This window comes from Pristis pectinata, chromosome 13 (assembly GCF_009764475.1).
Source record: "Pristis pectinata isolate sPriPec2 chromosome 13, sPriPec2.1.pri, whole genome shotgun sequence".
NCBI classification, from domain to species: domain Eukaryota; kingdom Metazoa; phylum Chordata; class Chondrichthyes; order Rhinopristiformes; family Pristidae; genus Pristis; species Pristis pectinata.
In genome coordinates, this window is record NC_067417.1 from 40,236,027 (window position 1) to 40,499,326 (window position 263,300).

The window sequence follows — 263,300 nt, forward strand, 5'->3', positions numbered from 1 at the left end:
GAGATAACAAAGACACCTAGAAAGAGATACCCCAAGAATGAAAAAGGATGGAACTAGATGCGAGAGTCAGAGACTAAAATTTCTAACATTTCAGATTAATTTTATTTTTCCGAGGGGCCATTTAAACTATTTGGGTGGAATAACATTATTCAAAAGACAGTGATGATGTTGTAGCCTTACTGAAATTGTGAATAGGTTTAAATCATACAGATTGCAGAGCTCCTCCTACCATAGTCAAGGCTCTCTTTCCTCATCTCCACTTGTAACCCATTGTTCCCAGTTAACTGTAGTCACATACTTGCAATCTATCTTGTACATATCCTTAGGAAGATCAAATTTCATGCTATTAATATGGAGGCCAAGTGTTTTTAGTGCTATTGTGGACCCCACTATGCTGGGTATTTTTTTTGCCCTGGCCTTGCCCTTGATGCCCTCCCACCAGTCACGTCTGGGGGTCAGGTACGAACCATTGGAATGAGACCCATAAGTTATATTGAACCATTAAGTTCACAAAACCCTCATCTAACCCTGGTTAGAACTGGGGCTCATATGGCTAGTTTAGGTGAACAGTTAATATGGCATGATAAACAAGGTAATGAAGTTTGATTTATATATTGTGATTGATGACATTAGAATGTCCCAACATACTTCACAGCCCATCTTATTTCCTTGTCATGGCCAATTTGGAACATCAGCTATAAATCCAGTTTAAGGCAAGCTCATGAGTCTGATGTTCTGGAAGAGAGGGAGTGAGTCTTTGTAATGTCATTAACCAAGCCCGCAGAGGGGCCAGAGTTTTGTCACGTGGTCAGTAGCTGGATCAAAGTTGCCAGTGTCAAATTCTGCAGAACTCCTGATATGCCAGCTGTGAATTGGACAACCAGAGCAGCCATATCCCATTTGAATCTAATTTAGTGCCTTTCATGATTCAAAGCTGGAAGGCTTTAATGCTGGGTGGAGGTTAGATGCTTATTCTGGATGATCAGTTTCACTGCATATCCTATCTACAAACTGCTGCACTGAGAGTCCTTACAAGGGTGTTCACAAAGACTTCCAGGAAACCAAACAATGGGTTGGGAAATTCACTAAATCCCCGTGCAAGGGAGTCTGGTCTCTGTTCTCATGTAGCAAGCTCAACAATCACATTATGGAACAAACAGGATTGCGATAGTGATCAGATAGTGCTATTCATCAAGGTATAAACAGTTTCCAGTGTACCCAGGACCTATCCCTTCCTCCAAGATAAATCTGTGGAACTTTTGTTTTTATATCCTAAACATGCAAGGCCAAATGGGACCTTGCTGTAATGTTTCTTCTGAATGATGGCTCCTTCAATAATGTAGCATTGTCTCAGCACAACTTGAGGAAACAATGGTCAGTAGATAAATATACTTCTTACATTTTCCTTCAAGTAAAATATCAAGAGACATAAATGGGGGATACAATCTATGGGATTGCCCCAAGAGGTAACATAGACTCAATGTGCTGAATACCCTCCTGTTTCATGAGAAACAGGAGATTGCAAGGACATGCAAGAAATGTTGGTTATGCCATTAAGAAAATCCTAATTTTATAAACAGCAGAAAGCAAAAGAAACAACAACAAAACCACCAAAAGGAGTGGGTGCCAACTCTGTGGTTAGGCAGCAGTTAGGTGGATAGGGAGGAGGCCAGCAGAGATTTAAGGTATGGGACTCAAAGAAACAGGATGTTTTTAAATCAACAGAATCAAAAGGGAGGTGATAGAAGTGTAGAGTTTTGAGGGTTCTGCGTAAGATACAAACACATGGAAAAATTAAAGATCAATACACAAGAAGTGCTGGAGGAACTCAGCAGGTCAGGCAGCATCTATGGAGGGAAATAAACAGTCGACGTTTTGGGCTGAGACCCTTCATCAGGACTGGAAAGGAAGAGGGCAGAAGCCAGAATAAGAAGGTGGGGGGAGGGGGAGGAGCACATGCAGGCAGGGGATAGACGAGTTCAGGTGATAGGTGGGTGGAGATGTAATAAACAGAGGTTTAAAAAAAAAACTGAAGATCTTGTATCTTACCACAATCTCTAGAGACCTCCTTTTGTATGGCAGACAATTAAATACTTTTGAAATTTGGTAGCTGTTAAAATGTTAAGCCAATACAGCAGTCAATTTGCCCAGAAGGCTCCTCACACGTTACAAGAGAGGAATGATCCGTAAATCTATTTTTACCGTGTCGGGGTAATTCTGACCTTGGGCAATAAGGTAAAGTGACAATGATGGATAAGTCACCCATTAGATCCCTCTCTCATTTCATTAAGATCAAGAGAACCGATAAAGGAGAATGATATACAGTATAACAGTTCAAATCATTATACAGTTCCATAAATATGCATCCACACAAGTGTAATTAATTAAAATAAAAACCAAGGGTTATGTACATTGGTGTCTAATCTGATACTGTCCATTTTTCATTACAAGTCAAAATTAAAATTCATACTACCACTCCCCCCATTTTGAAGAATGATAGCTAAAATATTGTTACAGTTATCATAAAATGATAAGCACAGAAAGGAACTTTATCATGCCAACATCAGCTCTTTAGTAAAGCTAAACTAAGGAGGAAATGGATAAATACACTTAGTGAAAATTATAGGACTTTAGGGGAAAGCAGGGAAGTCACTGGTACTATTATAGTAAATCTCTTCTGCACCCCCTCAAAGATTTTGCATTCCTTCCTGAAGTGTGGAACTCAGATCTGATGGTACAGTGATTAAGGCACTGGACAATAAATCAGAGACATGAATTAATGATTCAGAGAGAAGTTCAAACCCTGGGAGCCAAGGAATTTAAATCTGGTTAATCAAATAAAATGTAGAATAAAAAGCTTGTACTAGAAACAGAAGCCATAAAACTACAGGATTATCATTAACAGCATTAAAATGGCTAATTACAGTGTAATCAAGTTATCTGAACATTTAAAGCAAAGATGCAAATCTTTAAGAAATTTGTACAACCAAACGTTAAGGCGGATCCAGACAGGATTTAGTGATGTCTACGCCTGTAGAGAAGTAACCAGCAATGTTTTGCTGGGAATTCCTACAAGGACTGCAATGTGCATCCCTGTATAAATCTTGGCAATTTAATTGATTGCCCTGCAATCCACAATGGGGAATTTTAATATCAGGCGGAGTGAAGAGCAGGTCCATTCATTAGGCGCATGGAAGAACTGGTACAATGGATTACACTCTAGCCTCAGCACTGGACTACGGATGGAATCAGATCTGAGCAGGATACATTGATCAACAGCTTGCCCAGCACTTGTGTGATTCTTAATTTCTAGATTTCTAAACACTTGCAGTAAGTAGCTGGGGCACCAATAATGGTCAGCAAAAGACTGATGCAATTAGACACATGATGAGCACTAGGGAATTTAATAAGGCAGCAACAAAAAAAAAAGCGACCATTGATATTTTCCTCTTTTACACTTTGATGGTGTTCAAGTTTGCAAATCAGAAGCATTTTGAGTTAAATAATGGAGAAAGAGCCATAGTCAACATTGGTACTGGTGGTGAGCGGAGGGTCTTTAATACAACTGAGGACTCAACTTGCATCTTTGTTGATTCCCCAATTCTCACCCAGCCCACCAAACAGCTTCAGTGCCCATTCCGCCCTCTCCCCACCCCATTTATATAATCTGATAAGCCACAGTGATTTGATATTAAATGGAAGCATTGTTTCCACAGATGCAGAGAGAGGGCTGGACTCTGACCAAACCCCCTCAATGCATTGTCCAAGGGAACAATTCATCCTACCACAAGAACCATGAAGCACTTCAAAAGGTTTCATAGGACTTGTCAGACCTCAGAACATATAGGACCTTCCACATCATCAGGAATTAAAAACAAAAATAGCTGTTAACTACATTTCATTCAGTATCACAAGACAGGAGAGTACTCCATCCAGCAAGACATCAAAAGAAAGCTACCTCTGTTCGATGTACCAGCATCCATTTCCCATCTTCCTCTTGTTTAAAGAATTCTAAGTAAGGGTCAGATTTCCCAAAGAGATCCTAGAAAAATAAAATTTAATTGAAAAAAAATAAAGCATGGTTCAAATGCCAACCTATTACAATCTTAAAGAAAACTATTGGTTAGTTATTCTTGTGAACAGAAACCAAAGACAGCAATGCAATTGGGCAAATATTGTTACATTGGATTGGATAGAAAGATGTTGCTTTATAAAGCCACGTACAAATTATTTGCAGACTGTTGGCATCCACTACCATTAAAACATCAGGCAAATGCCCGGTGATCGAGCGGGCTGTCCAGTGCCACGTGTGTGGGAATTTATGCTCGAGATGTGATAGCAAATTCATTTAATACAAACACTGGGTAGCAGCAATATGCAGGTTACATTCAAGCTGCTGCTGAATGGGCAATAAACAAATTAACAAGGCCAAATACCTGCATGGGAAGCCCTACAAGAGGAATAATTGAATTGAAGCTGTAGAGTTATGCAGTGTGATAGCTCCCATTCAGTGGGAGCTCACTGAACATGAATGCGTCTTACTGAAGATTAACTGGGCATTGCTGCCTAGTGGCTGTGAAGTCCACTAGCAGCAGTGAGTTTGCCGCCCTGGGTCAACATTACTCTCACCATCCTCTTGGCTGCTCCCACACTGGTCATCAGAGAATGGGAAAAAATCCCCATCCAAAAGTGTTGTCTATTGGAGTGAGGGTGTGGCAGCATTTCCTAACATACCCTGCAGACGTCCCATCTACGATGTAGTTGAAAGAGACCGTGCAGACATGGAGAGAAGACAATGGACATGGCTAACCGTGGAAAGGAATCAATGGGCCCCTCTGGCAATGGAGAGACATGAAAAGGGCACTTCTAGTGATGAACAGATGCCGATGGGCACTGCTAGCAACAGTAATGGGCACTTCTAACGATGGACACAACGGACTATGGAGAGACATCCACGGGAGCGATTGAGTGAAGTCCATGGACATGGTTAACAATGAGGAGAAATTAAGGAGTTTTAAAAGGGACGTGGGAAATGAGCCCTTTGGGCAGGGAATAATGTCAGGGGGTAGTCAAGACGACAGCTGGACTACATTTCAGAGGATCACCTGACCAATCCCAATTATTGAGAACAAGTTCCTGCTTAAATTATTCACATAAAAGTGTTTCTTTTACCCATGAATACAGCTGGTGTGATTTCCAGTTGCCTTTAACGCTTCTTCAACAAAAGGTACCTCAGTGCTCTCACCAGTTGGTGAACTACACTGATTACTGTAATCTAAAAGCCTATAATTATACAGTTCAAACTGTTCAGACTAAAAGGGGTCCTCACAGAGGCACAATTGAAGGAAGAATGGAAGTTAGAACGAATGTTAAAAATGTTTCCAGTTACTTTATTTTACCTCAGTGCAATGTACAAAATTACTATGGTGCAACTATATTAAGAATCAATTGTAAATATATTGAATAGTAAAATGGGGTTTACGGTGCTCCAAGTAATCAGGAGATTACAGCAATGGGTGTGCATGCTAATGACATAATTGATATTATTTTTCAAGTGAGATATTCTTCACAGGGATGTTAGATTGTGCATAAATCACCCATCCACAGCCTGCATACATCATATTCCCTGCAATTCAGTGCATATTCACTGTATCCAAGGTACCACACTAAATCCTAGTTTTACCTCCAATGCATCCAAAGCACAAAATGGTGCAGGGATACAATTGAAGTCATTGGTCATAATTTACATGCAAATCTATACACTGTGCTCATTGGCCCTTCCTCCTCTTTGTAGGTGATTTGTTATTACAGAACTTCCAGGCCCTGGATGGATATGTCCCACCATCAGAATCATCCACAACTGATTACCCCAGCCATTACAAGTGGAATAATTAAGGGGATATATATTTGCTCTAGAGACTGAATAGCCAATAAGAAGTCAGCAGTGTTCCCAGCCAAACCTAAAGAGGCAGCACTGGTCTCGAAGCCCTCAACCAACCACTTCACCAAAGAAGGGACTTGGCCACGGCCACTTCTCAGCACAGGTTTTCTTTTGCAGCGTTACCCTAACATTACGTTCTCTTTTTGAGAACGCATGCAAACCTTTGGTTCAAAAAGCTGAGGGAAACTCACAAAGTTCAAAACCACATCAAAAAGTTCACTGTAGCATTTTACACGAGTTTGATTTAACAGGAACATTACTCAGAAACATTTTACCCTGATGATCAGAAACATATTGGAATGATTTGAATCATTTAGTCCTTCATAAGCCATTACCCTAAATACTATACCTTTTTGTCCAGTTTTTTCCCAGCCATGCTGAGGGTGATTACTCTGTTATCCGAGATTTCTTGGGCACTTATCTGCAATGACAGGAGAAGCAGCATTAACACATCTTAAAATTTCCTCAGCCAGATGCCAATCAACGCAGCTGCTGGATGGCAATGGTGAAGTTAGAATTCATACCAGCATAAACCACATAGCGGAGGAGCTGGATTAAAGTCCAGGTGCACAAGTGTTCACACCTCCATATTTTTGCTTGAACACTTACACTGGGACAAAACTTGCTTACATAATTTAATAAAACAAAACAATCTTTATTTCCCCCTTCCAGACTTGGTGGGCTAAAGGGCCTGTTCCTGTGCGGTCCTGTTCTATGGGCACCAATTTCCTGTCACGTGCTAAAATACAAGAGGAAATCACTTTTGACGACATTGAAAGCTTAAAATTTGTACTCCAAAAGGTAGCAGGGGAAGCTTTTTAGTCCATCTTCTTTGTCTTTTTATAAGATTGTGCCTTTTGTTTGAGTTTGGTAGCTTTGCCTCCATGACCCTGAGGAACACCCCCAGGTACACATCACTCCATGTGCCAAGGTGCTTCCACTGGCAGTGCTGAACTTGTCCATCAGGTTGGCTGAACTTATACCAAAGCATGCATACCCTGGGCATTAACTGTTAGCATCGAGCACATCTACTTATCAAAATGCAGAGTGTGGCTTCAACTAGTGTCCCCAGCTATATTCCTTCATTCACTCAAATCCTGCTAAAGTACTAGCTCATTGGATTACGAGCAGAGTTGGCGAGGCTATTCAAAACCACCAATGAACTTGATCTGTCTGCTGAACCAAGGCTCTGCCTTTTATTTTGCTTTAAACATGGATTATGTTAAACTTTACCGTACCATTATTGTTCCTTTTCCAGCAGGTTTCCCATTGGTTAGGACAAGTGGGCGTGTCATCTTCTTGCTTGAAACAATCTGTGCCATTAATCAAAACGGTTTACTTTTAACAGCAAGTTTGTGAGATCAAATTCATTCTGAAACTACACCAAATTTCACACCTACCACTCCGAGAGTACATGAAAATTCTCCAAGAAAGTCATGCTCATAAAGCTGTTTACTGGATTTGTCCTGGTCAAATAAGGCAAACTTCAGTTTCTGCACTTCTTCAAAATGATAGTCCACCACAAACTTCTTGGCAAATACTGGGTTTAGATTGTTCACAGCAGTTTCTGTTCTTCCAATCTGTCAGCGAAAAACATGTATAACAGGAGTGGTTCAGTAACACAAAGGAGAAATCACATAATGGACACTAATTTCTGTTACATGCTAAAAACACAAAAGAAATCACATTTGATGACATTGCAAGCTTAACATTTGCATTCCAAAAAAGTAGCTTTTCACTTTATCCTCCTCACCTTTTTACAAAAATATCACAAGATAATGCTTTGTATTCAAGTTCAGTAGTTTTGCATCTGTGGCCCTGAGGAACACCCCAGTACATGTCACTCTATGGGTAGAGATACTTCTAGTGGCAGTGCTGAACATCCTTCATCAAGTTAGGTGACCTTATACCAAAGCACTGATTAGTACTCAGAATTTACCTGTTGCCATCTTCTTACAATTCCTATTGGTGTGGCTCAGCTGGGAGCACCCGTGCTTCCGACTCAGAAGGCCCGAGGTGTCTCTTCCACGCTTTTACAGAACACTTTGCATTGTTGGAGTGTTCCCCTTTGGTTGAGGAGCTGCACCAAGCCTTACTCTGCCTTTTCAAGCAGATGCAAGACAACGAACACGACTGATTTCAAGGGTGCGGTGCACCAGCTGAAACTAATCCCAGTACAATCAGCTTCCAGCCCACCTGGTCTATGCCAACTATTTACACTAATCCTACCCAAATCTCATTTTTATCTCCCCACATTCCTATCACCTCCCCTGATTCCACATTCATCTACACACCAGGGAAAATTTGGAATTGGAGTATTATTGCCACTTGTTCTGAGGTAGTGAAAAACTTGTCTTGCATACCGTTTGTACAGATCAATTCATTACACAGTGTATTCAGGTAGTACAAGGGAAAACAATAACAGAACACAGAGTAAAGTGTTACAGCTACAGAGAAAGTGCAGTGCAGGTAGGCAATAAGGCGCAAGGTCACAACAGGGTAGATTATGAGGTCAAGGGTCCATCTTATCATATTAGGGAACTGTTCAATAGTCTTATAACAGCAGGATAGAAACTGGCCTGGTATGTACTTTCAGGGTTTTGTATCTTCTGCCTGATGGGAGAGGGGACAAGAGAGAATGACCTGGGTGGGTGGGGTCTTTGATTATGCTGGCTGCTTCACCAAGGCAGCAAGAGCTATAGACAGAGTCCATGGAGGGGAGGCTGGTTTTCGTGATGTGCTGAGCTGTATCCTCAACTCTCTGCAGTTTCTTGCGGTCCTGGGCAGACCAGTTACCATACCAAGCCGTGATGCATGCAGATAGGATGTTTTCTATGGTGCATTGATAAAAGTTGGTGAGTGTCAAGGGAGCCATGCCAAATTTCTTTAGCCTCCTGAGGAAGTAGAGGCGCTGGTGAGCTTTCTTGGCCGTGGCATCTACATGGTGATGTTCACTCCTAGGAACTTGAAGCTCTCAACCTTCTCAACCTCAGCATCACTGACGTGGACAGGTATGTACACTACCCACCTTTCCTGAAGTTAATGGCACAGTAGTGTAGCAGTTAACGTAACACTATTACAGCGCCAGTGAGCTGGGTTCAATTCTGGCCACTGCCTGTAAGGCGTTTGTATGTTCTCCCCGTGTCTGCAGGATTTTCCTCCGGGTGCTCTGGTTTCCTCCCACATTCCAAAGACAGGTGGGTTAGGAAGTTGTGGGCATGTTACGTTGGCACCGGAAGCGTGGCGGCACTTGCAGGCTGCCCCCAGAATACTATGCAAAAGATACATTTCACTGTGTTTCGATGTACATGTGACCAATAAAGATATCTCATCAATGACCAGCTCTTTTGTTTTGCTGACATTGAGGGAAAGGTTGTTGTCATGACACCATGCCACTAGGCTCCCTATCTCCTTCCTGTACTCTGGTTCATCGTTATTTGAGATACGGCCCACTACGATGGTATCATCTGCAAACTTGTAGATGGAGTTAGAGCAGAATCTGGCCACGCAGTCATGAGTATATAGGGAGTAGAGCAAAGGGCTGAGGACGCAGCCTTGTGGGGCACCAGTGTTGAGAATAATCGTGCAGGAGGTGTTGCTGCCTATCCTTACTGATTGCGGTCTGTTGGGTGGACAATTAATCGAGCAACCCACACATCTTTGGGATGTGGGAGGAATCCTGAGTACCCAAGGGAAACCCATTCAGAGATGGGGAGAATGTGCAAACTCCACACAGCCAGCATCAGATGTCAGGATTGAACCCAGGTTACTGGAGCTGTGAGGCACCAGCTCTACTTGCTGCACCAGAGTTGCCCAATCGATATCAAGTTTGCGCCTGTTAAAAGGGGAGATTTAATACTGAATCAACCACTGCTGGTAGTAATTGTGCCGTCTGGGCTGCACAGACAATGACTGCAAGCACACACCTTCTGTTTCACTGAGCCTTGTGCAAGTGGACGCCCAGGGAGAAGTCTTGTGCCAATCGGGCACCAGCAGCTACCAAGAGCCAGAGGTGAAGCAACCAATGTCAGGAGCTGCCCAATATCCTTACACTCTTCTGTCACTTGCAGGAAAATGCAGGACACCTCCACTGTCCACCCAGGCTGCATCATCCAGAAGAGAAGGTCATGGGCTTGGACACCAGCGAGGCAAACACCATCTATCCAATTTCATTGACACTGACAGTGCAGTCATGCTTACCCTCCTTTTCACATCCCATTCTCCCCTCGTCCCACAACCTCTGCCTCAAGATTCAGATGGACAAATCAGGTATTTTTCACTTCATCCTCTGCTCACCACGAACAAGTTCAGTAGTTAGAAGATGCATCCAGTAATAACATCCCCCAGCTCAGATCCTGGGATTTTGTGGACATTAGGCGGGATGTTTAGAGTTGGGAGCTGCCTGATGTGATTTACCAAATGCAAGTGGACTGTAGGTGAGTCATGGGAAGGGGACCACTCCTTGGTCCCTCTTTAGACTCATCCTCTCCATTTCCTGCAACGCCTTCCCCAAAAAACATCTGGAATGTGCAGAAAATGCTGATTAAACAGCATTTCCTCCAAGTTGAACCAGTCCCATTATTCAGATAGTGAAACCACATTGACCTACCTCTGACCATTTCCCATTGATTCCATGAACACCACACAGAAAGGGTCCGATTTAGATGTGACATCTCTGTCCAGGAGATTCTGGCCAGACACCGATAACTCCACTTTACAGACACAGTACTCAACTGAGCTGGCGAGCAGTGGTAGGAGCTGGGGTTACAGTGTACGCCATGTGGTCGTTTCCCTGCAGGTCTGTGGGTTTCAAAGAATCACAAATGACGTTAAGTTAGTTACAACACTCAGCAGAGACCACAAAGCACTGCAAGAAGTTAGCCCCTTGCATATGATATCATCGCTGCTTATGGTATAAACATTAAAAACAGACCTCTAAAACCACCTTAAATTTTGCTCGCCCTTCCAAAAAACGTTTTTCCAAAGCTTAGAAAAATACACTAGAGCAAGTATTAAGTGTGAACATATAGAGGCTCCTAAGGTGACCACAACCTTAACAACGTGATAAGAGCATCCTGTAACATTGACCAACAAATCGCCCTTTATCTTCCACACGTTCCTGCAAGGCTCAACATTCTTGGTTCCATCATCTCATCTGTTCAGAACTATATATCCTACTTTTCTTTTGGTTTCAGAAGTGATCTCCAAGAAGATAGTTTCCCATTTCCTTTTCTATTCCATTCAAAAATTCAGTTGTCCAGAAAGCCTGTCAAGCTCAGGATTCTAATATATATCTTTTAAATTTTGTGGAATGTCTTCCAGCACTTCCTGCTCTCCTGAACAAAGAGACAGTGATAAAAACCAAAGTGCTGAAACTCTCAGCAGCTCAGGCAACATCTGTGAAAGAGAAACAGAGTTAGTATTAACAGAGTCAGCTGAAGGATTATCAGTTTGAAATGTTTTTTTTCTTCGCCACAGATGCTGCCTGATCTGAGTATTTCCAGCATTTTCTGTTTCTATTCCAGATTTCCAGCTTATGATTTTCAAACAAATAGGTCTGCATTCTCCAACCTCCAGCAATCATCGTGGAACATGATTAGCATCAACCCAAACATTCTTCAGCAATCTCACTACATTGAAATCGTGACTCAAAGCCCTGCCTTTCATTTAACCAATTTTGGTCAGGACCTCAGAACTGTTGAGCTCTTCAGAGGTTAAATACAAACAGCCCTCAGAAAATTCTTGAAAACTTTGTTCTGCCCGGCCATTTAACCAACTGTAGTTTCCAGCTGCCCTCCGATATGGCAATCAGCCTCAGAAGGGGGCTGATCTTATGGGTATCTGGAACCTCAAAAGGCAGTCTACAGTCTTTAAAGGGGAGACTACGTTGTGATTGCAGGAATCGGTGGAAGTTTGCTGAACAGGTGCCAAGCCCTTGAGCAATGATATCACATGCAGGAGCTGGAGAGGAGGAGAGATCAGATTTATCTGAGGAGGCCCAGGAGAACCTCCAGATAAACCAAGTGTAGCACACGTTGAAAGCTCTAGCAGGGGTCGAGGCCGAGAGCCTGGATGAGTGTCACATGAAGTTCAATGATCTTGAAGTCAAGGTCAGTGAATGGTCAAATGCCAACTCCACCTATGCACCATTAGCCCAAAACACTGCTTGCCTGAGCCACACTTTCATCACTCACCATCAACAGGGATTCACCCAACATTCCTGGGTTCACCTCACACACATGACATTGATAGGAACACCACCACCACACTTCTCAACTTGCACACACTGGCCAACCACGGCACCCCAAAAAGATGTGCTTCGTCCTCCCTTGCAGGACAGAGTGGCAAATAATCAGACACAGCAGCAACTAGTGCCAGGAGACAGGCAAAGCTGGAATAATCTTACGGAGGAGATGGCACTCGCTGTCATTGGTCGTCGAGGCTGTGGTCAATGACAGGGCTAAAACAATAGGGAACAATATCTAATCCTCCTCACGTCCACTTCCTCTATCTCGCAATTTCTTCTGATTCGCAAGCTGTAGTATTCATGTACACTTCTTCCTTTGCCTTCCTCCTCAGCTCTCGCCTTGTGCCTTTCCCCTTTTAGATACCCTAAAGTTGCAGCCTGCCCAGGCTAAAAGAGAAAGAAGAGAGCCAGTATCGACCCTGCACAATGCAGATGGTTATGGTGCTTTTACAACAGGGATCATCACTGACCCTCCTGATGCAACAGTGGGACATTGCAGATAGCCCCAGCTCCGGCTGAAAGGAGCTCAAATAAAAGTTCATTGTCATGGTGGCCCCTTCAGTTTCCAGCACTACTGTCCCCATCCCATTCTCAACTTGTAGCTGCGGTTGGAACGTCTGGCAGAGTTCAGTGAGGTCTGCGCTTCACCTCATTGAAGTGCAGACATCTTACACAATACTCTCTGCAAACGTTCGGGGTAGGAGATTCACTCCGTGAACACACTCAACAGATAATGGCTCCTGCCAGAGTTCCCCTCCGTTTCCATCTCCGCCCTCTTCCAGCAGCTCGTGCTGTTCAGCATTCCCCTTACTCTTTCTCCATCATACGCTACTCCAACATTTGCACGCATGTTTGGGAGTAACTGGCTTGTGTGGAAGCCATGAAGTCAAGACATCATTCACCCCCTGCCACTGTACCCCTTGTGGACTTGAGCAATTTATGGGAAACAACAAACACATGTTCCACTGTCAGGTTAAGGGGAGGGTGTAAATTGAAGCTCTGAGCTTGCAAGTTGCAGCACAGGCATAAAAACAGCACTTCACAGACACCTGCTCAACATTACTTAAGGTATTAACCATACACAGACACACACAAACATGTTGGCATTACCAACATGGTTGTGTGTGTGTGTCTGTGTGTAGCAGCCATAAAACCCACACTTTGGAACTATACTTCACCACACTAACTCCTGTTAATGTTCCTTTCTTCTTACAACTTGTAAAACAGTGCTGGTGACTACTTGGTTAATACCCCATTTCATCTGATCTTGTGCATAAATCATCTGGCTGAATTATTTTAAATGCAGCAATGTCTATTGAGGAAGCAGCTGTTTTGAAATGTATTCAGGACAGTTTTCTCCATCAATATCAGGAGGGAGGGAAATGCTTATTAAATCATGTCCAGGGTTATTGAGCAGAGCAAGCAAGGAGCTAAAAATATAGTTAGATGCATGATCACAATTAAATTAGGTTCAGTACAGGGGAAGAAAATTACATAATGAATCACAGAGAACTTGATCTATTAAATGAAAGAAACATTATGGAACTATAAATCAGTAAAAGGCAGTATTGAGATAGGAAATGGGAAGAGGACGTGCATCCCAGGATAGAGGAAGTGGGATGATCCTAGATAAGCAGGAAGATCAGATCAAATTTGAAACTTTTTTAAAAAGTTTAATTTAGTGTTTCAGGTAAATTAAGAAAAAGTTGGTAGCAAGATAACAGTTAGGGAAGCTACAATCCCAGCGATTTGAAAGGCTTAGTTTTATTCCAGTTGATCTTTCAAAGAATCGTAAAATACAAGGGAATAGAAAGCAGAGACGGGACCTTAATGAAATTGAGAGTAAACTGAGATTAATGGATTGGGCAGAGAAACTGGTAACTGTAATAGGAAATGATGCAGCAGCCACAAGAAATTTTAGTGGAGGCTATCCAAGAGAAACAACACCAAAACATTATTCAATGAACACCTTTCTAAGCTCCATGCATTGTAACCAACTCCTTCCCTCACCGTGGCCACTTTGCCAGGCTGAAGCAGCCCGTTTGCAGTTCCATCGGTCAACTGTATACATCCTTTGCACCCAAGACCATTTAACCCTGCATCTTTCACTGGCCAAGGTAGAGAACTTTCAACCTTGATTTTGTCACCAATAAACTCAACTGTCTCATTGCTCCCATGGCTGGCCACCCATCCTCCTCCCTCTGTGAACTTCAGTTCTTCCAAAACACTGGCATACATAGACCATCCCCTGCCAAGCCCCCTCACTGGAAAAAAAAACCAAAAGTATGCATGCAAGCATGAGAAATTTACATTGGAGAAATGACGACTTCTTGATATAAACTAGCCCATCATATCTCCAATGTCAATTTCTCATCCTTGTGGCTCCATGGTGCCCAAACCTTGCGATTTCCTCCTACCTCCACCAATATTCCGTTCCTCTAATCTTAGAATCTTGTGTATCCCCTTCTTCCTTGTAACCTGAACTATGAACTGCTCGAGAAAAAAAAAGTCAATATTAACAGGAGTTGATGTTTCAGGTCAATAACCCTTCCTATGAAGAAGGGTCATTGACCCAAAACATTAACTCCATTTCTCTCTCCACAGCTGCTGCCCAAACCTGCTGAATATTTCCAGCATTTTCTGTTTTTTTAGATTTCTAGCACCAACAGCATTTGATTTTTAGTCGCTGGTCATCATCTCTTCCCACAACTGGGAAATCTAGATTAAAACATTGCTGTAAAGATAGTACTATTATAAAAACTTAATCTAAAAAATTACTTCTGGATCTGCTGTGTTACAGGTAACAGAACAAATGGAGTACTTCACAGAACAAAAGACAAGTCTCTTTGAGTAAGATCAAAAGGTAAGGAGGTATGACCGTCATGTAATGGACTCAAAGGTCCCACTGAAAAACCACCATGCACACGACTACATCCAATTACTGTCTCAATATGGTCAAACAGGTTTAGACAATCCTGTGCCAGTACACAAAAGGTATCTGCCACAAAGCAGCTGGGCTGAGGTAAATTATTAAAAATATTTAACTGCAGAGAAAGATATGTAAACACGATTGGGCGGACCAACCAGTTGTACCACAGCGTGTCCTGACTTTTACACAATCAAAACATAGAGAGCTTGTATTAAGTACGTCACTACCACATGCACTCAGCTGGATAAAGAAGGGACCTAGTAATTAAACAGAAAAACAACAATCACTTACATTTAATAGCTTTTGGCTGGGATAAATGATAAACAGACTGGTCCATGCATGCTTCCCTCAACATCTGTGCGATACACTTATGTATTTGTGGAGAGGTTCTTTCATTTATCTTAAATTTTGATTTTCCTGTTTTGCTCATCTTTTATCCCCTTCCAAATATTTGTGTCTCTTGGATCAGTTTCAGCTTGTGTCTACTGCTTTATTGAACTTTTGAAACCATTGCCTCTCTTCCTCTTCACATCACTCTGCCTCTCACTTTTGCCCACAGTGGAGGTATCCTTGGAGCTCCATTGAGCAGCTCAGAGTAAACTGAAGTGCAGAGAGAAGGGTGCACACAGGAAAGAATGCATGTAATGGGAGAAAGCCTAACAGAATACACTAATGCACTATACTTGCTTCACAATCAGATTGTGCATGCATGCACTGTAGCACATTAGTTTTGGAGGGAATTAATTTTGTTACCTTTCAGATTGCAGGAGGATGCATCCTACAGTGCTCAGAAGAACTGCAAAAAAAAAACTGCAGATGCTGGAAGTCTGAAATAAAAGCAAAAAATGCTGGATATACTCAGGTCAGCCAGCATCTGTGGAGAGAGAAAAACAGCTGATATTTCAGGTCACTGACCTTTCATTAGATGCTGCCCGACTTATTGTGTAGTTCCAACATTTTCCATTTTCATTACAAAAGAAATGCAGTTTGGAGCTCTCATTATCTGTCCTATCTGTGCACCTTAACCGCAAACTCAAAGCGGCTTTCTCCACTAAATAGCGTGCACACATTTCCTGTTCCTGGGGGTTGGGGGGGGGGGGGGGGTGGTGGGATTCAGACTTAAAGGTCACATTAAAAATAAACATTTAAATCCATTTTCTATTCATTTGCGTCCATCTCATATTCCTCACACAAACCAGGGGCTGAAATTTAGAATTTATCTACCAATGAGTCTATAGTTCCGCTGCTCCAATCCCACAAAATTCAAGAGAGAAAACCCAGCTGCTGGAATAGAGATATCACGTGACAGAATTCTCAAGAGTTGCACTCAATGTTTGGATACTCCTGTTCCATTTGCCTACAAACCTGCCATACCATTCCCACTTCTCAGCAGTCCTTGCAATATTACATCCAGGATTGCAAATATTGGGAGCAAAAACATTGGCAGACAGGAGAGAAAAATGAGACGAGCCTCTTTCACTGAAGAGTCTCTGTCTTAAAGTTCTTTTAAACTTATTGAAGGAGCCTCCAGACTGGTACTTGAGAAGTCTGCATCTCTCTCACACAATCTCTTCAATCCAGACTCAGGTCAACCCTCTATACCTACTTAAACATTCAGTTATTAGAAACCACTAAAATTATTGAATTGCAAACAAAAAATGTGTTTGACAAGAATTTTTATATTATGCTCTTATAGCTACACTGAAGGAAGATGCTAGGAGTAAGGTAATGCAGGGCTTGCATTCTTTTACCAGTAATGCAGTGCAGAGGCACAGCAACATAATGCCAATTCCTCACAGCTCCAGAAACTTGGGTTCAATCCTGACCTCCGGTGCCATGTCATGTTTGCACATGCTCCCTGTGACTGTATAGGTTTTCTCCTGCATTCCAAAAACGTGCTGGTTGCTAGGTTAATTGGTTTCTGGAAAAGAAACTTATCCCTAAGTGCAAGGATCAGTCTGGAATTGATGAGAGAGAGGCGAGAGAGCAAGGATTACAGAGAAATGAGTGGGGGAAATAGGATAGATGGTACTACACTAATAGATGGTACAGACTCAATGGGTTGAATGGCCTCCTACGCCATGAGAAATATGTAGATATTAAATGTAATCATCTTATGATAAAATGCAAATAAAAAGTGTACCATGACTCCAGCAAAGGTTGAGAAGATCGTTCTGCGACAACAAATCAGCGAAGCCCCATTCTGCTATGTAGTGTGAGATCTCAGGCGTGGGAGTCTCGGGGTCCTCAGTTTAGAAAGAGTTTACGTTTTTGTTTAAAAAACCAAAGAGTCAGGGTCTCTTCTTAAGAGAATGTTGACTAGAGAGTGCACATTGACCAAGGTTCTCCATACAGTGGGAACAGGCAAGGGTGTGCAGCTACCAGCAGGACACCAACTCAGCAGGTGGTGGAAGGGAACTGGAAACAGAGCTCTTTTGTTAAAAATTCAATTAATCTGCCCCAGGAGCACGCATGTGGTTTTCACATTAGTAAGATAAAGAACAGTTCAAACTTAATAGAGAAGAAACAGTTCAAACTTAATAGAGAAGGGAAATCAAATTTATCAATCTTTTATGGGAGGTTATATATACCCAAATTCCTGTTAAGTATGTACTAGTCAGAGTACAACAGTCACGTGGCATCAAAACAGGTCCTGGGACCCACCAAGCCCATACCAGCCATCGAGTACCTATCCATTACTAATCCCATTTTCCAATATCAGCACGTGACTTTCTTTGCCACGGTGTTTGAAGTGCTCATCTAATGTTGTGGGAGGACCCATCTCCTTCAGCAACACACTCCAGATTGCAACCACCCTCAAGTCCCCTCTATATCCCCTACCCTTTACCTTAAGCCTGTACACTCTGCTGATGAGAGGAAATGCTTCTCACTATCTACCCTATCTATGGCCTCATCAGTCACCTTGAAATCCACAAAACCAAAGAGAAAACAAGTCATAGTCATAGAATCATACAGGATGGAAACAGGTCTTTGGCGTCCTGTGCCTGTACCACCCATCAAGTACCCATCTGAACTAATCCCATTTTCTAGCACTTGGTCCAAAGCCTTCTACGAGGTTGCATTTCAAGTGCACAGACCAAATCCTGATGGTTTGGCATCTGCCTCACCAGATGAGGTTACTACGCTTCCCTGAAACCCACTGATCCCTGCACTCCCGAGTATCACCGGGGCCCTGGATCCCAAGCTCCCCGGAACTTCCTAGGTTCATTGGGGGATTCGTTATAATACAGTATAACATCTTAGACTAATTAAACATATTGGGGTATTAATACTGAATAACATCCAGAAAATCTGCCAAAAGTCCCAAGTGTGTTAGATTATCAGAGTTTTACCCTCGCTCCTAAATGTTGTGAGTATCTGCCTCCATCAACCCAGATTTCAACCACGCACAAGAGGCCACCATGAAGTCCTTTGGAAAACCCCAAGTATGTAAGTGGCTTAAAAAGTCACAGGTAGAAGAATGGTCAACTCAAGGCTACTTGAGTTTGTATGGGATATTCAGTACAAAGGTGAGAGTTTATAGACCTAATGGTCCTACAATATCGTCTTCAAAATGCAACAGAGCAGACTCATTGCAATTTGTTATCCTAACACGAAGCACTGAAGTACACTTGAATTCTGAAATTATATGTTATTTCAGGTTGGTGTAATTATGATAGGCTCAGACTTCTTGGCTTTCTCCCACCCACCTCTCCACATTTAAATATCTAAACCTGAAAAATGTGAGGTGATGTATTTTGGGAGCACTAATAAGGCAAGGATAATCATAATGAATGCTACAACCCCGAGTAGTACCGAGGCACCTTGGTGTACATGTCCAAAGATCCCTGAAAGCAGCAGCAAAGATAGACAAAGTAGTTAAAGCAGCACACTTGCCTTCATCATCCAGGGCATAGAATACAAGAGCTATGAGGTTGTGGTACAACTACAGAAGGTCCCCAGGTTACAGAAGACCTGACTTATGAAAATCAAGAGTTTATTCTGGGAGAGCAATTCTCCCAGATTCTGCTGTCATGTATTGTACTTGAATCATCACCAGGTAACAATGCATAGATCACCCACAGAAAAGGCCAATGCCTTCTCCAAACTCTCCTTCAAGAAAGATCAAACATTTCACACTCTGAGCCATTTGTTGGTGCACACTTTCTTTTATTAAGCTGCTGATAGCTTTCTTGCTGTTTAGCAGATCGGCTCCCGTCACTCTACCTGATCTTAATTCAGGCAAATATTTGTCACAGTTCACTTGCTGGTACAACTCCTATCACCTACACTGTGACCTTCCCCAATCTACTCTTTGCAAATTCAGTCCCCAAGTACTGTCGAGGCTAAAGATTTTGCATCACGATTTGGGGGAAATTGTTCATCTATAACTTACAGAAAAGTCAGTTTATGGACAGTTGTCAGGAATGGAACCGTTATGTAACCCAGAATCCCCTGTATACAAGACAAGTTAGGCCACAGCTGGAGTACAGTGTGCAGTTCTGGTCACCACACTGTAGGAAGGATGTGATCACACTGAAGAAGGTGCAAAGGAGATTCACCAGGACCTTACCTGGTTTGGAGCATTTTAGCGATAAGGAGAGATTGGATAGTCGAGTTTGTTTTCCTTGGAGTGGAGAAGATCGAGGGGGATCTTGGCTGAGATATACAGAATGATGAGGGGCATAAACAGCACAGATTGTGAGAAGCCTTTCTCCTTAGCAGGATTGTCTATAACTAGAGATCATAGACTTTAGGCAAGGGGCAAGAGATTTAGAACAGGATTTGAATTACTTCACCCTCACCAAGAGGGCAGTTGAAGTGACCGACCCAGTCCTGAAGAATCCATTATAAGTCAGGCATGGTAGTGTAGCGGTTAGTGTAACGCTTTACAGTGCCAGCGACCCAGGTTCAATGCCAGCCGCTGTCTGTAAGGAGTTTGTACGTTCTCCCAGTGTCTGCGTGGGTTTCCTCCCACATTCCAAAGACGTACGGGTTAGGAAGTTGTGGGCATGCTAGGTTGGTGCTGGCAGTGTGGTGACACTTGCGGGCTGCCCCCAGAACACTCTATGCAAAAAGATGCATTTCACTGTGTGTTTTGGTGTACATGTGACTAATATAGATATCTTATCTTAAGAATGGAGGGAAACAACCAGGAATGATAATGAATACAGAAATAAAGGGTAAACTTAAACCAAAAGGGCACACACTAACTACGTGGACAACAAAGGAAAGGATGGTACAAGGGCAGTGAAGTCAGAAAAGTCAGTGAGGAAAGTAAAGAACCATTAAAACTATGGAATACAAAAAGAAATAGTTCCCTGGGGACACAAGTAACAAGACAGGATAGAAATGTACGACATTGATGGGAAATGAGGAAAAGATAGGGTGAAGCTATTATTAACAAGCCTTACCATCCCTCTCAGCCAGCAATACCATCTATTGTTGCATTTAGACTCCCTCAGTCTCCACCCAAATCACAGAATCTTTATTTTCTTCAACCCCTCCGTTCTCTGCAACTTAAAACATGTTTGATATATAACTATCCCTTGTTCTGATGAAAGATCAATGACTTGAAATGTTAACTCTATTTCTCCCTCCACAGATGCCACCCGACCTGCTGAACACTTCCAGCATCCTGTTATTTTTAAAAAGATAGGAACGTGCACCTCCTGTAACAGCTCACATTTGGCGAGTTAGAGCAAGGTGTTCCCCATTTGGTATTCCCCATTTGGTATTCATGACCAAGGTGACCTCTTGGGTCGTCCAGCACCATCTGTTTGTGGAGCAGGTGATCACATCATCCATAGCATATACAGACCCTGTTGGGGACCAACTACCACCTTTGAGAGAGGTCAAAGTGATGAAGCATTTCCCGCTTTGGATGCGTCCTACAATTCACTCTCCATTGGGATACTGGGTGTATGTCACAAGCTATTGTTTCCACCCCTCCCCCCCACCAGGACTGCACTAGTGGGACAATCTAAACAAGGGGGCAGTTACCAGATTAGGGTGTGGTCATTTAAAGTTGAGGTGCATAGAAACTTCTTTATGCAGAGGGTGGTGAATCTCTGGAATTCTCTGCCCTGGGGAATGTGGAGGCTAGGTCATTGGGGGCATTTAAATAGAAAGCAAGTAGTTTTTTTTAAAAAAGATCAGGGAATGAGGGCTTTGGAAACTGACTGAGGAGAGGAGCGCAGATCAACCACGACCACATTAAATGGTGAAGCAGACTTGAGGGATTGAATGGCCTACTTTTGCTCCTATTTTCTTATGTTAAAACTGCACAGAAGATAATTTCAATTGCTGCCCAAGGAATATAATTGTACAAAACAACCTCATTAGGATATAGCTATCATACTGTGCAGATATCTAGTTAACACATTACAGCAAGAGTGTGATAGCATTTGACAGGGTGCAGAAAAGATTTACAAGGATGAAGGTATTCAGTTAAGAGGAATGATCACCTGAGCAATGGCTGTTTTCTTTGGAACAGAGGAGCCTAAGGCATGATGTGATTAGGGTGCATAAAATAGTCTGAAGCCCAAACTGGATGATTAAGAATTTCCCTTACTAGAGGATACAGATTTAAGGTAATAGAAAGAGCAGTTGATGCAGAAACTTTCCTTCCTTTTATAAAGTCCTCAAATGAGAACTTGTTGCACTATAACCCAGAAAGTTATGGATCAAGGACCAGAAAACTAGTTTTGACTAACAAGGACAGAATCCTATGATTTTATAATAGTTACACGGTGCAGAAACAAGCTCTTTGGCTCACCACGCCCATGCTAACTATTGAATACCCATTCCTACTGATCCCATTGTCCAGCACTTGGACCATAGCCATCCATGCCTTGGCAGTTCATATCCTCATCTCATTGCATTATGGTCCACATCTTTCACTACATCTCCAGTTCCAATCACTCCAATACTGGTAGCCATCCTTTGCCCCAATTCTGAATTCCCTCCTTGAACATTTCCATCAGTCTACCTCTCTCCACCTTTAGCTATGCTTTAAAATTTTCCCTCTTGGAATAAACATTTGGCCATCTGCCCCCATATCTCCTTTTATGCCTTGGGGTTAAATATTGCTTGATAAAACTCCTGTATAACATCGACTACATTAAGAGTACTAAGAGTGAAGAGAATGTGGAATTCACCACCACAGGCAGCAGTTGAGATAAGAAACACACAGCGAAATGCATCTTTTGTGTAGAGTGTTATGGGGGCAGCCCGCAATTGTCGCCACGCTTCAAGCGCCGACATAGCATGCCCACAACTTTCTAACCTGTACGTCTTTGGAATGTGGGAGGAACCAGAGCACCTGGAGGAAAACCCATGCATACACGGGGAGAACGTACAAACTCCTTACGGACAGCGGTGGGAATTGAACCCAGGTCACTGTAATAGCGTTACGCTAACCGCTACACTACTGTGACTAGCATACATGAACAAATGACGGAATTGAATATTGATAGGGTTGGGAGGAGTACTGTGTGGATTACAAACAAAGGATAGGCTGGCAGAGAAAGCAAGTTTCCCTATACTTAGCTGGCTGCTGCACTTTACTGCTAAAAGTGGTAGAGTAAAATGGTATCATTGAAAAACAATTGTTTGTTTATAAAAAGAGCAAATTCAGGATTGCTTTTCAGAGAGCAAAATGGTGGGTTATGGCTGACCTGCTAGTACTTAATTGCTACTTGACTTAAAAGCAACTAATTCAGACGCCCAAGTAAGTTGTATGGTGTTGAGAGACGAGGGTGAGTAAGCTCTATTCCAAGCAGAGAGTAAGGGATGTATGTTCCCAAGGTGCAGCATAAAGAGTACTTCAAGACAAGCACAAAAATAGTCAGGATCAACAGCACAGAATGCCAACATGAGGATGTGGGGACTGAAAAATTGACAGGGTTTAGTTTTTTTTTGAAACTGACAAGTCAAACGCTCGAGGATGAAAAAAAAGAGTTCCTTGCTACAATCCAACTGACTCTTCAGGTTAGATAAACACATATGGTTATTCAGTTAACAATGTTTTCCTTGGATTTGGGTTAATGTACAGTCAAGGAAAAGAGATACATATTAGAGTTCTATGCTGGTCTCTGATTTATGGAAGGCTCTGTTTATTTATATCCATATTTGTTCATCTGATATAGGAGGGCTGCATTTACAATCGTCTTCATTTAATTATCCAAAATTTACTCCGCTGTCAAGGAGTAACTACCAGAACTCACAATCCAATTACAACGAGCAAATCTGGATTTGATTTTATAAATGCTTCCTGGGTCTGCTGTGTTGGTCCCCCAAAGAGCTGCTAATTTCTATGATATTCCAGAACCCTTGGCTGTTTACCACATACACCTGCACCAGTTCAAAAGAGTTCCAAAATAAAACTGAAGTTGTCTGCTTTTCAGTCCCTTGACGGAGAGGATGATTCTAGGAAGTACTGAGGAACAGAGATACCTTACTGTACATGTCAATGATCCCTGAAGGCAGTAGCACAGAGATACAAGCTGGTTAAAAAAGGCATAAAGTATTCTTGCTTTTGTTAGCTGGGCATCGAATATAAAAAGAGTATGAAAGTTATAGTTTGACTTTATACAAAAAAAACATTAGTTTCGGCTGTTGTACTGAGGCACACTTCTGGTTGCTATTCTATAGGAAGGACATATTTGCATAGGGTAGAGGAGATTCACTAGGATGATGGCTGGGATGGAACACTTCAGCTAGGAGACTGGATGTCCTTGGGGTACATAAAAAAATTATGGGAGAGGGGCATAGTTAGGGTAGATAGTGAGAAACATTTCCCTTTAGCAGAGGTGTGTGACCAGAGAACATAGGTTTCAAAAGGTTAAGGGCAATATATTTAGAGGGGATTGAGTTTGTTTTCCCCCCGACTGAGACGCTAGTAGAAATCTGGAACCTACAGCCTGAAGTGGTGGTAAAGGCAGTACTCTCACAATATTTAACAAGTGCCAGGAAGAGCACTTGAATCACCACATCATAGAAAGCTACAGGCTGAGTGGTGGGAAATGGGATGAGTGTAGATGGGTGCTTGCTGGGCAGCATGGATATGGTGGGGCAAAGGGCTCGTCTCTGGGTTGCACGGTTATAATTTTCCACTTGGATTCTGAGGCGACTAATATGGAAAACACAGATTCTTCCACAGATGGGGCGAGCAGCAACCAATGTTGTTTTACATGGGTCGGTCATTCCTTCCACCATTTACACTGGGCTTCATGTCCTCCCAACACATGGACTCAAGCTTCTCAATTCCACCTCTCCACAGGTGAGATTTCCAGGAGCCAGAGCAGATATCGCTTCTTGTTTTGACTTTGAGAACATCCGTGAATCTTTTCCTCTACCTGCCTGGTAATCTCTTCCTCTGAGCGAGCCCAGAACAGAGAGTGTTCAGGAGTCTGGTGTCAGGCATGCCCAATGGGAGCTGACCAAGTATAACCAGGGTCTCAGTGTTGGGGCATTGACCAGGGGAAGTAGAGGACACAGAGGGTGGTTTGTGTAACCTTCTGGTAGTTTGGGCATTTTGCAGAGACAGTATTGGTGGTATCTTTCCAGTGCCTAGAGGTGCCTGCTGCAGGTGGCCCCCAGCTGCCACAGGTGGCCCTGGCTCCCACAGCCACTGTTACCTGGTGGTCCAGGAGTTTCATTCCAGTTTTAAGGTCTTTATATTGATGGAATGATAGAAATGGGTCCTTAATGCCCACCTCACCCATACCAACCATGGTGCCCAGCTACACTAATCCCATTTTCCCTCATTAGGCCTGTATCTCTCCATTCCTTTCCCATCCAAGTACCTGTCCGAATGCCTTTTTAAACACTAACAGAATCTGCCTCCACTACCTCGGACAGCTTGTTCCAAATCTTCACCATCCCCGTGCAATGAAAATGTACCCTTTGGATCTCCACTAAATTTCTCCCCTCTCACTTTAAACCTGTGCTCTAGTTCTAGACTCCCCTGCCCTGGGCAAAAGATTTTATTTGTCCTATTTATGCCCTTCAATATTTTCAAGCTTCTATAGGGTCACCACTCAGCCTCCTCAGCTACTGAGAATAAACCCAGCCTACCCAATCTCTCTTTACAACTATTGCCCTTTATTCCAGACAACATCCTGGTGAATCTCTTCTGCACTCTCTATTACATCCTTCCTGTAATGCAGTGACTAGAATTGTACATAATATTGTAAACATCGGTTAGACCACATTTCGCACAACTGCGGCACGATGCCCCAAGTCACATTCAAAGCCTGTTTTCCTCAGATGCTGTGTTGGTGCATTGAAGGCTGTGATGAATTCCATCAGTGCTGCCTACTTTTGCTGAGAGGTGGCTCCCAAGATATGGGTGATGCCTCAATTCCAGTGCCTGCAGCAATCCTCATTGGTGGAGAGCATTATTGCACAGTGGGGGCAGATTGCTGGAGGTCCTTTGTCTTGTAGGGACTGAGTGCAAGGTCCATCCTGTCATTCACCGCAGGTGAATGAGTTGATGACTATTTGGAACTGGGACTCTGAATGTGTGCATATGCAGGCATCGTTTGAGTACTGCAGCTCAACTAAGGGCGTGTGACCTTTGTTCTACAGGCTCCATGGATTCAGCAGCTTCCCCATTTGTCCTCTGGATTACTCCAGTGCAAAGCCTGTTGGAAGTGAGGTGCAGCATTGCTGTGAGAAAGATTAAGGAAAGCCTCACAGCAATGACACACGTGGCCTTTTCCACTTTTGTTGGTCAACAAGGCTGGTCAAGGGCACACGCATCAAGCAGAGTTGCGGATGGGGAGGCTTCAAAGTGTTCCTTCCTGCAGACGTTGACTGCCTCTCTGTCCTTGACAAGTCCCACTCTGTCCTTGGCTCTCAGTGGGATGGAGCCTGGTTGTTTGGACATAGGTAGTCTCGGTGATGTGGAAGAGCCCACACGTGGTCATAGCCATCCACAAATTGTTGGGCCTCTTGTACTCTTCCCATCTACCATTCATTTCTTCTGCACAATGTACAAAATGCAGAGGAGTAGGCCACTCAGCCCCTCAAGCTTGGTCTGCCATTTAATAAGATCATAGCTGATCCAAATGTAATCTCAACTTCACATCCCCATCCACCTGCAGTAACCTTTCACCCCCTAACTTATTGAGTATCGAACTACCACTGCCTTAAAAATATGCAAAGACTACTTCCACTGACCTGCTCCAAGGACTCAACCCTCAAGAGAAAAAAAAATTCACCTCATTTCTGTCTTAAATTGAAAAGCTTGTTCTGTATTCTTCCAATGAGGAAACATCGTCACAACATCCACTTTATCAAGATCTCTCAAGACCTAGTATGCTTCAGATGCCCGTAGAGACGTTCTTTTTCCTTTAAAAGAGGCCTGTGTAAGTGGTTAATAAGCTCCTAGATCTCCCAGTCATTCTCATCAACAGTTCTGGTTCTTCTTGGTGGAGAAGCCGAGAGTCTTTCTTTAGGTGCCAATTATCATGGGCTTCGTGGCAGCCCATATGCTCTGGTCATTCTGTGGCTCCTGTTGGTTGAGAGTCCACAGATTGTCTGTGAGGCACCTACACAGAAGGAATTACCACTGCAGTCCATTGACATCAATTGATTTTGTGCTTCAGTATTTCTGTGACATTCGTGTTTTGGTCCAGTTTGGAGGAGATAACAGGGGAAATTAGGCAGCAGTCAGTCTAGCAGTCATTGGATTCCGTCACGGTGGAGGTGAAGTGAAAATCCTTGTGATCCCTCTCTTGCATAATATAATCCAACAGGTTCAAAAAAAAATTGTATAGCTGCTCCTAAAGCAGCAGTAAAGAGGGATATATTAAAAATGCCCAAATAATGTATTAGTGAGTTGTAGATAAGTGATTTGATTACATTCGACAGCAAAAATTGTTGCACATTTGTATGTGAAAGATATTTAATTGGCTAGTTGAAAAATCATACCCCAGCTTCTACGAAATAGAACCATTTTATTTGGACACTTGGATAAAAATATGAATGGTGACACATTAACACCAAGACATTTTTAGAAAGGGTGCACATGGGGACTCAATACATTATATTAAAGCTGCACTTCAAAAACAACTCATTGAATAACAAGTAATTAAGGATGATCAAAGATGTTCAAAATCTGTCCTTTTTGTTTCAGAATTCCATTTTTTTTTAAAAATAGGCATATTTGTATACGGAAAAAGAAATCAGTATGGCTGTCCATATATTGGACTATTTTACCTACCTAACCATAATGGACACACATTTTCAAACAAACGTCCAAATTAAATAAATCAACCTACTGCCTTCCATCAGACTACAGAAGTTAGAGACAAATGGGTTTAAGAAGACGCTTCACTGCCACAATCAAAGTTGTGATAATCCCATCTCCACAAAATGCTCCGAGTGCACAAGTGCGATGGGGGCCATTGTTGCCATTTCTACTGCACCAAAGCTATCATTGAACATGTTTTCATGGCATTTGCAGTCTCAGTAAATACCCGAATTGTTTGGGTGTGGGTAGAGGAGGGCTCGCTGTAGTATGTTCAGGAACATTTAATAAAACTGCTGGCCACCCTTCCACCCACAAAGTTGGTTTGAAAAATTGAGTTGGGTAGCTGGTTCCCTTCAGTCTCAGAAATACAATGGATACACACTAGGCTCAATGATTTAAACCTCTTTATAGGTAACACTGTATCGTCTGCTTTATACTCAACCAATTTTGGCCTCAGTTAGAGACCAGTTAATTGGCCAAAGATGGTGCTTTGCGGAGTTACCAGAGTGGATTTACAACAGCCTAAAGACAAGATCTGATGTAGAGTCTCAACCCGAAAAGTTAAAGATTCCTTCCCCCACCCCCCTCGTCCCCCCACGGATGCTGCCCAACCTGCTCGGTTCCTCCAGCAGTTTCTTTTGCTCCAGATTCCAGTACCTTCAGCTTCTTGCATCTCTATAGATACAAGATGATACTATTACATTGCCAGTGGGAGGATGTGTATTCAGATTAGACGAGAAACAGAATCCTTTGAATGTTAGCAGTGTGGCTGTATCTATAGAGTGGGGCCACTACAGAGCAAACAGTGCAGATTTATTTGAGCTATAATGCTGAAGATACCAGGGTTCTAATCCATATACGTACATCTACCAAGTCAGACAGCAAGTGCACAAGTGGCAAAGAGGCTTCCTCAGGACACAATTAGCACCTTTTGCAGAAAGACAGAGACAACTCTCACTATGGAACTGCCAGGCTGCCCGTTTCACGCTATTACCCCTCCTGTCTATATTTTTAAAATCTACACAATTAAACATATTTAGAGAGCAACAACCCACCTACAATCTGGGAATTTTCTCACACTTTATTTAGCTCCTGGTGAAACGTTAGCTGACTGGTAGCTTTATGCTGAACGATTCTCTTGCATTAAAATTTGTGTTACTTTAAATTAAACCAATTACCACAATTTTTGTCTCATTGTTGTTCACGGTGCTCATTGCTCCACACGATCGAATGCAATAATGACCTCTGCCCCTTCCCAAAAAACCTCCAAATGCTGATTTATCCAACAGTATCCAGAAGGCATGGACCTGCCAAGGCCAAAGTTCTCAAATACATTACATGTCTACTGGAAACTTACCTGTGTGGCAATTATTCTTTTGCAACCTTGAACTGTGAATGATAACAGGCTCCTTAACCACACAGGAGAGCACAGATGAACCTGGAGATTGTACGGCTGCAGTGTGCATACAACAGGTTGTACCATGTCTAGATACCCAGACTTGGTGGACCAGTTAAAGTTTTTTCTTATCTCTCTTTACTGTTTTTTGTATTCAGAATATTAAAGTCCACAAAAGGACTAGTACATGGTTTCAGGGGATGCAGGTTACAAACACCCTTGATCAACATGCACTTAATTCTACTCTGCATTGTGCAAATTGTCTGCATTGCAAGCAAAGAAATAAAATGCAACAACCTCCATATAAAAATTTACATTTACATGAAACACAATAGCATACTTTGCAAAATTTACTTGTTCTGTAATTTTATCAGGACAAAACAGAGTCTGTTAATGTTGCCAGTTTTGTTGAACCCTACATAGTGGTTTCACGCTGAATGTTAATGTGAATATCTGGTGGCAAGGTGCCAGTTACCAGTTACGCTGCAGCTGGCACAACATGGGACTGTGACAAACCATTCTTTGCTGCTGTCTTACATATTCAGAATGCAAGATACCAGATTTGAATCACCACTCAGAATGTACCCTTAATAATAGCAAAACACCGAACTGCTACATTTGTTAAAATTTCCCTACAGAGGTCCAGCATGTGCAGCGAGAGAAAATGTTATGACAGATCGAACAAGCTAAGGGTGCCCAAATTCCTCATGACCTGGGAAGAATAAAGAACAAGTATCAGCAATCCTCAAATTCTGAAAGGCAATGGAATCACATTAGGTAACATCTGCAGACACAGATGTTAACACTTCAGATGTGGGACCATCATCAGATGAAACTTTAAAAGGAGTTACCATCTTCCCTTTGTAAAATATCACAAATTAAAATCGTATCTGCTGGAAGCAAGGTTTGGAGACACATTGCTTTAATGGAGACAAATCAGAAACCAGTTCCAACATCACTGTGGCCAATGAAGCACCTTAGACACCACAAAATGCTTTGCATCACAGGTGATCCTCGGGCTGAGCAACTTGGTGAAACCATCCTTTTTCCCCAGGCAAAGCAGATGGCACCTGGCATATCACCCATGCAGGTACTAACCAAGTCAAACTCTGTTCATTTTCCAATAGATACTAGACATACAGCCTGCTATACCTTGATGTTTCTGACACAAACACACATATACAAATCAGATTTGACATTAGTGTATGCACTCACACAGACACATACAATCCAAGCTGGTACTGGGTAAGGGCACTCTACTTACAGATACAGCATGAACAAAACCTTTGTCTATCATGATTCGACAAATAAAAAAAGCCCTAGACAATTTGAAAAGAAAATCAGGGTAATTCTTAACCTTCCTGGGCAAGATTTATCCCTCAAGAAACATCTGCAAAGCATTGGATGTTTCCCATTGACATTTGGTTCTCTTAGTGAGTGTAGCTTGGCTGCTGTGTTTCCTCTGTGACAACACTTTAAAAAGTTATTCATTTGCTGCAAAACACTTTGGGGATGAAGTTATGAAAAGTGCTGTGAAAATACAAGTTTTCTTTCACTATCTGGGTACAATTTCATTGTTTTCTTTAACAAAAATAACTGTGGTAAAAATAGAATAAATGAAATGTACCAAGCTGATTATTTTTTTTGGAAATAAAAGCACAAATTTTCCCAAGGATGCAGGAGAAGGGCAACAGAGTGTGATCACAGCAACTCCTGAGGTGCTTGATCAACAGCTTGGCATGAGGAACATTATATGCAGGAGCCCTCCATACTTTGGGGGGGGGGGGGGGGGGGGGGGGTGGTGGCGGCAGTGACTGGTGGAACTGCAGACACCAGATACAGTAGAGTTATACAGCACAGAAACAGGACCTTCAGCCCAATTGGTCCATGCCAACCAAGATTCCCATCCAAGCTTGTCCCACTTGCCCATATTTGGGAAGCATCCCTCTAAACCTTTTCAATCCACATACCTTTTAAATGTTGTTAATGTACCTGCCTCAACCACTTCCTCTGGCAGCTCATTCCATATACTGATCACCCTGAGTGAAAAGGTTGCCCCTCAGGTTTCTGTTAAACCTCTCCCCCACCTTAAACTTATGCCCTCTAGCTCTCGATTCCCCAACACTGGGAAAAAGACTGTGCGCATTCACCCTATCTATGCCCCTCATGATTTTATACAGTTCTATAAGATCACCCCTCATTCTCCTACACTCCAATGAAGTCCCAACCCGCTCAATCTCTCTCCATAACTCTGTTCTCAAGTTGTGGCAACATCCTCAAATCTCCACTGCACTCTTATGTGAAATAAAATCAGAAGACACTGGAAACACTGAACTGGTCAGGCAACATCTGTTGAAAGAGGTATAGAGCTAGCATTTTGGGTTGGAGAACCTGCATCAGAACTTAAAAAAAATAGCTTTCAACCTGAAACTTCATCTCCATTTCTCACTCTACAGGTGCTGCTTGGCCAGCTGAGCATTTCCAGCATTTTCCAATTTTTACTTCAGGCCTCCTTACTTAATGGGCCTGCTCCATGCTTGTGGCACTGAAAACTACCCATTAAAGAATGAGCATTATACTGGATAGGCTTTAGTTGAGAAGTTATCTACATTACAACCAAGGCTACAGTTCAGATTGTAAAGTGCTCTGGGATATCAATGTCATAGAAGGACTACATAAAACGCAAGCCTTTCTTTAAGCTGGAAAGAGAAGCTGTTACTGGAGCTTCGATAAGTGGCTTCAAAGCTCGTTTTCAAGGACAAAAACCATTTACTGTTCCATGCTTGGGGGCCACCTAACGTTTCCAAAATTGTACGATTAAGGATTACGCATGCATTCTGTAACTGCATGTTAAACACCAACCCCGTGCTAAAAATCACATGCCGGAAATGATGAATATTCTCTTGATAATTATGCACAGATAAATTTATCCATGTAGTGACATTTTGGTAAAAACAATGTAGCCTTTGTAGATAAATCTGTTCTTTTGGAGTTTTAGTGACAAATACACATTTTGTTTATATCCAAACCATGGTCCTGCTGTATTTTGACGATACCAGTGTGAAAATCATTCTACATTTAACCTTAAGGAAAGATCACACAGCAAGTAGATAAAGTACAGGGCACAAAGCAATAGAGCATCACAGATGCAACAAGTTATTGCTTCCCCTCTAATGCTTCGAGGTTAAACCAACCCATTTAAGAGGGATCAACGGAAAACTAGAGACCTTTGAACAATCTTAACGCTTACCTCTTCAGAAGATGATTGCTTAGGATAGGCCACTGGATGTTGTACATATGGATTTTAGTGAAGTTTTTGACAAGGTCTTTCAGGGTAGACCAACTCAGAAGATTAAGGCACATGGGATCCATGGAGACAAGGTAGACTGGATTCAAAATTGGCTTGGCCATGGAAGACAGTAATAGTGGAGGGATATTATTCTGATTGGAGGTCTGTGACCCAAGGTGCTCTGCAGGGATCAGTGCTGGGACCCAAAAATACTTTCGAAGATGTAGATAGGCCAATCAGCAAGTTTGCAGACAGCACAAGAATTTGCAGGGCTGTGGATCACGAGGAAAGTTGAAGGATTCAGCAGGATATAGACGAGATGGAAATGTGGGGAGAAAAAAATAGCAGATACAACTTAATCCAGACAAGTACGAGGTGGTGCACTTTGGGAAGTCAAATGCAATAAATGGTAGGAGCCTTGATGGGTAGAGGGATCTTGGGGTGCAAGTCCATAGCTCCCTGAAAGTGGCAACGCAAGTAGATGGGGTGGTAAAGGCGGCACACAGCATACTTGCCTTTATCAGTTGGGGTGTTGAGTATGAAAGTCAGAAAGTCATACTGCAGCTGTACAAAGTTTTGATCAGGCCACATTTACAGTATCATTTGCAGTTCTGATCACTGCATTACACAAAGGGTATGGAGGCTTTGGGGAGGATGCAGACAAGGCTCACCGGGACATTGCCTGGATTGCAGTGTATCAGCTACAAGGAGAGGTTGAACATACTGGGATTGTTTGGAGGCAGCCAAGGGACATGCTAATAGAAGCATATAAATTATGAGAAGCATAGATGGGATGGATAGTCAGTCTTTTCCCCCCAGTTTGGAAATGGCAAATACTGGAGGGCATAGCTTCAAGGTGCGAGGGGAAGAGTTTAAGAAGAGACTTACAAGGGAAGTTTTTTTAAAAAAAACACAAAAAATAGTAGGTTGCTGGAGCATGCTGCTAGGGGAGGTGGAAGCAAATATGATAGCAATATTTAAGAGGGATTTAAACAGGTGTGTGAATAGACAGGAAATTGAGGGATATAGACAATGGGCAGGCAGATGTGCAGTTTAAATTACCATCATGGTCAGCGCAGACATCATGGACCAAAGGACCTATTCCTGTACTATACTGCTCTATGTTCTACACAAAATCTCTAATGCAGAATTCAGCAAATGAGCAAAATACAAGTTCACCCTCACCTCATCACCATGTTGAATATTTCTAAAAGCTTTCAAACTGGAGCAATTCACAGGAGAACAAAACAGACCCCTTTTGGTTTTGCACTCAAGGCTATGATTGCTTCAATTTGTACAATTCCCACGTAACTTAACTCCTGTGAGTACCTTGGACTTGGGGCATATGAACTTTGAATTCATACATAATTTAAAGGAAGAAAACAATTTCTGGAATTGAAAGTATAACATTTATCTCCAGGAAATGTCAAAGTTCACATATGAAGTGGTGTCATTTCTGCCCAAGGTAACTTTTTGAAAATACAAATGTACCACAGATTCTCACTGGTGCGTAGAAAAATATATAATGGAAAAAGGCAAAAAAGCAATTACAGCACAGGTTGCGAGCTGTTATTTTAAAGAAACAAAAGCCCGAGTTGGCCATCCGGTCACTGCTCTGACTGACATTCAGAAAGATCACAGTTTCACTTTCCTGTATTAATTCTGATTGCCTCGATTCCTTTACTGTCCCTAATTTGTTGATCTTGGTGTTAAAACTATTGAGCAAGTGAGCCTCCTCATGTGGTCAATCCCAAAGAATCACTACCCTCTGGTGAAAAAAATTTCTCATCTTATTTCTGAATGGCCGACCCCTTATTCTGAGACTGATCTCTGATTTTAGACAGCCCAGCCGGGGAAAAGTCATCCTCACATCTGCCCTGTCAAGCCTCATCTGTCAATAAAAATCATCTGTTAAAGTCTGTTAAATCTCTCCTCATACAACAAGCCACCATTCTAGGAATCAACATGGTGAACCTTCAATGCAGAAGATAAGAAAAAGCAGCATTTGCAACCATTCAGAACTTCAAAACGTTCAATTCACAGCCAATGAAGTGCTTTTGAATGGTAATCACTTTCATTATATTGGAGGGCAAGGCAGAAAATTTTAAACACAGCAAGCTCTCTCGGCAATGAAATAAATAACCAAATCATCTGCTTTAGGATTCTGGCTGGGAAATAGACATTGGACATGATACAGAGCTCTGGTGAAAATAGTGCCAAGGTATTTTTTTTAGGAAAAATAAACAGGATGTGGGCATTGCCGACAGGCCAATATTTATTGCCTATGCCAAACTGCCCTTGAGAAGTCGATGAGCTGGTTTCTTGAACCTGATGAAGGTACTCCCTAAAAAAACGTTATTGGGAAACTCGTCAGAACATTACAGCAGTATGGAGCTAGAAGACTGCATGTCACCACACTGTGCCTTACAAAGATTGCTTAAGGATATTCTTCTACCTCATTGCCCTGTACACAGAGTTCCAGGACTTTAACCCAATGACGATGAAGGATCAGCAATACACTTCCAAGTCAGGATGGTGTGTAACCTGGAGGGGAACCTGAAGGTAGTGGTGTCCCTATGTACATGCTGTTCCATCTATTAGAGGTCACAAGTTTGAGAGATGTGGCTGAAGTAGCCTTGAAGAGTACCTGCAGTCCACTTATAACATGGTGCACACTGCAGCCATGGTGCACTGAATGAATGCATTGGATGGTGGACAGTATGCTTAACAAGCAGGTTGTATTGTCCTGGACACTGTTGAACTTGCAAGTTTTCTGGAGCTGCACTCAATCAAGGCAAGTATTCTATCATACCCCCAATCTGTGCCTTGTGGAAAAGCTGTGGGGAAATCAGGAAACAAGTCACTTGCCAAAGGATACAGAGTCACTGATCTGTTCACACTCATTGCATCTACATGGTTGGATCACAATCTCTGGTCAGTGGTGACCCTTGGGATGTTGATGGAGTCTTGGCAATGGCTTTGAATGTCAAGCATAGGTGGTTTGGCACTCTCCTATTGGAGACTGCAATTGCCTGGGGCTTGTACAACAAGAAAGTTCCTTACCACTTGCAAGGCCATACCCGGATGCTGTCTAGATCTTTCTGAATGTAAGCACGGACTGCTTCAGTCTGAGGAGCTGCGAATGGAAGTGATTGGCAGGATGATTGACCTCCAACCACCAAAACCTTTGCACGAAGTACAACTCCATCCATTGGAGTCATACTGCACTGAAACAGGCCCTTCAGCCCACCGGGTCCGTGCTGACCATCAGGCACCCAGTTACATTGATCTCTCCACATTTTGATCAACTCCCCCCAGATTCCACCACTCAGCTACACACTAGCAACAATGCACAGCTGCCAGTTAACCTCCAAAGCGCACATTGGGAGGAAACCAGGCCATAAACAGGGAGAACATGCAAACTCCATACAGGCAGCGGTCAGGACTAAACCTGAGTCACTGGAACTGCAAAGCAACAGCTCTATCAGCTGCACCACTGCGCAACCCTGGTTTTTCTCCCCCCCCCCCCCCCCCCGCAAAAAAAACCTTCTGATTTCAGCTTTACCAGGACGCTTTCACGCCACACTCGAGTCAAATGCCGCCTTGGCGCCAAGGAGAGAGACATTCCCTTAGCCCTTGACATGCATGGGAGAGAGATTGGATCGGTCCTGCCCCTCTGAAAGTGCGAAGGTCAGTAAGGTGGGACCAGGTTCGATCCCGGGCTGAAACTCTCGGTCGTGGAGCCAGAACACAGATCCCAGCTACAGGAAAGCGAACACTCGGTGGCCCAGCATAACGTGGAGATGAAACTTCCAAACTGGGTCGGTCGTTCCTGAACCGAAATCTGGGTTTTAGCGAGAGATTCGCCCCGAAGGGACACTCAGTCGCATATTTATCTCACAATATAAAGTCTGGTGCATCCCTAACTGACTGCAGTCACTGTACGTCAGTTTCAATGGAAAACACACTCACCTACCCTCGGCTTCACCTCCTTTAGCTCGGACTCAAGTCCAGGGCGTACCTAACCCGGGCCACCGTTTCAACAGCAACAAGCACAAGGCCAAGATATCTTCGTTTCCCCTTCTTCAATATAAAAGCACCTGAATGCCGGCGGTGAGCCCCGGTCCGAGGGGAGGTTTCGCGCCACACATTAGTGCCGGCGTTTACTCCAGCCCCACGTGTTCAACATACAACGCAAACACACCAAGGCTGGGGACTGCCAGCGGCTGTGGTCATCCACCCGGGGGGTTGGCTCCACGGCCGCTGCCCGACCTGCTGAGTGTTTCTGGCACTTTTCATTTTAAAATTCGTATTAGCAGCCCCTACAGCTTTAATTTTTTTCATTTTTTTAAAATTCCACGTGTTTCCAGAAAATGAGCAAGAATAAATGCCCCTGACTTCGCCCAGTGTAATACAGGGAATTAAATCTGACCCGAGGGACGGGCGTGACTAAATCATTATCTACAACTCCCTTAAGACTGCAGGTTGGATATTAGTCAACTTTATTTGCAATGACCGATGTAAGGTGACTCAAATTCTGAGTCACGTGAACAATTAGCATTTGGGGGATTAGACCCGTGCTCTTCAATTTTGGCAATTCAATTCAAACAGCCGTCACCTTTTTGGAATCTAGGCGTATTACACACAGTGGGATTGGATTTGGACATTTTACTCGCGGGAGAGAAAAAAACAAATCAAAACTCTGAAGTCTTGCAAGTTGTTATTGCATATGCAAAGACCAAGGCGGAGATTTGGGGCCCGATTAACTTCAATTGTAAACAGCTGTTCCCAAGAGAGATCTACATTAGACAGTGAGATGGTGAAAGTAATTATCAATTCCAACAGTTAACATTGGCTCCACACCCACCTTCCGCAGCTCTGATTAGTTCGTATTCCCTCGGATCTGTTAAATCCTATCGGCCAGGAAGTTGCTCGGTTCCCATTCAGCAACAGAAGTTGAATTAAAAGTTGAATTTGTCATTTAAGAGAGAAAACACCGTCCACAGGCAGTCGGGAAGCCGCTGAAATCCACAAGGAAAAACAGGCACCGAATTTGAAATTGACTGAGGCGACTCCAACTTGTCAGTCTCAGCTCCTCCAGCGAGCGGCGGACAGATCCGCTGCGATGTCACCACACCAGTCTGGCATCAGCGACCATTTCCTCCGCTCACATCGCCAGCAAACTTCCGACCATTATTTCCCCCCCAGCGACAATTACTGCAGACGCTCACTTGGGTCTCTAGCTCACTGTCTCACTCACACACACACACTCCGATTTCAAAGACTCCGCCTTGTTCGAGAGTGGAAGGCGTGCTGGACTCCTGGGGCACCCGAGAAGCAATCCTGCTCTCCTGTGGCAACTGCTGCTTATAGACAGAGAGAAAGTTGTGCTTTCCAAAGACTACCCAATCGGCAGTCACGGTCGTCAGAGCAAAGACTCTGCAGGGTGTCGCCGCTGCCGCTGGCGATTTAAAGTCTTCTCAGTAAACACACCCACTACAATATTGTAATACGGCGCTTTCGCCTTTTCTGTTAACCCTCAAGGTGACGCGGGAGTACCCGAAGCATCAGCCCCAGACCATCCAGCACAGCTCCCTTCTCAGGGGAGTGAACCACTGAACCGAAACCATACAAAAGTTAACGAAACGGAGTAGTAACATTATTTGGTGTTCCGCAACGCCCACCGATCTTGGGGTGCACGCCGGTTGCGGAAACCACGTTGCTTTGCTAATTTACACACAATTATCTTCACTTGGAACAAGGCTGCCGCGTACTGTGGGTCTGGATTAAAATGATGCTTCCTTAATCCCACGACTGTTCCCAAACGGAGCCAGAACATCAAGGGAAGTGTATAACACAGAGTTACAATTAAGGTTGGACGGTGGTTAAATGAATGCGTGGAGATGTATTTGAACAATTTCGTTTTAACCTTAATCCCACGCCTGTCAATCTCGGTGATTGACAGACTCGGCATTATAACACCTGCACCAAACATGCCCGGTCTTTACTAACACTGGCAGAGGCGGTAGGCAGGGGAATGGGTTTGAAATGTTCCCGACCGCCTCGACAAGGTTTGTTCCAGGGTTCTGGTCCTGTCAATATGGCTGTCAGAATCCGAGCATTCGCTCCCCGTTCCTGCACTTGCATCCACGTGGCCAATGTGGACAGAGCAACCGCTGGGGGAAATACAGCCAGTGTTGGATGCATGTTACCGGCTGACGGTGCCACTGCCGGCAAGTACAGCCAGTGTTGGATGCATGTTACCGGCTGACGGTGCCACTGCCGGCAAGTACAGCCAGTGTTGGATGCATGTTACCGGTTGACAGTGCCACTGCCGGCAAGTACAACCAGTGTTGGATGCATGTTACCGGCTGTCGATGCCACTGCCGGCAAGTACAGCCAGTGTTGCATGCATGTTACCGGCTGCCGATGCCACTGCCGGCAAGTACAGCCAGTGTTGGATGCATGTTACCGGTTGACAGTGCCACTTCCGGCAAGTACAGCCAGTGTTGCATGCATGTTACCGGCTGTCGATGCAACTGCCGGCAAGTACAGCCAGTGTTGGATGCATGTTACCGGCTGCCGATGCAACTGCCGGCAAGTACAGCCAGTGTTGGATGCATGTTACCGGCTGCCGATGCAACTGCCGGCAAGTACAGCCAGTGTTGGATGCATGTTACCGGCTGCCGATGCAACTGCCGGCAAGTACAGCCAGTGTTGGATGCATGTTACCGGCTGCCGATGCAACTGCCGGCAAGTACAGCCAGTGTTGGATGCATGTTACCGGCTGCCGATGCAACTGCCGGCAAGTACAGCCAGTGTTGGATGCATGTTACCGGCTGCCGATGCAACTGCCGGCAAGTACAGCCAGTGTTGGATGCATGTTACCGGCTGCCGATGCCACTGCCGGCAAGTACAGCCAGTGTTGGATGCATGTTACCGGCTGTCAGTGCCACTGCCGGCAAATACAGCCAGTGTTGGATACATGTTACCAGTTGACAGTGCCACTGCCGGCAACCTGTTCCCCCAGAGTTCGGGCAGGGGGGCGGAGCGGAACAGCCAAAATATCCATTTATTTCTCCGTGGCGTCCTTATCGCATCTTCTTAAAGGGAAGTGAAAATGCACCTGGCAAACACTTCCCATTTGTTTACAAACGCATAATCTTACCCAAAAAAGGCAAATAGGAATTAGCGGAAGAACATAGTAATGATAAAAGGATGTGGCATACAATTGACCGTGAATAACAAAAGAGGAAGTACCAAAGCAAGAGGCTCCCTGGGCTGCACAAGATAAAACCCATGGGAAACCACAGCGAGCAGACAACAACGGGGAAGAGTTAGTCTGCACGGAACGGCAGGACGTGACAGGAGTTAGGGCAGAAAGGAGAGAGAACGATATTATAGTTGGACGTACGGAAAGGACAAAGCTTGGCTTTCGGACGGATCGGACTGACATACCAGCAGGAGCTGGGAGAGAGCTGGCGGGAGAAGAGGAAGGAAAGGCTTCGGGGGTGTGGCGTTGTTGCTGTATTCAGAAAGGGTCAATGATCCAGTCCTGAAGCAGGGTCTCAAAACTAAACGTCGACCTTCCCTTTGCCTCCACAGATGCTGCCTGACCTGCTGAGTTCTTCCAGTGCTTTGGTTCTTTTTGCTACATGATCCGGAACTCCGGCTGCTGTAAGTGAACCTCCGCGCGGCCAAACCAAACTGTGGCCTGGTTTGGCGAGGTGGATCGCAAGTGCGCCCATGGAAACCAATCTTCCATCCTCTCTCGGGGGGGGGGGGGGGGGTTGCATTCATGCTCTCGATATTTTCACTTTGAAAATGCCGTTGCTGTTATCCTGACTGCTGCTCCTCATGGCAAGATGTGCAGTCTGAAACTGGACCTTCAACTGCCTGAGATACACCTCCAAGGCCATTTGCAACCTCCTTCACTAACACACAGCAACAACATGCAGCAGCCACTTGGGGAGCACTGCACCGGACCACTAAGGCAGACAAACGCCAGCAGAAGGCAGGCACTAAGAGAAGCACAGGGGTGATCAGCTAACGTTTGTCTGTTGGCAGTTTATGTACAGCATTGTCTGGAATGTTGACATGGTGTTATCACTGTGGGCAAGGGGACGCTGGGATGGTCAGCCACTGAAGGAAGATCAAATGGAAACGGCAGAGAGATGGGGATTTGGAAATTTGTTACTTCAAGTGGAGTCTCATCATTTGGACATGAAAAGCCTGGCCAGAAAGGGTCTCCCAAATACTAATCCATGTTCCTTTTCTTCCTGCTCCTCAACTATCTTCTGCATGGTGGCTGCCTACTTGATGTACGGCATAGAACTGATGACCACAAATTTGTTGACATGCTCAGCCGCATCTTGGAAAGTTCCTCCAGGCATTGGAGGCATTGTTTGGGTACATTGCTTGCTCAGTGTGCTTGCGGGTGGGCATGCATTTGGACTAGTGTTTCACAGATTGAGTCAGAGGGAAAAGTGAAATGGTGAAAAATGAAAGAGAGACAAAGGACTGTAGATGCTGGAATCTCGATGGAAAACACTATGTTGCTGGAGGAACTCAGCAACCCAGGCAGCATCCGTGAAGGAAAGCAGGCGGTCAACGTTTCAGGTCAGGACTCTTCTTCAGGACAATCAAAGTGAAAAATTAAAGTATCGTGACACTACAGGGCACTAGTCAGAGGTCATCATAATGCCAATGCTGACCAACTGCACAGTCAAGGAGTCAAAGCCCCTGTGCTTGTGGAGCACCTCTGCTTTCAGATGTAGTGCAGCCAAATGCATCCTGCACCTTTGGAAAGGCTGCAGTCTCAGTTGCGTTGTTGCTACCTGCTTCCTGCCAGGAGAGAAGGTGATGAATTTTGCACCAGCAGTTCCAATGCCTGCAAAGCTGTGGAGGAACTTTCCAATACACACTTGAGTAGAGAGGACCTGTGACTTCACCAATGCAATAGTGTGCTGCAAGCTATGAAAAGTTGTAATTGTCTTCTGCTCCAGCCAGAGGCAATGTGATTATAACAATGTGATTACAGACTCTGTCTGTACCTCTCGCTGCCTCAGTAAAGCAGTCAGCATAATCAAAGACCCCACCCACCCTGGACATTCTCTCTTCTCCCATCGGGCAGAAGATACAAAAGCCAGAAAGCATGTACCACCAGGCTCAAGGATAGCTTCTATCCTGCTGTTATAAGACTATTGAATGGTTCCCTAGTACGATAAGATGGACTCTTGACCTCACAATCTACCTCATTATGAACTTGCACCTTATTGTCTGCTTGCTCTGCACTTTCTCTGTAGCTGTAACACTTTATTCTGCATTCTGTATAGTTTTATCTTGTACTACCTCAATGCACTGTGTAATTAATTGATCTTTATGAACTCAATGCAAGACAAGTTTTTCACTGTACCTCGGTACAAGTGACAATAATAAACCGACTCCAATTCCAATATGCATAACTGTATCTCTTTAATCTAACTGAGGTTGAAGTGCAATGATTGAAGGTTACAGAATAAAATATCATTAACAGTAGCAATGCTGGTTAACAGAGCCATTCAAAATTATAATTTCTAGGTGAATACAATGTAAGAGAAGGGGAAACCATATTAATTGTGGTTACATCACACTTAGTGTTCTGTGCTGGAAAACAGAAGTTAAATATTACAACTGAGAGGGTATGACATTCAGAAATGACAGAGCAGGTTGGGGAACTTTTCTAAAATAGTTGACCTGATAACATTCTTCCTAAGTATGAAGGGATTCGATGAGGGGGGCATAGCAAAAATGTTCCTGTTTATGGAGTTATCCAAAACAAGCTGTCAAAAATATGAAATAGTTACTAATAAATCCAGAAGGAACTGAGATGAAGCATCATTACTAAGGGAGTTGTGAGGCAATCTAATCCACGTAGAGATTAGAGGTGAGTAATATAAATGAACACGGGGAAGATAGTTGAGTATGCATGACAAAAAGGTGCAGAAGACTAAGCTGATCAAGAGAGAAAGCAGATGATTTGTATGTTGTATAAATGTCAGTCGAACAATGTCAGGCCAAATGGCCCATTTTTGCACTGGAAGTTCTATAATCTAGAAATTGGATCCATTAGCACACAATTTTCATGCAAAATCATGAATAAAAGTGATTTTACTCATTTAGATCACGCTGGTGATCATTTCCAGGTGAAACTGCGCTGTCAGAACATGGGACCAGGGACTACACCTGAGCACAGCCATGATTTTCCCAGCACCAGTTACAAATCTGGAACATCACACATAGCACACAGCATCTGGCACACACTGAAGCTTTTGAGTACAAGATCCTTGTTGAACAGTCACAAAGATTGCCAATGAGATGTTAGTTTACAGCTTCCACTCTGACCTCAATGTTTTGCTCACAGCTTCAGTTTTCAAATGCACAGGATATTTGAGACCTCGTCACTGGATGTTCCACCATTGATTGCAGCCTTTTTGTTTACTGCACATCAGAACTACATGCTGTGATCTCTGCTTCAGTGATCAGGACACACGTCGCACTGCTACAAGCCCACTCATGGCATGGGACTCTATCAGGGCAGACTGTCACTTTGGTGTGATCACACACACAGAAGATCGCTTTGCTACCTCTTGCATGTCTTCCCTCATCTCCATGGCAATCTTTTATGCAGTTGCCAATGAAGAGAGTGTATTGGGAGGGGGGAGGGGGTTCTGAATCCCTTCCGAACGATCAGAATGGCAAGGGTACAGCAATTCAGTGCTTTTCTTATAACTCCCACTGTACAAATTCCATGTTAGCTCCTGGTTATGGGTGTGAACTACTAAAGTGCTGTTCTAATGCTTCCTGAGGGATTGCACTGGGCGCATGTTATGTACAGATCGTGCTTAGCACAAAGAAAAGGGTGCTAGGCATGTGCATGATGGCTTGTGCATCCTTTGCAAATAATATCATAACTCAGATTGTATATTAACTCAGATAATATACAATTCCTCTTTCTACCCAGACAAAAAAATAGAAAATTGCCATAATTACTATTAATTTATATGTATAATATTGTTTCCACACGTTTCTTGGGTCAGGATCCCTTGGGTTTTTTTCTCCTGATTGAGATGGTTTACTGTAAATTCGGATGGTTGAACTGGGTCTAAGCAATGCTGTGAATCCGTTGATTGTTGCTCCACTGGGTCAGAGTATCTGCAAGGAATTGTTGAATTATTCTATGGCAAAATAATATGAGGAGGGAGAGGAAAGCAAGGTGTATTCCCCAAACTGGTGTAATACAACACCAGAATCCTGATACAGTCTATTCTGAGCATTGCCATGGGAAGAGTAGACAGAGGGAATGATTCAAGGATGTGCTGATAGCATCCTTGAAGAAATGCACCATCCTCACTGACTTCCTGGGAATCTGTCCATCTCCAAAGTGGAGAAGGAGCATTCAAGATGTTATTGGGAAGCTTGAGGCTATGCATGTGGAAGAAGGAATGCACTAGCTCACAAACTACCCACCTTCCTGTCCCCATTGGACTCTTCCCTGCTCCATCCGTGGAAGAGTCTGCAGTTACCATAAATATCCTCATTAGCTACCTCAGAATCCGCAAAACCAGAGTGGAATTAAGACATTCTCCATCCTGAGGGACTGCCAAAGAAGAAGGAGATTACATAGTTTGGGATTAGTAATCTCTGCCATTAATTCTTTCTTCCAATTCCCTTTACCTCAGCTTCACCTGAGTTAATTGTGCAAGGAACGTTTTGGAAGTCAATTGCTGCTTCACTTACAATGAAACGTATGGGGGAGGTGAGGTGAGGAGTCTGGGGGGGAGAGGATAGGAGGATAAAGTGAGAAGACTGAAGGAGAGAAGAGGGGAGAGAAGGATATGGTGAAGAGATCAGCGGAAAGGAAGTTAGGAGAGGAGAGGAGAATGAAGTGAGGAGACGGAAGTAGCAGGGTAGAGGAAGGTGTTTATATAACGAAAATCAGGCTTGATCTGGAATCTGAATCAGTGTGTATAAAATAGAATAAATAGGATGAACAATGTAATTATTGTACAATCATTTCTGAACCATGTAACATTTGCATTTCTAATTATCGTTGTTATGAATCATGCTGTTATTGCTTTGACCTATGTAACCAGTAAAATGTGTGTGAATACGGCACAAAACCTTCGAGTAAACACAGCCAAACAATGAGTGCTACACAATTAGTTTTCAATCCCACTGCACTAAAAGGTCCTTAAACACCTTATGTAATTTTTTTCCCTCTATGATTACTTGTTTCCTGTGGATTATTTTCAACATATAACAGAAAGAAGAAATTGGTTATTTAGTGCCCTCTGGAATTCCTTCCAAAAGCATGCCCAAATTTCAAAGGAACAAAGAATTTCCCACTCTACACTGTATTAGCTTAGCTATGACTAACAAAACGAGCAACCTTTGCTCCTTACATTAGTGGAATATCCCTTTATTTGTTGGATCACTGAAATAATAGACTAATTAAAATAATGCAGAGAAGCTATACAGTCTTTAATATTGAGATAGGGCTTGGTATGATAGGCGTGGAGAAGATGTCCCTGCTGGCGGGGGAAGACCAAAGTTGGGCTCATAAGTTTAACAGACACCAATAAAGCCATTTGGGAGTTCAGGAAATATCTCATTACCCAGAGAGTGTTTAGAATGTTGACCTCACTAGCAAAAGGACTAACAAGGCAAAGATGCTTTTAAGTGGAATTGGATGAGAACCCAAAGTATAATGGGAAGAAATTTTCACTGATGGGGTTTGATGAAGAGAAATATTGGATGAGGCTTGTATACAAAGTAAACACAGGTGTAGGAAAGTCTCCCAGTGTCCAACATGGAATACACAGTCCTCCAATGTTGAACCTGCACTCATGGTCCCCAGTGTCAAGCCCACACATGCAGATCCCCAATGTTGAGCTTGCAACCATGGTCCCTAATGTTAAGATAAGTATCCTCACCGCTGAGACAGCTGTCCCCTGCTGCTGAGAATGCATGCACAATCCCACAACATTGAGGCTGCATGTACAACCCCTGACGTCAAGACCAAATGTGCAGTTCCCTGACAGTGAGCCTGCACGTTCAGACCCTGGTGTTGAGCCTGTGTGCATAATGGCCTGATGTAAAGCCTGGACGTGCTGTCCTTGATATCAAGACTTTGGGCACAGCTCCCCCCAACGCCAAGATTGCATGTGCAGTTACACAATTTGAAACTGCAAGCACAATCCCCAACGTTGAGAGAGCAAGTGCAGTTCCCTGCTGTTGAGCCTGCTTCTACAGTCTCCTGTCTTGAGCTCCATGTGTAGTCCTCTGATGTGGAGTCAGCGTACGCAGTCCCCCAATGACAGTCAACACATGCAGTCCTCAGATATAAAAATGACACACGCAGTCTTCTGATACTGAGAGCATACACAGTCTCTGATATCGAGACTAGCTGCACAGTCCCTTGATATCAAGACTATATATGCAATCCCTTAACTTCAATACCAATACGCAGTCCCTGATATTGAGACAACCTGCACAGTCCCCTAATATTGAGACACAAGAGATTCTGCAGATGCTGGAATCTGGAGCAACACACACAAAATGCTGGAGGACCTCAGCAGGTCAGGCAGCATCTATGGAGGGAAATAAACAGTCGAGGTTTCAACATCAATTTCTCTAACTTCTGGTAACGCCTCCCCTCTGTTTCCCCCCTTCCCCACCCTATTTTGTTCTCCTTCATTTCTGTGGCCCCCTCACCACTTCTCTTTCCCCTCCTCCTCCCTCATGACCTGCCCACTATCTCCCTCCTATTCCCCACCTCCTTCCCCTTACTCCATGGTCTACTGTCCACTTCTACCAGATTCCTTCTTCCTCAGCCCTTCGCCTCTTCCACCTATCACCTGCCAGCTTCTCACGTCATTCCCTTTCACCACCCCCCTATCTTCCCCCTTTCACCTGGACTCACCTATCACCTGCCAGCTTGTGTTCCTTCCCCTCCTATTTTATTCTGGTTTCTGCCTTCTTTTCCAGTCCTGACGAAGGGTCTCGACCTGAAACGTCGACTGTTTATTTCCCTCCATAGATGCTGCCTGACCTGCTGACTTCCTCCAGCATTTTGTGTGTTGCCCCTGATATTGAGACTACTTATGCAATACCCTGATATCAAGACCACCTGTGCAGTCCCCTGATCTCAAGATAATATACACAGTCCCCTGATATTTAGACTACATGTGCTGTCCCCTGATATCAAGACTGCCAGAATGTTGTCCAGGTGTCCACACCTACATGCAGTAAGATAACCGCAAGCAAGTGCAAGGCAAGAACCATCTCCTATAAGACAGGGTCGAATCATCCACCCTTCACTTAGTTTTCCATCATCAACATCCTGGAAGCCGCCACTATTCTGAAACTTAGCTGTACCAGACATACAAATACAGTGACTACAAGAGCAGGTCAGAGGCTGAGGACTGTGCCTGCATGCTCGACACTGGGGGACTGGCTATGTATGCTCACCATTGCTGGGACTGGCATGTACGCTCAACATTGGGAGATTTGCCACGTGTGCTTGATGTTAGGTTACTACACAATCCAACACAAAGCAGTCTACTTGCTCTGCATCCTTTCCACCAACGTCAATATTCACTCCCTTCATGAATGCACTGTGGCTGCAATGTGCACAAAATGCACCGCAGCAACTCAGCAAGACTTCTTCAACAACATCTCCTCAAGCTTTGACCTCTACTACTTACAGGAATGAGTGCACGTCAGAGTACCATCACCTCCAAGTCACCGAACATCTTGACTTGGAAATATATTACTATCTCTGCATTGTTACAGGGTCAGAATTTTACCCGATAGCACTCCTGCCATAGGCTACCATCTCTGACGGATAACTGAGGTGGGCAGTAAATTCTGACCTTGCCAGCAACTCCCACATCCTGTGATCTAATAAATAACCCTCATGTTGCAATTTCATTTTAAACAACTTTTGGCCCTTAACTATGAATGACTTCCTGTTGTCTACTCAGCCAGTTGGGCAGGATTAGATCACGCCTCGTTCTAATGTCTGACAAGTGTTGCAAAGGGAAGCAGTTCTTGCTTCTTGTACTTGAATCAATTATATGGTTCCAGACGGAAGGCACCAGTCAATGGAGTTAATTGCCCAATTCGTCTCAAGACAACTGGGCAGATATTTGCTACTAATTGGGTAATTGGTCTAATATTTCCCATCTGGAATCTTTCATCACCATTAATGAAACAATCAAGAAGCAAACAAAACTGTACAGCAACCTAGCTATTAAAGAATCATTGGAACTGTATGAGGAGATGGGAAATGAAAAAGTATATGTAAAGGGACCTCGCAAGGGAAGTAGTGCAAAGGATAATGAGAGGTGTGCAAAAATTAATATAGATTTGACATCTTTGTGAAAATTATATCCACATGTTTCACAAAATGTTGCGTTACTTAAGATTGTACTTCCTCTTTGAGGTAAACATTCTTTGCAACTCCTAAAATGAAATTATAACACTGCACCAAAGAACTACATTCAGTGGGTTGATGATGTAGATGGGATGAGGAACATTGACAGTGATATTGTGGCATCTACCCTCTTCTTCTGTCTGTTGTTTACAACATATTATTGTATTGCTAACACATAAAGAGGATGACTATGTTTGGGAGCAGAAGCCTTACATTTTATAGGGCAAAACATTAAACTTCACAGGATAGATAAAAGTTAACAGATCCCTTTATCCTTTTCCTGCTTTTTGTTGATAACAAGCAGGGTGCAAGTTCACTTTCTCCCATTTTGCATTATGGCATGAAGACAAAATCTGAACTTTTTAAGGAAAGTCAAGCTTTGTTTGAGGTATAGACATTTAGTGTTCTGAGTGACTTCTTAAATCACAGTCGAATGAATTGACAAATGCAGCATATGCAAACACTTCTATTCCTGCTTTAAGATTAATAAAGTATTTTTTTAACTTTCAGATTATTGATATTTTTATGACTGACTGCTATGTAACTATTAATTGTGTGCAAAATTAGAGTATCACAATATTATAATATGCTGGAATATTGTGATAAACAAAGAATATGATAAACACACAGTCATTTTTGCAACAGCAATGCAATTAGAATCAGAACATTTATATGAAATCATATATCAGCATTCAAACACTTTGGGAGGACACTGTTAACTTGGTTAAAATGTACTCTTGCAAAAAAATAATGGAGTTTTAGCTCAATCACTTAATTTTTTTCTAAAATGGGAAGAATCAGTGCAAAAGACCATGGAGTTTTAAATACAAATTATGTTTACCTGGTTAATAAAAAGGATTATAAGTGCACCCTGCCCACAAAGCTGCACATACCTCCAGAATGAATTAATAAACATTGGATTCTGCTATAAAAACAGAAAATGCAAGAAATACTCAGTAGGTCAGAGAGCATCTATGGAAGGAGAAACAGTTAATGTTACAGGCTGGAGAACACAACTCTTTCCTTATTAAGTATCCCTGATGAAAGGTCTCTCACCTAAAATATTGGCTCTGTTTCTCTTTCCACAGATGCTAAGTATTCCTAGCATTTTCTGTTTTAATTTCAGATTTCCAGCATCTGCAGTTCTTTTGACTTTCATTGGATTCTGCTAATTGTACTTATTTGTGAGCCTTCAAGGGGGCTTTAAAAATTAAACTTTTTTTCTGGGTTCAAGCACATCAGAAGACAAGCATAAAAAGTTCTTCGATATTTTAATTGAACTAAAATACTAAAAAACGTTTAATGCTTGTCTTCTGATGGCCTTATACCTGGAAAAAAAGTTTAATTTTTAGAACAAATGGCACACTGAAGTTCTTTCAAAGTTCTTTTCAGTTAATTAAGACCTAGTCACTCACAAGTGGTGTATGGACACTGTGATCATAATGTGTAATGTTCTCTGCTGCATTAATTAGATTGCACCAGGTTAACACTTGAAATATCACAAGGGATGTATTTGTTCATAAATTAGGTGCTAAAATGTTACCTGATCGTGTTGATTCATGGCAGAGCTTACATTTGCTAATGTGTGAATGAATTTGAATGAAAACATGAAAAAATATCTCAAATCTGGCGTGTTTTTGGAAGCAGTCTATATTCAGATCACTGATTATGCATAAAGTGAAACTCTACCTGCAAAACCATAGGACTGTGGGCATTTGTACATTAGTGCAATGGTATGGTGTTGTTTTTTTAAAAATAGAGGATATTGCTGGAATCAGGTCAATTTCACAGGTATGGCTGATGACAATTGCACATTAGCTGATGATAATTTAAAAGTATCACATTGTCATTGAAATAATGTGAATTATTCCCCTCTTCACTGATGCAATGCGTTATATAAATGGTCACCTTGAAAAGAATGTTCCAATGATTTCATTTGCCAGATCAGTGGCACCTCTGGCTTTATTCTTCTATTTGCATTACTGTGAGTAACCACAGTGAGCCCTAGAGATCAGCTGGAGCTGGAATACCAACAGAATGTGTGGGAAATACTCAGCAGGTCCCTGGAGAGGAAAGAAGAATTAACATTTCAGGTTTGAGAACCTTTCTTCAAAACTGGAAGAAGTTTGAGTTTGGAGTTTCAACCTATAGGCAAGTGCATTGCTGGGAATGATAAAGAGCAGGAAGAGGGATAGAGACAAGGGCAAAAGCTCTGTGATTTGGTGGAGGCAGGGCACATTAAATAACAACCTTCTGCCCCACCAGCTCTCACGTTCACTGGATCATCTGCTCTCAATTTCTCCCTCCTCCTGTACAATGTTACTTCCAAGCATACCATTCCCTCTCTTCTTTCAGCACCTGATAGTATCATCATCGACTTCCTGATGCTATGAGACCCAACCCTGCTCTCCTTCCCACTAGACCGCCTACATGAATGCAGGAGATACAACAACTGTCCTTGAAACCTCCACTCTGTTTCCATTACACATGGCCTTCCAGCAAAAATCTATCTCCTTGCACTTGTTTCAATTTACTGCACCATTTTAGCTGCACAGAAATGTCCTTTATTCATTTTCCAGGATGTGGATGTTGCTGGCAAATCCAGCATTTGTTGTCCATCCCCAACTGCTCTTGAGGAGATGACAATGGTCTTGATCCACTGCTATACTTCTAGTGAATGCTGTTGGGTAGGAATTTCCTATTGTGTTGTTATCACTTTAAACTAAAGCGTGACACCATCTTGGCTCTCTTTAAGACAGACAATAGTGCAATTGGAAATTAGGGGAGCCAGACAAAGTTTGCACTGGATGCAGAGAGAGGAAGGACAGTACCCAGATGTAATAATACATCACTGGGTGCATTGGTCCACAGTGGAGAAAGGACAAATTCAAATTTCATCAAGAAGACACAGTTGGAAGAGACAAGGAGGTGAAAAAAAAGAGCTCTGTTCCCTGTTTCTATTTCATGTACAGTGCTTAAAGGAGTTTAATGACCTAAATAGATCAGGAAAAGTAAATGCGTTTGCTGATTCCCTTGGTTACTCTGACTTAGGCCCACACATCTCTTTCACTCTGTCGTGGTACGTGTGCGCTCTCCTATCACTCCTCACACTCACTCAGCTTTCAGCAGCACTCAGCTTTCAGTTTCTGTGCATTTCACCCCCTGTAGATCTCCACCTCTGTCACACGTCAGCCATCAGGCAATGGTATCTGTAGATTTGATAGTTAACCTCCCAGATTGCACAGCACCCATTGTGTTTATACTGAACTTCCACTCACCTGCAGGCCTCTTTTTACTATAGTGCAAGGGTGAGGGAAAGGACTGATAATGGGCCATAACTAATGGTTACGAGACAAGTAGAGGGAGGTGCTCAGGAGATGTGACATATCTGAACTCTTCTCATTTAGAGATGGAGAGACAGGGAACTCGCATATAACTGATGAAAAACACTATGATGCTGGAGGAACTCAGCAGGCCAGGCAGCATCTGTGGCGAAAAGCAGGCAGTCAACCCGAAACATTGACCGCCCGCTTTTCTCCACGGATGCTGTCTGGCTTGCTGAGTTCCTCCAGCATCGTAGTGTTTTTCATCTAGATTCCAGTATCTGCAGTCCTTTGTTTCTCAACTCACACATAACTGATGGAGAAATTACAAATGTTGCTACCACTCAATTTCATCAATAAATGAACTACGAAAACACTGAGAATGATGATTGCTAAAACTGTGAAGACAAAATCATTTCTCTTTCATGTTACTAGGTTTCACACATACAGTGAGTGTCACTGGACTTGCTTGAGGAAGTCGCTCCTTATTTGAGGAACTGTCATAGGAGAATCAGCCATACACCAGTGCAGGTGTTCACATGTCAATGGGAGCTCTTGACAGTAGCTGGGTTTATGCTTGCGACTCCCGCCTCACAAGTGAGCATGAGCCTGCACTGGCAGCAGTCACTGCTTGGGGACTCCACTTGGCCAAGGGACTTTCATTCAGAAGGGTCTTGCCCTGGAAACTTCCCCTTTTGGTTCTTAGATCTGTCTGTCTCTCTGGTTGGATCCCTCTCCTAATGTGTTGTTAAATAGATCCAGTGCATCTCCCATTAATTCAATATTTACTAATCTGATCCTGTTAGTTCATAAGTCTCCAAAGTTTAGTAAAAGCTGCATCAATAGGTGCTTGCCACAGAGAACTGAGACACCAGCTGTAATAACCAAGCTTACTGTCAGATGGGCAGACACAGCCTTTTAATCCCTACCTGAACTGGGGCTCAGTCTCACCTCCATTTCACTGGTCTGTTTCCAGACTCTCAGAAAACCTCTCTTGGATATGTTAAAATTAAGGTTAAGTCAAACTCAATGTAAAATCTCTCATTAATGGTTTGTAAAGATGTTAATTACTGTGGTACCAACCCATCAGTCTGCATTAATTATGATCCTAACTAGTAAGGTGGTTTACCTGCGAGCATCCATCTGGACATGCTGGAGTAGGGTCACTAATGCAATTTGATATTAAGTAATTTAATTCCCAAACTGCTTCCAACTGACCTGTTCTTGGGACCTTAATTCAAACCAGTTATCAAAGAAAGAAGGAGAACAATCAAACACAGTGGCACTCCGGCACACCTCCTAAAGAGCAGTTCGATGGGAGCACGCAGTATCCGCGGGCACCCTGTTGAGTTCCGCGATCGGTGAGCCCCTCAGGGGATTGTGTGTGTTGTGGGCAGTGAAAATGTGATTCTTATCTGAAGTGTTGCGGGTGCATTTAGCGGGTGTTAGCATTATTGCTGTAGTTCTGTAGTTTGCATAGTTTTTCTTCAACTTCCTGTATTAGTTGTAGTATTTTCACACTGGATGTCCTTTTGTAGTGCTTTTAGCAAATAAACCTTTGTTTAAAAAAGAGCAGTTCCATATCGCAGCAGTGCAAAGGCTAGCAGAGTGCACTGCCACTTGGTTGGTGAATGGTGTGTGCAGTCAAAAGTCACCACAGTCTCTAGCTCACAAAAACAGAGGCAAAACACTCTGGTTGATTCAGAATTAAAGCAGGAACTTTTGGCTACCTACTGACTAAATAGTTGGTTCAATTAGTCCTGACAATCACTTCAGAGCTGTATACCGTACCATGGAATTCACCCCTGATCAGTAGAGTGAAAATGCCACATAGTACCAGCAATGTATTCCACTGTTTCTGAAATTTGGTTCCTTTTGAAGAGCTTAATAAAGCTACAGTCTTCATTCTACACAATATAACTATACTTCTAAAAGTCCCCACAAGCTTCATCACAATCATTTACAAATCAGTTCAACAAAGAATATCTCATTTGAATAACTATTCACAAACAAACCTGTAACTTACTACTGTAAATATCTTGGGTTCTTTTCTACGCTTGTCTGTCAAATCATAATTTGTCTGTCAAATTAGATTGTATTACAAAGATTTGATTATTATAACTCAAATTCAATATGGGCATTGTTCTAAAGGTACAAAGCAACTTTTAAAAAACTTACCTGTGCACTGTTGTACCCAGAACATAACTGCGTTTTGGGACTCAATGACATGAGGCACCAGTCCTTCAGCATTCCCCATTTATCGCATAAAGCACATTAGGCAGACCATTCACTGTTCCAGCTGACTCTCCAAATGCCATTTACATAATACAACAGTAACGATGCCAAAATCAGCCCTGTGGACTGACTTCCTGCACGAATGTTGCTCTGAATGCCAGTCCCTGAATGCTTATTGGAAGTTGATTCAGACAATGGAGACCTGCTCTCCTGTGCTTGTGGCAGCAAAGAGGGGTGAATTTTTCTCAGTAAAATATTCCAGAACGTGTACTTGCAGGTCGAGGAATGGTGTGTGAGATCAAAAGCCACCACAGTCTCTAATTCACAAAGCAGAGGCAAAGCGTTCTGTTCTGGCTCTGAGTCTGCCGCATTGTGTTTGAGTGTGTTGTCAGATAATTGTCAAAGGCCCTCAAAGTTCATCCAAGAAGATCGTGCCAAATGCCTCCTCCAATGTAGCATGTAAGGGCACACAGAACTTTTGTCTTTTCTCTGGATGATTAGTTTACTTGTTGTTCAGTTTTAACTTGAGAAAGAACTTTCTTATATTCTATCTCAAAATAACCAAGTGTGAACCTGTCTCTACTTGTTCTTCACCTACAATTCAGTTTAAGGTAATATTCCAGGATACATTCTTTCTATCTGTGATGTGCAGCATATGCTAGTCTTGAATCATCATCAGATCAGTTTGGTGATTATTCTGGTGTTCCCCTCTCTCTCCTCTGGGTGTGATACTGTGAAGCAGCACATTCCCGCAGCTTCTGAACTGTCAGATCTTATTTTTAAATGCATTAATAAAATGTTGATAAAGTCTTCAACAGTTCACGCCTGGGCCCACTATTTAAAGAGGTATCAATGCATGACAGCAGAGATGGTCATGATTGATTAATGTGGACATCTTGGTGCTGCCAGGCATGATTTTTAAACATGTACAAAGATCAAGGGGCGTTCACAACGATGGGCAACCAAATTTGAGGAGAGTGTTAAAGGCTGTAGTATATCAGGGAAACCAGCCTCCCCTCCATGGACTCTGTCTACACTTCTTGCTGCCTCGGTAAAGCAGCCAGCATAATCAAAGACCCCACCCACCCTGGACACTCTCTCTTCCCCTCCCCCCACCTCCCCATCAGGCAGGAGATGTAAAAGCCTGAAAGCATGTACCATCAGGCTCAAGGACAGCTTCTATCCCATTGTTATAAGAGTACTGAACGGTTCCCTAGTACAATAACATGGATTCTTGACCTCACAATCTAGCTCTTTATGGCCTTGTACGTTATTGTCTGCCTGCACGGCATTGTTATTGTTTTCCTTTGTACTACCTCAATGTACTGATGTGGATGAAATGATTTGTATGATGGCATGCAAAACAAAGTTTTTCGCTGTGCCTTGGTACATGTGACAATAATAAACTAATTTACCAGTGTAATGAGGTCGAGGGGTGTGTATAGTGATTGCTGCCCTGCATTTCTCTTCGAGTTATCACCTGGTGAGGATCATTTCCACTGTGCCTTGAGATAGATGGAATCCACACTCCAGTTTTGGGAAAACCTTTAGGCCACTGTGAGGAGTGGTTGAAGACGACTCTGGCGATGACTTTCTCTGTGGCAGACAGCAGGAAAACTCCACTCTAGTTACTGCGCTCATATTTTATCTCCTTCCTTGAAGATGTCACGGTTACAGCATCTCTGAGGTTCCTCAGAATATCCTCCTCTTCCCTGATGCAAACGATTAGATTGTGGATTCGTAAGTGAATCTCTTCAACATTAAGTTTCAGGATTTCAGTCAGGATATCATCTGCTCCTGAGGCTTTGCAGATTTTATTTGGAATATGGCCTTATAGAGTTCTTGTTTGGTCAGGAATGGCGGCAGGAATGGAGTCAAGGGTGCTCACGTTAGGGACAGCATCATGTATGAGAAGGTCTTCAAAATCCTTCTCCAGTGAATGCTGTCTCTTTGTTCTTGGCAAACTCACCTTTGTTCTTGGATCTCAGTGTAGTGGAGCCTTGGGATGTTTGGACAGTAGATGGCTTGGGCAGTGCTTAAATACCAGTTTATCTCATGGCTGTCTGCATGGTGCTGAGCTTCCTGTGCTGTTTTCTGCCCCACCATATGTTTTTAAGTCACGGATCTTCTGTTGGACCTTGGCCTTTAGGTGCTTGTAAAGCTGTGTCCTTTCCCTTGAGCCTTGTGGAGCCTCTGTTGCAAGTTCACCGTGCTGGTTCCATAGAAGAACGAGCTGGAGAGTCATGAGACATTCACTTATCCCGGAGTGGAGTTGCTGATACAGCACACTCCACCTCTTAAAACACCAGTCCCCAGACCAGACAGTGGAGTGATGTTCTATGTGAATAAAATTAAACTTCATGTGCCAGAAGTTCTTTTATTGACCATATTGCTGCAGAAAAAAAGGAACTTGTGTTGAACCAGAGGTTTTGGAGCCTTAAGTTGTGATGTTTGGCTCACACTCACCCTCAGGCCCACTCACAACCTCTTCTACTGCAGATCTATGACCATGCTGCAGCCCCTGGTGAGCACTGTGTGGGAGTGGGGGGGGGGGGGGGGGGGGCGGGGGGTGGTTACTGGCAGGCTCCAGGAGTGTTCACCAGAGCGATTCGTTGATATTTGCTTTTATTTTCCCATTCTGATTGGATATGTAAATATGGTTTGGAAAACTGATTTGGTTTTGTCTCGAGCTTAGTCTGAGGTCAAACAAAAAGCAGAGCAACAGAGGACGAGAATGACTATATTTTTTTCTTATAGTCATTCCTGGAAGCCCAGCGCTGTGTGGTGATCCCTGCTTGACCTTGAGGCAGTGGTGGGAGATGCTTTCTTGTACCACTGAAATGCTTGTGGCGAAGGCCGTCCCAGGCTGCTGAAGACAGATGCTGACCCAGTGAGAATGTAGCATCACTCATGCACTTGCAGGTCAGGATGGTATACAACTTGGAGGCTCACGCAACATCCTGACTCTATAAACTACTGCTGGTCTAAAGCCCAGGTGATCGTTGTCTGGGAAGAGGTCCTGAAGAAGCCTCGGTTTGTTGCAATCATGCATTTTGTAAAAACACTGTGTCGAGGGTGTGCTGGTAGAACGGGGGGAGGGAATGTTCTGGGTGGTGGATGGAGTGTGAATCAAAGAGCTCCTTTGCCCTGAATGGTCCCCAACTGCTTGTGGGCTGCTGGAGAGGCACTCATTCAGGCTGGTGGAGAATGTTCCATCAAACTACACACGAGTCTCATGAAAGGCCTTGGAGAGTCAGGAATTGAGTCCCTTGCAACAGGATACCCAGCCTCTGATTTGCTTGTAGTATTTATGTGACTGGAACTGTTAAGTCCCTGGTCAACTGTGAAACCCAGGGTTGTTAATAGTGGAGAGCTCAGAGGTTTTCCCTTGCAGATGGTCACTGCACTTGTGGAGCATGGGTGTCAATTTTAACCCATCCGCTGATGCCTGAATGTTTATTGCAAGGGGACATCGGCTGATTCATTCACTGAGCAGTGATGATTCAGCATTGGCTTCTCCTCACTCTAATCAAAAGGCCATCAGTCTCTTCTGCATGGCTCATCTAAAAAAGGGTCTCACAACTTCACCTCTGAGCCCTAGACCATGGAGGATGCAGCAAGGCATTACACAACAAGGGAGCCTCCCTCGTACACCTCCAGAAGGGTCCAGCAGGACAGCCATTGTTCCAGCACACAGTGGTGAAAATATGGACTGCAACATGCCTTCATTGTAAAAAGCATGTAGAACATACATGGAGTCTTTGCTGTAACCAGTAGCCAGTTGCAAAGAGCACAGGCCTTAACCCCCAGCAGCCCTGTGTTGTTCGGCGTGGCAGCTAAAAGAACCACACACTGGCAGAAGATAAATGTGACCTGCAAGCTCACTGGATTTCTGGCACAGACCACTGAGTCCTCTGCAGATAGCTGGATACCAGTGCAACATTGGCAGGGAGGGGGAGAGGGAGGGGGGAGAGGGAGAGCCCTTGTGGCCACATGGGAATTTTGCCATGTGAGGTGGAGCAGTGGAGCATCGAAGCAATCTCTCCATCTTGCCCCATTGGGAACCCCAGCATCCTGACGACCATCTACTACTTCCTTTCCCAAGGATTAGGAGATGAATTCACTCATCCTCAAGCATGGGCTTCTGTCGTCTTCTTAAGGCAGTGGTGGACTGTATACATAGATATATTGCTGACATTGTCTTCACCTCAGGCCCAATAAGTCACCAGCACTACCACAGGCAAAACAGACCCTGCACAACCGGTGGCCTCAGTCAGATCTCAGTCACTGACTCCTTGCTGTAGCACAGTGTTTGCAGTCTCCTGCTCCTCAATCTTAGCCTCTACTTCCTTAGGAGGCTAAAGAAATTTGGTATGTCGCCTTTGACACTCACCAATTTTTATCAACGCACCACAGAAAGCATACTATCCGGATGCATCATGGCTTGGAATGGCACTGCTCTGCCTGAGACCGCAAGAAACTGCAGAGAGTTGTGGACACAGTTCAGCACATCACGGAAACCAGCCTCCCCTCTATGGACTCTGTCTACATTTCTCACTGCCCTGGTAAAGCAGCAGCATAATCAAAGAGCTCACCCACCCAGGCATTCTCTCTTCTCCCCTCTCCAATCGGGCAGAAGATACAAAAGCCTGAAAGCACGTACCACAAGACTCAAGGACAGCTTCTATTCTGCTGTTATAAGACTATTGAACGGTTCCCTAGTATTATAAGATGGGACCTCTTGAACTCACGATCTACCTCGTTATGACCTTGCGCCTTTTTGTCTACTTTCTCTGTAAGCTGTTACACTTTATTCTGCATTCTATATTGTCTTACCTTGTATTACCTTGATGCACTGTTGTAGGGAATTGATCTGCGTGAATGGTATGCAAGACAAGTTTTCACTGTGACAATAATAAACCAATTCCAATCAGGCACACATTTACTTCCTGAAGCTGCGTGGAAGTTTGTTTGGGGTCTTTCGCCCATTCCTCCTTCTCCCCATCCTCCTGGCAGGCAGCCTTGCCCTGCAGCCCCCTCCACCACCCCAACCGGCTCCCTATCGTACTGAAGATCCAGAGGAACAACCATCAGTGCACAAATTTATGCCAAAGACGGCTGAAGGTACAACGATGATCGGATCTAAACCCCAGCCACAATGGGAGTGTTTCCTTTCTCGCATGAATCAATTACTGCAGTTCTCTCCAGCACACTCACTCAAAATCAATCACCAACAAAACAATGTCATTTAAATAGCGGCAGGTTGGAAGGGGAGGTGGTGAGTACTTCCTGCTTCTGTGCCAGTTATCTGAATAGTACAATGCATTGGCTGGCACCAGATCAGTGTTGGCCAAGTTCCTACCCTGGCTGCCTGTATTTATACCTCAGGTGTTACTACAATCCCCAACATCTTGACTTAATGCTAAAGATGTTCAGTTGTAATCCACAGATAAAATTAGAAGAATTACATCCACGTTGCTGAAAAACAAACAGCATTACGCAGCCCAATTTTGTGGTTTGAAGTCTTACGTTTTCCCTCCTTAGTTCAGGGGCAGTTGGCCTCTCTTTTCCTCTTGGCACTGCCCTGGTGCTATAATGTCACAACACATTGCAGCCAGACTGGTGCTAACATATTTAACAGGAAACCACAGGGTTGTTTACTCTGAGAAGATTTTTGAAAGCCATTGGTTTGCACGAATTTGTACTATAAATGATTTTGCACCTTTTGTGTTCCATCAACTCTGGGAAGACCTGCATGCCCACCAGCAATTCTTCACATAGTGTACCAGCCTCTCAAACATTGTGACCACCTTTTGTAACACAAGGCCCCAGCTGTGCTTATGATGGGCATCAGCCTAAATTGAGAAATTGCCACTTGCTATTAGCATGGGTCAAAGGTGCTATTTCAATGGCGACTATTTCAATGGATTCTCCAATCAATTTGCTCCTCACTAATCCCTTTTATTCCTGAATCAGCCCTGTTAAACCCTTGTGTTCCTCAAATCAGCCTTGATTACATCGTTGGATTTATCAAAAGCATGAAGATAGATCCTCAAAAGGAATAGAGGAGAAGAGAGAAGCACACAATCTAATCTGACAGGGCATTATAGGCTTCCACTTCAATCATTTGTATCTGAATGCTGTTTTATTTCTTTCCATTGAGACTATCTTAGTTATATTAGAACAGTAGACTGAGGATGCTGAACTCAGATCATAATGAGACTTAACATATTAAGATATCTTTATTACTCACATGTACATCGAAACACAGTAAAATGCATCTCTTGTGTAGAGTGTTCTGGGGGGCAGCCCGCAAGTGTCACCACGCTTCCGGTGCCAACATTTCATGCCCACAATTTCCTAACCCATACGTCTTTGGAATGTGGGAGGAAACCGGAGCACCCAGAGGAAACCCACGCAGACACGGGGAGAAGGTACAAACTCCTTACAGACAGTGGCCTGAATTGAACCAGGTCGCTGGCACTGTAATAGCGTTACGCTAACCGCTACACTACCGTGCCTGCCCCATAAGCTGGCCAATTGCTTTTGGTGGAGATATCTCGTTGCAAGCCCACTATAGGAGATGGGTCTACACCGTATTCTTTCTCCTTCAATGAACTCACAATGCTGCTCTACTTCCACATGGTACAGAACAGCCAGGATGGAGGGAAAAAAACAGCAAGAAATATCTATGCCCAGCAAAACCCTAAAGAGATTGGGCAGAAGTAAGTCATAGTCCCATCTCCAATCTGAGAGCCTCCCCACAAAATGCTGGAAGCCTAAGAAAGTTTACAATCAGTTGCCTGTTGAATAAACAAATTTTCTCCACAGCCACAATGTTAAAGAGGCAAGAAATATGACCAAGGGAAGTTCTTGTCCTTCACACCTACTAAATTTGTAAAGGGTACGAAATTCCTAGTTTGAATGTAAAGTTCATGTTTCTGATTAATACAAGTTTTAATTTGAAATGTTATGTTTGAAGGTAACTTATCTTATGTTTAATAAGGAAAGAAAAACACAGCCTTCATCCTTAAAGGGAATTCAGCTACTCCCTAGCATGTCTAAATCTTGCTCACCTGTTGACCACCTGTTGGGCTAGAGAGTCTGGCTAGGAAACAAGCCTGCTGTCTAGGATCTCTCACAGGAAGGAAGGTCCAAGCTCCACACAAGAAGGTGCTTGGAAGTACAGGCACGAAAGGACTAGGCATCCAGACCTACCGTTAAAGAAAATACAGTGACCCAGTGATCTCTCATTCATTCCACCGCACATACACAATGTGAAAGCTGAGTGGAGAGAACAAAGAGGGACAAATTCACAAATAAGCAAGACTTTTATTCACATAACTGCAAAATAGCTTGTGATAACAGGAATGCAAAAAACTCTTACAATAAAATAATAAATACTAAAAATTATGAATGGGCATGCTTGAAGTAGTGCAAAAATATCAATACTAACACTTCATGGGCACAGCTGAGGAAGGAGGAGGAGAAACTGTCCTTTTGGTGGGGTAGGAGAGGGATTGAGGTTCATCACTTGGAGGACAGAATTTTAAACTTGGAAGATCTCCCAGTGTTATAGAGCACTGCTGTAAACCGAGAAATCTAATCTGAATCTTGTTCCTGAAGGGTTCTGTGCTCTGTCCTTGGGTATATTGTTCTTCCACAATCTGCATACATAGGGCAGAACATTTGGTTAATGACCAGGGTCACCTCAGGCTGACCTACAGCTCTGTACAGCAACAGATTTCAGAGCAGTTGGCATATTCCAATTCAGCCTCCTGATAAATGGATTGAAGAAGCATGCAAGGTTTTGAACGGTTACAGTCAGCAATACTACTGGTAAGACATTGCTACGATTGAGAAACTTTTAAGACTAAGCTTGACTTTGAAGTTACATTGAGTAGGGTTAAGTTGGTCAGGGAGTACAGTAGAATTACAGTGAGTCTTAAATGACCCAGAGCTTTGTTAAAACCCATCTGATCCAACATATCCTTCAGGGAAGGGAATGGGCTGTCCATACCTGGTCTGGCTGTGTGTGAATCCAGACCCACAATAATGTGGCTGACTTTTAACTGCTCTCTGAAAACAGCCTTGCATAGAAGAAAATACACCACTTCAGCCTCCCTCAACCTTTCCACCATTCAAGGGAGTCGTGGCTAACTTGTAACTCCAATCTGTTTGTACTTCATCCCAGATCTACTGAACTTTAGAGACAGGAGACACCACAGATGCTCTAATCTGGAGCAAAACACAAATTGCTGGAGGAGCTCAGCAGATCGAGCAGCATCTGTGGAGGCAAAGGGTCCTGGTACAGGGTCTCGACCCAAAGCAACAAACTATCCCTCTTCCTTCACAGATGCTGCTCGACCTGCTGATTTCCTCCAGCAGCTTGTTCTTTGCTACAAAACTTTCATTGCATTTTCAGTTGTTTTTCATTGCAGAAGAAAGCCATCGTCCTTTGAACCCTTGGACAGCTCTTGACTATCACATGGGTAGAGGAATGTCTTCCACATGCTGAAAATGTGCACTCAAGTATAATCAGATTCATTAGAGGGAAGCTATTGCTCTGGCTGGAAGGGCTGTAACAGACTGGGAAAGGAATCACGGAGTCCTAGCGAGATACAGCATGGAAACGGGCCCTTCGGCCCAGCAAGTCCATGCCAACCATCAACCATTTACACTAATCCTACATTAATCCCATTTGTTTTATTCTCCCCACTTTCTTATTAACTTCCCTCATATTCTAGCATTCATCTACACATTAGGGGGAATTTACAGTGGCCAATTAACCTACTAACTTGCACGGCTTGGGGACGTGGAAGGAAATCCCAGCACCTGGAGTAAACCCAGGTGATCACAGAGAGAAATGTGAAAACTCCACACAGACAGCACTCCAGGTTAGGATTGAACCTGGGTCTTTGGCACTGTGAGGCAGCAGCTCTGCCAGCTGTGCACTGTACTGCCCTCCCCTCAGTATAAATGCTGTGGGTTTGTAGCGATCTGGAATGCACTCCCTGAAAGGGTGGTGAAGCAGATTCAATAGTTGTTTTCAAAGGGGAATTGGTTACATTCAAACAATAAAATGGCGTGGAATGGGACTGATCGGATAGGTCTCTTTAAAAAAAAACTAGTACAGACACAATGGCTGAATGGCCACTTAAGGCAGTTTAATTTTTTCTCTGTCTCTTATCAAGGTGGCTAGTATTGTGTGCTGTTTATTTCATTGTGGTGAAAACTGCCCGAGCTATCCCTGTGACAGCTGATGTCTCTGGAATATTGCCTGCAATCTTTTAAATATTCACTGGTGCCCTGAACTTGACAGCCTGTCAAGACTGAAGATGGTTTGATTGCTAAAATAGAATTATGAGCAATCCAGAGTATCCCATGTCCAGATGTTCATGAAACACTCCACACCGGAAAATCTTGCAAACAAAAATAGCAGCCCTTTTTTTTCTGTAATGTCATAAATTCATTGACAGCTACTAGATTAGGCTACCCTAAAGGTTAAATGCAAAGCGCAATGTAGTAGAATCAAGCAGGGCTCAGTTGGATCAGACTCACCCTCTCACCTCTGGTCAGGAGGTTACAGTTCAAGTCCCACTACAGGCACTTGAGCACAGGGCTCTGAGATACCACATCAGTGCAGTACTGAGGGTACATTGCACCGCGGAGGTTTTGGCCTGGAATGTCTGCAGCATCTGCAAAGCAGAGTGCACGGTGGAAATTAGATAAGGCTGGGGTTGGCATGGGAGGGGGAGTTGTCAGTGTGAGGGTCAATTAGTGGTGTGGGGTGGGTGGGGAGAGGGTGGCCTGCGATCACCATTCAGAGCTGGAATTGGGTTCCCAGATGCAGTTGGGAGATCCAGTGGGTGCAGTGGGAGCCTGTTCCCAATGCACGGTAGCGTAGTGGTTAGCATAACGCTATTTACAGCGCCAGCGATGGGGGTTCAATTCCCGTTGCTGTCTGTAAGGAGTTTGTATGTTCTCCCCGTGACTGCGTGGGTTTCCTCCGGGTGCTCCGGTTTCCTCCCACCTTCGAAAAGACGTACGGGTTAGTAGGTTAACATGAGTGTAATTGGGCAGCGCAGGCTCGTTGGGCCGGAAGGGGCCTGTTACCGTGCTGTTTAAAACAAAAAGTATGATCTGCAGCCCACACAAACAGGAACAGACACGCTGTAAGTGGTGTCCAGTCCATGGTTGGACACCACTGCACGCTGGAATGAGTATGCTGTGTCAGATACAGAGGAACCCAAAGAAAAGGACCTGAAAGTCCCTGATTTGCATTTTACTTTTCATTGAAATTGGACCCTTACACATAAAAACATGTGTATACAATCTAATTTATAGGCATTTGGCCTTATAGAGAAAATGTTAAATGAAGGATCCATGTTACCCCCTTAGTTGGATGTGGATGACCCCACTGTGTGATACTTAACCCTCAGTGAAAACCCAGCAAGCATTGGTCTGGTCACATTGTCACTGGGGAAATCATGCTGCTTCTCCTCCATTGCATCACTGACTATATCTCATTGGCTGCAAGTTGCTTTCAAACAGCCAAAAGGTGTGAAAGTTGCAATAAAAATGCAAGTCTCTTTTGAGTGAATCTGAGTTGTTCTGGCTGGGATAGTTCAAGGTTCAATCTACTGCCTGTGCTGAACGGGTTGATCTCACCTAGAGAATTCTCAAGAGTATTTTTAGACGAGCCTTATATAGATCAAAGGTAGGTATATAGTGTCAGTTTACGGGTAGCAGTACCACTTCCCTTCTTATATTTGTTATTCTCATCACCCAAGATTACTAACCTCACGGGTAACTGTGACCTTTATTTGGCCCACGTCTTTGTTTCCTCAAGGGTCAGCCTCAATCTGACTGAATGGTGGAATAGACCCAAGTGGCTAAATGTTCCTGTTCCTATGAATGTTTCAGGGCAATGACGAGCAGTACAGAGGGTGAGGGGTAATTTCACCCCATGTGATGTCTCGGGATTGGGATCCAGTAACCTTGGATGGACTGTGATTGTATTGAATAATGGAACAGGTATGAGGGATCAGGTGGTCTGTTCCTGCTTCTGTTTCTTAAATTCCTGTGTGCATATGTGGGGCAAAGGTAAAGGTAGGCTCAGGTACGTTCTGATAACTTCAAATAGCTTGAGACCTGCCTTCACTCATTAACACACACACGTACACAGGTAAGGTAAGAGGAAATGCCAGTAGCCATAGCGGAAGCCATGTTTTCAGAGAATAAGAATAATTAGGAGAAGAATACAAAATGATTCATTAAAATCTTGACTGCCATCATGGTGAACAGAAATAGTAGATACAAGGGAATATTACAGAAGTAGTTTTAACTCAATGACAACTCAAATTCCAGCTATGGGTAGAATATTGAGATTCAGTAGAGATGGGATCATAACTTGCATTCCAAGATCACAATGTCGTGTTTAATCAAATGGAACAATGGAACTCTCAAGGCTATGGCACCCACTGGTGCTGGCGTAACTTTATAAACACAAGTTTTGGTTCTGGCACTTACCGAATGACTTCAACAGAGGAGCACTGCTGGAGGCTGGCTGCCAGTTTCTCCGCTCCAGCCAGTGTGATTTTGTTCCCTTCCAGGCTGCAGAAAAAGATGAAAATGTTATTGAGAATACCATCGATGTCTGCACAGCAACTGAGGCCACGTACATGCCAATAATAAGAAAAGTTTTGGTTAAAGCAGCTGAGAGGGACCCTTCATTTGCCAAAGTTCAGAGGGAATGTAACCGGATGACAAATGGTCTACACACTATTCATACTGATCAATGCGTTGGGCTGTTTTAGATGAACAGCAGCAAGCAAGCAGATAACTAACTGGAAGTTTGCTCTAACATATAACATAGGCTAGGGCATCAACATATGCAGTATCAACACCATAATCAAAAGATTATGGTATTGAAGATGGGATGTGCATTCCAGTAAATCACACCGATATTTTTTCAGGATATACTGAAGGGCCTTAATTCACATATAATTTGCTTATATGTAATGTCTGCAGGAGTACTCAATATATTGTGGTTCCTTATAGTACTCGCTCAAGTTCAAGAACGTGTTACATTTTGATCGAAAGGTTCAACTGGATCAGGAAATAGAAGAACTGAGTTCTTAGTGATCCTCCTGGCCGCAGTCACTATCTTTGCTTCCTTTGGGCATGCTCCTATACTGATTTATTCCTCTCATTTTCATGCACTGGTGTTCCTTCTCATATCCCAGCAATCCCTTTTATCAATTGGACCTATAGCTTCTTCGTGGACCCACAGAGAAGGTAAGAGAGTCCATGATACATTGCAGTGCCGTTTGAACCCACTATATGTAGAGAGAAGAAAGACCTTGCCAAAAGTCTCTATGGATTGGTCCCAGTCCCTCTAGTCACGTGCAACAGAAGGACAAACCTCATGTGGATTCAGAGTCTGGCAGGAGGAATGTATCACCAGACTGGGCCAACTCCTCTTTCAGGTCCTGAGCACATCCTTCTAACAGGTCACCTTTACTTAAGTCTGTATGGTCAATGCAGCTATCTCCAGAAGGCAGCCTTTAGTCCAATTCGGTCCAACTCTCCTGGAAATATCCCAGCTTCTAATCCCCCCAAATGCACATCTCCAGCGAGTGACAGAACTCGTACTGAAACCTGATAGGCTTCCAGGAACATCTATCGAGCTGAACACAAAGAGCGACAGATAGAAATCTCAGCAACCCCTCCTGTGTCCCCAACATCAAAAATCCATCATCGAGCATTCAGTTTAAAATGCATATGGCATTTTAAGATTTTCCATTTTCTTAGCTTCCTGAAAAGATGGAAGTAGATTTGGATGGTAGAAATCTCTGCAGAGTGTGGGTGAATAGTTTGACTACACTGGGAATCAGAATTGGAAAGCAGGTGGGGTGTTCCATCCGCATGAGATGGGACCTACTGATACAATAGTTGTTCCCAAACTGGGGACTCCCTTATGGTGAGGCAGAGGGGGCACCAAAGATTACAGTGAGTCCATGAGGATTTAATAATGTTGAGGCAATCTAGTTAGGATGCTCACAAAAATACTTGGCTCGCTCGCTACCTCACCTGAAGGGCTGTTAGGAATCCCCAAGAATCCTTGGACAGCTCCAACTATTTAAAAGGAATGGCCCATGAGGTACTTATGGAGATGGAAGAGAGAGAGCATGTTTTATTGCATGTGTATTGTCAAACATCATACAATTACAGGTACACCTCAACATTCTAACATGCAGGCTGGTGTGTAGCTTGGAAGGGAACCAGCAGGCTGTGTTGTTCCTATGCACCTGTTCCCCTTGTCCTTAGTGGTGGTGGTGGGGAGGGGGAGGGGTGGGGGGGGTGGTGTCAGAGGTTTGGGAAGAGCTGATGGAATCATCTGGGTGAGTAACTGCCGTGCACTTTGTAGCTGGTGTGTCAGGTCAGTGGTGGAGGGGATGAATGTTCAGGATGGTGGGTGAGGTGCTAATTAAGCGGGGCGGCTTTGTTCCTGGATGGCGTTAAGCTTCCTTGAGAGATGTTGAAGCGCACTCACCAAGGCAAGTGGCGAGTATTTCTTCACCCTCCTAATTTGTGCCACATAGATGGTGAAAAGGCCTTGGGATATCAGGAGGTGAGACACATGCCACAGGATACCCTGCCTCTGACCTGATCCTATACTTATGTGGCTGGTCCGTTAAGATTCTAATCAATGATGACCCCTAGGGTATTGCTGCTGGAGTCAGCAGTAGTAAAACTGTTGAATGTTGAGGGTAGGTGGTTAAGCTCTCTCTGGCTGGAGATGGTCATTGCCTCACACTTGTGGCATGAAAGCTACTTGCCACTTATCAGCCCATGCCTGAATTTTGTTCGGGTCTCACTTCATGCCGGCAGGAGCTGCTCCATTTGCTGTGGCAAATGGAGTTGAAGGTGACGTAACCATCGATGAACATCTACACTTTTGACCTTATGATGGATGGAAAGTTATTGATGAAGCAGCTGAAGATGGTTGGGCCTAGGACACTGCCTTGAGGAACTTCCGTAGACGAGGCTGATTTGTTTCTCTGTGTGAATCAGTGGTGCAATTTCCTCTCGATTCTCATTGACTTCAGTCTCACCGGAGCTTCTTGATGCCGCTCTTGGTCAAATGTTGTCTTGAAGGCAAGGGCAATCACTCTCACCTCACCTCTGGAGTTCAGCTCTTCAGTCCACGTCTGGACTTGGGTTGTGATTAGGTCTGGAGTCAAGTGGTCCAAGTGGAACCCAAACCAAAGTTAGGGGCTCAGATCTCAATAACAGCAATTGTTCTAACTACAACATGTTTATCTACTGAAAAAATAGAAACAATTCCTTGCCTGTTAAGTTCACAGTGGTTATTTGAATCTCCCATTTAAAATGATCAGTGGTGACCTTTTAAAAGATGTAAAGTGAGGGGCAGGGAAAGAGCGACAGAAAAAACTAAGAGATTGACAATAAATGTCACATTAATATAATAAAGTAAGAAAAATAGTTGGGATGAATGCAGGGAATTGTTCGGATGATTGGTTGTGGTAACTGGACTCAGGATTTTGTATTCCAAATAACCTCAAAGTAAATGTTTTTTGAGAATGTTTTGATGTTGAAATATTTCCATATTTTAAATATACAGTGTACATGAAATAGTAATGTCCCAGTTTTTCCCTGAGGCGATGTTTCCTCAACATTCACTTCTATCCCTGCATCTGGCAGTAGGAGATTGATTGCTGATGGGTCAATATTCACAGAAGCGGAGTGATACAGGGATATGGTTGAACAGCAATCAATGGAGTTTCTGGGGCCGTAGGAATTTGTTATAGGGTTGACGGGATCCACTTTGATCTCTGTTGGCATATTAGAGAATTAATGTACACACAGGGGAGAGAAGAATCCTGCAGTGAACAAAACACAGCTGTCAATGCAAGAAGCAAGACCATGCCATCATGGTGCCCAACACGTGGAATTACCACCCAGGGACCCCACACCCCTGCACCGACACTTACCTTGCTGGATGCAGAGGACCTGTATCACTGGGCTTGCCCATTCTGCACTGATGGGGCAGCACAATGACTTGGCTCTGTCCCCAAAATGTCCCCGACAGCCTGTACCCACCATCGAAGTTAGGAGGGGGACTTAGCAGGCTGTAAACACTGTAATTGATTTTATAGCTTTTCAATGTATTTAACATTGAGAGGCATTTAAAAATATTGAAGTTTAAATAAATAATATAAACAATAAAAGATTTTAAAACTCATAAATGTTAATGTTAAGTGAAATAGTTTAAATAAAGCAATTTTGCCTTTTAAATTTTTAGCCTACAATCCCAATTGAAGCTAATAGATGCTGGCCCGGACAGGTGATTCCCCAACATAATGCAGCAAAATTGGGCTCTGCCACTGGGCTCCAAATTCAATAGCTTATGAATGGATGTCTGGGACAAACTACTGCCAGTTCCCATCAGAACTCTCAGCAATAGCCAGCAAGATCTGGCTCAAATTAACCAAGTCTCAGCTCACTGCCTAAACACTGCCACCCACAGGACCATGTGGAAATGGTAGCTGACTGGTTTCTCTGACTTTGGGATGTACTGGAGTTAATGCTCCAGAAAAAGCTTACAAATTCAGTCATAAGCATCTAGTTGACAGAACATGCATGGTATTTATGTTCATCTCTACATACGTTTCCAGCTGCTAATATAATATTTTAAAACGGAACATGGATTTATATAGCATCAACCACAAAAACGGTACCATGCAGGTGGGGTCGAGGAACCAATGAGATCTCAGAGCACAATTACGCCAATAACTAAATGTTGCAACACAGAATGAGCAAGGCCAGAGGGGAAGCAAAACAAGTTCCAGGTTTATTTCTAGAGGAATGGAATTGAAAAGTAGGGAAGTTACGCAAAACCTGAACCTTGGTTAGCCTATACTTGAAGTACTGTGTCTCGTTTAATCATCATATTGCGAAAAGGATACATAAAGGCATTGAAATGCGTACAGAGAAGATTTACAAGGGTAATACCAGAAAACATGGGATACGTTATCAGGAAAGGATGAGAAAACTGGTTCTCTTTTCTCTTAAAGGTGGCTGGGGGATGGCCTAACAGAGGTTCATAGAGTGGATGGTGGGGACCTTTTCCACTTGTGGGGAAAAGCGTAACTGGATAGTAACCATGAAATCCAATAACAAATTCAGAAGAAACTTCTCCAGCCAGTGAGGGGGTGAGAATGTGGAAATCGCTCCCCCAGGGAATGTTTGAAGCCAAAGGAATTTAAAGGAAGGTTGGACAAGCACATTAGGGTGAAGGGTAATGAAGGTGACAGAGATAGATTTAGATGAGTAAAAGTCAAAAGGAGGCTCAAGTGGAGCATTAATGCCAGCATGGACTGGTTGTGCCACGTGGCCTGTTTCTGCACTAGGTATCTTATGTAATCCTATACAACCATGATATTTTGACTACCTGAAAGGAAAGCTCTCCTATTTTTAGTATAGTGCTGTGCATTTGGAACCCTCAGTAGCCTCATATATTTATCAGGCAAACTGGCTGGGCCCTACTTCTGCCAGAGGAATTGCTTAGCTTCTAAAACACACAAACAGTCGCTACCTAACTAATGCATGATGATGTCTGAATCCTGTGTTGTTATTTGTTCTTACCATGTGATTATACCTGTTGAATGTTAAGAGCCTTGTTGTTGACCCTCAGGAGCCAATCTAGAGCCCCACAAACATTATCTGTCACGAAGCCTCAGTGTTGTACTCACTCAAGTTTCTTTAAACACCGCATTCTGGGTAGTACTTCAGCCAGCCACGCTGTCCCCTCGTCGCTGATATTATTCCAGGACAAGCTGCAAGGAAGAGCAGGAAAAAAAGGTATATTTAGAATTTTCATGAGCATCTTTCTTCAGGATTTCCCAAAAGTTGCAGGCCAGTGGCCTTCCACCTGCAATGGAAATGATCTGGAACTCCTAACTCTGCTCCAAGTAGAAGGCAGCTCTGGATTCAACACTTGGCCTTAGTATAGCAGAAAGCTTTCAAGTAGCAATGTTCCTGCATTTAGTGGGGATGCCATCTGCACAGAACAGTTGCTGAATCAACACCACAGCCCTGGTCTTCTTGAGATTTTGTAGATCTATTTGAGATCCCAAGACTTGGCTTGCAAGGACTGAAGTCACGTCATCAGCTCTGGTACACTAAATCCATGCCTTCATGCTTTGATTTCAACTTTTCTGGATGGAACACAACTTAAATTGGGTGATGATAGTCATAGTGCCATATAGTGCCAACCACCAAGCACCCAGTTATACTGGTTCCACTTTCCTGGAACTCTTTGTTTGAATCCTTTCAGTCAGGTTTCTGTCACTACCCGAGGCTGATACATCTCTCGGCAAGATCACTATTGACATCCTGTGAACTTTAACAAGGCTAATCCGTCCCACCTCACAATTCTTGACCTGCCTGCAACTTTTGAAAAGGTTAACCATACCCTCCTCCTCCAACACTTCTCCACGTGAAGGGAGGCACAGCTGGTCGAGCTGCTACCTCACATCTCCAGCGACACGGGTTCAGTCATGACCTCCGGTGTTGTTTGTGTGGAGTTTGCACATTCTTCCTGTGACTGTCCGTGTTTCCTCTGGCGCTCCAGTCTCCTCCCACATCCCAAAAACATGCGGATTGTGGGTTAATAGGCCACTGCAAATTGCCCTTTGTGTGTAGGTGAGTGGCAGAGTCTGGGAGAGTTGATGGGAATGAGGGAAGAATAAATGGGACTATTGTAGGGTTAGTATAAATGGGTGATGGTCAGTGCAGACTCGGTGGGCTAAACGGCCTGTTTCAATGCTGTATGATTCTATGATACATACATCCCTTATATAAATAATGCTTAACAATAAATTGTGGAGAAGTGTATTATGCCCATTGCTAAGGTGGTCCAGAATTATAAACCAAACATCAGTCTGCAATGGGAGGCATACATCTGGATGAACCACTCCTATAATGCAAAGAAAGATAAAAGCTTCTACTATTGTGCATGGCAGCCTGACTGGCGCTGAAGAAATGTAGCAGGACAGGATGAGCTGTACATATGAATATATTGGATGTCACTGACTTTGGCAACGAAAGCCGGATGTTCACTGCTGCTCTCCAATTTCCGGCAGCAATGAGGTGAACACCTTAAACGGATATGTTGGCTGCTCCACTATGTTCAAATTCAGAGAACAGAGAAAGCTCGTCAGCATTCTAAACAAAATAAAAAATTGTGAATTTACATAGTTTCTGAGGAGATGGAGTAGCAGGATGGATTCTGCTACACTGACCTTTATGCAACTAACTCTAAAAGTGCCTGCCAGCTCGATATTGTTGATTAAAACCATGACAACCACATTAGCCAAAGCTTCACTTTAAGTATGCAGCTGCCAGCAGGCACACAGACACTTTGCATTTGAAAAATTTAACACTTACATGACCTCTTCAACAGTGGGACAGCATACAAGTCCAGCTGCAAGCTCTTCAGCCATGCTGTTATCTATCCTGTTCAACTGAAGGCTGGAAGAGAGAATGCCGATGTTAGTAGATCCCAGTACCCTGAACAATGGATACTGGTTTCTCTTCTGGGGAAAGAGCATGTTCCATAGATTCCAGTGTCCCTACCCACCCCTTCACCTCCCACACCACCCCAACCACCTTGGTTCATTTCCTAGGCAAGTGTTCCTCAGGTGTGACCCTAAACAATCAAAATCAGCAGGCTGTGCAGCAATGGCCAAGTTAGATCTTGCCTCCCTCAGTGAGCATACCACTGTATATTTTCAACTTAGCCTCCAAGAGCAGGGAGCCCTGGCTGATAATTTTTACATTCTCTACAGTGTGTTGGTAAGTGGCCTCTATGATCACCTGAGCTAACAGCCAGCTAAACACAGACCAGAAGTGGAACACAGGCCCTACTTGCACTAAAGCAGAAAGGGCACTTACCATCTGCCACACAGGGAGTTGGGAGCACTCAAAAGATCTGATTCCCAGTGCTACAAATGCATATTGGTGAAACTTTAAAAATAATGTACTGCTAATAGCTTTTACTATTTCTAATGATGCATAAATTAGCATATGCTTTACACTGCAGTGTGTTTTCATAATCCCGAGACTTGTTTTCTTTGAGGAGAATATTAGAGGATAAAATTGAAAGAGAAATCATTTGGGTTTCTTTCCTTATTCTACGTCCCTCAGCAGGGTTGCTATCTGAAACTGCTGCACCTTCCTGAGTCTGTAGGTGAGGTCATTTGTCCTGCAAATAATTTCTTGTTCACAGATTCGCCAGTTGGTACAGAGAGGGAATGAATCCTGATGTGGTCAATTTTCCATCTACACTCTCCATCTCAAGGGGCCAAGCTAACAACAACAACAACAAAAACTACTACTTGCAATTATATAGGGCCGTTAATGTTATCAGGTACGTGAGATAAGGTCCAAGCCGCATTATTAGACATTGTACCCTCCAATTACCCAATGACAGTTCACTTTCTGTAACATTCACTGAGGACTCATTTGCTGCCTCCAAGTAACTGGTGCACTGAGGTGCAAAGTAAATGCTCACACTCCGGAAACTGCCTCTTTTCACACTTTGTTTTAGTTTTTGACCCTCCTGGTGAAATGCCCCTAATCAGCTAACTGGTTAGAGAATCACCACTGCAGATCTACTGGGAAATAGGTGATGCTCCCGTTTACTGTATCCCCTGTCTCAAAACAGAGGAAAAACAGAGCCTCACAGCATGTTAGCTCAAAACAAAGGGCTGTGTGAAAAGTGACAGGGGATCTGGGGCTCACCACGTCTTGCCCCGAGAATAAACTCTTCTAACCTCAGTCTGTCAGCTTAAAAGACCTGGTTTCTGAAGAACTCATCAGGAACGTGATGCTTTAACACCAGGGGTTAGGTGCAAGTGGGGAAGTGGTTAGCCATCCAAGATCATCACACCAGCAGGCAAAGCACTCATTCCGTGATCTACACAGACGTTAGTGATTCCTGACATGGCCTGCTCTGTCATTGTTACTGCAAGACCATGTTGAAGTGGATTAGTGAATAAAGCAGTCGGCCATTCAGCCTTTTGAGCCTGTATGGCCTTTAAATCAGATCACAACTGAGCCAATTGACTCCGATGAAAGAGCGAATGCATTTCTGTGGCACCCTTCACTATTTTAGCACATTCCAAAGTGCTTAATGACCAACAAAGTACTTATAAAATGTAGTCATTATCCTTCTGGAGGAAACTTGGCAGCTCATCACTGCACAGCAAGCCCCCACAGATGACCAATAATTTATTTGGTGATGATGTTGAGGGATAGTTCCTTGCTGTTCACTGAATTAATGCCATAGCAATTCTCTTGTCCAGATGTGAGAGGGCAGACAAGGACTTGGTCTTAATGTTTCTTTGAAGAATGATACGGTCAATAGTGGCCGCAGTCTCTCGGTACACTGCTAAGTAGGGTCAGCCTGGAATTTTGCCTTCAAGTCTCTGGATAAAATCTTGAGCCACAAGCTTCTGACTCAGCCAACTCTGTCAGTCACTGAAGCATGACAGACGATTGCATGTCTGGGCATCTTAATCTTATATCTACTAATACCTTAATTACTGCTAACTGTTAACTTCTAACTACTGTTAAAAATCTGTGTTGAAATTTTCAACTGACCTAGTCCCAGTAAAGAACTGGAGATTTCCATAATTTGCTGTGTGAAGATATTACATGCAGTGCACTACATGTGGGTACTGTCACCCAATGGTTTTATAACTGGAATAATGATCCTGAGTCACAAGTTCAAATCCCACCATAGCAACTGGGGAATTAAGCTAATAAAATAAAAATCTGGAATAGTGACAGTAAAAGCACTATAAAGCCTAGCTGCTTCACTTCTCCTTTAAGGAAGGGAATCTGTGTTTCTAACAGTCTGACCTGCACAAAAATGACAATGGGAACTCGATGTTGGGTTTGAACACAGAAAGAAAATATTTTCTTATTTAACAACAATTTCAAAACTTTTGAAAGCTTAAAATCTGGAGTGCAGATTTAAAGTGAAGCCATGATAAACTGCAGATACACTGATCATTATGAGGCATGGAGTCTCCAATCAATCTCATGTGCATTGGGTCGGAACACTTGCCTCAACTTCTTTAGAGACTTCAGGCTTCGTAGCGCCAGAGCAAGCTCCATTGCTCCTTCAGTCCCAATGTTATTTTCAGCCAAGCTGCAGGGAGAAAAGGAAATAGACATGAAAGTAAAACAGCATTTAGTACCAACAGGGCAGAACCAGACATGCATTAACATTCAAGCCAATATGGACCCCTTCCCTATATAGTCCTAACCTCTCTTTATGTCTGCAATCTCAACCCACCAAGATATCTGTGCTCCTCTAATTCTGGCCTTTTTAATCAGTTCACCGTCGGCAGCCATACTTGCAGCTATCCTGGTTTGACTTTCCTCCCTCCTTTAAGATGCTTCGTAAAGCCCATCTCTTTAACAAAGCCTTTGGTCACCTACCCTAACACTTCCACCCGTCGCTCAGCAACAACTTTGTGTTCAATGAAACTCCTATGAAGTGTTAACCAAGGCTGATGATGTCATGATGACTGAAATGGCGGGTTTATAAAGATTGGCTCTAAGGCAGGAGGGGGTGAGCAGGGGAAAAGGAAGTTCTGGCACATAATGATCTGCCAGCCAAAGGACTGGGAGAATACCAATTTATTGTGTTTACTGACACATTTCTAATTGCAGCTAATTGTAGAGTACTTCTTAAGATTACAGATTACCACCATATTGCTTGTCTTGATGAACTGGTCAGATTTTCTCAACAGAAACGTACTTCTTTCACCAGAGAAATTGTATACCTTTCTCTTTTATCCTTTAAAGAATGCTATTTTTGCCTCATGGTGACGAGTCAATAACAACACTTAGCATTCAAGACCTCGGTATAGGAAATATCATGTTTCTAACAGGTTGTTCTTCATTTTTAACATCAAAGTGGCACCAATCAGTTTAGACTCTGTTAACAAGAGAGTGAATTCCTCACCTTATCTCTCTGAGGTTTGGGCACAACACCAGGCCCTGTGCCAGGCTTAATCCACCATCAGCGCCAATGTCACAGGAATGAAGGCTGAACAGGAAGGCAGACAGATTAGATAATATACAATGCAAAGTTATTGGCCAGAAACATTAACTTTGATTCTCTCAACACAGCAGCTGCCTGGCCTGTGAAGCATTTCCAGCATTCAGTGTTTTTATTTCAAGTTTCCAATATCTGCAGGTGTTTAGCTATTCGATTGTTATTTATTCAGTTTAAACTGTCAACTTCAGCCAAGCCCAACTGTGGGTGGGAACCATACAGGTTTGGGTAGAATCCTGGATTAAGATACAGCACGTGGCTGGTCTGTAATTTCAATGCATAAAATTAGTTTTACACCAGGATTCAGATGTTGGGTTGCATTACAGTCTCCCCTTCACTCACACCGACTCCATTCCACTCTAATGCACTATTGGACTTCTCCTGGCTATAAAACCCAGGCTACAGATTGTGGTGAATCAGTGTAACTTGCAGAGTGAAAAATACCAACACACCTTGCTCACGCCAACTGATTATAGTCCCTTAACTAGAAACAGTCTGAATCTTAATAACCTGCACCAAGAACACTGATATTCTTAGTCACAGCAAACAGGCATACAGTGAATGCAATGCAACACTTACTTCAGAATCTTTAAACAAGGCATCTCTGGAAGGGCTTTGGCTAACTTCTTTGCAGTTTGATCACCGATCCTGTTCCTCGACAAGCTATATGTTTGTTTTTAAAAAAAATTGCAATCAATATTCAATAGCTATATAAAGGAAAAGTGTTATATCAGTATGGCAATGACAAGCAAGAGCACCTTGGCCAATATTTAAGCTAAATGCATTTAGCTTAGCTTCAAACCTAGGACAGTACTTTCCATTTCTTACATGATTTGATTTCAATAGGAGCAAAAAAGTTTTAAAATTTGAAGGATAAACATTAGGATTTGACTAATTTGCAGGGATAAGAGGCAATAACTTTCATTTTGACACCGTGTGAGAAACTTGATGGAAATGGTGCCTCTGAACTGGCACTGATTACAGTTCCTCTCAAACCAATGATCCAAGGTGGTGAGGAGGAATTAATGGATTTGTTTATCCAAAGCCTGGTTTGTAAAATCATGGGTACAATTCTCTGCCTTGTGCTCAGAAGGATCAGAGCCAGAATCTAGAATTTGAACTGCAAGAGCAGAAAGATCTTGGATTTCACTTTGTGTTCCCTCCCTGCCGCTGATTTAATGGCCAGGTGGGGTTTTGTATTGAGAGAACTGTCAAGGTCATTGAGCTTGTTCACCTTAGGACTTTTCTTGATTTCTCCCTTCTGCTGAGCTGGGGCTTTGATTTTCCTGAGCTTTTGTGCCGATTATTAATTATCCCTGGTGCCTTCAGTTGTCTATACTGGCATCAGGTAGATTCCCAATTGGAATTCTCTGGGCTGAAGTGTCTGGAGGAGGTTGCTCAGCCTGCCAGTGAGGGGATACAAGTCCTCACACCCACAACAAAGGAGAGGGAGATGGAAAATACCTCTGGTCCAGTGCAGGTGGGGCTTCTCTTTCCGAGGTAAGGTACACCAGTGGATTCCTTTCCCTGCTCCCCGAAACTCCCCACTCCCTCATTTGTCCTGCTGACCAGACATAGCACTGGACAACTCTGCAGATTCCTCTAACTACATTGTGCCGTGCCTTAGATTGAACATACATTGAAGAAAAGTACAGAATTGCCAAACTGATGCTCTCAATGCCCTTGGCAGCCTGGTGGCACAGCAATTAGTGCTGCTGCTCACAGCTTGGGGACCTGGATGCGATCCTGAGCTGTCCGTGTGGAGTTTGCACGTTCTCCCTTTGACCACATGGGTTTCCCCTGGGTGCTCTGAATTCATCCCACATCCCAATGACATGCAAGTTCATTAATTGCCGGCCAGTAAATTAATCCTCCCCTAGGTAAATGGCAAAAGAACCAAAGGAGAGATGAAGTTTGAGGCTAAAGGGGAACAAGGATTGATGGCACTGCTCCTGCTGGGGCCAACATGGGCTGAATGGCCTCTGACTACTCACCAGGGTGGCACCAACTCCTCTCTACAGGCTCTGATACACCCACTTGGAGAGGAGGCTGCCTCCTGGCCTAGATGTTGAGTCATGGCTCCTGCTCTTTGGATATCAGGAGCTGAAGGTTGGGGGTGTCTGTAGACAGCTGTGGCCCGAATTGTGGGTGCACCTTCTCACTCTGAGGATGCAGTGGGCTGGGCATAACCCGAGGATGCAGTGGGCTGGGCAGCCTCCTTTCAAAAACATCGCGGACCAATAGCTACTGTTAGCAACCGTCAGACAAACGGACTGGACCCACAGCCACTCTGTCCCAGTCCTCTGCGCTCATGCTATACACAAGGTCCTCTGCCCTCTGGATGGCACTTTTTAATGCTTTAGACTGCTTCATGGGTGGAGATGGCTTTCTGAAGTAGCCCTCCTTCTCAGAATTGTTCAGTCTATTTAAATTTAATATCAACCCAATTTCACTGTCTCTTCATTAACATCCTTCCTACATCTGCCCGAGTCTGCACCTGGTGCAAGGAATATTTAGGCAGAGGAGAACCGAATGCCTCCTGCAACTGACCCCTCAGCTGAGACCGGCAGCCATTTGGAATGTCGCAGATGACAACCCAAACCCTTTCCAAAAGTAAAGCTCAGGAGAAGGCAACGTGATACCGACACTCACTCTTCAAGGCAAGCGGAGTGTATTGGTTCATACCGTGACCAATCAATGTGACAATGCACTGCACTTACTGAACCCCTTCCATTGATGGGCACAGCCTGAGGGCTTCTGCCAGTCTCTCTCCACCGATCGCTGTGATGTTGTTTTGCGTCAGGCTATTGGGAGAGACACAAAAGGTTACAATCATTGCACCATACCGAATGTAAAGCTCCCTTGATTAATACGCTTAATATACCTAGATGAGGCTTGCACTGCTTTCAGCGCAGAATATTAAAGGGTGATCTAATTGAGGCATTTGAGATGATTAAAGGATTTGATAGAAACTACTTCCTGTGATGAAGAATTCCATAGTACTGGAAAATTAGTGAAACTCACTGAGGACGATGTTGGGGGTGATGTCTGGAAAACTTAATTGAAGGTCAGAACGGGGCCCAGGGACCAATGACCTACTCCTGTCCCTAGGTTGCAAAACTAGTTGGACTGGGCTGCCCTACTTTGTACATGTGATTTAATGGTTAATGCACACATGGTTTGAACTGAACTGGTTTTAGCTGTGTCAGGGGTTTGTAAAGATATTATCCAGCTATCTCCAGGCTAAGCAAGAGTTTATTATGCAAATAAATAATTGTCACAACATTCAGATGTGCTTACAGTATACATCCTCTGTTGAGCTCTTCAAGTATAAGGCTGCAATCTAAACACTGAGCTAGGAGGCATAGGAGACTGCAGATGCTGGAACCTGGAGCAACAAACAATTTGGTGCAGGGTTTCAACCTGAAATGTCAACAATTCCTTTTTTCCCCACAGAAGCTGCTCGACACACTGAGCTCTTCCAGCAGATTGTGTGTTGCTAAACACTGAGCTATTTGTTTCAAACGGGATGATAAATAAAGCCTTTCTTTCTGGTGGCTTGAATGATATCTCTCGAAGTTCCTAACTCTTTGATTCAGGCAGCTGCAATTCCATGAATATCCTTGGAAAAGAACTCCTGGGAATAAATAACTGGATGTCCGACATTGAGAGGAACTAATCATCCAGTCTGATTTGATGGAATGCAGCTTGAGTCCTCATCTTAACCTTTACTTCCTCATCTTAACCTTTACTGAACACTTGGAACATTTATATCAGGTTAAGTCTGGACAAGATTTTGACACAGGCTGCAGTTGTTTAGATTCCTCATGAAAAAATGATGAAGTTAAATAATTTGATGTAAAAGATATCAAATTAATTTATGCATGTTTCAGATTGTACCAGGAAAACTTTCTAAAAAAAAGAATTCGTGCATCAAGGAGACAAATCCCATTTTTCTATTCTCCACAGTTCCATTTTCTCTCTCTTAAGGACACATTAACTAGTTGAAGAATTAAAGCTCTCCCCTCAAATATCTCTCCCCCATTCTGCAAACAACTGCAACACCAATACATCTTCCCTCTCCCCACACCTGTTAACATATACTGATGTGAATGATCAGGCGGGCAATGTGAATCCATGACCGTTGTGCAGACAGACACCTTCCATACAGCAGCAACAAACAATCTGCTGGAGAAACTCAGCAGGTCGAGCAGCATCTGTGGGGGAGCAGAGGGGTGGGGGTGGTGGGTGGGGAAGGAATTGTCAATGCTTTGTGTGGAAAACCCTGCATCAGGACTGTGACATGCTGCTAGACCCACTGAGTTCCTCCAGCAGACCGTCTGTTGCTCCAGATTCCAGCATCTGCATCTCCTGTGTCTCCAGCCCCTGAACTGTTCTGCTTTGAATAGAGTGCAGCTATTTACTGAACGTAAAAGGAGCTGGAGTGAGGACACAAGTCACTTATATGGAGATTGACAATGATCAGTCAAGATCCCTCGGCTGTTCAAGAGGGCTTCTGCCACAACGACTGCAAACTGCGCTGGTATCCAGACATCCAGTGTTGGGGCAGGCACCTTTCAATCCATCACAAGGCCACATTCTCTGGCTGAATCTCTGTACATAAGAATACAAGTGAAAAGGAGCAGGTGTAGACCACTCGGTCCCTCGGATTTGCCCCAGCACTCAAAATGATCATGGCTGGTCTGCCCCAGGCCTCATTTCCGCCAAAGGCGTCTTTATCCAGTTTCCCATTCAACTGGCTATTCAATTCTAACAGCGTCCTGGTGAGAATCTGTCCAGTTGCATGTTCCAGTCAGCTATCAGATGGATAGTTGGAGGTATTAAGGGATATAGAGTTAGGTTACTGATCTCTCACAGAGTGGTAGTACAGGCTCGAGGGGGTAAAGATTCTGCCTCTGTTTAACCCCATAAGGCTCCCCAAAATACACCTACTGTATTATAGCCATGAAAACAAGGCTGAAGGACTTGGAAGTGTAAACTGGCCTGGACTTTCCTGTATATAAGTGCTGTCTTCTGATGGGGAGCCCAGGTCGCAGAAGCCAGTAGCCCTCCCTCAAGAGGCCAAGTGGACTCCACTCTTCATCTGAGCTTGGACAGTGCACGTGGAGAACATCACAGCTCACTGCAATTCTGCCCGACTTAACACCCACACAAAATAACAGAAGCAGAGGCACTGCTGGCTTTCCCCTCCTGAGGACACGATGGGGTGCAGAGGCTAATCATGGAGTGACAAGGGAGGCTATTAAACTCAACACTGACTAATAATGAAACTAGGATCATCCTTCTCTCAGAGGCTTGTCCCCACACACTGTGTGCTGCCTGGACCAACTGAGCGATGAGGCAAGAGCTGGTAGAAATAAATGAAGGATCAGAACACAGCCACTTACTTCAGTATCGTCAAACTCTTCATAAGGGGCAGTACGTCAGCAATCTTCATTGCTCCCACATCCTCCATATAGTTGTCACTCAAACTGGATGGGAACAGACAATGCATTTACAGACAGCTCACCACTTTCACAAACCAAGGCTCAGCCCAGTCACAGTGCAAAATCGAGATGATAAAGTGTGTGGTTCACTTCTGCTATGACTTGGTTTTTGATGACATGGTATGCATTTGATGCTAGTGAGATTATATTCATACCAGACTGGCTGGATTCACTTCATTACGTTGACAGTGCGCACTGCGATATTAGTAACAAACCATTAATCCAATTATGTGGAAAGTCTTTGTTTATTGACACTTTGGGAGAACCAGTGTTTATGAAAGAACTGGTACGTGCTCGTCAACTACACATCAAAGTCGCTGGATTTCAAACTGAACAGACTTATTGCAATGCCCTAGACAGCATGCTTTATAACTAATGATGTACAACTGAAATGTAGACATTGTTGTAATGTAGGATAGGTGGCAACCAATTGGAGCAAAGTAAGATCCCACAGGCTGAGTGATAAATATTGACCAGGACCCTGGGAGGTGGGGGGGTGTGGGAATTCCCTTGCCCTTCTTCAACACAATGCAGTGAAATCTTTCACATTCACCCACTGCAGTGAAATCTTTCACATTCACCCATAGCAGTGCATCATACCTGCAGCACTGTACTGGAGTTTCCGCCTGGATTTTACCCTTACTCTGTGGCACAAGATACAGTTATAGGCAAATATATGCTCAAAGCTAATTAAATAAGACTGTGCATCATTGGCTAGGCACAAGGTAGTTTTGTACTCACTTGATTTCTACCATCATAGTGCTGTATTTCAGTCCATTTGCCAGCTCCACTGCCCCTTTGCAACCAATGAAGTTAGACTTCAGACTAAGAGAAGGAAAGTGGAAGATTTTAATGCTTACAAAATACTTGAAGATACAAACAAGACATTGAAAAGGTTTGAATTTCTCAATAGTAGCTCTCCTTTAACTTTCCTTTATAATCTCAATGCAGAAGTACATAAACTGCCGTCAGTTGGCCTAACTGTAGAGAGGGACAATTTTCTAAAACAAAATTAGGGACGGCAACCTGTGTTTGTTTTTGCATTATCTGTATATGGTGGCTCCTCCCCTTTGCTTTGTAATTTCTCTTCCTTCATTATCTTTCGATCTCGCTGACTCAAACTGATGTTGGCGAATAGCTTGCTTCAGGACCCCTGGGCATACTGCCTCTCATGGATATAATGGGACACCAGAGATCACAAACAGCAGGAAGATAACTGTCCTGTTGGTTGGATCCTTTCATCTATATTTTCTTTTCACCACCTCAAGGTAATTATGTGTGGTATGATCTGTCTGGATGGCATGCAAACAAAAGCTTTTCACGGTATCCCGGTACATGTTACAATAATAAACCAATATGCTATTGGTATGCAACGAGGCCATACCATGTACTGCATTCCATCAATGCCTAAATAAGCTCACCCAGCTTATAATAATGCCACGTGTATCATTACTGAAAGTGTCAGTGGGCGACGACGCAGGGGCCTCTGGTTTTGCAAAACCAGGACTGCCTCTACCAGAGAGCTGTTGAAGCTACTGACCATCCCTATCCACAGCCAATGTGTCACTTCTGTCACCTGCTGGACTTTCCCACTGCAATAAATCAAAGAAGCCTTTCAGATCCCTTTCTAATACCCTGAAAATGGGGCGATTTGTCTTTTGCCTCAGACCACATCCCCATGCAATAAATACCTGAGGCCTTCCTCCGGTACACCTGCTGACTGCGGAGGTGTTCAGCATCGCTGCTTCTGTGAGGATCACAGTACTGGAGACTCACAAAAGTAAAGGATATATGACCAGGGAACGGTTTTGGTGGTGCTACCTGACATTGGGCCACCAGAAACTCCCTGCTCTTGAGTGGATAGCACGGTGGGATCTCCTACAGCTACCTGAGAGGGCAGGTTAGGCCTTGGTTGAACATCTCTCTGAAGACAGCACCTCTGAGAGCACAACACTTCCTCAGCACTAATGTACCCTGACCACTTAAGTTCCAGCCTGGATTGAGGGTGTTGCCTGGGATGGAGTGTTTCACTTAGGAGGAGAGACAGGCTAGATTAGGTTTGTTTTCCCTGGAGCGGGGAAGGCTGAAGCGGACCTGACAGAGAGAAGGGGGAAGAGGCTTAGAGGGGATCTGAGGGAGAATTTTCTTGCCCAGCCAGAAGATGGTTGTAACCTGGGACGCACTGCCTGAGGGAGTGGCAGAATCAGGTACTTCCACAACATTTAAAAAACATCCAAATGAACACTTGAATCACCAGGGTATGGAAGGCTACCGATCAAGTGCTGGTTAATGGGATTAGTCTCAATGGATTCCTAATGGTCAGCAGAGATATGGTAGGACAAAGGACCTGTTTTTGTGTTGTATGATTTTATGCCTCTATTACATGCTCAAGGCATGGAGTGGGACTTGAACCCATGATCTTCTGATTCAGCACTGTGTGCGTTACTAGAGTAGAAATGGAACACCAGCTGTCAGGGACACTGCGCAGTCAGTCTCTTGTGCTTAGCTGACACTAATATTGCAACTCACCAAAACGGGGGAGAGACTTAATCCCTATTTTAAGGGGAAAAATGTGCTGCAGATGGAATTTCACCAGACATCCATGAACCCTGGAAGTTAGAGGCTCAGCACACAAATTTGGAGTAGGAGGAGGAGTAGGCCATTCGGCCCCTCAAACTGCTACGCCATTCAATATGATCATGGTTGACCTCAACACATTCCATCTATCCTTGGTAACCTTTCATCCTTTGCTAAAAAAAATCTACTTGCACTGTGTGGGAATGCATTGGTAATAAGAGATCATAAAGTTAAGAATAAAGAGACAGATTAGGAACACACCTCTGTAGGCAAAAGGACATTACATTCCCCCTCAGAGACTGTGGTGGGCACATTTTCCAACATAACTTTAAAACCAAATGGATAAATTGTTCAAAGGTTACATTTAACAGGGCTTAGGGGAGGGACTGAGTGATCACCTCCTGTAAAACTCTTTATGAGATGGTTCTCCACACTGCCCATTTATAACTTGAGCTTCATGGTTTGCCCACCTGTCATTAAACCAACAACATTGGCAATTTCTGAAACGATCAGTTCACCAGCAGTGCATTGCGTGTGTTACGGAGGCACAGCTGCAATGAATGGAGATGGGTCACCATGGAACCAGTCAAAAGTTTGTCTCTTTGTTCAGTATGTCGGGAATTTAGCTACCAGTCAGTTTGGGCACGTGTGTGTTTCCTGTCCAGTTACTTGCATCGTGTGAAGTCTGTCCCGTAATTTTCTCCCCAGCTGGCCTTTGTTCAGATTTGAACACAATCCTGAGGGAACTCACTTTAATCTTTTCAAATATGTCATTCTTGGTATCCCTTCGGCCAACAGCTGTGTTCCGCTGTCTTTGAGCGGTAAGGAGTCCAAACTGCACAGAAATAAAGAGAATAGGTATGCATTAAGATTTCTTTTGCTTTTTTATTACATTTTAATTCAGTTGCCCCATTTTAATTAAGGATCAGACAGCATTGATCAATCAACGGATCAAAGAGGTTTTATTGAAGCGTTGTTTTGGTGTTTTCAACATCACAGACAAATCTGTCTAATCATCCAAGTGGATTTTGCAAATGTTATCCAGCATTACATACATTTCTCTGCAGTGTCAAATGCACAGGTGAATGTCATATCATTAAGTTCAACAGGGAGTTTGTAATTTAAAAGAAAAGATAAGAGATGAAAAATAACACACACAAAATGCTGGAGGAGCTCAGCAGGTCAGGCAGCATCTGTGCAGAGAGAGAAACAGGGCTAATGTTTCAAGCCAATGCTCTTTCACCAGGATTGTTTGATGCATTTCCGACACGTTCAGGATTAAGGAGATTTGCCTGCTCTGCTGTGACATCCTGCCAGCCCCTGTCAACAAAGGAGTGGTCACATCCTGCTCTCTTATAATCACTGTGGTGATTAAGGCAAGAGCACGAAACTGGAATGAGGTGGATGGAAGTGGAGCTCGGAGGAGGACAATCAGAGATGAAGCAATGAGGAGGTAGTGAGAAAACTACAGGCTGATACGTGAAAAATAATGGAGTCATGAGAGACTGTAGATGCTGTAAACTGGAGCCAAGAAACAAACTGCTGGAGGAACTGAGCAGGTCCAGCAGCTTCTGAAGCAGGGGGTGGGGGGAGGAACCGTCGACATTTCAGATGGAGACCCTGCATCAGGACTGGAAGTGAAAGACAATGCTGGACAAATGAAACATGGGAGTGACACACAGTCGCCTCACCCACACTTGGGCAAGAGAGAGTGGATTCCGTAGGTAAGTTCAGTTCAAAATAATGATTACAGTGTAATTGTGGAAAGACTAATGTCAACAGAGATCAGTGCAACCAGCCTATAGCCTTCAGGCACATTCATCCATTGCTCCTTGACCACCTATATTACACACTGTACATGGAGATGATCATCACTGCTCCTGTTTCTCTGATCACAGCTGCTTCTGCTGATTCTGCAGTTACCATTTTCACCTTCACTTTCACAACGCTTCTTTACTGGGACCATTGCCACTCCTCTCTCACCTTATCCTCTTTGCAGTAAAAAAAAACATAAAGCATGCGAGGTAGGAGTAGGACTTGGCCACAAAGCCACTCTAGTCATTCATTAAGATTGTGGTTTTTCTGACTGAGGCCTCAGTTTCGTTCTTCTGCCTCGATCATTGACCCCACTCTGGACCAGACACCCTCGCTGCCACGCGGAGACACCTGCAGGCTCCGTCTCCGCCACAGCTCCGGGCCTCACTTTCCATGACCTGCCAGTCCTGATGAAGGGTCTCGACCCCAAACATCGACTGTTTATTTCCCTCCATAGATGCTGCCTGACCTGCTGAGCATTTTATGTATGTTGCTCCAGACTTCAGCATCTGCAGAGCCTTGTGCCACCTGTCCTTCACTGCCTCCTTCCACCCTATCTCTCACCTTCAAACAATGCTGGTGAAAGAACATTGGCTTGAAACATTAAGCCTGTTTCTCTGCCTGCACAGATGCTGCCTGACCTGCTGAGTATTCCCAGCACTGATGAAGGGTCTCTGACCTGAAACATCGATTCTATTTCTCTTCCCACAGATGCTGCCTGACCTGCTGAGCATTTCATACAATTTCTGTTTTTGTTTTATATTCCCACCGTTTGATTTTAGATCTGATTTTTGTTTTCAGGTTTCTGGAGTTCTTTGTTTTTGCAGAAGTTGAGATGTTAGCTTTCATCTCTTTCTTGAATTCCTAACTTTCCATTGAACTTGATGACATCCAATTTGCATTTGATAAAGCATAAAAATATACTATAGACCAGACATCTGTCCATTACGCGTTCCATCCATTCTATCACTCACCTTCCCTTTTGGCCATAACATTTTCCCCCACCCTTGCCCTGCACCTCCCCTTCCATCCTGTTACATTTGTCTTTCCGATCTTGAAGTACTCTTCTGATCTGATCTGTTGAAAAATTTCAGCTTTTCTTTCAGACTTCCATACCTGCAATGAACCTGATATCATTCAACAAGTGCAACGTGGTGACATTCTGAAATGTTATTTTCATTACACTCTGCAAACCAATTCTCATCTGCACATTGGCAAAATTTCCCCAAATACATTTTGGGTTGCATGCCAAAGGCTGGTATCAGGAATAAACAAGGCGATGTTTCACTCACTTTATCTCTTCCAGGCTGGTGCAGTTACTGAGTCCTCTTGCCAACGCATTTGTCTCCATCAAGCCGGCAGCTGCAGTCATTCTGGGCAAACTGAAAGAGCAAAAGTAGTCAGCTGATACCTCACGGCAACACTTAACACGATTGACGAAGCCTGCATACTAATTGGGTGGTTCCAAGACTGATAGGCTGTGGGTTTCATTGAGGTTAGGTTCACTAATCAACATCACTTGTTACAGACTGGCCTCTGTTTCATGGAACATGATGTGGACTTGGGGAAAGTGGTGCCAGAGTCTGGTCACTAACACCCACACTAGTGCAGAGGGAAAAGTGGTGTGTTAAAGGTAGCACAGACACCGAGGTCCCGGGGTGTCGAGGGGAGTGCGGGAACGCCGGGACCGGGCTGTCGAGGGGAGTGCAGGCATAAATGTCAGTGAGCGAGATGCTGAATGATTGGACATCAGATTATTGTCGTTTTTCTGTATAAGGACAACTAGGGAGGGCAATGAATTCCCCATCCCACTAGGAACTCGTAATGGAGAACAAAATAAGTTCATGACAGTTTACATGTTTATTTTTCCATTTATGGGTGCAAAAATGAGAAGATCAGGTTAAACCATCGCCTGGAGTGAAGCGTCATCCTGACTCCCATTTTATCCAGATTATTGCCTCAAGCAAGTGAACCCAGTACCAAAAGCTGGTCAATCAATCCACCAGGAATGATTGTATGAAAATGCAGTAATAGTGTTGCGTAGTTTACAAGGGCTAAGCAGAGTATGTGGCAAATGGGAAACAGGATTTGCTTCATTTTATAACGAGGCTGTGGTATACAGTATAATGGGTAAATATGCTGCAAAGAAATTTGATCTTGGAGCATACTTGATTATCCTCAGCTGTTCCAGGCCCAGAAGGACTTTTCCCAGTTCACTGGCACTCTCCTCTCCCAGTTCGTTGTGTGACAAGCTGCAATGAGAGGAAACAGAGAACCTGTGAGCAGCAGCGCACCAGCCAAACACGCGTGCTACTCGCTGAAGCACCTCCTTCATTTGTGTGGGGCGGATTGTATGTAACCACAGTGGCGACAGAAGTGGGGAGTGGCATCACCCTACCCAAAGGATGCACCCCACTGGAATGGAATCACAGAGGGTGTGAGGAGCAGTGGGGCTGAAAGCACTGAAGGCGACCACGCCCTCAATCCCCATTCTTCTCACCTCAGCCGCGTCTTGCAAGCTGCAAACAGTCCGCCAGCTTGGCTGGGTCAGTGGAACGACGTGGACAGTACAGGGAGGGAATCAATAACACTTGGGTAGATGTACAGCAAATAATCCAATGAGACAAGAGCAGTAAATAAGAAAGTGAGGAAGGCAGCATTGGAGTCCAGCAGGGGAGGGATCTGGGTGCACACATTAAAAAGTAAATGTGCATCGTTGAAGTGAGCCAAACTTGCATGCAAATATCACGAGCAAAATCCAGAGAGAGAGAGAGAGAGAGAGAGAGAGAGAGAGAGAGAGAGAGAGAGAGAGAGAGAGATCCACTCTGTGCAATGCTGGGATAGAATGCCCACAAGGTGGCACTAAAACAGCACACTTTGAATTCAATTATACCCTTCAGAGATAACGTTTAAAATATCCCTGGCTTCTCTTACTTGAAAGCAGTAAACTTAAAGTAGAAGTAATACCTTATATGTTGTTCCTGGTGACCAGAAATGGTGAAGTAAATGCTGCCTAGACAATGTTATCCGGAGTTTCAGAACCAAGGCAAGTAGATAAGAGTTGAGGTACACACGAGTCATAATCCAACTGAACAATGGAACAGGCTCAAGAGGGACTGAACGTTGCTGTGTGCTCAGTACTAATAGACTGGTCCAAATTGAGATGAAACACAGCTGTTACAGACCATTCAGCCATCTGGCGCACGGCAGCTACTTCCACACCACACAAGTGTCCTCCGAGCTACTTCATCTCACTCCATCAACATACCCTTGGATTCCTTTCTACTTTGTGCACTAATCCAGCTTCCCCTTAAATGCAGCTTGGTGGTCACCTCAACTGCTCCATATGGTGGAAGCTTCATGTTCTAATTGTGTTACCTGGTCAATGGTGGTAAGTTTTGATCGATTCTTGGGAGACAGGCTTAAGAGGGCTGAATAGCCCTTTGCTGTTTCGTGCGTGTTGAATGAGGGATAATTGACAGCCAGGGTACTGGGGCTGACTATCCTGTGCAGAGGTGTGCGAAGTTTCACTTCAGCGCTGCACCATAGAAAGCATCCTCTCTGGAAGCATCACAGTTTGGTACGGCAACTGCTCTGCCCAGGACCGTAAGAAACGTGGACACAGCCCAGCGCATCACGGACACCAGCCTCGCCTCTGTGGATACTGTCTATACCTCTCGCTGCCTTGGTGAAGCAGCCAGCATAATCAAAGACCCACCCACCCGGGTCATTCTCTCTTCTCTCCTCTCCCATCAGGCAGAAGATACAGGAGTCTGAGGGCACGTACCACCAGGCTTAAGGACAGCTTCTATCCCATTGTGATAAGACTATTGAATGGGTACCTTATACGATGAGATAGACTCTGACCCCACAATCTACCTTGTTGTGACCTTGCACCTTATTGTCTACCTACACTGCACTTCCTCTGTAGCTGTGACACTTTACTCTGTACTGTTATTGTTTTTACCTCAATGCACTCTGTACTAACTCAATGTAACTGTACTGTGTAATGAATTGATCTGTACGATCGGTATGCAAGACAAGTTTTTCACTGTACCTCGGCACAAGTGACAATAATAAACTGATACCAATACCAGTAACTGGGCAGGGGCTGCCACTTCTCCCAGCAAGGAGCAGCAATGTCGACGAGAACTGCTGCATCCATGGACCATTTGGAACCAGGATTCTGGGAATGTGGGTAGTGGCAAGCCACCGTACGTCAAGCCAGGTGGATCAAGAGTATCTTCTAAAAGGAAAAACCAAACCAATCATCCAGACAACAGACAAAGTGAACAAATCAAAAATTAATCTTACTTTATCTCCTCAAGGCTGCGGCATTTACAAAGTCCTGCCGTTAGTGACACCATCCCAGTGCTGCTCATGTTGGTAGATTCCAGACTGAGAGAGAAGAGACAAAATATAACTAATCACAGCAGCGAGATTTCAAATGAAGCATTTGTTATTAGGTAGATTTTGTGCCAAAGTATTGCGGAGAACGGTTCGTTTTTCCCCAGTGGCATTAGTACGTGCTTAAAGCCAAATCAAAAGAAGGGCTTTTCCAGAATGAGCAAGGAATTCAATTTTTAATGTCACGGTGAACAAGCAGATACTTTGAACCCAGGCTACTGCAGCCGCTCGGAGGTGACACCTGGAGCACCTCCCCTCTTGCTGTCTGCATTGAGGGAGATTTGTATCTCAGTACGGATAAAGGAGGAAGGTCTAACTGATCATATTCTGAAATATGAAGTATGTGCACAGAGAAGCTCCAGAAACTGTACCCTTGAATCTTTGAACCCTTGTAAAAATCTCACCTGATTTGAATCCCACCCATTCTACATCACAACCACCTTAAATCAGACCCGCTCTCAATCCCACCACTTTAATTCACAACCACTTGAAATAATACCCACCTTAAATCACATATGTTCTAACACTCACCTTAAATCACAACTCCCTCCAAATCATACCATCTTAAATCATACCTGCTTAAGTCACACCTGCTTTGAAATACTCATGTTTTAAATTACAGCCGTTGTAAATCCTACCCAGAATCAGAATCAAGTTTATTATCACTGCCATACGTCATGAAATTTGTTGTTTTGCAGCAGCAGTACAGTGCAAGACATAAAGACATAAAAATTAATCTAAGTTACAAAAATAAATAAATGGTGCAAAAGAGGACCCACTTTAAACTACACTCTGCCACCTGCCTCTCTCCTTAAAAACATCCCATTATTTGACAGGACCCAACCCCACAGGCACCAACTGCTCTCTAAGATTGAGGCCCTTGTCCTTTGTGAGGACGTGGACCAAGATTATCAGGGATTGTCCCAGCTAAGCCTCATTTACTGTCACCCATTGGTCCCTTTATGTGGGACTAAGGCAGTGCCGAGGATCTGCAGTGCACCTTGCTAGGGACATTAGTAGTCGCTGATGACTAGGATGGAGGGGTGGGGGGCAGGGACAGGTTGACTATCACTGTGGGCAGAGGGTGGATCAACCATGAGAGGTTGAGGACTGTGGAAGGCGCAGGGGGGAGATGAGTAACTGGAGTACATGATTGGATTTCTGGGCCAACACCTCCCCCAAAGAGGATTAAAACCAGGCCCTTTCCAGTGTACTGGACAGGCAACATCTGTCCAATGAAATAGAATGACAATTGAGAATGAACAGACATCAAGTTCCTGTTCCAAAACCTACCTGAGTTTCCTCAGTCCCCGGACAACCTGAAGGATTTCAGCCAGTATTTCTGCCCCCTTGTCACCAAAGTTATTTTGGCACAAACTGTAAGAGAATGAGAAAATCTTTAACATTAGAATCCAGTGCAGAACAACAGCACTGACTAGGCACAGACTCCAGTGCCCAACCATCACTCACACCTCGGGATGGTGAGTCCATCAGATCCACAGACTGCAGACCTGCCAGTGGGTACTATCATGCAGGGAATTCATTTGAAGGGCAGTGAATGTAGCTACTTTTGTGCTCCACCATAGTGCAATGTGGATGAGCAGCCAACCTGTTGAAGAGGAATAATGCCAAGGCCAAATCCAGGTCCTAAAAGCAGGCTTCCCTCCTCTTCTTCAGTTAGAACCGAGGGATCTTTAGCAACCAACTGAACAAGACCAAGAGACAGTGTTGGCTTTGTGTCCCATCAAGAACATGGGACCTCCGACAGGGCAGCTTGGAAGCACTTTGGACTGTCAAGTTAGATTCGAGTCCTGGAGTGGAGCTTAATGGCAAAAACTTTGGGCACAGAAAATAATTATTAAAACCCAACTACTCTGACCCAGTGAAATACCAATGGAGTGACAGGTAGGCCAGTACCGGAGTGGATTCCTGTTTTCAGTAGTATCATGAACACTTCTGACAAAGGGCCTTTGACCCAAAACTTTAACTCTGTTTCTCTTCCCACAGTTGCTGTCTGACCAGATGATCCTTTCCAGCATTTTCTGTATTTCCAGCCACTGTAGCGTTTTTTTGTTTTTCACATACCTGATGAGATCTTTATGTTACTCAAAGCAAGACAGCACTGGCATTAGCACTCAGCGGGAAGTAATAAGGCTCTCTAAACTGGGTGCAATGCACAGCAACAATACTTTCACCTAGCAAAGACTGGTAATGAATTATGATAACACACAAACACAACAGACAGGTAAAAATAAGTGGAAGACTTACTGGAGCTCCATTAGACTGGGACATTGTTTAATGATGGACGAAAGGTGTAGAAGGTGGGGCACTTCGATTCCACACTGTTGCAAACTGTAAGGTAGCAAAATTTGTTTTTATACTCAGAACTGTTAACAAGAAATAATTTGTCCCATGTAATTATTTACATTAATCCTTCACAGATAAACTATCCGTATATTTAGATTATAAAAATAATTGCAAACGACAATTCTCAAAGTGTAAGTTTGATTCAGGTAATCAAAGTAATTGATAGCAAATTAAACAGAATAGTTACCTGATTAACCTCAGGGAAGGGTAGGACACTGCACTGTCCATTCTGGTACTGGAAGGAATCAGAAAGACCTCAGATCAGCTTTGGTTACTAGACCCTAGGGGAAGGTAAGGTGGTGCAGCCTCACAGGTCCACACATCTGGGTGTGAATCTCGCCTTGGGTGCAGTCTGCATAGAGTTTGTTTGTTCTGCCTGTGACTACAGGGGTTTCCCAAACTGGTCCGTTAGTCAGCCATGCAAATTACCCCTCAGTGTAGGTAAGTGGCAAAAGAACCAGAGGGGAAGTTGATGGGTGTGCATGAGAAAAAATAAGTTGCAAAGCTACAGGGAAATAAGGAAGGCCAATGGAATTAATGGGACTCCTCTATCAGGAACTGGCATGGACCTACAGGGCCGAATGGTCTCTTTCTGTGTTGTAATAGGTAAGTGAATTGCGGATGCTCACCATTGTATTGGGGCTGGTGGCCCATGCCACTGCACCAGTAACGACGTAATCGGACACAGACTGTCCGCCTGCACTGCCTTTCCTTGGCGTTTATATAAAAGGTTATAGAAAGGAGATTCTCGCACTCTGCTCATTCCAAGGAGGCACAGCCCAGAGACAGAGCAAGGCAACACACTGCGGTGAGATAGAAACTGAGGAAGGCTTTTCTGTGTGGAGGCACTTGGAGCAAGTGTGAAGTACAAAGTGTCCCAGGTGACCAGAGCTGGGCTCCATTCCGAGTGCTGCTGTAAGGACTGCTGCCTAAAACACTCGAAAGGTCACAGTAATTTAAAACAGCAACAGCCAGTATGCCAGCATTAACAAAGTGAGATGTCCCCTGACCCTGCTTTGTAGCAGCCAATTCTGATATCAGCTTCAGTGGAAGAATTAAAATTAGCCATAGAAACCAGACAGATGAATGTAAGAAGTAGGAGCAGGAGAAGGTCACTGAGCTCCTTGAGCCTTTTCTGCCATTCAATAAAAACATGGCTGGACTGATTCTGGCCTCAACTCCACCATCCCATTTGTTCCCCATAGCCCTTGTCCACCTCTCCACGACATCAGTGATCTACATACCCATCAGAGGTTCGCCAGCCATTGTCCGTTAGCCTTATTGAGGCTTGGTTCTTCTTTATCCTGTAAAGTACATTTTATTGGTCAATCTCATCAGTCAACAAACTGCAGATTCTCAAACAGGACAGCAAGCAAAGATTCTTATCAATAAATGAGAGTGAACCCCTAGAAAAGGCTCTTCCAATGATCTGACCTTCAGTCCTCTCTGCAGCCTACTCATGCAGCACTGCTGCTGTATCTGACTTCCCCACCACTGGCAGAGCAAGATGTTACCAGAAGGTGTCAGCTGGGAACATTCTGCCTCCAGTCTGGCTGAGTGTCCGGGAGCAGATAGGTACCAAGTGTAAAGGGGATAAATTATGAGAACATCCAGGTTGCATAATGTTGGCATTTATTGTGGTGGGTCCAGAGAACATCGAAAATAGGACACTACAGCACAGTACAGGCCCTTTGGCCCACAATGTTGTACTGACATTTTATCCTGCTCTAAGATCTATCTAACCCTTCCCTCCCACATAGCCCCCTATTTTTCTATCATTCATGTGTCTACCTAAGAGTCTCTTAAATGTCCCTAATGAGAGCATTTAATCAAGGTAGATCAAGTGTTAGAAGAACTTAGCAGTGTAGACAGAGAGAAGATAGTTCCTTTGGTGGCAAGTTGGACAAAGGAATGAGGGAGTTAGGGCTTTCAGGAGCTGGTTTGCAATTAAGTGTCACAGAGTGATGGCAGCAAAGGTTTACTAGACCGATTCCTGGGATGGGGATTTGTCTATGAGAAGAGATTAGGCATCCTGGACCTTTATTGTTTTTGAGTTTAGAAGGATGAGAGGTGATCTCTTTGAACATCCAAAATTCAAATGGGGCTTGACTGGGTAAGGAGTTGATGTTTCCCGTGCCTAGGTGTCTAAAACTGGGGGATGACATTGAGATGAGAAGAAATGTCTTCATCGGAATGGTAGTGAAGGTCCACTCGATGGGCTGTTGAGGCTTAGTCACTGAGTATATTCAAGATAGCAATTGATAGATTTCTAGATGAAGGGAGATGGGATTAGTGCAGGAAAGTGGTGCTGAGATAAAAGGTCGGTTGTGATGTTATTAACTAGTGGAGCAGACACAGAGGGCCAAATGGCCTACTCCTGCCTCTGATTCTTATGTCCTGAAGTTAGGAAACACTTCAGAGTAGCAGAAAACTGGAATTCTCTCTCCCAGTTCTTTGGACTGGAGGACAATAGTTATGGGGAGAGATTGGAAAGGCTGGGCTTGTTTCCCCTGGAGCAAAGGAGGCTGAGGGGTGACCTGATAGAGATATATATTATGAGAGGCATAGATAGGATAGATAGTCAAAATCTTTTTCCCATGGTATGGGATCTAAACAAAGAGGGCATAGGTTAAAGGTGAGAGGAATGAGTTTTAAAGGGGATCTGAGGGGTAAGTTTTTTTTTATGCAGAGAGTGGTTAATATCTGGAACTCGCTGCCAGACGAGCTGGTGGAATCAGATGCAATTCTTACATTTAAGTGGCATTTAGACAGACACTTAAATAGGCAAGGCATAGAAGCATATAGTCCTAATGTAGGCAAATGGGATTAGTGTAGATAGACAAAAAGGTTGGCATGACCCCCATGAAGGGCCCGTTTCTGTGCTGTATCACTCTGTGACTATAAAAGGCTGGATTCTGGGACAGCCATGGATTTCACGAGGGAGGTCGATACATTGTTGTTAGTGAGGGGTAATAAGGGATAAGGAGCTCGGCCAGGGAAAGGGAACCGAGGTACAGATAACCTGCAACCAAACCTAGTGACGGAGCAGGTCCTGTGAATGGCCAAGTCCTGATCCAAAGATCCTGCTGATGGGTTTCTGATTGGTCAGCTCGGCACACCTCCAGGAAAGGTGTGCAAGCCGAAAGGAGGATCCAACGTCAAGATTCGCAAAGTTCTGATTATTGAGCACGTTAAATACTGCACACAGGCAGCTGCTTGTGGTGCATTGCTGCACACAGACCACATCAAGGCACTCTCAGCGTTTAACAGGGATTATGCCTGCCATACAGGTGACATCAGGCGAAGGAGAGTTGACGTGGTTTCACTTCCCTTTGAGCACACGCTTTCAGAGATCACCAGAGAAACCTCAAATGCCCCAGACACGAGGCAAAGCTTAGGTACTGCATTTCGCCTGCCTGTGTACGTAAATATGTTCTACCATTATCCAACAGCAGCTTGAAGAGGATGCCCTTCTCACAGGCTAGGTGTCCCAACCAGCTCACATCTCCTTTATGTGTAGTGTGTACGCTTTAGATCTCTTGGAAATAAATGAATACCAATATAAGAAACCTCAAGAAAAGGTAATCTTACTGAACTACAAGGTCTGTGCTTTTACCAAGTGTGTTCACTTTACTCAAATGTGCCTTCATGAGTGTTCTGCTAACCCATCTTTCCTGTGTCAGTGAATCCCTGGGAAAATACATCTGATTTTTATATTACTGATACAAGGCTGTTTTGACACACCAACATTTTCAAATTCTAGGCATTGAATAGTTTATTGCTTCCCTTTTCAGAAAACATACACCCCACATTTATATTTAATAGGGTACCAAGAGAAACCAAGGATTATTCTGGTCCTTGGGAGAGGAATAGTGTAAAATAGACAATACTAGAGTGAGCAGCTTTCAGTCCCATTGACTTCATTCAGGAGAGATGCATAAAAGGCTGCTGATTCGATATCACCCATTTTCTACCATTACCCAAAGTCAAAATTGACCCTATTGAGTTTTTGCAACAAGGCAAGATTCTGATTCCACACTTCCAGGAATTATCAGGGAATCTAGCTTTCTTCCTCTTCTCCTGAGAGTGCACAGCATGCAATGCTAACAAAAGCAGGATGCTGCAGTCTCCATTAAACGATAAGGTTTATTAAATTTGGTGAAATATTGAACCAGTTTACTGAGACAAAATTCCACAATCTTCTATAGCTAAACAACTTCTAGGAAGTCGGTGGGTGAGGAAGTGTAAAGGAGATCAGCGTAAAAGCAACAAATGCTTGAAGACTGAAATGTCAACAGAGAATGCTGGAAATACTGAGCAGACCATCCAGCACGTCTGGACACAAAAACAGAGTTAATGTTTCAAGTTAACAACATTTCATCAGAACAGTCCAGTGGAAGGTCAACAAGAGGCTCCCAACCTGCTGAATATTTTGAGCATTTTCTGTTTTTATACTGGGTGAGTGTCTTCCTTGGAATTTATTCAAATTTTCAGGTTAAAAGTCTCCTTTCTCTATTGGTCACTGCGAGGCTCCGAAGTGAAATTAATTTAGGTCTGGTTTTAATGGGTACAGATCTACAGAAAGTACATGGTTTGAACCCAGTCCCAAATGAGACCTTCACTCAGTGAAGCCACAAAGAAAACTGGTGTTGCTGCGAAGAAAAGTCATGCTGCAGTGTCTGAGAGACACTCTCTGAACTGGGACACCTTGGAAGAGAGCTTTGGAAGCTCCTGTCTCTGTGTTGTACCTGAATTGTAGTTAAATTGGATTGCTTGATGCTGATGGTGAGACAGAGGTGGGTTTGTGCCAGATTATCCAGGTTCCCATATTGCTCTTTTATCCTGTTTTGAGGTAGTGGGTGGATTCAAACAAGACACTCCAATCACCAACAGCCTGTCCTGGTCCAACTACATCACCAATAGCCTGTCCTGGTCCAACCACATGGACGCCACAGTCAAGAAAGCTCACCAGCACCTCTACTTCCTCAGGAGGCTAAAGAAATTTGGCATGTCCCCTTTGACACTCACCAACTTTTATCAATGCACCATAGAAAGCATCCTATCTGGATGCATCACGACTTGGTACGGCAACTGCTCTGCCCAGAACTGCAAGAAACGGCAGAAAGTTGTGGACACAGCCCAGTTATCACGGAAACCAGCCTCCCCTCCATGGACTTTGTCTATACCTCTCGCTGCCTTGGTGAAGCAGCCAGCATAATCAAAGACCCCACCCACTTGAGTCATTCTCTCCTGCCCTCTCCCATCAGGCAGAAGATACAGGAGCCTGAGGGCACATACCACCAGGCTCAAGGACAGCTTCTATCCCACTGTGATAAGACTATTGAACAGTTCCCTTATATGTTGAGATGGACTCTTGACCTCACCACCTACCTTATTGTGACCTTGCACCTTATTGTCTACCTGCAATGCACTTCTCTGTAACTGTGACACTGTACTCGGTACTCTCTTATTGTTTTTTTTTACCTGTACTACCTCAATGTACTCTGTACTAACTCAATATATCTACACTGTGTAATGAATTGAACTGTATGCAATGTATTGAACGATATGCAAGACAAGTTTTGCACTGTATCTCGGTACAAGTGACAACAATAAACCAATACTCCAAGGAACTTGAGTATGAAGAAGTGTCATGGAGCAACTCATCAGTCCTGCTTGCCATTTCCGTCTGTGCACAGGGATGGTCAAGTTAAATCCAACCTACCTTCGCACTCGTTGATTTTACTAGAACAAGCTGAAATTACATGGGGAGCAAACCAAGCACCTGATCCTAGTTCAATCCATTTCAGTTAGATTAAAATAGTTTTCCAGCATTGCTTACATCAACCTTGAACAACCAAGAATAGCAAAACATATAGCTTATTAATGATGATATAAAACATCAGTCAGGTAAAGAGTAAAGCATTCTGTTCTGACCTAATTTCTGCAATGTTCAGATGGGTTTGGACACACTTCACCACAAGGTTAGCAGCATCTGCACCATGTATCCACTGCTCTTCAAACCTGAAACAGAAACCAGAGTCAACACTGCCAACATCTGCATTTCAGCTTAAACGCTCGAGATTCTGACGTGAACAAAACTTTGTCGGGATTGAGAATTGGGGTCCTTCAATCCTCCAGTATTGAAATGTGCCGGTGTATAAAAGAGGAAAAAGGGTCAAAAAGGGTCAAAAAGGATTCCCTGGATAATTCCCATGCTGGAGTTTGGGATATCTGATCACAAAAAGTCAAGAGATAGAAGCCAGGATATTGTTGTGCGAGGGTATAGGTAGACTAGTATGGAACTTGGAGTGTCTACCAATGTAGACAAAGAAAAGGTGAAAGTAAGGATCATTGGTAACACTCTTCCTTCCCCCCAAGCCAGTGACAAACATACCTTACTGTTAATGTTTTAGGACAATAATTCAGTGCCACAAAAAGGTTTTCAACAGCAGTGAGAGAAATCCCATTCTTCTGCAGACTGGAAAATAAAATGATAAAGTTCTAAATTCTGCATTCGACATGACTGAGAGAATAATGACCTGTCCCACAGTGCATTTCTGCATCCCACACCAAACTATTACCAGGCTGAAACCCTGGCACGTTCCTTTAAGACATCTTTTAAGACGTCTTTATTAGTCACATGTACATCGAAACACACAGTGAAATGCATCTTTTTGCGTAGAGTGTTCTGGGGGCAGCCCGCAAGTGTCACCACACTTCCGGGGCCAACACAGCATGCCCACAACTTCCTAACCCGTACATCTTTGGAATGTGGGAGGAAACCCACGCAGACACAGGGAAAACGTACAAACTCCTTACAGACAGCGGCCGGAATTGAACCCGGGTCGCTGGCGCTGTAATAGTGTTACACTAACCGCTACACTAACGTGCCTGCCCCGTTCAACCATGTCTTATGATCTTTTATTCAGATGGCTGTAACATACCTTGAAATCTATGACAGAGTGTACCAGCTTGGACATTCTGTCAGGTTCCCTTCAGTAACTCCTATCAAAACCAGCAGAAAGCATAGCATAAATAGCTGAGGATAGTTGAATATCTTGTGTCCCCATAATTTCTGCTGGTTTCTGAATGGAGTCGCAGTAGGAGTTGAAAAGCAAAAAAAAAGCAGATAATGTAAATCTGAAATAAATACAAAAAGTGCTGGAAATAGCAGGCTAACCTGGATCTGTGGAGATAGAAAGAAAGTTAATGTTTCAGATCAATGACTTTTCATCAGAAGAGTTAGGATCTGATGCAGTCATCAGTCTAAAATATTATCTCTGTTTCTTTCTCCACAGGTGCTGCCTGACCTGCCGACTATTTCCAGCGCTTTCAGTTTTTATTGCAGTAGGAACTTACACTGATAAGTTACCAGAATCATATGGCCTACCTTTTTTGCACTTTGCAACTTAAATCAATCTCTAAGGAATAATAAGATTCAGCACTGACAAACTGTAATCTCAGTGTTTATCACACTGACACTGGCAGCATCAAGATTTAACTGTTGCATTATATACACTGATTTTGCAGAGAAATGGCAGGGAAACTGTCAGAAATTTGGACAAGTGCAGAAACCCAGAATTTGTTGTCAGGGACCCACTGCTGGGCAGCAGCATGCAACACAACACTGGATCCCATTTGCAGTTCAAGAGCTAAGCATGAATCTGGGCTAATTGTCCAACACTTACGCACAGTCTTTTTCCCCAGGTTGGGGAATCAAGAACTAGAGGACATGGGTTTAAGGTGGGGGGGGGGGGGGGGTGGGGGTGGGGGTGGGTGGGTAAGATTTAATAGGAACCTGATGGTCAACCTTTTCACCCAGAGGGTGGTCAGTATATGGAATGAGCTGCCAGAGGAAGTGGTTGAGGCAGGTATATTAACAACATTTAAAAAGGTACTTGGACAAGTACATGGATAGGAAAGGTTTAGAGAGATATGGGCTAAACGCAGGCAAATTGGACTGGCTTAGATGGGAACCTTGGTTGGCATGGACCAGTTGGGCAGAAGGGCCTGTTTCTGTGCTGTATGACATTACAAATTTGCAGGAAAAACCTCCACAAGGGAGTTATTAGTTTAAAATATTCTTTTAAATTTTCCAAGGATTTTTAAACACGAATGGCTGGTTAATATAGATTTAAGAGTTTAGAGGGGTTTTGAAGTGTTTCCTTTTGTTTTAGCTTTTTAACTCATACTGATGTGATTGGGTCAAGTTTTAAGTTGTCCTTGCAGGGGTTGTACTGTGCTGACCGGGACACCACTCACTTGAGTTCCTCTAGGTATTTGAGGTTGCCCACGACATCCACCAGGTTTCTCAGATCCTCATCCCCCATTATGTTGCTGGTGAGCCTGTGATTAAAAAGTAAGAGTTCAGCTTCCCTCTTTAAACATTTTTTTGTGAGTAAGACACAACTTTCATCATTCTCTCCACCAGCGACAAAGCTAACTTGCAGGGGAAGCAACAATACCTTTGCTTCAACTATGCAAACTCCAGAAATAACAACAATATAATATGGTACAGGCCACAGGAAATCACACTTCTTGCACAGAACACAGGTTACATTGCATCGGGAATATTCAAATGTAGAGAAACGTATTCAGTTCTAAGAATCGGTGCACAGAGAAAGTCCATGGTCTAACTTTTAAATTCCATACAGGATAACTTGGGATTTTCATCTTGGAAGGGAATGATACAAACTTACTGAACTTATCAACTCTTAGAAGGGTTGGTAAGTTAACTGGCCAATGTAAATTGCCCCTAACCTAGAGATGAATGGGAGAACCTGGGGGGAAATAGATGGGAGGATGTAATTTAGGATTAGTGAACTCAGTGGGCCTGTTTCGAAGGGCCTGTTTCTGTGCTGTATAGCTCTATCTCTCCTCCACACCTCACCACCCCACCTCTTTGGGAAATTGTACAAATTCTGCCCCTGCAAAATCAGATAGTGGGCCTGAAATCAGAACCTCATTCATGGAAATCACAGCCTTGGGTTGAAAGAGCTCTGCAGTGGGATCCTGTCTATGCGATGAACACACATGGATCTGGATTAAGAAGCAGTGTCTAGTGGGATTGGCTAGAAGAAACTAATTATTTTAAAAAATTCCTATTTCAAATTTGAAAGAGAGGTAACTTCCATTAGATAGTGATGTAGTCAATGTATGGGCTACCAGCTTTTTACTCTTAGTTCCTATTCTCTTGGGCTACTCTCATCTCTTCAGAGAGTAACAATATGAAATAAAATTACCAGGACTATACCAGTATAAAGTTTATGAAAAAGACCTGCAGCACTTATTATTCCACAACAAGTAATGGGAGGTGGGCTTATTTCCCAAGCATTGGGTTCTAAATCCCTGCTGTGCTATGATCTAGCACTGAAGACAACAGGTCAAACTAGAACAGTTCTTCACTGAGTGGCGCAAAGAGGCATTGAGAAAATGTTCCAGCAAGTCCCCATCTGACCCTCCACCCCAGCTGATGATGAACAGTACTAATATTACCTGAGGGAAAGTGTCCAATTGCCCATGAAACATAGGGAGCCTACGGAGCAGGCAGCAAAAGCGGTATATCATTTCTGAGGGCCAGGGGCAGAAACGGGCATAGTTCCCTATCTAATGGGTAATTACCACTTACAAAAACCCTTGGTCATCAGTTGCAGCATGGCATGGTGGAGCACTACGTCTCCAACATAGAGGATGCAAACTTCCCCTTTGGACTGGGGTTGGTGTAGATCGGAGCAGTCATCCGATGCCACTCCAGCGCACCTTCTAGCAGCTGGTGATTAATTCAGACGTAAAGGAGTGTGCTTTACTCCTGCATAAATTTGTACATGGTACAGTGACTGAGCAGCCCACCAAAGTTCTCTACCCCGGAGAGGCAGATAACATTCACCTTTAAATGGTAAAACAAAACAGATGCTCCAGCACAGATATCTCAATGGAGATGAAGAACGAGCAAAGACCACCAGGTCTTATTTAAACCTGTGCTGGTTAAAGAATTGATTTTTAGTTTTGAGTACTGAAGTGAAGCCAACAGGGTGTAAGGACGCTAGTGTTCAGACACATGTCATAGTCCAAAGTCAGCAATAAACAATAACTCTTAACACAATGAAGAGTCTGATAAAATGAGTTAGTTGGCCGAGGCAATGCAGGGAAGGTGCGACTGATGAGTAACATTGGCAAAGGAGGGCATTCTCAAAAGGTCACAGGACGTTACTCATTACAACACAGGAGGCCATGCTTGCTCCCAGCAAAGCAATTCCATCAGACCCCGTCTCCCTAATTCTCTGTACTCCTGCAACTCCCTTGCATGCCCAGCACCCTAACAGTATGTGGGTATTCCCACATGATAACTAACCATGAATCAATATTCTATTCACATATATGAGCAAGAAGAGAAGTTGGAGGAAGAAAAAGTGATGTTCCAGTAATAAGGAATTAACCAGCTTTGCTACAGAGCTCCAAGATAATTCTTCATCATTTCACATTGGGGGTAGATCAGTGGACAATTAAAGTTAACATAATCTGTCAATGGAAGGAATACATTTGGGGTTGTGTGGGTGAGCTAAACATTACTGAGGTATGCAGAAACAGCGGGCAGCTTGTACTCCTTGGGTCAATGGCAGCTGTAAATTTTGCTGACATTTGTGTTCACACTAAAGGAGCCTTAGTGCTGGGAAATGGGTCTAGTGTGAGGCCATGGGAGGATGAAGCTCCCCTGCATTGCCCAGGAACCCCATTTGTTCCAGAACTCGCACTATTGCTGCAAAGCTGTCAGCCACAGAGGGGCCTGCACTCAACCACACAGGTTCCTTGTGTTTGAGTCAGACAATAACCACGGATGATAAAGGCCACTCAGCCCATCTTAGACTACCCATCTGGAGCTACCCAGAGTTCCTCCCATTGGTTCAAAGTAACTTCTTAAATGTTTCCAAGGTTCTCACCTCCCCTGGTTCAACTGGGTGTCCATTCCAGGACGACATGTGGGAACTGAGGGTTGGTCCGAGGTTTGGGTGTTACAGCAGGGAGGGGACTGAGCAGGGGATCAAGCTTGGATTGATGGGGGAGGACTGGATCAGGCTGGGGAAATGGGGAGATCAGTCTCAGCTGCCCAGGGTTACTGGGGCTGGCCAGTGGTCAGGGAGGCAATCGGAAGGCCTCGGGACATCCGCTGCTAGTGGGTGGATAGTGGGGATCGAGATAAAGGAGCAGCTATCTGGAAGAAAGTGGACACTTTGAAGTCCCCATCAGCTCAGGTGGAACCCCCTATAACCAGAATTGGCTACACCCTCAAGTTAAGGACCGTTTCAGTGTGCGAGACCCACACTAATCACATGTCTGAGCAGATCAGTTTTGTTCTGACATTAGTGACATCAAAACATATGTTCACGATGGTTGACGTCGCCACTCACATCCACCAGCCTTTGTGGGACAGCTCAGAACTGAAATCCAAAAGGTACATGTAATTTGGATTTAGGTAAAATTCCTTAACACAGCACACAAAATCACAGCAAAGGTCTCCGGCTTTCTTGCTTCTTTAAGCCACTCCTGCAAACCTTCCTCTCTGGCGCAGTTTTTCTGATAATGCTCCTGTGGGCTGCCTGAGGAGGGTTTTTTTAAAAACCACATTACAGGAACAATATAAATGACAGCTGTTGTTGTTTAACAAGACCATTGAGAAAAATGGTTCAGTGATGATCGTGAAACTACCAGCAGGAAGCAAAGATCTTTCTCCACTCATTCATTTTCTGCATCATTGACCCAGCAGCACCACAGCACGAGGCCACATACAGGTGGGAGCCCGTGAGGGACGTTACAGTACTATTTTTAATTCTTTGTGGCACCAATGAGAAAAAAAGCACATGTGGCGACTCACCGTCTAGTCGGGCGAACCGGCTCGGCAGTCGGGTCGCGCGGCGTCGGAGCGACGAGGCCCAAGATGGCGGCGGGCCTTGTCTTTCCGAGCGACGGGGAGAACCCGCGCGCGGGAAAGTCCTGATGACGTAGGACTTACGTCATTGCCGGTTTTTTTTGGGCGGGAGTTTTTCTCCCTTAAAGGGCCCGCACAAGGCGGGAAAATAAACCAGTTCTGTTTGGCAATCCTCCGAGTAGAGTCTTGTTTTATTCCGCGGTAGCAACCGCCACATTGGTGACCCCGACGGTCCAAACGGCTTTTGGACCCGCGAAATGGACGACAGCGCAGCAGCCAACGCAGTAGCCCTCAAGCTGCCCACCTTTTGGACACTTCGGCCCAGCGTCTGGTTTGACCAGGCTGAAGCGCAATTCCACCTTCGGCAGATCACCTCCGACTCCACGAAGTACTACCATGTGGTTAGCTCTCTGGACCAGGAGACAGCCGCCCAGGTTGGAGACTTCATCCAGTCGCCTCCGGAGGAAGATAAGTACCCGGCTTTCAAAGATCTTTTGATCCGGACCTTCGGCCTCTCCCGTCGTGAGCGCGCCGCCCGCCTGCTTCATCTGGATGGCCTGGGGGACAGATCCCCATCCGCCCTAATGAATGAGATGCTGGCATTGGCCGAGGGACACAAGCCATGCCTGATGTTCGAACAGGCCTTCCTCGAACAGCTCCCCGATGACATCCACTTGTTGTTAGCTGATGCCGACTTCAGCAACCCCCGTGAGGTGGCCGCCCGGGCAGATGTCCTGTGGAGGGCCAAGCGCGAGAGCGGTTCGTCCGTCAGTCAAATCACCAGGCCGCGAGCCCAACGCCCGCCTCGCCCGGCCCCAGCAACCGAGCAGCCACGCCCCAGGAACGCAGACGACGACACGGGTGACCAGCTGTGCTTCTACCATCAGAGGTGGGGTGCGGAGGCCCGTCGATGCCGCCCACCCTGCAAGTTTCAGGGAAACGCCAGGTCCAGCCGCCGCTGATGGCTACGGCGGCTGGCCGCCGACAGAGCCTCCTCTTCGTTCAGGACAAGAAATCTGGACGGCATTTCCTCGTTGATACTGGAGCGGAGGTCAGTATTTTGCCCCCGACAGGCCGCGACACTCGTGACAGGCCACCAGGTCCTCTACTCAATGCCGCCAACGGTACAACGATACGGCCTTTCGGCACCCGTACGCTTCAATTACACTTTGGCGGCAGCCGTTTTACCTGGACCTTTACCCTTGCCACCGTCGCCGATTTCCTTCGGGCCCACAACCTGTTAGTCGACCTGCGAAGGAAGCGGTTAGTCCACTCTAGCACTCTCCGGACCTATCCCCTGGGAGAAATCAGCCCACCAGCCCCGCGCCTGGACTCCATTACCCTTTCTGGCGACGATTTCGCCAAGCTCCTAGCCGAATTCCCATCGATTTTGGCACCTTCGTTTACAAATTCTCGGCCCACACACGGGGTACGACACCACATCATTACCACAGGGCCACCCCTTCATGCCCGAGCACGACGATTACCTCCAGACAAGCTCCGCCTGGCAAAGGAAGAGTTCCATCACATGGAGGAGCTGGGGATTGTTCGCAGGTCAGACAGCCCCTGGGCCTCCCCCCTGCACATGGTCCCCAAAGCCACCGGAGGGTGGAGGCCCTGCGGCGACTACCGCAGGCTGAATGACGCCACCACCCCGGACCGCTATCCCATCCCTCACATCCAGGACTTCGCAGCGAACTTACACGGGGCCCGCATCTTTTCCAAAGTGGACCTCGTTAGGGGATACCACCAAATCCCGGTCCATCTGGATGACGTCCCCAAAACTGCGATTATCACCCCATTCGGCCTGTTCGAATTCCTTCGGATGCCGTTCGGCCTTAAGAACGCCGCGCAGACCTTCCAGCGGCTGATGGACGCGGTAGGCCGAGACCTGGACTTCGTGTTCATTTACTTGGACGACATACTGATCGCCAGCCGTAACCGCCAGGAACACCTTTCCCACCTCCGCCAGCTGTATTCCCGCCTCCGCGATTTCGGCCTCACGATTAACCCGTCCAAGTGCCAATTCGGACTTGACTCTATCGATTTCCTCGGCCACAAAATCACCAGCGACGGGGCAACACCCCTACCCGCCAAGGTGGATGCTATCCGCCATTTTGCCCGCCCCGACACAGTCAAAGGCCTACAGGAATTCCTTGGGATGGTCAACTTTTACCATCGTTTCATCCCTGCAGCAGCCCGTATCATGCGCCCTCTGTTCTCGCTGCTGGCTGGTAAGGGCAAGGACATCACCTGGACTGACGAGGCTGCGGCTGCTTTCGTTAAGGCCAAAGACGCCCTGGCAGACGCCACGATGCTGGTCCACCCTAGGACTGACGTCCCGACTGCCCTCACGGTAGACGCGTCCAACACCGCGGTGGGTGGGGTACTGGAACAGCTACTCGAAGGCCGCTGGCAACCCTTGGCATTTTTCAGCAAACACCTTAGACCGCCCGAACTGAAGTACAGCGCTTTTGATCGGGAACTTCTAGCGCTGTATCTGGCGGTCTGGCATTTCCGATACTTTCTAGAAGGCAGGCCTTTCACCGCTTTCACCGATCATAAGCCTCTGTCCTTTGCCTTCTCCAAAGTCTCCGATCCCTGGTCAGCTCGTCAGCAGAGACATTTATCCTACATTTCCGAGTTCACAACTGACATCCAACATGTCTCCGGAAAGGATAATGTCGTTGCTGATGCACTTTCCAGACCAACCATCCACAACCTATCCTTGGGTGTCGACTACATGGCCCTGGCTGACGCACAGCAAGCCGACGACGAACTGCCCAGCTACAGAACCGCAGTCTCGGGTCTGCAGCTCCGAGATTTCTTGGTTGGTCCAGGTCAGCGGACCCTACTTTGCGACGTTGCGACTGGTCAGCCCCGCCCTATTGTCCCTGCAGCCTGGCGGAGACGCGTTTTTGACTCGGTACATGGGTTGGCGCACCCGTCCATCAGATCTACTGTCCGACTGGTCGCCAGCAAGTTTGTCTGGCATGGCCTGCGCAAACAGGTCAGTGAGTGGGCCAGGACTTGTCTGCACTGCCAGACGTCAAAAATCCAGCGACACACCAAGGTCCCACCACAGCAGTTCGAGCCTACCCGTAGGAGGTTCGACCACATACACGTCGACCTCGTGGGCCCTCTGCCGGTTTCAAGAGGAGCCCGGTACCTCCTTACCATCGTGGACCGGTTCACGAGGTGGCCTGAGGCAACCCCCCTGACTGACATCACAACTGATTCCTGCGCCCGAGCGCTGCTCACAACTTGGGTCTCACGTTTTGGCGTTCCGGCCCACATCACTTCAGACAGAGGCACACAATTCACTTCCAGTCTCTGGGCTGCATGAGCGAACCTGCTAGGGACGCAGCTGCACACCACCACGGCCTACCATCCTCAATCAAACGGGTTGGTGGAACGTTTTCACCACCATCTAAAATCGGCCTTGATGGCCCGCCTGAAGGGTCCTAACTGGGTTGACGAGCTGCCTTGGGTCCTGCTCGGCATACGCACTGCCCCCAAAGAAGACCTCCGCACTTCGTCAGCTGAGCTTGTATACGGGGCGCCACTAGTTGTCCCCGGGGATTTCATACCTGCCCTTCAGGACCAAGGGGAACAACCCCCAGCAGTTCTACAAAGACTGCGCGAGAAGCTCGGCGCCTTGGCCCCGATTCCCACCTCATGGCACGGTCAAACCCCATCCTGCCAGCCCAAGGAACTACGGGACTGTAAGTTTGTTTTCGTTCGCAGGGGCACACCTCGGGCGCCATTGCAACGACCATATGAGGGACCGTTCCGAGTCATACGGAATAACGGATCCACTTTTATTTTGGACATTGGAGGCAGGGAACAGGTTTTCACGGCGGACCGCCTCAAACCGGCCCATTTGGATCTGCAACAGCCTGTCGAGGTTGCCACGCCACGACGCAGAGGCCGCCCCCCTAAGCGGCAGCTGGCACAGCCCACGGACCTTGGGGACTGTCTCGCCGGTTCTGGGGGGGGTTGTGTGGCGACTCACCGTCTAGTCGGGCGAACCGGCTCGGCAGTCGGGTCGCGCGGCGTCGGAGCGACGAGGCCCAAGATGGCGGCGGGCCTCGTCTTTCCGAGCGACGGGGAGAACCCGCGCGTGGGAAAGTCCTGATGACGTAGGACTTACGTCATTGCCGGTTTTTTTGGGCGGGAGTTTTTCTCCCTTAAAGGGCCCGCACAAGGCGGGAAAATAAACCAGTTCTGTTTGGCAATCCTCCGAGTAGAGTCTTGTTTTATTCTGCGGTAGCAACCGCTACACACACAATAATATTAAGAAAATAACCTTTGGAATTCTCCACTTCCAAGGACTGATGCTGTTTATCCAAGGCTGTGGCCTTGGCCTTATCCAAGGATGGGATGGGATGGGATGGGATGGGATGGGATGGGATGGGATGGGATGGGATAGGATGGGAAATTGATGGGAAGGACATGGTGTTATTGCTCAATGATCCTACTCCTGCTTTCTCTTACTTATGTTCTTAAGTTCAGTGGCATTGCGCAAAACCTAGAATCAGGATGTGAAGCTTGCACAGTCATCAAAATGTTCATCTGCCTTGAAGCCTTGCTCTCGATCTTGTGGGGACTATCCTCTTCATGTATGAGGGAGAATTGAGTTCACATACGAGGACATATTTCAGAACAATAAGATCTCGGGGGGAGGAGTACTCACTTTAACTCTGTCAAATGGGTGCACCGTTCAACAATGGAGAAGAAATTCAACAGGTCTTTCTCTTTCAAGTTACATTCCTTCACGCTGTACACACCAACAAAGAAAAATAATTGAAAGTCAACAAACTGCAGATGCTGTAAACCTGAAATAAGAACAGAAGGTACTGTAAACACACAGCAGGCCAGGCAGCATCTGCGGAAAGAACAACAAAAATAACATTTCAGGCCAATAACCTTTCTTCAACCTGCGATACTGATTTTGTTTCTCTTTACACAGATGCTGCCTGAACCTGCTGAGCAGTTCCAACATCTTCTGTGCTAAGGACAAAGAAAAATAATTCACATTAAGATTATCAGCAAGAGTTTGACATCCATTGCTCCCCCAGTGAGTGTAAAACTTTACCAACTGTTGAAATGTGACTCACACTACAGAATATTAACTAAGGATCAGGCTACAAAGGGAATTAAGCAGAAGAAAGAAATGGAATAAAGAACCAATAGCAATGGAAAGCAGGCAAGAAAAGTGTAAGAAGCTAACCAGAGAAATGAGAATTCAGGTGCTGTAGACAAAATTAATAAGTAAGTATAGATGGATGTAGTGAAAATGATCAAAGCTAATATTTTCATTACCTTAAAGACACATTGCTCTCAGTTATGAAGTTGTGTTAAATAAGGGGAACTATTCCTATCTTAATACATAAAATTCAGTAGATGAATTGGAATGAAATGAATTGAATTGAATGTAACTTTCTGGATCTAAAGTAACATGTGAAATATTTTACAGCATTTACAAGTTTCTGTGGGTGTATTTTTCATAGTGGAAGAGACGCAGCTGGAAAGTTCAGCCACAAGTTTTGGAGGACTGAAACCACCTTATGACCTTTAGCCGTGTCATTCTGTGATTGAAACCTGCCCAGTTTCAAATCATTAAATATTATACATCTCATCTCTTGTACAAATATGTAACTCAGCCTGCACATTGGGTATGAGACAATGAAAATCAAATTGAGGGCTGCTCTGCCTGGTTAAGTGGAAATTTCCAGCTTTGTCATACAACAGCAAGCAGATGTTAACACTGTCGGTCATGTGCTAAAAGTAACAATCAACTGGCTCACTCACCTGCACACCTTTTTTTCACATCTCTTTGCAAATTTTAGAAGTGATATTCCATTTGATGCCAAACTATACAAACAAATGAAGACACACAACAAATGTCATTCGCATCAGTAATCTTTATCACATTATTTGAGAAAAGCTAAGTTCAAGCAGGTGCAGCGAAGATCCCAACAGAATTTGATCCAGCTAAGTATCTGATTATTGCCTGTTCAGTCTTTTTTACAGAGTTATAAAAGACCAAACCGCAGATGGTGGATGGACTTTTAATGGATTAAAACACCTTCCTCCCTGTCTGCTCCTTCACAAATCTTTTTTATTTACTGCTGCATATTATCTACCCTTGTGACTTGTAAAGCCTGGATATGATCAATTCACTGCCACATTTCATTGCAATCAGTACAACGATTTTACCTGATAAAAGATCTCCAATATTTGCTGCATTTTATCAACATTTATAAGAATTTCAAAACCAACTACCTTTGTAATTCCAGTGCAATATTTCATGGCAAACTAACCATAATTAACAAATCTCAGGATTCACTGACATTAGTACATACAGAAGTAAAAAAAAATCAGTAGATTTTGATTACTTGGCTTTTTAAGATTTGCCAAGGGATAGAATGGAAAACCATAATAAAGTGCAGCACATGATAAGAGACGTTCCTAGGGAGGCCCTCCCTCAGGATTCAGTTGCGCCAGAGCTTCTCAAAAACATATATAATCTGCCTCGTTCCCTAAGTTCCATCTGCTACTGCTCTGCCCACTGACTACCTTCCTCACTATCATACCTCCAACTTTTGTGTCATCTACAAACTTGCTCATCATACCTCCTACATTCTAATCCAAATTGTTGATGTATATAACAGTAAAGGTCCCAGCACTGATCCCTGCTGTGTATCACAGGTCACAAGCTCCCAATCGCAACACGACCCTCCACCCTCACCCACTGCCTCCTATCAGCAAACTAATTTTGGATCCAATTTCCCAACCCATAGGGGTTTAACCTTGTGGATCAGTCCCATGTGGGACCTTGTCAAAGGTGTTACTGAAGTCTGTGTAGACAATGTCAACTGTACTTCCCTCATCACAATTTGTTTGCTCTTCAATAATAACTGACCCGCTGTGTATTTATAGGACTTTCAATTTTAATCTGTGATTTCCAAAGTTCCCACCATAGGATCGAGGATGACTTTCTTCCACTCTAGCTTTGAGGGTTCTGAGGTGGCGACTGAGGCCAATATGGGAAGCGCGCTCTTTGCAGATGGGAAGGAGGTTGTCATTGGAGTGGGGGGGGGGGGGGGGTAGGTAGTTTGTGTGGTGGTGCACTCCTTCAACTGCTTACAAAGGGTCTCCGTGTGCTCCTGATGCACGACTTGAGGTTCTCCACTTTGAGCCATCATGGACCAGAGATTCCCATCAGTGAGTGAGAATGCTGCACTTTTTCCAAAGATGCTTTGAGCACATCCCCTATCTTTTCCTCTGTCCATCTGCTAATATCTGCCTATGATGGAGCTCGGAACAGAAGTGGGTGTGGCCACAACTGGGGTAGGGAATGAGGCTATTTTTCTTTACATATCCAAAAGGTCCTCAGGACCATGTGGATAAGTCACTATAATCAACTTAATTCTATCTACAAGGAATATAGGTTAAGATAATCTAAAGATTAACATTAAATGGAACTTGTATTTCAATTTTTTGTGAAAAGGAACGTGTATTTTAAAGATCAAATTAATTACTTACTTAACGATAACATAAGGTCCATACAGAAAACAAACTGCTTCTTAGGTTTAACCCAGCAAAGCCAACATCAGCAGGGAAATTTAATGTGTAAGGATATAAAATACAGACAGTTCTTCACCAAGAAAAGCGATTGACCCTATCCACCCCCACAAACCAACCGGATTTCCAAATATTTAAGAAATAAGAAATCTGTTGAAGACATTTAGGCCTGTCCTACAAGAGTAAGGGTCTGAACTTCTCCTCCATGCTAGAGGGTGGGAGGTGGGGAAGGGACTTGCTTTTGAATTTCCTTTATGCATACGAGGTCACTGAGGTTGTTGTTGCAAAAGTCAAATATTATTTAAAGGGATCAAACTTTCTAAAACTGGATAGTTACACAAATCCATTGGAGAATCAGAGCACAAAAAGTCTTTGCAAACTCTAAATCTGTTGTCAACCTTTGTTTATTTCATACTAGACTTTTCCCTGATGTGATCCCTCACTTTGGGGAATACCAAATTGATTCCCCGCGCCTCTTCTCTCCGAGAAAGATGGGCATGCTATTAATTTCCCTATAACTTGTAATCCCTTTCAATACGTAATTAATCCACTTCTTTAACACCTGCTAACTACATTTGAATCAGCATCATTCCCTGGAAATCTGTTCCACAAAGTCACTCTTCTGTTCTGAGAGAAATGAATTCCAATCTTGCTCAAGACCTGCAAATTGTGTCTCATGATCTTATGTTCATTATTCAAGTTAAACAGGCTTTTTTCCCTTCCCCTCGTTCTGTCCTATTCATCACTTTGAGGACCTACTTTGTGTCTCTCCCCGATCCATTTCTCTCTGGTGAAATGGTTTGGTTACTTGAAAGTAATTACAACTTAATCTCTTCAACCCAGGTTACCGTCCTCTGGACCTTTCCTGATGCAGAACATTTCCTTTCCCAGATGCATCAAAGTACTTTGCCTGCTTTAAACCAGCATGATGTTGTCAGGAGATTAACGATCACTCCCAACTCTTCCTCCTTCTTGCCAGTGGAGTATTGAGATTTGGGAATGATCATGTTTGACTATACCCCTGAGGGAGCACGTTTCTCTGAATAATGTAGGACCATTTTAGGTGTTTAGGATGCACATGCTGTGGCTCCAGTAATTTAGCTCTAGCCCCCACATTTTAATATGTATCGATATCATTTACAAGTCATTCAACCTACCCCACTGTGCATCACCTGACATTCCTCCCCCCCCCCCTTCCCACAGTAATCTGCCTGTTACAACTCTGCCTGTCTCCAGTTTTACATTTGGCCATTTCTAGATGTTTGGTATTTACCAAACCAGAAAAGGTCAGTTGGTCTATTGAGTCCCACTCTCATGATCACATTTTCTTACATCCCAGAAGTCATGTTCTGTACAACTGCATAGTCATCCCAAATAAATGGCGTGTGTGGTATGTCTGAATTGTGCAATCAGGTTACCAAATCCAAAAACAGGCATCATAGGCTTCAGAGCGAATTAAAAGGACACACCTGCTTACCTCACTTCAACCTCCACCACATTCCTGCATATATTGAGAGATTCCACCAGGTACAGAACACCAGTTGGGGAGATTCTGTTGTTGCTAACACTGGAGCAGGATCAGAATGAAACAGTGATTTTATTAAGTTGTGCCATACGAGTAGAACGACAAATGACAGGGAAGATTTCCAAAGCTTGGGAATTAGCACTTTTGAACAGTGATATTGGGTAATGTGGAAATGAGAGGCATTTTAGTAAAGAATTTGAGAAGATCCAGGAGAATCACACCCAAACTTGGAAAGAATGATCGGTGTTCATCAAGGTTTTGCTTATTTTGCTCAGGACTCTCCTCCATACAGCACCAGGCAGAAACAGAAAGGGCTGTCTCCATGATCATTGTTCTAACACTTTTTATTCATAGAGTTACACAGCACAGAAACAGGCCCTTCAGCCCAACTTGTCCACGCCGACCAAGATGCCTATCCAAGTTAATCCCATTGCCTGCATTTGGCCCATGTCCCTCTCAACCTTTCCTATCCATGTACCTGTCCAAATGTTTTTTTTTAAATGTCATAATTGTACCTGTGTCTACCACCTCCTCTGGCAGCTCTTTCCATATACCCATTACTCTCTGCATGACAAACTTACCCTTTAGGTCCCCTTTAAATCTTTCCCCTCTCACCTTAAACTTTTGCTATCTAGTTTTAGACTTCCCTACCCTGGAAAAAAGACCGTGGCTATCTACCCTATCTATGTCCCTCATAATTTTGAATACTTCCTTAAGGTCACCCTTCAGCCTCCTTCGCTCCAGGGCAAACAGTCCCAACCTATCCAATCTCTCCTTATAACTCAAGTCCTCTATTCAAAGCAACACACTTGTGAATCTTTTCTGCACTCTCTCTAGAGTAATCACATCCTTCCTAGAGCATGGCGACCAGAACTGCACACTGTACTCCAACTGCAGTCTAACCAAGATGTCCCAACTCTTGTACTGAATGCCACAGTGATGAAGACAAGCATATCATAATGCCTCCTTCACCACCTTGAGTGCCTGTGTTGCCACTGTCAGGGAACAATGTACTTAAAGCCCCAGGTGTCTCTGTTCAACAACACCCCCTAGGGCCCTGCCATTCACTGTGTATATCCCGGCCTGATTTAACTTCCCAAAATGCATCGCTTTGCACTTGTCCAAGTTAAATTTTGTGATGTAATTGTGAGAGTCGTTTTAACTGCAATTAAAATTGAAAATGAAACTTGAAAATGAATGTGGTGAGAGAAGCTTTTGTGTAACCGTTCTTTACATTTGAAGTTCTGCAGTCTTCAGCAGAATGGCAATTGATACTTACTTCAATAGTTTCAAAAAAGGCAGCTTTGGTAAGAAGTCTCGCAGACTCTGCAATCCTTCATCTTTAAGTAAGTTGCAGGACAAGCTGAAGAATGATCAATAAAACTGACTTTATTACACATAAATGGTTCATATCAGAATTTAGTTATGCTATTTATCACACTTCTTTGAAGTTTGACTTCCAGAGGGAGGCTGAAATCATTCTTTTGTATTCAATACAGGCAATGTGCCTTTGCACACAGGGATTTCAAACAAATAGCTTATACTGCCCATTAAACTGGGCTCACAACCTTTAGAATCTGCAAGGATTGGTCACAGCTGTATTTTGTACACCTGACCTAGAAGATGCCTCTTCCCTGTAACGAATCCCATAGATGGGCATTAACTTGCATACACCGGTCAATTAATAAACCAGATGCTCACTTGGGGTTAGTCAGAGAGACGTACAACATGGAAACAGGCCCTTGAACCCAACAAGTCTGCACCAACCACCAAGTGCCCATTGTTACACTAATCCTACTCAAACCCATTTTATTCTCCCCACATTTCCACCTAACCTCACCCACAACACAGATTCCACCACTAGGGGCAATTTACAGTGGCCAAATAATCTACCAATCTGCATGCCTTTAGGAAGTGAGAGGAAACCGGAGCACCCAGAGGAAATCCACGCAGTCACAGGGAGAATGTGGAAAGTCCACACACACAGCACTATCGGTCTGAATTGAACCCAGGTTTTTGGCACTGTGAGGCAATGGCTCTATGAGCCATGCTGCTTGTTCTGGCCTACAATGTACTTACTCCACTTCTGCCAGGTTCTTGCAGTGTTCAAGAATCTTGAAGAGTTGTTCCACACTCATTTTATGCAGGTTACACTCCCTCAGGCTTTGAAAAACAAGACAGAATGTTAACTTTCCAGGAACAAGACTCAAGAATCTGCTTCTCACTGCAACAGGCAAAAGATTACCTGAGAATCCTTGAGCACAGAGGTTCTGCTTTCTTCCTGTTTCCTTCAAGTCTGTGAAAAAGGGAGAGCATTAAAACAAGGACAAAGGAGTTTACACAAACAGGATTTTTTTTCGACACTGCAATAATATGATTTCACCCAACAAAATACCAACAAAACGTGACTTGGGACAGGTTCTCCTCTAATAGCATTATTCTTTAAAGACAGTACCAACTCCAATGTTACTGTGGCCAAAAAATTAGCAGGTTATTTGCAGTGAACACAATGATTAGCCTGCACTGTATCATATTCATAAGATGATTTGGATAAGGGAACCAAATGTAATATTTCAAAGTTTGCTGATAATAATAAACTGGGTGGGCTTGTGAATTGTGAGAAAGTTGAAAAGAGGCTTGGAGGCGATTTGGACAGATTGAGAGAAGGGGTAAAATCATGGCAGATGGTGGGGAAAGTAAAGTGGCAGATGGTGTCAGATGATGTTTGGGAACTAGTGGTATACAAAGTGACTTGCGTGCCCTTGTTCATCACTCACTGAACGCAAACATGGAGGTACAGCAAACAGCTGAGAAGACAAAAGGCGTGTTGGCTTTCATTGCAGGAGGTGTTGAGTACTGGAGCAAGGATTTCCTGCTTCAATTATGTGAGGGCTTGGTAAGACCACACTTGGATTATTGTGTGCAGTTTCGCTTTCCTCAACTAAAAAAGATATCATTGCCGTGGAGGAGTATAGCGAATGGTCACCAGCTTGATTACTGGAATGGTGGGATTGTTGTATGAAGTGTGATTAAATTGATCAGGTTTGTATTCGCTGGAGCTTGTAAGAATGAGAAGGGATATAATTGAAGCTCCAAGTTCTGACAGATCGAAGCAAACTGGATATGGGGAGGATGTTTCCCCTGGCTGGGGTGTCTACAGTGAGAGATCACCGTCTCAGGCTACGGACCAAGACATTTTGTACTGATTGAGAAGAAATTTCTTCACACAGATGTTGATGAACATGTGGAATTCACTCCCACATGGCAGTGGAGGCCAAGACACTTAACATTTTAAAAGTTTTAGATGTAAAAGGCATCTGGGGGTGTGGGTGACAGAGTGAAATTTATGACATTGACTTAGATGATCGGGCATTATCGTACTAAACAGGGGAGCAGCCGTGAAGGTTGAAGGGCTCCTCTTTTCTGTTTCCATGTACCTTAACTGAAGGTGCAGCACAGTAGTGTAGCTGGTGGAGCTTCTGCCTCATAACTCCAGCGACCTGGGTTCAATCCTGACCTCTGCCTCTGTCTTTTTTGTGAAGTTTACACTTTGTCCCTGTGATTGTGTGGGTTTCCTCTGGGTGCCCCCGTTTCCTCCCACATTCCAAAGACGTGCTGGTACGTTAGTTTGGTAAATTGCCCCTAGTGTGGGTGGGTGGCAGTACTGATGGAAATAGTGGGTGAATACATTCCAGGGAGAATTAATGAGGGAATTAGATTGCTCTGTGAGCCGTCCAAGCCTTGAAGGGCCAAATGGCCTCTTTCTATGTCATAGGGAGATATAGAATATCCTTATACCAGGTACAACGTAAAGATCTGCAAAAGCGGAAGAGTTAATGGGAAATGCTACTTTTATCATTATTGGTGAATAGCAATGCAAAAAACATGAAGCCTTGGAAAACCCTCGATGTCACAGAACCAGAACCGCAGCCTAGTTGAAGACGTGGAATGGCATCTTACAAACTGGACCAAAATTTAGAGAAATATTGAAACCATTACCTGCAGCACTTCTTCATGAAGTTTATTGAAGCTCTCCCACTTGATCTATAACAGAAACCAAGCTAACATGTTAGGATTTTCGTTCTCTGTTGCAAATTTCTATAAATGTACGGTGGAGAGCATTCTGACTGGTTGCATCACAGCATGGTGTGGAGGCTCCAATGCACAGGATCGCAAGCGGCTTTAGATTCAGCCAGCTCCATCGGAAATCCATAGGCCTGAAGACCTACACTCAACGATTTTAGGAACAGCTTCTTCCACTCTGCCATCAGATTCCTGAACAGTCCGTGAACCCATGAACTTTTTTTTGCACCATTTATTTATTTTGCAATTTATAGTAATTTTTATGTCTTTGCACTGTACTGTGCTGAAAAACAACTAATTTCACGTCATATAGGTCAGCGATAATAAACCTGATTCTGAACAATGGAACAGAGGTGTCTTGTCATAAACTTGACGTAGCTGAAAATTCATCATTTTCTCAGAGTTCAGAGCTACTTCCGTGAGGGTAGTGAAATTAATTAAATAAATTAATCTCTCCACCTCCCCTTCCTCTTTTAAGACTCTGCTTAACCTCTTGTTTTGCTCTACACACCTATTCTACAGCTCCTAGTGTGGTTTGGTATCAAATTCACGGTCTTACCACCTTTTCACCAACACTGGTTGGTTGAGACTAGAACTAGGAGGTCATAGGTTTAGGGTGAAAGATGAAATATAGAAGGGGATTCGAGGGGAAACTTCTTCACTCAGAGGGTGGTGCGAGTGTGGAACGAGCTGCCAGCGGAAGTGGTGGATGCGGGTTCAATTGTAACATGTAAGAGAACTTTGGATAGGTCCCTGGATGAGAGAGGTATGGAGAGCTATGGTCTGGGTGCAGGTAGAGGGGACTAAGCAAAAATCCAGGCTGGCATAGTCTAGATGGGCCGAAGGGCCTGTTTCTGTGCTATAGTGTTCTATGACTGTCACAAACCATCAGGAATCCTGTTACCACTTAATGTTGAAAATAAAACAATCTTTGTTCCGCCAACGTCTTAAAATTTCAGCCCATCGATTCATGCATGCCCACTGCTGTTACTTTCAACAGAAAGCCCCAGGAGTGAGGGTTGGTATCAGGCAGCTAGTGAAATGAATCTGTGAATCAGCTGTCGCATGACTGATCAGAAGCTCCACAAAACTGGTGCAAGTGTGATGAAGTCTATTAAGAAGTAATGGCCAGTGGCTGAGAGGACCAGGAGTTGGTCAGCTGCCAGGTGTCTCTGCATGTGCTCTCCTGAAGCAACCAATGGGAAGTCAGGTGAGCTCTTCAGTGGATACTTGGAACTTTCTCCCCCAACCGTGCCACATCATCTGCCACTGACGAATTAACAGATGAAATGGCTGAGATTAAGATACAGATCACCCTCAATATGATTTAATGGAGGTGCAAATTCAAAAGGGTCAAACCTTCCCATTTCTATTTCATCCCCCATGAGATATCTCACTCAGCCCTTCCCATGGTGTGCTACCATGGACTTGGCCTCTGTGTGCTGCTGTTCTGCCCAGATCCATCCTAACAAAGCACATTTCTTTGTTTTCCAAACAATACATTATATTTCAATACATTTTTACAGATGCACCAGAGAAAGCATCCTGTCCAGATGCATCACAGCTTGATACGGCAACTGCTCAGCCTAAGATCACAAGAAATCACAGAGAGTTGTGGACACAGCCCAGTCCATCATAAAAACCAGCCTCCCCTCCACTGACTCTGTCTACACTTCCTGCTGCCTCGGAAAAGCAGCCAGCATAATCAAAGGCCTTTCCCACCCTGGTCATTCTCTCTTCTCCCCCGCCTTCCATCAGGCAGAAGATACAAAAGCTTGAGAATATCTACCACCAGGCTCAAGGACAGCTTCTATCCTGCTGTTATAAGGCTCTTGAATGGACCTCTTGTATGATAAAGATGAGCTCTTAATCTCTCAATCTACCTCATCATGGCCCTTGCACCTTATTGTCTACCTGCACTGCACTCTCTCTGTAACTGTAAAACTATATTCAGCATTCTGTTATTGTTTTCCTTTTGTACTATCTCAATTTATTATGTATGGATTGATCTGTCTGGATGGCATGCAGACAGATCAATGTATCTTGGTACATGTTACAAAAATAAACCAATTAATACACTTACCTCACTTCAACTTTCTGAGCATTTTCACAGATGTTCAGAGACTGGGCCAGCAGAAGAACAGTGTCTGACGGGATGCTGTTATCACTGATACTGAGATGAAGAAGAGGCAACAAAAGGGGAAAGAGCAAAATCAAGTTTGAGTGCTTCCTGTGTGAGCATGGTAGCACGAAAGATAAACTGACCTTTGACACATGACTGCCCAATCTTCATCTGACTGAGAAAACCTCTGACTTTTCAGTCTAAAAAGCTACCTGTCAGGCAAGTATTTCGCTAACATTGCTGCTCTGCGAGAAGGTGGAACTGTACTCTGCCGAGATACTATAAGAGAAAAATATCTTAAAAGCATCTGTGACAAATTACACAGACCTATACCTTACATCAGAGCAAATTCTGCAATTCTTAACTGGAACCTTTGCCACATTTTAAGATCCAAATTTAAGCAACTTCCCACAACTCAGCAAGTGAAACAATCCTAGTCATGCAAGTCCTCAAAAGGACACTTAAATGAATTCATCTGTAATAAAGTAGTTCTTTTACATATTCCAGTGCGATTAGATTTTCTCAAAGTCACAGTCAGTGAATTTATAAAATGTAAGGAGCGCAGTACACTTTAGATCTCCCAGCAATCTAATCCCACTACATGGCAATAATTCATGCCGGAAGCGTGGCGACACTTGTGGGCTGCCCCCAGAACACTCTACGCAAGAAAAGGTGCATTTCACTGTGTGCTGCGATGTACATGTGACTAATAAAGATCTTATCTTATCTAATCCTATTTCAGGTGTACTGGATTGCTTACTTCAAAGTCTCCAAGTCCTGTAGATGTGGGAGGTGATGCAACAACTCTGCAATAGCCTCGTTACTCAGTGCATTATTTGATAAGCTGCAAAAAGAAAAGATGCATAGCAAGCTATGGAAAATACTTCTTGAGGTATTGTTCAATAAATTCAAGCTTCTGTATATCGAGGAATAGAAACTCAACCAGGGGAGAAATCCTTGAGAAACGGCAGCAGAGGCTATTTTCCTTGCACTCAAGGGTTTTGGCAATATTGCAACCAAGTTCCAACTACTAGATTTGGAGAACTCTCATGAAAAGTGACTCCATGTAAATAATACAAATACAGTAAAACTCCAGTAATTTGGCACCCTCGGGACTTTGGTGGTGCCAGACTGGAACATTTTCTGGACTATTAGATATTACTCCCATTACTGCCCCAGCACACTTTTATTTCACTGTTTTTACATGTTATACAGTTGAATAAACATTTTCCAGTAAACTTGGTGAGCTTAAAGAGAATGGAAACTATACAAGCACTCCATACCTGGGCTCTGGCCACAAACCGATCCATGTTCCTGATCTCTGGTGTCCTGGACCCAGCCCTGGCTCCAGCCGCTCACCCAGCTCATAATCCAGATCTTGGCCCCCGGCTGCACTCTGGATCCCTGGCTCACACTCTGTACTCATGAGTGAGCGAGGTACTGAACCATCAGGACTTCCAAGCCATCAGGTGCCAGATTACTGGAGTTTCACTGTATTGTGCTCCTGATATTCATGGATCCTTATTTAAGCTGCTGATATACTTGTACAGATAAAACCAGAGTACAGTGGACTTTCTATAGTGTGAAGGTGTGCTGTCAGCAATCCCATTCTGTGCTCAGGTGGTACTAGATCCTTTACCTGGATATTTACTACATGCAAAGAGCTTCACACTATAACCAACAGATTTCTGAAATTTTGATGGTGCAATTCTGAGCTATGTGATCTAGGCACTTAAAAGACTCTGTAGCATGCGTACAAAGTCCCAGAGCTCTCAAAATGAACATTTTAAAGGATTCCATACACTCAGTGCAACATATTGGGTGTGGCTCTCATACATGTGAAGGTTTTGCTCCGTGAACAGTACTTCATTCCAGGAACAAGATCCCAATCTAAGGGACCTAGTGGACCCTGTGCAGATATTTTTTTCTCCTGAATTTCCCAAACTGTGCCATTTGACGTGAGTGTGTGTGTGCATGCATTGTGCGTGTGTGTGTGTCTGTGTGTATGCGTTATGCGTGTGTGTGTGCGTGCATTATATGTGTGTATGTGCATTATATGTGTGTGCGCGCGCTTGTGTGCATGCACGTGCGCGTGTGCATTGTGGAGGGCGAATGTGTGTTTGCTTATGTGTGTACAGGTGTGTGTGTGTGTGTGTGTGTGTGTGTGTGTGTGTGTGTGAGAGTGTGTGTTTGCTTATGTGTGTACAGGTGTGTGTGTGTGTGTGTGTGTGTGTGAGAGAGTGTGTGTGTGAGAGTGTGTGTTTGCTTATGTGTGTACAGGTGTGTGTGTGTGTGTGTGTGTGTGTGTGTGTGAGAGTGTGTGTGTGAGAGTGTGTGTTTGCTTATGTGTGTACAGGTGTGTGTGTGTGTGTGTGTGTGTGTGTGTGTGTGTGTGTGTGTGAGTGTGTGTGTGAGAGTGTGTGTTTGCTTATGTGTGTACAGGTGTGTGTGTGTGTGTGTGTGTGAGAGAGAGAGAGAGAGAGAGAAGGGGTAGTGGAATTTGCCAGGGTGAAGTGCAGCCTTCTGGTGCCTCATCCAAGTGTACTTTGCCCCTGTCAATTTTATGTTCTAAAGGTAAGTTTCCAAATTCCACAATGATTTCAATATTGCAGCACATCCTGCTTAACAGTTGAGTGTGTGGTCCCATGCCCACAATTTTACCAACATTACTGATGCCCTTGGTGCCTGCCAGCTTCCCCAAGTTCATGCACCTGAGCCAATCTGATAACAACTCTGCATTTTGTACCTTGCTTTTAATTCAACTTCTGATGTTCCTTTGCATTCTGCTTTAACTCAGATTACTCATCTGCTTTTCCTCAATAAAATACTCAACAAGCTGTAGCCCCTTCTGACTACTGATGCCAAGCTGATTAAAAGGCACTGAGCCTGACCTTTGGTTCCTTTACCCACTGCCTTCCTATAGCCCATTTTCTATCAGCGTCTTGTACTTACTCAAGCTCTGTAAGTGCAGAACATGTTTTAAGGATCAAGCAGAGCTTTCTCATGGCCTCACCATCCATTTCACACTCTTCAATGCTGCAACACAAAGTACAAGATGAACCCTGAAGAGCTGCAGAAGACTCCATTTACATGGGCCCCTAGAATCTCTAGAGTTTAGAAGAATGAGGGGTGATCTCATTGAATACTAAAATTCTTACTGAGCTAGACAGGTATTTCCCCTGGCAAGGAGACTACAAGCTGGGGTCAAGTCTCAAGATAAGGTGTCAGCCATTCAGGATAGAGACATGAAGTATCTTCACCCAGAGGGTGGTGAACCTTTGGAATTCTCCATCCAAGACAGCTGTGGAGATTCAGCTATTGAGTATATTCAAGACCGAGGTTGACAGCACTCTCGATGCTGAGAGAATTGAGGGATATGGAATTAGTACAGGAAAGTGGCACTATGACAAAAGATGAACTATAATCTTATTGAATGGTGGAGCAGACTCGAGGGCTGAATGGCCTACTCCTGCTTCTATTTCTTATGTTCTTAGTCGAAACATCTGGACATTGACAAGAACTTTTGTATATTCTACTTAAATCAGTAATTCCCATTTTTTTTTCGAATATCTTATTCTCACCTTATTTTCTTTGGAAGATGTAAACTTTGCTTTCCACATTTATCTTTGAACAAGATTTCTTGTAATTCTCTTTTCTTGTGAAACCTAGAGTAGTTGAAAGAAATCGGTTGACATTACTCTGTTCAGTTGTATGTGTATGTTGTACAGTGGAATAAAAATACAGACACAGTCATATCTGGGTTGTGGGTGAGAAAAGTTTAATCAGACTCATCTTTGAAGGAACTGAGTTTCAGGGACAGAACACACTGCTGCTATGATAGAGCGAACTTAGCGATACTGACTCGGAATGAATTTCTGGGCAAAAGACAGCCCATTGCATCTAACTTCTCAGAATTTATGCTCTACGTGAACCACATCTCATCCATTTTCATCTAACCCTATCAGCAAAACATTTTGTGCATTTCTCCCTCATAGAGCTATCTTGCTTTCCCTTAGGTCACAATGACATGTACACCAATCAGTACAAATTCGACATCCCAGCCATTCCTTCGGCGAGTAATTTATTTTTCTTGAATTTTAAAATGGCCTCACATGTGAAGATTGTTTAGTTATGATCTCCAGTTTTGGATTTCCACCTGTGAGGGTGGAAATCCCCTTCAAACCCATCGCAATCTGAGAAACATCTCTTATGGCAGCTCTCAGACTTTGCTTTTTTCAGAGCAAAGTCCCCCAGTCTCCCCTGATGGGCACCATCTACCTTTGCAAAATGCCAAGGATGTACTTTGGTTTGTTGGACAGAAATTAAGGTCATCCTTCTTGCTCACTCTCTCTTTATTTTCCTCTCTGCATCACCTTTGGCTCCATTTCTATCTGTTCCAATCTCTGTTCCTGTTTCTTCCTCAGTCTTTAAATTGTGTTGGCTTAAGAGGCAAGACTGATAGTCCCACCATTCACCAAGGTCTCAGATGATCCATTGCATTTCCTCTTGTGGCAAAAAGATTTTTCTGCATTTATACCCTAGATGATACATTTGAGCAAATTCTATAAAAAAGTTGTTTTGTTAGGACTTGTACAATGCAAGATTACAGTCACTTCCTGCACTTAGAAACTTACTGATGCAAAGTGTAAGAAATGCTAAAATGTGAAAGAAATATTCCTTTAAGAAACATTATCAGCTTAAAGAATAGGAGAATTACCTGCGATCCCCATGGAACCTGATTAATCCTTTTCCACTCTTCCCCAAACTAAAAAAGAAGTGAAAATGTGGGTGAAGTTCATTACACATCAAGCTAAAAAACTGTTACAAAGTGTTTAACTCCAACTCTTGCTCTTTCTAGGCACACGCCATTCCCATTTGAAAATATGAATCCAAAACCTGAACCTCCTTGTCTAACGATACTGAGCAAGGACCTTCACCACCTGGCTTCCAAGGGTTCGAGGCAGCTCGACTCTGCCTTCTCAAGAGGAATTAGGGATGGACAACAAATACTGGCTTTGCCAGTGTGGCTCACAGCCTGAGAGTAAACAAAAAATATTGAAACCTGCAACACACGCTGCTTGGGTTTGGCTTGTGATTGGGCACTCATGCATTTTAAAATGACACACGGGTTTTAAAATCGCAGTACTTTTGTGCTCCAGTGGTGCCCCGCTGTTCAGAGGCATTAAGCAGCCCACCTGCACAACGAGACAACAGGTTGTTTCCCTTTCAGTGCAAAATAACCATTGAACTTTACTAAGTTACCAGTATGTACATTGTATATGGCATGAGATCACATACGCACCACAGGTTCAAACTGCCTTAACCCCCCCCATTATGTGAAAACTGTCGCCTGAAACTGCTTTTCACTGTATAAATGTGGCAATAATCTTCATTTGCTCTGATGTCCCAATACAGACAGGTTGGTGCCTGCTAAGCAGCTGCTATTTACAGTATACAGTCTGCATGTGGGATCACCTCCAAAACAGAACAGATCTTTCAATTAATTGCTGAGAATCTCCTTGGGCTGTTGTCCTGAGCAGCCAGTTTATCAGGTACACAAGGTCTCGCAATTGTCTGCAGAATCACAGCAGCCAATCAAGACGAGCTTCCCTGACCGTCCACCTCCTCCCCCCTCTTATCCAACCCTACCACCCCATTGGCATTCCCAAAGAAATTCTTGGCCCAACACAAATGGAACACTTAATTCCAATTTCAGAGATCCAGAAGAGTTCTTTCATATCAATAAAATCAACTGAGACAATATTTTGTAAATATAATTTTGGTTTTTCATTAAGCGCTTAATGAAGTGGCATGGTGGAGTAGCAGTTAGTTCAGTGACCCAGGTTTGATCCTGACCTTGGGTGCTGTCTGTGTGGCGTTTGCAGGTTCTCCCTGTACCTACATGGGTTTCTCCTGGGTGCTCTGGTTTTCTCCCACATCCCAAGGCCATGCTGCTAGGTTAACTGGCTGCTGCATTACCCCTTCTCTAGGTTATGACAAAAAGAATCAAAAGGGAGTTGATGGGCATGTGTGAGAGAGAATGACTTGCAGGGAATACAGGGAGAAAAGGGAAAGGGAAATAGAACTAATGGAATTCCTCCCACAGGAACCGACACGGGTCCAATGGGCAAAATGGCCTCCTTTTGTGTTGTTATAAGCATAAGGTAGTATTGAATTAGAGAATGATGTAGACAATTTGCAGAAAGAGCAGAAGACGTTCTGCTGGTGTCATTCAAAATGTTGAAGAATGGACTTACAAACGGAGGAGGATTTTTGTGTGCAGTAGAAAAGAGGACCGATCTACTTAATAAACTAGTTGTGACCTTTTACTTAGCGGACAGCACTGGATTGAAGGCTCCCTCCACCACCCCACCCCACCCCCACCATCTTGAAATTGGATTAAGGTTAAATATAGATCAAATACTGTGTGAAACCAGAGATCACAAGCTGCTGAGATCTTAGAAATATCATAAGAAGAAAACAAGAAATCTTTCTCAGGAGCTAAATGGTTAAGACCAAGCCTAGCGTAGAGCAGTCTGCACACAAGGAATGAGGAATGGGACAAATGGTGTATTCCCTCAGTGTTTTCTTATGAAATGTTTTGCTGGACTTTTCATTTAAGGAGGTGTTATTCTCAAACAGAAGTTCCAATGTCAATAATTTTGCAATGGGATAAACATAACCGAAACAAGCTTTGAAACTGGAAAATCAGGATCTTTTCTTTTAGTGGAAATTATAATATGTTACAATTTTCAAACCTCTTCATATCTTCAGCTTACCTTATTGCCACCTCTGTTATGTTTTTGATCTTGTTCATGCATTTAGCCAAGCAAAGGACTCCAGTCATTGTGATGAAGTTACTACTGACACTGCAGTGAGGAAACAAAGTTATTTTAGATATCCATGTTCATGGCTTGTTGTGGCAGTTGCTATCATTATCAACCAACTATTGGTGCTGAAGCAACTTTGGCAGCATTCTTTCAAAAGCCATCTACAATTTATCCCAAGGTGTTCAATATTTTTAACCAACATCTTTAATAATTTCCAAATGACGTCTTCAGTTCTTGGCTCCTTTCCTTAATCAAAGGCCTTACTATGGTCTGTAAGCATTAGCTTGCATTGAGACTGTGTTTTGAGGCAATTATCAGGTGACAACGTTAGTTTGCATTGTGCATCAGTAGTGTCCTAGGGAAACCTCAAACAGCAGGTTAGAAGCTGAGTCAGCAAGTTTCCTTGTTAATTAAAGATTTGGGCTCCCATTGTCCAGACAATGCAGGAAGATCACTGGAGCGTCAAAAGTGACAAAGAAAGAGCCAAGCCAAAGATTCTAAGTTATTTTGTATCTAGCACAACAGTCCAATGACATGCAGGGTAAACAGAAACCACCAGGTGTCTGATGAAGGATAATCATCACTTTCCTAGTTCCAATTGAGCACTCAGTGCTCTAATCTGCTCCCAAGTTACCTGGTCCCATTCTTACCAGTCCAACCATAGGCTGAGAATCAACTGCAGTACTTCTCTTCCTGTTCCCACAACATTGCATCTGGTATCCCCCTAAGGTTCCACTCTTGGCCCCTCAGACTTCTCATTTGCACGTCCTTACTCATCAACTTCAACGGAAAACACTGTGTCACTTTCCACATGTACCTTGGCCACACCAGACCTACCTCACCAAAGCCTCTCTCAGAACTAAACTGTTTCTAAACTGTGAGGCTGCTTATCTAACTCCTAGGTCACGATGAGCAAAGATTTCCTTCAAACTAAGTATGGGGAATCCCAAAGTCACATCACAAACGTTGCTCCCTCTCCACTGGCTCCACCTCTCTCCTGTAACTGAGACTGAACCAGACTGTTCACAGCGTTTGTGTCTGATGTGACGTGATGATCAGCCTTAGACCATGAGACCAAGAATCAAGACTGCACGTTCCCACCTCTGGAACATTACCCACTCTGCCCAGCTCCGGCTCAGCTGCTGCTGATATCCTGATCTATGCCATCTGTTACCCTGCACTTGACTGTCCCAGTTGGGTCCTGGAAACCCTCCTCTGTTCTGTCCTCTGCAAATGTAGGATCACTCAAAAATGCTGCCCCCTACTCACACCCAGTGCTTTTCATCCATCACCTCTGTCCTCAACAATCTACATTAGCTTCTGGTATTGATCTTAAAATTCACATCCTTGCTTTCAATCATTTCTTGATGTCTCCCTTCTGTAGCTCTCTGTCCTCTGATACCTGCTTTCCTTGAATTCTTCCCTCCGGAGTGAGCCACAGCTTGTGCCCATAGGGAGACATTCCTTCAGCTGATGCCAAGGCCATCAACTTTGGAACTTCCCACATCCAATGACAACGTCAGTAACAGCAGCAGGACATGAGATACTAACATCATGATTGATCCAACCTTGGCCTCAGTTTCACTTTACTGTCTGTCCCTCAAAATCCTCGACTTCCCTATAGTGCAAAAATGTGTCCACTTCAGCCTTCAATATCTTCAATAACTAGGTCACCACAGGACTCTGGGGTAGAGAACTCCCAAAACTCAAAGTCCTTTAAATGGGTGACTGGCTATTCTGCAATAATGCCCCTTTGCCCTAGATTCCACCTACAAGGTAAATTGTCCTCTCAATATCAACCCAGTCAATTCCCTACAGAAGCTTATATATTTAAATATCACCTCTCATTCTTCTAAATTCCTGGAAGTATGGGCCCATTCAGCTCAAATGTTCCTCATAAGACAATGCAGTAATTCCAGGCATTAACCTGGTAAACCTTCTCTGAACTGCATCCAATGCAGGATTTTCCTTCCTTATTGAAGGAGACCAAAACTACACACTGTTCTTCAGTTCTGGTGTCACCAATGCTCTGTATATCCGTAGCAAGACTTCTATACTTTTACACTCCATTTTCCCTCACATTAAAGGCCAAGATTCCATTTGCCTTTCTAATTTCCTGCTGTATTTGAAATGCTAACTTTATGTTTCATGTATGAGAATGCCCAGATCCTCCTCTACAACAGCAGTTCCTAGTGTCCCCCTATTCTAACAATATTATGCTTTTCTATTCTTTCTTCCAAAATGGATAACCTTATATCTCTCACATCACACTCCATCTGCCACATTTTTGCCCACTTGCTTAACCTTTTGTAGTCTCTTTGTATCTCCTCACATCTTTCCAACCTACCTTTAGATCATTAGTAAATTTAGCTACAATACACTTGGTCACTTCACCCAAATCATTAATAAAGATTGCAGGGCAGTAGACTGGTTAGAGGACTTGAAGTAAACTGTGATGATAGTTTCTAGTCCTAAAGTCACACATAGTTTGTAAATAGTTGAGCCCCAGCACTGATTCTTGTGGCACCTACTAGTTAACCCTGTCAACCTGAAAATGACTCCATTTATTCCAACTCTCTATTTTCTGTTAGTTAGCAAAAAAAATCTATTCATGCAAATATATTACCCTCAATGTTACGAGATCTTACCTCATGCAGTAACCTCTCAAGTGGCACCATACCAAATGCCTTATGGAATCCCAAATATATCACATCTACTGGTTAAATCACACGGCTGATGCAAACTGGAGGAACGACACCTCATATTCTGTCTTGGGACCTTACAGCCTAATGGAATAACATCGAATTCGCCCACTTTAAGTAAACCAACCTGCCCCCATCTTGCCTCTTCTTTTCTTCCCTTTCCCAGCCTCTCTCTCATTTTTCTCCTCGCCATTTCTCTCTCTCTCTCTCCTTTTCCTCCCCTCCCCCCATGCCGCCTGCCTCCACACCTTTGGCCCATCCCCTGGTGGATCTGCTCTCCCCTCCTCCCCCGCACCTGCCTATCACTATCTCTTACCTGCATTTACCTATCACCATCTTGTGCCCACCCCGCCTCCCCTCTTTTGACCACCAATCACTGCTCTGTTCCCCCCCCCCACCATATATTGGGCTTCCCCTTTTCCTCTCTTCAGTCCTGAAGAAGGATCCTGACCCAAAACATTGGCCGTCTGCTTTTCTCCACGGATGCTGCCTGACCTGCTGAGTTCCTCCAGCATCTTGTTGTTTTTTCACATCTACTGGTTCCTCTTTATTCATCCTGATAGTTGTTATTGTTGCATTTGCATTCAGAATGAATGGAAATAAACCTTTTGAGTCTTTACTACAAAGCAAAGTGGAGATAAATGGTATTCTTGATAGACTCTTGCTAATGTGGGATCCAGGTCACAATATCTAATACTTCAGCAACAAAGCAACATACAAGCCATGCACAATACGTTAATTCATGGTATCATGTCTCTTGATATTTACTGCTCCATATCTATGCTGAGATAGGGAAAGATCTTACAATCTTCCACAGCAACTATCATTAAAAAGCATAGATTTAGCAGCACAAGTTGGCAGCCTCACACATGTACCAACAAAATTTCAGGATATCAGACCTAATTTATAATCTGCAATTCAATCCACTTATCCTGTGTAGTTCATTAGCTGAAAGCAGAATAAAACATCATTGAATAAAACTTTCCATTTTATCTGATAGAGTCTCAATTGGATTTCTGTAATTACTTACTTGATGAGCCTTCCAACACGCAGCTTCGGTAGCAACTCAACTAACTTGCTGAATCCTCTGTCTCCAAGAGCGTTATCAGATAAGCTGTAAAGATAAATGAGCTGTGTAAGTACAGAATCATTCATATGCAGAGCTCAGGCTTCTCGACCCACACAATTTGTCTGAAAAGCAATCGAGCAAGCCTACTCTGCAATGCTTTCTCCTTCAAGTGTTTATCCACTTCCTTCTTGAAAGTTTTAATTGAATCGTTTTCTCCCATCCCATCAGGTATCCAATCCAAATCCCAACCATTTGTTGCCTAGAAATATTTCCTCATGCTGCCAGTTAACATTGCCCGTCACTTTCTATCCTTGTCCTCTTGTTGTCAAACCTTACATCAATGGAAAGATTTCCTCTTCAATTATGCTAAACCCTTCTTGATCATGTGCCTTCAGTCTTCTCTGTCAATTCCAAGCAAGCATTCGCGAAGACAAGTGAAGACCAGCAACCAAAGAGCCAATATGTGATGGTCATACAAAGAAATAAACCTCATGTGGTTCTCTACAAGCAAACACCAGTTTGTACACCTTTGTTGAAGCCTAAAGCTTTACTCTTCCTTTTTCTATGTGATACAGCCTCAGCGTCATCCACAGAAGTTACAGGCAGGCTGCTATGACTGCTTTATTTCTTGTCAATGACCTCTGAATGTTGAAGTCCCTCAGGCCTGTGGCAAATACCAGTGTTCCTGTACCTAGACAGCAAGAGGGAGAGCGAGGCGCCATCTCAAGTAATAACAGTTGAAGGGCAATGGGGTGGTGCTTAGAGATTGGTTTCCACTTTTTTGTCCCCTTTCACCATCATCCCTCTTATGGACCAGCTACCCAGTCTCTGGTTCATTGATGTGAAACATTAACTCTGTTTCTCTCTCCTCAGATGCTGCCTGACCTGCTGAGTATTTCCAGCTTCTTTATCTACCCGTCTGCTGAAGACAGGGACATGCACAATGGTGGGGCCAGCAGGGATACAGGTCCCTCAACAATTATTAAACACGTCAAGGCTCTGTTAAAAATGCCAGTTCAAAGGTGTTCAGATTTAAATTCGTGTGCACATCTCTGACTGGTGAGCCACTTGGTCTGGATCACTGATGTACGATAAGGCTCAGGTTCAGCGGCCATCATTTATTTTAGGCACAAAATATGTTGGTCTCTAGAATCTGCATAACTCTGGTCAAGGCCTACATGGACTCATTCCATGACATCTCATATGTTACTCATTGCTTCCATTCAAGAAACATCCTTGCAATGCCTGCAACATCAAGGTGGGCTTCTCTAATCTCTCTGTGTGGACCAGACACAGGAAGACCTACCAAGCTGCAGCAGGTTTTTTTTTTAAATGGACCTTCAACGATTATCCTCCCTCACTGTAGGTCACCAGGGTGCCAGAAGTGTCCAGCATGGGGAGGGTCATGTTGTTGACACAGCCTCTCCACACTGACCCAATCACCATTGCCTGCTCTTGGCACCTGGTGCAATCCCAGCTCAGTGATTAACAGAGCCCACCAAAGTGAAAGTACCTGAGCTGGTGTTCAGTAAGCAATGTTTTTGTCAGTATTGAGTGGCTACTTACATTTCTATTTAATTATCCAAATATTGACAGTAAAGTTGCCCTTTGGACAAACAAATAGATCCAAGAAGCTAAATATCCTACATAGATCTAATGAGTCAAATGAAGCTAATCATAGGAATCCCATTTAATGGACCTAACTTACATTAAATAAATACTTGCTATCCATAAAAAAATAATTAACTGCTAATTAATTTCAAATAAAAGCAACCCATTAATTAATTAATATTAGAATTAAAGAGCTATATTATTAGCAGAAATAAATTCCTGTTAAATAATTAAATCGATGGAGACTGGAGATGGCAGCACAGGCAATGTGTCAGGATGAGAACTGTTGGAGGCTCATGCATTTGTCCTTAATGTTATAATGCAAAGCCATGCTCTTTAACCCATTATCTCATGTGAAACATTTTGTTTGATGGTTTATGAGGAAGATTGTCTTGAATTGCTTATGTTGCTGCTCAGAGGCATTCAAAGCAGAGTCTTTGAGCTTGAGTACAAGTTAAAGACACTCTCTCATATGAAGTTGGGGGGTTGGTGGAAGGAGGGAGAGGAAGTTGGAATTTACAGATAGTTTTCTCCAGCACACAATCATGATGTGAAAAAAGAGTCAGGTGCAGAAAAAGGAGCTTGTGAACGTCAATCAAAAGTTTAGGGAAAAGCATGAGCAGATGGATGGTAGTCTGCAATTACTGGCCCTGTCCAACAGTTACGACATATCTGCAGCCAGCAAGGAAAAGGATGAAAGCTTTAGGGAGGATGGCCAGATTGCTAACAATCGTATTGTGAACCAGTTGGCAGTCTAAGGGAGGAAGTTATAATCAGAGGCACTTATATTTAAAAACCCTGACCGCTGGTAAAGAGAGGCCCTTTGCCTCTGGGTTAAGTAAATTTGGATGAAGGTGACCATGTGTGAGACAGGTCTGTGCAATAAAATCTAGAAGATGGAATCTGAGTCATCCCCATTTTAGAAGTTCCCAACATCACAATGTTCATGCAACATGTAGAAATTGATCCACTTTATGTTGGTGATAATTAAACTGCCGAGAAATTGGAACATTTATTGTAATAATGAAATAGCTAAATAAGTAATATTATTTAATGATTTCTAAAGATAAGTACATAAAAAATTAAAAGGAAAATTGCTAACAGAAAGAGGAGGAAAATGCTAAAACAGCACATTAGAGAAAACTCTTTTGCCATCACTTACTCTAGTTCTGCCAGATCATTGCAGTGCTCAAGTGTGGAGCCCAATTCCTCCAAGTGCTCCAGTTGAAAGTGACAGCTGGTCAGACTGCAAAGGAGTTCATGAAGAGATTAAGTGAATGTCTGAACACAGGGAGCTCAGTGAACACCAACAGACTGGCTCAAACAACTCATTCATAGGATCTCACGCATGGAAGCAATGTCAGAACAGGAGGAAAGGCTAAATGATACTAACTGCAATGGTTTAGGTTTGGGATGGTGCCTCTGCATTGCTTGCTCTAATTTGTTCTCACTTGGTGTGTGCCCTGCCTCGTGTTTTCTGTGAGCCTACATCAAAGTGTCGCTATATTATTGATGCAAGATTCCCCTAACCAGTTTGGATTTTAGAATCACAGCCATCAAAAATTGAATAGGGAATCTTCAATCATAAAGACAAATTTTAATCCTTAAATTTGGTTATTCTCCTTCCTGCACTATTATTACAGGGGAAGTTAAACATTTGCCTTGGATGACAGCACATAACAACAAGTATCTGTTGTAGATAATATCTGACATGCACAACGGATCCAGGTGTTTAACAGGAGGCCAGTACAAGACCACTCATTCTATACTACCACCCAAGGCAATTCTATACTTGACTCCTGACTTGACTCCATTTGATTGGAGGTCATTCATTTTCCCTGCTAAGCTCAAAGCACAGCTATTCTTATTGATTAGCTCCATCATAGTTGACAAGTATTTTCCAACCTATTAGTCTGCTACAGTTGTTTTGAAAAAATGATAGTTTGAATCACACAGTTAGTGAGATTAATCAACTTGAAAAAAATAGTGCTGAAGACATTTATTGCTCTGAAGGAATAATTTAGAGATAATCCACAAACTTTAGGAATCAACAAAATAATCACGTTTAGTAAGGACATAAGACACTGCAAATGCTGGAATTCTGAAACAGAAGCAGGAAAGTCAGCAGGTCAGACAACAGCTGTGCTCCCAAAATAAGCAAAGTAAGTAAAATCCATGCTCCTAAACAGCCCACAAGTCTCACCCATGTTTTGCTCTCCACAACTGTTGCTAGACTTGTTAAATCCAGAATTCCAGTATTTGTAGTGTTTTATGTCTTAACTAAACGTGATTATCTTGTTGAGTATTTGCAGCATTTCATTGTTTACAGTAAATGATCATTTTTGCTGTCAAAGCATTTGGCATCCATAGCTCATGAAATCTGATGAAAATGAAGCCCCAGGTCCAATAACGCTCTTCATGCCTGTCTGTCCAGATATAGGAATGGCTTTCTATGCCCACTCTATGCCTGCTTCGAGGCATGCTTCAACTTTGTGCATATTTACGATAAACCATGAAAGATTTTACTGGAATCATCTGCTTTAGGAATAAAATGATCCTGTACTATAAGTTCCTGGATTACTACAGTCATTAACAAAATAATTCATTGGTCATGAAGCATTTTGAGGGAGTTGCAGGACATAAGGCTAGGCCTTTCATGGGTCATTTACAGTACCTAAAGATCCGCAGCTTCTTTAGACCAATTTACCTTAGTTTTCTCAACAGTGTAGACATGGTCTTTGAATCTCCAGTGCTGCTCAACCTAAAATCCATCAGCTGGGTATTCAGTTCATCTCTGTACAATGAAAACAGATTGGACAATAAAAGAAATGTCAGTCTTGAGCAATATATGCCTTTACTAGAACAGGACAGAATCAAATATGACAACCTAACGTCTTATGGGAGGACAGAGAGGTGACGGGAGGATGCAATATCAATTGAAAACCTTTCCCTAGACCTGATAAAAGAAGATACAGTTATAAGGGGCATAGACAGGGTAGGTAGTAGGAAACTTTTTTTCCCCGAGAGCAGAGGCATCTAAAACTAGAGAGCACAGTTTCAGAGTTTTAGAGGGGAGCTGAGGAGGAAGAACTATTTCACTTGGAAAGTGGCTAGAATCTGGAACACTCTGCCTGAGTGGGTGATGGAGGCAGGTACTCTTGCAACATTTGAGAAATATCTGGACAAGAATCTGAATCGCCAAGGCACAGAAAGCTACGGACTTAGTGTTGGCAAAAGGGATGAGTACAGATAGGTATTTGATGGTTGGCATGGATGCTTTTAGCAAAAGGGCCTCTTTCTGTCCTGTACAATGCTATGACTATGCCTCGGATTTCTGAAATCCTTGATAGTTTAACTCTGCTTTGCATTGAAAGATGTTTAAATGGCAAATAAGCCTTGCTTCAAAAAGATATTTATTTTTCTTATATTCAAGGCTCATATTAACTGGTTAAATGTTCAAGTAAATTCAAAAATTGTAATGGCCAAGTTCGTTCCAGTAGTTTTTTTTTTAGCAATTTGGACTGGGTTCAATTTGAAGCACTGAATTGAGACAAATGAAGTGCAGCTAAGGCTACTCAATCACTACAACCATAGATGCTTATTTGAAAAGACGGCTGACAAAAAGGTTTCAATTTGTGGTTTTCACTGAAAAATGGACTGAATCAGAGAATCTGAACCCTGGAAACATTAAAACAATTCTGCTATCCACTGTAATAAAACTTGAATTTTATCTAGTCATTCACACAAAGAAATGCTTCAGATACAAACTCATAGTTATAGAAAGCAAATTCCAAAACACTGGCAAAAGCAATGTGGTTGGAAAATCATTTACTCGATCAACATAAATCAGTGATCCTGATTTAGTCAGAGAGTGGACAATGTGAAAGAAGTTTGCAAACCACGATTCAGCACTGAAGTGTTCAAGTGATTGAAGTTTAGTTTAAGTGAATCCCTTCTCTACAACACTTCTTACCTGCAATCAGTGCCTTCACAGTGCTCTGTAAACTTAATTAATACTGTCTGGTGACATTTCAGGCTGTGGAAATGAAATCGCAAACAAAAAATTAAAATTTAATGCCTATTACTCAACCTTTCGCGATTGAGGCCTATGAAACTGATTACCTGGTCCCATCAAGCCGTTAGAGTGTGGGAGTGTAGGAATCTACCTCCCACCCCAAAACCCACTCCCCCCACTCCCCACCCCACACACCTTCAGCCCTTAATAGCACAAGCTATACACCAGAGGTATAGGCATGCAGAAATATTTTGTCATGGTCATCATTATCAAATCCAGTTAAATCTAAAAAAAAAATTAATAAATGTAAGACATCTCTTCTGCACTCGGCTTGGCAACCAGTGTAATGTGGGAACAGGAGAGTGCAGTCAGCAACGGTTCCCCGACCCAATGGCTGCAGTGATACCAGAAACCATGCACAGTTATTCATGGACGGTGGAAGGACTGACCACGGCTACAAGGGTTGTCATGAGAAAACCAGCTGCTCATGCCCAAGGGATGATGCAGAGCAGCCACATGGGTTTGCTGCTGGCTCGTCACATGCTGAGGTGAAGTCAGAGCTCTGCACACACTCCAGTCACTCTGCAAATGGAAACCACGCTGCCAGACAACTGCAATTCTCAGAGATCCTATCACATGCCTGGCTCCCAATGGCCCTGCCTTATATGGAAGTCACAGGATGATTGGCCTAACCAGGCTGAGCAGGCGTTTATTCCCACCGTGACCATACTTCAGTACAGTGTATCACCCAGCTACCCCATTCCTAGCCCTCAAGATGTGCCCATCGAACCTACGCCACATCACAGGAATGTCACAGAAATATCAAAAGAAGTTGATCTTGCTTGTGCGATGGCAGTACTGTCTCAGCTCATTATAAAGAGCAGTTTGTTGGAGAACTGCTGGTGTTTGTGGCATTCCGCATGAATAACTACAATGGCAGTTCATTGTAAAGAGCGAGCTTGTTGGTTAATAAGACAACAGCTGCTGCTGGTAGTTGTGGAGATGCAATTTGCATGAATAAACCACAATCAATGGAGGTGGGGTAGGGAAAGAAAATTAAGAAAAGGTAAGAGCATAAAATTATAAGAAAATAGGAGCAGGGGTAGGCCACTTGGTCCTACAAGCCTGCGCTGCCATTCAATGTACTCATGACTGATCTGCCTCATCTCTTCTGTGCCAGTTCCTCAAAGCTCTCAATTCCCTGATCTTTCAAAAAATTACGTACTTCCTCTTTACATATTCCCAATGATCCAGCATCCACAACTCTCCAGGGTGGTGAATTCTAGAGATTCACTGCCCTCTGTGAGAAGAAGTTCCTATGCGCCTCACTTTCAAATGACTGCCCTTGAAGATTGTAACTACCCCTTGTTTGAGATTCTCCCACCAGTGGAAACATCTCAACTTCTACCCTATCAAGCCCACTCAGGATCTTATATGTTTCAATAAGATCACCCGTCATTCCTCTAAAATCCAAAGAACATAGATCTAATGTCTTTCATTCCATGTGACAGCACAATCCTTTCATTCCAGACATTAGCCCAGTAATGTCAGGAGACCAACTACATTGTTACAGCAATAGGCTTGAAGGAGCTTTTGACTTTTTTCCATAATGAATACATGAATCAGCACCACATCCACAGGTTTACATACCTACCCACTGCACCATCAGCAAACTTTGGTTGCAAGGTTGTCTGCAGCAATAAAATTATTCTTAGGTTACAACATTGGTTATTATGGTTCATGCCCAATTCGACAGAGGAGGGGATGATAAGGTTTATCCTTGATTGCCGTATTGTAGTGGGTTGATATGAGTAAGAGGCTTACTGTGTCACTTCAGCCAGCCTCTTATTCATTGACAGAATCTAACACATCAAATAGGGTGGGAGTCATGTGTAGGTTGGATTGGGCAAAGATGATGGACTTCCTTACTTAGTGGACATGGGTGAACCAGTTAAGATTTTAAGGCAATCCAATGATTCAGGATCACCTTCACTAACTTCAGCAGCATTATTTCCAGAATGTTTAAAACTATATGCAAATTCTTCAATCAATATGTTGGGATTTGAATTCATACCTCTGGATTATTGGTCAAGAGGCAAAATACTATGAATGTCTGAAATCTGAAATAAAAACAGAGAATGCTGGAAATATTCAGCAGGTCAGGCAGCTTGCGAGGAGAGAACATTACAGGCTTATTATCTTTCCTTGAAAATGTAAAATGTGAAGTGATACATAGGTTTTAAGTAAGTATGGACACTTTAATTCTCCTCCTCATACCCAATCTGATCTCTCTTTCAATACCTCTGTTCCATTGAACCTCAAGGACAACACCTCCTCATTTTCACGAGGCACTTCACAGCTTTGCAGATTCAGCAATTTATAATCATTATCATTGCCTCTATTTTTCAGACAGCAGCTGTTGATAATGATTCTGTATTCCCACTGGTAACACCTTGTTCTTTTTTAAATATCCCCTGATGATTATTTTTTGTCCTGAACCATCACTTAATCACTCCTGCCTCCATCCTATCCTTTTGTTTATCCTCCCTTCCAACTTTCCCTGCCCCTGTAGTCTCTTAATCCCATTGCTTTTTTGATTCTGGTAAAACATCAGCCTGAAACATTTACTTTCTCCACATACACTGCCTGACCTATTTTTATGTCAGGTTTACATGTCCTGTAACATTAGCACCATGCATTCATACGCTTCCCTGTGGACACCTGTGCATGATTTCCATTCAATGTAATGTCACTTTGCCATTGCTGTTCATGACCAATTTTCTGCCTGATCCAATGGACAGGTGTTACTGAATTCTCTATATATGTTGATATCAGGGGAGTACTGTGATCACATCAGATCGGGGAAAAGTGCAAGGACGTGACCAAGATTTCATAACAAGATTCTGTACCAATTCTTTGAAAATATTCTCATATGATGGTATAATGTAACTAATATTGCATAAAAACCCACTAAATGATACATCAGTTTGAAGTTTCCTTCAAATGGAGGGTCTTCCACTGGCTCATTTCATTCCTTGGCATAATTAGGAAGAGCTGCTCTCAACAGAGGCTCCTGTAACCCTGAACCTCAATTTGTGCTTTACATCCTGCACGTTACCAAGTCTGTTGAAGAAAAAATGCTGTTGTTTACCTCACTTTTATTTCCAGCACATTCGGGTATCTCTTCAGGACTGTTACCAAGCAGAGAACACCGGATTCAGAGAAGCCATTGTTGCTGAGGCTAAGATGGAGAGGAATTTTAAAAAAGGTTGAAAAATGAGCACATTTCTCAAGATATCAATGACCAAATACCAACTGACACAGTGAATGGTGGTCACTATTTAGCTTCACTAATGCTTGTGTGGCACCTGAACCACCTTGATTTTATGGAAATAGTATCCTTGAACCCAAATTAATGCACTCTCCTCAGAATATCCCCATTCTTCTGTTGTTGGCTCTGCCTCATTTACTAGTAATGTTACTCACACATTGTCCTACTGCAGGGCCCACTTAGTGATCTCAGTGTCATGTGACATCAGTAATTTTATTTGGAAAAAAGTGAAGAAACTAGTTTATTTAATTATCCATTAATACACAGGTCTGAATTTCAAATGGGCGAGAAGCTCGTTAATATGTGTGCTGACATTCTGCCTGAAAACTGTCTCAGCCATCTCTGTAATTCAACCCATACCTGCCACGGTGTGCACCACACGAAGGCTTACTGTTACCAGCTGATACACCATGAGTTGCAATGCGCGCCTTAGTATTAAGGACAAACGATTCACAGACTTACTTAATTAATTTGGAAATGTGAAATTCTGGAAGGAACTCGACAAGTTTTCTTAAACCGTGGTCTTCCAATTCGTTGCCAGACAAACTGAAGAAAAACACAGGAAGTTGATATTTCTGACAATTACAGGTGCAGCCTCAGTAAGACTCCATATATTTCCAGGTGTGGTCTGACCAAGACCCCTATAATTACAGATGTGGTCTCACCAAGGTCCTGTATAATTGAAGTTGTCCCTTCTTCCTTCTGTCATGATCCCCCACCCTTCCATATTTCTTTTCTCTTGGCTCAGAGGGGAGCTGCAGCCCTCACTCCTTTGTGGCAGCACTGAAGGTAGACATTGAGGAGGACCTTCCAAAGCCAAGCTGCCAGCACCTACTGGTTCTGCCTGGGAGGTCAGCACTCCAGCCCTTACGCATGCCTGAACTGCAGTGCTGACCATCGCAATCACTGCCCTCCCATCCAAGAAGGCTGTGCTGTATTGTCGGAGTCTCTACAGCCCTCTGTTGTCAACGTGCCTGTTTTGCAGCAGTCAAAGCCCGGCCACATCCAAGAATCCCAGTAGCACCCGGAGAGTGGGAATAACGAGGGGCAGGCAAGGGTCACGGGCACTCGTCAGAGGGAGCTCCTTGTTCTGATAAGCTACATGGTGTAAATTACCTCAGTGGCTATTCAATTCACAAAATGTTTTGTTTTCCATATTTCCATACAATGTAGGAGGCCATTCGGTCCATCAATCCTATGGCATCACACGTTGCCCCATTAATTTTCCCTGCAACCTATCCCCATCAACTCCCCCCGGATCCTACCACGTACACATTGGAGGCAATTTACAGTGGTCAATTAAGCTACCAACCCGCATGTCTATGGGATGTGGCAGGAAACCAAAGTACGTGGGGGTAAACCCATATAATCACAGGGAGGGCATGCAAACTTCACACTGACAGCACCAGAAGCCAGGATTGAACCCAGGTCACTGGAGTTGTAAGGCAGCACCTCTACTAGCTGTGCCATTGTGCCACCCCTAATACAGACTGGAGACTTTTTTGGCTAACACTGGTCCCCCAGACCAGCTTCCTAGTCTTCAAAGATGAGGACTGGGGAGAAGTGAACACTTGACTTGCCTACAGAACTAATACTGACTTAATACTGTTAAATTCTAAATTGATTTGCAGTGCCTGTGCTTGGAAAGGGTGACTTAAAGGAATGTTGAAGGGATAAAATGATCTGAATAACTAAAGAGCGAGAGAGAAATGATTCCATCTGATGGGGAAAATCCAAAACAAAATGTTTGCATTCTTTGTGTCCAAGGAGACAGTGAATTGGCATTAGGGAACTTGGCTATTTCTTGTTTGAACTCCATGGAATCATTTTTGCAGCTTAGAATAGGAAATAGGCAACAAGAAATCACAATCATGTTCAGGGAAACTAATTGCAGTATTGGGTTGGACTCTTTATCCTAAGCTTCATATTCCAGCTCTTTGAAGGCAGCAGCAGCTGAGAAAGGGACATTGATTCCACATGTGGCCACTCTTGGTTTCTAAATCAAGGAACTTTTCCTCAATAGCTCCTTCTGTGAATTTCATTTGGGGATTCATCTGAAATCCAAAAAACTGCAGATGTTGGAAATCTGAAATAAAAACAGAAAGTGAGCCATATTCAGCAAGACGGGCAGCATCTGCGGAGAGAAGAACTGAAGTTCTGGGAAAGGATCTTCGACCTGAAACATTACCTTTGCTTCCCATTTCACAGATGCTTCCCGACCTGCTGACTGTTTTCAGCACTTTTGTTTTTTTTAATTTGGGATTCATTTACTCTGCCTGAATCCATTCCCGACCTATCTTGGTAGTGACCGATGCTGCGGGCCATTTGACAGCTTTGACAGCCCGTGAGCCTGGAGGCAGGGCTTCGCTGACTGTCCAGGTCATTTAGTGACGGAGCCAGACATTTGCTATCAGCAGGACACTTTTGGTAAGCTGAAGGTCAGGCTCCAGTCAGAAAACTGAGCCCGGGATCACACTGGAAGAACCAGCATGGTGCAAAGATGGGAGACTTACTTGCCAGTCACTGGAAGACTCTGCTTATTATGAGTTGCAGGTGCTGTGTAGAACTTGGCACCTAGTCCTAGGAGTAGGAGTTAGGTAGTGGACACTGCCCCATCACCCTCTGAACATTGTGTATAAGGCAGGCTCTAGGATGTTGTTTATACGGACTTCTAGAAGGCATTTGATAAGTGATTGTTAACAGAACTCTGGGTGGCTTTGGGGCACAACTGATAGAGCTGCTGCCTCACACTGCTAGCAACCCGCTTCAATCCTGGGTGCTGTCCGTGTCAAACTTGTCTGTTTTCCCCATGAATGCAGGGGATTCCTCCGGGTGCTCCAGTTTCCTCCCACATCCCAAAGACGTGCAGATTAGAAGTTTAATTGAATCACTGCAAATTGGTCCTAGTGTGCAGGTGAGTGGTAGAATCTAGGGAGAGTTGATAGCAGTGTGGGGAGAATAAAATTGGCTCAGTGTAGGATAAAAGGTAAATGCGAGCTTGACGGTCAGCAGAGTTCAGTCGGCTGAAAGGCATGTTTCTGTGACTCTGTGCTTTGGAAAACCCTCAAAACTTGCCTGGATCTTAATGAACGAAAGCCCAGACTGCAAATTCTCTGATCACTGCCTAAATGGGGAGAGGTCAACTGATCTGGGGCACAAAGTGTATCCTGGCCTTGATACACAGCTTTCAGAGACTGGTCGGAGCAGGGAACCAAGACTTCACAGCCAAAGCCGCCCGCTGTTGACACTGGGTGGACGTGACCAGGATGGTCAATGCCAATACTGAAGCACAGCACTTACATGAAGAGGCACAAACTTGACAAGAGCAGAGGTGAAGTTGTGGTGTCCCCTGGCTGAGATGCAGAGAACCAAGGGTCACAGTCTCAAACTATGGAGTTGGACATTCAGGTCAGTGTTGGGAAGAAGTTTCTTCCCATAGCGGGTAATGAATCTTTGGAATTCTCTACCCAAGAGGGCTGCAGAAGCAGAGACCTTTGGAATATTAAGGGAATTGCAAAACTGTTTATCACGCAAAAGATCAGCCACGATGTCAGGGCAGGCACATGGGGCTGAGAGGTCTGCTGCTGCTTCCACTCCTTTATGTTCTTATGCTCCAAGTACAATTAGTTATTGATATTAAGCAAAAACCGTTGTAATGAAATGATCAGGGTGGATGGCGTGCAAAACAAAGTTTTTCGCTGTACACGTGACAAAAATAAACCAATTTACCAAAACAAAAAAGAAACGAGACAGAAGTAAGCAATGGGGTTCACAAGAGTATTTTGTGGGGCTTCTCCCCTTTTCCATCAGTTCTCTAGGGCTTCCATGACTTTTACTCTTAAGGTGTTGAAGTTGCGTGAGAATTCCTGTGGTAAATTCAAAAACCACGGTTCTGGAAATCCCCCTAATAAAGTCACTGAATTCTTCACATTCACCCTGCTGTTATCTCCAGCGCCAAACAACTGTGGATTCCGGTCATGTTTGCCTTTTGGCAGCAGCAATTAAAGCCATTCCTTCAGATCCTCTCACAAATGACTTAGGCCTGCATAAACTATTCACGTTGTTGGGTGGGCGAATTGTATTTGGATCAATGTGCCTGGAGTGAGGCCCCATCTACTCTCTCAGGTGAATGTAAAAGATCCCAGCGCACAGTTTTGACTAAGGGCAGAGTAGTTCTCCTTAGTGTCTTGTCTGACCCTTATTCCTCATCGACCTTTCCGGAACAGATTATCATTAACACATTGCTGTTTGTGGAAGCTTGTTATGCACAAACTGGCTGCCAGATTTTCTACATTGCAACTCTGACTCCATTTCAAAATTGTGTCATTGTTTGTGAAACACTTTGTGATTTTCTAAACGGGATGCAAAAAGTACCAGATAATTACATGTTTTTCTTTCACTTTATAAGAAATATTGGCTGTTTTTGCAAATCAAAAGATGCAAATATTTCAAGAGGATGTTTGAGAGAGTACCCGTGTGCTTAAATCTATTAAGAGAAAGATGAAAGTAAACTTTGATCTGATTCTTCTCTGCACAAATCGCATGCAGTAATTGTTTTAAACCTTTGAGGGGAAGTGTGCTTTCTGTTTCAACGCATTATAACGAAGCTGTTAAGACTTACTCGATACATGCCAGCTGAGGACCATGCTGCAAGATTTTGCAGAGAGAATGCATATGCTGCTCTGTTAATTTGCACTTCACCAGACTGTAAAAGAAGAAAACACCAGCTCATGTAGATAAAACACTAACAATCCAACAAACCTTTCAATACAACTGTTTTTCCCCACCCCTTCAAAACCAGATGACACCCAAGTTCTTGACGTATCAACCATGCATCAGCAGCTAGCAGCCTTGACTTTCAATCAGAAAGTTGTCAGTTCAAGTCCCACTTCAGAGATGTAATCAATGCCTAAACATTACAGTACAGAGGGAGGGTTGGACTGTCAAATGACACATTAAGTCAAGAACCCAGCTCAGGTAGGCATAAAGTATTCCATTTAGCAAAGAAGAACAGGGGAGTCCTGGCCAACATTTATCCCTCAGTTAATGTCATGAATAAAACAGATGACCTAATTAATACAATCTACCTGTGTGACTTTGCTGCAATATTTCCTACATTTAACAGTGACTAAACTACAAATGGTATTTCACAAGCTAGAAAGTGCAAAGCAAAATCAGAAAGTTGGGAGAGGTGCTAAATGGTTAAATTATTATTTTATTTATAAGGAGGGCTAACTTCCTGCTGAGGTACTTGCTAATAATACAGCTCACAGGTCACTGTCACAAATCCACCTTCCACCATTCCTCGATGCAGTATGTTGTACAGTGAGACCTAACAACCCCAGAAATATGAAAGTCAAGAGCATGGATCAGTTATTTTATTTACATCTCAAAGCAAAAACTGCAACAAAAAAAAACAGCTGGTACAGAATGGTGTCACTGCCAACAACCAGGACAGTCACATATGTGTGCCTGAAGCCTTTCTGTTGATGTGACTTTGATCTGATGCACACACATCCAGCAATAAGTTCATCCTTATAGAACAACTGGTTTGCATCAATGAGGATGGAAATGGGGAAAACGCTAAGGAAATATTAACTGAATGGTATCAGAGTGGTTGATTGGGGGAAAATGGACTGGCAACAGCCCAAACTGATCACTGAAACAATGATGGTCTCCAACACGGGAGAGCCCAATCATTTGCCCTTGGCATTCAACAGCATTAGCATCACCAAATCCATCACCTTCAACATCTTGGAGGATCAACATTGACCAGAAATATGGCAGGGCCTGACACTCCAAGGCCTTTCCACCATTTAAAAGGTACAATTCAGGAGGGTGATGGAATAATCGTCACTGAAGATGGTTGGGCCTAGGATATTGCTCCAAGGAATTTACGTAGTGATGTCCAAGGGCTGGGATGATTCAATTCAAACAATCACAATCATCTTTTTTTTTGCAAGCTATGACTCCAACTATTGGAGAGTTTTCTCTTTGACGCTCATTGACTTGAATTTTACCAGGGTGCCTTGTGGCCACACTTGGTCAAATCATATCAGAGGCAATCACTCTCACCTTACCTCTAGAATTCAGCTTGTTGGCCATGTTTTGACCAAGGCTGTGATAAGCTCTGGAGCTGAGCGATTCTGGAGAAGTTCAAATGGGGCATTAGTGAGCAGGTTATTGGTGAGTAAGTGCTGCTTGACAGCACTGTTGATGACAGCCTCCATCACTTTACTGATGATTGACTGTAGACTGATTAGGTGGTAAACAGCCACAATGTATTTGTCCTGATTTTTGTGAACAGGGTGTACCCAAACAATTTTTCACCTTATCAGGTAGATGCCAGTGCTGTAACTACGTTGGAACAGCTTGGCCAAAGACACTGCAAGTTCTGGTGCAGAAGCACTCAGCACCACAGCTGAGAAGTTGCCTGGATGGTGTCTGGAACAATAGCCAACTGAGTGCCTTGCCACCTCCACAAAGGAAAGGATGGCCTCCGAGTCCCCAGGCAAAGCCCCGTGCAAATCTGATGCTGGGCTTTTATTTGCTTCTTGACACTGCAATTAACATCCCCAACGTAACAAGTATTTCACTGTCCAGAGCCGTCACCTTTCTTCCAGAGAAGTTGTTTGCATCTTTGCACCCTCCACCCACTCCTTGACATTGGTCAAAGGCCACTCCTGTCCAGCGATGCACAATTTACAGATCCAAGATCTAAACTAAAACAGAAAATGCTGGAAACACTCAGCAGGTCAGGCAGCATCTGTGGAAAGAGAGGCAGAATTAATGTTTCAGGTCAAGAATCCTTTGAGAGATCTGAAACATTAATTTCTGCTTCTAAGTGTTTCTAGCATTTTCTGTTTTTGTTTCAGATTTCCAGCAGTTGTTTTGATTTTCCGATGTAGCATGCATGGTATCAGAGTCACTATTAAACCGAGTCACTGTGCCTTTTCCTCTTGCTCTTACACCACTGCCTGAGGAAGCGACAGTTCTCGGCTACCCAAGAGGGGAAGGATTCAAAGACAGAGATGTTGGTATTGGTATATTATTGTCACTTGTACTGAGGTACAATGAAAAACTTGTCTTGCATACCATTCATACAGGTCAATTCATTACACGGTGCAATTACACTGAGCTAGCACAGAGTGCATTGATGTAGTACAGGTAAAAACAATAACAGTACAGAGTAAAGTGTCACAGCTACAGAGAAAGTGCAGTGCAATAAGGTGCAAGGTCACAACAAGGTAGACCATGAGGTTAGAGTCCATCTCATCGTCGTGAGGGAAAGATATGTGTGGGTGAGTAGGGGTGGGCTGGGGGTCCTAGTAAGGACCAGTGCTAGGAGGTGCACGCTCACACCAACTGCACCCTGGACATCTGAATACATGGCGGGAGGGGAGGAGGAAGACTAGATGTGGGGATCCCATCAGCTTCTGCAGTGTGAGCCTCACGACTGCATTGGCATTATGTGACGTCAGAACCATTGATTGTGTGTTCCACCAACATGGGGAGGAGGTGAGACTGACATGGCTGTTCCCCGTTTCTCCCTCTGATTATTAGCCACCTTGTTGTGAAAGAGAGGAAAGAGTGTTACTGCCTGAAACCTGCAGGATCTGGATGATGTGCCTGTCACTATGGAACAACCAGCAGCGTGTGCAAGCTCCAAGATATGGGACTGTGATCTGCTGCTGTTTCAGCTGTGGATGGCTGTGGCGGAGCATGCAATTGTCAGATACAAATGAGCGAGTGGGAGTACTGTGTAAGATCAGTGGTCAATCAGTGAGATAAGGCATCTTAAGATGCACATTGAACTTCTTGAAGCACTACATCCAGGTCCTTGGAGGTTGACTTCTGCCAGGGACCACCAGAGCGGTCTCTTCCCACTGCCATGGACACTCTTGGCCCCATGTGGTTGCTGGACTTCCCTCCTCTTCATCTCATCCACCAAGGCCTTCACTGCAGCCTTGGAAAACTGATGAAGCTGCGCCATGTAATAGTGGACGACTTCCAGGTCAAAATGTTGCCCAAAATATCTGCTAAGTTCTACTACAACCACACTGACTCCTCCTTTAAGAGCACAGGTTGGCATTAAGTGCTATGAGGCACTCAGAAAACTGGGTGTGTTTAGTGGTCTGCACACGTGCAGTACAAGGGCGGAAATAGCTGTGAACTGCACTATGCCATCACCACACCCCTTCTCTAAAGCTAATTCACCAATCTCTGGTCTTCTTATCCGACGTTTTAGTATAGATGGGTTCTTGATGGTTGGCATGGACATGGTGGGCTGAAGGGCCTGGTTCTGTGCCTTATGACTCGATGACACTATTTCACTGCCTTATCTCTTGACAGGGCCAGTGATAGGAATTTCTTCATGGAGCAGTCATTGCAATGATGAACCAATGCCTCCTGCATGGTTCTTTGTATGTTATCATGCATCTTCCACTGGCAATGTGTGCAACTCCTGACAACAAACTGTGCATTATTTTGGTCTCTTGCCTTTACTCCCCCCCCCCCCCCCCCCCCACTCACCCACCCCACTTCTGACGAGGCTGCCACATATCTGATGGAAGCAGCTGCCGTGGACTGGTCTGTGCCACTGTTGATAACAACCATTATTTGAAAAACACAACGACGCTGGAGGAACTCAGCAGGCCAGACAGCATCCGTGGAGAAAAGCAGGCGGCCAACGTTTCGGGTCAGGACCCTTCTTCAGGACTGAAGTTAGGAAAAGGGGAAGCCCAATATATGGGAGGGAAAAGCAGAGCAGTGATAGGTGGACAAAAGAGGGGAGGCAGGGTGGGCACAAGGTGGTGATAGGTAGGTGGGGCGGGGTGGGGGGGAGAGCAGATCTACCGGGGAGTGGGTAGGAGGTAAGAAGAGAGAGGAAAATAGGCTAGGAGAGGGAAGAAGAGAAGAAGCACGGTGGGGGGAGGGTTTTATGGGGAAGGGATGGGCGGTGGGGATTACCTAAAGTGGGAGAATTCAATGTTCACGCTGTTAGGCTGCAAGGTTCCAAGATGGAAACTGAGGTGCTGTTCCTCCAGTTTGCGCTTGGAGTTCTCCTGGCAGTGGAGGAGGCCGAGGACTGACATATCAATGATAGTGTGGGAGGGGGAGTTGAAGTGACTGGCAACGGGGAGACGCAGGTCATGGTTACAGACAGAGCGCAGGTGTTCTGCGAAACGGTCACCTAGTCTGTGTGTGGTCTCACCAATGTAGAGGCGGCTACACTTGGAGCACCGAATGCAGTAGACGATATCAGGGGAGGTGCAGGTAAATCCCTGCCTTACCTGAAAGGACCGTTTGGGTCCCTGGATGGAGGTGGTGTAGGGGCAAGTGTTGCACCAATGGCGGGGGCAGTGGAAAGTTGTCGGGGTGGGAGCAGGATGAGTGGGGGGGGGGGTGGGGAGGAGTGAATGAGGGAGTCGCAGAGAGAGTGGTTCCTGCCAAAGGCAGAAAGGGGTGGGGAGGGGAAGATATGCTTGGTGGTGTGGTCCTGTTGGAGATGGAGGAAGTGGCGGAGAATGATGTGCTGGATACATAGGTTGGTGGGATGAAATGCGAGGACAAGGGGGACCCTATCCCTGTTGGGTCTGGGAGGGGTGGGGGTGAGAGCAGACATCTTGAAATCTGGTTGGGAGGGGTTCAGAGGCTGCAGCTTGGCCTTGTTTACTTTCCTGGCTCCTCTGAATAGCTGCACACACACAATTAGGAAATAACATTGCTGGAAAGTCCCAATACCATGACTGAAACCAAGACATTTTGCAACAGTTACCACATAATGAATAAAACTGAGTAACTAATTAACTGTCATTCTCTTCCGATAGATTACCAGCTTACAATCTGCTGGTGGATTGACACAGAGAAACATGTTGAAAAGCAGTTCAGCAATGTCAGTGCTCTGCTTCCATGGCATTTTTGCAAATGAATTTCAGTGCAGGTTATATCGCGACTCCGGACCATGCAAAGAATTGCACTCACACATGCAGTTACTTGAAACTCCAGCACAGAGCGTTGATTTGGACCAATATTCCACATCCCCAGCAGCAAAAGAAAGCACACTAAAGCTAAGAAGCAGGAAGAAGATGCAAAAGAAAAGGAGCTGCTGGAGGGACTCAGTGGATCAGGCAGCATCTGTGGAGGGAAATGGACAGTCCATGTTTCAGGTTGAGACTGAACTGCCAGAATGAGGTGCGCCAAGGATGCCAAACTCCCAGGCTTGCCCCAGATGTCCCAGCCATTGAAGATTACCTTCAGGAAACTGCTGAGATTAAACCCGAAGGGGCAGTTAAAGAAAAAGTGGTGCGTTTCCTTGAAGTGTCCACTTTAAAATTTTGGGCGATGGGGTCAGAGGCTGGTTGACTGGATGGCAGCAGGAGGTCAAGTGATGAAGCAGCCTCTGACAGAGCAGATGGCAGCCCATGTCTTTAATGGCAAAGCTGGTGCAGCTGCCAAAGGCAGAATCGCCACAGAAGCTCTTTCGTGGCATTGGCTGAGATATCTCTAGTGACTCCTCGTTAATCTTAAAATAATGGCAGCAGAGTAAATGCAGCACAAATAAACCATGCCACATGACAAAGTGTGCACATACATAGTCCCACCTGTGGTGCAGATTGTTTACACAGGTGCAGCGCCTGAGTGGTTGGACACAATTAATGGTAGCCTTCTTCCACAAGGCTGAGGGAACCACTCCAAGATAGCTCCCGTCTGCGGTAAACAGGCTGCTGAGTTTGACCCTTCCGGACTCTTCTAAAGAAGAGCTAACTCTCTACTGCCATGTGGTTTCATGTCAATCTGTGCACTTGAGCAAACCAGAGCAGGTACAAGATAAAGAGCATAAATGACCAGCCATCATTTGCCCAGGATGGAACACATCTGCTTTTAGTTCCCATTGAAAAGCCTGAGCCATTTCAGGACTCAGCAACAAGTGGCAGACTTGTATCACACAGATGGAAAAGAGAAAAGAACATTTCTTTAGTATTTCTCACTCAAGTTTCTTTTGTTGATACAGGACGTGATGTTCCTCTGAGCACATGAGCTCCCAAGCTTCATTTTGTGGCTTGTGATTGCAGCCAGTGCTGCAGTGGTATATATAATAGCTCAGGCTTCGTAGAATCAATGCACCTCAGAAATTCAAGGGCTTAACTGCATCGACATATAGTAAGCTTCCTTGAGTAATGTGGGTACAGCATGCAAAGGGACTATTTAATACAGAAGAGCTCTATCTGAAGCTCTTTTCAGATTAGGCGCAGCTAGAAATAGAAACAAAGATATTTATTTATTTGTCACACGTACATGGAAACACACAGTGAAATGCGTCTTTTTGCGTTACTGAGAATGTGCTGGGGGCAGCCTGCAAGTGTCGCCACTCTTCCAGCCTCAACATAACAGTCGAAGAACATAGAGTTGGAAATAGTCAGCAGGTCGAGTCGGACTTGTTTGAGTTTACGTTAGATTTTCTTGGAACACTATACAAGGCCAAACAGGGACAGGTCAAAGCGAGAGAGGAATGGAAAATTAAAGTGGCTGGAAGTTTGTGACCGCTCTTGTCAACTGAATGGAAGCGTTTTGCAAAGTGGTCACTCAATCTGAGTTTGATTTCTCCAATGCCGAGGAAACCACATCTTGAGTACCAAATGGAGTACACTAAATTAGATATGCAAGTGAATCACTGCTTCACCTGGAAAGAGTGTTTGGGTGCCTGGATCCTTTTCAAACCTGCTATAAACATTGCTATAAATCCATTAGCATCATACTCTGTGTCAAGTAAGATGCAGTGACTGTGTCAGCTCCTACTGAAAACCAGACTCATTCTCTATTGTCAGTGATTTCCATCTGGTGCCAACTGATCAACTGTCATACAACAAGTTTGAAAAGCAAGTTATTGCAATGAGAGGCCAGCATGGAGGAACACGTCGCTGTGCAGACCTGATCAGATTTGACATTTGATACAGGTGATACCTATTGTTTCCAAGACGAGCAGAATACAATCACAACTCAAAACAAGAGTTAAATACAAGTTATCAGCTCGCAGCTCTTGCACACACACAATGCTTTATGCAGCTCTTCCTGTAACATGCAAACAACCAACTGCACACATCAAAACAATAGCTGACTGTCTGTGCTGGGGAACAATGCACAAGATTGAACAGTGTGAACAATTAATTCTGTAGGTTAGAACTTCCAATTTTAACACATCTGGCAACCTTGCATCAAGGGTCTTGGACCCAAAATGTTCTGATCACAGGCAAGGGAACTGAAAGCATGAGTGCAATTGGAAAATTCCAAAAAGCACGGGCTTCGCATGGCTTCTTATCAGCATGCAAATAATTTCAAACATCAGCTGCTTTCTCCTGTCTGGCATTTGATCCAAAGTCAGAGGCACATATTGTCACCTGTCAGTACTCACCTTTCCGAGGCAGTGGAAGGGAACCAGGGCACTGGGAGGGAGGAGCACAGGTCATTCAATATCAACTGTGCCTTACCTGACCTGGAAGTGTTGGTCTAATACCAAGTGGCTGATAGGGAACGCGACTGATTGGCAACACTAATGTCTGGCAGCACAAAGTCTAAAACAACCTCCAATGTTTTACTTCAGTAATTCCAGAATGCTCCCTCTTCTCCCCCTATCTCCACCACTGTACTGTAATTATCTTAGTATGCCTTCTTTCCCCTCATGTTTAACACTCACCACTGTAGCTTATTGTAGTCAGTGGTGCAACCACTGTTGAGTAGTTGAGCTGGCACTGGGCAACATTCCTCACAGCCTGTACATGTTAAGAAAGATAGAGTACCAGAAGATAACCCTTGTTGAATGCCACCCATTACCTGAGTTTCCTCAGAACTGCCTCCTGACTGCCTTCAGATTCCATAGGAGGTGACAAGGACATGGAAGGCCTGTGAAGTCAAAGTAAAATGAAAGATGCATTGCTGAAACCCTGTAGCTAACAGAACAAATGTACTGGCACGTTAAACTTCAAATTTAAACTGAGTTACCTGTCCACTGGACTGATTGTTGAGTCTGTTAGAAATCTAATTGTTGCCACATTCCCACCATCACTGGAAGAAATTCAATTTATAAATTAGTTTCATTGCTTCATCATTTTTATTTAAGTAACTTCCTGATGATGCCATTTAGTGCCATTATTTGGACTATGAAACAGCAAAGTGCTACCAATTAAGAACAGCTGCTAAAGTTAAAGTTGTCCCACATCTGCCACAAGGAGTATGAAGCTGAAATGCTGAGGACAGAACCATTCCAGTACATTTTAGTGGTTAAGAACAGGGTGATTTTCCCCAAGACCACAAGGAAGGGGCCTCAAGCCATTTCTCAATGACCATCCAGAGCAGTCTAAGGCAGGGCATTCCAAATATTCTCAATGCTCTGAGCAAAATTTCTCTCTGTCTCATTCCTAAATTTTTGTCCCCTTATCCGGAGACTGTGCACCTGGTTCTAGACTCGTCAGTCATAGGAAATAGTGCCCCTACTCTGTCAGTGCCTCTGAGAGTCTTATAAGTCTCAATAAGACAACGTCTCATTCTTCCACACCCATTGAATACTAGCCTGACCTACACCCGAAGCAATAAAGCCCACAATCAATCCAGTGAATCCACATTGCACCATCTCAAACCAAAACTGCACACAGTATTCCAGATGCAATCTGTACAATTGTAACAGGACTTCCTTGTTCCCCCTTTGTAATAAAAGTCGAGCATTCCTCCCCAACCTGGTGGAAGCAAGCACAACTGTAACTCCCTGAACACAACTTGTTGTATGATAAGTTCATTTATCTCAAACAAGGATGAAACTTTTAAAACAAAGGCATTGGTAGACTGGGAAGTAGGTCGCAAGATGGGCGGGACTTGGAACGAATCGGGTTATGGGAAGCAGAGCATCAGATGAGCTGAAGTTTACGGAGGCTGGAAAATAGGAGGTTGGTAGCATTGGGATAGTCAAGTTTGGAGATAGAGTTTCCTGGACTCTACTCCATGATGAGTTGTGCCCTTATTAACAGTCAGGGGAGAACTATAAGAAATATGTAACTCTGCAATCACAGGTTCTTCTCCGCTGTTTTGGACTTAATGGCAGAGTAGCCAGTCCCTTGGTCCCCTTGTGGGGAGCCAACCCTGAAGCATCAGGGATGGTGCCATAACATTGAAGCACCAATTGTGTGGCTCAATCTCCTTCAAGAAAAACATGCCAGAGCCTGTCCCCTTTCTAGCAGCCCCAGTGAGCAGGGTCACTGAATTGCCCTGGAAACGTGATCTTCATCATGGTGAAAACGCCCAGTTAGGCTGAAACCAGTAATGTTTATTATTCTCATCATCTGACACATTTGTCAGCAAAACCATCTCAACACTCCAACAATAAGACTTTCAGTCATTTCAGGGGAAGCCACACAAAAACATTAAGCTTCATACAAAACAAGACTTAACTGTTGGACAGTTACTTCTAAGTTATGAAGCACCTGCCTATTCATTGGAAGCACTACATTAGTTTGCTCTTTCAAAGAACATTATTGCATTTAGTTGCAGTGTGGCTACTTAATTATTTAGTTACAGCTTTAAAAGAGTTTAATTATTCCCAACTGAGGGGAAAAAATGTACACGTTATTCTGCTTAACCTCTCCAGCAACTTAATGCTTTCCTAAACCAGCATATAAATAAAACTCCAGCACCCTATTGAGGCCTCAGCGTGACCGCCTCCTTGTCCCCTGGGATAGGGACACATTTTTCAGCAACACTTCCCCAACACAGTTATGAAGTTGCATAACTATAAGTGAACATCAAAATAAGTATCCAGAAGAACAGCATAATCTATAACAACCATATTTTCTACATTAATCAGAGAAGAAGCAGGTTATTTTTGTCAAAGACCTCTCCTACCTGACTTGGATATCCAGGATATTTGAGCAGGTCCTTAAAACATTTGCAATAGTAAGGACACCCTCAACGGTGATGTTATTGCCACCTAACCTGGAATAAAAGAAGCAGTTAAGCTACAATTATAGAACTCAGAGAAACAAAGGACTGCAGATGCTGGAATCTAGATGAAAGACACAATGATGCTGGAGGAAATCAGCAGGCCAGGCAACATCCGTGGAGAAAAATAGGAGGAGGGAAAAGCAGAGCAGTCCACCTATCACTGCTCTACTTTTCCCCTCCTATATATTGGGCTCCCCCTTTTCCTATCTTCAGTCCTGAAGGGTCCTGACCCAAAACATTGGCTGGCTGCTTTTCTCCACAGATGCTGCCTGGCCTGATGAGTTCCTCCAGCATCATCGTGTTTTTCAATTATAGAACTTACATATTCTACAAACTTAGGAAGAGTAGCTAAGGAACAACTGATCTAATAAGACTCTCCCATAAGCTGATAATTCCACACACACACACTTCCAATGCACATGCCTCAGACACACCTGTGCACACACACACATGCACTTGCACAAACGTACCTCGTGCTCACACACACACGCGGTCGTGCTCACACACACACGCTGGTCGTGCTCACACACACACATGCACAAACTCAGTTATATTTGTGCACATACACTTCTCTCTCTCTCTCCATGTGGGGAAGGAATAAAAGAAATCAAGTTGAATTTAAGAAAAGTGCAACTGCTTGAATCAAATTCTAGGGGACCATAGTATTTGGAAGACACATGTCCCGTTGCTCTCCTGGATTCTCAATGCTAGTTAAAAAAATGCAGGTATACCAAACAGTGCAAAACCACAAGGAAACAATAACCAGGAGATATCAAAAGCAAAATACTGCATCAGCTCAGAATCTGAAATAAGGTCATGAAATGCTATAAATACTCAGCACGCTGTACTTGTGGGGAGAAAGATAGAGAACTAACATTTCAAGTTGCACCTTGACCTGAAAAGTTAACTCTTTTTTTCCTCCACTGATACTACCTGACCTGCTGAACATTTCCAGCTTTCACATTAACAAAGAAACAGTGCTTTGAAATTTATGTTCATTAATTATAACTTTTCCATATCTGTTACTTATTGATTCACATTTCTGGCATCCAGGCATCACTGGCAAGGTCCGCATGATTTCTCCATCCCTAATTGCTATTCAGAAGCCGGTGGCGGTGAGTCACCTTCTTGAACTGGTGAAAGGATGTGCACAATACTGTGGGGAATTCTGTGATTTAGATCTGACAATAATGAAGGAATTAGACAGGATGGTAGAATTCTAATATCCCTGAAGCCCCTGACCTTCTTGGACATAGAAGCTGTGGGTTTGGGAGACGATATTGGAATAGCCTAGGCAACCATTGTGCATCAGTAGTGGAGGGACTGAATGCCTAGGATGACTGGTGGGGTGCTAATGAAGTGGACTGCTTTGTCTTGGATGGTGTCAACCTTCTTGAGAGTTGCTGGCGCTGCACTTATCGAAGGCAAGTGGAGAGTATTCTATCTGGCTCCTGATGAGCTGTAGATGGTGTCTGTTGCCAGAGGACACTCAGTCTTTAACTTGATCTTGTAGCCACAATATTTGTGCGACTAGTCCACTTGATTTCCTAGTCTATTATGACACCCCAGGATGTTGATGGTGAGGAACTCAACAATGACAATACCAGTGACTGCACTCTCTTGTTGGAGATAGTCATTGCCTGGCATTTTTGTGGCATAAAGTTATTTGCCATTTCTCAGCCACACCCCCCCACCCCCCCAAAAAAAATTGTCTTGGTCTTGCAACATGCAGGCATGAACTGATTCATGCTGAGGAATTGTGCATGGAATCAAGCATTGTGCAATCGTCAGCAGACAGCCTCACTTCTCACCTTTTGATGGAAGGAAGGTCATTGATAGATGGAAGGCCTCACTCACTGCACGGAGGAACTCCTGGGACTGGGAAGATTGACCTCCAACAGTTACATCCAACTTCCTTCGCACAGTTTGTGGCACCAGCCACCAGGGTGTTTTCCCCTTGATGCCAATTGATTTCATTTCTACCAGGGTCCCTTGATACCACACTCAAGTCAAATGCTGCCTTGATGTCAAGGGTGGAAGCAAGGTTCAGAGATATGAGATTTTGGGAATGGCATAAACCAATTGTGACACTGCAGAGTGCAACATGGTGCAAGTGTTGGAAGAGGATGCAATCCTGGGCCTCCAGTGTTGAGAAGATGAAAAGATACGATGCAACGGTCTAATGGCCAAAAATACATTGAAACAATAGGGCAAAATAAGAAAAGCTTCAATAAATAACAAAGAGATTACTAGTATATTAACAAAGTGAAATGTGCTGCCAATATATTTTCAATGCAAAGAAAGATAATAGTGAGTAGTTGAGCTCCAGGAATAATTTCAGCTCCAGGCCATCATTGCAGGAGTTCCTTAAGGTCCTAGAGGCAACCATGTTCAGCTGCTTCATCAGTGACCTTCCTTCTATTATGAAATCAGAAGTGGGGATGTCTGCTAATGATTATAGGATTCACTTCCATTTATAGGTAATGAAGAAGTTTGTGCCTGCACACAGCAAGACCTGGAAAATATTGACATAAATGTTAAGTGGCAAGTAACAGCAATGCCACACTAGTCCCAGGCAATGTCCATCTCCAACAAGAGAGCGAGAGAATTTACCCACCTCTCCTGGGCATTCAAAAGCATTATAATAAGTCAAATCCTCAAACTTCGTTATTAACTTCCTGGAGGTCACACTGACTTGTCTGGGCACATAAACATTACGGCTACAAAAGCAGGTCAGAGGTTAGCATCGTGCATCAGGTGAATCTACTCCTTATTCCATAAGAACTATCCCATATCTACAAATCAGGAGTGGAATGGAACCATCTCCATTTGCCTAGATAGGTGCAACTTCAACAACACTAAGATGGTCCAAAACCATCCAGGTCAAAGCAGCCTGTTTAACCAACAGGGAATCCATCTTCCTTAACCATTCACTCCCTCTTGTGCAGTGCACGACCGCCGCAGGGTATCATCAATGAGAAGCACAACAGTAACTCCCACAGTGCCTCCCAAACCTGCAACCTCTACTATGGCCAAATACTTTTGTATGAATCAAAGAAAATAATGGAGAGCCACTAACTATTAAATGGCACTGCTCTCACTGTTTGTCTCAGGTGATACATGCAAAGATTTTTCAGCAAAAGGGTACAATTCCATGGCTATAACCTAAATAACGGGTCACATCATTCACATAGCCTAAACATAAATATTTAACTTGAGACTTTAGGTTGTGTATGAGTAGAATAAAGAACACCTTGTATCAATAACATAATCTTATTCAGCTGAGCAGATGAACAAACACGAGGTTCAGATCTGCTATGTCTACAGAATCATTCTGGGTACCTACAAAAGAGGAAATGTTCCTTGTGTCTTGCCCATGAAACAAACTCCTATCAACATAACTTTATGGTAGGCATTAACCTGGTTGTTCTAAATAGATTAAACACAGGACACAATTGCTCCAAGTCTTGCACCCATCTGAAGATTTCCTCTTGGGGTTCATAGAGCACAATGTGGATTTTAGCCAGGATACTTTGCCTATCTGGCTGTGGACTGCAACATTTTCTTTGCTGTGTAAGTCAGTTCAAGAAAATGTACTCTTTATTTATGAAAAGAGTAATTGATCCAGCAAATAAAAGAAAGGAGATCTTCCTCCTCGATGCAACCTAAAATTTGTAGGATCACGACGGAGACAGTAAGGAACTGGTCAGAGGCTCACCAATCCTTTCCCACAGTTTACTTCCAGTCTCCACTATCCACTCCTCCTCCTGCCACCACAGTGCACTGGAAAATGGGATCAGTGCTCTTTTGTTTCCTCAGCCTGGCAGCTGGATGGATGAACGAAGATGGCTTCCTTCACCCACGCATACCTTGCGATCTCAAGAGTTTCACTTACTCGATTTTTCTCAGCTTGGCCATTCGAGGGAGCATGTTAACGACCATCTCTATCCCAGCATCCCCCAGCTCATTATCGTGCAAGCTGGAAGGAAATAGAAAGAGGGAAAGGTGAGCAACAATGGTGACATGCAGACTAAAGTTGAATAACTTGGCATATTTGAGATAGTTACTTTATTTCTTCCAGTTGCTGACAGATTCCCAGTGCAGAAGTCAAGGGGCTTGCTCCCTTCACACCAATACTGCAAGATGTAAGGCTGGAATCACAAGTTTAGCTTACATTAGTATCTTCAAGTTAAAGCAACAGTTTAGATAGAAAATGAGTGATACTGCACTACTGCAATGGGCAAGTATTTTACTTAAAAAAAAGATCTACGTGAAGCAGGCTCTGAACACTGGGCTCCCCGGGTTAGGCTTCTTTAAGTTACACAAAGTAAGCATCACGAGCACTGCAAGTCCTGTTTCTGAATGCATGTCCTGCAAGGTCCAGGCATGGATTGCATGCAGCTTGATGCCAATACACATGAACAGGCCCACACATGCTAGTACCTGAAATGCATCGGAGCCTGGAAAATTGTGGACTTCACAGAACTTGCAATAAGATCCCGATTTTCCTTTACATTTGATTTTTTTTTCATAGAAACTGAATGGCCAAGTGCACAAAGACATACTGTACGCCTGGAAATTGGATTGCACACGTTTTTGATGCACTAAATGTTGCAAAGGTTAGCACTAATATCAAGTGAAAGACAAAATTAGGACATCCTAGCTTTAGGAAGGTGTTATGTAGCATTTTAAGAGACAGTGAAACACAGCATTCACTTTTAATACATGTTGGTACTTATTAGATAGGCAGCCACAATGACAATCGTGTGCTGAGACTGGTATTGGTTTATTATTGTCACTTGTACCGAGGTACAGTGAAAAACTTGTCTTGTGTACAGATCGTACAGATCAGTTCATTACACAGTGTATTGAGGTAGTACGGGGTAAAAACAAAAAAAGAATACAGAGTAAAGTGTCACAGCTACAGAAGAAATGCAGTGCAGGTAGCAAGGTCATAACAAGGTAGATCGTGAGGTCAAGAGTCCATCTCATCGTATAAGGGAACCGTTCAATAGTCTTATAACAATGGGATAAAAGCTGTCCTTGAGCCTGGTGGTATGTGCCCTCAGGCTCCTGTATCTTCTGCCTGATGGGAGAGGGGAGAAGAGAGAATGACTCAAGTGGGTGGGGTCTTTGATTATGCTGGCTGCTTCACCAAGGCAGCGAGAGGTATAGACAGAGTCCATGGAGGGGAGGCTGGCTTCCGTGATGACTGGGCTGTGTCCACAACTCTTTGCAGTTTCTTGCAGTCACGGGCAGAGCAGTTGCCTTAACAAGCTGCGATGCATCCAGATAGGATGCTTTTTATGGTGCATTGATAAAAGTTGGTGAGTGTCAAAGGGGACATGTCAAATTTCTTTAGCCTCCTAAGGAAGTAGAGGCACTGGTGAGCTTTCTTGGCTGTGGCATCTACGTGGTTGGACTAGGACAGGCTATTGGTGATGTTCACTCCGAGGAACTTGAAGCTCTCAACCCTCTCAACCTCACCACCATTGATGTAGACAGGTGCATGTACATCGCCCCCTTTCCTGAAGTCAATGACCAGCTCTTTTGTTTTGCTGACATTGAGGGAAAGGTTGTTGTCATGACACCATGTCACTAAGCTCTCTACCTCCTTCCTGTACTGATTCATCGTTATTTGAGATACAGCCTACTATGGTGGTATCATCTGCAAACTTGTAGATGGAGTTAGAGCAGAATCTGGCCACACAGTCATGAGTGTATAGGGAGTAGAGTAGGGGGCCGAGGATGCAGCCTTGCGGGGTGCCAGTGTTGAGAATAATTGTACCAGAGGTGTTGCTGCCTATCCTCACTGATTGCAGTCTGTTGGTCAGAAAGTCAAGGATCCAGTTGCAGAGGGAGGTGTTGAGTCCCACGTCTCAGAGCTTCGTGATGAGTCTGCTTGGAATTATAGTACTGAAGGCAGAGCTGTAGTCAATAAACAATAGTCTAACGTTGGTATCTTTACTGTCCAAATGCTCCAGAGCTGAGTGTAGGGTCAGGGAGATGGCAACCACTGTAGACCCGTTTCGGCGGTAGGCAAATTGCAGTGGGTCGAGGTTGTCTGGGAGGCTGGAGTTGATGCGTGCCATGACCAGCCTCTCAAAGCACTTCATGATGATGGATGTCAGAGCCACCAGTCGGTAGTTATCTTGTTTTTCTTAGGAACTGGGACGATAGTGATCTTCTTAAAACAGGTGGGAACCTCACACTGAAGCAGGGAGAGGTTAAATGTGTCTGCAAATATCCCTGCCAGCTGATCAGCATAATATCTGAGGGATAGCCAGGGACACCATCTGGGCCAGATGCTTTCCTCGGGTTCACTCTCCGGAAGACTGATCTTACGTCCTCGATGGTGAACACGGGTTCAGTTGTTTTGGAGGCTGTCAGGGTAGGTGGTGACAAACCAGTCCCCTTTTGTTCAAAACATGCATAGAATACCTTAAACTCATCATGAAGGGGTGTACTGTTGTTGACTACAGATGAAGAGTGGGAAGGAAGGGGAATATGAGGCAGCAGGGAGGGGTGTAACAGCTCCAGGTTCTTCCAGAGACCTGTCCCAAGGACAGAACATGGGCTTGAGCCTCCAGAAAAACCAGCAGCATTGATTCACACACCAAAGGATCTATAAACGGCAGTTATCACATCACAGAAGCCCCAATCTGTACTGACAATTGCTGACAATGACATTTTATAGAAATAAAAATTACAAGGGATGATTTTCAACATATAAAATCAATATTTCCAGGAGGCACTTTGAAGGATGAAGTCTCCCCTACTTTTCAGCATAACATACACCTTGTTGAACTGCGGTTCAACTCCTACTGTTAAGCGAGGCATATATGCTGGTTACTTTGATGACATCATTACATGGGCAAAATGCAACAGGGAAATAACATCAGGATTGGGGTGAATCATGCAGGAACTGCCCGGTCCAATTTCCTGAAAGGCAGGATTTCCTTTGGAAATGTGTGCTAACATGTCCAAAATCATGTGATGTGTTACTTAAGTACAAAATATAGGTGCAAATGGATTTAACTACTCCCATATCCAGGTTGCAGAGCTATGCATTCCAATTTCAAGGCTTACAATTAAAATGTTAGTAAATTCTTACATAAGCTTCTTCAGGCTGTTGACTTTAGGAATGGCTTCAGATAACGTTTGAGCAAATTTGTCCTCATATTTCCTGCTTTTGAACCTATAATTGAAAAGGTATTTAATATCGATTTTTGTACAGGTCTATAAATACAACATCCTTTGTTAGACAGTATTATCCTTAGAACTCAATACGATCACAGAACTTTCTTTCCCTCACTGGAATGCAAAGGATCAGATTGTACGAAAACTTATCCCACACAGGCTCCCTCTAGTCACAGGTGGACACAACTACTGGGGAAGGCAGTGTGAGAAGATGGATCGGGGGTGTGGTCAATGATGGGGGAATGAAAGGGGAGTACTCTCTATCTATCTTCTGCTTGAAATTTCACAACACTCCCAGCTCACGCTGTTGTACCCCGAGTCTCAAATATCAACAATAATTTCCTAAAAGATAATTGTTTTGTGGCAATTGCTAAAAAAACAGACTTGTATCATATCGTAAGGAATCTAGCAAATCAAGGATCCAAACAACCTGTCAATGAGGAAGCAGTGGATGTTAGTGATAGCATTGGCTGTGAAGATTTCCTCTAGTTATATCAAGCTATGACACAAATGAAGAGAAAATAGAGTAACTTTGTCTCATTTTTTTTGAGACTTGTAAATCCCTAAAATAAAAACATGAAATCTGTGCAGCAAATTATGCTGGATACCACACTGGAGAGATAATTTGTGCTCAAATGTTGGTGTAGGCTGAAGTCATCGGAGTCGGCAGCAAGAATTGTGTCTCTCCTTCGACCAATGTCAGTGGGCGAATTGCACATCACTTTTATCAAATTTGGCCCCACGGCTTTCTCAACAATGCAATACCTCCCCTTCCTCATTTAAGAAATGGTTTAGAAAATATGGCGACCGATGTTTCAGGTTGTTTTGCCCTGCGATAAAAGCCAAGCCATTCATTCTCTCTCTCATGGATCACAACTCAACATTAAACAAGGTCAGTCCACCTCAGTTCAGTTCTAATGGCAGATCATTAGCTTGAAACATTAACTTTCTCCAAACGTGTTGCCCAAGCTGCTGAATATTTCTATCATTTTCTGTTTTCATCTCAATCTAGCTTCTGGTTAGGGCAGAACCCTCCACAGCATGGCATCATTCACCATTTACTACCAGTCTGGTTCACAGAAGTTCAAGGACAATTGTTGTGAGATATGGAAAACCAGGAGGAAGTGATGGAGGCCATTTTTCTGACCCCAAGAAACGTGCCTGGAATGGTACTAGTAAGGGAGGGGGTTCACCTGCACCTGACCATTGCACATTACCCAGAAGAGCTTGGGAAGAGCCAGCTCTCGGGACTCCATCAATCCCAGTCTTAGCAGGCCGACAGAAGAGAGTTGCCCAGAAACCATCCTTTCTTCTTCTTTTCCCTGGTACCACTCCTCCGCCTAGGGACATAGCTGTCCTTAATGCCATCAGCTGTTGTATGGCTGTAGTACTCTTACGTTGTTCTGAAGCAACTCTCTTTAACGCCATTGGTGTTAGTCAGCAGAAAGAGAAGGAAGGAAAATGGAGGGCATTCAGATACTAGCAGATGAACAGAATACCCATTGTTCTGGCCAGTGACTCTTTGCCGGTCAAATCAATCTTCATACATGCTAAGAATGAAAAGATGAAGACAGTGGGGAAAGGGAGGGAGTAAATGTCAGTTGACATTATACAACAAACATAAGCCATTGGGTTGGAGAGCAAGGTGTGGGGACTTTCCAACTAAATGCAAATTCTAGTCTGTTATGCTAATTTTATGCAAAAGATCCACCCTTAATTTTTCATAGAACAGTACAGCACAGGAACAGGCCCTTCAGCCCACTATGTTGTGCTGAACTAATTAAACGAGTAATTAAAAGCCTACTAAACTGGTCCCTTTTGCCTATAGAAGTCCGTATCCCCCCATTCTCTGTATATTCATGTGCCTATCTAAGTTTCATTTTGTTTGAGGAAAGAGTGATAAAATTTTAGTGATCCCTGACCTTCTGTACATTTCGGAGAGCTAGACTACCTACAATAGGCAACACAAAGCACTGGAGAGGCACCACTGACCAGTAGTATCTGGAAAATTCTCCACATCCATTGGCAGGGATAAGCAAACCAATCTCAAAGTCTTCTCCCAAGCAAACATCCCCAGCACTGAGGCCCCAATTACACTCAGTCAGTTCCAATGTGTGGGCTAATGTAAGAAGCTGCAGAGAGCAGTGGACTCAGTCATACATCATGGGCACATTCCTTCCCACCATTGGTAGTCTCTACATGAGGCGCTGCCTCAAGAAGGCAACATCCATCAAAGATCCCCACCATCCGGGCCATGCCATCTTCTCACGGCTACCATCAGTCAAGAGGTACAGAAGCCTGGAGTCCCACACCACCAGGTTCAAGCACAGCTACTTCCCTTCAACCATTTTGTCCTTGAACCGATTGGCACAACCCTAATCACTACAGTACAGCAACACTGTGACCACTTTGATCACTCTGCACTAAAATGGACTTTGTTTTTTTTTGTGTGCTCTAATTGTGTTCATTCTTGTAAAGATTGTGTATAATTTATGTCTGATTTATGGTTTTCTTGTGAGTCCTGCTTATATGATGCAATGTGCCTGTGATGATACTGCTGCAGGTAAGTTTTCCATTGCATCTGTGCATACATATACTTGTGCATATGACAATAGACCTGACTTTGACTAATAGACACCATACTCACAAAGCAGGCACTCCATTCCAATCTCCAGCAAGATGTTAACAGAGCTCAGAGAAAAAGCTCTAAGGATGTTCTCAAAGACTTGAGAAACTGTAACATCCCTATCACTCATCTCTGTGGCTGTGAGCGCTCAAGTTGGAGGAAATGCATTAAGAAAGGCACTAAGAACCTCACGTCTCCTCATCAGGAGGATCGGGAAGCCCAGCAGAAAGATTGAGTGGCTGCTCGGAGGGAGGGGCAACATAAGGGAGGGGTCAGGTGGAAGAAGCAGCAGTGCTGAGGGAACAGGCGGACAGAGGGAGGGGCAGGGCCAATGGAGCACAGAGAGGGCGATGTGGTAAAAGTATTCTTTATAAATAATAGCCTCTGTGTTACAATATTCCAGGCAGATTTAGGCAGGTTGAAAGAATGGGTAATGAAAGCTGTGTGAAATGGGAAGGGATCTGAATGATATTTTATGATGGTTTCGATGTGTGTATAATAGGCTAAAGGAAAGCCCCAGCCAGAAATCAAGGCTGGGGAAGTCTATTAGCTGTGAAAGTAGTTTCACAATGCAAACTGCATATCTTTGAATCTAACCTTTGGGTTGTCCAATGTCCTTTAGGTTTTGGCATGAAGATCAGAATCTGCTTAAACTTACAACTTAACTGCTTTGGCTTTGGTTCTCTCAAGGTGTTGGTCTGTCGTCTTTAACACTGGGCCTTCTGCTACACCGGTAACCCAGGATGAATGCCATGCCTTTCCCCTACTTTCAATCCAGGGTGATACTGGGCACGTAACACAGACCTGAATCTAGATTCAGGTTCAGTCTTGGAGTGAAATCCACAAGTGAAATCCATTCCAATGTTAGCATCAGACTCATGGCCGGCAAGAGACAGCAAGGAGAGATTTTACCAGCACTATTGCTGTAACCCCTTCTGGAGAAACTAGAACTGAGGGTCATTGGAGACACAAGAGAGACTGCAGATGTGGAGCAACACACACAAAATGCTGGAGGAACTCAGCAGGTCAGGCAGCATCTATGGAGGGAAGTGAACAGTCGACGTTTCGGGCCGAGACCCTTCATTAGGACACAAAAGAAAGAGGGCAGACGCCAGAATAAAAGGGTGGGGTGAGGGGGAGGAGCACGAGCTGGCTGGGGATAGGTGAATCCAGGTGAGATTGGACATTGCTGTAGGATGAGGGTTTGCCCATTTAGGCAAAGAGAAATTTCTTCTCTCAGAGGGGCTCAAATCTTTTGAATTCTCTGCCCCAGAGGCCGAGTCACTGAATCCATGTAAGAGCGAGAGATGGATTTTTAAGACTTTTGGGGAATTAAGTATTGTGGGGAACAGGCAGGAAAGAGGGACTGAGGCCAAGATCAGCCATGGTCTTATTATGTCAGAGCAGGCTCAAGGGCATTAAAGCAGACTCCTGTTCTCATTTCATATGTTCTGATAACATCAATGGTTTAAGTAATTTTGCAAAGGCTGCATTTCTGGCATAGAGCATTACTCAATGAGAGCACGAATCAGTCTCCCTCATCCAAACCACCCCAGTTCTGAATTTCCAGAGTTGCAACTGAATGATCAGCATCACTTCAACATGCAGATCTCTGTTTCTCATTCTCCAGCCTCTGCTCCCATGGACCAGGAACGAAGCCCTGTAACAGTTCATCTCTCGTGTTAACACTTCACATCTGGGCTGACACAAAGACTGTGCTGCAGGAGCTGCATTTGAAAAGCGAGACGCTAAAGTATAGTTACAAAAACAATAAAATCCTGCATTTACTTACACTAAAGTTTCTAAGTTCTTGCAGGTGCCCAAGACTGTAACACATTCTAGATCCAGGGCACAACCTCCAATATCCACAGATGCACAGCTGGTCCCGTTATTTATAACAAAAGTTAAAACCGTCGTGTCCGCTGGCGTAAGCCTGAAGTTTCGCAGCTCAAACTTGTACCTTAACTGTGCCGCAACGTCCCGGGCCAGATCACAGTTCTGCGTCTCATACACACAGTGGCACAGTTCAATGATTTTTGGCCCAGTTAGGTTGGTGGTGGCCAACTTCCGCAGGTTCAGTAAGATGGCCTTCTGCTTTTTTTGTATCCACATCTCATTCTTGTTTGCCAGGATGCTAAGGAACTGCTTACACCTTTTTGAAGCTAAGCCAGACAGAAATATGTGGACGGTATCGGTAAACTCATTCTTTGCATCGTTCCTCCACGTCCATTTTGATTTCAGGTAAAACTTGCTTTTTAACATTTGGTCTGTTGTCTGGTTGTCAATCATCTGATGAAGTGCAGCCAGGAACTCTTGCAGTGTCAGGTGGACAAAAGCATACCCATTCTCTTGGTTATGGTCAATAGTTTTCACTTCAAAAGTGGAAAGAAATCCAAATGAGGAAGCAAACATGGTGACCTTCTCAGAAAGAAGGTCTTTTAAATAAAACACAGACTTACTCTCCTGGAGCCCCTTTACTGCAAGGTTGCACAACCCATGAATCTCTTCCCTGTATTCATTTAGCAGCATGTTTTCAATCTGTCCATAGGCCTCTGTACTCTTGGCACCCTTGCTTAAAAAAACTGTAAGCATCTTGATGTAGAATTGTGTCATTGTATGAGGTAGCTTGGGTTCTAACTGGCTTTGAGATAACAAGTGCTCAAGACAAAGGAAAACAACCCAGCACAAGGCAGGGATGTAGCACATGTTTAAAATCTTCCTATTCTTCTCTAGGTGAGAGATTGCCTTACAAATGTGCTCAGTATCTTCAAAGAAGTGACTGGCATATTCTTTAATTTTACACTGGTTAAACCCTGAGACTTCCCCCACATGTCCCACAACATCCAGAGGCAAGCAGAGGATGTCTTTGGGCCTGGAAGTTATGAGAACTGTACATCCAGGGAGCATCTTCCCAATAAACAGGCTGGAAAATAACTGTCCCACAGATAGTTGTGCATTGGGGTTGCTGGAAACAACAGAGGTGCAGACAGAGGCTTTCTCAGCAAACTCATCAAAGCCATCAAAAATAATCAAAACCATCTGCGGGTTTCTGACTATAAATCTAAATACAGCATGGGCGTTCCTTTCTGGTTTAAGGAACAAATCGAATAACATAGTTTTCAGATCAATGCTCCTATTGATTAGATTCAGTTGACGAAACTCAAATAAAAATACATACTGGAATTGACTGACAACCCCTCTAGTCCACTCATAGCAAATCTTGTGCACCAACTTGGTCTTCCCAGTTCCTGCTTTTCCAAGCAGGATATTGACTTTACAATCAGATATGAGTTTTTTGTTGAGAAACTCTGCTAAGTTTGTGACTGTGTCCTCATTCTCCTCAACCCCATGGGAACTGAGCACATCATCCCGGCTAGCATCTATTCTCTCCTTGAGTTTGGTCACATTTCTGTCCTTCATGCTTAGACTCCGAAAAGTCTGGGCGAGGGTTACTTGTTTCCTTTTTTCTTCTTTTGTATTGCTGGCTTCGTATTTCTGTGAGATAGTCTTCCTCATTAACATTCTGTAATCCTCAGCAGAATCTGTCAATGGAAAGCAAATAGATATTTAGAGTTTGAAAACTGAAAAATTGTCCCATCGTTATAAAAATACTTACCCGTGGTTTGAAGCTGATTGACTCAGTAAATGTGAATGAGGAACTAACAAGCTGAAAACACTGAGCAATCAAATACCATATTCATTTTTTGAAAGCTAACAATCATTAAGGAAGCATGAATTCAAATCACTTCAAAAATGTTCTGATGTTAGTTTTAATTACTATTTCATCTTTTCCTTCTGCTAGAAGTCTACATCTAAAAGTAACTTTCATGTGTTAGAAATTGGCAATTTTCTTCCCGCTCCCTACTTGGTGGTAGAAATCCCTGGAAATTACTTCTCTGAGCAACTTACTCCTGATGAGAACGTAGAGCTCAGTTTGGAGTACTGAAATGATGTTTGAATGACTGTATGTTTGGTAAGAAACACCCGAACTGGATGGATGGGTATTTTGCCCACCACAGGTGGCAGGGGTGCAAGAAAATGGCTTTACTGGCATGTCTTACTGTCTTGGTTCATCCAGATTGGCAATAATCCAGTGTCACTCATGGAAAGCACTTGTACTTTTAGGGTTTGCTCTAAAATACAGGTTAAGCTCCTTTCTCCATCTAGTGAACACTACCACAGATTGGAGCAAGGAGATCATACACACACCAGGAATATTGGTTACGGTTAACAGCAAGAGCAGCCATTTCCCCATCTTTGCAAGACTTGATGTTGGTAAATCCTGCCATATTTCCTTGAAAAGAGGAGATGTTTGTGTGTTATCTGGTGTACATATCCTGTCATTATCATATATTGTCTGCCACATGATGCGTCCTAACTTAGATTACAATATGGTGATATGGTGCACCCTTCAGTCACTGAAATACATGGTGCCTCATGTGGTATAAGCCTGCTGTCATTTTAATGTATTATGTATCACATGATGTATCCCCGTCATTGAGGACAAAAGGTGCAGATGCTATCAAGCTGACATAAAATCAGAAAACCCGGACATACTCAGCAGGACAAGCCTTTCCCCACCACCACCACCACCACCACTTGTGTCAGTCTCTCTTGGTCCCCACCCTCTTACAGACATTCTCTTTGCTTTCTCCACCCATCCCCTTCTCTGAAACTTAATACATGCTTGATCTGTAACTTTTGTAAATCTGATCAACCTGAAACATTAACTCTGTTTCTATGCTCCACAGATGCTGCCTGACCTGCCGAGTATTTCCAGCATTTTCTGTTCATATATACCATTCCCCACACAGCCAACTCTGGCCTCACCCAAGCTCATCTTCCCCCTAAAGTCTCACCTCTCACTTTGTTTCTTCTAAATCTGACCATCTCAATGCACAGCCAGCTGGTCTTCCTCTTCCTGGCTACTGCAAATGTGGCCATCCATATCTTAACTTGCTCAGTCTCGTTTTCCATTGCTGCTGTGCTTGCCTACGTTTGGTTAATTAGCTCTTCAGTTTTAAACTCTTGATCCTTTTTTGTAAATCTCTTCCATGACCCTGCCTCTCCGTCCCACATAATCTCTACTTCCGGTATTACCAGTTCCAATATGCAATTCCAGCCTCTTTTTATCATCTCAGAATATAACTGGATTGTGCCTTCAGCTGCCAAGGTCTAAGCTCAGGAAGTCCTTCCCAAAACCTCTTTACCAAATGACTCCATGCAACATGAGGAGATGTCAGCACAGATAACCAGAAGCTTGGTCAAAGTGAAATATTTTGAGTGTCTTAGAGGAGGAAAGAGAAGCAGGAGACACAAGAGACTGCAGATGCTGGAATCTGGAGCAGCAAACAATCTGCTGGAGGAACTCAGTGGGTCGAGCAGCACCTGTGGGAGGAAAGGAATTGTTGACGTTTCGGGTCGAAACCAGCATCAGGACTGTCGGGAGGTTTTGGGAAGGAATTCCAGAGTTGGGACCTTGGCAATGAAGGCAAGGTCCGGTTAAATTCTGAAATGGTGATGTAGAAAAGATGACACAGACAATATGAGATCCTTGGCAGCCAGTGAGCTTCCTCTAGTGCATTTCATGCAAAAGTAACAGAATAGAATCATGAAGGTTAACACCACAGGAGGAGGACATGCTGCCTACATGTTAGAGTTGTCTAAGTGGTCCCATCCCCTTGACCTTCCCTGCTGGCCCTCCAAATGTTCCCTTTTCAAGTATATATGCAATTCCACTTGAACTTTGTTGAATTGACTTTCACCCAACTCAACAACTGCTGTGGCCAAGAGCCCACCTTGCATCAGAACTATAATTAGAAATAGTTAAAAGGAAAATGGCATTTTGGCCTTTATTGTGAATGGGTTGGAGTTTAAGAATAGGGAGACTTTGTACAGGGTGTTGATGCGGCCACGCCTAGAATACTGTGCAGAGTTTCGGCACACTTACCTTACAAAGGATATAGTAGCAATGGAGGCAATCCTAAAGAGATTCACCAGGCTAATCCCTGAGATGAGATGGTTGTCCTTTCAAGAAAGGCAGGACAGTGTGGGTCTGTATTCCTTGGAGTTTAGAAAAATGAGAGGTGAGCTTATGCAAACATACAAGATCCTAAGGGGGCTTGACAGGCTTGATGTTGAGATGTTTTCACCAGTGGGAGAGTCACGAGCAAGGGGACAAAATTAAAAGATAAGGGTGCAGAAATTTCTTCTCTCAGAGGGTGTTGAATCTCTGGAATTCTCTGCCCGGAGGGTGGTGGAAGCCAGATCATTAGAAATATTGAAGGTGGAGATAAATAAATACTTGAAAGATCGAGGATTTGAGGGTCATGGGGAACCGGCACAGAAGAGGGTTCGAGGCCAGCGTAGATCAGCCATGATCATATTGGATGGTGAAGCAGGCTTGAGGGGCCTGTGGCCTACTCCTGCTCCTACTTTCTTGTGTTCCTGTGTTCTTACAGTGACAACCATTCATCCATTCATTCCATGGTCCAGGTCATAACAATTCACTGCACAAAAATAAGTGTCATCTTTTCCCATTTTCTTGCTGAGTATCTTTAACCTGTATTCTCTAGTTATTGAATCGTCTGCCAATGAAAACACTTTCTTCTTATTTATTCCACTAAAGCCTCTTAAAAATTTGAACTCATCTATTAAAACTCCTCTTAACCTTCCCTGCTCTAGGCAGAACAATGACAGTTTCCCCACATATCAGGGATCAGTTTCCCCCAATACCAATCTAGTAAGAGCTTTCCAAGGTCCTGACATCCATCTTAGAGTGTGGTGCCCAGAATTACACACAATCCTCCAGCTAAGGCCTAACCAGTGTTTTGTAAATGTAAAGTGTAATTTCCTAGCTGTTAATAAAGAAAACAAACAAATTGACTTCAAAGAACAAGGTTAAAAATGACCTGAAATTGCTGGCAGGTTCAAATATTCTTCTCCTGACTGGTGTAGTGTTTGGTCCACTTCTTCGGGGTCTGCGTTTAACACAGCTTGGGTTAACTTGGTTGTGATACTTGATTTGCAGGTTACTGCTTTCCAGTAATTACCTGTAAAGGGAAAAGGAGATCAGATTTCAGACTTGCATTCAAAAATCAGTTATGAAAATGCTGATTAATGCTGATAAAGTTATGATATCAGTTCTCCTATCATTTCCGCACACACAAATAACTTCCAGAGCATCATAGCTACCTGCATCCCAACCCATGCAGTCTTGTATTCCTCTGAGAGAGAAGGAAACAAAAAAATAAGGGATGGATACTCAGAAATTCATTCTCAGTTGGTGGAGGTGAATACACCATGAGGTCACATCAGCGTGTTGTACCTGCCTCTGAAATTCATTCCATCAACTATTCACTACTTAGTGTTATCGACCAGAGATGAATTTCTTGCCAATAAACTCTGGAAAATTCCTATTTTCTCACTGTAATTAATCCAGGAGATCACACCTATAGTGAGACAAGCAGGCTGACGTTTACAGCCCAGACCATCAGTCTCATCAATGCACAGACTCTGGGCCACTGAGCACATGTGTCTATTATTCAGCCAATTACATGCTGATCACTTTCCTCGTTGTAGGGGCATAATCCTGTAACTGTCAGTCTGCCTTCAATCTGGGCGCATCATCACCTTGTGGAATGCCGTAGATTTTCAGGAATATGTGATCAAAACAAACCAGTTAGCTAAATTACATTGGCACTGTAGTTCCATGTGATACAAGGTGGACTCCCGATCATAGCGAGTCTGCAGTTAAAGCCACAAAGTCTGATGCAGCACAGGTACGTCGGCTTAGGCAAAGTAATTTCCATAGTTCCATCTATTCCCAACGCTGGATTTCAGTGGAGCTCATAGCTACTACTCTTCACATTACCTCTGACCTTTCTACTTACCGGTTTTTGCTTTTTTCACTCCAATAGGATGAGTGTTCTCTACTTGGCATGAAGATCGTTTGCTTCCTCTCCGTAAAGTAACTGAAGACATATAAAAATGTTAATCACAGTGCAGAGTTCAGAACAAGTGGGATTATTTAAATAGCTAGAAAATACCTCAAAATCTTTCACATAGCCCCATTTTGCACTTTAATTAAGTATTTGTGAAGCAATGCACAATTCACAACATGTTATTTATCAGGTACATGGTTACTTACAAATATTATCCAGAATATATTCCTAATTAGGTCTCAACCATGCTCTAGAGTTGCACTCTGATCTCTTTTTTAAAAAGCTGTGAATTTATGCAACACTGCAAAAAGCTGAGTACAAGATCCAGGCTGACACTCCAGAGCAGCACTGAGGGAGTGCTGAACTGTTGGAGGTGTCATCTTCCTTGATGGAATCAAACTGAGGCACTCTCTATCCTCTCAGTGGGATGCAAGAAGTCCCCTAGCACTGCTCTGAGGAAGAACTTGGATTTTCTCCCTAGTGTCTTCACTAATGTTTAACCCTCAGGCAATATCCATTAAAAAGGTGATGAACTGTCCACTTAGCTCTGTATTTCTATATACATGCAAGTGTTTTCTTTCTTTGTTGGGGGTCTGCTACCTGCCAGCCTGGCATTGGCTGGGAATCCTGGCGAAGACTGGGAATGTTTACCTTCTGTTGTTTAGTTTATAATGTAAGCAGCCTCCTTTGTCACATACAAAGAACACATAAAAATTGCACTTGTTATTTTACCTAACAGCACGGTTTCATACCATGTTAAAAACAACCAGAATTGAGTGTTATATTATTGCTTTAAAGCCAGATCCATTATATTCATTAATTTGTGAATCTTTGCATAGTAACGGATTCATTTGAACCAATTTATTTTAAGCATTTATGTGGCCAACAGAATGGTTCAGGTAAATCTGTGGATGACAACACCCCACCACACTATCCAATCTTCATTCTTTCTTGTATGGGTTGAAGCAGTTCAAGGAGATGAAACAGATACAAACTGTTTCAAGATCACTGCAATATAGAATTAGCAAAATCATTCTCAAAGCATAACCCAATCCTGTTACCACTCATTGGGGGACAGGAAAAAATAACATTCTAGCCATTATCTTCATCATAATTCTAATTCAAATCACAGAATGGAATGGCTAACAGGGTTCATTTCCCCATCAATCACCCATTCTTTCGGTTTTTTTTACAAACCTTTCCTTTGATTTCCCTCACTGTCATTTGCACTTGATTTGACTTGTGTTTGCGTCGCAGATTCAGCAATGCCTTCTGTGGATGCAACGTTCTGTTGCAGATGTAACAAATCTGATGAAACAAAGACAGAGACATGCTGTCAGTTACACATTTCGTGAGCTGAAAGAATCACAGGAATGCTCCTAACTGCCTGACACAACCAGTTAGAGCACAACCTCTGGTAACAGCTGCACAGAAATGGTAAGTGTGCACTTCAAGGTTTACCCAAGGTAGATGCTCCTGAACGTATACTTTTGTCCCAGGACAATTCAAGATGGCACATGAGAAAAAATGGCACCCGACATCTTCAATATATTTGGGTCAGGCCAGGGATCAAACCAAACAGTTGCTGTAAATGCACATAACAATTTTTGGAGGATATTAAATAAGCACCCCTTAGGGTGCCTTTGATTTCATTTAATAAATGATAGTCTCCTTCAATAGCTTTTTGTTAAGTTTTCCTGAGACATTGATCACTGCACTTTTTGTGCAAAACTTCAGTGATCTGAATTTCAGTCAAACCGAGATACCGGGATCCACGTCTCAACTCTCTTGACTGTTCAGGAAAATGTGGGTTGGGGCATTTAATCTGCATCAAAAGCTGGCTTTGCTGAGTACTGGGCAACGAATTGTTCTGGTCCTCAGCAGGAAATAGAAAGGACACAAACTGCTGAATTGGAGATGGGGTTCTAAAGCCATGCTGTTCCAAATTTACTCTCTGGCTCTGAGTGATGTTGGGAAAGCCACACTTTGCTAATTGAAGCAGAGCAAACAGAACAAGAACAGAACAGCAAAGGTTCAGGAGTTAACATTTTGGGGGCACAGTTTTTAATGAGTATTTTAAGACCCAATGCATGTTAAATATCACATATGAGAAACAGATGACTATGGTTACTAAAGCTCCCCAGCACTGTGCTCTCCTCAGTTTTTATTGACTAATTGTAAGAAACTAAGATAATTTGTCATTATGAGAGTCATGCTACGATGAGTCATTAACTATTATCATTGCAATTACCACTATGACAGAAAGCATTGAGATGGACCTTGTTTTATTCTCATTTGGGAATCGTCATGTTGGACAAAGAGGCTCAATCTCAGTAATATTAGGTCATAGAATCATAGAATAGAATCATAGAACAGTACAACACAATACAGGTCCTTCGGCCCACAACGTTGTGCCGACCTTTAAACCTTGCCTAACACTACCTAACCTCTACCCCCCACATATCCCTCTATTTTAAATTCCTCCATATGCTTACCCAGCAATTTCTTGAATTTGACCAATGTCCCTGCCTCCACCACCACCCCAGGCAGTGCATTCCATGCTCCAACCACTCTCTGGGTAAAAAACCTCCTTCTGATATCTCCCTTGAACTTCCCACCCATTACTTTAAAGCCATGCCCTCTTGTATTGAGCATTGGTGCCCTGGGAAAGAGGCACTGGCTGTCTACTCTATCTATTCCTCTTAATATTTTGTACACCTCTATCATGTCTCCTCTCATCCTCCTTCTCTCCAAAGAGTAAAGCCTAGGTCAAAACTGAACAATTCCAAATTCATCATAATTCATAGTTCTCCTTCTCCAGATGCTATAGATTCTTGTGGACTACAGCTTGCGATCTATTTCAGAGTACCAAAAATTACCTTGGGTGTTGTCTTCTCCAGCTGCCATTAGTGAGCTCTCCAGACACATGGGGAATGAATCACAGGGCATAGTGATGATCAGCCATTGAATGAAACCCTTGCAGGTGTCATTATCTTTAGTAAACAGTCTCTTTAACAACTTTGAGATTTTCTCCTCATTGGTCCCTTGGCTGTCGACAAGCTCCTGCTCCTCCCTGTTGAGGATGGTCCTGGCCTTTTCAATGACACTGTTGGCATGTTGACTGAGAGATTCCACCAACTGCCCATGGTTAATCTCCAGCAATTCCTTTATTCCACTGTTGCTCATCCTGCCAAAGCTAGATTGACAAGTGGGTTAAATATACCACGAAGTAACTAAATAACTCATTTACCATTTGCACTTAAAATGAGAAAAATTTAACAAGGCTTGCCCCACTGCAAGCTAATAGCATTTATAAAGCACCTGTAAGACAACAAAACATCCCAAAGTATAATATTACAAACTTTACTGCAGACTGAATTTGGTGGGGGTTTTCACAAGCTGTACAATCATACCAGCACAGCAAGTCCTTTAGCTTGTTCCTGCAAAGGAACTCAGTTTGATCCCATTCACTACCAATTTTAACCACCTCATGACCAAAAAGTACCTGATAAACCACCTCTCATGTGTTGGATTTCTAATCAAGGACACTGTTTTACTATCTATTACTACTTTTTATTTGTGAGCTGAGAACAGTTGAAGTTCTAACGCTCCAGGTGTGTGCCATTTTGTTTAGCACTGGCCAGATGTCAACTCCAGAAACAAAATAGACCCTAATCTTGGAGCAAAACACAGTGAGACCCTTTCCTCTAGAGAGCAAATTTAGTGCTTACAGAACACTCATGAAATACATAAAAGGTATAATATACAACTTCTAATTTATAACAATGTTCAAAAATATGAAGCAGAAAACTAGCTACTATATACGTTAGGATTGGCTTTGCTTCTTGCTATCACTCGCTTCTCATCACTTATCCCAGAGAACAGCTAAAACCTGATCCTCCTGAGGTGACCAATTCTAACCTTGTTTCCAATTTCAGGTCAATGGGATCATATTCCCATGCACGACCACTGCCTGAAGGAGTCTATCGACCAAGAACTGGTAAAGGGAATTAATATAGACAGGTTCTTGATGGAAGTGGGTGAAGGGGGCTGTTTCTGCACTTTAGCCCTCTATAACTTGTGGGTGAACCACAACCACTGCAATGAAGCCTATGGCGGCAGCAATGGCTGTCCAAAGAGCAGCAGCAGAAGCGTTTCAGCTGCAATGAAAATCTGGAGCATCTGAAAAAATATAACCTACCACAGGCAGTCCCTGGGCTTATGACAGGGCTCAGTTCCTGGAACCATTTGTAAGTTGGAAATGAACAGAAACAATGTGTGGAAGAGGGTCACAGAGACAGCAGTGAGGGGAGAGCGAGCAGGTGCAGGGAAGAGCAGCTGTCTGCTGGCCTCACTGACTCAGCGAGTGAGCGAGTCTGCTCAGCGCCCCCCAACCCCCCCAGGCTGCTCGGCTCCACCCAGCCACTGATTGTTGCGACTGGGGGAGGGGAGGGGAGGGGAACGTGGAGAGATGGCACACGGAAATGCCCCATCCCCAGACGGCAGAAGATGCCTGCAGCCCCGCAGCAGCCGGCAATTCCATCCCCATCCATCCCGAATACTCAGTTGTATGTACAGCGGTGTCCTCAAGTCAGGCACTTGTAACCCAAGGAGGACGTGTAAACTTTGTGCTGACTACCACTTCCTCCGATCCACTGATATCTGTCGAACTGAGCATCATTACGTTACTCGCACTTCACCAGCACAGAATTGGAATGCCTACACCTGCTCTAAACTGCAGAATAGAAGGACACAACTAAGGTAATATTGGAAACTAAATCAAATGGTGAAATAAAATATGCAATGGGATCATTTGCTCTAACCTACATAAAACCTAACAGGGAAGGGAAATGGAAAAAACGAGAAGGCAAATCTCTGAAATGAGTAAAGGACACAGAAGAATAAACATGAGGGCTTTTACCTGCTCTCAAATAAAATTGGCAAGAAGTGGTAGAGGGAGGTAAAACGATGGCGATTTTACAATGTGTTCCTAACAACGAGCAACGAGGATGGGTCATCTCCTTTCCTGCTATGGATTGGCATTAGCAGGAAAAGTTGTTAATTTTTTTGTTCCACAGGAACAGTCCTCATCCATGGTCACCTCGGCTCCCCGAATAACTCTGCATTTGGGTGGCTGAAAAGTGCCCGAACCCCGACTGGATCCCGAATCACAGACCTTGTACGGGCATTGTCAAGTTGGCTTAGTGCAGGCAACAGCAGATGCTCTTAAAGCAGCAGCAACCAACTTTATAGTGAATTTAAAGCAAGTCAGGAACACTGGATGTAATGAGCAAATAGAGAGATGGGCGAGCCATCTTTTAATGGAAAGAAAAATGATGGTGGCTCAGTGCAGCAAACTTCATGGGTAGTCTGTGGTGTACCACAAGGCTTGTGAATCATCCAGTCATCTCCCCTGAGCAAGCTGCACAGATTCAAAATTGATTCGGAAAATGTTTGGAGGGTGTTGATATATGGCATGCTAGAATGGCTAGCATTTTGCCCGACCAATAATTGGATCTGACTATAGTGACCATCTTACTATTATTAAGAATTAGCTCATAAGATTGAAGACTCAGCTGGAAGCATGTATTCTGTGTCCATGCAGATACATCAACGTCACACTTTTTGCACCAATCAATGACATCTTCAAAGATGTCTACACAGGAGTCGTCAGATACAAGGGATGAAAATGGTTTATAACTGGTGTTAAACTAGCTCACTGCATGTCTAGACTTTCATCTTGCTCCTAGAAGAGCCAAATGTAGAAGATGTTGTGAAGCTAGAAAGAAATGAATTCTTAGTCAAAAAAACCTCACAGCAAGTGGGCAACGCAGATGGTAGTTGGACTCAAGATGGACAAGACAGTCTGATTTTGCAGTGATTACAAGGTAACTTTAAAACAGACAAACGACGATAAACAATGTAGTCACATTCTGAGACTGGGTATAAGTCAACGGTATGTGTAGAAAGAGCAGTGCAATAATTCTGGGAGCCTTTGATTTTTATGTACATTCTGTTAATCAAGTTGGAAAAACTGGCTTGAGAATAAATTCATTACATGCATTTGGGATAGTTTCCTAGAGCAGTATGTTATTGATCCAACCAGGGGCCAGGCGATTCTGGATCTGGTAATGGGTAAAGAAGAAGGTTTAATAAATGATCTTGGTGTAAATGATCCACCGGGAAACTGCAATCATAACATGATAGAATTTAGTGTTCAGTTTGAGAGGGAGGCTCAAATTGTGTTTACCTTAAATAAAGAGAATTACAATGGAATTAGGATAGGGTTGGCTAAAGTGGGCTGTAGCACAAAAGATATTGGCAAGCAGTGGCAGACATTCAAGGAGATAATTTATGACACTCAACAGAAAAATATATCACAGTGAGGAGGAAAGATTCTGAGGGAGAGATGGGCCAATATGGGCAAACAAGGAGGTTAAGTAGGGTGTTAAGTTCAACGAGAAAACGTATAAGGAGGTAGCAGTGAGCAGTAGAACCAAAGACTGGGATATAATCAGAACCCAGCGAAAGAGGACAAAGGAAAGTAATAAAGAGAGAAAAGAGAAACTATGAAGGCAAACTAGCAAGGGATATAGAAAACAGCAAGTGTTAATCTTTACGTATATAAAAAGGAAGAAACTTGAGGAAACAGTTGTGGGGAACATCATGGGAAATGAGGAAATGGCAGAGGAGTTAAGTGGGTATTTTGTGTCATTCTTTATGATAAAAGATACGGCAAACATCCCCTTAATACTGAATAATTCTGGGGTGGAAGTAAATAATCAGAAAATTAGTATTAGCCAGTGCCCTCGCCCAGACAGCTTGTCTCCAAGGATCTTAAAAGAAGTGGCTACCGATATAGTGGATACATTAGTTGTAATCTTCCAAAAATCCTTAGATTCTGGAGAAGTGTCAGAGGATTAGAAAACTGCCAATGGTCATTCTTAGTGAAAAAGTAAGGAAGGCCAGAGGCAGATAACTAGAGGTGGAATAGCCTAACATCTATTCTTGGAAAAATGTTTAATAAACGATCAGTGTAAATAATCTCCCTGGAAACGGCAATCAGAGCAAGATTGAACTTGTATTCAGTTTGAGAGGGAGCTATTTGGGTCCGAAACGACTGTCGTTAACTTAAGTAAAGAGAATTATAACGGAACAAGGATAGGGTTGGCTAAAGTGGGCTGTTTCAGAATCAATTATTAAGGAAGTAACGGCAAGCAAAGTCAGGAGAAATCATGTCTGACAAATTTATTGGAGTTTTTTGAAGAAGTTTCAGCCTGAGTGAATAGAGGGGACCCAGTAAACATATTGTGATTGGACTTCCAAAAGGCTTCGACAAAGTGCCTCACAAGAGGTTCAGTCACAAGATGAGAGCCCATGGCGTTGGAGTAACATTTGACATAGACAGAGGATTGGCTCCAAGGCAGGAATCAAATCACAGTGCACTTGATTTAGCCTTTCCTAGTTTGGAGGAGGGAGGGGGGGGGGGACAGAGCGGAGGAGGGGGTGGGGGGGGAGAGAGAGAGGAGGGGGGGATAATTCACTCTCCTTTCATCTAATTTAATCATCATTCCAAAGTAAGCTGGTGTAATGTTTTCACTAACCATCACACCAGCTGTTCAGCTGCAGTACTTTCACTACAGTGCCTGCAACAGGTATGAAATGGTGGACATACAAATTCACACACCATAAGAGAAAGTTTGGGAGACTGTCTCAAATTTATGGCCGTGCCTCAATGAAATCAGATCGTTCACCAGTCTGGTTCATTGACATTTCAGCGCGAGGCTATTCAATGCCTCCTGTAGTATTAGCATGAAACCAGGATTGCCACTCCAGTTCTATGCAATTAAAAAGAAATGTACCTGCTGGTTTCTTTTAAGGACCAATGGTTAAGATGCTGTCGAGCCTGAAAGCACAGATAGCACAGTACTTGTATCTGTGCTAACTCCTAATAACTTACTGTCTCTGAATGACAGGAGCCTGATTTCAATGTGGCAGCCTGCACTCATTTCCAGTGAGTAGGACAGCTGCCCAAATCTAGGACCCTGACCAAATGCACATCACTACAAAGAGAGCTTCTCCTGTCACTATAATCACTGCCCATTTCACACATGAAAATAAAGTGCACTTATGTTGAACCTTCACTCCATGCTTTCATTCAACTTTCAGGAAAAAAACATCCACAGGAAGCATGGCTAAGAAAACATTGTTAATGAAGCGAAAGGATTTCTCAATAAATAAAGTTCATCTATTTAGTTATGAGCAACTGAAAGTTCAAATTCCAGCTCCAATCAAATCGAACAAAAAATACTAAAGAGCAATAATCTGCACCAACATCTTTGGCCAAGTCTTCCCTTGCTGAGCCAGCAGGAAGTAATTTAACAATCTCTTCTCATCACAGAAATCCAGGAAAGGATCAGCATGGACGTGGTGGGCTTAAGGTCCAGTTTCTGTGGTGGATAACTCTGTGAGTCCATGACTCTATGGCACAATATCTTTATAGGTGAGATGTGGTATCGGAAACTGAGACCACATACTTCTGATGGATGAAAGGTAACAGTCCTGCTAAAATAACTGGCAGGGGAAGATCTTAACAACATTTTAAACATGCGTGATGTCAAAATAATCAAAATAATGGAGTCACAGTGAAAAAAAAAATTGCTGAAAACCCAAATGGGAAACAAGATGTGTTGGAAACTTTCTGCAGAAAAGGAAGCATCTCTTTCATGAAACAGACATTTCCTTTCATTGCAGAAAATTTCCAACATTTTTCTCTCTTCACAAACACCACTGAGGATACTAACCAGGAAAAGTTAAACGGCAAACATGTTTTAAGTCAACCCGTCTGCAACTTAAATGTGTTTGATTTCTAACGTTTCTTATGTTCGATGGTGGGTCATCGACCTGAAAGGTGAACTGTTTCCCTCTCCACAGACGTTGCCTGACCAGCTGACTATTTCCAGCAATCTACATTTCACGTTTCCAGCATCTGCAGTTTTTTTGCATTTCCTTTCTAAAAATGATTAGTACTTAAGTCTTCTCTGTAAACAGGGTGCAATGGTGGAAGGAGTGAGGTGAAATCACAGCCACGCAGTTTAAAGTATTAGTAATACAAAGGTAAATAATGAACCTGATTTATACTTCTGCTTTTCGGTGGTGGTCTACGTATTTTAATGAATAAGCTTCCATCGTCATGGTCCTCTATGGAAAATAACCTTGTCTAAGAAAATAACACATCCCCTTAACATTGAAGGGAAGGGTCTGGCCCCTTGTCTTAGCCTCCTGTCGGTGCCTGGGCCACACTCTTCATGTCATTCTAACACTAGACGTGAAGGTCACACCTTCACCGATCTAAACAGAACACTGTACAGAGGTTCTAGAAGCAAATTAATGCTGGCTGTAAAACCTATGTACACAGCTGTGCCATAAAACAAGAATATACAGAGGTTGACGAGCATATAGGTGCTAACTGAGAACAAAAACATACTTTGACTTGCAGTTAGATGAATGAGGATACAAGCTGATTCCAGCTTCCATTTAAAGCATCATTGCAAGGTAAAGAATGGTATTATTTCTTGTCTCGAATTCCCACACCACAGAATTCTGCACATTTCTTTAAATCTTTGCCAAGGTAAATGCTTAAAGCTGAACTTAAAAGTTACGTCAACCCAAACCAAATTTGTCTTTATCGACTTGCTACTAGAATGGTCATGAAAACAAAAAAGAAATTGCAAATGCTGAAAACCTGCAATAAAGACAGAAAATGCTGGAAAAACTCAACAGGTCAGGCCTGAAAAGTTAATTACATAATGGTTACGTTTGTGGAATAAAAATTCACAATCTGATAAAATAACTCCAGTTTAAATGTCAGCTTCAGATTTCTTTTCAAAACCTAGAAATAAAAGGGGATTCCAGTGACCGTGAAGCTCTGACAGTGCAGAATTCTTTCAGCATTGGACCAAAGTGCCAGCCTAGATTTGTGCTGGGGAAACCACTTTAATAGGGGTGCAGAAACACAGAGACCTGGGGACACACACACAAGCGGCATTGACGGAGTGTGGACTCTGCTGAGAAAATCAAATAAAAAACCTAAGACATGTGTGGTCAGGCAGGTGAGGTGGGAGTTAATGAAAACCATTGGCATACACCGTGACAACATCTGTAGTCTCTGTCTGCAACTTGAGGAAATTGAAAGGAATGAAATAACAAGAAGGTAGATAAGGCACTAAAATAATGGAGAGGCAGATGATGGTGAGGGGAAATCCAGAAAGTTAAAGGGAAAAGACAATGCAACGGTTTAATATAGTGAAATGGGTAATGGATGGACAACGTGCACAAATGTACAGGTATACATTCAGACTCTCTGTAGCCACGCTGCACCAGCGGTGTAAGGCATAAATATTTAGGGTGGTGCAGGCTGCATTGTTCTTGCTGGCATTGACCTTCATGAGCACTGTTGGCACTGCACTCATCCAGGCAAGAGGAGAGTGTTCCATCACATCTGGCTTGTGCCTTGTAGATGGCAAAAAAGTATTTTGCCATCAAGGGGAGAGTTTCATTTCACAAGATACCATGCCTCTGACCTGCTCTTGCAGCCACTATTTTTATGCGTCTGTGCAACTACGTTTCTCCTCAATGGTGTCCCTCATAATATTGATGGCGGGGGACTTGACATTTAATACCCAAGGTAGGAGGTTAGACTCTCCTATGGGAAATCGTCATTGCCTGGCACTTTTATGATAAATTGCACCTGCCTTTTATCAGCCCTTGTGTAAATGTTGTCTAGTTCTCGCTGCATGCAAGCACGGGCTGCTTTGTTTGTTGAGGAGCTGTGAGTGGAATTGAACACGATGCAACCAATCATCAGAGTTAGATTTCAGAAGAATGAGGAGTGACTTTATTCAAACATACAAGATATCACAAGTGCTTGAATGGATAGATGTTGAGATGTTTCCACTGGTGGGTGAGTCACAAACAAGGGGATATAAATAGAAGATAAGAGCGCAGAACTTCCTTCTCTCAGAGGGTGGTGAACCTCTGGAATTCTCTGCCTCCAAAGGTGGTGTAGGCCACATCATTAGATACAGTTAAGGTGAAGATAGGTAAATATTTGAAAGATCCAGGAGTTGATAGTTCTGGGGAACTGGCACAGAAAAGAAGTTAAGCCCAACGTGGATCAGCTATGATCATAGTGAGTGGCAGGGCAGGCTTGAGGGGTCTGGCGGCCTACTCCTTCTCCTATTTCTCATATTCTTGTGTAAACCTCCCCTCTCCTGACCTCACAGGTTCAGGCGTTAACTGGACCTACACTGGGACCAGCAACGAGCGCAGTGTGTTTTTAAGTACAGAGACCTCTGAGTGCAGCGTCCTTGGATTGTGGACCTGGTGAGCACGGGAGGGATTGTACCTTCACCTTTACAACTTTAATTTAGCACGAGTCAAGTAGGGAAGGGTGAGTGGGGGGCCGTGGATACGGAGGACGGAGGGGTGGGAGGAAGGGTGAGTGGGGGGGGCAGGGATACGGAGGATGGAGGGGGTGAGAGGAAGGGTGAGTGGGGGGTGGGGATGTGGAGGATGGAGAGGTGGGTGAGTGGGGGAGGGGTAGGGATACAGAGGGGGTGGGAGGAAGGGTGAGGGGGCAGAGATGTGGAGGGGGTGGAAGGGTGAGTTGGGGGGGTGGGGATACAGAGTGGGTGGGAGGAAGGGTGAGTGGGGGACAGGTTAACACACTGGAGACATTCCCTGTTTTTAAAACCACTGTTTTGCTCAAGTGCCTGTTATCGGATGTGCTGCCTTTGCCCTGCATGTGCTTCAGCTCCTCTCAGATGAGACTCCATCAGCTGCCCTCTGCCTTCCTGGGATTAACTTCAGGGCAGCTGGGCAGCGGGGAGGTGGGGGGGTGGGGTGGTGGGGAGAAGGTGGGGAGAGAATGTGGAGTTGAGGTTACAACTGTGTCGGCTACAATCTTATTGAAGACTCGAGAGATCGAGTGATCGGGGCCCTAGCTTGTGTATTGGGATTGCAGAGCTTAAATCCTCTGAACCCTGTAGATTTCAGATGCAATCAGCAGCAAGTGATAAATTAACCTTTGTTTTCCAGGTAATTGGTTAACTGGTTACTGGTTAACTGAAGCCCGATGGCACAAAGGTATCAATAACTGGGGAACTACATCTGTGCAGCCAGCTACAAGCACAGCATCCTCAGAGTGCAGCATGGGCTTTGAGTGACGGACTTCAATGAGGTAAGAGTGATGGTAACAGGGTTAAAGTGGTTAAATTAAATAGATACTTCAGAATAGCATGGCAGGGAAGGTGATGTGTAGCCACGAGGTTACGTGAGAATGATGAAAACCATTGGTAAGAATATCTGCTGTTAGAAGAATCTCGGCTCAGAGTTGTTGAGGTGGAGCTTGAGATTTGATCAAGAAAGGGGAAAATTACCTGAACACTTTTTTTTTAAGCAATGATAGATAGAGTAGGTCAGTTAAGAGGAACATGATTGTGACTGAGTGAGGCATTTATGAGAATCTAACCTCAGCCCTTGCAATTGTCCATGAGTTATGAGGTTCTTGCAGCCAGTATTGATGAGAGCAGAGACTGTACAAACTGCCCACAGCACTATGGTGCAGGGAACCGTTCAACCTGGGGCACTGAACAGAGATGCAGTTGTAATAAGGGTATAGATGCTGTACTTTGCAACTGCAAGTGCAAGTCATAAAGGCTATGTTGGCTGCCTTATGCTAGGGTTAAGGAGGTTTCTTTGGGGTCGGGGAAGGTCCACTTGTGGTCTATGTGGGGAACAATGACACAGCAAGGACAAAGGTTCTGCTGGAGCAATCTGGCCACCAGGGTCCAAATTACAAAGCACAACCACAAAGGTGATGGTCTCTGAAACACAACTTAAGTCATATGCAATCTCTGGGCTGTGGGGAATTGAAACAGCCGAACAAAGAGAGGAAGACTGCAGCTTCCATCACATCCACAACAACTGCCTGTCCACAGCAATGAGCGAGTTCACCACAGTGCCAACTTGCGGCCCACACCACGGCGATGAGTAGCTGCACTGCTCACCCCAGTCTGCCCAGCACTGGGAAGTGCCGTACAACCAAGCAACAAGGGAGAGAGCAACTTCCATTTTAGTGTGGCTTGGGTATGTATTCTGAGTGCCAAGGAAGGTATCAATGTAGCTAAAAACTAGCATTGGGGAAATTAATGGGATTAAATGCTGATAAATCCCCAGACATGTATCCCAAGCTTTTGAAGGAAGTGGCTCCAGGGATAGTGGATCACTGGCTGGCATCCACCAGCCTCTGTCGATTCTGGTGTGATCTGCACAGATTAGAAGCTTGCAAATTTATGTCCACCACTTAAGAAAAGGAGCATGAAAACAGGGAACAATAGACCAGTTATCCTGACATCAATAGTAGGGACAGATGATGGAATTTATCATTAAAGTGGTCATGGGGATATTAGAGAATAATGGAGACACAAGAGATTCTGCAGGTGCTGGAATCTGGAGCAACACACACAAAATGCTGGAGGAACTCAGCAGGTCAGGCAGCATCTATGGGGAGAAATAAACAGTCGACGTTTCAGGTCGAGACCCTTCATCAGGACTGAATCAGGACCCTGATGAAGTGCCTCGACCCGAAATGTTGACTGTTTATTTCTCTCCATAGATGCTGCCTGACTTGCTGAGTTCCTCCAGCATTTTGTGTGTGAGTTATTAGAGAATAACAATAAGATTAGGCTAAGTTAACAATTCATGAAAAATCTGCTCACAGTCAAATAGACCGCAACTAGCAAAATAAATAGGGGCGAACTGGTGGATATGAACTATTTAGACTTTCAGAAAGCTTTTATATGCTGTCACATGATAATATTAAACCAAATTAGAGAGCGTGGTATCATACAAGTGTGAATTGAGGAATGGTTATTGGACAGTAAACAGAGTACAAGTGAGCAAGTCATTTGGGGATTGGGAATTTGTGACTAGTGTGATGCTGCTTACAATCTAGAACAATGATTTGAATGAGGGGATCAAGTTTAATATATCCAAGTTGGCTGATGGTCCAAAGCTTGGGGTCACAGAGGACTGTGAAGATGATGCAGAGAGGCTTCAGGGGAAAATAGGCAGGCTAAGTGGATACGTAAGGATGTAGCAGATAGGGGGAAAATAGAAATGTGGAGTATTGTTTAAAATGGTGAGACTTTGAAAGGAGTTGGTGCTCAGAGGAACCTGTGTGTCTCGAACATAAATCATTGTAAGTTAACATGCTGGAATTAAATTCATAGAGTTCTGGAAAGATACTGCACAGAAACAACCCCTTTGGCCCACTGAATCAGTGCCAGCCATCGTACCCATTTTTTTTTTACATGAATCCTACCCTAACTCATTTTATCCTCCCAAAAGTCATCACATTCAAAAAGGATCATTAGAAAAGAAGGAATAAGGAAACAGGGAACAATAGACCAGTTATCCTGACATCAATAGTAGGGACAGATGATGGAATTTATCATTAAAGTGGTCATGGGGATATTAGAAAACAAGAGATTCTGCAGCTGCTGGAATCCAGAGCAACACAGACTAACAGTTAGAGACAATGTGCAAAGGAAGGCATCTGGAGGAAATGAGTCCACCATAGGACACAGTCTAGCCACAGGGCACCAAGAAAGTGATCTTCCCAGACCAGATCTACACCATACCTGCCAGGAAGCTCTCTGACAACTGCTCATGGATACCACTGCCTACATGCGGAGCAAGGGGATGGACATACGTTTGGGCAGCTTGGACCAGAAGGCTTCACATGTACATGATGGACGTGCTCTCCAAAATGGGCTTTGGGGTGGGAATCAGGAGTGGGACACAACTGCTCTATACAGACATCAGTCGCACAGTCCAAATTAACGGATGGGAAATGGAATGCTTCCTCATCAAACCTGCAGTCAGACAGGCTGCCCAGTCTCCTCTGTCTTGCAGTATTGAGCATAATATCGAGCTTTTAGCCAAATCCATTAGGAAGGATAGAGGCAGAAGAGGGGTGGCAGGTAATGGGGCTACTCAGGTCAAAAGCCCCTGTACATGGGCAACATCACCATCCTCTGCTTGGTCAGTCTGCACATTGATCAGCATCTGCAACCAGTCTGAACTGGACTCAGGGGCCAGTGTCAATTACAGCAAGAGTGAGGCCATGTTCTTTGGCAACTAGCTGGGCCAATCCTCTGTCCCCTTCACTGACAGGTCCAAAGGTACTGGCAATCTGGTTCAGAGATGTCAGGGCTTACGGCAAGAATGGGCTGGAACGCCAACCAGGGAGAAACAGAAGTTGGGAATGTGGGAGTGGTGTCCCTCTTAATGGCAGGTAGGACATGTGCAAGGTGCTGCTGTAGGTGGTACAGGTGTGGCCCACACTCCACTCCTGTACCACGGTGGCCATCTGAGCCATCTCCATTTCATCTGGAGATCCAAAATGGATCACATCCATTGGGTCACAAGGTACAGGTCTCCAGAGAAAGGGGGGGCGGGGTCAGAGAAATGTACCCACACAGCCGTCATCCTAATGGCCAAGTTGGTGTGGCTGCTTCAGTCTGTGCATGGCGCTGGAATACGCAAACACTACAGTCTGAGGTTCCACCTGTCCCAGGTATTGCAAAGGATGGGCCTGGCCTCGTTGCTACATAATGTTCCATTCAGTTAGACCTTGCCACACTACCTATCTTTTGTAGTAAGGTTTCTGTGGTGCAACACCTGGGACCAAAAGACCATCAGGCAGTGACTGGTGCTCATGTTCTGGAGGCCCTGTGGGATAGTGGGTCCTGTGAGATGGTTCCCCAAGCAGACTCTCAAAGTCATTTGGCTGAATGACCCATCGTCAGAAATCACAAACAAGCACCAAGACCTTGCTTGGCCGGTAATGAAAGAGACCCTTCCCCGTCAGATCCCTCACGCACCGTGGACCCCTCCATTCCACTGCATGCTGCCCTCAAGATGGACAACAGACAACTGTCCGCCTTCTCGTGGATGGTGCATTTGCCAAGAAGGTCTCAAAAAGGATGCAATATTCCTTGTTAAGGTTCCCCCAGGACACTGTGTTCTACAGGCCACTCCCAGGGACACATCCTGACGCAAACATCAACTGCTGCTTCTAGATAAACTATTGAAAGACACTCTTTGAGCTGCCCAAAACTTGTTGGTCCCCCAGCGTATGGGGCAGTCCGTAAGTGACAGCTGCCAACGGGCACATCCCAAGGTGCAGGAGTGTGTGCTGATGAACAGACTGAAGCTCAGTGCAGCCACTGCATAAGGACCACAAATCTAGGGTCCTGCTGCCATTGGACACTGAGGGACCGGACTCTGTGCAACAGCCAAACACTTCAAGGGTGCAGTGTTTCAGGAAGAAACAGGTGGGCACTGTAGGGGATAAACTAGATGAGGATGGGAATAGTTTAATTTAGTCTGTGTTAATTATTGTTGTAGTTTATAGAGTTTTGTCATAGTGTTATAGCATTGTAGTAATTGTAATAAACTTGTTTTTGGGGGAAAGGAAGTAGGAGTGGCATTGATGCTTTTTAAGAAAATATATTCAATTGATGGAACAATGAATGTACAGAAAGACATGTCCTGACAGTATTTACTGTATATATTATAAATAAAGTACATTTTGGGAGGAAAAAAACATAGCCAAAGCGTGTGTGTGTGTATCGAATGGCAATACAGCGAGTTAGGCTATCTTAAGGTTAGTTGACCTTGCCCCTTATTGCACTGCACTCTCTCTGTAGCTGTGACACTTTACTCTGTAATGTTATTGTTTTTACCTGTACTACCTCAATGCACTCTGTACTGACCCAATGGTAACTGCACTGTGTAGTGAATTGACCCGTACGATCGGTGTGCAAGACAAGTTTTTCCACTGTACCTCCGTACAAGTGACAATAATAAACCGATACCAATACTTGGGGCGCTGGAAAAATCACGTTAGTTTGTGTGTGATGTATTTCTCAGCTTTAATACAAGTCCTATAGCCTCTACATACAATAACAACAGAGATATCGCCACACGCGTCGGGAGAAGGGGAATTTTCCGCTCTTTAACTCATTCAAATGTCCTTCCGACCAATGGGCAGTCCTCCCTTCCCCTCCCCTCCCCTCCGTCTCCACGCACTCCAGTTTACAAACTCCTGCATCCCCTTTCCATTTACTCTGCACAAAAATGAAAGAAACAGCCCGCACTTTGCTCGCAGCTGCCGGCCTTATTCCCCCGCCCCCCACCCAACACACACCCACCCCACTAACAGTAGTGACAGAAACAGACCTGACCATTTACCAACCGCAACCTCTCAACTTCCATTGCGCCAGATCCAAGTTAAACGGCCGCCCCTGACTACCCCTCTGGGGCAAAGGTTCCGGCTGGGCGTCCCTCAGCGGCGGGCTGCCCAGCCGATCCCTCTCTGCACACCTACCCGGCAACCGGCGGCCCGGCACCCAGCGCCACCGAGGGGAGCCCTGCGCTTCATCAGCAACGCTCTCCGATGGAAACTGAAACTAAGCGGCCGCTCCTGCCTCAGTTTCAAAGAACTCGCAGCCAGTTTACAGAAAATCACGTGGGTCCTCGGCACTCTCTGCCCCTGAACTGAGTTATCAGCCGGGACGTTCACAGCAGCTGCCTCCCACCCAAGCAACCAGGGAGGGGTCTACAGTGCAGTTTACACACCACTCCTCCCATTATTATTTTCACATTTGCATAGTCATTACTTGAATTTAAAACCTCATACCTGCCAGTTTAATAGCTGGGTGTGAGCGTTCAGCCCATCGTTTGTTACCCATCTCCAAATGCCCTTAAGAAATGCAGTGGTGACCTCCTTCCTGAACCACTGCAGTCCTTCTAGGAAATAGAGTCGATGGGGAGGAAATTTTGAGATTTAGACCAAGTGAGAGAACAGTACTTATATTTACAAGTCAGTGTGGTGTGTAACTTGAAAGGAAAGCTGCAAGCGGTGGTGTCCCCTGTCTTGCTACATTTATCTTCATTGATGGGGAACGTTACTGGTTTGGGAGGTACTATTGGACTAACCCAATTAACCATCTGCCGTGCATTTTGTAGTAGGCACACACTGCAGCCATGGTACATTGGTAGTGAGGAAATGTCTCTTTAGGATGGTGGATGGGGTGTCATTATGTGGGCTGCTTTATTATGGTGAGATTCAAATTCTTATCTCTGTTTCAGTACAACTGGCCTTTGTATACTACTCCAGTAACTTAATCTGTGCAACTGTACCCAAATGAAAGCACTTGCCGCTGACCCATCTGTCTTCTAATGTTGATTTAAAAAAACCTTTGCACCATGTGAGGATGAGCTGGGGAATTCCCCAAGTGTTTTGGAGTTGTAGAATTGTACAGCACAGAAACAGGCCCTGCTGCCCACTGCCAATCATCATTTCTGATACTAAACCCACTTCCCTGCATTAATTCCATATCCCTTTGTGCCCTGCTCATTCAATTACCTATCGAGATGCCTCTTAAAATGTTGTTACTGCTTCTACCTTCACCACCTCCTCTGGCAGCTCATTTCCAGATATCAACTACACTTTTTGTGAAAAATTTACCCCTCAGATCCCCTTTAAGCCTCCCCCCCTCTCGCCATAAACCTATGCCCTCTAGACACCCCTAGCATGAGAAACAGACACTGACTATCTACCCTATCTGCACCTCACATAATTTTATATACCTCTCTCATGTCACCTCTCAGCCTCCTTCACTGCAAGGAAAACAGACCTAGCCTATCCAATTCTAACTCTTGGTCAAGATCTTGGTCAATAATTATTCCTCAATAATTATCCATCAATAAAACAGATTATTTGGTGCTTCTTTAAAATGGCTGTAAACCACGCTTGGATAACCAGTGCTCATGAGAGGCACTATAATTTCTTTTGTTCATTTTCTAAGTTGTTGTGCATCTAGTAATGACCACAGTGAGAGCACTTAAGAGAAGTCATGATTATATCTCAATTATATCTGTTATCATCTGAGTGAAGCTGCAGATGACTGGGTATGCAGTTGTCATTTTCCTGAAACTACAGAACGCTCTCAATGTTTTCCTGTACCTTTGGGTGACATATTGTGACCCATTTATTGCATTAAAATTAAGTCTCGCTCTCTCTCCCCCTCTCCCTATATTGCAATATATATAACAGTATGAGGTTGGGATCAACACACCAAGCAAGGTTAAGGCTTGTCCATGTGAAACATTTATTTTTCTCCCGGGGGGTGAATGGGGAATTGTCTTGATCCATGTTTATCCCTCAGCCACTATCACAAAGACAGATTGCCATTTATGGGAACTTCCTGTGCTCTGAACAAGTTGGTTTCCACAGAATTGCAGGACTAATGCTGCCTGTACCCCAAAACACCTGGTATTTTAACAACTATACTTACTATCTTCTCCAGCTAGAAGATATTTCCATTTGTAACCATTTCTTTGGGAGCAACCACTGCTGGAATCCCATCATATATAATGAGCTTGTATTGAGGAAAGCTTCTCCAAAAAAAATCATCTTACCCTTCCCCAGGGTATACAACAGAATGCTGCATAAATTTTATTCTGAACAGTCATTGAGGCAGCATGAAATGGGGAAAAACATTCTCTTTTTATCATTAACCTGGTGTAATACACTAGCTACATCCTCTGACATGAATATATAACGTTAATTACCTGATCAAATCATCAAAACAATTAAACATTTAAATTGTAGAATGCAGCAGGAAATGAGGACTCAAGTCACACAACAGCTTTAAGCCCTGCACGTGTCCCTAAATTTGAGCAGTGGTGATATTGTGAAAGTGTTTTCTTGACCATAACAAATATCCTAAGGTGGAGTAATAAATGATGCTGAATTAATCCAAAATCCTCTTTCCAGCAGGTGTAGGAGGACTCTTGCACAACAGGGCCAGCAATTTGAAGCAAAAAAAAATTAAAACAGAAACTCAATACTGTAACTTTCATCAAAATCAAGGTATCCCAGCTCTGCCGAAAAAACTGTAAACCCTCCCCTGTACCCCAGTTCTGAGGAAGGGTCACTGACCCTAAATATTAGCTGGTTTCTCTTTACACTGATGCTGCTTGACTGGCTGAGTTCTTCCTGCATTTCTGTTTTTGTTTCACTTACCATATATTCTAACGTGACTAGCTGCAATAGTATGACCACATATTTAAATAAAAACAGAAAACGTTGCAAAGGTTCTGTAGATTAGGCAACATTCACTGAGAAGGAATTGATGTTTACAGGTTGATGACCATTATCAGAACTAAGAAAAGTGAGAAAGCAAGTTGCAGAATGACTGAAGGAGTGGGGGGAATAAAGGGAAAGTCTGTGATACTGCGCAGACCCAAAGAAACTAAATGTTGGTGCCAGCTGAGAATGGGTGCTGAAAGTGCGTTTGGGGGAGATTAAACAGGAAGAGACAAATAAAGCCAGAAATACTGGAAGAGGAAAGGCGAGAAAACAGAATACCAGAAGTGGGAGTTACAAGACTGGCTGATTTATCTGTAATTGTTGAATTCACTGTTGGGTCCTGAAGGTGATGATGTGCTGGATCAGAAAATCAGGCAACGTTCCTCGAGCTTACACTTAACTTCATTGGATGTGTGTAGGTGGGCGAATACAAAAGTCTGAGTGGGATACCAAACACTGACTGGGCCAATTGCATTGCCAAACATGCCACTGAGTCTGCAAGGAAGACCCCCCCCCCCCAACACCTTACCTTCTGACCTGGCGCATAACAGCCTTCAGGACTCAACAGTGAAGTCAGCAGCTTCGGATAATCAACCATTCCAGTCTTGTTTCACAGGCAATGTGCCTGGAAATACCCCACCATTTTTCCAGCATTCTGTTCCTTTTCTCTCTCTGCTTCTGGAATTTCAGATCTCTATTTTCTCCTATTCACACCTTCTCCTAACCTCCTCCTTTCAGCCCACACCATCACTTCTCCCCTTCGATCTTTCCTTGTCTTCACCCCATCACAGAGCTTCCTTCTTCCCCTCTCAATTTTCCTCCAACAAATTTGTTCTATTTCTAACTTTTCCCAGTTCTGATGAAAGGCCATAGACATACAAAGTACAAGGGAAGAGGTGCTGGCGGCATTAAGGTGGATAAGTCCCCAGGGCCTGACTGAGTGCGTCCTTAGACCTTGTGGGAAACCAGGGAAGAAATTGTGGAGGACCTTGTAGAGATATTTGCTTCATCTTTATCCACAGGTCAAGAGAGGGTGTATTAAATCATGAGGGGCATAGATAGGGTGAATGCACATAGTCTTTTTCCCAGGGAAGGGGAACTGAAAACTAGAGAATATAGTTTTAAGGTGAGAAGTGAAAATTTTAAAAAGGATTTGAGGGACAACTTCTTCATGCGGAGGGTGGTGCACTTATGGAACGAGCTGCCAGAGAAAGTGGTTGAGACAGGTACGATAACAACATTCAAAATACATGGGTAGGAGGTGTATGGAGGGATATGGGCCAGACGTGGGCAAATGGTGGGCAACTAGCTTGGTGGGCACCACGGTCGGCATGGACGAGTTGGGCCGAAGGGCCTGTTTCCATGTTGTATTACTCTGAGACTCTCTGACCTGATACGTTAGCTTCTCCACAGATATTGCCTGAGCTGCTGTGTGTTTCCAGCATTTTCTGTTCTTATTTCAGATTCCCAGCATCCGAAACGTTTTGCTTTTGAGTTTCCCCACTTATTTCATTTGGTGAGATTCCCTCCCTATGTTTAAGTGGCCACATCTTTGTTTCATTATTACAGAAACGTGACAACGAGCCGTCAGTTTAAGCGCAAAAATAGCCATTGCTGTTTCTGAATGCTGACGGTAAAAAAAAACCGAGTCCAGCAATAACTCTAACAGCCCCGTTCAATGACCCAACAGCGACACAGCACACAATCTTTAACCAGAAATCAAACACATCACCGACGTCGTCATCCCCCAAACTTTCATTACGAAAACTGAGCATTGCGTCTGGACTTAAGAATACCAACAATAGAGCACCACTCTAAATACAGTTCAAAATGCTCCATAGATGTGAGAATTATTTTAATGAGCCAATAACATCGCCACTGAGCAAAAGAGGATTCCGGTTCGAAGCAATCACCAACTTAAACACAAATATTGCCCAACAATAGGAATCTCACATACTAATCCTCTAACCGTTTTTAATATAGCTTCCTGTTAGAATACTTCGCATTAACAACAATCCATCCGAATGCGCTTTGTAAAAATTGAAATTAAACGAATAAAACGGAGAGGGGGATGATGCCAGGACAAATGTGGAGAGAGATGTGGTGTACTTATGATAAGTTTAAAATTGAGAAGTGTAAGACAACGTATGTAATAGTGGACATAGTTTACAGACTTGAAAGGGCAACGGATAGAAATTTAATGCAACAATGAATAGATCGGATCATTTAAAATTCCAAAATGGTGTAATAAATATACAACAAATATAGAGTAAATGTAAATTCAACTTTAAAAGGAGATCTTTTCGAGGTGGAATGAGAAGGGATTAAGAGTTTTATTACAGAAAAAAACCATCCTTATGAAAAACAGTACTAACTCAGGCACGTGCACTAGTCACATTAAACCTGGACCATTATCCTATCTCTAATTTAACCCCAACTTCAACCCATCAAGGACAAGTGAGCTTCGACATTTGCCGTTCACCATATTCCTCAACAAAAACCGTTGTGTGTAGAGAGCGAGTGACTCTTCACAAGATCAAAGGCTCAGTGTGACCAATAATACTCTGAAAATCCAAGAGGCAATTCATTTTCTTCTAGATAAACATCTAGAATCTTGTGAAAGAAGTCTGACTTGAAAACTTGTCAGAGGTTCCCATTCCCAGCAGGGTGCAGGAGACTAATGAGGGCATGGGGTTGACGGCCAGAGGGACCTGGGTCGGAGCCTTGAATGGACTTGAGTGTTGAAGACTATAATGTGCCGGGTCAGAAGGTGAGGTGTTGAGGGCCTTCCTTGAGGATTTAATAGAATGTTCTGCAAAATAATCGCCCAATCTGTATTTGGTGTCCCACTCAGACTTCTGCGCCCGCTCACCTGCAGGCCAGAGCAGCCATTCTTTACGTCTGGTTTCTACTTCGATATTTAGTTGTCTAAATTCTGATTATGACAGCTGAAGCATATCGTTGAGGCGGGATGAGGCAGATGGATCGATTGATGTACACCTCTCAAAGCCCGAGAAAAAAAAACACATGGAAAAAAGATTAACTGGAACTATAAATGAACAAGTGTCATTCGAGGGAGCAAAGCGGTTTTTCATTGATTCTGAACTCCGAGTTTCCAGTTAATCTGAATAGACCCCCCCCAAAAAAAAACAAGAAAGTCTTATCTATATTGTTTCACTGTTCGCTAATGTTCTCCTGCTTTTGTGTTCGTGCCTATATTCCCTTCATATCAGTCAGGGGAGGATGTCTCATCCACTCTGAGTGCGGAGAACTGTTGCGAGGAGAATAGAAAGCGGGAAGGACAAAAAGGGAGCGAGAGTCAATGATAATTGAAGTAAAGTGACAAATCCCGCGAGCGGGCCAACATGCTGAGTGCATCGTTTTCTGTTTCTCTTTTCTCTGGAGAGTGTATCTGGCCGTCGGTGTGAAGTAGCGTGGACACAGGGTCTGGAGGTGTCCTGTATGTGGGTGCTTGATGGTCGGTGGGGACTTAGGGTACCAAAGCGCCTGCTGCCGTGTTGTATGACTCTATGAACTTCAGGCATGCAAACAGTTAGCTTATTCTCAACTGGCCAAAGATGCTTAAATTGCTACAGATAAAAACAGAACATACTGGAAACATTCAGTAGATCAGACATGATCTGTGGAAAGGCAAACAGTTAAATCTGTTTCCAGCATTTCCTGTTTTATTTTCGTTTTCTCGTCTGCACTTCTTTTGATTTTCATTCAAATTGCTGCACTTGGCTGTGGATTCAAGATTTCGGCAAAAGGCTGGCATTGAGATGCTTTTTCCTGAAATATAATCACAGCGAGTGAACTCAGTGCATTTGGCAACCACTCTATCAGGAGCATTTCTTCTTTGTTACTGGCTTCTTCACATGGACATGACACCTCCTGATGCCATGGACGAAGTAAAAACTTGGAGGTAAGTTTAACTGTCCTAAACATAAATTTGGAAGGGTGGCTTCCAATCATGGACTTTTAGTGGTAAGACCACGTGTCCGTGTGTGTGCATGTATAAAACGCAGCACATCACAAAAGAACATATAGAAAAACACTTTATACTAGGAAATCCTACAAATATAAATTAGTTCTATAAATCTCTGTATTTATTTTCAAGAGGACAACTCATCATCAGTTCATCCATCTGACTCTCAGACTTAACACTTTTGTCTTCAGCTCCACATCCTAGTGTCGGGTTCAAATCAATGTTGGAGTTGTGTTAAAGGACTGTCCTTAATACCCAATAAAACAGTTATCCTGCGAATCTCTGATTGTTTGATTACAGCTATTCCTTGTGCATTTATCGGATGTTGTAAGATCTGAAACTATGGAGGTAATATGAGGAATATTTTAATAATTTGACTAAATCACTGCTTCAATTTAGAGCCACGGTTCAGGTTTCACCTTTCTTGCTAAATGCTGCTTCAATGGGATAGATGCCCTCACTGAACTTAACACGTTATCACCTTTACCACTGAACCTCCACATTGAGCATTTTTATAATGGGTGAGCGGGGTTGGGAGGGTTATCAGCTGGTGGTGAGAGTTAAGGAACCAATTCCATTGGCAGAAAATTCGTCTAAGCAGCAGGAAACAGGGTAGAAGAGAAAGTTTGTTTTAAAACTGCAGGGAAGTTTACAGTTGAGGGATCAGTACTGGGATCACTGCTTTTCTTAATTACATGTTAATAATTTGGAATTGGGTATACAGTTAACTGTGTAGATAATGCAAAATTTGGAAATGTGGTAAACTCTGAAAAGAAAAGCAATAGACTTCTGGAAAACAGACCAGCGGGTGGGATGTGCGACTAGGTGACAAATGAAAGTTAATGCTAAGAACTGGGGAGTGTTGCATTTTGCTCTGAAAAATAAAGGCAATATAAACTAGAGGACACCATTATAAAATGGACACAAGAACAGAGATCCGGAGTTTATCTGCAAAGTTCATTGAGTATAACGGGGCAGGTTAAGAAAATGGTTAAAATGCGTGCAGGACCCTGGGGATAAAACAAGGGGCAGAGACAAGAGGGAGGAAAACATGATGGCTTTTACATTATTACTGGTTCTGCCAGAACTGGGGTGGTGTATCCAGTTCTGGGCGCCACACGCCTTAGGAAAAATGTAAGAGTCCGGAGAGGGTGCAGATGAGTTATCGCCGAAATGATACGGGGGATGAGGGACTCCAGTGGTGGCAGTCTCATGTCTGGGACAGAGAGGCCGAGGGGAGCTGACAGAAGTGTTTGAAAGCTCTGAGCATCCAGAAGGTAGAGAGCGACATCTTGCCGGCAGCAGGATCGGGAAATGGAGCGCATGCATGCGTTCGGCATAAGGGAACACGAGGGAATATGTTTTATGCTGCATGTTGGATCTGTAATGCATTGCCCGGGGAAAATCTCAATTTGCGAACCTTCAGGAGAGGATGGGAGAGGGCGAGCAGCTGGGTGGCTCTGACGGAGCCGAATGGCTCCCATTCCCTGCTGTAACTTGTCTGCGAGCTTTACTGTGGGCCGAGCGACCGCCAGGTCTGTCGGCCCCGGCACCAAGACGGATGTCTGAGCGACCTGCAGGAGAGAGCGGCAGTCCTTCCTGGCCGGCTCTCCCCTCAGCCGCTGGCGCACAGACATTGGAACTCCAGTGGGGAGAAAATAACATTATTCTTACTGCTCGCATACTGTCTATTCCTTCCCCTTATGGTCGGCACACACCCACGGAGTTAAATCTTTACGTTTAAAGCGTCTGACCGTCACATGTCTCAATGTCCAAGGATACTGCAGCACCCTCCCGCCCTTTTCCATGGAGTTCAACTGTTCATACTCAGCTTCCACACCCCTGTTACTGCCTTGGCAAAAAGTTGTTCGCTTCTCAACGTAATGGTAACTCTTACCTGGGAACGCATGATAGTGCTAGATCCCGTACATCGGGAGTGGAACAAAGAACACAAGTGAAAATGAAACTTAGTGGCAGGGTGTGGTAACACTTGAACAAAAATAAAACTACGCGGTGGCTGGTGGTGCTCCCTCCAGGGTACTGCGCTTCAAGTTGGGCAGAACCCACACTCTGATTCTCTGCAGTTTAGGGTCATGACTTTCCCCTTGGCAGTTACCAGGGTGGGAGCTGGCTCCTTTGTTTTCCCAACTGGCCATGACTGCGGCATCCCCGGGGTCTTCTGGCATTTCCTCCCTTCCCAGAGGTGGGAGAAAGACGTTGTGAACTTGTGACTGAATTTCCTTGCTGCCAAACTTTGGAACCTCAGCAAGGAATCCTTCAGTTGCCCTGCTGTTGATCGTGAAGACTGAACCCTTTGGTTTGCTGCAGAATGGAGTCTAGAGTGCTCACATCAAGGAGAGAGTTATGGTGGAAGAGGTCTCCTAAGTGTTGCTTCCAGCAGCTACTGGCTGCCTCTCTGTCCTTATTTTTGGGCATGGACTATCTATGGCAAACACTCCAAAGGGAGGGACACTGCCTGCCCATCTCTGCAAGACCCTCCAAGTGCACTGGCAGCAGAAGCAAACTCCATCAGTGCCTTCTCCCAGACCAACAATCCCAGCATCCAGGCAGTAATTACACTCAGTTTGCTCCTATGGGCAGACCCAACACCAAACTCCTGCAACGGACGCTCCACTCCGAGCAAGGATACCACTTGGACAGAGAAAAGGATTCAAGGATGTTCTCAAAACCTCCTTGCAAAAAAGTTACTCCCACTAATTCCGATGAATACCTGGACCATAAGTGTTCAAAGGGGAGAAGGAGCATTCAAGCTGGCACTGAGCACCAGCATCGGGAGCACACACAAAAGCCAGGCATAAATGGTGGAAGGATCACACCACCTTCTGCACTCTGAGATTATCAGAAGTCATTTCATTAACCTGCACTATCACCTTGTCCATTCTTTTTTACTTACTAAACCTCTCCTCACCCGAATTCTCCACCCTGCTCGTCCTCCTGCCACAATAATCCACAGTCCTAGTCATTCAATTCACCAGATCGCTCATTAAGGATTGATTCAGGTGAAACCCATGCCAAGAAAGCAATGCCTTCCTTTCCCAGTACTGGTGCCAGTGTCCAATGAATTGGTGCCAATTATTCCCATACCACACATTCAACTCCCTAATCTTCTTGAATTTATGCCAATTTGCATGTGGCTCAGATAGTATCCCAGAGATTACCACCTTTGTGGACCCTAGCTTATTCTCCCCCTACAGAGCCTCTTTCTTAGCCCTACTTATGTAGACAGTTATTACATGACCATGACAACTGAGTCTTTCCCCTCCCACAGCAAAGTCCATTTTCAGTTCTGAGGAGATGTCCTTAAGCTTGGCCACAAGCAGGCAATACAGCCTTCTGGACTCATGCTCTTGGCTGCAGAGGGTAGCATATTCCCTCCTAGTTGTACTTATTCAATTAAAGAGCCCTTAATTCTGTCTTTCTTACTATATTTTCCCTAATCTAGTTCTGTTTGCAACTTGGATGGTCCCTGGTAGCACAGTCCTGCAGTCAGCTTGTGCAACCACCCATGGTCTCAACCATGGTCCACACAGGCTGCAAGAACGTCGTACCCATTGAACAAGTGAAAGAGCAGAGGCTCCTCCAATGCTACTTCCCAGGTCCCCATACGCACCTCACTCAGATTCACGCTCTCTTGTCCCTGTCCATTGACTAAACCTCCTGTACTTAAACTAACAGATGTGACTGCCTCCTGGAAATGGTCCAGGTAATTTTCTTACTCCCTGGAACTTTGCAGTGTCTGAACCTTCTATTCCAGCTCATTGACTCTGAGACAACATCACCCAAGTTGCAAGCACACACTAGTCTCCACCAGCTCCCACATGTTTTAGCCACAACATCATATGCCCTGCATGAGTGCCATAATTTAGTTTACTTAACTAATAATCAAGTTTTCCAACTATTTATAATCTTCATTTATAATTTAGTCTAGTTAATGATCTAGTTTTAGGTACCAATTTTACACGTTGTGTCCAATTCTAGTTCTGCTTGAATACTTTTAAGATCAAGAGAAAAGGAAGCTGCAATATCACTGTCATTTATTAACTTTCCTCACCAGTAAGTCATACTATCATATTTGCTTCTCATTACTTCAACTCTAATATTTCTTTAAAACACAAAACCTCTTCCCCCATTTCACCTAATTCTCCCACTCAAAATCCTGAGTTTGCACAAAGGAAGTTGTACTGGGTGGGAGATATTCTGTGGTAATTGCTCAGTGCAATAGGGAAGCCACCAGTTTTCAAAAGTTAAAGGCTACAGGGACCCCCCCCCCCACCCAACCCCCCCTCCCCCCCCAATCCCACCCCCCCCCCCCTCTCCCCACCACATTTTATTCCAGGCTCAGTTTAGTGAAAGAGTTGGGAGAATAAGCAGTCCTGGTCATCAAGTGACTGGGGAGTCTGACGGCCCTGCTATGCGACTCAGGAGACAACACCTGCTCACTATCCCTATCATGGGGGGCAGGCTCAGCAAGTACAGTTTTACCACTGGTTTCAGATACCCTCACAAACTAAGAATGGCATGAATCAGATGTGCTGAAATTTGTCCCCTTCTTTCGCACCGATGTGGCTTGGCATTTCAGCTGTTCAGGAGGTTTGCCTTTCTATTTCCTAACACCATGATCTTTAACCTCACTGCATCATCTCTTTCTCATTTACCTTCTCCTGTCCTCCACTGTCAGACCTTCTCTCCTGTTCTCTCCTCCTCATCTTCCCTTTTTATTTACAAACTGCTTGATTTCTGCCACTCCTGGTAAAAAGTTGTGAACCTGCAATGTTAACTTACATTTCCCTCCCCTTACATGCAGCCTGGCATCCTGGACAATTCCAGCAGTTTCTCCTCATCTTTAAGATAGTTTGTCTGCCACCTTGGATAAGCACATCCATTTGGCATTTCCAATACTGGTCCCTTGAGCTTTAAAGCAAATTTCAACTTTTTGTTAACCTGCTGGGCATTGCTTCCACAGAATGACCGGAAACTGGCCAAAGTTGTTCATTTGTATTTAGAGAGTCAGCTCACATCACAGAGGAGATGCTTCTGGCTTAGAGTTGGAATCAAACACATAGGCTCAGTGTTAACAGTTCAGATACCATGTTTGTACATATCCAGATTGTAGGAATACACCTTCGCTGATGAAGGATATGACTATTAGATGACCAATCTATCTGAACCCTATTCCAAGAATTTCTCCAGGAAGCATTCTCAAATCAGCACATTGGGAAGCTGGTTAAATACAGGAGTAACTGATGTACCACACACAAAATGCTGGAGGAACTTAGCAGGTCAGGCAGCATCTATGGAGGGAAATAAACAGTCAACCTTTTGAATGAAGGGTCTTGACCCGAAACGTCAACTGTTTATTTCCCTCCATAGATGCTGCCTGACCTGCTGAGTCCCTCTGGCATTTTATGTATGTTGCTCCAGGTTCCAGCATCTGCAGAATCTCTTGTATCAGGAGTAAATTGGATCCTGGTTGATTTGAATGAAGAAATCTTAAGGGATAAGATCTGAACCTTTTCCCGAGGGTGAAGGATTGACTCATTGCCACAAGTTCTTTTTTGTACTGTACAGGAGAGTGCTTATAACCTTTGTAGATTCCCATGTATGAATTACATGAATAAAAACAATTCAAAATTTTACTGGAAGCTGGGTTCATCTCCAATTCCTCAGCAAGGCAAAGTCTTATTGGTAAATGCCAGGAAATGCCAAGGGAAAATACCCAGATAGAGTAGTAAGACCGAGAATATTCAGAAGAAACTGCAATAATCAGTGAGAGAAATAATTAATGAACTAAACAAATCTTTAACAGATCTAATATGGGAGGGGAGTTCTCAGAAAAGAACCAGAGAGCTGGTCCTGGGTAAAAGATAGCCATCCCTTGAAGGCTAATATTTTAAAGATAGTCAATTTTTCACCAAGTTAACTCCACAGGGTGCACATATTGTAAAATAGAGTACAGAAAAGATACAATAATTAGGAGCAGCAATAATACAGGTTTTTCAACTTGGAACAGAGGTTTTAAACTGGGAGAAGCTGAGACAAAGGGACAAGAACCTATTCTGAAAGTTGTTTAAGTCACAGGCTTTAGTTACTTAATACAACACTGAAGGAGACCATTTGGCCCATCAGATCCATGCCAGCTCCGACAAGAACCTATTCTGAAAGTTGTTTAAATCACAGGGTTTAGTTACTTAATACAACACTGAAGGAGACCATTTGGCCCATCAGATCCATGTCAGCTCCCATCAGAGCAATCGCATTATAGGGGTTTGGGCTGAGCTTGCAGCCAGAGCTGGGGTTGGGATCTAGAGCACCAGAGGTCGGGAACGTAGGTAGGCCAAGTGTGCAGCTGGAGCAGGAACTGGAGTACTTGAACATTACCTGCTCGCTTCAAACTCACCATGTTCACTGGAAGATTTATTATACGACTGTGTAACAGATTTTAAAAAAAAAGGGAATTAAAAGTGTATTTCAGTATTAATGGCAGTTATATCCATTTGTCTGGAAAAACTACTAGTCCCGACTGCCAAAGTCTGAAGGGTGCCAGATTATTGGACTCTTACTGTATCCCATTGCCTCTTTTCTGTCCCTGAAACTTAGTTTTTTTTATCCCCACATGCTTATCAACCCTTTTCCACCAACTACCAATTCATCTACCAGCACATCTTTTGGGATGTGGGAGGAAAAAGCAATATCTTTTTCCCATTATTGAGTGATCCAATTACCAGAGGGCATGCATTTACGGTGAGGGGGGTAGGTTCAGAACAGACGTGAGGGGTACATTTTTTACTCAGACTGGTGGATGCCTGGAATGCATTGCCTGATAGGGTGGTGGACGCAAATTCATTGGGGGCTTTTAAGAGGGGCTTGGATGGGCACATGAATGAGAGGAAAATAGAGGGATACGGGCGTTCTGTAGGTAGGAGGAATTAGCTATGTCGGCACAACATTGTGGGCCAAAGGCCTGTTCTGTGCTGTACTGTTCTATGTCTAGGGGAAACCCATACAGTCACAAGGAGAACAAACAAACTCCATATGGATATTATCCAAAGTCAGGATTGAACCCCAGCTCCCTGGAACCGTGAGGAATAAATGCTAATTGTTGCATCATCTTGCCAATTTTTGTCTAATCAGTAACTTCAGCCAGCCAACAGCTTTGGTTGTGTAACTCAATCTCCGTGCCAAACACCAGGCCATTAGAATGTAGAACATAGAACAGTACAGCACAGGAACAGGCCCTTTGGCCCACGATGTCTGTGCCAAACACAATACCAAATTAAACTAAACCTACCCGCCTGTACTTGAGCCATATCCCTCTACTCCCTGCATGTTCATGTGCCTGTCTAAATGCCCCTTAAACACCACTATCATGTCTGCTTCCACCACTACCCTTGGCAGCGTGATCCAGGCACCTACCACTCACTGTGAAAAACAACTTACCCTGCACACCTCCATTAAACTTTCCCCCTCTCAGATCAAGGCCATGTCCTCTGGTATTTGACATTTCTACCCTGGCAAAAGGACTCTGACTATCTACCCTATCTATGCCTCTCATAATTTTATAAACCTCTATCAGGTCTCCCCTCAGCCTCCAATGGTCCAGAGAAAACAATTCAAATTTGTCCAACCTCTCCTTATAGTTAATGCTTTCTCTTCCAGGCAGCATCCTGGTGAACCTCTTCTGCACCCTCTTGAAAGCCTCCACATCATCATAATCTTAGTTTTGGAGTTTTCAGCTGAACAACACTTGCAGGATAAAAGTGCCACGTTCTACTTCAATTTATGTGAAGAACCATTTTTTTGACCTTGCTTTTGAATGGACAGTCCAATTTTAACATTACATTTTCTTGTTCTGGAATCTCCCACTTGAGGAAGTACTTCCCTTCTGTCCATTTCAGCAAATTGTTTAATTGTCAAACACCTCAGTTACATCATCCCCTAATCATCAATATGCAAGGGAATAGAAGCTTAACTATGCAACTCAGGCTGATATGAGGAGAAGTGTTTTCATGCCGTGAGTAACTGATTCAGAAATTCACTGAGTCTACGCCGATCATCGACCACCTACTTCCACTAATCCTACAATAATTCTATTCTCTTTGCATTCCCATCAATTTCCTTCAGACTCCACCACTCACCTACACACCAGGGGTAACGTACAGTGGACGGACTGGTGGAAGCAGATTCAATTGTCACTTTCAAAAGAGAATTCAATACACAGTTGAGGAAAAAAATCTATTGGGCTGCAGGGAAAGAATGGGAATGGGGGCACTTGGATCGCTCTGGTAAAGAGCCAAGCAAGGGCCCGATAAGCACACAGACCCTCTTCCCCCCCCCCCCACCCCCTTTCTGTGCCATAGTATTTCTCTAATGTAATCCTTTTAGCCCTGCTAAATCTGCTCTGCACTGCAGGCCAGTAAACCCAGCCCTAGTTTTGGTGCCTAGAAATGAAGGCAGAACTCCAGGGGTCGACACTACTGTTACATTTCATCCATTAATTTGTATTCCAGCTCCCTCAAAATAAGGGAAAACTATCCATCAACAAACCTTTTAAATTTTCCTTTGTACCTGTCCACTTGACTTCATTCATAGTTGCACTTGGACCCTGAACTCTCCCTGCTCACCATTGTCCCTAGGTTTTCCTTCCATAAAATACCATGATATATCTGCCTTTGGTCTCATACGATCCACAAACGACTGCCACACTTTGGCTCACTCACTTCATCCATCAATGACCAGGGAGTCAGAGAGTCACACAGTACAGAAGCAAGCCCTTTGTCTCACTGAGTCTGCACCCGCCATCAACCACCCACCTGCACTAATCCTGCATTATTCCTATTTTATTCTCTCTGCATTCCCATCAATTTTCCCCAGATCCCCTCGGCATAATTTATAGTGGTCAATTAACCTGCCAATCTGCAAGTCTTTGAGATGTGGGAGGAAAATGTGGGAAGTTGAGAAGGGCCACATCATTGCAGGGGGCAGACTGGAACAGTCAAGCCCAGTGGGAGGCAGCTGCTGATTTGGGGCAATAGAAGATCTGTTCCCTTGTTGCATGACTTCTGAGTGTCCACAATGGTTGTATCACATATTATCTCATATTTTCTTAGGCCATAGGAGTCAGCCATTTAGCCCATCAATTCCGGGTAAACCTATCCTCCTTCACGTGCCCATCCTCCACCCACCCACATGCATTAAGGGTCATTTTCAGCAACCAGTTAATCTGCCAACACCTCTTTGAGATGCAGGAGGAAACCAGAGCACCCAGAGAAGACCCTTGCAATCACAGGGAGAATTACAAGCTTCACATGTACCGGACCCGAGATCAGGATTGAACTGGGCTGCTGGAGCTGTGTGGCAGCAGCACTACCTGCTGCCCCAATGTTCAGAGGTACTCTTTTCACCAATACAGTAATTACCTCCTCAAAATTTCAACCTTTTACAAATCTGTTGCTAGCATTATCCATTTAGTTGACTCAACTGCTCGGACCCTGCGAACAGTAAACCATGTGGTTTAAGGAAAATGGTGGTCTGTTTTTACATTGCACCTTTTCCATCAACTTCAGTGAGAAAGAAACCAGATACATGATGGGTTGTGGATGCATTATCACCTACATTGCATTTTACCAAAGACTGTATCTATTCCACAATGAAGTTGGGTCAACCATGAACAGAAATCATTTCATTGCACTGACTGGTGCTGGGTCAGGGCTAACAGTCATTCAAATCATTTTGGTGGAGTATGGAGATCCATTTTTGGCCTTCCAACTCCCACAAAACACCAACTTTATTGGCCCTCTTCTGCTCTATTTCCATGGAAATGGGAAGACTATAAATAGAAAGGCACATTCCCGCCACCATCCCCACCAGACCCTTTGTCCTCACTTTGAATCCTGCAAGCCTCCACATTCAACTGATCACCCTCCATAATTTCCTCCATCATCAACTAGATGGCACCACCTGGAATATCGCTCCTTCCCATTCTGCATTCCTGCTTCCCTCCACACTCCCATCTCCACTAACAACCACATCACTTCTCGCAGCACCTTGCCATGAAACCACAAGAGATGCAACCCCTGCCCTCTTGCCATCACCCAAGGACCCAAACACTCCTTCTAGGTGAAGCAGCGATTCACTTACACCTTTCAGCTTGGTGCCCTGCTCACAATATGATCTCCTCTACATTGAAGAAACCAAACACAAACTGGGTGACTGTTTTGCAAAATGCCTCTGTTCAGTCTCCAACGGTGACCTTGAACTTCCAGTTGCCTGTTACTTAGGTTCTTCATCCACTCCTGCTCTGACCTCTCTTTCTTTACCTTCCTATGCATTTCAGTGAACCCAACATAAGCTTGAGGACCAACACCTCATCTTCCATTTGGCACATTGCAGCCTTCAGGACTCAATGTTGAATTCAATTTCAGATAACCAGCCTTTCCTGCGCATGATACACAAGAAGTGCTGGGGGAACTCAGCAGGTCAGGCAGCATTCATGGAGGGAGATAAACAGTCGATGTTTCGGGCAGAGACCCTTCATCAGCACTGGAAAGGAAGAGGGTAGAAGCCAGAATAAGGTGGGGGGAGGCGGAGGAGCACACACAGGCAGGGGATAGGTGAGTCCAGGTGAGAGGGGGAAGGTAGGTGGGGGGGGGGGAAGGTAGGAGATCTAATAAACTGAGAGGTGATAGATAGAAGAGGCTGAGGGCTGAAGAAGGAATCTGGAAGGAGAGGGCAGTGGACCATAGAATAAAGGATGGGGGAGGAGAGGCAATGGGCAGGTCATCAAGGTGGGGGAAGGGAGTCATAGGAATAAGGGAAGACAAAGGAGTGGCAGAAGAAGAAGAAGAGGTGGAGTTACCAGAAGTTAGAGATATTGATGTCAAGGTCATCAGGTTGGAGACTCCCAAGGCGGAATACGAGGTCTTGTTCCTCCAACCTGCGCCTGGCCTCAGAGGCCAGACGTAGGTTGAGGCCATCAGGTTGGAGGTTAGAGAAATCGATGTTCTGGTAACTCCACTCCTTTGTCTTCCCTTATTCCTGTGGCTTCCTTCCCCCACCTTGATGACCTGCCCATCTCCTCTCCTCCCTTCCCCCATCCTTTATTCCATGGTCCACTGCCCTCTCCTACCGGATTCCTCCTTCTTCAGCCCTTTGTCTCTTCTACCTACCGCCTCTCAGCTTATTACATCTTCTCCCCCTCCCCCACCCACCTACCTTCCCCCTCTCACCTGGACTTGCCTATCACCTGAACTCTCCTATCCCCTGCCTGTGTGTGCTCCTCCCCCTCCACCCCTGCGCCCCCCCCCCACTTTCTTATTCTGGCTTCTGCCCTCTTCTTTTCCAGTTCTGATGAAGGATCTCGGCCCAAAACATCGACTGTTTATTTCCCTCCATGGATGCTGCCTGACCTGCTGAATTCCTTCAGCACTTTTTGTGTATTGCTGCAGATACATCCAGCATCTGCAGAATCTGTCTCTCTCCCCTGCACGTGTCAGAATCAGGCAGTTGTGATGAAAAGTCATTGACCAGAAACCTTAACTCTGTTTCTCTCTCCACTGATGCTGCCTGACCTGGTGAATATCCCTGGCGCTTTCTGTTACTATTTTTAACTAGGCAGAGGTGTGTCTGGTTGTAACTGTAATTCATACACGTTGGTTTCCTCAGCAACTAACATTCACACAAATTAAGGAAGCCTTGGAAAACAAATTATGTATGGTGTCCAGGGATTGTTGGAACAGGGGCCTGGAAGTATACTGGCAATGAATATTCTGTAACAAAACTGCTCTCGTCCTGTGTCATTGCCCCTACAATGTAGTTAAATAATGAATAGTTATCACTTATCTTTACAAATTTACATATATCATTTGCTATTAGCCTTCTTTCCCCAAGAGGATATTCACTGTCGTCTTTTTTATCCTTAATTATTTTCTCTATGTTGCTTTCTACAGATTACTTTACATGTTAATCACTCCTTGAAATTTGTTTTTATTCTATTTTTGACTCAAGTTTATGTCCTGTCCTGGTATTCTGCTTAACATTGTTTATATGAACAGACATACAAACATATTAATGAGGAGACAGGTAAAGCCTCTGGGCCTCTCACACTTGCTCCGATGTTTAATGATCAGTAACCTCTGCCCCAAATTCTCATCCTTTTATCCCTTTTTATCTATTATTTGTTTACCTCTGCATTAATATCCAAAGACTCTGCTTCCACTGCCCTGTGACGAAGAGAGTACTAAAGACCCATAGGCAACAAAAATATCCTCCTTCTCTGTCTTAAATGGTTGTAGCCCTATTTTTAAAACAGTGACACTAAGGGGATACATCCTGTCCACATCCACCCACTCAGGGTCATGTATTTTCCAATCAAGTGATCTTATAAGTAATTTTAAATATTGTTCATTATCTCCATGCTACAATACTCCTCCCTTCCACCCACTCGCCAATATTTATCTGGGAAACATGTTACTCAATTGTTTTTGCACATAGCTTAACCTTGCTATGCTCGATGCAAGTACCACGGACCTCCTGTTAACTCTTATTTATGCTTTTTGTATGATTGTCAGACTGGAGTAGAGTAACACAAAGCACTTGGAGTTCTCAATTAATAAGTCTGAAGGTGGCCACCACAGAAAGAAATAACGCCCAATGAAGCAGCAAGGAGTTAAATGCTTTCTCGTCGCCTGCACCAATTATGAATGGATGGAATATTCTGGCCAAGCTTTCAGAACAATTTGTTTTTGGAAGTTCAACTTACCGAAGGAGGAAATCTCGCAGCAGTTGGACCAAGTGCCGGCTATGAACTTTGTGAAAGTGAAACCTAAAGCTCTAGCACGTTGGCACTGGATCAAACCTTTCAACTTGATCAAACCTTTCAACTTGATCATTCGCTCTGTTGATTTGAATCTATGTACAATAAAGAAGATATTGTTCTAATTCCTGTTGATGCATTTCTAGTATTAATGCAAAGTTATTTTCTTTAGAGACATGGGCACCAAATGAACTTTGAAAAACATTATCTGATTAAATAACTTGAACTGGGTTTCACTTGTGAGTGACATTGTCCTCACCTGGTGGCAGCTCTGTATGAACAGAGACAAATTTTACATTGTATCATGCATCAGGGTTGGAAAGGTCAATTCCACTTTCATTTGAAATAATTGAAAGCAAAGTCAGATGGAATCTCTCTGCTCTGGCAGGTAAACACGTGAGGTATAGCAACAAAGATCAACCCTGGGAAGATATGAATCATCGCATTGCACAAGACAAATATTGATATTTTGGTATTGATTTATTATTGTCACTTGTACTGAGGCACAGTGAAAATCTTGTCTTGCATACCGATCGTACAGGTCAATTCATTACACAATGCTGTTACATTGAGGTAGGACAGAGTGCATTGAAGTAGTACAAGTAAAAACAATAACAGTACAGAGTAAAGTGTCACAGCTACAGAGAAAGTGCAGTGCATTAAATTATAATAAATGTAGAAGTACGAGAGGAATAAAAATGTAAGGAAAGTTGGGCAGGTATTCAAAACAAAGATAAAGGGCGATGCAGAGTGAATTTGCTTTGCTTTAGTAAGCCAATTTTATAGAATGTATAGGACATTTTCTGTGTTGCTCCTTGGTTCAAATGTCTTGCCTGAGTATGGTAATGTGGTAGTTATTATTATTAGATCAGTAATTCTAAGGCCTGGATTTGTAATCCAGAAATTGAGGCCTTAAATTTCATCATGCAATTTGAATTCTGTTAAAACTTAACGGAAACAAAATGATGGTATCAGTAAAAGTGACTGAGAAGCAAATGATTTATCATTTTAAAAAATTCTAAATAATTAATTATCTTTCAGGAGGAAATTCTGTTTGCCTCAAACTTCATCCCCAATAACGAATGCTAAATGTATATAATGGTGCCAGTGCATTGTACTACATTTTTGAAATTAAACAGACTGACCCTATACCTGCCGGAGTTCAGCACAATGTTTTCTTGAAACATACAGAATTCCTACAGGGATGACAGAGTAGATGCAGGGATGATGTTTCCCTTGGTTGGATTGTTCAGAACCAGGAATCAGAGTCTCAAAATAAAGGGTCAGCAGATCAGGACAAAGATGAGAAGAAATTTCTTCACCCAAAGTGAAACTTTGGAATTCTTCACCTGAGGAGGACTGTGGAGTCTCATTCCTGACAAGGCAGAGGTTGATAGATTTTTAAATATTAAGGGAATCAATGGATATGGGGATTCATGCAGAAAAGAGGCACTGAGGTAAATGGGAGCAGGTATGAAGGACCAGATAACTATTTCCGTTTCTTATGTCCTTATTCCAATGAATGAAATTTCTGAGTGCAGTACAATTCACTGCCACTAATATATACCACATCCAGTCTCACAGCAACTGACTGCTTGTTACCTACTCTCTGCAGTGACGTTTGAAGCTATCGGGAGTGGCCAAAATGTTTGACCTATTGCCATGTTCTCAAGGTTCTATGAATAGCCAATAAACCCCATTCCTTTCAATGATGCCTGCTTCCAGAATAAATATTTTTAAATGATCAAATGTCTCTGCTATGTTAACACTCTTAAACCTTCTTAAACCATGCATCTTCTGACCTTTCAAATACATGGTTTCTAAGGGTAGCTTATATTTCATCATTTCATATACTTATTTTCTGATTATCCATCCTTTGCCTGTTGCTGCCGCAGAGCAACTGAAGATATGGAAACAGCAGATACGTGGGTCGTGGGTTCTGAGCTATATCCTGAATATAAGTAGCAATTTAGTCTGAAGGAAACTTACTTAATTAGCCAGTCCTCTGATGATCAGGTCACTGAGCTTTATTTCAAAGAAATTTACAGAACACAGAAATCAGAGTCATATAGTACAGAACCAGGCCATTCAGCCCATCAAGTCCGCACCAACAATCAAGTGCCCATTTGACACTAATCCTGCACTCATCCTATTTTGTTCTCCCCATATTCCCATCAACTCTCCCAGGTTTTACCACTCATCTACAGACTTGGGACATGCACTCTACCAACCAACACACCTTTGGGCTGCGAGATCACCCAGAGAAAACCCATGCAGTCACAGGGAGAACATGCAAACTCCACACAGGCAGCTCCAGAGGTCAAGATTGAACTTTGGTTGCTGGAGCTGTGAGGCAACGGGTCTGTTTGCTGTGCCACTGTACCTTCCAGAAGGAGGAGTCTCGCCTTCATCCCAGGGGAGAAGGTAGTTTGGGGGAACAATCCATTAGCTCTTTATGGAACAGAAGTCAATTGCATGAAAACATAGTGCACAGTACACTCCAGCAGTTTACTCCAACTGATGCAGGTGTAAACTTCTTCCACAGAAGCCAAACATGACCAATTAATCATAAAATATGAAAGTAGCACACTTTCTTAACCAGTCTCTCTATTGTCTTCAAAGACTTATACATAAGCACTCACAGGTCCTACTGTCTTTGCACTCATTCAAAATAATACCATTTACATTAAACTGTATTGTTTCTCCCAGAATACGTCAGTGTCTTTATTATCCTCCTGAATCTGGAAGAAGGTGGAAAAGAAGGGAAAACAGAACATTTTTAAGAAGTTCAAAACTTTGGTTTCAAAGTCAAATCTCTTAGCCAATTAAAAAATCCAGTGACTCTGCAATGTGATAACTCTCTCAATCCGTCAAGAATTAGAAATAGAATTCCCATTAATATATAAGGAATTAAAATAAAACCTCCAATTCCAAATCATTAAGCCAAATGGAGCAGTTGCAGTGTCATTCTGGGAATGTGAGGCATAATCATTCTTTTCCTTGATTTTCATGGATCATTGGAGGATTTAATATGAAGCTACCATTAGCCTACACAAGCAGCATAAGGAACAAATGAAAAATTACATCAAATGAAAATGAAACGCCAAAAAAAAACATCAGATTACAACCACCAGAAATTACATTACCAGAAAAGTGGAAATTTTCAGCTAAGGGCAAATAGCACGTTCCACAAGAAGATATTATGGTTTGTTAAAGTACCAGGCTCATCCAACACATGAAATTCTCTTAATTTGGACCAGGTTTATATTCAGAGTCAGAAGCAAAATCATTCTGCACTTATGAAGCCTAATCAGTCCATGCCAGCTCTTTGAAACATCTCTAATTTGTTCCCACAGCCGAAATATTCCCACCCTGCTCCGCAAATTAGTCCTTGCCAAGGTGCATAGCCAGCTGTCTGTCAAAAGTTTCTGCTTTCCTGAACTCTCAGATCCATGATGTTACCCCCAATAAGTCTCTTCTATCTCCTCTCCAGGGACTTGAAGTCAGTCATGCCATACAGCATCCAGAACTGGACACAATTCTCCAGCTGAAGTTGAATGAGAGATGTGTAAAGTAGTCCCATTTACAAAGCTAAGTAGCCCACAAACTTTATTAACCAACCTCTCTGTTGTCTTCAAAGATTTTTAAATATACACACATATACATATACTCATGTTCCTCTGCCTTTGGAAGTTGTTCAAAATACAACTTACATCGAATTGTCCCTCTGCATTGTTTCTCGCAGAATACATCTCTTTCTATTTAACTTGCATGTCCCATGAGTTTAGCCATTTCCTCAGTTTGTGGTCTACAGAGCTCTATTGCTACACTGCTGTTGTTTACTGTATTGCCAAATTCTACATAATCCTAAACTGTGTCCCTTCCCTATTTATGTCCAATTCATTTATGTAAAATAAGAAATGTGATGGTCCTAACAATTATCTTGGGGTACCCCACTTCATAAATGTCTTTAGTCAGAAATACATATATTTATCATTGAAACATTACTCCCTGATTCCTATACCTTCACTTCAAACACAGTTTTCAACTGTCCTTCTCCCATTAATATGTTGCAGGTGAATTTTGTAATGATATACTTTAGTCTTTTGAATGTCCATTTAGGAGACCTGTCTGTCACCATAGCTTTGAGTGTTGCTAACCTTATATTGCAAACCTTGCTATCCATTTTTATCATGGTTTATCATGACTACATCTAATGTCCTCCCACATCAGAGATCAGCCTCACCTCAACTGTTGGAATGCTTTATTCAGCTCTGCTCTCTGCCTCCACTGAAAAATAACAATGCTTTTATTTTTCATGTTTATGAAAGATTTGAGCTCTCTTGTTACCTGATTTTTTTCCTCATCTTCTTTGTCCTTCTTGCATTTTTTTCAATTTCCTGTTGTCATTCGTATATCAATGGAAGATGCTGCAATGTACAATTGTCTAATTGTGTCATAAAGCCAGTGATGATCTGGAAACAATAGTTAATGCGACACCTATTCTCATTTCTGCTACACTCATCTCATCCTGCCAACTCACTTGCTCAGTAAAATTCGTTACAGTACTATAACAAAAAGCACTGTTTTAGTCCTTTACTCCATGTAACAGGGAAAACAACAGCAATTCTAAAACTGTCAGATGCCAGGTATTACATCTCATTATCTCTAAAGTGCTGATGATAATCTTCAGTATCCGAAAGAGTCTTGTTCCTTATTGTCAGACTGCAGGAGAAAAGCCTCCCTGGTGGTTGGGTAGATGGAAAATATTCAGGTGCTGCTGCTACCAGAACTCTTTCATTTCCTTATCCCCAGTCACACATTTACATTGGCCCAGGAGGGATAATGCTGAGTCATAATATTCTCACAGTTATTTCCCAGCAACTTCACCACCATATTATGGTTAAAATCAGGAAAGCTGCCACGTGGTTTGCTCTATTCCCTCACAGGTTTAATATACTACAATCTTGCTGGTAGATCCAACATTAGATCACATGGAGCTTGAAGTTGCTGCTCCACTTGATACCAATTAAACTTGCCAGTAAAAAAATTAGAGTTTATTCATTTAAGTGTTAATAAATTTCATTAATTATTAGACACCTACATTAGACCATTATTTATTGACTACAGCTCTGCCTTCAATACCAGAATTCCAAGCAAACTCATCCCCAAACTCCGAGACCTGGGACTCAACACCTCCCCCTGCAACTGGATCCTTGACTTTCTGACCAACAGACCACAATCAGTGAAGGTACCTCTAGTGCAATTATTCTCAACACTGGTGCCCCACAAGGCTGTGTCTTCAGCCCCCTACTCTACTCTACTCTCGATATACTTATGACAGCATGGCCAGATTCTGCTGTGATTACATCTACAAGTTTGCAGATGATACCACCATAGTGGGCCGTATCTCAAATAATGATCCGGAGTACAGGTAGGAGATAGAGAGCTTAGTGACATGGTGTCATGAAAACAACCTCTCCCTCAATGTCAACAAAACAAAAGAACTGGTCATTGACTTCAGGAAAAGGGGTGATGTACATGCACCTGTCTACATCAATGGTGCTGAGGTCGAGAGGGTTGAGAGTTTCAAGTTCCTTGGAGTGAACATCACCAATAGCCTGTCCTGGTCCAACTATGTAGACACCACGGCCAAGAAAGCTCACCAGTGCCTCTACTTCCTCAGGAGGCTAAAAAAATTTGGCATGTCCCCTTTGACACTCACCAACTTTTAGCGATGCACCACAGAAAGCATCCTATCCGGATGCATCACAGGTTGGTACGGCAACTGCTCTGCCCACGACTGCAAGAAACTGCAGAGAGTTGTGGACACAGCCCAGCGCATCACGGAAACCAGCCTCCCCTCCACGGACTCTGTTTTTACCTCTCACTGCCTAGGTGAAGCAGCCAGCACAATCAAAGACCCCACCCGGGTCATTCTCTCTTCTCTCCTCTTCCATCAGGCAGAAGATACAGGAGCCCGAGGGCACATACCACCAGGCTCAAGGACAGCTTCTATCCCATGATGATAAGACTATTGAACGGTTCCCTTATACGATGAGATGGACTCTTGACCTCATAATCTTCTTTGTTTGACCTTGCACCTTATTGTCTACCTGCAATGCACTTCCCTGTAGTTGTGACACTTTACTCCATATTCTGTTATTGTTTTTACCCTGTACTACCTCAATGCACTGTGTAATGAATTGATCTGTATGAACGGTATGCAAGACAAGTTTTTCACTGTATCTCAGTACAAGTGACAATAATAAACCAATACCAATATTACTGAAAACAATTTCACTGGCACTGAAAAGTTATTCAGACACGTATAGGGGCCTATTAACCAATTTTAATTATTATTGTTGATATAACAATTAAAATAATTTTGACCCCTTTGCCTTGGGTGGCATGGAAGTGTAGCGGTACGTGTAGTGCTATTACAGCGCCAGCGACCTGGGTTCAATTCCCGCTGCTGTCTGTAAAGAGTTTGTACGTTCTCTCCATGTGTCTGCGTGGGTTTCCTCCAGGTGCTCTAGTTTCATCCCACATTCCAAAGACGTACAGATTACAAGCTGCAGGTGTGCTATGTTGGCGCCGGAAGAGTGGCGACACTTGCAAGCTGCCCCCAGCACATTCTCAGTAATGCAAAAAGATGCATTTCACTGTGTTTCGACATACACGTGACAAATAAATAAATATCTTATCTTAGTCTACTTTATTTCTTGTGTTCTTAATTGCATCTTTCTTTCTATTTTGTCTTCTCTACATGCTTTAACTTGAATTAAATATATTAACATAGAAATTCAGTGAGCTGGGAGGGGTTTGTAGCACAAAGGGGTCAAGCATGGCACATTCATGATGCTTTGGCTATGGCCCTGTTGCCCTAAAACTCAGCAGAACCCGAGGGTCAGGCATCACATACCAGTGAATGGCCCTTACACACTTTCCTATGGGCAGCATAAAATTGAGGATATATTACACATGTCTAGGAGCAGAACAGGTCCAGGGATTAGCAGAGGAAAGGGAGCCAGCAGCTGTCAGGGCCTGGGTTAGAGACTAGGGTTCAGATTAAGTAGCCCAGACTTGGGCCTACCTGTGAGTTGGGATCTGGAGTCAGGGGCAATCAATGATGAAATCAGTAAGTGGGAGGGATCTATATCATCATGGCGTAGGGAAGGGAGAGGGCAAGTATGTGACGGGGTCCCAGCCCTGGATTTGGACCTGGGAGCAATACTATTAAAAAGTGGTTGTTCTGAGCATGCCTGATGACAGCACACATCAAAGTAACACAGCCTAGTTTCCCAGGCAACACTCCAAAGAAAGACAAGGCCATTCACGTAGGTCTGATGTGGAAATCACAATACTGGTGCAAGCACAATTCACAGAGGAAGTGCCTGGTGGAAGAAAAAAGGAACCTCTGAGTACAAATAAGCCAAATTACTGAAAGTTGCACCACTATTTAACAAGGTCAGAAACAAAAATAGAAAATGAGCATGAGAATTTATCTCTGGGGAGATGGAAATGGAGATAAGGGAAACTGTGCTAATCCAGTTTCAAAATTTGGTGAGAAACAAAGGACTGCAGATGCTGCAATCTAGATGAAAAACACTACGATGCTGGAGGAACTCAGCAGGTTGGGCAGCATCTGTGGAGAAAAGCAGGCGGTCAATGTTTCGGGTCGGGACCCTTCTTCATGACTGAAGATAGGAAAAGGGGAAGCCCAATATATAGAAGGGAAAAGCAGAGCAGTGTTAGGTGGACAAAAGAGGGGAGGCGGGGTGGGCACAAGGTGGTGATAGTAGATGGAGGTAAGAGATAGTGATGGGCAGGTGCGGGGGAGGCAGGGAGAGCAGATCCACCAGGGGATGGGTCAAAGGTAAGGAGGAAAAAAAGGGAAGTAGAAAAAAAAGAGATGGGCTAGGAAAGAGAAGAGGCATGGTTGGGGGGTGGTGTGGGGATTACTTAAAGTGGGAGAATTCAATGTTCAGGCCATTAGGCTGCAAGGTTCCAAGACTGCAAATGTAGGTGCTGTTCCTCCAGTTTTTAAAATTTAGTGTGCAGTTCCACTCACCACATTATGAAAAGACAATGGAAAAGATGCAGGGAAGATTTACACAGAATATAGAGGTATATGTGTCAGGAAGTGAAGAACAGCTTGGGTCTTCATTTTCTTGAGAAAAGTAGGCTGAGATGTGCTCTATTAAAAGGTATTTAAGATACTGGAAGGTTTTGATAAGAATAGATGCATAGAGAACGTTTCCACTTGTGAGGACTAGTTAAGTCATTACATGAAGAAATCCAGTGGTGTTTCAGTAGAAATCTCTTTATCCAAGGGGAAGTGTGTATGTGGAACCCTTAACACAGGGAGTGGTTGGAACAAATGGTGTAGGTGGATTAAAGGGAAAACTAGACATGCATGTGTGGGAGATGGGAAGAGAAGGTTATAGCTACAGATCTGGATGAAGGAAGGATTGTGTGGAGCACAGACATTGGTAGAATGATCTGTTACTGTGCTGTGTATCCTGTGTAATTCCAGGCCAATGTCTGTAGACAGCTGGAAGTATAATAACCGCAGGTATTCGCTTCTTGCTGATCACAAAATCTGCACAAATAACATTGTCTAAAATGTCAGATGTTGTGTAACATTAATCCAGTTTGTGGTACATTCTTAAATTTGTGATTCCCCCAAAGGCAGTCTTTGCAGTTACTCCACCGACAATCCTTTGTGGTTGGATGAGTCACACAATAGTTTTGCATCAACCAAATGATCACTGTTTCCAAATTGGCTCACTCCCATTTTCAAATAGTTTTATCACCTTCGCCCCACCATTACCAATGATGATAAAACAGAAAGTCTCAAAAATACATGGCAGGTCAACCTGGGTATTTCCAGCACGGTTTTTTGTTCAGGTTTCCAGCATCCGCAGGGTTTGTTTCCTCTTTCCAGTGGAGCCAATTGAGCAAGTATCAGCATCCTGGCTTCACTCAGGAAGAGCTTGTGCTTCGTAAAGGATTGTTGCCCTCATGCAAAGAATATTTGGTTTTATTTGATTATGAAATCCCACAATATGTGACAAAGGCAACATGTGCGCATAAGATAAAGATTTTGCATCCAGTTCACATTGTTCCACACTGTTTCCCTGCACCTTACTTTCAGTGCCATTGATTCCTCCTCAAACCACTCAAAGTGGGATTAGTAAATAGGCAGAATACATTGAAATAAACACAGTGGGCATGCTCCATATCATAAGTGGCAATCATGTTGTAGGAATATACATTAGTGCTTTGCATGTATAAGACGCCTTTAACACAATAAAAGGCCCAATAATGTCTAAAGAGGAGCACAGAAAACAGATGGAATAAATGGATCCTTCTCAGATGAGAGTGCCAGAAAGCTCAGTTCTTGGTCCACAATTGTTCACTATTTACATTAATTGCCTGGAGGAAGTATGTAAAGTTTCCAAATTGTAGATGATGTGAAAATGGGTGGAAAGGCATGTTGCGATAAAGATACCGTGATTCTGCAACAAGGTATGGATAGATTGAGTGAGCGGGCAAAAACCAGCAAATGCAGTTTAATGTAAGGTATATATTTTGTTAAGAGGAATCAAAAGGCAGATTATTATCTAAATGGAGAGAGACTGCAAGTGAGTGAAGTAGAGAGGGATCTAGGTGTTCTAGTGCATGAATCATAAAATGCTAGCAGGCAGGTCCAATAAGTAGTTAAGGCAAAGGGCATTTTGGCCTTCATTGCAAAGGGGATGGAGTTTAAAAATAAGGTAGTGTTGTTGCACTTGTACAGGGTGTTGGTGACTCACCTGGAACACTGTGCTCTGTTTTAGTCCCCTTGCTTAAAAGTATAGTAACATTGGAGGCAGTACAAAGGAGATTCATCAGAGTAATCCTGGAATGAAAGCATTGTCCTACTAAGAGAGACTAAATAGTCTGGGTCTGTAGAAATTTCTTCTCACAGAGGATGGTGAATCTCTGGAATTCTCTGCCCCAGTGGGTGGTGGAAGCTGGACCATTAGAAGTGTTTAACATGGAGGTGGATAAATATTTGATAGACTGAGGAATTGAGGGATATGAAGAAATGATGCAGGAGAGGAGTTGAAGTCAGCATCGAACAGCCATGTTCATATTGAATGGTGGGGCAGGCTTAAAGGGCCTGATCTCCTGCTCCTACTTTCTTTTGTAGTCAAGCAAAAATTGACACTAGTTCAGCATAAATAATAGAACACTTGTCTAAAAGCTTAGACAAAGAGGGAGATAAAGGAGTGTTGAAATGTCTTGATAACCAAAGGATCCAAAAGTGAAGGCCCGGAGAGAGTGAAAGATGAAGAAAGAAAGAATTGGAACCAATGAGCTCAGGTGGAGAGTAGCAGAGAAAATGCAAGTGTGATTGTATACAGTAAAGCCCAGGTAACGTAGGAAGGGAAAAACAGAACGTTCATTCTGCTGTAGAAGGTTCCACAGTTATACTGTGGCCTCCATGGTCTCTACACATCCTGAAGTGTTTGATAGCTGCGCATCTCTATCCTGTAGAATTCTATTCCTGGCATTCCGAGTCCAGATCCAACCTCGAAATCAAAGGAATAAAATCATCTGGGTTCTATAAAGAGCTGATAATTCAGTGTATCTGATTACTGGTCAGGCAGTGATGTGATCATTTATCCTTTGGGCCTAAGAAGGCAATGACAAGGTTTGCAGGTGGAAACAGATCACAAAGATTACTCTCCTGAAAGGGGTTAATGTAAAAAGTAAAAGCTGATCCAACACCTTGATTCAAACCAGTTTTGATCAAATACAGAAACGGCAGGGAGATCGTCTTCCTATCAGGATTATAATCAGACAAAATAAAACGACAGGGAGCCAAAGAAATGCATTGCATTCACAATACAGTACAAATAGTGTGTTGCCAGTGTTTCAGCTGTGCCAGAGCTTCCTCCCATGCTCCTTTGCAAAGAACTGACAATATCCCCTCCTAAAGACTATCTGCTTTCAGTGATATTGGTTAAAGAAATAAAATCAGACAGGACGCCTGAGTAAATCCCTGGTCTTAGCAGTACAGGAGATTTTAATGCCCATCTGAACTGTCTGATGGGGCCTTGTTTTAGCATCTCAACCGAAGCAGATATACTCCAACAATTCACCTCAACAGCCTCCAAGCCTGAAAATTTGACTACAGGTCAAGCAGTGGTTCAACAAACCATAAGCAAGTGACCTATCCAATAAGGTTGATGCTTGTAACCATCCATCTAACGCAATGGCAGATGGACTTCTTGCAGGACATGTAACTGCACAAATTCGCTCCTCGACAGCACAAGTTCACAATTGATAGAATTAGGACCAACTCCTAAAATACAGATAGATCTGAAGCTATGGAGCCTTCTCCTTGATATCAAACATGACACAATTTTCTATCCATCACTATTAACAGGAGGACAAGGTACTTCAAGGGCTTGGTTAATTCTGTAAAGTAAAAAGCATTTATTATTATCTAAAGACCTTCAGAGGTTTCTGCATCATATTTTCTAAAGACGATTACATTTGTATGTCAAATAATTGTCGCCAATGCCACAAAATGCCATGTTCATGCTCTTGCTGACAAGTCAGAAGGTCAGGGGTTCAAGCCCCAGACAACTGCCTGTAATCCAGCAGAACATTTCGTTGCAGGACAGTACTCATGATGTGACCTGACTAGAGCATCATAACGTTTAATTATAACATCGCCTGAGTTGTAGATGTAATAGTTTCCCATCCTGTAGTTTACAGTCTTCTATTGCTTGGTCATCTGTAGGTTAGTGAGTCTTCTGCAGTTTTACCGTTAACCTTCCCTTCATGGGAGTCCATCTGAGACTCAGGATCCCCCTCCCCCGTGCAATCCTTGCCACTTCTTTGTATTGTTTCAGCTAGCATTGCTCAGATGCACAGAATGTGCTGGGCTCCATCCCCAATGTTATCCCAAATGCAACAGTGTGGAAAGGGGCAGGGGTGGGGGAATTGCAATGTAATTCGACTGAGTGCTTGGGAAAGAGAAAGGAAAGGAGGATAGAGTAGGATATTGCCTGAAGCATTCCCTTTACAAATTATTGTTCTGAACTGGAAAGTCCAGGATTGACTTCTGTTGAACCTGCTGCAACTCACTGAAATGGCTGGTTGGCTGAGACTTCTGGCAGCAAAGGTCAACTCCAACTATACAACACTACAGACCAAGTGCTGGTTAATGGGATCAGCATAGATGGGTATTTGATGGCCAGCATGGACCTGGCGGGCCAAAGGGTCTGGTTCTGTGCTGTGGAACTCCATGACAAGATGGGAACTGAAGCTTTGTGGGAGTGAGGTTGGGAAAGGAAATCCAGCAGAGTCACTATTAAAAGGAGTTTGCTGAAGGTATTTTAATACTTCCATATACTTGGAGAAGGCCGTCCAAGGTTACAACAGGATCTGCATCAACGGGGAAAGTGGGCAGAGGAATGGCAGATGGTATTTAACTCAGACAAATGCAAAGTAATGCATTTTGGGAAGTTAAATCACGGCAGGACTTAGACAGTAAATAACAGGTCCCTGGGGAGTGTTACGGAACAGTGAGACTGAGGGGTACAAGCACATAGTTCACTGAAAGTGGTGACATAGGTAGACAGGGTGGTGAAGTAAGTGTTTGGTATGCTTGCCTGGGTGGGGCACTGAGTACAAGAATTGGGACGTCGTGTGTGGGACATCAGTGAGACTGCACCTGGAGTATTGTGTGCTGTTTGGGGCATCATCCTGTGGGAAGGATGTGATTAAGCGAGCGAGGGGGTAGGAAAGATTCACAAGGATGTTGCCGGGGAGGGCTTGAGTCATAAGGCTGGGACGGCTTTCTCTGGAGTGAAGGAGGCTGAGAGGCAACCTTATAAAGGTTTATAAAATCATGAGGGGCATAGATAAGGTGAACGAACACAGTCTTTTCCCAGGGTAGGGAAGTCTAAAACTAGAGGGCATAGGTTTAAGGTGAGAGGGGAAAGATTTAAAGGGGACCTGAGGGGCAAGTTTTCCCCCCCACACAGAGGGTGGTGGGTATGTGGAATGAGCTGCCAGAGGAAGGTACAATAACATTGTTTAAAAGACATTTGCACTGGTTTATGGATAGGAAAAATTTAGAGGGATATGGGCCAAATGCAGGCAAATGGGGCTTTCTCAGGAAGGTACCTTGGTCGGCATGGACAAGTTGGGCTGAGGGCCCGTTTCCATGATGTACATCTCTCTGACACTATTTCCCAGAAACCTTGCCACCCATTCATTCTCTGCTTCATTATTTCTCAAGTAAAATTCAAAATATTCTTCAGACATAAAAAAATATTCCAATGGATGATGTTATTGACGAGGAAGAATCCAAGAGAGCATCGAATAACAGGAAGCATTTGTCATAGAATGGAAAATACCATGGATTAAAACTGAAGTGATCAAAACAACATGCAAGATTGAACACATTGTATTCTCATTTGAAACGGTTCACCATCTTTGGTGTTACATTTGATTAAATGCCATTCATATATACAAGTCAACACAACAATTTAAAGTAATCACTGTAAATCTCCAGTTCGAGAAACCCAGTTAAACTTATCAGTGTAAAGACATCTGCTTTTCAAGCTATTGCGAATTCTGCTCAACTCCACATCCCACCAAGCCCTCACCGTATTTTTCTGAAATTAGGATCTTCTGGTTGAGGTGACGTTTCGAAGGAAATTTTCCAGTAGCTGACGTGGAAAACGAAAATCTGTGGCAACAATCACATAACCCTGTGAAAGAAGAGGAAGAGGTCTAGAAATTCATGTGAGGCAAGAAAAGAAGCATACAAGGGAATTGCAACATGTGGGATGCTTGGTGCAGGTGATGCAGTGATGGCCCTCACCTGAAATTCATCATAATGATTGCAATGTTCGCTTAGCATTAATCACACTCTCCATTGCTCATTGTTCTGGGGAAGATCAGCATCAGCTGGACCCAACCAGTATTGATTGAAGTCGTGGTTGCATCTGGTGACAGAGAGGTGCACTCTGATCGCTGACAAAAGCTGTTACCCTGAAACCAGGGCAGACCAAGCATAGGGGAGTGAGAGAGACGGAGAGGGAGAGAGACGGAGAGGGAGAGAGACGGAGAGGGAGAGAGACGGAGAGGGAGAGAGACGGAGAGGGAGAGGTGGATAGAGAGAGGTGGATAGAGAGAGGTGGATAGAGAGAGGTGGATAGAGAGAGGTGGATAGAGAGAGAGATGGAGAGAGAGATGGAGAGATGTCCTTTGTAAACAGGAACTATTCGGGCCTGTAATGAAAGCAGCTGTACAGAGAAGGGGCCAAGATATTAAATGCCAGGCAGGAGATCCCAATTACATGGCTGCAGGACTGGGAACTCACTCTGAGCTATTGAACTATGGTAGGCAGATCACAAGGGCATTCACAGCAGTTACACTGGCCTTGCACAGCCAAAAGGCCTTTGCTGGTGGTGTGTGGAAAGGGGAGTTCTAGGTCCAGTGTCGAGGAGAGGAGGGCGTTGACGGGTGCGGGGAGAGAGGCCCAGGCTGCGTGGGAAATACGGAGATCAGAATGGGGACAGTGGGAGATAGGAAGGTTGTGTGCTGGATCAGCGCAGTTCAAGGTGGGAAACCGACAGAGGGCCCAGGTCAAAGGTTGTAAGGCCTGCTTCAGATTTAGTTTAACGGGATTGATGTGAACAGCACCCTATGCAGCACTGAGAACCCACCAGCTCTTCCTTGCACTCCAGTCCTTCGTGTAGCAAATACCCCCATCTCTCTCAGCTCGCAATTCACGTCCAACCTCCTTGCCGCCCACACAATGAATTGCGAACCTCACCCACGTGCCCCTATCAATCTACTGACCCATGCATCCCATGAACAGCAGCCAGCAAATCCACACCCCCTCATTGATCACTCACCTGATTTCTAACACTCTGCCCCCAAATGTTCTCCTCCCCTGCGCTGACTGCCGCTCCATACCTGAGTGACCTCCCACCCCTCCCCAGATTACCAATCCTCTCCCGTCTGTCGGTCCCTCCACTCGCAACTGACCTTCCAGTTCCTGGCAGCCAGTACTCATAGTCACCCCACCGACACCTGCGACAACCCTTGCCCCACCCCCAGCCCCTCTGCCTACCAATCCTCATCTAGCAGCACCCTTCCTGCTCCCCAACTGTTTTCCTGTATGTGGTTTACAACATGCTTCAGGTTATAGAGAGATAAAAAACAGAAACAGGCCATTCTGGCCACTGAGACCGTGCCGACCTTTAACCACCCAATTGCACTAATTTTTAACCATAGACCCATTTTTTGTTCTCCCCACATTCCCCTCAACTACCCCACAGATTCTTCCACTCACTTACACACTAGGGACAATTTACAGTGGCCAATCAGCCTACCAGCTCGCCTGACTTTGAGATGCGCGAGGAAGACTGGAGCTCCCAGAGAAACTCACGCGGCCACAGGGACAGCGTGCAAACTCCACGCAGACAGCGCCCGTGGTCAGTATTGAACCAGGGTCACTGGCGCCATGAGGCAGCGGCTCTGCTAGCTGTGTCACTGCATAAGCTCAAGTTGCCTGGATTGATATCACAGTAGAATTGGACAAGCAGTGACTACTTCCAGCACATACGATCAAAGCATACAGAAAGGGGTGGTAACGGAGGCAAATATGATAGAGGCATTTAAAAGGCTCTTAGATAGGCACATGAATGTGCAGAGAATGGAGGGATATGGACGTTGTGTAGGCAGAAGGGATTAGTTTCATTAGGTTCTTATTTACTGGTATAATTAGCTTGGCGCCAAATCGTGGGCTGTACTGTTCTATGTCCTAACCAAGAAACTCAATTTGATAAGGAACTGAAGACATGCTGTACAGTTGCAATTTGTGATTCACAAGACTCTGAAATAAACACCATCATACAACTCAATTCACGGATAGTTCCATCATCAGCCGGTCACCTGCCATCAACGTGATTTACTGAAGAAGTTTCGTAATCTTTTTATACCTTGTCTGGTTTCAGCACTGTGTTGGTGACATTAAAGTAGTGCAGTCCTTTCTTGTCAAGCAGTGCCGTTATGTAAAACTCCACATCTAGGTCAAAGAAGAAAAAAATGATGGGAGTGACATCAATTCTCCTCTGTCTTTCCCCCCAGGGCATGACAGATAATTGACACAAGGGGTGTTCTTTTGCTTAATACCCAAAATGCAGATCAGAGCTGAAGTCAAAGGTAAGTTCCCTGCAACATAGAAGGAGGCCAGTTTGGCCCATCAAGTACCTGCCGGCTCACAGAGCAATCCCATTCCCCACTAATTTTCTCTATAAACTATTCTCCCCCCAAGATTCTACCACCCATTTATACTAGGAGCACCTTACAGTGACCCATTAACCTATCAACTCGCACATCTTTTGGGATGTGGGAGGAAACCGGAGTCCCTGGAGGAAAGCCACAGCATCACAGGGAGAGGCTGCAAACTCCACACTGACAGCTTCGAAGGTCAAGATCGAACACGGGACGCTGGAGCTGAGAGGCAGCAGCTCTGCTGGCTGCGCCACCTCGAAGGCTCTTTTCTGTGCCCCACGAGCAAAAGCAGCAGTGTCCGTTCCACCACCACTGAGTAACAAGAGGCAGGCAGCAAATGGCATCAGTGTGGAAAAAGTCAACCCGCTGCCACAGTCCCACAAGCTGCCAGGCAGCACAAGGAAAGATAAAACAACTGATGGCAGGAGAGGCTGACTAAATACAAATGTCAGGAGACGTCCTGCCATAAAGCACAGCAGAGGCTTCACACCAGACCATGTTTATAGCTTGGTTCCATGCTTCAATCTTGGGTGCCTGGAATGCACTTACCAGGGGTGGTAGTGGAGCTAAATACGCAGAGAATGGAGGGATATGGACATTGGGTAGGCGGAAGGAATTAGTTTAGTTAGGTGTTTAATTCCTAGTTTAATTAATTCAGCACAACATTGGCTGGCTGTAGGACCTGTTCCTGTGCTGTACTGTTCTATGTTCTATATACAGAGCTTATGAACTAGTAATAAAATAACATTGGCAGACTTATCAGGTTGCCGGTTTTATTGGCTCAGGGGATTTAAAAATCAAAGTACTGGGGGATTGGTGGGAGAGAGGGGAGGATTCACTGGATGACACTTCTCTGCCCAACAAAATCAGCAAGGTCCTACTGTAGGACATCCACTTGTAATACCGGCTCAGATTTTCTCTATCCACCAGTTTTTCCATTTCCTACGGCTCTGCATTTCATAGCTTTTATGTTCCTTTATTGTTTTTCTCTCCCGCTAACTATCCCCATTTCAGAAAGGTTGCATTCTTTCTTGTTCTGTCTAACATCCCTCACTAACCTATCAATTAGACAACTTCTGCATCTTATCCCTGCAGCAACCCTGGTTTCACCCTATCAGGGATATTCCCTTTGTCCTATCCACTCCCCACCCTTTCTGCAACTAAAACAATCCTGTTTTCTCTCTTTCCCAATTCTGTCAGAAGGATCTTCCACCTGAAACGTTAATTGTTTCTCTCTCCACAGATGCTGCCTGACCTGCTGAGTGTTGCTCGCATTGTGTTTCAGATTTCCAGCATCGGCGGTGTTTTGGTTTACTCTATAAGACATCCGAGTCTCACCCACACAGGGGCCTGGACCAGATCAGGCAAACCACAAAGGCTATTACCTCCTTTATTTTGTATTAGCCTATAATGGACAAAAGTCTGCTCACTCCTGTTTATTATCTCAAATCCACTCTTCCCCACAGGCATACTTACAAGAGATGATCTTTTGTAATCCACCCCTTGAGAAAAATTTCTCCAAATAACGCTTGGCTTTACTCTCATCCTGAAATAACAAATTGTTCACAGTCTGAAATATTCCTGAGTACTTCTTAACACAAGGGAGTCACATAAACGAGCCGCATTTACGTCCTCACTCACTTCTGGTGCACTGACGGCGCCCTAACCCCAAGTAGATGTCACCAAATAAGAAAATGGTGCACTAGGACAGCCTTGCTTTTAAAAATTGCTTGTGTGATTCTCTTCCATTTCAAAGCATCAGACGCTGACCTGGGTGCTCAGCTGCTGCCTTCTTTGCGTGATGCCTGCTGGGAAGTGGGTCAGGCCTGTTAGAGAGTTCTCTCCACTGAGGACACCCAGTCTGCCATAGAGGTGGGGGAAATTCAGAGAGTGGGAAGCAAACAAAGAGGGATGGGAGACATTGAAAGGGTAGGAAGGATCAGGGAAGAAGACTGGGGTAAATTGAAGAGGTTAAATGGCACTGTTGGGTAAAGAGACCCTCATACAATGGAGCATGCCACAGCACACTTCCTAACATCGCTTGCACAGATGTTGTGATCTTTATCAGTGTCTGTAAAATGGCAGCACTCATAAATCTGTGCAGGGGTGTGAGTGAACATAAACACAATGTTCCGGTGAAACCAATTTAATTCACATATGGTTCCCCCTTTCTGTTTTCTACAGGTTTTACTGTGAGTTTAACAACAAAGGTCCTTGGTTGTGGTCTTCCGATCCAGCTTCACCTGATGACGTCACCACGTGCCCAAAATACAAGGATGGAATGATATTCGTAAAGTGGAAACATGAGCTGGAATCCCATCAGCTGGGGAGTTCACATACAAGAAATTAATGACATTTGGAATAACATGCCAGTGTCAGTAATGGTAAACAAGAAACGACTGGATTAGGAAATAAGAATACAAGAAAATAGGAGCAGGAGTAGGCCATTTGGCCCCTCAAGCCTGCCCTACAGTTCAATATGATCGTGGTTGATCTATGCTGGCCTTTTCTGTGCTGGTTCCCCATAACCCTTGATTCCTCAATCTTTCAAATATTTATCTACCTCCACCTTAAATATATCTAACGATCTGGCCCCCACCACCCTCAGGGACAGACAATTCCAGAGATGCACCACCCTCAAATGACTGAATATTGATTTTGGACCTGGGGTCTTTCTAAAGCCACTTTCAATTCATGAAGCATCTTGAATCAGTTTCCCAAGATATTCTGTGTATACTCACCAGGGTGATGGCTGGATTATTCTTTATAACTTTGATGCTCCAGCTGTGGAGATGCATAGATTGAAAGATTAGTAGTTCTCTGAAATCACACCGACTTTAATCCAAGTAACTGTCAGCAGAGGCACTTACCGATTTGAAGAGGGCTGCAGGTGGATTTTCCTGTTTGCATAAGATGACTGGACAGTAGTTTCAATATCCTATAGATATGAAGTGGAAGCTTCATTCTTACAGTCATAAAGTCATAAACATGGAAGAAGTCCCTTCGGCCCGGTGAGCCTACCATTTACACCATTCCCATTTTATTCTCCCCACATTACCATCAATTCCTCCTGGGTTCTACCACTTCCCTACACACGGTGGCAAATTTACCAACTGACCTGCACACCTTGGGATTGTGGGAGGAAAGTGGATCACCCAGAGGAAGGCCATGGAGTCACAGGGAGAACTCCACACAGACAGCAACCGAGGTCAGGATTGAACCAGGGTCGCTGGATTTGTAGGACAGCAGCTCTACCAGCTGTGCCACTGTGCTGCCTGTCCATCAATGAAGCATACTTATCACCATTATGACATTGGAACAATACAAGATTAATTTTAATCACTGTTGAACTAAAAATCTAAATTTCATCTTCTCCACTCACAGCAGACTGTATCACAGTGCTGGGTCTGGCGTCTGTGCCAAGTTCTCCAAGGCTGACACTAGATGGAGTGTCAGCCTTCCCAACACCACAGTTACTTCTCAAGGGTTACAGATTTGTACTCTGCTACTGCGGGCAGCTGTTAGCTTGCTGACAGATTTGCACACAGCACTGGATGCTAAAATAAAAACAGAAAATGTTGTAAACAGCCAGAAGGTCAAGCAGCATCTGTGGAAAAGTCATTGAGTTGCAACATTTACTCTGTTCCTCTTTGCTGCCTGACTTACTTTGCGTTTCCAGTACTTTCTAGTTTTATTTTGTCATTCAGCCTGAAGAGAAGGTGTCAGCCTGCACTACAGGCAGTTCAGTTTGCCTTTGGTAAAGGGTTAGATGGAAAATACAGAAGCTGGATGACTTTTATAATCACTTTGGTGAAACAGAGATAGATTTGTGGACCGTGCCCTACAAAGAATATTATTAGCGACTGAAGGACTGTTTTACAGATCTTGTTCAGCACTGCAGAACTATTGTCCCTGAAATTCAACTGTGGAGCATCCAAAATCAAAACAGCCCTGCACAAACAAAAATCACATTGTGGCGGTGTGGACAAATGAGAGTTAAAAACAGAAAATGCTGGAAACCACCCAGCAGGTCAAATAGCATCTATGGAGAGAGAAGCAGTGAGAAAACCAGATAGAAGGTCTTTCCTCAGAACTGAGACAGATAGAAAACAAGTTAGTTTAAAGTTGGGGGGGTGGGGTTGGGAGATGGACAGGAGAAAGGGGCTATCTATGATAGGGTGGGGCCAGGGTTGCCATGTAGAAGTTGTAAAAGTCACCTTGTTAATGAGGGAAGTTAGAGTGAGAAAAAATGAACAAGAAGGTATGAGCTGAGGGCAGTTAGAGAGAGAGAGTGAGAGAGAGAGAGTGAGAGAGAATACATTCTAAGGAACATAGAAGCTATGAAATACAGAGCTGTTGAAAATGTTCAAGTTTAAGTTTATTGTCATGGGCATACATACCCAGGGTATAAATGACATGAAAATTAGCTTTCTGCAGGTCAAACTATGCTAATGGAGGGAGAAAAACTGAGTCAGTATCACAAATAGATGACTTACAGCAGAAATGGCCAGTTCTGATACAGACAGAGAAAGCGAGTTACCTGGTGTCGTCGAATTCATTGAGTCCGCAAGGTTGTAAAATGCCCAGATAGAAGATGAGATGCTCTTCTTCAGCTTACATTGGGGTGCCTTGTAACAGTGCAGGAGGTCAGAGACAGATGGGTCGGAGTGGGAGTGGGATGGAGAATTAAAGTGGCAGGCAACAAAGAAGTTCTGAGTCACTCTTGTGGACTGAGCACAGGTGGTCCTCAAAGAGTTACCCAACCTGCCTTTGGTTTCTCCGTTGTAGAGGATACCCCATTGTTCAAACTGAATGCACTAGATTGGAAGAAGTTCAGGTGATTCGCTGCTTCACTTGGAAGGACTATTTGAGTCCCCATTTGGTGGGAAGGGAAGAGGTAAGAATGCAGGTGTTGCATCTCCTGTGATTGCAATGGGAAAGAGCTGTAAGCAAGGGAGTGATTGGTTGGGCTGGAACAGCTGAACAGGGAGTCAAGAAGGAACGTGATGCCCCAATGTCTTGAAAGCCTTTTTTTGCATCATCATTTCTCCAACTTTTTCCACTCTATTTGCTTATTTCTTACTTCAATTGGGTAAATAAAAATGAAAAATATTGCTTACTTCAAGGTATATCTCCTGTTCAAACTCGTGTTTCCAAAATTCATGTATTTCTGCACTAAACCGCTACTGCCACTTGTCTGACCTACTGATCCAGCTGTGATTCCCTGTGGCCTTCCATATCAACCGTTCCGATTTGCAGCAATAATGGTGGTGGGACATCACAAAGGCAACTCACCATCTCCAGATACAGTGCTGTGTAGGATTCTTTACTATCAGGCAGAACGTCAACCTCGACAGATAGGGATCCCTCCAAAATGGTGCCTATGCGTTTGAACAGAATGCTGGGTGGCTTGAGAGGCGTGAGTTTGAGCATCAGGTCATTCATAGGAACAGCAGGAAGCATCTGTAAAATAATAGAATCACAGAGTCTTAGAGTTGTTGAGGTGTACAGCACTGAAATGGGCCCTTCAGCCCACCCCATCCATATCAACCAATGTGCCCATGAACAGAGTCACATTTGCCCAAGTTAGGACTATATTTCCTGTGCCTTACCTCTCTCTCAAAATGCTTCTTAAATGTATCTGATTTCACCACCTCCTCTGGCAGCACATTCCAGATAACAATCACTCTGTAAAAATATTTACCCTTGAGATCCCCTTTAAGACACCTTCCTCTCACCTTAAACCTATGCCCTCTTGTTTTAATACCCCTCTCATGGGATATAGAATTTGATTATATCCTAACTATGCCTTTCATAATTTTATATACTTCTATCAGGTTATCTTTTGACCTCCTTCGCTCCAGGGAAAACTAGCCCAGCCTGTCCAAATCCTTCCCCATGACTAAAGTCCTCCAATCCAGGCAACATCCTGGTGAATCTCCTCTGCACTCACTCCACTGCAAACACATCCTTCCGATGGTGTGGTGACCAGAACTGCACACAATATTCCAAGTGTGGTTTATAAGGTTGCAATATAATGTCCCAATTCTTATATTCTATGCCCTGATCCACGAAGACAAGCATGCCATATGCCTTCTTCACTACCCTACTGATCTGCGTTGCCACTTTAAGGGAACTGTGGACCTGGACCCCTAGGTCTGTCTGTTCTTCAACATTTTTAGTGCTCTACCATTTACAGTATATGTCATACCACCGTTTGACTTCCCAAAATGCTTCATCTTGCACTCGTTGGGATTAAATTCCATCTGACAAGGCTCCGCCCAACTTTTCAACTGATCTATATCCTGTTGTAGCCTTAGACAACCTTCCTCACTATCCACAACATCACGTTTTTGTGTCATCCGCAAACTCACTAATCATACTTCCTACATTTATGCCCAAGTTGTTAATATGCATCACAAACAACAGAGGTTCCAGGACCGATCCTGCACTACACTGCTGGTCAGACTTCCAATCAGAAAAGCAACCCTCCACCACTACCCTCTGCCTTTTGTCACCAAGCCAACTTTGGATCAAATTAGTCAGGTCACCTCAGATAATATAGAAACATTTTGACACTGGAGGTGGAAATGACACCTGAATAAACTAGTTTGAATAGATAACAAAACTCCACACACATAAGCATGTACAGGCATTGACATGAACACATGATCAAAAACTTGGGTGCAAATTTCAACATTGTTATTAATCTGGTTGAATGGATTGCCTGTCCGTTATAGCACAGCCTGGTTCTCATTCTAGTCATTAAAATAGGACGAAGATTGGGTTGCGATCCTCACTGCCCATTCTCTGTGCAGATGGTGACATGACAGAGGAGACACAAGGGACTGCACATGCTGGGATCTGCGGTAAAGACTAACTGCTGGAGGAACTCGGTGGGTCAGGCAGCATCTGTGGAGACAAAGGGATAGTCGACATTTCGGGTCGAGGCCCTGCATCAGGACTGGTGAGACGACTGTTGTCCCTGAAGAACTCACCTGCACTGTAAACATCTACTCCAGTAGATGTTCTTACACAAGTTCTAGCTCAAGAAGATTAACGAGTGAAAGGGAATTTAGTAATAAATTAAAATTTACCAAGGGATTATTGTCCTCAAAGTTGTGAGCAAATGTTCTAGAGTTTTCTTCATGATTGTGTAATATGATAGTATTAACTATACGGAGAGACATCACTGTGTTAGTGACACCTTGGGTCAGCATGGACCAGAGCTCATCCTCTCCCTCCTGAATGTTTCCTTCATTGAGGCTCCCTCGCTATTACACACAGAGAGAAGACATACCTGCTGTAAAACATTTGGCTCATTTTCAAATTCTCCATCTTCAAATACTTTCTGAAAGAGCAAGTAAAACATGTTATTTGATGTCCTGCCTCAATCATGAGGCAGTGATGTGGTTGTATCAATTTCACGAGCTCCAGAGATCCCTATCCCCATCCACAAATTCTCACCCAGGCAACCACTCATTGCAACACACAGAGTGCTGGAGGAACTCAGCAGGTCAGGCAGCATCTATGGAGGGAAATGGACAGTTGACGTTTCAGGTCGAGACCCTTCGTCAGGACTAGAAAGTAAGGGGGAGAGATAGCGAGTATAAAAGGGTAGGGGGGGAAGGGTCGGAGCAAGAGCTGGCAGGTGATAGGTGGATCCAGGTGACGGGGGTTGATAGGCAGATGGGGGGGAGAGTGGGAACGATGTAGGAAGCTGGGAGGTGATTGGTGGAAGCAACAAAGGGCTGAAGAAGATGGAACCTGATAGGAGAGGTCAGTGGACCATGGAACAAAGGGAAGGAGGTGAGGAGGGGAACCAGAGGGAGGGATGTGTGGGTGATGGGCAGATCGAGAGGGCAGGGGAGGGGAAGAGAAGGGGTGATGGGGCAAGTGGGATAACGGAAAACAAAGGGACAGAGGAGAGTGGTTACCGGAAGTTAGAGAAATCGATGATCGTGCCATCAGGTTGGAGACTACCATGGAAAAAAATGAGGTGCTGTTCCTCTAATCTGCGTGCAGCCTCAACTTGGCAGTAGAGGAGGCCGTGGAGAGACATGTCAGCGTGGGAATGGGAAGTGGAATTAAAATGGCTCGCCACCGGGAGATCCTGGCTGTTACGGCGGACGGGGCGAAGGTGCTCAACAAAGCAATCCCCCAATCTGCACTGGGGCTCACCGATGCAAAGGAGGTCGCACTGGGAGCACCGGATGCAATAAATGCACCCATTGCCTTCACACTGAAAGGCAGCAAGATACTTGACCATGGGAGTCATCGTAGTGGAGCCCTCACCCAGACTTTTCAGGTTGGGAGCCCTGGCTGATTTCCAACACCCTCTCTCCACAGCACACTCTCATCGCACTGCTACTATTGTTTAGCCTTCTCTCACACATCTGGTGGTACCTGTGCAAAGGCATCCTTCACCCAACAGCTAATGGAATTATGGAATTCTCTTACCCGTAAGAAGCTCCTGATGCTGCAACGATTGAACAGTTGGTGTGAAAATGATAGATTTTTAGGTGTGGGTATTACAGGATTATGGAACCAAAGTGAGGGGAGTTAAGATACAGAGCAATTGTGATCCATCTGAATGTCGGGATAGGCTGGCAAAGTGGGTGGGGAAAGGCTGAAGACCCATACCCATTCCTCTGTTCCCATGAGGTCACCCACAGACAGTTCAGATAGCATGCCACAGTACTGTTCAAATGGGTATGCTCACATCAAGGCCACAGACATGCAGTGCTCTTGGAGAGAGATCTATTCAATTTGATTCTGAACTGATCTGGAACTCACCAGCAAGTCATTGTCCACAAGCTTTAGAGTTAGGCGATCCTCATGATATGCTGCAAACAGGAGAGAATTGATCACTGGTTCCGAGACCCACAGATTAAACATTCTGGTCTCCACCCTTTCAACTGGGATGGCGCTGGGCGTCTGGGGAACTGAAAAGTTCTTGTAGAACACATTACCCTGTGCAACACAATGAGAGGTTACAGTAAGCGGCAGAGACAGATGAGAATCAACAAGAAGAGGAGATAGCGAGTGAAACACCTTTGAACAGCAGATACAAATAATTTGCTTCTGCTTTTGTTATTGCAGCTTGCTTTGGAGGCACAGGTGATTTCTGACATATAGAGGACTAGAATATGGATTTCAATTGCTCCTGAAAAGTGCTGCTGCGTTTCACGATGGCACCACTTCCGACTCTGTGCAGCCGCTGACACTTTCCTGTGCACCAATCACAGAACAGTGTGTTCAGCTTCTTCTTAATGGTCTTTGGTCATCAATCAAAAGGGGTTGAGCTCCAATACTTGCAGGATCACATCCCAGTCCCTTATACGTGCCATTGTCCTGCTTGGATTCCTGAAACAAGTGTTCCACTTGTGCTACAGTGATGCCCGGGTCTCGGACCAAATCCTGACATGGCTTTCTCAGCAAAAGAGAGACACAAGGAATTCTGCAGATACTGGAATTGAGCAATACACAAACAATGCTGGAGGAACTCAGCAGGTCAGGCAGCGTCCACGGAGGGAAATAAACAGTCAACGTTTCAGGCGAGACTCTTCATCAGGACTGGAAAGGAAGAGGGCAGAAGCCAGAATAAGAAGGTGGGGGGAGGGGGAGGAACACACGCAGGCAGGGGACAGGTGAGGTCAGGTGATAGGTGAGTCCAGGTGAGGGGGGAAGGTGGGAGACGGGGTGAAGATGTAATAAGCTGCGAGGTGATAGGTAGAAGAGACCGGGGGCCGAAGGAGGAGGAAGCTGGTAGGAGAGGGCAGTGGACCATGGAATAAAAGATGGGGGAGGGGAGGAGAGGAGATGGGCTGGTCATCAAGGCGGGGGAAGGGGTAGGTTACCGGAAGTTAGAGAAATCGATGTTAAGGCCAACAGGTTGGAGACTCCCAAGGCAGAACGTGAGGTGTTGTTCCTCCAACCTTTGTCTGGCCTCAAATGTAATAGATGAGGCCACGGATAAACACGTTAGTAAGGGAGTGGGATGTGGAATTGAAATGGTTGGCCACCGGGAGGTCCTGGCTGTTGTGGTGGACGGAGCAAAGGTGCTCGACGAAGCAGTCACCCAATCTGCAACGGGTCTCACTGATGTACAGGAAGCTGCACCGGGAGCACCAGATGTAATAAATGACTCCCTCGGATTCACAGGTGAAGCGCTACCTCACCTGGAAGGATTGTTTGGGGCCCTGAATGGAAAACAAAGACACAGTCACAGAGCACATGGCACTAGCTTTACTACCAGGAGATGAGCCGAGACAAAGGAGCTATAATGGGGGAGGGGGAGCAAGATAAGCAAGAAAGCTTTTTAACATAAAACATCTCTTTTTACCTGAGACAACAGACTTTCCTTAGATAACAATGGTCCAATCAGAAAATAGCCATTGAATATTATGGCAAAAGTCAACCAATGAAAAAACACTCATTCACCTGGTGAAAGAACACACCAGCTGAGAAGCGGTTATACCTTGTACAGCCACTAGAGGTATATCAAACACTGTACATGTAAAAGTTACCTAAAAGAAAAGATATACAGGAAGTCCCCGACTTACAAATGCCCGACTTACGAACGCCCGTACTTACGAACAGACCTTTGTGGTTGGTTCGTAAGCGGGCCCGGCCCCCGATCCTACCACGGCAGTGGTACACCTTCTTTGGCCCAACTCCGGGCCAAGTGCGTAACTGCGGCCGGGGAACCCTGGCCCAAGTGCACATGCGCGGCCGCGATCCCCGGCCCAAGTGCGCATGCACGGACACTGTTCCGAGTTACATACAGAATCTGGTTACGAACAGTCTCAAAAACGGAACTCGTTCGTAACCCGGGGACTTCCTGTATATTAAACAGTTGAATCCAACAGTATCTTACCCTTGAATTGCCCTTCCCTCTTGATGGGCTCCACTCACCTCCTGCCTTTGATGTGACTTTTAACTCCCCCTCATACTGGGATAAGCCAAATGATGTTACTTTACCACACACCTGAGATATCGTATCCCTATCAATTTCTTGTGTGTGTGTCGTTAATTACAGAGCAAGACTTCAAAATAAAATCCAGGATAGGGGATACTAAACCTAGAAGGCACAGGTTTAAGGTGAGAGGGGAGAGATTTAAAGGGGACCTAAAGGGCAAGCTTTTGATAGGTGGTGGGTGTATAGAATGAGCTATCTGAGGAAATGGTAGAGGCGGGTACAATTACAATGTTTAAGGAAAGATGTGGACAGGTATATGGACAGGAAAGGTTTAGAGGGATATGCCAAACACAGGCAAATGGGATTAGCCTAGATAGGCATCTTGGTCAGCACGGATGAATTGGGCTGAAGGGCCTGCTTCCATGCTGTATAACTATGAATAAACTTCTGAATAAGAAAATTTAAACCCAGAGACAGATTTCAGTACTTTGATTACATATGGCAACACATGTGCTGTTAGTGTAAAGCAGTTACCTTGTGCCGGGATTCAACGTATCTGGAGGTAATCACTGGATCACTAGTTAATTCTGTACTTGTGGCAATCTTCCCATCTTGTATGAATGCTCCTGTTTGGAAAGCAAAGTTCCTTGTTCAAAAGAAGCCCCACTGCTGAAAGTGATTTCATAACCACGTGAGAATTAGTGTGAGCCTCTCAAGCCTTATCTTCTATTCCATAAGGTCAATGACGTATCATCTATCTTACATCCACCTTCCCACCTGATTCCCCCAACACCTTAAAGTTAACAGTCTGAAGCTTCAATATACTCAATAACTGAGGATTAGTTCTCAGACATAGAGAATTCCAAAGACCCATAATCATCTGAATTAAGGCACTTGTGTGCAACTCATTCTTAAGGGATTGGTAAATTACTCTGAGATTGTAGTCCCTATTCCAGGCTTTCCACCCAGAGTCAACTATTCAGCATTTACCCTGTCAGTCACTCCCTGAATCTTGAAAGCCTCAATGAGATTGCCTCTCATTCTTCTCAATTCCCAAAGTATACATCCATGTTACTCTGTTTCCCCTCCTAGGATAACCCCCTCACCTTTGGACCTAATCCAGTGACTCTAGACTGCATGGCTCCAAGGCAAATATACCCTTCCCTAGGCATGGTCCACCACAAGCCCAGTATACCTGCAACAGGACTTCCTTGCCTTCATACTCCAGCCCCTATAAATAAAAGGCCTTCTCAATTGCTTGTTGAATCTGCCTGTAAATTTTCTGCACCTCGTGTACCAGTGTACTCAGATTTCTCTGAACACCAATGTTTAACAGGTCATCAACATTTAAAAAAAATTCTGTTCTCTATTCTTTCTACCAAAGCAAATAACTTCACAATCCCACATTATAATCCATGTGCCACCTTATTGTTCACTCACCTAACTTGACCATCATCAGTGGAGACTCTCCATATTGTCATCGCAACTCACTTGTGTACCCAGCAAACTTGGATATATTACACTCTGTGCTTGATTGTAAATAACCAAGGGTCAAAGTGACACCCCCATTTTGCAAACATAGAGGAATTTATTCTTGCTGTTTGTTTCCTGTCCATTAATACAGCCAATTTAAAAATAGATGGCCATCTAATTTGAAAAATCCAATTTCAAGACCCAAATTCACCTCAACTTTGATTGACATTTCTGCTTGGAGTTCCTCTAAATGGATATTCTTCCATCATGGAGAAAGTGATACCTTCATAGGACCCTAGCCTCGAGATTAGATGGGTTTTCATTCAACTTCTCAATGAAATTGAGCAAACAGTACAGACCCATGCCCAAGGGACTGCTGCGTCTCAGGGGTAGTTTTTTGGACAGGATGTTAAAACAGCTCCGTCAGCCTCCTCAGAATCTAAAGAGCTGCTCCCTGGTGACCTGGTCAATGCTTCCCCCAACCAACACTGCCAGACATTGATCCTCTGGTCCTTCATTCATTTGTTGGTTGTAGAACAAGCTGTGCGTTTCCATGACAACAATAACTGGCCTTCAGAAGTAATCCTTTGAGAGGTCCTGAGGAGCATTTCTCTGGTAGAAAGAAATAAACATGGTCCTGGGTTTTCTGTCCTTTGCTACTCTAAGAACTAATTATTATTCATTCAAGTCTACACAATGTCTCTATTCTGCTGAGCTGGGAAAAGATTGGGAGTGATGGCATCATTAAAAAGTCAGAAAGCCAGCTGATGATGGGCAATGCTACAGTAACTGCAAGGAGGGCCAAATATCTACAGATAATAATCTACAGAGAGTGTATCAATTGTACATCATCATTTAAAAAAAATCACAGTCCAAGGGAATTCTTACCGGCTTGATCCAGAGTGAAGTCTGCCAGTAGATTTGACATCTTATGAATTTCTGCACAGATCTTAAAATAGATAAGTTTAGAAAAAGATGATGTGAACTTCCTGTTGCTAACTGAACTTTCATTAATCATTCACTCCCTGCAGATAATGAATGTTATTATTGGTTTTATCTTGGTTTTATTTTGTATGTGAGAGTGGAGAAGGTATGTGAATAATCAAACTAAGAGAGGGATGATTAGAGAAACCTATAATTCATTCTGAGAAGGATGTGTCATTTTTCTGAGGAGTAAAAATCCTATCACAGTTGATGTACAGCCTGAAAAAGAGCTTTGTTGCACCTTGTATAAAAATATGCTCCACCTACTTAAGTATCTCAATGTGTTTGACTTTCTTTCAAATTAAAATTACAAGAAGAACTCGTTCTATATTCCTATTGATGCAACTCGTTAGCCCAAGCATGATAATAGAAATGATGCGTCACACTAATGGTGAGTCTCATGCCCAGTCAATGGCCTGGGTCAGAGTTCAGTGTCTGAAGATCAAACATCCAACGTGAACATAATCTCGGGGATGCACCAAAGCTCAACACGAATAAGATAAGATAAAATAAGATGAGATAAGATAAGAGGAGATATGAGAACAGAAAATGCTGGAGGCACTCAGCAGGTCGAACAGCATCCGTGGGGGGGATGAGAAAGCGCCAATGTTTCAGGTCAAGGACCCTCCTTCAGTGCAGAACATTCTTGTTTTCTCACATTTCCAGTTCTGATGAAGGGTACTTGACCTGAAACATTGACTTTGTTTCTCTCCCCATTGATGCTGAGTGACCTGATTAGAGCTTCCAGCATTTTCTGTTTTTTATTCGGGTTTCCAGCATTGGCGGTATTTGGCTCCAAGCAAAGAAAAGCACCAGCGTGATCTTTATCATAACAATCAGCAAAAAGTGAACTTATAAGTATGTAAAGCTGTCCTGACATTCTGTAAGGCAGAATGCAGAACACATAAATATTTAATCTTAACCGTATCAAAGGATAGAGCAAGACAGGGCTTTTGTCCAGGGATCCAGAGTCGAGGGTGTTGATGAGGCTGTGGAGGTAACAATGTGTCTTAATGACCCAAATGGCAACTGGCAGAGGGCAGCCATTTCATTGCAACCATCCATTGGTCAATGAGTGTAATTTAGATCCAGGACAAGGCACGGGTCCAACAGGATTTATATGAATGAAAATGATCCTTTATACTGTAGAAACAGTTCAACATTTTTAAAAGGGAATAGTAGCCACTTATACTGGCAGGTTTTCAGGTTCATATTAAGTTTAGTTGCTGTTGTACAGTACTGTTCAGTGTGCTTTTGGTGATCATGTCCATACAAAGAGTTTTGTGTGTTTAATTGGGAGCCAGCTTGACATTATAAGTCAGTGTGTGAAAACTTTCATGGGCAAGGAATTCTATAAAGTGAGTATGAGGTGATTCAATCCAGGTATGAAGAATACATTGAAGAGCTGACTATTTCCTCAGAACTGGAATGCAGAGTGAAGAGTGACTCCCTTCCCTCGGAGCTGGTGACTAAAGGAGAGAGTGACTTGCTTCTGTAAGCGCTAGTTTTTAGTGAGGAACTGGTATTTGGAGCAAAGTGACTCTCTCCATCAGACCTGATATATAGAGAAGGGAGGATCCTTCATCAGGCCTGGTATCTACAGCAGAGAGTGAATTCCTTCATTAGGCTTGATATCTGAATCAAAATGGCTCACAAGAAAATGTAAAAGAAAGAACAATGTTCACTCATTTACACTGAAGAATAAAACAGTACCACTTTTCCATATTTTTAACCCAAGTTTCTCTGCTCAATCTTCCACAAAATACATTATCCCAACCTTCAATGTGGAATTTTTGAAAAGCATTCAGAAAGTTTTATTTAGATAAAATGGAAATAACACACATTTACCTGTCCTTTAAGAACATGTCTCAAAGTGAAGGAAACAAAATCTGTCAATAGTTGCTTAATCCAGGTGACCCTGTTTGCAGAAAACATTAAGAGCATAATGAGAGAATAGCTTAATTGCTTAACTAGTTTCAATTTATGATGTCAAAAAACAGTCCACGATTGTGGATAGCGAAATGGCAAAGTGAGGTCTATAGTGCAAAACAGAAAGATTAAAATAGGGAATGCTGGAAATACTTGGCAAGTCAGGCAGTATCTATGGAGAGGGAAGTAGAGTTAATATTACAAATCAATGATCTTTCATCAGAAATGGTTGACTCTGAAATGTTAACTCTGCTTTTCCTTTCTCCACAGATGCTGCCTGACCTGTTGAGTATTTCCAGCATTTTCTGGTTTTATTTCACATTTCCACAGTCTGTTTTTCATTTTGCCTTTGGATTGAAACTCAACATTTCTTTTTAATTAATTTTTGTGATGTTCATGTCACTGGATTGGTTGGCATTTATTGCCCATCTTTGTTTTATGCCAGGCACTTCAGGAAGCAGTTAAAGTTAACTGCATTGGCGTGAAACTGGAGTTTAAAAGCCACTATTAAGCAGCTTCAAAGAAAATCTTAGCTTTTTGATTTGATTTTTTTCTAAATTGAATTCAATCTCACAATGCACCAGTGAGATTTGAATAACTTCTCTGGATTACTGGTCCAGTAATCCAAACACACACTGCCATTTCCTTCCCACACCTGTGGAAACAAGAAGGATCTGGGTGGAACAGTTACAGGCAGACGCCTTGTATCAAAAAGACTGTTCTGTTGTTCAATCCCCACTTGCATCTGAAATTGCCCAGTGACCAGGAGGCAAAAATCAGCAGTAAAAGCAGCTCTAATTGGATTCAGAGTGCAGGGAAAATATAACTGGCAATGTCACAAGTGTGAACTCTCCAGAACTGTGTATATCCTCCGCACCCTCCCAATTAGACCCCATCACTTGTTTCAGTAACCCCTACTTTCTGCCACAATTCTCCCCTTCCATCAAATGTTACCCAGCCCAGGACTAGGCATGATCATCCAATCAAATAACAGGGGCCTGCATAATGTGTGGGAGTGAGCAGTGACTTGTAATAACCATCCAAAAAAGACATGCAAAATATGGGATTATGGATGAGTGTGGATACTTTCACTCCATAACCTTAAGAATGCACTTGTGTCCCTTTCCAAAAGGTGGAAATTTTCATTTCTGTATGTTCCTGTCTGCCCATAGGTTCCGCTGACAGCATGCAAGTGATATACATTAACACAGGAAAGCGTTCCTAGGCCTTCAATATTGCTGAATCCATAGACAGCTGTCTTGTTCTATTCCACTCTGAAATCCCAGATGCCAGAATTTCAGTCACGGCTTATAACTCAAGCTGCTCTTCTTGATAGTAAAAATTCAGGCAATCTGGAGCGTGTTGAAATGCAAGCAGAATGACTTCAGGCAGGTAACCCAGACTTCAGCTCATAGATAACAGTAATGAAGTGAGGAAAATACTTATTTTAATGCAGTATGTTATAAATTGTAGTGCACTGACTCAAAGGGTGGAAGAGATTATTTGACTCCTCACACCTGTACCAATTTGAAAAAAAGAATTGGATTAATTTTCAAAAGGGATACGGAAGAAAAAAAATCACACTTTCAGGAAATGTCCACAGACACACTGGGCTGGAAGTCATCCTGTGCTGTGCCGTTCTGTGCCCTGAAGGCTTTAAGGCAAAAGCTTTAGGGAGTAGTATTTCTGCCTTGGGTGTAGAATGTAAATTGTAGCCAGTGTGCATTTGATGTTGCATATATTAAGTTACATTTACTGCTCCCACTAAAATTGTTTTGCATGATCACAAATATTATGCTTTCCTTGAGATAGCACAATTGGGCAATGCAGTACAATATCACCCATTCCTTTTCTTTCCATTGTAAGATATTTCTTAATTTATTCAAGAATGTTAGTCCGACGTACTAAGTGGTATAGCTAAAGATGAGTTCATCAGGAAAGCAAATCATTTAAAGAATGGATTCAGAGTAGCTTAAGGTCACTGAAAAATGTTAGAACAAATTATACTGAGTCAGTCAATAGATTTATTGGTTAGACCAGTGGGTTTCTTAGTAAACTAATATATCACATCTTAAATAATGAGCAAAATTGGAAGATTTTCTGAAGTGGGGCAATCAGCAAAATCTCTGAATTTTGACCAGGAGTGTGGCCAGGTTTGAAAGCAGGACCTATTTCAGACAAAGTTAACTTTGAACCAACATTTAGTTTAAAAACTGCAGAAAGCACGAGCACAAGTTATTTCAAACTCTTGTGATCTTTTTAGGTTCAGTTGACTGATATGTTCAGTTATACCTAACAGGAACAAGTAAAAACATGACTCCTAAATATCAAATGAGCAGTGCTATAATTCATTCTCAAAGGCAAAATGACCGTTGAAATTATTCTCTGTCCTTGGCTAGTAGCTTCATTTCGCAATATAGTCACTGCAATTAGGGGGACACAAAAGCAAAGACTGGATAAAATGTTACACAGCAGCATTGTAAAGAAAAGTTCTCAGTACTTTGCACCTTAATGTCAATGTCAGGGATTCTGTGTTCTTTTCAGAAACTGAAAAAAATTCACAGAACTTTTCTTTAGGATAGAATCGTCAACTTACTCGCTCTGTTTTTGCAGTTGCAGAGTTAGCTTATCAAAATTGAGCAGGCAATCTGAGATGGTCACTGCTATTCTCCCGTTGTCACATGCTGTAAAGAAGGAGAAGAACAAATGTGGTGATGGGAACCAAATGGAGCACAGTTAATCATTTACCATCGGCAGTAAATCCAGTTTGTTGTGGTTCCTGACACGACCTCAAGAAATAGGACCTGACACAGCTGCTTTAAAATTTAATGCAAAATTCTTTCCCAATAAAATTTCACAATGGGCAGACAGTGGGAGCATGTGTTCACAGACGAAGGCATCTTTAGGTTACCCAGAATCACTAGCCCTTGGCTTGCTTCCAAGATGGAGGGGAGGTGAGATTGGTAACAGGAAACCTCCAAGTACAGATTTACAGAATGTCCTGCAGTTTTTATAATGGAAGATCATTGGGCATGGGATTTGAATGTGGGCGGGGATGCACATAGTAATGGGATTGGGGGAACTAGATCACAGGATGGTGGGTGGTGGGTCAATGGGGGATGCAGTTGCACTGACTGGGTTGCCTTATCACGGGAGAAAATACATCTGATGATTGGTGAGGTTGTTATTGGTCAGTGTGGGTTGTTGATGATCAGGATAATGGAGTACCTTGCACATGTGGTTGGGTCGACGTCAATTTGCAGGGGAGATGAGGAAGCAGACTAAACCCCAGGACTGGTTTCAGGAGGATGAATACTGGAGCTGGAGGACTCCTCCAGCTGGAAGGCATCTCTTCACCTGCTGACAAGGCCATGGAAACCTGGTCAGCTGTGGTTAACAACAAATCAGTGTTCAAATGAAGATAGATGGCTTTATTGTAATACTTAAATCGCCATCCTGGATTCTGGGACTTGATTGGTGGCGGTCTCTCATTCCGCCCTCTACAACTGAAAAAGAGCTGATTGGGTTCCTAGTTCAGACTTATAGCTTTTTGGCAAAATTCTCTACAATGCTTACATGCAAACAGTCCAACATAACACAAGGAGTAGAAGCAGAATGCTATCACGTGGCCTTTCAAACAATTGCTTATCATTGTTATTTATTAATTACTTGTACCCATGAGTTAATAGTGTCAAGATAAACAATCACATTCCCTGATGATATCACACACAAAGTAAGAAGCCTTTGCATAAGATAGATAGAGTACTTTATCAGCTCCACAACTCTCCTCCCAGCAAGAAAATAGTTGCTGGATCATTGCTTGACCACTGAACATTTCTCCTCTCTAAGGGAACAGCTTTTAAAAGGATTGGCCACAATTGTGATTTTTGTTCAGGTTATTTTAAAAGAGTGATTTCATGCCCTCTTCAAGGCTCCCACACCATGTTCATCATAATCCTCAGTCAATCCACAATTCACATGCTCCAAAGTATCCTGAGCTCCAGCTAACTTTCCCATCTCCATCCTACCCTCAGACCCCAGACCCAGCTCTGTTTTGGTACTTCAGGTGAAGCTTGTGCCCCACACTGCACCCTGCTACCTTCCAAACTATGGTGGGTCATTCTACCTTTAAACTTCTGTCTCTAACTGTCCCTCAGAGCCTTCAAACCTATTTCTTCAATTAGGTCTTCAATTCCCCTTATCCAGGTTCCTTCTCTTCCTTGCTGGGATGTGGAGCTGTAGTATATGCTATCTTAAGCAAAGGATTCTAACTTTGTGTATGGCACTATCAGAGGCAGAGAGGGCTGTGTTCCAGCACACAGGGTGCCAGCCCCCCACTCTCCTCTCCAAATCTCCACCCCCACCCAAGCATTTTGACTGCCTCCCCACCTCAGCATCTCTATTGCCACGGGTCTTTCCACAAATTGCCCCTGGCTTCACCCCTCAAGAGCCAGGAGAAGCCCTAACAGTCCTGACCTAATTCCAGGCTCACTCCAGTGGGTGGGTGTCATATAGACTCAGGAGAATGCAAGTACATCAACATAGGGTTGAGAGCTTAGTTCCTAGGAGTGAACATCACCAATAGCCTGTCCTAGTTCCAACTACAGTCGACACTATGGCCAAGAAAACTCACCAAAACCTCTACTTCCTCAGGAGGCTAAAGAAATTTGGCATGTCCCTTTTGACCCTCACCAATTTTTATCAATGTACCATAGAAAGCATCCTATCCGGATGCATCACAGCTTGGTATGACATCTGCTCTGCCCGAGACCGCAAGAAACTGCAGAGAGTTGTGGACATATCTCAGCACATCACAGAAACCAGCCTCCCCTCCATGGACTCTGTCTACACCTCTCGCTGTCTTGGTAAACAACCAACAAAATCAAAGTATCCCACCCACCCCAGACATTCTCTCTTCTCACCCTTCCCATCAGGCAGAAGATACAAAGCCTGAAAGCACGTATGACCAGGATCGAGGACAGCTTCTATCCCACTGTTATAAGACTATTGAACAGTCCCCTAGTACGATAATATGGACTTTTGACCTCACAATCTATCTCTATATGGCCTTGCATTTTACTGTCTGCCTACACTGCACTTTCTCTGTAACTATAACACTTTATTCTGTATTCTGTTATTGTTTGCCCTTGTACTACCTCATGCGCTAATGTAATGAACTGATCTGTATGAATGATATGCAAGACAATTTTTTCACTGTACCTCAGTAATGTGACAATAATAAACTGATTAATTTAATTAACTAAAATCAATGAATAAGAAGTGCACCCTATGAAGAAATAATTAGGATTAAATTTGTAAACAGACCTGGAAAAGAGAAGGTAAAACACATTTGTTTCACAATTATAAGGAATTGGCATTTGCCAATGAATCGTACAACAATGTGAGTTTAACCCAATATCTTAAAGGATGTTAAACATCATACCTACCTAAAGTTAGAGCAAGATCAACATCAGTCTGGGACTCAATTTCAAAATCCAGTGAGTGATTTAGCTTTAACCTAAGGAAGGAAATAATTGAAGTTGATTTGTTTAAACACTGTCCTATAGAGTCACATTGCTTTGGTGAACAAAATGCCCAGTTATAGTGACATAGAGCACAGAAACAGGTGCATCGGCGAACTCAGTACACATCGACCATTGAGTACCTAGTGTACTGCATTTAGACATCCATTGGGATAGGGAGGATTCAATTGCATCAATGGATCTTCAAAAATGTGTAATGGCTCCCTTACCTCCAAACACCCAATCAATGAGTGCAAGATTTTTATGGTCTAGCTGTTACTTCCTTGCATTATTTTTTCCTTTGCTTTCAGGATTTCTTAATGTAAAAACAAGCTTACACGCTCAAATCAACAAATTAGATATATACTCATTGATAAAATACTTACTAAAGCTAAGTGCTTAAAGACAGAGGAGCAAAAATTGATCATGTGTTGTTCCTCAGAACCACATCTGACAAGGAACCCGCTCATTAAAAATAAACGTTTTTATGCCTGTCTTGTGCAGAAGTCTCCACACCAGCTCTCATGAATTTGGCAGTGACCTTAATCCATCGGCACATAAAATCTGAGCTACCCACTGCTAAAATTGGCTGCACATTGGGAAATGGGAGTTAATAACAGCACGTGGCTTAAGTTTTACAATGAGAACATGACTAATAAAATTGGAAAAATAGTTCCATGTTCATATATTTTCATCTCAGAAGCATAAGTCTCACATTTGGGCCATCACTGAGGCATTGATGCCTGCAAAGTGCTTCATTTCTACAGACTCGCTGAGTGGTAATTTTGCATTTCTGCTTCCTACATTTTACACACAAGCATTTGATAACACTCTTTCATTGATCTATATGCACAGAACAAAAGAATTTAATCACAAAACCATATTGCTGTCACTATTATAGAAGTAATACTCATTTCTTCCACATCCAATAGAATAATTATGCACATTAACAAAATCCAATTATTCTGCAAATATTAGCTATTCAAACACAAAGACAGTTTAATTAAAAGTGAATACTTGCAGCCAGTTGGAGTATGCATAGTTCATGGTTCCCTTGAAGGAAGCAGCTACATTTTGGATAGAGATTAGGATTCCTTTTTCTTTACTAAGGTCTACATCACTACTTTCCACAGACATGTTGTTTATCTGCAAACTTAAACGGGAGAGAAATATTTTATAAACTGTTGTGGTTTCACTGACAACATTAAATACAAACTGTGGTGATGTTTTTAGGGAACAATTAGAGGCTTGTATCAAGTTACATTAAAGTCATTTGCACAATTTATGGCTTAGTAACATGTGCCCAATTGAAATGCCAGCTGATTATCCCTTGTGGCACAAGTGGTTCCCAAGCTACAGTGAGGTACGGGCTCATTAAGGAGCCACTGATCACAGCATCTTGCAGTGAGGGGCACAACAGAATGACTGTGTCACCTTTGTCGGAGATATTTGTGGACAGAAGTAGAGCATCAAAAAACAAGTCTGACAGAGGCTGTGGGCAAAATATTAGTGGCCAAATGGGGACCCTTTAATTCATGTCCCTTTGCTGACTCACTAAGGGCTTTGCTCCTTGTATTATTATGAGTAAAAAATGCAGGTTGTAGGTCACACCTTTATCAGCAATTTCTGTTGGTAAACATGGAAACTGTCACTACACACCAGATAATGTCATTAACTGTGTGCCTGATGCTGGGAAGAGGTAAGACTAGCTGAAGGAAATTGTGTCCATGAGCACCCAGGCCAATTTCTGGATGATTGAGTGTTAAATTGCTCTTGATGACAATTTTTCAACAGGTTATAAATGAAATTGGAAAATGGTTAGTACTTTTTTGATCAGTTTAAAGATGGGCCATCTAAACCACACTTAGTTTTGGGAAACTGCTCATTGCTGTCAACTCGAGGGTGTGGTTGTGAAGCAGAGAGAAAGGTCAAATTACAAAATGAAACCATGCCAGTCCCATGCACATAGCAATGGAGCAGGTCCTAGGAAAGGTAAGAGATCTGAAATCAACTGCTAAGTTTATTTAAAAAATGCTGAATCACATGTTTAAAGAGGGTGACATTCAGAGCACTGCAAGATTCCTCTCCTAGCCCCTTCTGGCCCAGTTCCCACACCCCCAGGTTAAGACAGGGATGAGCAGATTGTATGATGATAATTGTAGCTGGACTTTGCACCAATTGGGCCCAATTCTCATCGCAGTAGCAGTGAGCCACTGATGAAATGAGATTCCAACACTGCTGTAGAAATTCACGTTTTGTATTATGGGAGGTCTTAATTTTGGTATAACATGACACGGCTGCTCAGAAATGTGCAGCTCACTACATTCTCACCACACGCGGGCAGACGCACGAAAAGATTTTAAGAACGTAAGGACATCGGAGCAGGAGTAGGCCATTCGGCCCCTCAAACCTGCCCTGCCATTCAACCTGATCCCGCCCCCTCTTCTGTGCCAGTTCCCCACAGCCCTCAATTCCCCGATCTCTCAAAAAAATCCCCTCCCTTGTTAAACGAGAACTTTGGGATGTTTACTTTTTAAAAATATATGAAACGGAGCCCAGAATCAGAATCGATTTCCCTCCAACGATATTGGGGAATGAAGCGTGCCGGAACGTTGCCTGGATGACATCGCTCGTCTCTTGGTTAACTAGAAAACATAAAATAAATCCGCTGCGGTAAATTGCTCGGACTACGCGCACGGTCCATTCGTTCCACGTCTGTCGACCTATCCTCGGCAGGGGGGTAAACTAAACGGATTCGGTTCGAAGGCGGCAGGAAACTGGTGCAACGATTATCCCAGAGAGTTAGTGTGCTGTGTGATATTCGGCCTCATTACTTGCAGCCAATAAACTAGCCCGTTTAACACTACTAATGCAGCATGAAGGGAGATTCAGTAAGGTAGCAATTCTTAAAATATGAACAGCCACAGAGGTGAAGTAAGTATTCTGGGGATATCATATATTTTAAATCGTTTCCAAGCGGTTTTACAAATGCATTCAGCATTTAGTGCACATTCCAAAGAGAATAAAATTAAACCAGTACTTCCAAGTCTCTAAATGGGTTACAATCCTCTAGCATAAATGAGATAAACTTGCGGAAACTCATCCATTCCACAACACACAGCCCTAAACCAGGCGGCACCTTCACACGTTTCTCCTTGACAGCTCTGTTTTGATCCTTGCGATGTCCTGAAAACGGATCAGCGAACATTCAGACCGCGCCACACCGGGGGACACGTTTGGTGGGCGGGAAGTCGCCGGCTTTAATTCCTTTCCCAGAACTTACATACTAAGGCAGCTTCCTTGGTGAACCGGCACACAATGCCGGTGGTGTTCACGGGTGAGGCCGGGGGTCCCGGATCGCAGGAGAGCGAGGCACCGGCCAGGAGGAATAACACCGGGCTCAACTGTCCCAGTGGGAACATGCTTGCGGCCAGCAGTAGCCGGCGCCGGGCGGAACAGAACTGAGAGCTGCCCGGAATGTTACCCCCCGTGTTATATATGGTGCAGAACTCGGGCGCACGCAACACACCCAGTCAGACCGCAACCGTCCTCCCAATGCAAGGACATGATGTATCTGCTGCATGCTTTTACACTACAAATATCCCCACTTGTACACAGCTTCACAACACTCCGCCGCCCAACTAAAACGGAGTTGGAAATAACGGGTAAACGCGAAACATTTTACCGTTTCTCTTTCCACAGATGCTGCCTGACCTGCTGATTTTCCCCCAGAATTCTCAGTGTTTTTAAAATTTTAAACCGAGTTGGCCCGGATTTGTAAATTTAAACCAGCATTGTAAGATCTTGTTACTCATTCCATACATTTTTTTGGCGAGATCTGTGTATTTGTGGGTGCCCCTGGAAAAAATCATTTGTTTGGGGCAATGACCAGGGTTTTCTTGCCCTGTTCACGGTGTCCAGCACTGAGAATCAAGTCGGTCTCACCTGCCCCACTGCGGGAGCCGGTGAGCTGAAATTGCCATTGCCTGGAGTCTTGGATTAACCTCACTCAGGACTGCGGGCGGGAGGCCCGGGGCTGTGAACGGCCACAATGGATCGAGATACCCATCAGTTTACTTACACATTTCAGAAATAACTTATCAGCTTCTCTCGGTCTGATTGGTGGACAGGTTACACAACAGGTCAAACAGTGCAAGGACATCGTTATTCATAGATTGGCAGCAGGACAAAGTTCATCAAAGCAAGGCCGGCCATGGTAATTTCTGCAGAATATTTGTCCTCTGTTTACTACCCCTCTGGATAAGGAAGGCTTATAACATCCCCCACTGAAAGGGGGTGTGAAAGTGGGATTTACATCTGACCTGTGGCAGAATAACACCATTATGTTTTTATGTTACTCTGTTTTTTTGGCCCCTTGAGTTTGATCTTCTACCTCAGCTCCATTTTCCTGCATTGTCCCTGTACTCCTTGATTCCCTTAATATCCAGAAATCTGTCGATCTCTATTTGGAATGAACTCAGTGACCCAGCCTCTGCAGATCTCCAGGGTAGAGAATTCTAAAGATTTATCTCCTTCTGCATGAAGAAATTTCCCCTCATCTCAGTCCTAAGTGGCCTACCCCTGATTCTGAGACCATAAACTGGTTCTACACACTCCCTGCACACACATCCCCCCCATAAAAATTTTGTAGGTTTCAATGACATCACCTCTCACTCTTCTGGACACTACAGGCCTATCTACTCAACATCTCCTCAAATGGCAGACCCGATATCTCTAGAATCTGTCTGCTAAGTCTTTGCTGTACTCCTTCTGTGAGAATCATAACCTTTCTTAGGTAAGGAGACCAAAACTGTGCAATAATATTCCAGGTCTCACAAAGGCCTCGGGACGAAGGGCCTGAATTGTGCTGTAATTGTGCTGTGTTCTATGTTCTAAAGGCCCTGTACAATTGTAGATGATCCCTGACGGAGGCAAGGCAGTACCAGGGCAAAATGTCACTTTAGGAATGTGGCATCATGGACATGTGAATTTGTCAAAAGCAAGGTCTACCATAATTTATTGTGATGAATAGAATGAATTGGAAGTCACACCACAGATCGAGAAACATCAGAACTGGTTTCATAAGGACTTTGCTTTTCTGGGTTCTGAAACAGAAGTAAAGGTCAATGCTCAATCACTACGTCCACACAGCTCCCCCCCCCCCCCCAAAAAAACAAGTAGTCTATAATTGTCACTGTGATAATAAGACAGGGATTATGACATGCACTAAATCCAAGGCAAAAAATATTAAATGCATTTGACCACCTTAACTGCATAATGGAGCTTGGTCAAAAGCTTAGCAGTCTGCATGCAAGTGACCAGAGTATCTCTATTGCTTCTGTAGCTGGCTGTAAGAAGTCCCATTATTCTATCCCGCAATTCACCCCCCACCCCCTTCCTTGTGCTGACGTTGTTCTATCATTCTCCTGTTAAGATATGAACTGAAACTTTTTTCCTAAGGACGATTTTTGAATCACTTTAAAAGTTAATTCAAAGCAAGGAAACTTCTATTGTTTATTTATGGGACATGGGCTTCGCTGTTGTGGCCAATTCCTACCTACTCTTGAGAAGATGGTGATGAGCCACTTTGTTGAAGGTGGGAAGGGAGTTCAAGGATTTAGACCAATGAAGGAATGGTGATATATTCCAGATCAGGATGGTGTGTGATTGGGAGGGAAGACACAGGTGGTGGTTTTCCATGCTCCTGCTGCTCTTGTCCTTGTATATGGTAAAGATCAGGAATGTGGAGGTGTTGGTGAAGAAAGATTGGCAAGTTGCTGCAATTTGTAGATGGTACACACTGCAGCTATTATGGTGGAGGGGGTGAATGCTTAGAGTGGTGATGGCTGCCAGCCTGGGCTGTTTGTCCTGGATGGTGTTGAGCTTCTTAAAGGTTGTTGGAGCTGTTCTCATCCAGGCAAGTGGAGAGCATTTCACCATATTGGTGGAAGGTCTTGGTGAGCCGGGAGGTGAGTCACACATGGCAGGATACCTTGCCATGGATCTGCTATTGTAACCATAGTGGTAGCTTTCCTTGAACTGGAACAGTAGTGAATGAAGTTAACTGACAGTCACACAATGTATCTGTAAACATTTTCCTTTGAAGCATTCCATTGCAAGTTTCTAGGTCACATAGCTGCCTGGTTAGCTGCCTTGTTGCTACAGCCAATGTTAGCAAGCAACTCATTGCACAGAGTTGGTCCAACTCCTTCATGGGGAGTTAATGTATCAAAAGATGAATTTTAAGGATCTTTTACTGCCTTTGCCTTACATTCTAAAGCCTTGGAAAAACTGAATAATTAATATAAAGGAGCAAAACAAATGGAAGCAGGAATACAACATATACAACATACAACCTGTCACACTTCTCCATTCACTATGAACACAGCCAAATCTTGATCTCTACACGCCTGCCAATCTCCACTAATCCCCTTAACATCTATCAGTGCAACCCTTGAATATAATGAACAGCTGAGCATCCATATCCCTCTTGAGTAGAGAATACTGAACTCAAAAACCACCAGCCAAAGAGATTTCTGCTCATCGAGAACCTGAATAGTCTATCCCTAATCCAATACAGTGCCCCCTACATCTCATTCTTCAGCCATGTGAAAGTGTGTGTCACTATCTCCCCTATCATGCCCCTTTATAATTTTATCTTTCAATAAGATTGCCTCTTATTCTTCTAGTCTCCAAAATTATAAACCCACTTTACAAAATCTTGTGCTGTCTGTAAGGAGGTTGTACATTCTCCCCGTGTCTGCGTGAGTTTCCTCCGGGTGCTCCGGTTTCGTCCCACATTCCAAAGACGTACGGGTTAGGAAGTTGGGGGCGCGCTATGTTGACGCCGGAAGCCTGGCGACACTTGCGGGCTGCCCCCCCAGAACACTCTACACAAAAGATGCATTTCACGGTGTGTTTCGATGTACATGTGACTAATAACGATATCTTATCCAGTGAATCTTTGTTTGTCAGCTTTAAGATAAGTTTAACCCTCATTAGACATTGTGATCTAGATGGCACACAGTACTCTGCAGGAGATCTCCCCAAAACCCTGTACAACAACAGCAAGCCTTCTGTGTATTTGTCCGTCAGCTCTCTTGTAATCAGATATTTTGTCTTCCTCAACTGCTTTTTTTTAATTCATTTATTTGGATCGGGACATCTCTGGTCAAGCCAGCATTTACTGCCCATCCCTAACTGGAAGAAGACCCTCCGGCCCATCGAATCCGCAGTGACCATCAAGCACCACTTTTACACTAATCCTATCCTAACCCATTTTGTCCATTTTATTCTCCCCACATTTCCATCAACTGTCCCCAGATTCTACTGTTCAGCTGCACAATTTACGGTGGCCAATTAACCTACCAAACCACACATTGTTGGGGTGGGGGAGGAAACAGAAGCACTTGGAGAAAATCCATGTGGTCACAGGGACAGCTCTACATAGACGGCACTGGAGATTAGGATTGAACCTGGGACGCTGGAGCTGTGAGGCAGCAGCTCCAGAAGCCACACCATGTGTCACCCTTTCAGATGGTTGTGGTGATCCACCTTCTTGAACAGCCAAAGGCATTTTGATGAAGACACCCTCACAGTGCAGATGGGCAGGGAATTGGCGATGAAGGGTGGGCTTTCTTCTTCCACGTCAGTACAGTGTGTGACTTGGAGGAGAATCTGAGGGCTATGCTGTTCACCTGCTGCCATTGTCCTTGGTGCTAATAGGCAGTTCTTCGGCTGGGGAGGGAGTTCCAAGATTTAGGCCCTGTGATGGTGAAGAAACAGTGGCGTTTTCTCTGTCAGGATGACTTGTGACTTGGAGGAGAACCTGCAGACAGGTACGTTCCCATACACCTACTGCCTCACAAGAGGTGGAAGTCACTGGCTTGGAAGCTTCCAATCTCTTAGGGCATAGAAGCACCTACTTTGTGTCAATGTTATCAAGTTCTCTCACAATCAAAGATTTTTACAGGCCATCCCCAGGTAACAACGATTTTTTAATAGATTTTGTCAAGTTGATTTTGTCCGTACGTCAGAAAATACACAAAAATCACTCAATATGGTAACCGTACTTCCACAGTATAGTAATGAATGGCATCGAAAGCACACAAGACTGATAAGAAAGAACAATTACTAAAAGTGGAGAGAGAGAAGAAACTAATTCTGCCTTTTGTAGGAATGAACGTATGTATGTATTTAATAATATTATGGGAGCTGGATTGTATCTCAGGGTGTCTGTAAGTTAGGGGTTCATAACCTGGGTACGGCCTGTATCACATCACTCTCCTGCCTTTTTATTTGACAAAATAAGAGCTTTCCAAACAAATGTGTTCTCTCAAGTCTGAAATGAATTCAGAGATGAAAAAGTAGTAGAAGGGCCTATTTTAATATTTATTCTTCCAATTATATTTTAAGAAATCCCTGGAGCCTGAGTCCCTGTGGAATTTCCAAGTAATTCAGAGTAGCACTGAGTTTGATCCAAGCTGGGAAATACATTGTCATCGCATCTAAACCCTTTACCAGAAAACAACAAATCCATAGCAACTATTATCACTATGACAACAAGACCAGGATTTGGTGAATGTACTATTTTGTGTAAAAACTAATTAGTTGCTTTGTACTAGCTTAACTGGGAGAGATTACTCATTATTGGGACCAGGTAGCTGGGGGCTTGCAGGTTATCGGTTATGTTTTTGAAGCAGGCTAACAAGATGTCCATGAGGGTGAGGTACATTTATTTGCCCTGGAGTTCATCTGCAGTGACATGATTCAGGTTGACCAATCTCCATCCTACCATTCCAATACAATCACACCCCCCCATCCCCTACACCCCTCCCCACACTGAAACATGTTTCCTAAGGCCAATGTTTGAATTGGTTCAAAAGTTCAGTCATCAAAATTAACTGCTGTGAAATGTGGGAGCTGTCCTTGAATGGAATATAGTGACAATATTTCCTGAATAATGCACTGTAGCTATGCTTGCACATTGTGTGCTACTGAAGTTTGATTAGAAATGTTTCCAACTTAATCCAGAAGCCACCAGTGCATGGTAGGCCAAAAGTAATACAGCCAAAACATTTCTGTCAGTACTTGCATGTATTAGCTATAATCGTACTTGAGGTCACCAAACATGAACAGATTAGAGATTAAGGAAAAAAACTGTTCTGTGTTAAATAACAACTAATATGTTATGCTGCTCACACAATAACAGGAAATGATTTCCATTTAAACACCACTTCCCACAATCTCTAAAAAAAAGCTTTGAGGTCATTTAAAGGCTTTAGTCATCTTTTGTTATCTTGGGCAACATTGGCGAACTGTAAATCTCCCCCAAACACTATTGTGTAAATGACAGGACCTTAAGTGACGTTGGTTGCTCGGAATACCTCTGTTCATCCCTAAGTTTTGTGATGTGAAATTGAGCTTTGGCTTTAAGGCTTTATCAGAATGACTGAACCTCTGGGAGTGCAGCCCTTCCTCAATACTGCACTGGAGTGTCAGCTCATATTATGTGCTCAAATCACTGGAGTGAGATTTGAACCCACAACCTTTAGATGCTGATGCAACAACATTAGTCAGTGATCCATGTCTGTCACATGATGAGTTCTGTAACCGAAAAGCAAAAGAAAATGTAGATGGTGGAAATCTGGAATTAAACCAAGAAACATTAGAAATAATCAATGGGTCAGGCAGCATCTGTGGAGGGAGAAAGTGAGTTAAAGTTTTGGATGAATGACCTTTCATCTGAACCCTTTCATGTTGTATATAAAAGGGAAGAAGGACTGAAACAAGGCCTGTTCCATGTACAGGTGTAGCTTGGACCTGTGCACATTCCCACCACACTGTTCAAAGTGAGAAGGAGTTCCAGCCAGGTGCAGGGTGGTGGAAGGGGACAGGTTGGGCACTGAATGGTCCTCAGGCCACCCTGGTGTGGAACGGCGGTGCAGAGGGATTGTACATCCATGGTGAAGGTTGGCCAATTGGGCCCAGGGTACTGGAAATGGTGAAAGTGAAAGACAAAATCAAAGGGGTCCCATTTGTAAGTGGGAAGAGACTCGGCAAGGGGTGTGGGGGGAGAAGCGAGAGAAAAATAGAGTCATGGTAGGAGTAAAATAAATTCTGTGTGACAAGAACCAGCTAAAATGATGGATCTACCAGGAAAGTACTGCTGTGGACCTTGGATGAGAAGGTAAAAATGGGCTGTGGGTGAACGGGGAACTAGGAGACCAGAGAATGGAGTGATAAAATCAGAGGTGTGAGTGAATCCAGGACTGTAGGAGCACAGAGGTCTCAGAGACGGGATGGTACAGAGGAAAGGAGGGGTGAGGATTTAGATGGATGAAAACATTGTTTGTTGGTGAGCAAGCGTAGGTCAGAACCAGAGCTAATGGTGTTCAGCATAAACACAGGTACCGGCAGCAGATTTTCCAGAGGGTTCAACTTGTGGAAGGTGCAGACTGACCAGACTCTAGCAACCTTTGAATCTGGAGCAACCAGGGACGGAGGCAGGTGGTAACAATGAGGTGGGAGGGGTGGTATCTGTAGGAAGAAGGAGGGAGACGTTCAGCTCTGGTTCAAGTGAACCCTGAGCTTTGTGAGTTGTCTAATTTAGCTCTGGGAAAGGTGGTTTCAGCAACAAGGGAACAGTTTAAGGCTGAGACCCAGGGCAATGGCTTCAGTCTCAGCTTGTGGCAGTGAGCAAGGGCAATGGCTTCATTCTACTCAGTACCTAGTCGGAGAAGATGTCCGAATGATGGGTAAGCAGCACGACAAACCGGAGGCCATGTAGCTGGGTGTTGCCAGCCTGCATAGGAATTACAACCTGCTTACAGATGATGTCGACAAGAAGCAACATGTAGAAATAGGAGGGCAGGATCAGATTTGACTGTAATGCTCTAACCCAGTTGGTGGGGGGGGGAGGAGGGTTTGTTAGGGGGGGAGTTGTTGGCTGACATCCCTTACAATCAGCTGGATCAACCAATTAAAATTGTCAGAACTCCAAGAAGCCATCCCATAGGTCACCATCCTGGAGCAGGGGCAGTTTCAATTGCCATTGAGCCCGCCACGATGTGTTCAAGAGGTAAAGTACTCTGTGTGCCTGATGTGATCAACCAATGATAATCAAGCTACATCTACTGCTGACCTCTAAGGCAACATCACTCTCCATGGCAACTGTCTGAAATAATTTAGACTGTTCATGACTATATTTGACCCCAAGGTGAGTTTTGGACCTCATTTTTGGATCATCAATAGGACCTGTTATTTCCACCCCTAGCCCAACTCGTCAACTGCTGAAGCCCTCATTCATAGCCTTGCTACCAACAGACATGGCCATTCCAATACACCTCCGGCCTCTCTGTAGACGTGAGTACATTACCTCACACCAAGCCACATGCGCCCATTTCCCTGAACTTGCTCGCCTGGGTAAAGAATGTTCAGGTTTAGAATCCTCACCCTTGCTTTCAAGTCACTCCCATGTCCTTACTCTCCTCGGCTCTGATCTCTGAGGAGTCAGTGCTTCTCCAATTCTGGCTTCAGGATCATTTTCAAATGTAATCACTCTGTCATCGGTTGCCATGCCTACAGTAGCCATGGTCCTGAGGTTCGAATTCCGGGCCAGAACCTCTCTCCTCTTCTTTCCTCCTTTAAACTGGTTGGGTGTCAACTTATGCCTAATAATGCCCCTATCTGTGAAACACTCTTGGGGATACATTGGAGAAATTATGGAATGGCAGATTTAATTTTCATTATAAGGCTTAATAATTAATAAATGATTAATAAAATTGAAATGATTAATATCTGTATGCTCGACATAAGTCCATTTTAACTTTGCTGTTCATTTATTTCAATCTTTATGTATTTGAATTTGGAACGTACACAGGTATGGTTGTGTGGGGGCAAACAATTTGTCAATGAATGTATACATTTAAAACTACACAATCACCTATCTAAATATTATCAGTAAATATGTACAAATCAATAAATCAATAAACAGTAATGTTGCATAGGGTGCAGAAATGATTCACTAGAATGTTGCTGGGATTGGAGGTCTTGAGTTATAGGGAGAGAGTGAATAGTTTGGGATTGTTTCCCCTGGAGCGAAGGAGACTGAGGGGTGACCTTATAGAGGTTTATAAAATTATGATGGGCTCAGATAAGGTGGATGGTCACTGTTTTTTTCCCTCAGGGTGGGGGAGTCTGAAGGTAGAGGGCACAGGCTTAAGGTGAGAGGGGAAGTATTTAAAGGGAACCTGAGGGGCAAGTTTTTCCACACAGAGGGTGGTGGGTATAAGGGGAACGAGCTGCCAGAGGAAGTGGTAGAGACGGGTAAAATTGCAACGTTTAAAAGACATTTGGACGGGTTCATGGATGGGAACATTTTCGAGGGATATGGACCAAGTACAGGCAAATGGGATAAGCTCAGGCAGGGACCTTTGTGGTCGAGGAGGAGTCGGGCTGAAAGGCCTGTTCCGTGCTGTATAACTCTGTGATGTGCTGCTGATGAAGTGTCTCTGACCGGACCATGGTGTGATCCTTTGCACTGGTTTCATCAGTGCTCATATATGTTTCACTTTGGATATGTGCAACCTTCATGGGATTTAAGGCATACATACCAAACCTTGACTTAGATCCATGGCTATAAACCAATTAGTTTCAGCTGTCAGTAAACACAGACCATAACCATCCTAAAACTGATCTGAACTCGAAGCCGTTTGACTGGCTTCTGTTCCTGGGTTAAGAAAGCGCGGCCCCTGTCTCCGCCTGTCCTGCCACAAACCCCCTAGAAGCGTGAGTGGAAAGACTGAATGAATTCAGCCCTACCACCCTCCTCGGTTGACTAACTTGCCAAGAAACACGGTTCAGGGCTCACACGCGAATAGTGGCCAATTACTCCAGAGGCTGTCCCTCTTGTGAGGTCAAATTCCAGGAACATATCCATTCAATTGGAGAGAAGAGCTTGAGGTGAATGCATTGAACGTGCATTCAGGGCTTCAGAGCAGTCGGCTCCTGGTTTCATGTGTGCTTCAGCACGCTGACCAGCAGGTGGTGAACTGTTACTGCAGCATCCACCGTCCCGGTCTGGCACCCAGCTGAAATACCTCATCCCTGTGGCCCCCTCACCCCGCCTCCTTCCCCTCCCCCCTCCCGCATGTGCTGCCCATCACCTCCCTCCTATTCCCCACCTCCTTCCCTTTATTCCATGGCCTACTGTTCTCTCCTACCGGATTCCTTCTTTTTCAGCCCTTTGCCTCTTCCACCTCTCACCTCTCAGCTTCTTACATCACTCCCTTGTATCCCCCCTCACCTTGACTCACCTATCACCTGCCAGCTTGTGCTCTTCCCCCCACCCAACCTGCCAGCTTGTGCTCTTCCCCCCCACCCAACCTTTTTATTGCCCCCCCCCCTCCACACACACACACACACACACACACACACACACCTTTTTATTCTGGCTTCTGCCCTCCCCTCCTTGGACTCTTTACCTCTCGTTATCTTGGTGAAGCAGCCCCATCGGGTAGAAGATACAGGTGCCTGAGGGCACGTACCACCAGGCTTAAGGACAGCTTCTACCCCACTGTGATAAGACTATTGAACGGTTCCCTTATACAATGAGATGGACTATGACCTCACGATCTACCTTGTTGTGACCTTGCACCTTATTGCACTGCACTTTCTCTGTAGCTGTGACACTTTACTCTGTACTGTTATTGTTTTTACCTGTACTACATCAATGCACTCTGTACTAACTCAATGTGACTGCACTGTGTAATGAATTGACCTGTATGATCGGTTTGTAAGACAAGTTTTTCACTGTACCTCGGTACAAGTGACAATAATAAACCAATACCAATACTAAAAATACCTTCTTCCTTTCCAGTCCTGATGAAGGGTCTCGACCCGAAACATCCACTGTTTATTTCCCTCCATAGATGCTGCCTGACCGGCTGAGTTCCTCCAGCGTTGACCCAGCATTGTGTGTGTTGACCCAGCCAAAGTTTTCCCTCTTTGCTATCAGCGTTTTGCAGATGAGAGTTTTGCAAACTGCAGCGGAGTGGGGAGATTCCAGACAGCAGAAATTGAAATGTGTGGAGAAACAGCCCTGCCCACATCGATAGGACTCACAACGAATGCCACCACATCTTCACTTTCTGTGTGCTGATGGATTGCATCGTGACCAGATCCAGGTAAAGGGTCTGGACCTGAAAAGTCGACTGACCGTTTCCCTCCACAGATGCTGCCTGACCCGCTGAGTTCCTCCAGCAGTGTGTGTGTAGCATCATGACTGGTTGTTGCCTCTCAGAACGCTCTCAAAGCAACATACAAAGGCTAAATCAGCCATGATTGAATGGCGGAACAGACTCAATGGGCTGAATAGCCTAAATTCTGCTCCTTTGACTTATGGTCTCACAAATTCCACCCAGTGCACCGGCCAGTTTCCAAAATCTTTATTATTTTTTACTCACTGTGATCAGGGTGTCACGGGCAAGGCAAGTAATTATCACCCATCCCTAACAGCTGTTTAGGAGGTGGTGGTGAGCAGCTTTGTCAAACCGCTGTGGTCCTTCTGGTGAAGGTGCTCCCAGTTGAGGAGGGTTGCAGGATGTAGACCTAGCACTGATGAAGGAATGATGATATATTTCCAAATCAATATGGTGTGTGACATAGCAGAGAATATGCAGCGGGTGACATTTCCTTATGTTTGGTGCCTTTGTCCGTGCTTGGTCCCTCATGGGTTTGGGAGATGCTGTTGAAGAAGCTTTGGTGCAGTTTGTGGGTGTACAGAATGTAGTCACAGTTGGCAGTGACAGAGAGTAAATGTTAGGATGTTGGAGAGGGAATTCTAGGATTTAGATGCAGCAATGATGTGTGGAAAATAAAAAAATAGGACAAATGTAGGATTGAATGTAAATAGGTAGTTGATGGTTGATATGGACTCAGTGGGCTGAAGGACCTGTTTCTGTGCGGTATCTTTCTATGACTCCACTTCTGAACATTCCTGGCTAATTCCTTACTCTGGGTGGCTCCTTCTTCTGTCTGTGCACATCCACAACAGGCCACACAGAAGCTGCTAATGATAATGGCATTACTCAGGCTGAGTTCAAGGGATCCCTGGAAACTTTAGTGTGAGGATGATACCCATTGGGCTGTGGGCCACAGGCTCCAGTTGGAAGCATGTACAGCTCTTGCTGGGGCAGCTCTGGCGGTCTTGGACAACACATGGGCTCCCCAGATGTGCTGATGTGAAGAAAAATCAAAGATCAAACCATTAGTGACACATTACAAACGAATACAACGATGATTCATTGAATGTGGTCCTGTGGCAATTGTTGAAGTGGTGTTCTGCTGCACCAACTGTTGCATGGGCAGGAATCAGAAGCCAAGAAAGGAGGCGATGCCATTTATCCCCCAAGACGTGGCCCTTCACGCTGTGCGAATTATCGTGCTTAATATGTGCCTAAGAACTAAGTAATTTGAACCCTCTGATTACAGAGTACCAACCACAAGAACTTCTCATTGTGTACCACAAACGAGGTGTTCAGGTTCTTGCAGAGCCTTGGGTTCTTGAGGGGACACTAAAGGGCCACAAATGGAGTCTATCGCTCCCTAAACCCTTGGGAACCTGCAATCCTGAGAAAATCTTTATCCCTGCCCTCCCTGATGATCTGTGCTCATGGAAGAGGAAGCAAATTGACTTCCTTTATGTTGCAGTGTGCAAAACAAAACACAATGAAGCAATACACAAAAAGTCAGGAGAAGGTTTCTAAAGCAGGAAAACATTATCAGTTTAGGTCCCACACAATTCCAGCAGGTGTGACACGGTAGATGGTATCAGTGAGTCTGTATCCTGCCAGGCAAACATTTAAAGTATGCTTGTTCATATGTAAATGACACTGCTGGGTCAACTTTCACAGGCAAAGCAATTCTCACAATTCACTCTCAAAGACACTGAAATTTAAATTTATGGTCTTTAAGAAGCATTTCCAGGCATTTGTGTTTCTTTATTGAGTGAGGACTTCCTTCCAAGGCCCACATAGGAATGTTTTTTTAACACCATCATCTTCAAGCTGAATGTTTAACCACAGGTCAGCAGTAGTCAATAAAATCAGTTTGGCTGGTTGTTTGCCTCAGAGGAGATGGGTTCTACAATTCCATAAACAGCCCTGCTCAGTGGAAGAATTCAAAAACACTACAGCCATTGGACAGTCTCTATAAAGAATCTTAAAACAGAACCAGAAACCAATAGTTCCAGTTTTATGGGGTACATCTCTACTGATTCCTACATACACTGTGTCTTTCACTTCTTCAGTCCATTCTGCCATTTAGATAGGTCATGGCTGGATTTTAATGAAAGAGACAAATTATCCCCTGAAAGTCTAAGAGTGCACAAAATCCTAAGTATATTCAAGACTAGATCAATAGATTTCAGGGCGTTATGGGAATTAATGTCTTTAGGGATAGGGCAGGAAATTTAAGTATAAAGCATATTGAGATCAGAGCAGGCCTAGCAACTGCGTGGTCTACCATTTTCAATAACAGGAAAACCCATCAGTTTCTTTTGTATTTAGAATCCACAGGAGTAGTGTGGCTGTGGGGCAGTAATGGTAATGCGACAACTCTCCAGGAATAAATCTAGCTATAAGCAACACATTCCTATAGCTTCTTCGCGCTTGCACGGAAGCCGTGGAATCACTAAGAAAATTATTTTGTTCTAGAATGACTCTTCAATCCAACCACATGAAGGGAAATTTATCAACAGCACCTCCCAAAATAATAACAACAGAAGGCTCACAGGAACTCTATTGCCTCCAAGTTGCATACTGCTGTGCTGCATTGTTACTGGGTCAAAATCCTGAACACCTTACCCAGCATTGGTGCCGGAGTGTGGCGACTCATTGCAAGCTGCTCCCTGCAGATCTGCTCATTACTTTCACTATAATCATTCTATACTTTTAAATTTCCTTGTAGCTGTGACACTTTACTCTGTATTCTGTTCTTGTTTTTACCCTGTCCTACCTCAATGCTCTCTATACTATCTCAATGCACTGTTGATCTGTACGAACAGTATGCAAGACAAGTTTTCCACTGTACCTCGGTACAAATGACAATAATAAACCAATTCACCCCATGGACTACAATGATCCAAGAAAGCACCTCAATACAGCCCTGCCTGGAAGACCAATCCAGTTATTCATTGCACTGCTGCACAACATCCATTCTTTGTTCACAGTTTAATTTTAAACCATGCCTAGCTTAGTTTCTTAAAATATTTCGATAGGATCACCTCTCATTTACCTCTTTTCAATGTCAAAAGACCCAGATTTTCTATCCTGCCTGCATAACTCTGTCCACACACTGCAGGAGTTATTCTCTGCACTCCTCTTTAGGGCTTGTTAGTTCCCCTCAAGCCTCAAGGACTACCCTTGAGAGCACGTCAATGGTACGAGCCAGCTTCATCTTGATCACGTTGTGTAGCACAGACCAATTGCTGAAGTGCAAACAATGTGTCTGGCAGTTAGTTTGTGTAGTGTGAATGAGCACGATTAACTTCAGCCCAATGTAGACATAATATTACTTGGCCTGGTGATAAGACATAATTATGATATAT

General features: G+C 43.8%; 2 protein-coding genes across 2 annotated transcripts; both read right to left on the reverse strand.

Moving 5' to 3' along the window:
* Positions 1–7,385: 7,385 nt before the first annotated feature.
* On the reverse strand, positions 7,386–208,515 carry nlrc5 (NLR family, CARD domain containing 5). Its single transcript, XM_052027934.1, has 55 exons — positions 208,490–208,515; positions 174,376–174,692; positions 172,694–172,804; positions 171,446–171,526; positions 170,465–170,605; positions 165,346–167,095; positions 160,842–160,925; positions 157,795–157,878; positions 157,623–157,706; positions 153,629–153,718; positions 151,739–151,801; positions 151,571–151,639; positions 143,361–143,444; positions 139,202–139,285; positions 138,560–138,649; positions 135,367–135,429; positions 134,101–134,187; positions 132,556–132,639; positions 129,744–129,827; positions 125,961–126,050; positions 123,899–123,946; positions 122,763–122,846; positions 122,134–122,217; positions 119,942–120,025; positions 119,143–119,232; positions 116,976–117,020; positions 115,222–115,272; positions 115,056–115,139; positions 114,256–114,339; positions 112,929–113,018; positions 109,676–109,738; positions 108,558–108,641; positions 100,201–100,284; positions 98,333–98,416; positions 97,873–97,959; positions 93,180–93,239; positions 92,123–92,170; positions 91,837–91,920; positions 90,862–90,945; positions 89,476–89,559; positions 87,330–87,413; positions 86,454–86,543; positions 84,098–84,181; positions 81,511–81,594; positions 80,671–80,754; positions 77,983–78,066; positions 75,842–75,925; positions 75,170–75,253; positions 74,264–74,347; positions 71,578–71,661; positions 69,882–69,965; positions 64,633–64,716; positions 60,177–60,767; positions 10,551–10,741; positions 7,386–7,521 (listed from the first exon to the last, which is right to left on the reverse strand). The coding sequence occupies exons 2-53, from the start codon at positions 174,680–174,682 to the stop codon at positions 60,674–60,676; spliced, it is 6,144 nt and encodes a 2,047-aa protein (XP_051883894.1). The 5' UTR covers positions 174,683–174,692; positions 208,490–208,515; the 3' UTR covers positions 7,386–7,521; positions 10,551–10,741; positions 60,177–60,673.
* Positions 208,516–222,004: 13,489 nt separating this feature from the next.
* cetp (cholesteryl ester transfer protein, plasma) lies at positions 222,005–249,218 on the reverse strand. Its single transcript, XM_052028508.1, has 16 exons — positions 248,976–249,218; positions 248,223–248,337; positions 246,714–246,845; positions 245,618–245,688; positions 242,767–242,854; positions 240,090–240,159; positions 238,146–238,206; positions 236,319–236,410; positions 233,660–233,836; positions 232,164–232,214; positions 230,159–230,326; positions 227,734–227,801; positions 227,605–227,647; positions 226,340–226,409; positions 224,569–224,654; positions 222,005–222,327 (listed from the first exon to the last, which is right to left on the reverse strand). The coding sequence occupies exons 1-16, from the start codon at positions 249,112–249,114 to the stop codon at positions 222,238–222,240; spliced, it is 1,521 nt and encodes a 506-aa protein (XP_051884468.1). The 5' UTR covers positions 249,115–249,218; the 3' UTR covers positions 222,005–222,237.
* Between the last annotated feature and the right edge of the window lie 14,082 nt (positions 249,219–263,300).

Coding starts and splice junctions, on each gene's coding strand:
- cetp (XM_052028508.1), bottom strand. CDS start 249,114: ATGTTCCCACTGGGACAGTTGAGCCCGGTGTTATTCCTCCTGGCCGGT. Junction 245,689..246,713: donor TATGCATACTCCAACTGGCT/GCAAGTATTCAC, acceptor TTCCTTCCTTAG/GTTAAAGCTAAATCACTCAC. Junction 240,160..242,766: donor CAACTGCAAAAACAGAGCGA/GTAAGTTGACGA, acceptor TTCTGCAAACAG/GGTCACCTGGATTAAGCAAC.
- nlrc5 (XM_052027934.1), bottom strand. CDS start 174,682: ATGAGCAACAGTGGAATAAAGGAATTGCTGGAGATTAACCATGGGCAG. Junction 167,096..170,464: donor GAACCTGCCAGCAATTTCAG/GTCATTTTTAAC, acceptor TTCCATTGACAG/ATTCTGCTGAGGATTACAGA. Junction 98,417..100,200: donor AAATACCTAGAGGAACTCAA/GTGAGTGGTGTC, acceptor TTTATTTTCCAG/TCTGCAGAAGAATGGGATTT.